We start from the raw sequence: 269,880 nt of genomic DNA on the forward strand, positions 1-269,880 counted from the left end.
TACACCATGATGCACCTACTTCTTAGGAATCCCAATGAAGACTCATTGCACTTCGAAATAGCAGAATCCCTCAGGATGACCAGGTTTCAGCAGAGCTTCCAGACTAGCACAGACAAGGAAAACCATCCTGGAGATCTGCTTCTAAAAATTAGCCCATGAAAACTCTATGAATCACAACAACAGCAACAAAATGTCTGAGAGGGCTCTGAAAGATCAGCCTCAGGCTGGAAGCCACTGGTCAGGACCCGTGCACTTGACATTCTAGAAATCAGCAAGCCAGACATTTCATTCTGTTGGACATGAAGTTGCGGTGAGTTGAAGCCAACATCATCGCTGCAGCTAACAACAACAACACGGTGAAGTATGTGTATATTTCTATCTATATTCATATATATTTTGGAAGGAGACATTTTTGTAGTCTATATACATATGTATGTGTGTATACTCTACCATATTTCAACATCTATACATATATATTGTATTTCAATTCAATATTCATATACTGAATTTATATACATATACTGTATTTCAATGCCCCTCAATGGTGAATAACATTCTTAAAAACTGGCAATTCTGACTGCTTAACTTTGCGTTCAAAAACAAGGAAAATCCCCTCTGAACTTAACTCTGCAGCTTATCTTCATCTAGAATTATGAGTTCTGATACAAAGCTAATGTCATCTTTGGCTCCTTTTTGCCCCGAGCAAAAGAAATGTGGCTTAAGCTCATGTGGAATGAGTAATGTAGGTCAATTTTTAATCCATTTTCCCTCTCAATATTAATGTCAATTTTGCTGATAGAAAAAAATCATTTAAAACTTAATTAATGCCTCATGATTTTTCTAGATAGTCAAATACCCTTGGCTAATTTTTAAAGTGTACAGAAACTCTGTTACCAGAATTTATAAGAAAACCTCAAAGGTCAAGTGTAAAAGACAAAGAAAACAGATAGGTGTACTTACTAGCATAACCACCTTACTATATTTGCTCACTGTCATCGCATGTTTACACTTAATAGTGACTCTGTAGGACAGAATAGGATTGCTCCTGTGGGTTTCTGAGACGGTAAATCATTGCACAAAAAGAAAGTCTCACCTTCCTCCCTCAGAGTGGGTTTGAACCACTGACCTTGCAGTTAGCAGCCCAATGCATTATCCACGACACCACCGGGGGAGAATGATTTGGGACAATTTTGTTTTATCTTTTTCTTAAGTGTATCATTTCCTTTCAGATTGATCCCCAGAATTTCAATCTGTGAGCATTCTCAAGCTGTACTCTTTTGCCAAAATCAGCACAGTAATAAGGAATGGCAGTTTTCAAGTGCCAGGAGTTTGCAATGCTCAGTGGTGGACAAACAGACATGCTCGTGCTTTGAGGCAATGGCATTCTCATTTCAGTGCCAAGATAGCAGCAGCAAACTCAGTGGAATTTGCTTCCTAACTGGTCTTACCCTCCATGACTATCTCCGTCTTCCAAACAAAATAGCCAATCCCATTGGAAGACATTTGGAGCCTTTCATTATTTGCTTCCACAAGGACCAAGAATAGCAATAGAAATAATTGTAAACAAAAAGCAAACTAATAACCACCTAAAACAAATATCCAGGTGGTTCCGTGTGGGTAAAGCCACGTCATATGGAAAACTGTTAAATTGTCAAATTATAGCTGTAAAGAATCGTTTGAATATTAAATGAAGGGGCACTACAAGGTGCCTATGAAAAACACCCAAGAGCTTGATTGATTTTTTTAGCTCACCAAGTGGCTGCTCTATCCAGATGTTCATATTTCTGAGTTTCTAAGAAACCTTTGAAATTAAATAGCTTAGAGTTCGCTCCTTGTAACAGCAGGATTCGTGGCTCCTTGTGCCCCTGTCAGAAATCCCAAAAGGCTGAGCCGGTGCTGTTTCGAGCCTTACTGGCCTGCCTCTAATGGAAAAAGGTCGAGGAGGGTGAGGGCTGGGGGGAGGTTGTAAAGAGAAGCAAATGCCAGGATCACTGCTCTCGAAATCAGCGCGCATTTCTCAGTGGGTGGAAAGAGCAGGGCTTCAAAGGAATAAGAGGGTAAAAGGTACATGTTGCAGCACGAGAGGCCCACACGGCACTTAATGGGGTTGGGGACGGACATCTCACCATCATGGAGGAATGTTAGCGACAAGGTGTCTATATGGCCGGCTGCATGGGTAGTTCACTGACTGAACGCTCACCTCCATCTAGAAGAGCTCACTTGCCAGCCAATGTAGCTCATGCGCAGCCACCGCCTGTCTGCCAGGGGACACTGGTATGTTGTTCTGATGCTCACCAGGTTCTAAGGGAGCTTCCAGCTTCAGAAGGGCTAGGAGGAAAGGTCTGACAATATCCTGCCAAAAACCGGTTCAGTGAGAACCCCGATGATCGCAATGACCCAGTCTACAACTGGTTCTGTGGATGGTGCAGGACGGGCAGCGTTTCATCCCATTGCGCACCATGAATAGCAGCCAACAAGAAGGACCGACGCAGAGCGGATAGGGAGGGAGGTACCCATCCAACGTTGCAGGGCAGTCAGAGCCTGAGAGCGCTGAAGTCAGGCGGGGGAAACTTTTGCTACGAAAGGCCATTTGTATATTTATAGCATCATTTGCAGGACCATACTGGCCAAACGGTTCATTAACTCTGTCTTTGGAGAGACATGTGATGTTAGCTAGGATCGATGATTTCGCAGGCCTTCTCTGGCACCTGGGTCAGACCTTCCCCACCCTGGTTTCAGCCTTCACAGGAGAAAAACATGGGATTCCCTCCTCATGTTTCAAGCTTTGTAGGGATCCTGACAAAGGACCACCAGCTCAGAAGTGGTGGGCTGTGTGTTCTGCTAAGCCGCCCCATGAGTCCCTGCCTTCCTCATGGCACAGCTCTAATGCACAGTGAGGCTGGTTTCCATGGAGATGCTTTGCAGCTTTCCTGGTGCTCCCTAAAGAAAGGAAATGCTTCGCAGGCCTGCAGTGTGTACACACGCGCACGTTTCACTGAGACCAAGTGGCTATAAATAGCAAGAACTGGAAGATGATTGAAAGAGGTTGCTTGGGTTTGAGGAATCAGGGCAAAATTGGAGGGGGATCTAGAGTGACAGCCTGTTTTTCTGTTTTGTTTTGTTTTAATCATCTGTTTCTTTGAAACTATGTGTTTAGCTGAGTGAAAAATGAATGCATTTTTACTCCCCTGTATTGTGGGCCCAGGAAGATGAGCCTTCTAGAAAAACTGCCATTCCTGAGAAGCCAAGACTGTTCCCGTCAGAGGAAATGCCTGCTCTGAGGTGGAGCTGGCAGTCAAAATCCTGCCCATTGAGCCAAGGACACCCGGGAAACATCTCCCCTTCGAACCATCAGTGAGCACCACCAGCAAGCCCTCTCGGGTCACACCAGCACTACCAGCAGCAACAGTGGTCCAGCCTGGTTGTTCTGAAATGCGGTGAGGGGGCTATCGTCTGCTGATTTGGTGGGGAAAACAGTTAACACCTACGGCTGCTAAGAGAACGGCCAGAGGTTCAGGTTGATGCAGAGACGAAGAAAGATAGGCCTGGCTATCTACTTCCCAAAAGGCAGCCACTGAGATTCCTGTAGCAGACAGCTCAACGACCGTATGCACATACGGCGTTGACTGGAGAAACTGGGCTGCTGCAATCGAATCCATGGCAACTCCTGGAAACCCCACAGGCGGAGTAGAACTGCCCTTGTGGGACTCTGAGACTGTAAATCTTTAGGAGAGTAGAAAGCCTCGTCTTTCTCCTGAGGAATGGGTGGTGGTTTTGAACTGCTGACCCTGCGGTTTGCAGCCCAACTCTCAACCACCATGCTACCAGGGCTCCTAACCATAGAGCATGGTTGTGACATCAAACAAACAAACAAAAATCCTCAGACTCTTATTACAAGGAAAATACTTTGGAAAATTAAGAAGCGCCTTCTCTACTTTGTTTGGAAATCTGGTGTTTGGGATGTCTAGACTTGGGCTGGAATCTGAGTACCATCATTTCCTAACTATGTGACTTCAAGAACATAATGGACTTTTCCTAAATCCATTTCCTTGTCTGTAAAATAAAATCAATAAATCAATACGCATAGAGCACTAGCATGTGTAAGAAAATGCTCTAAACATTTTATTGTCTCACTGATTTCTCACAACTACCTTTGGGAATGGGTATCACTTATTGGCCTGGGCTTGGTTGAGGAGATTGAAGAACAAAGTGGTTAAGAAACTTGCTCAAGATGGCGCCCTAAGAAGGGATAAAAGTAGTATTTTAAAGTTGCTTTGCCTCTGTACTGTAGCACCACTCTATAATGCTAAGAGATGTCGAACCATTTTTACTCTATGTGCACAGCATCTGTTCATGTGTTTAAGCTTGACCACAGTGTATGAACTTGGTGCTGGTCAGTTCTCTGATGAAGAAATAGCAGTAGGGAGAAGTACAGTAATTTACCAAAAACAACCTGCATAGAATGTGATAGGACTAGAGTTTGGACTCATGCGTACAGGCTCCAGAGCTCTTAGCATCAAGGATCAGAAAAGATGGCCAAAGGGACTCATCAAAGGGAGCACCGCATAGACATGTACGGCCCATGCCCGTGGTCAGAGGTAGTCTCTCTTGGGCTCAGCACAGTGATGTGCGTTAGGTCTAGTGTGGTAGAAGGCTTGCTTCTTCAGAGACCAGAGCTGTGGATCCGTCTACAGTAGCAAGCAGAACAAGACAGCCTCATCAACTACTTCAAGAAAGCCTAGGGCTGATTGGGCAATCACATTGATCCCCAGCACACTATGCCCCACCCCTCTGCACCCACAGCTTAGGATTATTGAAAGTACCATGGGCTGCCAAAAGTAGCTGCAGAATGATCATCTATATGCTAGGTTGTGCATGACGCCAACAGCAAAGAAAAGTTATGAATGAATCACTTCCAGATTAACTAGGATCAAGAGGGGGAAATGAGGAAGGACGTGGTTACTAAACAGAGTGCAGTGTAGAAGATCAAGGGACAAACCTGACTTGAACAGTTAAAGCCTTTCCCGTTGATCCCCCTCTGATGCACGCTGGGCCCGATCTGGTTTTCAGCATGTTCTGTATTTTTTTTGTTTTGTTTTTTTGTTTGTTAATACTAAGGTTTACTTGAGAGGGGTTATGTCATTGGGAGTTTACCTTTTGAAGTTGTGTTATGTTTTTCTGTTTTTTTGGCATCTGAAACCCAGGATTGATGAACCTATAGGGACAGCAATTTGAATAAGGGTTTCAGGGGTGAGGGGGATACAGTGGTGGTGGTGTGGAGGGGGCTTAAAAGCGAGTCAAGGAGTCCAGGTAGGGAAAGAATGTTTTGAAACTGATTGTGGTAGCGATTGTACAGTACTGCTTGATGTGATTGAACCGTGGAATGATATATATTAACTCCCAATTAATTATGGCATTTTAAAAAACTCACTTCTCTGGAATATAGTGTATGAGTCCTTGCATAAAACGTGAGAACAACAAAAACATCAAAAAAGATCCCTCTTCAGCTATTTTAAGAGGTGGTATATGGTCAAGAGGGAGGAAGTTCAAGCCACTCTGAAGGCGTCAGGTGGAAAACAAAAGACAAGGAATTGGCAAGACCCAGATAGACTTGTCCCCACAAGCTCAAGAAGCTCGGGGCGCCCACTCGTTTATACCAACAATTGAGGAAGACAGCTGCCTGACCAAGCGTATTATTTATTTTTGCTGATATTTTTTTGTTTTGCTTCCCACTTTTCACAGGCTTTTCCATAGGCGCCCTGGCGTCAGCAAAGGAAGAAAGGTGGCCAATTATTTTTGGCCCCGTGACTCTCTTCCTTCCATCTTCTTTTGAGGCTTCCCGCATCATTCCCTATTTTTCCTTGACTATTGAAACTCAAGGCTTGAATTTTTATTTTCAATTCTTTTTGCTTGAGATATGTTGAATATGTTCTTCCTTTTAGATTTTCTAACGGAAGGTCTTTGCATATTCTGCTACAATCCTTAAACTTTGTCTTCAGGGGCTGTCCTTTGAAATTTCTGTTCAAGTGGGAAGAGGAGGAGAGGTTCTTTTCAGCTCGCCATTTTCTAGAAAATAGACTCTCCAAGACTAAAGAATGCCTCATCCCATTAAGCACTCACAACTCTAAGAGGTACAGGGGGATTTAACCGTGGCCTCCCCATAGTTGGTGATGGAGCTGAGGGAGGATCCGTCCCTCACATGCTAGAGTGACAAGACATGATCTGATTCCACCGAAAGTTGATTTAGTCAAGGTGTTATAATTCTTTAGCTAACTTTACATTGTCTCTAATTTCACACGCAGGAGGGACCCCACCTTGATTAAGTTCCTTCAGATTTTGATTCTTCTAACATATGAAATGAAGTGATTGATTCCCTTCTCTCTCTCTCTCTGATTAATATAAATAGCCTTGCTATTTAATCATCTAGCCAAACTGAGAGTTCAGTGATTAATCTTTTGGAGACACATCTATACCTTCAAACCGTTTCCCACTGTCATGTCTCTTGGCTGGTTCCTTTCCCCAAGTCTCCCCCTTTCTGTGTGTAACCCGCCTTCCTCTGGAGCACCTCCCTGCATTAACCATGGAAGGGCCCTCAACTCCGTTGCCTTCTGACAAGTCTGAGAAGACAAGAAGCTTCCATGAGTCAAACAAACAAACCAGTTGCCACCAACTATGTTCCAACTCATGAAGACCCGAAAATGCCAGAGGGTTTTCCTGGCTGTTACCTATAGGAGCAGGGTGCCAGACCTTTCTTCCAAAGTACTCTTGGGTGGGTTTGAACCAATTAGCATTTAGTTAGCAGTTGAAAACACACCTTTTGTACCACCCAGAGGTTCTAAACATCATTTAAATTTCAGTGCCAGGTAGATATGTCAATATCATGAGACCATCCGATTGCCAGAAATGAGAACAAGAACCAGCGAGTATTGAGAGGGGAAGATAAGCCGTTGAAAATGGGTAGGAACCAGGCAAACTCCCCAACAGAAAGAAAGATACACGGACTTCATTTGCCAAAGAAGAAACAGAAATGATAATAGGCATAGGAATGTTTTTAAAGACCTCACTGCCATTGAGGCAATGCTGACTCATAAGCACCCTCTATAGGCTCAATGTAGAACTGCCCCTGTGCGTTTCCAAGGCTAACTCTTTACAGGAGTAGAAAGCCCCACATTTCTCCTGGTGGTTTTGAACTGCTGACCTTGCAGTTAGCAGCCCAATGCAGAACCACTAGGAAAACAATGTCAATTTAAAAAGTGATACAAGAAATGCAAATGCAGTCATCAATGTGAGCTCTCTGTACCTGTGAAATGAACCAAACTTGTAGAATTTTACAGTAACTGAAGGATGAGGGTGGTGAAGACAGATCACAATCTTTGGGTTTGTTTGTTTTTTAATTATAGGATAGATTTTTGTTCCTTGTGATAAATATGTGTGTAATTAAACATTTGCTCTCTCAATATCCTCCCACGTCCAAGTCAGTGATGCTCATTGTGATCCCACGTTGCACAGCCATCACCAGCGTCCATTGCTAACATGCTAGTGCGAGCAGCGATGTGAACCAATCTCCTTTTGCAACCCCCTTTAGGGCCGCTTATCCTAAAGTCATCGTTGGGCACATGCCCAAACAGGTGTCTACCCAACGCTGTTCATCTCAAGATGGTTTATAATCATGAACATGTAGAAATGAAAATGCAGAAGCTTTCCATTAACGAAAGGTGGCGGAATGAGGATACCATCGTTGGTGTAATACCAAGAAGCCCTTGTATAGGGGCTACCTACCAAAGAACACAATATCTGCATCACAAATACTTGTGTGATAAAGTGTCATGTCTACCATGATCCTCCTTGGGACGATATACTGCACTTACACGCACAAGTCCATAACTGTGCGTGTAGATAAGAATTCCTCATAGAACTGGAGTGGTATGCAACAAATTGCTGTTGTCTCTGGTGGAGAGAAATTATACTAGTCAGGGTAAAATAGACTTTGCTTTATTAGGACAACAACAATAGCAAGAAAACTGAGGGTGGATGGTTTTTCTCACTCATGTAAAGTCCAAATGGTAGGGTGGGTAGCTATGAAGGTATTATGAACCGAATTATGTCGCCCAAAAATGTGTGTTGTAAACTGTGATGCCCAGACCTATGGAAGTAACCCCACCTGGGAACAGGGTTTTCTCTCGTATGCTAAGAAGATCACGTCAGGGTAGGACATGGCTTAAACATAGTCACATTTGAGGTCTAAAAAGAACAAATGACGCACAGAGACAAGGGCCCACCACAGAGTGAGGAGGACCGAAGAACATCGGAGCATCACCAAGAAACGGAGCAACACTTCACCCAGACAAGGATCTTACTCCAGAGCGGAAGAAAAGCATATCCCCCTGCAGGCAGCGCCCTGACTTCTAGCCGCATGGGCCGTGCAAAAACGAACCTCTGTTCTGCTACAGCAGCACCAGGTAACAAAGATGAAGGAATCCAAGCTGCTGTCATTTTGTCCTGTGCCATCACCATGTGACCATCTCCCACTTTGGGAGAGCTTTCCATGCCTGTGGGGTGGGAGAAAGACCACGCAGCGTCTTGAGGGAGGCTGTTAGCAATCCAGGCTCAGGCATAGCACACATCCCCTCCTCATGCCCACCTACCTACAAGGGAGCCTGGGATCTCACTACAGCTGCGTCTCCAGAAGGAAGAGGAAATGGAGTTGGATGAATATCCCACATCCTAGAGATACTGAGATTTTCACTTTCTACATTTTCTTCTCTGGCTTGACATTTCTACATGAGACTGCGTTATCTTTGTAATCAGAAAAAAATTACAGCATTTTTTCTTTATAAGAAAAAATATTACTTGTTGGAGAGAGTGGCCATAATGGAGCAATGTGAGAGAATTTAAGAGAAGTATCCAACATAGTTGCATGTCCGGTTCTTTTATCCCAAGACCAGGGAGGTGTTGCTCTCCATGTGTTCGTTCCTTCGACAGCACTCAACAGGAGCTTGGAAAGTTGAGTGGATGATCACAGCCCTTGAAAATCACCTTGCTGTTCTAGCATTTAGGTCTTGAGAGCACAAAGCAGAATGATACTATTAAACTTAATTTTCAATATTAATTTATAAATTACCAAGGGTTCATGGGGGGCAGGGAGGGAGGGGAAAATGAGGAGCTGAAACCAAGGGCTCAAGTAGAAAGCAAATGTTTCGAGAATGGTGATGGCAACCTATGTACAAATGTGTTTGACACAACGGATGGATGTATGGATTGTGATAAACGCTGTACAAAACCCCAACAAAATGACTTAAAATTTTTTGATTTTCAGTACGAGGAAAAGCCAAGTTCATTACTAAGGAATTCTGAACCCACTGCTGTCAAGTCAATTTTGACTCATAGTGACCCTATGTAGGGTTTATGGGACTGTACACCTAAATCACTAAATCATTACAGGAGCAGAAAACTTCACCTTTCTCCCTTAGAGCAGCTGATAGATTTGAACGACCAACCTTGTGGTTAGCAGATCAATGCTTACCCAAGAGTATCAGCAGGGCAGCAAGATGAAAGGATTAGCTGTTTTGTTTTGTTTTTAATGGGTACAAAGGCCATCATAATTTCATAAAGCACACTTCAGAAATGAGATGGTAGGTGTCCTACTGAGCTCTCCACTCAAGTTTTCAATAGACAATTTAACTTTTAGGAGCTCCTGTGGTGTAGTGGTCCTGAATTGGACTGTGATCTGCAGTTCAAAACCACCGCCAGCAACTCCATGGGAGCAAACTGGACTTTCTACTCCCATAAACAGTTACAGTCTTGGGAACCCCAGGGGGTTGCTATGAGTCAGCGTTGACTCGATGGCAGTGAGTTTGGTTGGGGTTTGGATTTAACCTTTGGTTGTAATCTTTCCATGACTTTATTTGACGCAAATGTAGGTTCTTTAAGTCTTCAGAATGTTGGTGATGCTATCAGTTCCAACTCACAGAGACCCTGGTCCAACAGAATGAAACATGGCTGAGAATTGCACCAGCCTCACAATGGTTATTTTTGAGCTTTTTATTGCAGCCAGTGTGTCAACCCATCTCACCAAAGTTCTTTTTTTTTTTTTCCCTGTCCCTCTACTTTACCAAGAATAATGTTCGTTTCAAGGATCACATGGCTATCTCGGATAGTGTGATGCTTTCTTCCAAGGATATTGAGAATATCTCCTGATGCCATGTCCAAAATTCATGAGACAACGTCTTGCCATCTTTACTTGTAAGGAGCATTCTGGCTGTTCTTCTTCCAATACAGATTTGCCTAGACTTCTTCCTGTCCATGGTACTTACAATATTCTCCTCCAACACCATAATTTAACTGCATCAGTTCTCCTTGGTCTTCCTTATTCAGAGCCCAGCTAGCACAGGCATATGAGGTGATTAAAAAGACCATGGCTTGGGTCAGGAACACCTTCATCCTCAACATGACCTCTTTGCTTCTGACATTTTAGAGAGCTCTTGAGCAGTAGCTTTGTTAAAAGCAGTATGTCATTTGATTGCTTGAGTGATGTTTTCATAGGTGTTTATTGTGGATTCAAGTGAAATAAAATCTTATACTGACAAATTCAGTATATTCTCCATTTATCATGATATTGTCTATTGGTCCAGTTGTGAGAATTTTCGTTCTCTTAATGTTAAAGAATACTTTATATTGAAGACTCCAATTTTAATCTTAATACGTGCTTCAAGTCTTCTTCACCAGCAAGCAAGGTGTGTCATCTGCATATCATAGGTTACAGAGAACGCTTCCTCCAATCCTGATGCTGCCCCCATCTTCGTAAAGTTAATTTTCCAGATGTGTTCAGCCTACGATGGAAAAAATATCATGAAAGGATACAACCCTACGGCATACCTTTCTCCATTTTAGACTATTTAGTAGTCTTTTTTTTCTGTTCAAACTACTGCACGTGGATGTTATCTGCTCTGCTGGCATAAGGACTTACATTTTGGGCTGCTAACCGCAAGGTCAACCATTCAAAAATATCAGTCCGTCTGAGGGAGAGAGATGTGGCTTTTACTCCCACAGAGATTTACAATATCAGAAATTCACAGGGGGAAATTCTACTCTGTGCTGTCGGGTGGCAAGGAGTCAAACTTGACTCAATGGCAGTGAGTATGTGACATTGTTCTATTTCAGGGTAGATCTCAAAATGTTCCACATTTCTCTTCAACTTGTCATTTCTGATATAGTACCCTATCTCTCTCTGTGTGTGTTTATGTATAGCATGTTTATGTATGTGTGTATGTATGTGTATATATATATATATATATATATATATATATATATATATGATTGTCCAATCCAAATGGCCAGTGCCAGCCCTGGTGGCATAGTGGGTTATGCATTGGTCTGATAGCTGCAAGATCAGCTGTTCAAAACCAGCAGCCACTCCACAGGAGAAAAATAAGGCTTTTTACTACCATAAAAGAGGAACAGTTTTGGAAACCCACAATGGCAGTTCTACTCTGTCCTATGGGGTTGCTATGACGCAGAATCAACTCAAGGGCAGTTCGTGTGGAGTTTGGGAGAATGCCTAAGCTAGAAGCCCTGGTCAGGTAGTGGGCTACACATTGAAGCTGGCTACTCAAATAAAGAGTTAGTGAGGGAAACCCACAGGGCCAGTTCTCCCCTGTCCTGTTGGGTCACTATGAGTAGGAATCGAAGTAGCAGTGAATGAAATAAATGCCGAAGGTGGTGATCAGCAAGGATTCCATTTCATTTCCGACAACATCAAATCTTTGATTCATACATTGTACAGCCTACATTTCAATTATTAATGTACATTTGCAGATATTTCTTCTCATTCTGAATTGTACCACGTCAGCAAATGAAGGTCCATCAAACTTCTGCTCCATCCATACCAGTAAGGTTGGCTCTACTTGAAGGAGACAGCTCTTTCCCAATTGTATTTTTAGTGCATCCCAGCCTGAGGGACTTCTATTTGGGCACCGTATCAGGCAATGTCCTGCTGCTATCCGTAAGTCTTTTCCTGACCAGGTTTTTCAGAAGTAGATCACCAGGTCTGTCTTCCCAGTCCATCTTAATCTGGAAGCTTTGCTGAAACTTGTCCACAGTGGTTGACCTTGGTGGTATTTGAATTATTGGTGGCACAGAATCCAGCATCACTGTGTCACACAAGCCTCCACACACAACCAACAGACAGATGAGTGGTGGAAGAAAACAAAATCACCTACAGTTACAAGTTTTTATATAAATATTTGTAAATGATAAGTAGCAAAATACTGTGTTCAATCAGTTCACCTACAAAAATTAAACATGAAACCCATGAGTTAGAGTTCAAGTTAAACTCTGCATGCTTCATTAAATGGTTCCATGATTCATCATAGCAACTTGTTTCTCTAGAAAGGACAAATGAACTGTGTATATGAAATAACATAATTATTGATCATAGAAAAAATAAATTTGTGAATTTAGATAAAAGTCATTATAGGCAATGACTACAAAAGGCAATCTTAATGTTTCCAGTCAAAACTTGAGTGGATCAGGTAAGTAAATCCTGATCATTTGTGGAATCGATTTGAGAGCCTCTTCTGCAGTTTCGGCAATATGTTTCCTTAGCAAAATTGGGAAAACCCAGGCCTGAGATTTTAGAAATCTGAAGTTGAAAAAATGATAGGTATGCTATCTAATTTTTCCTGCCATATGTTAATTGCCTGATTTGTAGGGGTATGGCTAGCATATGTAAGGCTCAACATTGTTGAGAAAATGAAATGAGGCCATGTCCCTAGTCTATCAGACTCACATCACACTTTGATCCAGCTCATGTTTTCTTTGTACTTTTTTGTGAACTGAGAGTTGGAAGATCTGAAGAGAATTCTGGGTCCCCCACTCTGCTTCCAGCTTGGGGTGGACTGCTTCATCTCTCTCTCTCTCTGTATTCCTCCCTTGTGACAACAGGGGTGGACATGCCACTGGCGTACCATCCTGTTGCCAGGTCTGCTTCCCAACTCAGCTCTGAAGGCTCATGAAGAAGCAGAAGGTTCATTTGTTCGGCAGTAGAGTTTGGGCTTCCGCGAGCCAGATTTTGAGTTAGAGGGTTGGGATACAGCAATGACTAGCATCACTGGGACCTTGTGATCAGAAAGACGGGCTCAGACAACCAACAATTAAAACTCAGGGTGCACATTTTCCATCTGTTCCAGTTTATTAATACTTTCTGATTTCGTTTTGATTGAGGCTTGTTTCTGTTTTTGTTTGTTATTATTGTCGGCTATTTTTTAGTTTGTCTTTGTTTTGTACGTTTTCCTGTATGTGAAATCCAGCATCACTGAATCTATAGAGACAGTAACTGGATTAATAACTTCCCGGGGGCATGGCAGGGGAGGCTGGGAAGAATTGGGGAGCCAACAACGAGTCTAAGAAAGAAGAAAACGGTCAAATGTGGTGATGTTTGCACCACTTTTATTAACACAATTGAACTATTGCATTGCATGATGTGCGAATTGTATGTCAATAAAATGAATAAAATTGAAAATTAAAAGCATTCAGCATACAAAGGGCAGCATCAGACCCTAACACCTACGCTCTGAGGGTCCTGCTTGGGCATCAAACCCCAACCAGGAGGTCAGAGATGGAAGGGGACCTGATAGGCCACATTTAACTTTTCTTCGATCATCATTATATGAAACAACATAACAACACATTAAAAATTCTTTCTTCGTACAGTAATTTTTATGGAGACGAATTCACACACTATGCATTCACCATTTCGAAGTGTGACATGCAGTGTGTTTCGCATCGTCACACAGTTGTGTAGGCAGCTTTACGATCTAATTCCAGAACGTTTTTTAAAAGAAAGAAGCATGAAGTTTTGTTCATTAAGAACCTGTTAATTGCTGCTGCGTTGGCTTTACTTCGTGGTGACTTTATGAATGACAAAGGAAGCGACGCCCAGCTCTGTGCCGCCATCCATTACTTGCACAACTGAGCCCACTGTTGTAGCTGTTATGTCAAACCACCTCAAGGAAGGAGTCCCTAGGTGTTTCTCTGTTTGGTTGTTTTTATTTCAAACGAGCTTGGATGTCCCGGGAATTTGTCAGTTTCAATATTACTCTTCCTCCATTTAGAACCGCTCAGACCAGAGTTCCAGAACATTTTCTCCCTCCAAAGAAACCCATAGGCCATCCGCTGTTACTTCCTGCACTTCTTCCCCCAGGCTCCCAGCAAACACGAGTCTGCTTCTGTCTCTCTGGGTTTGCTTAGTCTGGACAGTTCATATAGGGAGAAAGATATACGATGTGGCCTTTTTGTGCCTGCTTTTTCTCCAGGTAGTATCCCGTTTTCCAGGGTCATCCACGCGCTTCCCTTCTGGTGGCTGAATAGGACTCCTTTTCATAAACATGTCACGTGTGTTTATCCAGTCCTCCACGATTGCAGTTTGGTTTGTTCATGTCAGCTCTGATGGAGAATGCTGTTGGGAACAGTCATTCGGAATGTGTTTTTGGTGTATGCATATTCTTAATTATTTTATGTACCTGTCCAGGGGTGCTGTTGCTATAATTCAAGAGTCCTTCCGCAGTGCAATGGGGAAGGCACTAGCCTGCCAAGCAAAAATCTACCCAGAGGCACCTGATGGAGTGCCGGGGGATCTGCTTCTAAAATCTAGCCAAAAGAGTGCCATTCTATTCTGTCACACATGGGTGACCACAAATTAAAATCAACCTTACGATGACTGATGGTGGTCTGGTAACTCAAAGTAGAACTGGTTGAGGAATGGTCTGTTTCCCAAAAAGTTGCACCATTTTATATTCCCACAAACTTTGAATTTCTCCAGATCTTCACCAACAAGTGTTACTATCTGTCTTTTTGTTGTTGTGATTAGTAGTAGTAGTAATATCACCATCCTACTTGGTGTAAAGTAGGATCTCATTGTGGTCTTGATTTGCATTCCCCTAATGATTGATGGAAGGAGGCCTGGTTGCGTAATGGTTAGGAGTTGTGCTACAATCCCGAGGTCAGCAGTTCAAAACCACCAACCACTCCTCAAGAAAAAGACGGAGCTGTCTACTCTGGTAAAGCCTTAGAGTCTCAAACACCCACAAGGGCGGTTCTAGCCTGCCCTACAGGGTCATTATGCCCTGACATCGACTCGATGACAATGAGTTTGTTTTTTTGAATAATGATTAAGGACTGACGTGGAGCATCTTCCTATGTGTTTATTGGCCATTTGTATTTCTTCTTTGGAAAACAATGACTCAGATCCACTGCCACTTTCTAAGTGGCACAGAGCCTGTTTGTTTACACTGATTAGAAAGCCCTATGTAACACGCAAATAGGGAGCCTTGGAAAGAGATTACCTTGGGACAGTCTTCACAGGAGTTTTCCCCAAGAGGAACTACCCCCCCCCCACTGAGGCTTTACCTCTGCCCTGTCTGTGCCTGTGACCCACTCCAAAGACAGGAGGTGCGAGAGAGACCAAAACACCAAACCCACTGCCATTGAGTCAATTCGAGGACTGGGTAGAGCTGCCCCTCTTGGTTTGTGAGGCTGGAGTAGAAATCCCCGTCTTTCTCCCAAGGCGTTCCAGTTGGTTTCAAACTGCAGACCTTGTAGATCGCATCCCAACATAAACACTAAGCCACCAGGGCTCCTGGCAATAGACTCCCTGCCGTTGAATCAAAGCTGACTCAGAGTCATCCCTGTGGGTTTCCGAGACTGCAACTGTCGATGGGAACAGAAAGCCCAGTGTTCTGCGGTGGAGCTGCTGGTGGTTTCAAGAGGCCAACCAGGTGCATGGCACCCCAATGTGTCACCACTACGCCACCAAGAGATAGAGACCTCACAGCCAAAAGGAGAACTCAAGAGCCAACATAACGTGTTTAGAGGGAAACAGATATAAGGAAACTGTTTTCCTATCTGCAAATGGAAAGTGTCACCTGTCTATTCTCCCTCGAAGCAAACACAGACTCACTCGCTGTGGCTGTCTTTCAGCCTGTGGTCCCACCTCAGTGATGCTCAGAAATACCTAGGAAGTGCTTCTCGGCCATCTCCGAGGGTGTAGTCCCCAGCCACAGTGGTGCCCATTGCTACAAAACCCCCTCAGAGAGCAGGCTCCCAGGGTGAAGCATATGCATCTCCCAACTCTGTCCCATGGAGACACTGAAGCCAATTAGAATGGCAGGAATGACGCCCGACTTATGCCTGCGATGGAAGGATGTCGTGGTCTATTATCCAAGTGCAGGGGGTCTCTTAAACGCTGTGGGGTAGGACGGGTGAATTTGAGGTCATATATTCACAGCCGGAATTGTTGCCTGGAAGGAAGCACTCAAATGGGAAATTGGGCTTCACAGTTTACTGGGCATCAACCATTCTGTAGCCACTGGGATAGGACAACTTGGCAGAGTTACGGGTGGATTTTTTTTTAATCTTACCATCACATTGGCCCTGCAGTGAAAAATGTAATTTCTAACGTCAGTGCCAAAGCCTTAAACCTTAACAGGCTCCATAGACTATGGCAACAGTGAGCAGAGAAGTGACCTATGGGAAACTGCCCCTCTAAAAGTTCTCACACTCCATACCCAGCCTGGTGGGGTGGGGAGCCCTGCTGAGACATCTGAGTAAAACAAGTCAGGAGGGGGGGGCCTGCCTGAGCATGCTCGAGGCAAAGGGCCGCTGGCCTCTGGGTTCTCGTGTCTTCCCATGCATTGTATATCACCACAGGGCTAACTGTTCTTCAACCGCCGCAAACGCGTCTCTCTGTTTATTTGTTCCTGTGCAGGTTTTCTTGCCACGTGTCAATAAGAACATCTAAATGATTAAAGAGTCCTTTTGTCAGAGGGATGGCAACCATGTTTCAACCACAGGGCTGGGATTCTATGTTACAGAGGTAATAGGAAATCACTATAGTCCTAGGACCATTCTGTACCAAATGGGGTGGCCGGGCTGCGGTCCTTTGGGAGTTGGGGAAAGGATCCGTTTCCTAGTTTTGGCCGGCTTCTGGAGGCTGCTTGCTTTATCAGAAATATGGCTTCCTTCCCCATCTTCAGAACTAGCACTGAAGTGTTTTGCGATCTCTCTGTCCTTCTTTCACCAGCTCTCCTTTCCTTCTGCTTCCTCTGCTGCCTCCTTCTCCTAAGGACCTCGTGATGATGTTTGGGTTTACGTCATCCCGGGTAGTCTCTCCAGCTCAGAGCCTGAAGCTTAGCCCTGTATGCAAAACCCTTTTCCCACATAAGGGTACCTATCAACAGGGTCCCAGGATTAAAACAGATCGTTGTTGTTATTATTGTTATTGTTGTTGCTGTTAGTTACTATCCGGTCAGCACCTGATCTGGAGCTGAAAAATAGCCAAGACTTAATTCCTACTTCTTTCTAAGAACCAGGACCGCATGGTAATGGTAACCAAAGTGGTGTTCCACATAAGATATTATAAACCTACTTTCATAGTTTGTGTTGTGTTTTTCTTTTTTTTCCCCACTTCCTGCATGATTTAATTTATATGACACATCAAAAGGCAAAACAACGGGGAGAAATTTGGTCACTGACCACCAAGGACTAAGGGCAGGGAAAAAAAAACAAAGGTCAACCAACAGAAAATGGAAATATTCAGTATGTTGATTGTACCCATGGTTATACAAGAGCATAAACTTCCCCAAAGTACACCGGAAAGTGTGATTTTTATAATTGATGTACAAAAATTCCATCTCAATTAATAATTGCATACCAGTTGGATGACTTTAATAAACAGAATTATTTTAAATTCTTCTTCCTCAACTTTACAGATTAAGATATGTATGTGGCTTTGGATGAGGCCAAGGATGTACTGTAAGCAAAAGTTACCTCTTTCACACATCAGAGGGAAGCATACATAGGAAAGCTCGTCACTCACCTATTTTTAAATCTATCTAAAGCAGCAATTCCAAAGTAATACATTTTGGATCCAAAAGGTTTGCGTAAGGCTTCAAGAACATATCGCAGGGCCAGTCCTAGGGCCATGTAAGTGACCAGTCCTTTTTCAATTATCCCACCAAACAGGCAAGCTGTTATATGCAATTCTTTATCAGGGTACTGGGGGAAAAATCGATATTCTTCAAACAAGTTCCTCAGCATACAGTTAAAAACTTCTCTTTCTCACTTAATGGTAGAGTCTTTAAACCTCTGTAGCATTTCTAACACCTCATCAACAGACATGGTAGGATGCGGAGGATGATTATATATTCGCTGGAAATAACTGCTTCATCGTCAATTTCTTTACTAAAGTGCTGATTCGCCTCTGGCCACGCCTGAGACAAGTCTGAAGGTTTCATCTTACTCTGCTGGAATGTCGGCTGGTTCGGTCCAGAGTTTCCCAGTTTTCTCTGTACAAATGGGTCGTTATTCACCGCAGGGAGTCCAAGAGCCCCAGTTCCTATACCAGTCAGACTGCCCGTGCCAAGACCACCTACTGGAAGCTGTGACGAAAGTCCTCCAATACCACTGAATGCAGTTGTCTGGTTTGGTGTAGAAAGGGGTGGAAATGCTTTTGCTGGTGACTGAGGGGTACTGAAGGCAGAGCCCAAATTTGGAGGAAAGCCCTGCATGCTCTGGGAATGGGGGGGGCATCTGAACCACCTATACTAAGAGATGCCATTCCACCAAGAGGGTCAATCTGAACAGGAGAAATAGCATCTAAACTGCTAGCACTGGGAGGGCGTCCTTTTGGCATAACTCCAGGTGGAGGCTGCCTGGCCTTGTTCATAACGTTACTGCGATTGGCTACCATGGTAAGGATGGTTTCTGATAACTCCTGAGAAACACTCCCTGCCAAGCTTGTAGACAGGCCAACATTGCTGCCAGAGTTTCCGGAGGGAGTTGAGCGCTTTTGGGCTGATCCTTCTCAGGGCCAAGTCCACCCAAAATGGAAGGGCGCCGTCTCTTTAAGAAGGTCATACAGGCCTCCATAAAGGGCTCCCCATGCTCTCTAATTTTATCTGTGAGCCACTTGTCAAGTTTGAGGTATTCGCTGTGTTGTATTTTTCCAGACAAATTTGCAATCACACTGTTTTTTCACTCGGCAACTTCAAGTTGTGGTCCCCATATTATTTGAGGGGATTTCCCCATTGCCCTTCCCACACTCTGCCCTTCCTGTCCGTGACTCAGTGGGGAATAGCTGAGGGCCTCGGCCTGCCACTAGGCTGCTCGCTGCCCTGCCCGCTGCCATCTGAAGTAGCCTCTGTGGCAGGGAAACGGAGCCTGGTTGGTTCCAGCTCTGTCTTCTCTTTACTTTTGGTCAGAGCTCTAGTTCTGATTTCCGCTTGCTTTGAGGACTCCATCTAAGGAGAAAGCCTCTTTCAAAAGCCGCAGATAAACCTGCAAGTGACTCTTGGTACCAGCTTAGGAGCATCTGCAATATGAGAGAAAAAGGCACATGGGCCCCTCTCTTGCAAAAAAAAACAAAAAACCCAGTTTTAAAATGTTTTGGGGGAAATAATAAATTATAATTTTAAAACATAACACGTGAAAAGATTCCAAGGGAGACAAGTCTATGGTCAAAATAATACCTTGAAATTTAAGACTGTGGAGAAAGATCCAAGTTGAATCACAGTTTTAAAAATACAGGTAAAGGCTTGTTAGGAATGATTCTGCATGTCATATGAGAAATTTAGGAGGTCTCTAAAGAATTATTTTGAAGTGTATTTCCAAAAATCTTTGCGTTGATAGTATTTCCATTGATGGCCCCCCCATGTGTTACAGAAGAAAACTGCACAGAAGACGATCATCCGCCTTTTCATCCACAGTGTCTCTGCGTGGGTTCTCTCTCCCACCCTTGAGCTTAGTGACCGAAGGCAAACCATTTGATCCCCCTCACTCCTTTGCCCTTGAGTCCCTTCTGACGCCCAAGGGCCCCGTAGGACAGAGGAGAACCATCAGGTTTCAACGGCTGCTGTCTTTACAGAAGCCTGCCACCTCCTTTCTCAGAGCAGCTGGTTAGGTTCAAAGTTTCTCATCAGCATCCAAGTGCTCTGCCTCTGGGCCACCAGGCTTCTGAGATTTGAGCCACTTAGGAACCTTAATGAGCTCCTTGTGGTTCTGTAGAAGGAGTTGGCCTTGCTCCAACGCATGAAAGATCATCTTTGCAATACCTCGCTTCACTCCCCTTTCCCATCCTGCTGAAGAGGTACAAGGCTTTGTGCCATCTACCCTGGACTGACATATCTCCCCCCTTTCAGCGTCTCCTGACCTTCATCGGCAGTTCTTCCTCAGGTTGCTTGGGCCTGAGACCATCTGCATATTGTGATTAGCTAAGGCTTTTCCCTCCTAGCTAGATAGCTGTGACTTCAACACATCAATGTCCACAGATCCCCCAGTGGCTCCCAAACCATATAGCTAACCTAGGGCTGAGACGCATGGGGCATGAGGTGGGCCGATGCAAGGAAGATTCAAGTCAGAGAGGGAGCCCTCTGTGTCTCCAGAACCGCACGGTGGATGGTTTTCTCCCCTACCTGTGCTGCAGCAATAGAAGGTAAGAGGTTTAAAAGCACAGGCTCAAATCCTGCCTTGGCCGCTCACAACCATGAGTTCAAAGGCTGGTTTCTTCTCTAGGTTTCAGCTTCTTCGTCTGCAAGGCAGAGTTATTAATCGATGTCCTTATGGGGCTGTCGATGCAGCATGATATCACAGAGATCCCTTGTCAGTGTCTCAATAAGCATGCCCTATAGGTTGTCAGTCGTTCTTGTTTGGTCAATGTCCAACTGTTGAGAGTCATAGAAATATGTGTGCCTTCACAGGGGATGGCTGCTTGTGAAGTGCACTGGCGGGGAAGGGAACTTGGGTCTCCTGCATGGAAGGTCCCTCGATGGCAATAGGGTGAACAAATTTTGATTGATTGGTAACTGAAAAGTTGGTGTCCCAAACCTACCCGGTGGCACAGCAGCTAAAATAGGCGTGGGAATCTGCTTCCATAAAGATCACAGCCAAGAAGACGCTTTTGAATATGTGGGGGGCCCGTGAGTTGGAATCAACCTAACGGCACAAGACAACAAGCAGCTTCCACATGGAAGGCAAGATTTTGACCACCAAACCCAATTAGGAGGCCCTGAGCCACAGGTCAGGGGTGCTGGTGGCATCCTGGTTACATGCCGGGTTCTTAACTGCGAGGTCACGAGTTGAAAACCACCCACTACCCTTTCGGAGAAAAACAGGGTTATCTGCTCCCATCAAGAGCGACAGTCTGGGAAACTCATAGGGGCAGTTCTCCCTGTCCTCTGCGGGTGCTCTGCGTCAGCATGAGCTCCATGGCAGTGAGTTTGGTTTGGAGACCACAATTGGACACAGTGGTTGCAACAATGGACTCAAAGAGCAATCGCAAGGACAGTGCCAAGTCTGGCCATGTTTCTTTATGCTGCGCAAAGGGCTCCTTTGAGTTGGAATGGCATTGATGGCTCCTAAGCTCCTAACAATAACAACGGAGCCCTGGTGGTTTTGCGGTTGTGCTTTGGTCTGGGATCCACATGGTGGGCCGTTTGAAACCAGCAGCAGCTCCACCGGAGAAAGCCGGAGCTTTCCACTCCTGCCAACAACCCACTGGGAGTCACTATGAGTCAGCATTGACTCGAGGCAGGGGGTTGTTTGGGGTTTTTTTTTAAACAAAAGCAAACTGTAATGAGAGAGCATCTCATGAAAGTGAATTCATTTGGGGGGAACTGCTAATACAGCTCACACACAAGAAGCCCCAAGGTAACTAGGAACAAGCACAGCAGCTCTCAATCCTTCAGGATGGGGTGCATTTCCCTCTGCTTCTCTTGGTCTTTCCCTCCAGAGCACCACTCATCACAGCCTCCTTGAACTTAGTTGAAGAGCAGGGTATAAAGGGAGAAGACTTTCTCATTTCAGCCCCCACAGAACTCATAAACTGACGCTCTCTGGAGGGAAAACATGGCTAAGCCCTCATGTGAGGGATGCTGAAAAGTGAGTATCTGACATTTAGAATCGCTGTAGAGCAGGTTGGCGGTTAAGGGAAAAGGCAAAAAAGCAGATGAGTGGATGTCCGTTAGTAATTGGTCAGCAGTATCCACCATCTTGTTTCTGCAGTGTAGTTCTGTTCTGCAGTTACATAACCCCATGTCATAAAAATGCAAGCAGATAACCGAGAGTCTCAAAAACATAGCATTCTATTGTCCATTCTTTCTAGACTATGAGTTTTACCGATGATCACGATCATACGGGAAACTGACTTGTTTCGCTGTTGATAACCTGCATCCAACCCCTTTGGTGTGGTACGCACAAGAAGGTACAAAAGGAAAGGAAGGGAGGCCATCTGATTGTCCAGGTCGAAATAGCATGTTTTAAGCTTAGAGTCACAAAACCACATTTGGTAAAATGGTATCCCAAGGAGACCTGATTGAGGTGAGAGCCGGGGGTGGGGGTCCCCTTTGGACTACCTGCAACATTAGTATTGATGATGATGTCAAATTTATCAAGAAGGATGAATGTAATCAAATCAGTGTCACTAGATTATAGATGTACAATTTTTTAACTTGACCAATATTGTACTATGTATGTCTTTACCGGCATAATGTTTTTCATCTCAATATGATAACCAGGAGAGACCTCGGAGACAATCTCATTCAAGGACTTCATTTCATGTTGGAAAAAACTCAGGCTGCACAGAGAAGTACATCCAAATGTTTCCAAATGAAATGAAACTTGGTCTTGTCTGAAGTCACTTAAGCCCATTGATGATTGACCTTGGACCTACCACCTTACATTTCCAAAATAGTCGATGGCTTGGCCCCTTGCACTGCACAGCAGCTGAAGTCAATGTATCATCAGATCCACAGGCTTAATCCAGTTTAATATCACTTTAACTCTGCTTTTCTGTTTCCAACAGAGTGCAATTCTTTTTCTAAAACTCCCAAGTTCCTCAGAAAGGTCAAAGCCAGAGCCATTTATGCGGCGAATAACAAATGACATCAAGTTCCCTCACTTTTTGGCAGCATTTTCGCTTTTTCACCACTGTACAGTATCCATTAAAAAAAACACACAAAGAACCGAGATATAGGCTACCTTGGGGCTAAGGCCAACATCAACTGCACTCTCCGAGAGCCAAGTGGTCCCAAAGCATAGGCAATGGCTAACTATAGTTCTGGTCAGTAGTCGAAGATTCCCAGTCTTTCTTAACATGTTCTTTCAAGGGTGTCCTTTCACCTCAGTCGGCCCTGTAGAACTTATTGTTTTTCTGCATCACATATGCACAATGAAATGAGATTACATCCTCTTACATCACAACTGGGAAAAATCCCAGGAGTTTGGGACCTCAGAAGGACCACATTCAAGGCGTTAAGGGATTGTTACATTTCTTTCTTTTAAAACAAAACCCAAAAAACCTAGAAAATTGTGGTTAATATCCACATGGTGATCGCCCCCCAAATGATACCATATCCTTCTTGAACAGGGAGACCTGCTCAGAGGAGTAGTGTGCTCTTTGCTTCCTGGTTTTTCTCACCCAGCACGCCATTCAGTACAAACTCTATGTCATGAGTGGAAAAGTCTCCTTAAGGAGACCCTTTATCTATACCTCCAAAGCCCCCAGGACCACAGATCCCCCTGCAACACCAGCCTCCCCCTCCACGCAAAGTTTTCTGGGAAAAGAGGCCAAGGTGAATTTTGGGTTTGTAATTCCACTCCAAAGTAGTTTGCTGTGACATGTAGCACAAGGTGGTGGAGAAGAGTGCAGACACAAGGCCATCAACAATTAGCTTTCTGGGACCACTTAGCTTCTTGGGGCCTAAGTCTCCCCATCCTGTATAGAATGTTGTGAGCAAAGAATGAGATAGTGCAGGTCCTAAACAGACAGGAGCAGCAGGTGTCAGGATGAACTAGATAGACCAGCCTGTCCATGGGTAGCCTGGCATCTTCCTCTGCAAGGCTTGCCCTCTACATGCTGTTCCTCTAGACCAAGTAACCCTGGCCCTACTCCTATCTCAGCCTCTGTCTTGACTCCATTGCTAACCCCCAAAAATCTCAGGTGACGCAGTGGGCAGGAGAGAAGGGTCTTAGTGTCCTTCACCTTCATGCCCTGGACAAGGTAGCTTGGCCCACTGGCTTTGCCTTTGATTCCATGGGCCTCCAGGGCCTCTGGCTCCTCTGGTAGCACCGCTCCCTTCCATTTAATGTTTTCTCAAAAATGTTTTGCAGAATCAAATTCTCATGCAATTCAGACTTTTTGGGCCATTGAGGCTAGGTGAACCTCTGACATTTTTGCCCTAAGATAATCTTTAAACCTGCAAGTCTTCTTCCAACCATATAATAGTTTAGCTCTTTGGAAATCTTTGTATGGGATCAAATGGTCAGCAGCAACTTGAAAGATTATTTAGAAACCTTAGAAGACCGTGAATTCATGTTACTGAAGGGGGAAGTGCTGGGAAAGGAAGGCTGACAATGGTTGCCCAGGAGGAAGATAATCGGTGTCATGGAATTGTTAGGTGTGTGTGCGTTAGACCAGATATATGTAGATGGAGCGATCAAGAGCTGAGATTGAAATACAGGTCAGGCTGACTTGGGAGCTTAGAGGCTTATCAAATAAGTACTTTATCTAGGCATGATTGGAAAAATATCCGCACACAAATGATTCTTCCAGGTAACATATTTGCCCTGTCTTCGTTTTTCACTGTCCAGTTTTTGCATGAAGAGAAACTGATTGAAAATAGTGTGGTTTGTGTTGGGCACACTTTAGTCATCAAAGTGACATCTTTGCTTTAAAAAAGAGTGCTTTTGCAACGTATTTACCCAGTGAAGTAGAGCTGTTCATTACTGTAGAAGGAGTTCTAGACATAACACTAAAACCATGAATATTTTTAACACTCAAGTGCTTTTACAGTCATATCATGATTAAGCCCTTCTATCAGGAGACATGGAAAGAAAGACTTTTTAAAATCAGAATCCCTGGTGACATAGTGGGTTCTATTGGGCTGGTAACCACAAGGTCAGTAGTTTGAGTCCCCCAGCCACCACTCAGAAGAAAGATGTGGATTATATGGTTTTCTACTCTGATAAGTAGTTACAGTCTCTGAAACCTACAGGAGAGTCCTACCCTGTCCTGTAGGGTTGCTATGAGTTGGAATTGGCTCGATGACAGTGAGTTGAGTAATGAAATATCAATTTGGAGTTGATAAAGCTTCCACAGAATAATTTTTCCATGATCTTTAAAGGGACAAGTATGGTCAACATTCCCCACAGGACATCTACATGTGAACCTTGACCAGTGTAACAGACAGTACCTGCAAGAAATAGCCTCTTCATTCCATGACTTTACCTGATAGTCAAACCTCATACCTGGTCAGCCTACATTGTAGAAATGGCTGAGCCATCAAGAACAAGGGAAAATGACATGTGGAAAATAAAAGCAAATTATCTGGGTAAAGTGTTTCAGAGTCTACAAAGAGGTTTTTATTCATATTACTTAAGGTCACTTTTAGCAGAAAACATTCCTTGAGAAAAGTGGACAGCTATTTTTAGTCAAAAAGATGAAGCTGGCCGCAGGGACAGAAACTAGAGTAAGAGCTTTGGAAGTAGATTCCTTGAGGCTGTAAAGGTGATCTTGAGGAAATGTCACGATCTCTCTGGATCCTATGTTCCTTCTCCATAAAATCTGTGTCTTAGTTATCTAGTGGAGCTGTGACACAAATGCCGCAAGTGCGTGACTTTAATGAACAAAAATTATATTCTAACACTTCCAGAGGCTGAACATCCAAATCAGGATGGCGGCCGGCAGCATTTTCACCTGTCAGTAGCCTTGGGCATTCCTTGGTCCCTTGATGTGTCTTGGCTGATCCATGATCCTCAAATGTTGTCTATCTGCCCCTGAACAAGCACTTCCAAAAGTTTGCTGGAAAATGAAATTAAACGGGAACGGAATTGTTCCATGAACTCTTTTGAAGCCCCCTCGTGTGAGTGGCTCTCTATGTAATCTTCCCTTTTTGTAGCTCAGAGGTGATTGGATACAGAGCTCAGCCCACACATACTGACTTAATTAGTATTATGAAGGGAGTCCTATTTTCAAACAGGATCAGATTTACCAGAAGATGTGGAAACCAGGGAATGTAATTTGGGGGTGCACAAGTCAATCTATAACATGCAGATAATAACTAAACCTTTCCTGAGAGTTAATGAAATAAGCATGTAGTAACCCACTACCATTGAGTTGATTGATTCCAATGCTTATGACCTTCTAGGCTAGAGTAGAACTACTCACTACTGTTTCTGAGGCTGTGGATCTTTACAGGAGCAGACAGCCTCTTTTTTCTCCTGCACAGTGGTTAATGTGTTCGAATTGCTGACCTTTCTTAGCGTTAGTGACTCAACATGTAACCTACTAAACCACCCAAGCTCCTTTTAAGTAAATAGTAGATGCTCAATAAAACATTGTCTCTTGTTCTAGTAATGTAGGAAGAGAAAAGAAGAGGGAAAAATTTGTTCAAAAATTAGAGAGAGCTATGCTCAAAATTATTCTAGAATTATATTCTCTTGTTATGTGCTCTGATTCCTTCTCTTGTTAGAACTAAGACAGTGAAAATAAAACTTACAGTTCACTCAAACTCCAGCAACATAGCTAAATGTATTCTAAAAATCTTCCTGTCTAAGGACGATATGCTATTCCTCTCAGAGACCTGGTAACTCTGACCTCCAGTGCACTTCACTGCCGCAGGGGCCATGAAGAGAACATGTCCATTTCCTTGTGTGAATCTATGAATTGGAATCAACTCAGTCTAACAGCGGAGAGCGTGTGAATCTGTTTTCAGGTTCGCTTTTGTTTTCTCCAAGGCCTGGAAACGTAAGGCTGGTCAGAATTTGATGTAGAGGAGACAGGAGGGAGCTGGAGATGCGCTCAAGGACAGAGGACCTCCCGTCACCTCTTGGCTGGTCTGCAGGGTGCTCTCTGGCTGGAAGTCAAGGTCCCTTTGGAGACTGGTCTTCCAACTGCATCATCAAGCCAGCATTTTTTGATGAGACACCAATTGGATTGTGACACAAATTTAAAAATAGATGATACAGTTCTAGCAGAGGAGAAATCACAACGTAAATTGGCTTTTGCAATCCAACTGTGATAAACAGTGGGAAGTAATGGAAATGTAATTGTAGAGCCTTGGATGAGGTATTAAACTTTGAACGGAAAGGATTCGCATTAGCAAACACCAGTATGATCCTTTGTGGAGAAATGGTCTTGATTTAATTAACCTTATTGTTTCCGGCCTGTTTACAAGATTTTTCCCCCTAAATGCTTGCAAAAAGGGCACAGGAGGAGAGGGGTATGAAAAAAAAGGCCAACAAAATATTACACTTTAAAGAAAAGTGAGCCACAATCCTCTTAGTGACCGGTAGGTTATCTGCAGTTACCAAAAATCCACATTTGTTCTAAGTCACTTGGATTTGTCGTGAAGAGTAAAACCTTTCATTGTTTTCATCCTGGCTCTGTCCCATGTGGTCTGTATTGACCTTGGACAAGGTATTTCTCTCTCTAATTCTCAGGATATTCATCTATGAAATGGATAGTAACTACCTTGGGTACAGAAGGTTACTTTCAGGACTAAGAAAGAGAATGATACATTCAGTAACACTGGCAAAAGCAGGGTCATAACTGTTATTGCTGATTTTCCATTTTCCCAGTAAAACCAGTTGCACTGAGTCCATGGAGACCCGTCATGACCCCATGTAGACTATGTTCAATAACGTTTTTAATAGCTATTATTTACAATCAGACTTGTGTTGTTGTTGTTGTTGTTAGGTGCTATCAAGTTGGTTCCAACCCATAGCAACCCTTTACACTACAGAGCAAAACACTGCCCGGTCCTGTGCCATCCTTGCAATTTTTCCTATGCCTGCTCCCATTGTTGCAACCACTGTGTCCGTCTGTCTTGTTGAGGGCCTTCCTCTCCCTCACTGCCGCTCCACTTGACCAAGCAAGCTGTCCTTCTGCAGGGACCCATCTCTCCTGATAACATGCTCAAAGTGTATAAGACAAAACCCCCCATCCTTGCCTCTATGGGTCATCCTAGCTGTACTTCTCTCAGACAGATTTGTGTACCAAGTAGATTACCAAGCTTTTCTTTGAAGGCACAACTGGGTGAACTCAAACCACCAGTCTTTTGATTAACTGCCAAGCACCTTGATCATTTTCACGACCCAAGGACCCCAGTCCTTGATTTTTCAAGACATTAAATACCTTTTTCAAAAAGCACCACTCCCTCCATATGAGCTTCCTCTTTCATTTTTACCATGCTTCCCTTTTATCTTACTTTGATAAAGATATGTAAGCAATTTAGATCTCCCCCCTGATACACTCAATGCTAAAGAACACAGACCTCCTAACCACAATTCAAGAAGATCCAACCTTATGTCCCAGTTCAGAAACGCGATGTTCAAATGCCAGGGAAGAGTCTTTAAACCTGGACAACCACTAGAGTCAACTTCATCAGAGACAGGAAGACTAGATGGTCACATTGGAGACTAGACCTTACTCCATTCCAACTGTCTGTAGCCTGAGCATGGCTCATCCTCCCCCTCTGTAGCTCTAGAGACCGCCCTCTTCTCCATCACTCACATCTGGACATGCGGTGGTTTTTAGTTCCATGAAACATATACAAGCATCTAGAACCTTGGAACTTCCACTCGAACACAACCAATGAGTATGAGCCCAAAAGAACCTAAAATACTCAAAGTTTGGAGAACTTTATAAAGAAAGACCTGTATCCCTCAATAATACTATAAACTGAAAGTAACAGACAATCTGACAGTGAATTAGACAAATAGGGAAGGGTGTGCTTCTTTTTGCATACCAGAACATTAGAGATAGGGATCAGTGGCACTGACTTGGCAGGTTAAAGATGGCACCCAAAGATGCAGGTTCTTCCTTCCATCTCTGCCAACTTTAGCAGGTTCCCCTCCCATCCCCAAGCGTGTCATTGCAAGGAGTCAAGTTTCCATACTTCTGGAATTATACTCCTGAAAGGAAGGAGAGAAGGGATGCAGACAAATACAAATATACACATATATGTATGTGTGTATGATATATATATATATACATATATATGTATGCTTTTAAAAGTTCATAGAAAAAGGACATTGAAAAATCATGGAAAATCCCATGGGTGTTTTCAAGTCCTCCTTTTCAGTAAAGACAACATTTTGCTAAAAACTCCTTGACCAATTCCTACTTCTGTACCATAGCCAGTTCTAGTTTCAAAGAAGACTTGGAAGTGAGAGAGAGGTGGATAGAGAGAAGACAGGTGGGATTGACTGATGAAAGTTTCTCCCCTAGCATTACATGTTCTATTGGCCAAACACAAATCCAAGGTCAGTCTATATTCCAGCATGGAGGACACGGGCTCTACCTCCTTATTAGAAGAATCTGGATGGTCACAAAAACAAGAGCATTGGAGGAAGATTGTGGTCAGTTTTACACATTGTCACTGGTCCATTGTTCACATTTTAGGAACTATACTGAACAAATGTGAAGGTAAGAATAATAAAAGTGGTCTAGTCCAATATTTTGTTGAGTTGGTTTAATAACCATACCCAAAGCAACTTGAAGTCAGCCTTCTCTACTGTACCAAAAAGACCAATAGACCTCCACATTCCATAGTGAATGACTGGAACTGGGCCCAAAGAGTGTTATATCATCATTTACTCACCTTCACCAACGTAAGAATGAAGAGCCCTTTGACGTATATCATTTGCCTGAAATTAATGCAGGGTTCCAGAGGAAAACTGGAAATCCATGAGCAGCTTGATTATGTGATCACTATGAAGCCGATGGTGTTAAAACTGCATGTGTGAATGCCGTGAGCAATAACAGAGCTTCTTTCTCATATCCTCTCCTTCTGGTGTTTGCACAGGAATGGTATTTGAGAAATATTAAAGCAAAAGCATAATCACATTAGCTTTCTGTTCATGTCCTTAAAGAAGGGCTCTCTCCACCTAGGAGGGTAATTGCCCAAGGATGTGTGTACAGGTTCTCTAAGCCTCTTGTAGTTAATTAGAGTGGCTGTTGATGGGCGTGTTAGACTGGGTGGACTAGAGAAACAAATCCAGTGACACTCATGTATATGTAAGAGTCATTGTATATTAAGAAAACATCCCAGCCAGTCCAGATCAAGTCCATAAGTCCGATATTAGCCCATATGTCTGATAATAGTCCATAAATTCCTCTTCAGACTCACCAGCACATGCAATGATGCCAAATACAGGAAGATCGCAGGCCAGTGGGTGAAAGTCTTGTGGATCCAGTGGTGGTGGAGGTATCTGGCATAGCTGACTCCTCCAGCTCTCTGAGTGTCTCCTCCACAGGAAGTAGAATCAGAGAGAGAGTGTGGCCCACCTCCAGGGAGGAAGAGAGGAAGTTTCCAGCATCCTCATGAGAAGGTCATGTTTACAAGGAAGCATCATCAGGCTGTGACCTGATTGACTGGCTAGACTCCACCCCTACACTTATTTATCAAGTTGACATGAAATTATGTAACTACCACAATCAAAGTAAATGTTTCTGATCCTTCCATGAGTAAGCCCAAGCTTGTAACGTTGATTAATATTTCTCATAGTTCTTCTGCCGGTTCTTTGTAACTCGGTCCCAAATTTGGATGTTGATTTTTTTTTTTTGGTAGGACAATTCCCTTGTGCTTTCAAAAAATAGTCAATATTAAACACCCATGAGTATGACTCACTACTTTCTATGTTTTTCATCCCCCAGCTTGACTACGTCCATTAAAATTCACTGCAAGTTCCCAAACAAATATGTTCATGCATTTGGGAATTCCAAGACAGCACAGGAAATATCTGCCCCCTACTCCCACACCCTGCCTTTGGATATGCCATGTAAAAATTCTACTCATGTGACTCCGAGTGGAATAGGTTGTCAGGAGCCCACCCTCTACTTGTAGAAGGAAATGGAATTTCTTTGGACATTGTCCAGTAAATTCCCCTGTGAAAACAGTCAATATGCTTTACACAATTCCCATTAAAGGAAGGGTCAGGATGTCCCACAAGGCATGTGTGGTTCAATGGTAGAACCCTCTCTCTCCACCCAGGAGACTCTGGTTCTGTTCCAGGCCAGTGCACTTCATGCACAGCCACCACAATGAAGGCTTGTACGTTCTATGATGCTGAGTGGGTGTCAGCACAGCTTCCAGACTAAGACAGACTAGGAAGAAAGTCCTGTGGATGAACTTCCAAAAATCAGCCAATGAAAACCTCATGGTCACAATAGTCTGTTCTGCAATGGGTCATGCAGATGGTACAGACAGAGCGGCATTTTGTTTCTTTGTGCACAGGGTCACAGTAAATTAAGGGTCCATTCAACGGCAGCTAGCAACAACATGCAAGGGTGTCACATGGGAATCGTCACATTAAGAAATGCAGACATCCAGCTGGAATGTGGAGCTATTATATGTTCAAACAGGCCCCTCCTCCCCTCACCAAACCTCTTCCAGGCTCCGTTTGGCTCAAGGACTCCCAAACAAGTTTCACACGGCTTTAGGCCATATGCCTTATACACAGACTGTGGGAGATGTGGAAGTTCTAACACCCTCTTCAGTTGCAATTTCAAAAACTGTTTTCTGGGATGCTAGCTGAGATTCGTGGGGGAAGACAAAAAAGACCAGAATTCACGTCAATTGAAGCTAGAATTTCAAACAAGAGGGACATCAGACATAATTCAGTGAGTAGGCTTGAGGGTCTAACTCTGTGCTAAGCCAGCTCTACGAGGCTCTCTGAGATGCCCTGCTTTGAAGAGATTTGCTGTCTATCTGGAGAAATAAAATACAGACATGAAGAAAGCAGCTGTCAACAATAGCAAACGCTTTCCCTCCATTACTTATTGGATCCCTAGTATCTGCCAAGATCTGTATTCAGCACATTATCTATGTTATCACATCTAATGCTTGCACCAGCTCCATTATAAAATGAAAGGCCATCATGCTAGTAAGTGACAACACCAAGAGCCAGACTCCAGTGAGTCTCACTTAAGCTCCAATCTCTCTTCTCCATTTAAAATGACAGATGGCATTAGGCAGGTAGATCAAACCCAAATGCATGCCAATTGAGCCCATTCTGATTCACAGAGAGCCTAGAGGACTGAGTGGAACTGCCCTTTTGGTTTTCTGACCACAAATTCTTATGGAAGAAGTCACATTCATCACTGTCCCACTGATGTTTAGGTTATCAATGGTTCGACCCCCTGGAGTCACTTGGCAGAAGGAAGACTGGAAGAGATCTTCTGTCAAGGTTATCGCCTTGGAAACACCGGTTTAATCTTATGGAGGCTGATTGTCAAGCCTTACTCTCGCAGAGTCTATGGGTGGGTTTGAAACACCGACTTTCAGTCAGCGCCAAGCGTCTAACCATTGTCCCATAAGCATACTCTCTAGTTAATGCATCTTAAGAAATAAGCCATACGGGTCTGTATCCCAAGCCCTACCACTTTCCAACTTGCCCCCAGCAAAGGAATTCCCTGCCTCCTAGTTTTTGTAAAAGCATCAGGATCTGTCAGTTATGGAAGAATAAAGGTGGGCCTGTGGAATCTGCCTTATTCTTCGCTGTATTCCTTACTGAGTACTGCTGCAACAGAACCAACGGTGGCCTTAACAAATGGAAATGTATTCTCTCACCATTTAGGAGACTAGAAATCCAAATTCCCGAGACAGCTCTATTAGTAAGACTTTGGCCAGCCCTATTCTCCTAGTCCGTGAGTGTTAACCCCAGCGCTTGGGTCCTGGCAGGCCCTGTTCTTCTGTCTTGGGACAAGGCAGCCCCACCCTCAGCTTTGGGCACAGACACACCCCTGGTACACCTCCAGGGCTGCCCCACATGCTAGAGCCCTGTTGGAAAAGACCAGGCTTTTTGAAACCTGGGAGGGCAGTTAAAGCCCCCCTTCCCCTGCCCCTCCCAACACTGCTGCTCATTTCCATACTGTTCCAGGGAGGGGCCTTTGCTTTAGAATAACACATGGAGCTCTCAGGGCCATTTCCTGCCTGTGGAACTGTCAGGGGCTGTGGGCATTGTTCCCTTTCATTATTTCTCTGTCACCTTCAGTTAAGCTGAGGAGTTTTCTGCTGTGGTAGTTGGGTTAGAGACATCTGTCATGTGCTTAATTTCTTTCTTTTTGCAGTAATTTGACATCCTATTATTACAGTAGACTGCATTGCATAAGCCTATGGACACATGATTTAAATACGGGCATCGTAACATTTTGCTTACCTAAAGAGAACTCAATGCATTTGAACTATGATGTTGGTGAGGAATATTAAATAGATGACCCAAGGAACAGACAAATCTGTCTTGGAGGAAGTACAACCAGAATGTTCCACAAAGGCAAAGGTGGAAAGACTTTGTCTCGCACACTGTGCACATGTTACCCTGAGAGACCAGTCTCTGGGAGCAGACCTTGTACTTTGTCAAGTGGAGGGGCAGTGACAAAGAGGAAGGACGTCGATGAGACAGAGGGACAGCGTGGCTATGTCATCTTAGGGCAGATACCACAGGAATATATACTGACCGCTTAAATATCACACATAAGTACCCTCATTTTTTTCCATTCAAAATATAATATGCACCTCTTCATTAAATTGTGTGTGATATATATTAGAAATGTAATGGTTGCAATCATAAGTCATTTTCTTTGTATTAAACTATAATTAAAATATACATGTTTTTCTGAACCTACCAAAATAAGAGTGTACACTTTTCCAATAATTTCCCCTGTGTAGAAAAATGAACATTTAAATTTTTCATTTCATGCCTAAATAAAAATAACTCAAATTCAAACCAACCAGTATGTTTAAGGAATATCTTCCTAACCAAGACCACTAAACTTTAGCAATTATTTACCATCCTTTTAATCCCTTTTCTTAGTTTATTTGGAATATTGTTTTTATTTTATTTTCAAGGTGGTTATGCATATTCTGTGTGTACATTTTATTTCTTTAGTTTGTAAATTGCCTTATTCATCATTCCAAATGCTTTTTCATTTATAAACTTTAATCTTGATTTGTAACCACTTATCAAAAAAAAAAACCCCACTTCCCACTGTGAATGAATTGAGTTCCAATTCATGGATCCAGCAGAACTGCCCATAGGGTCTCCACAGCTGGAAATCTGTACGGACATAGACTGCCACATCTTTCCCATCCAGGCTTCATTTCTTCAGCGCAAGACTGCCGGCCACAACCTAGGTGAACCTTCTAGAATTCCTGTCTTAGTTTACGCAACAGAATTTTCCAAACTTGTTAGTTTCCTCTCACATTTCACTGCATATAGCAAAGAGAAACGATGAGGAGCCTTTTAGGATTTTGCTTAGGAATCTCTTCAGCCAGAATTCCAAGTCCACCAAACATTGAACATAATTCAGACATATTTTTTGCCACTGCGTAAAAAGGCACTGCCTTTCCTCCACTGGCCAGTCACTTGGTCATCATTTTCTTTCAAGGCCTCAGCGGGAGTGCATTTAGCACCCACGTCCCTAGCACTCTTCTGTTGCTGGCATCGTGTGTATTCTCTAAGATGCTAGAGACGCTCCATCTCTCATCCCTTCCTTCTGAGCTCTTGCCAGCATCACTTTTGATGCCCTCGTTTTACCATCTCTTCCAGGCAACCTAGGCTTTTACTATTAGGCACCTTAGAATTCGTACAGCCTCACCCCCCGTTATCCAATTCCAAAACCACTTCCACACTGTAGGTGCCTCTTAGAACAGTGCCCAGTTCTTCTGGCATCAGATTCTTAGTTATGCAGTGGTGTTACCACTGGAATACTGCACGTGAGTGGCTTTCGCAAACACGTTTATTTTCTTACGCTTTAGGACAGAAGTCTGAACGCAAGGTGTCAGCTCTGGGGGCAGACTCTCTGCCAGCTCTGGAAGAAAGTCCTGTTCTCTCTGGGCTTCCCCTTCCTGGTTCCTTAGAGAAGCTCCAGTCCTGACCTCTATCTCTTCCTCCATCTCTACTTCTCAGTTTGTTGTTTATCTCCTGTTAGATATATCTCAAAAGAGATTGACTCAAGATACACTTTACAGGGATCATGCCACATCAACACAACAAAGACAAACCAGCTCTCAAAGAGGGTTGTAACCACAGGCAACAGAGGTTAGGATTACAAAGCTTAGACTGGCTGGGGACAGAATTCAAGCATAACATTTAAAAATCAGGTTGTTTTTTTTCCTTGGATTCACAATCTCCTTTTAAATTCCCTTTGAATCCTTTCTAAAAGGCTCCACGCTCCCTTGTCATCTGGTTCCCTGTGCTTCACCACCCTCAGGACATTTGCTGTTGTTGCTATTGTTAGCTGTCGAGTCAGCTCCCACCTCAGGCAACCTCGTGAACCATGAAAGAAAACTGAACCCACTTCTGTGCCATCCCATGGTCAAATGCAATCTGAGCCTTATGTATCATGGAATTCTCATGGACTGCTTTTCCGAAGTAGATCTCCAGGCCTTTCTTCCTCGCCCCTCTCAGCGTGGAAGCTTTGCTGAAACTGTTAAGCACCTTGGCACTGTGTATGTATGCCTCCAATGGCAGGTGAGGCGATCGAACCTCAGGGTCGTTATAGAAGGCAAGCATGCTACCATTGAACTACTCATGTCCCCTATTTGAATGATACCAACTACAGCCACCTACATCTACTGATTGTCATCCACATGTGCCCCTGCTGGTCCCCAGACTCCATTAATACCTTTTAAGCTCCTGGAACTACTAGGGATCTGTCCACAAATCAATCTGCTCCTAGTGGCTGTTGGGTGGCCACAGGGCTCTGAAGTCACCAAGACGTGCCACCTCTGTCCTCTAATTCTACTTAAAAATACCTTCTCTCAGTCAGAAGCAGTCGTGAGGGCTCTTAGGGACAAATCCCTATGGCCGCCCCCACGCTGTGCCGAGTCACTCTTCCTCTTGAAGGCAGGGGCTGTGGACTGGACCTAGAAGAGACAAGAAACATAGTGCCAATTTCTGGGGGGAAGTGTTAAGTTCTCCTAGAAGAACCGTTTTATGTGAATCCCCGGAGCCTGTCTAGGAGACAAGTCACAACAAGCAGATGGAGACACCAGGGTGCTGGGTGAGAATTATAACATCCAGCCAGCAATTCACACATCCCTGGAGCCAGGCCGACACACTCCCAGTGCTGTGAAATGCAGCCCTGCCCTGGGCCCTGAGCAGCCGGAGGTGCGAGAGAGACAGGCTGCGGTCATCCACGGTGCCTCAGTGCGCTGCATGCAGAGATCATGCATGTTCGACAGGGGTCAGAGCTGTACTGAGAAGCTCTGGGAGACCCTGTGATAACTGGGAAGAGGTCCCTGCCCAGAAAGACAGGTGTTACATTAAATACTGATGATACAGGGGGTTTTCACCAGGGTTCTCTGGAAAAACAGCACCAGTAAAAAATATACATAAAGAGATTTTTTTTAAGAAATTAACTCTTGTTATATTGTGGAAGGCTGCAAGTCCACCGGGAGCTCTGGGGACACGATAAGTTAGGCGTTGGGCTACTAAGTAAAAGGTTGGCTGTTCAAAGCACCAGCTGTTCCATAGACAAAGATGAGGCTGCCTCCTTTTGTCAAGGTGTTCAGTGAGGGTCACTATGAGTCCGAATTAACTTGATGGAGCAGGTTTGTGTGTTTATGGCAAGTCCGCAACAACAGCCTTGTGTCCCCAAACCCATAGATGTGGGGGTCAAACGCACCCTCTAGAGTACTCCTGCTTTGCTCTTAAGGCCTACAACAGATTTGATATGCACATTTTGAGGGTCCAACCACCAAACTCAATTCACCACCACAGTCTGACTCACAGCAAACCTAATCTCTACGAGAATAGAATGGCCCGTGTGGACGGTAAATCTTTATGGGAGCAGAAAGCCTCCATTTTCGCCCTCAGCTCCACTGGTGGTTTCAAACTGCTGCCCTCATAATGCACTATACCACCAGGCTTGCATCTGTGGAGGGCAGTCTGCTTTATTAATGGGTAGCTTCATTTAATCACACGCAATGAATTCATAGCAACATCTTGACTGGTGTTTGTGCAAGCATCTGGGCACTATGACCCGGCCACAAAGACACATAAAATTAACCATCATAAGTGGCTTTGGTGAAGCCCAAATTTACCAGACTAATGGCGGGCCATGGGGGCCAGAGGGTGCTGGGTATGGGGGGAGGGCAGGGAAGATCAGGAGAGTCTGAAGACAAAGCAATCATCCAATGGGCCTTGTAGGGGTCTGGCATTTCACCAGTGTGGCTGGAAGGGGTAGTTTAATGGGTGGGAGACATCTGGCCAGCCAGCAGGAACAGGGCTAGTCCAGCATTGTTCCGAGAAACTGCTGAGCTGTTGGGGGACAGTTCACGTACGGTATCTGGAAGCAGAGGAGCAACAGAGAGAGGATAAGAGAAGGCTGAAAAGAGAGTGCGCATTTGGGGACTCTTAGATGGGACTGGATGGTAGACAGAGAAGCTGATGAGCAGGGAAGCCATGCCTCCAACAGGAAGCAGCCAAATTCCCACTACTCAGATCCCGGGCTGTTCCAGTGATGTGCCACCTCCTTCTGGTCAGACACTGTGCAGAAGGTCCCCTCATGAAGGATCACGGCACTGTCCTGGGTTCCTGGAGTTTGGGTCCCATGTCAGCACTGAGTTCTGTATGACTCTGAAGAAGAGCCCTGTAATTGCGTAGAACTCAGCATCCTCATCTGGAAAGAGGAAGGATTTGTGCTTGACAATCTCAGAAGCAATCCTTATCCCGTGACTGGGACACCGGTATCATCAAGAGTCTTCTACGTGGCAGGAAGAAGCCAGCCTAGCATTCATTTTAAATGCTCGGGGACTCAAGGAGGGAAATTGCAACACTGATGCCAGGCAGAGGCTACCCCACCCCGATGGTCATCCAGCTGCAGATGAGTGGCCAGCTCCACAGACTTGAGGCAGGGGCCGGGACTGGAGAGGAGCCACCAGCTTCTTCGTCAGGGCAGCCTGGTTCATCCACCCTTCCTCCCCTGATGAAGTTAGCAACACTGTGGAGGCCAGCTACACAGCTTCCAGAATAGGCACCGTCGACCTTGGGGGTTGAGCCACCGCTGGACAAGGACCCCAGGAACTAAAACCGGGGACTCAAAGGGTGGGGTGGTAAGAGGAGGGAGTGCTGGCTTGGAAGGGAGACAGGGCATTGGGAGGCTGGATTCTGAGAGGATAATTAAAGGAGCCAGAGGGCCAACTCAGCGAGCCTCGCCCTGAAATGAGTCGTCCTTGAGAATGGGTTCTATGTGGATCTATCAAAGGGACTTCAAAAAGTGCATGGAAAAATTCCATTCCATTTCAACCCATTTTCCCACAACTTTTTGAATCCCCCCGTGCTTTGGGTAGTCACATATGCCTCCATTTCTTCCCGTTGCTATGACAGAGTACCACCGATGTAGTGGCTTAAAGCAGCCTATGGATTCATTGTCGTACAGTTCTGGAGGTCAGAAGTTTTCAAAGCAAAGCGTTGGTAAGGCTGGTTCTCCTGGGGCCTCTCGAGAAGAATCATTTCCCTACCTTTTCCAGTTTCTAGAGAGCTCCTGCGGACCTTGGCTGGTGGCCCCACAGCCACTCCAAACTGTTTCTTCCATCACACGGGCTTCCCTGGCTTTGAGTATCTGCCCCCCTCTCAAAGGGGCCTTAAGATTGTGAGTGACAGTGGAAGCCCAAAGTCCATTTGCCAGGTCCCCACATGGATCCAGCCTCCCAAGAATCCCCGCTGAACACAGTCCAGGGAGGTGAGTGGCCAGGCTGTCAGACAGAGAGATTGTACAGTCCATGCTAGCAGGTGTCGTTGGGTTAAAATGTAACACCTTCTCATTTGATCTCCTTTTTGATCCATTGTAAGTTGTTTGCGTTTCTCATATTTTCTGCTTTCCTTTCCATGGAGGTTTTCCTCTGTTTAGTTATGTCATTGATATTGTTTTTTAGTGTTGTTTTTTTTCTCGTTTTGGTGGGAAGTGGGTGGGCGTTTCTTGCTTCCTGATTGTGTTTTATATGATTGTCTACATGTGAAATCCAGGATAGAAAAATTGACAGAGGTGGTAACTGGATTAATAACTACCGAGGGGCACGGCTTGGCAGGGCAGGTTAGGAGGAAATGGGGAGGCAACACGATGAATACCTAGAACAGAGAAAATGTTCTAAAATAGATTGTGGTGATGTTGACACTACTCTTCTTCACAGGATTGAACTTTTAAATTATGTGTCAACAAAACTACTGAAGGGGCAGGTGACTTCAGAATACATGGGGCCTGCCTGGGTAGTCCGGGATCATTTCTTCAGGTAAAGACCCTTTGCTGAATCGCCATGTGCCATATCGGATCCACAGGTGCGGGCAATTGGAGCCTCCTCGTGCACTTCAGGAAGAGCTGCTCTCATCATTACCCAAGTACAGTGACTCCTCGGATCATATGGGTTTGTCTGCATGGGCTGGGATGAGCTTTCATCGCTGCCAGTATTTTTAGAATTACTGATTTTTTTTTCAAATTTTCTGCATTTTAATTACAAGATTATGGTAAGTTGTACTTGTGAATCTATGTCAGCAAACTTTGAGAATAACATAATAAAGTAAAAGGAGAAGAAATTGTTTAGAACTTCTGCCCAGATACTAACAAAACAATGCCATTAACTGATATTGTAATTCAGTGTAGAAAGATTTTACAAACAAGGTTGTTGTTGGAATGCATTTAATCTAAGTGATGTTACATTTAAGCCTTTTACAGCTATGTGGGCCATATACTATTCTATGATTTAAATTGAGACTATTATTAAGACACACATCATCTGGGTGCTCTTGTATAGAAGAAAGTCCCCGAGGGGCAGGGGACACCATGAGTAACCTCATGGGCAGGGCAGCTCCGCTAGGTCACATAGAGTCTGTGCATCAGAATAGACCCAATGGCACCTGACAGCCACCACCTAATCCATTTCATCATTATTCTCCTCTTCATTGTCAAAAGTGCTTTTCAAATCATAAAGACCCCCTGAAAGCATGAGTCATCTCACCGTTGTTAGAGATGAATCTTGCCCCTGACTAAAGAAGGGAGAGGCACCTCCCAGGGCCCCTTTGTCTAGAAGTCAAAAAAAATTTTTTTAAGGCTTCCCTTCTTTCTAAATCTAATATCTGAGCCTCTGAGAACACATTCCTGTCACTTGTCTCTGCCAAGGTTTGGATTATGCTGTGTGTGAAAATATTTGTCACAAAAAAATCGAGGCAGCTCATCTACTCCCAGAAGAGGAAAATCAGACTTGACATCCCCAGGGGAACATTCCTGCGTCGAGAAACTTCTATCACGACTCACATTATCGAAAACTCCATTTGCAGAAATGCAGGCTGGGGGCGGATTGGAGGAGAGAGCTTTGCTGTCTGCACCCGGCTGACAGGAGCAGGCACATGCTACCTGCTAGACTCGCCGGTGGCGGCAGCTGTTTGTGATCCCATCCCGAATTTCAGCTCCCTGACACGCTTTCCAAGACCTTGGTTGGAAGGGGAGGCCAGGAGACCATAATTATATCTTGAACTCCCAATCTAGCAATTCCAATCCACGCTTGGACCTCCAAGTCTCAAGCAGGAGGAAAATGCCCCGACTAACCTATGGAGATCAGGCTGACCATCAGAGACCCTCCCACCTCACTGTCTCACCTCCCATCCCTTATGCGGGAAATCCTGACATCTCCTGAGCTGGAACGGGAGAACCCTGCTACAAACAGACTGGAATCTCATCTGACGTAGAACTGTTATTGCTGAAATACCCCAAGTGGGTGCATTTAATGAACAGAAATTCATTCTCTTGGGTTTAAAAGGATTAGAAGTCAAAATTCAGGGCTCCAGGTTCTAGAGACAGGCTCCTTTATCATTCCAGAGGGAAATTCATGATCTTGGCCAGCTGCTGGTTGTCTCCTTCAGCCCCTCCTCCTTAGTTCCTTGGCAATCTCCATATATTGGTTTCTGAGTCTAGTCCACTCGGGGAAGCCTCTCCCTCTGTCTACTCTGGGGACAATCGGCTTTTCCAGTCCTTGACCTGGTGGGTACCTGAAGACTGCCACGCCACGTGGTATCTGTCTTTGACATCACTTCTCTGTACTTAGCAGCCCTGAGGGACTGCTAATGGCAAGGTCAGCCGTTCGAACCCACGAGTCACTCTGCAGGAGAAAAATGAGACTCTGTTCTTTCATAAATATGGACAACCTTGGAAACTCAAAAGGGCAGCTCTACCCTGTCACTCTGAGTCAGAATTAATTTGATAGCAGTGAGTTTGCAGGTTCTGAGTATTCTCTATACCTAAACCATTCTTTTTGTACCTAAAAGGTCAGTTTAAGACAAACCCTACACAAAGAATGACTTCGCTAACATAACAGTGAAAAATCAACACATAGATTAGGGGGATTGGGGGGCACAATTCAATCTCTAACCCCACCCCACCACATGGAATCCCATTAAAAGGCATACACAGTGTTTGCAAGGCACACACATTTATTTCAAGAGTGTAAGATTTTATTTTTACTTATGGTCTCTGGGTTACAAATGTCCACCTTACTGAAAACTCCTCCCCACAGCAAACTCACTGCCATAGAGTTGACTGTGACTCACAGTGACCTGATAGAACAGGGAGAGCTGACTCTGTGGGTTTCTACTCCTCGTGGGAGTAGACAACACCTACTTGCCCTTCAGTGCTGGACTTGGAACCCACGTTGTCATGAACAACAAAGCAAGGCAGAAACAGATTGGATTTCTCTTACAATTAGGGCGATACATCACAGTCACCAGAACAGAAAAACTATGATGGGTCAAAGCCTGTAAGGGAGACCTGGAAGGATGCAGTAAGCCCTTCCGGGAGACTGGTGCAAGAGACTGGATTCCTGGCAGGACTGGGGAGAGCCGCAGCGCTGCCCTCAGCTGCCACTTTTGAAGCCCGTCTTGAATGTAATGAAACTTTGCCTTTCCTTTGAAACAACTGAACCAACCCCTACTGGCAACAGAGTTTTCATCAAAATCAGTCACTTGTTACCCAGGTCACTTTAAAATCATTGAAAAGGCACTGAGCCCATTCCCATAGTAAAGGAAGCCTACATAAGAAACGTGTGCACCTGCTCCCACTGACCTGCAAATTTTTAAAGATGCACAATTACCATGTTCGTTATCTAGGGACTTTGTGAGTATGATTTTGTTTGTGAATCCAGAAAATTAATCTCACTGCCACACAACAGTGTGGGCAAACCTTCAGGTGATAAACAGTCAGCACAGAATCGATCACATATGCTCTTTGAGAGAAACATCAGCCTCTCCTTCGGGCGATCATTCCTGCCTACAAGAGAAACTCCAATCAAGTCCCCTGCATCATTGTATTTTTCTGTCAAATGCTTCTCTCCCTGACATTCTTCCTGAATCGCCTTTTAAGTGGGTGCTTTTGAGGCTGTCAGTGGGGTTTGCACACACATTCACAGGCATGTCAGGAACAATGAGTGGGTTTTTTACCGAGTCCATGTCTCCAAAATGGCCTTCCATAGCAAACTGCTCTTGCTCTCATTGCTACACCTGCACTAATCTCACCAACAGGTGCTGCAACATGGCAAGTTAACCTGGGAAAGATGAAAGTGAACTACACAGCCTGCATTCACACAGCCAGGACCTACTCAGGGAGATGAGTTTCATGGTTTGTGAAGTGGGCCTGTCACACCTGCTCTGCACACCTCACAATAAGGATTAAACAAAACAGGATTGGACCAGGGTCAAACCAGTGAGGCATTCAGTATGGGTGCAAATTTTAAGGGTGACAAAAGCCTCAATAATCAAAATAAAATGTATTTGAATGCAGCATTTTAACAAATTTAAATGACTGCAAACAATTCAGATGATAAAAATACCATCAAAAATTTAAATACAGATAAAGTCCAGCTCAATCCTTGCCTGCTCCTTAGTGCTAATGCCTCATTCTTCTCCCCCCGAGGGTTGCCCCTGAATGAAGTAACAGAAATGGAATCAGAGGAAGAACTTTCCAAATTCAACTTCTGGGTTGGAGAACACAGGAGGTATGGAGTAAAAAGTCCCAATCCAACGACAATGCTGAATAGGTAACATTTAGCAGTGCTGTAGCCCTGAAAAGAAACTGAAACCCACTTCTCTGACACCAAATGTATTCTTCAATCCAAGCCAGTTCGTCAGCAATTCTGTTCCCCTTCTGTTCGTTCGACACCAGCTATCCGTGCAGCACTTTCGCTTCTCCTGCAAAGTCTTTGCGATCCCTGACATTCTCCTGAATGAGATGCCAAGTCTTCCCAAGCCCTCAGATGCCGGGTACAAGCTTGGGAGTCCCCGTGGCACTCTCACTTCTTTTTTTATGAATAAATCTTTTATTGGGGTTCTTACATACGTTATAACAGCCCATAAATCAATTCTATCAAGTGAACTTGTACAGATGTTGCCATCATCAATTTCAAGACACTTTCTTCTTGAGCCCTTTAATATCAGCTCCTCTTTATTCCCCTCCCTCCTCCACCCTACCACCCTTGTGAGCCTTTAATATATTTTATATTATTTTTACATATCTTACACTGTCAGACATATCCCTTCACCTATCATTCTGACATTCATCCCCCTTGAGGGAGATTATATACCAGCATTGCTGTCAGCTCCACATTCACTCCTTTCCTGCCTTCCCTTCCCTTCCCATATCCTCATGGAATCATTACTCCCATTACTGTTTCTGAGAGGTTTGTCTATCCTAGATTCCATGTATCAAAAGCTCTTATCTGTACCAATGTACATACACCAGTCTATCAGGATGTATAAAGTAGAACAGAGGTCATAATAGTGGGGGAAAGAAAGATTAAAGAACTAGAGCAATGTTGGGTACTTTGCCAGTGCTGCATTGCCCCTGGATGTATCGGCCCTTCTTTGTGGCCCTTCTGTGAGGGAATGTCTAATTATCAACAGATGCACTTTGAGTCTTCACTCTGACCCCTCTCCACATCCATGAGATTGTTTTTGAACATCTGATACCTGTTCCCATCAGCACTTCATGAACACAAAGGCTGGGGTTCTTCTTCCATGTGGGCTTAGTTGTTCCCCTGCTAGATAACCACGTGTTTGACTTTAAGCCTTTAAGACCCCAGATACTACATGTTTTAATAGCCGGGTATCATATGCTTTCTTCACCACATTTGCTTTGGCACCCAGTTTGTCTTCAGCAATTGTGTCGGGAAGATGGGTATTGCCCAGTGCCACATTATTAGAACAAAGTGTTCTTGTGTTGAAGGAAGGCTTAAGTAGGTCAAAGTCTGTCTGCTACCCTAATGTACTACCATATAAATATATATACATAGAACAATACTGCTAGCTTTATGTGTTAATATACTTACATATATACATGTCTATATTTATACCTGTGTGTATAGTTTTTACTTCTGTTTCTTTCCTTTGGTTCCTTTTACTTTCTTCTTGCCCCACTCTCATGCTCGCCCCTCCTTCACCTCAGTAATTCTTTTCAAGTAGGTTACGATGGATCAAACACAACTAGGCACTCCACACCCTCCTCTCCATCAATTCTAGATCTCCTGTTGTTCCCCTGTCCTTGACATTATTGGCTCACTACTCCTTACCACCCCCTCCTCCTCTCCCATGCCTCCGTACCTCCCACTCCCTGGTTGCTTTCTCCTAGGAATTGCTTCTTGTGTTTTTCATATGTAGATCGACATAACCAAACAAAAACAACTACAAAATATATGAATAGTTCCAGGTCTATCTGATGACCTTTAGGAATAGGTTCAGTGGGGTGCCAAGCACTGCCCCCAAGTCAGAAGTCTGTTGGTTGGGAATCCTCAGGGATGTCATGACTTTACTCCCATTGCTGATCTGTTATGCTCCCTTCTCGATTCACTCCAATGTAGGTGGGTCGGACCAGACTCATTCCCCGCACTGTGTCTCCAGTGTTGTCCTCTGTAGCTCTGTGATCCAGTGAGGGGACGTCATATCTCCAGGTGGGGTCAGTCTTATGGTTCTCTCTGTGTGTTAGCTGCTCTGAGCAGGAACATCATCCCCAAAACTTTGTGTGCCATGGAATAGCTCACTGACAGAGAGGACGGTGGAGCTGGCCTTACTCCAAACTATGGGGTGAGTGGCCAGCCTGTCCCATCCACATGGGAGAAAAGTAAGAGGAAGAGAGACAGAGAAAGAGACAGAGAATAGACCTCATCCTGAGACTCTCACTTTTGATTGGCTGGCTACATATTCAGGGGTTTCCTCTATCATCTCAGACTACCAGCCATAATCTCAAGAGTTGCCAGGCTTCCCTAACGTCTGGCCTCCTGACTCCCACCACCACCTTGGGGTTGCCCATTCTCTAGAATGACTCACAGAACTCAGGAGAACACTATACTGAGCTATAGTTTTACTACATCAAGAGGGATACAGATGAAGAGATAGATAGAGTGAGTTCTGGGAGGGTTCCCACTGTGTAGCTTCCAGGTCTTCGAAAAAAGGACACACTATTTCCCATATGTCTTTCACAAGTCGGGCAGTCCATGGAGCTTCTATGTCCAGAGGTTCGTTCTGTTTTGTGTGTCTCATGACATAATTCCAAATCCAGTCCCTCTCCCCCTGAAGTCACTCACTATTGTAAGGGTGATGGGTCTTTCTGACATAGTCAGCCCAAACCCACCATAAAGTCTCAGATGGCTTTGGGTTGTTGTCTCTTGTTAAGTGCCATCTTGAAGTACCAACTTCTTGTTTGTCAGTTTGTTGAACAGTGATGGCCAGTGGGGTGCTGCAATGCTGGAAGCTAAGTCACTGATACTCCCAATGCCAGCAGGGTCACCCAACAGGTTTCGGTGAAGCTTCCAGACTATGAACAGATAGTGAAGAAGGACTCGGTTGTCCACGTCAGAGGACGTAGCCCTTGAACCATTGTCAGAAGGCCTAATGAATAGACCAGCATTATCGGAGATAGTGCCAAAGGATGGGTCCCTCAGGTCAGAGGACCCTCGAAATGGGATGGAGGAGGAGCTGATTTCTCAGAGTGGAGTCATCAAGGTGTCAGGAGGGAGGTGGGCATGGAGCCTTTGGAATCTGCATTGGCTGATGGGGCCTGGCTCAAGGAAAGGAGAAACAGCTGCAGAGCCTGCCTAGGAGGAGGACGTAGAATGTGTGAAGTATGAATCTAGGAAAACTGGAAATCAGCAAAAATGAATCCTCGGCATGAGGGAGCTGGTATTGACTATGTTGAATTTTTAAAATTGTATGATTTACTATGCTGGGAATAACACAATCAAGAGGAATAGCGCTGTATTCGTTGCCAAAAAGGTACATTTCAAAATCAATCATGAAATGTTTGGAGACTTCTTCTAAGACTTACTCCATGGAAAAAGTCCAAGATTTGATGGTGTATCTCTTAGGAACCAAAGATAAAGATCAATCTCTTTGGGTAAAGCTAAGCAGACAAACCCTAACACAGGTGCTAAGAAATAGAGCTATGTGGGGCCCATGTAGGAGTTGCTGGTATGAATATAAAACCAAACCCATTGCTCAGTTCCAGTTTCCATATTAAGAAAACAATTGCTAAGAAAGGTCGCCGATGTCATCCTCGCTTCCTAAGAAGCCGCTTCTCCATGGGTGCACAGTTGCCTGTTATTTGAGGAGGAAGAAGAGAGGTGGGAGGGGCTGGGTGAAATGAGAGCACTGGTTAGTCAGTTCACTCCTTCCTGCTCACAGGAAAAGGACAAGAGTAGGTCTATTTTTCTTAACAAGAAGGATCCTGGTGCTGGGTAACCAAAATAAAGAGGACATGCTACCTTCCCTTGAGAATGAAAACAAGAAGGTTGAGTGGCTTGCCCAGGACATGCAGCCAGGTGAGGGTGCAGGGGCTGGAACCCAGAATCCACTAGAGACCTATCCAGAGAGGCCCCACTGAGGTACGACGACAGTGACCCACCTCCCACCTCAACTCAACACCAGTTAAAGAAACAATGAATCAGAATCATCACTCACACATGGTCACCCAGCACCTACTGTAAACAAGCCATTGTGTAACACCCAGGGACAGACACAGAAGCCTACAAGACCCTGGAATTACCCTAGAAAGGCTAAAAATCTTGTTAGGACAAAGGATAGGATCATTATAAAAACGCAATACAAATCTCAGTAATGATCAATTCCTTAATATTTTATGTAACTTGTCATTTTCCTTGAGAGGAGCCCAGCCCATCATTTCACAGTACCCTGAGTTAGTGCTCCAAAAAAACCAAACTGACTGCCATCAAATGAATGCCGACTCATAACTACCTTACAGGACACAGTAGAACTGCCCCTGTGAGATTCTGACACCCTACCTGCTAACAGGAGTAGAAAGCCCAGTCTTTCTCCTGTGCTTTCAAACTGCTGACTTTGTGGATTGCAGCTCAATTCATAACCACTACACCGCCGGGGCATGTGGCATGTACACAGCATGCATACCACAGCATAAAGAAATGGGGGCAGAAACCTTGAACTACTGGAATAAGTAAAGTCTATATATATTTGAAATTATATATATACATATATATATCCAGAATATATTTATTTTATTTATATTTTAAGATCATTTTATGGGGGGCTCATACAATTCTTATCACAATGTATACATATATCCATTGTGTCAAGCACATTTGTACATTTGTTGCCATCAATATTCTCAAAACATTTGCTTTCTACTTGAACTCTTAATATCAGCTCCTCATTTTTCCCCTTCCCTCCCCACACACTCTCCCTCATGAACAGTTGATAATTTATCAATTATTATTATTTTGTCATATCTTACACTGTCCAATGTCTCCCTTCACCCACTTTTCTGTTGTCCATCCCCAAGGGAGGAGGTTATATGTAGATCCTTGTAATTGGTTCCCCCTTTCTAGCCTATCTTCCCTCCATCCTCCAGGCATTGCCACTCTCACCACTGGTCCTGAAGGGATCATCTATCCTGGATTCCCTGTATTTCCAGTTCCTGTCTATACCAGTGTACATCCTCTGGTCTAGCCAGATTTGTAAGGTAGAATTGGGATCATGATAGGCGGGGGGAGTGTGGGGAAGAAAGCATTTAAGAACTAGCGGAAAGTTGTATGTTTTGTCGTTGCTACACTGCAAACTGACTGGCTCGTCTCCTCCCCACGACCCTTCAGTAAGGGGGTGTCCAGTTGCCTACAGACGGGCTTTGGGTCTCCACTTTGAAATCCCCCTCATTTACAATTATATGATTTTTTGTTCTTTGATGTATGATACCTGGTCCCTTCTACACCTCGTGGTCACATAGGCTGGTGTGCTTCTTCCATGTGGGCTTTGATGCTTCTGAGCTAGATGGCTACTTGTTTACCTGCAAGCCTTTAAGACCCCAAATGCTATATCTTTTGATAGTCAGGCACCATCAGCTTTCTTCACCATATTTGCTTATGCACACATTTGTCTTCAGTGATCGTGTCAGTAAGGTGTGCATCATGGAATGCCAATTTACTAGAACAAAGTGTTCTTGCATTGAGTAAGTACTTTAGTGGAGGTCCAATGTCCATTTTCTGCCTTAATACTAAACCTATAAATATATGCAAATAGATCGATTTCCTCACCATCCTATATAAATATATTTACATATGTACATGCCTGTATTTAGACCTCTATAAATACCCTTTGTCTCCTAGTTCTTTCCTCTATTTCCTTTTACCTTCCTCTTGTCCCACTATCTTGCTCAGCCTTCATTTGGGTTTCAGTAATTTATCTCGGTTACATTGCCCTTGATGAATCCCTACCAGGCCTCTGACACCCTCCTTGCCACTTATTTTTGATCACTTGTCCCTGGGTTGGTCAACACCACCTCCTTACCCTGCCCCCCCCCCAGGTCCCCCCAGAACCATCGGTCCCATTGTTTTCTCCTCCAGACTGTTCATGCAGCCTATCTTATCTAGATAGATCTGCAGAGATAATAATATGCACCAAAAACAAGGCATAGCAAGACAAAGCGACAAAAGAGAACACAACAATGACACCAAAAAAGAAAACCAATGACCCATAAAAGAATAAATCAATTTTTTAAATATTAAATTTTTTTTAAAGAAAGAAAACCCTGTAAATAGATCAAGGTCTGATTTTTGACCTCTAGGCATGTCATCCAGTCAAGTCTATGGGGTGTTGCTGTTCTGGCCCCAAAGTCTACCCTTTGCACTCCCTTGGTAGCTCCCTGCAATGCTCCCCACGTTGCTCTGCCACATGCCTTTAGTGTTTTGCTTTGGTGTCATGGGGTCAGTCTGGGCCAATCCTGACACTGAGTATCCAATGTTGTCCCCCAAAGGGCCATGGGTCAGCGAGGGACGGTGTGTCTCTAAGTGGGATCAGCCATATGACCCACTCTGTGCATTGGCTGTTCGGAGCGGGGATATAGTCCTCCAGGCTTGAGGGCCAGAATATGCTCCACTCTCTCTTCCCATTCATTTGCTCTCATGTGCTCTGATCAGACATGCCCCTCTCCCATAGCTGCAGCTCCACTGCTGTCCTCTAAAGTAAATTCTTCTGGGGGGAAGGGCAGTTGTCCATGTAGCTGGTATGGGGGTTGAGCCCTCAGCCCCCTCCAGTGGCTCCCCTCTCCATGCCAGCACACTGTATCCACATCCCAAAACATTGGATTTAAGTCTGGTCCCTCTTTCCCTGTGGAGACACAAACAATGCCCTCCCCTTGGGTGGGTCAGTGTCCTATTCCCCCACCACATATCCCTTTGCTTTTTCTTTTCCTTTCCTCCCCACCCCTCCTTTTTAGTTGGCTACCATATGTACCCCTGGATTTGGTCTGGCCCCTGCCATACTACCTGGACCTCACGCCTGGAGTGTTTGTATACAGTAGCTTTTTCTCTGTGCCTCTTTTGCATTTTTCTTTACTTAATTTCTTTTTTTATATATATAAACGTACCTCAGCGAACTCATGTTTTATTTGTCCTTTTGTGCTTGGCTTCCTTCACTTAACATAAATTCCTCCAATTCTTTCCCTGTGGTGATATGCTTCATGTGTTTATCACTGCTTTTTAACAATGCATAGTACTCCATTGTATGTATGTACCACAGTTTTTAATCCATTCATCTGTTGATGGAAATTTGGGTTGTTTTCAACTCCTTGCAATTGTGAACTGTGCCACAATGAACATTGGAGCACAGATGTCTAGCCATGGTTTGTTTCTTGCCTCTTCTGGGTATATGCCCAATAGGGGGATTGCTGGGTCCTACGGTAGCTCAATTTTCATCTGTTTTAGAAATAGCCAACTCGATTTCCATAGTGGCTGTACATACTTACAGGTCCACCAGCAGTGGATGAGAGTTCCTGTCTCCCCACAGCCCCTCCAACACTGGTTGCTTTCTGACTTTTTGAATCGGGCTGTCTTTGAGGGTATTAGGTGGTACCTCATAGTTGTTTTAATTTGCATTTCTTTATGGCTAATGATCAGGAACATTTTCGCATATGTTTATTGGCCATTTGGATTTCAGACTCTGTGAAACTTCTGTTCAGGTCCTTTGCCCACCTCCTCAGTGGGCAGTTAGCTTTTCTCTTATTGTAAGCTTGCACAGTATTGTAGATTTTAGTAATAAAGCCTTTTATGATGTGTCATTGCTAAAGATGCTTTCCCAGTCGGTGGGCTCTCTTATTACTCTCTTAGTGAATTCTTTCGATGTACATAGGTGTCTTATCTTCAGTATATTCCACTTGTCTATTTGTGACTCCTCTATATTTGTATCCTTCCCTATTTCTGATAGCCTATGTATTCCCTGTGCAAGGTTCTCAAGTTTGTCCCAATTGCCTTATTCCTGGCCCTAATTATTTTGGGTTTTATCTCAAGGTCTGTGATCCACCTTGAGTTTATTCTTGTGCAAGGAGTGAGGTAAGGGCCTTGCTTCATTTTTCCACACCATTTATTAAAGAGAGCATCTGCTTCCCATTTAATATTCTTTGGGCCCTTATCAAAGATCAGTTGTCTGCATGCTGATGTTTTTATTTCTGGGTTTTCAGCTCTTTCCCATTGGTCTGAGTATCTGTCGTTGTACCAGTCCCACACTGTTTTGACTACTGTGGCTGTATAGTACGTGCTAAAGTCAGGTAGAGCGAGCCCTCCCACTTTGTCCTTCTTCTTGAGGAGTTCTCTGCTAATTCTGGCCTTCTTCCCCTTCTATATGAAGTTGGTAATGAGTTTTTCCAATTCTTTAAAGAAGAATTGTGGTATATATATGATGCTTTTTAGTGAAGATTTTATATTTAAGGAAGTGGTATAAAAGTAAAGTTGATAAGAAAGCCAGATAAACGCCCCCAAAATCTTTGGCTGGAAGGTAGTAAAGGGTGAGACAAGCATATGCTATCCAGATAAAAAACTGGAAAATATTAAGGTGGCAACATAACCATACGGCATTCTGCTCAAATCTCTTGAGCTTTATAATTTGCTCTTTCAAAATTAAACCCATTTAGAATATTTAATTTGCTTTAGTTTCTTTATTTCACGCTTGGACAAAAGTCATAGAGTAGAACTTAAGAGTATGGTGATCCTAAAATAAATATTAAGTGGGCAAATTAAAAACAGGTAATTTCCATCTTTACTTCCTTATAAATTGGTTCAATTTCTACTTTAAAGTGTGTGTGTGTGTGTGTGTGTGTGTGTGTGTGTTTCTTTCAAGGAATCCTCGAAGAACAGACTAAAGATTTCTGCTTCATCAACTGGGTATAAACCAAATAATGCGTGCAACTAATGATAAATTCTCTCGGCACACTCACTTTCCAAAGCATATCCTTTGAGATTAGGATATATAAAAATTCTTTCAAATAAAATCCTGGATTGTTGTTTAATTTTGGGTTATTTATTTTTTATTACAAAATGTATTTAAAGGGGGGGGATCATGGCTAATTATAAATTTATCCTGGATAAAATGTAAGGCAAGCTAATGAGATTAGGTACTTTCCATTTAGGATTTTATTTATATACATAAGCGTTTTCCAAACTATCTCTCAGGCAAATCCAGCAGTACAGTGCCTAGAAAGGTGGTAGGAGGAGTATTCCGTATTCAAACGAGACTGGAAACACTGACTGTGATGTTCTCTCCAGAACCACTTGTGCCCAGTAGCATTATAAAGGCTCCAAGAATTCCTGAGATAAACAAATATTTTCACATCGTGTCTCATGCCTTTTTTCACCAGAGAAACTCCTTCCTCTCTCCCCGCCCAGAGTTATGCTTTAAGAGGTTCAAAGTGATACTCCAAGAACCACATCAACTTCAATGACAAGCCCACGCCCCAATCAATAATAAAGTAGGTAGTCGTTATAACATTGTGTCTACCACCCATCTGTCAATTTGTCTCACAGTGGTGGCTTGCATGCTGCTGTGATGCTGAAAGCTATGCCACGGTGGACAGAGTTCAGTGGCTCTTCCAGAGTAAGATACGAGGAGGACAGGCATGACAATCTACTTGCCAGAGGTAGCCAATAAAACCCTACGGCTCATAGATAACATTGTCGGACTTGCTAGCATGGGACATGCCACCAGAAAACTCAGTCACTAGAGGAGGGCATCGTGTTAAAGAAGTATGGGAGCAGCAAGGAGTGGCAAACACAACTGAGGACACGGCAGGTCTTCAGTAAGAACAATGATACGATAGCCGCAACTGTAGATTCAAGGCTGCCAGTGACTGGGAGCATGATGCAGGCCCAGGTGATATTTTGTTCGATTGTTCATAAAGTCACTCGAGTGGGGATCTAGTTGACGGCAGTCATCTATCTTTACCTGGAACATTATTTGCTGGTAATCAGATTTAATTGTCTGGTAATTGTCCTTAGAGGCAGCAGGGCTTCCAGGCTGCCTAGGTTGAAGGCTGTTTTTTCCTCCAAAGCACTGCGCCTGCAAATAAGGACCTTCCATCTGAATTGTGAATTAACTCTCAATGTTTTTGGCTTCCTCAAGACACATTTTCATGTTAACTCAAAAGCAAATAGAATCCCTTCCACTCGATTCTATTTTCCCATATCCTGCTTCATTCAACCTTGCAACAAGATGCAGCGGAACTGAAAAGTATTGAGAAAAGTCCCATATGTGGATTCTAGGTTGACTTCAGAATAGTAGAACCGAAACAATTGGACTCTGAGCCTGTTTCCTCGTGTGCTTATTGAATATAATGAAACTTATATCTAAGATAACCCAACTTACTCTCATAAGATCAATTCTATCTCATAGCAATCTTATAGGACAGAGCAGAACTACTTTGGTGGTGGGGGGCGGGGGGTTTCCAAGATTGTAAATCTTTACGGGAGGTGTCTGTCTAAGCTTTCTCTGGCAGTGGCACTGGTGTGTTTGAACCACCAACCCCGTGATTAGCAGCCCAATGCTCCTTCTACACCCAAAGCTGTATAAGTATTAAGTAATCAAGTTTGTCAGAAACTCTTGTGTTGCAAGAAAAATTAGGAAGGCAAATGATTCCGGGTATCATAGAAACCCTATATACCCTCCATATTTTTAATTAATCTGTTTTATTTTAGGTTTCTCAGTTTTTAATTTTTTTATACTCTCTACTTTTTCCTCTTTGTAATTGGCAAAAAATAAGGTAATACCATAAAATTAAATATACAAATTCAGGAACCTTGAGTTAGCTTGGATATGAGCCTATTTTGATATTATTAGCAAAAAGACTCAGAAGCCAAACTAATAACAAGATCCTTTAAAGGGTTCCCTGGATGCCCCAGATGTTCCTAACTGCCTATCTCATTATAGATGTGTCTGGGTGACCTAGGCAACCCCAGTTGCCATGTCACATAGCTGTTTCCCTGGCTAGCAATTACACACTAAATATCCTGGCTGTCATGCACTCTTTAAATGTGCCTTACTGTCATATTGCATGGGAGTTGTCCCTGACTACCTTGTCAGACAGTGGATGTCCCTAAATATGTCACAGCGTAGTTGTCCCTAATTGACATCGTGTATGTTATTGACTGTTGTGTCACATGGTGGTTCTTGCCTGACTGTCACAGAGACCTTTATGAGGTGGTCTCAGATAATCAGTCTTACAAAACAAGAAACTCTGGAAGGACAAATAGGCTGACATATGGCCAAGAAGAAAGTCAGACAACTCGTTATGACTCATCCAGCCACTCAAAAATAAAAAATCCATACACAGCCACCTACAGTATTTTAATTTAAATTTTTCACCCAAGTCCTTTGGAATTGTGATTTGCATGAAAACTCACATTTGAAAAGCAGATTTTCACATATGATTTTCCAGACCTCCAAATTTCTCTATCACCCCTCTAAGTACAGATCCTTTTCCAAGCTTTGGTGTATAAAATACAAACACCGATTTAAGCCGCAATCTAATCAATCCTCTTTGTTTAGGATGCACATGAGATCTCAATTTTAAGTTCTCATATTAAGCTTCAGTCATTTTGGACAAAGAGGGGAAAGAACAAAATCTTCTGATTGCCACACCTCTGGTCTGGGTCTTTAACTTCCCTGCTCTCTCCTCATCATTCTCAACTTGGCTTCAAGGGGTAAGAGTATCAGGTTGGCAGCCACAACCCCAGATATGGCCCAGCTACTTCCCTAGAAACAGGCTTCTTAACTTCTGTGTCGCTGCCCTCTCAATGAAGGGTGGGATTTTGATTAGAGGAGTCCATTGCAGATCTTATACACCATGATTTTATTGTCTTGTCATTCATGTGTTTGGAAGTCATTTTGTGAACACAAATGGAGCACACACCTAAGGTTTCTCTGGGGTAAAAAGAAGCAAATCGGATCCCTCCTTCTGCTCTTTTTCATCTGGATGGGGATGTCGCTTCTAAATTCTTCAGATCATCAGATAGGAGCTTCTGAATGATTCTGATTCCATACTGAGTGTTCTGGGCTAAGAGGTAATATAAAACCACATTCAATCCCACTGCCATGTAGTTGATTCTGACTTATCATAACCCCCTATGCATGGTTTCCAACACTGTAAAATCTTTATGGGAGCAGGTAATCGCTCTCTCTCCCATGGAGCTGCTGGTGGATTTAAAACACCAACCCTGTTGTTAGCACTCTGACATACTTATGGCGCTATATAAGGCTTCCGAGATTGTAAACAGTTATGGGAACAGACAGCCCATCATTCTCCTGAAAAGTGGCTGGTGAGTTTAATCAGACAACCATGTGGTTAGCAGCCCAACACTGAACCCACAGTTACTATTGTTTTTAGATGCAAATGAGCCAGGACCCTGCCATAGCCAACCCTATGCACAACAGAATGCAACACTGCTGGGTCCTGCAGCGTCCTCAGGATTGTTCCTGTGCTTGAGCCCATTGTTGCAGCCACTTTATCAATCCATCTCCTTGAGGGCCTTCCTCGTTTGTCACTGCCCCTCCGCTTTATCAAGCATGATACCCTTCTGCTTGACGAACAAAGCCAAAATATGTAAGATGAAGTCTTGCCATCCTTGCCTCTAAGGAACACTCTGGCTGTACTTCTTCCACAACAGATCTGTTTGTCTTTTTAGCAATAAGGGGTCATATATAAAGGGAGAAAACATTCAGAATGTCATAAATTGACTTCATCAAGAATTGCGTCCTAATTTCTCTAGATTCAGTTTTCATTTCCGCACCCATGGTGCAATTGCAGAGCCCCCGATAGCAAACAGTGACTGTTTTCAGCTGCTAACAGAAAGGTTGGAGGGTTGAGTCCACCCAGAGATGCATCAGAAGAATGTCCTGATGAGCTCCTTCGGAAGAAGTCGGCCCTTGACAATGCTCTGGGGAGTGGAGTCCATGGTTATTATGGGGAGGGCTGCACAACTGACGATTATAGTAGCTTCCAACAGGTCATATGTCTATAAAAAGTCGAACTGGTCAAAGGTTTATGATAGGCTTATTTACAACAATAACAACCATAAAGGTAGCTGCTGGAGCTGCTTGTGTACATAAACAACCTCATGAGATTCAGTCCCTCAGATTGGGGGTTTAGGGTCATGGTTTCATAGAACATCCCAGCTAATTAGCCTAATAATATGCTTCATGCTTCTGTTTTATCTCCTAGGTCAAGTATAGTGCCTAGGGTCTTAAAAGCTTGCAAGCAGCCATTTAAGGCAAGACAATGGGTCTCTATTTGCTTGACCCAACAGAAGGTTAAGGAGAGGGAGGAATGGGAGGAAGACATATAATGTGTGAGTACCTGCCATAGACCAGAACTGGACAATGCCAGGCTATTACTAAAGATTTTAGTCAAAGATTCTACAGAAAAATCCTGACCTAAGTGAGGGGAATACAGACAAGAATTTCAAATTCTCATAGACTCCATACTTTCTGCAGTCAAGGGGGTTGGATAAATCTCTGAAACTGTTGCCCTGAGATTATCTTTACATTTCAAATGAAAAAAAACAAACTCCTAGAAGCCTTAAAACTAAGCAGTAGATTACCTTAAGTAGTCGGTTTTTTTAAATTACTGCCTTCAGCATTATGGTCTTTTAAGAGCCATCAGTCTGGTGTCTCAGTGACAATACCAAGGAAGGAGATCAGACGGAAACTCTGGGAGATCACGTGTTTATGTTAAAGGGGTCAGAACGGTTGCACGACTTGAAGAATGTAACCAATAGCGCTGAATTTTACATGGAGAAGCAGGTGGATCGTTGTATTGCTTTGCCCTGTACGTTCTCAACAACAGCAACCTTTTTTTTTTTAAAGCAAGGGAGAACAAGACCAGAGTAGCCATGGAGATGCACACAGAGGACACGTTAAGGGTTGAGCAACAGATGCCAAAGAGACTGGGTTGATGCCAGAAAGTAAAACGCTCACAGAAGAAAGTGACGTGGCTGAGACCTTGATTTAGACTTCAGCCTCCATAAATATAAGAAAATAAATGCCTTCTTGAAAGCCAAAAAGAAAAGAAAGTTTTATGTAGCCCAGTTCTACTTTGCCACACATGTGTTGGTATCAACTCAATAGGAAGTGGCATTAAGTTATCATAATCTTGACTGTAAATTTCAAGTGATTCTTACTGAATGCTTCCATTGATTTTTACTGAACTCTTGTATCTACAACTAACCAATGGCTGCCACTGGCAAATGTAGTTCCAACATGAATTTGAGTTGATATCTTCATTTAGTAAAATAATAAAAATGAAGATGTGCATCAGAACTTGACTTATTTGTCAACAACTTGATCAAAATCTTCACTAATAGATAATAGTTTTCAAATCCCGGAAGAAGGTTGACTCAATATTCATGTGTATGTGTAAGCTATTCACCTGGTTAACAGCTGTACGAACGTGGCTCACTTTTAAGGTCACCTTATTAACAATTATCCATTGCTTTCTTAAATCCAGTCCACGCTTTCTCAACTTCAGCACTGTTGGCATTTGGACCAGAGACTTGTGTGTAGTGGGAGTTCCCTGTGCATATTAAACAGTATCCCCTCTAGGTGCCAGTGACATCCCTCCCCTAGTTGTGCCCATCACGCATATTGCCACACATTATCCAATTGCTCTAGGCAAGAGCACTGGTGTTGACAATCATTAAAATAGTATATTAACCTTGATTGATTGAATTAACAATTTCTGAGATTCTCACCCTGGTCAATCTCCAGCTGTAAAAACGATGGATGTCATGAATGGAAGACTATGAATAGACATGCAGGGACACAGGTTATATACTAATATTCCCACCACTGAGACACACATATGCCAATAACCTCAAGAGCAAGGGTGATACTATCCACATGTTAGGAGGGAGGCCTTTTGCTCAGAACATAATTCACTTGATCAGTCAGCCCCAGCTGCAGAAATAGTCACTCAGGAATTCAGAGGAGAAACACAGCCCTGAATGGTGGTTTCATTCCATACGTGGCTCCTCCAGGCCTGGAGGCAAGAAGGCAGCTATCTCCATGAGCAAGGAGAATGGAGATGTACCCATGTGCGCCAGAGTTTCTCTGAGCAAGACCCCCCAATGAAGTATTCAGCTACTTAAAATCCCCTTCCCCCAGGTAGGGAGCAGGAAACCCTCTCCTCTTTCAAGTTGGCGATATTGGACAAGGCCTCAGGCCCTGATTGTCCTGGCTATCCTGAGGATGGCTAGTTGACACCAGGGGGTCAGCCTGGCAGAGTAGGGCAAGATAGGAACCCGGGACCACAGCTTACCATTCCTGATTATATCTCCAGGAAAGCCCATGGTGATAAGGTCCACTCATGTTCCTGTGAACTCCAGATGACCCCAAGGTGAAAGAGCTTTACATACAAGAGCAATTTAATGTTGAGAAAATGTTCCAGCCCAGGCCAGATCAAGTCCATAAGTCCGATATTAGCTCATATGTCTAATACCAATCTATACAGTCCTCTTCAGACTCATGAAACACATGCAATGATGCCAAATGCAGGAAATCACTGCCCAGTGGGTGGAAAGTCTTGTGGATCCAGTGGTGGTAGAAGCATCTCAGTGCTGGCAGGGGTCTCCGCATGGCTCCTCAGCTCCCAGGGCTCTGCCTACATCAGCACAATTCTATCAGGCTCATCATCTGTAATGTCTTGCAGAGAGTGAGCGTACGTCCCACCTCCGATGAGCTATTTTTCTCCTTCATGCCTTCAAATGAGGTCATCAAGCTCTGACCCGATTGACAGGCTAAACTCCATTCCTTCACTCTTAATCCTCTCAACTTGATACCAGGTTATGTAACTACTGTACTTGTGAACCCCTTGAGACTTCCTGCAATGGCGGAAGGGGTACACAGGTCTCAAGTAAAGGTGTTCCAGGGTATTCAGGCTCAGGGGAAGAGTAGGCATCCCTGAGTCATCCTGGTGTCTCCTCACCTGGCTTCAAGAGCCATCAGCAGTCCCTGTGGGACAGGCAGGAATCACCCTCCAAGTCAAGTCCTCCCAACATTTGGCCACCCCTCATCAACTGGGACACCCTGACTCTTAGCCAGCAGCTGCCCGTGGTAGTCCTGGAACATGAGGCAGAATAGAGGGCATGGGGGGCCAGGCTACCAAAGAACTCTGACATAAAATGAAAGGGTATTGTTTTAAGGCAGCTACCAAGGATGCTCTAGGCTCCTGTGCTGCTGGCAGGGGCAGGGAGAGTGGACCTCACAGGGCTACTGATGAGAAAGGAGGAGGAGTTTGGATTTCTTTGCAGACTTCAGCATTCCGAATCTCAGACAACACATTGAATCTTCCCCACACATTTGAGAAAAACTAGCAGCAACAAAGATCCCAGTCCGCATGGAGTACTTCTATTCTGATTCAAGGTGGTCCTCACCTGGGCTCCACAGGACCCTGAAGAACGATATGTTAACAGTGGAGCACATGTATACATGTACACACACACTGATGGACACTCAGGTGTACTCACACATTATACACTTGTATCTACTCCACACCATCACAGCACGCACAGCCTTCCCTGCTTCCAGAAGCCTGCAGCTGTAACCCTTCTAGCCTGCGGCTTCAGACCTGTCTAGCTCTGTCCGAGCCAGCTGTGCTCCCTGTCAGCTCAGAAACTCCACCCTGTGACAAGTCCCTGTGACCAGGCCCTTCGCAACTTGGCCTAACTCAGTGTCGCTCTCTGCTATCTCTAGAAATGATGGGAGGGGAAGGCAGGAAAAGCAAAGGTTTGGGCTGAGCCCTGTCAGGTCTAGCCCTGCAGAAGGAGAGCCAGGCAGACAGTGCCGAGTGGTGGGGCACTGACCACACTAAACCTGAGACGAGTTTCCCAGAATCCCAAGAGGCATAAGACAAAGATAACAGAAGAGCCAGGTGCTTGAGCAGGACGTGCTCACCTGCAGTTTGACTCAGAAGCAGGGAACCAGTAGGGACGAGCTAGATGTCACGTGGCAGGTTCCTGAGTCCCCAAGATGCTATGGGACACCAAACTGCATCGAAGCTTCGCCTCTGCTTTGCAGGCTTTGATGCAGATCTGGCTGTGGAGGGAAGGCTGCCAATCAATTCCTTGTTTGTGATAAACGATCCATAAGTGAAAAGTCTCTGAGGACAGTGACTCATTGGAGGAGGCTGTGCAGTATCGTGGTTAGGAGCTTTGTCTGTGGAACCAGATGACCTCTGTTCAAATTCTGACTCTGTGCAGCCTAAGGTGAGCTCCTTAACCTCTCTGAGCCTCAGCCTCCTTGAAGAGAATACTAGGTGCTTCCTCTATGTATTACTTCTCGACTGCTGCATGACTTAGTGGCTTAAAATAGCATACACTGTTGTTATATCTGTGAACTGGGAATTGGAGGCCAGCTTGACTAGTGGGTCTGTCTGGCTAAGGCTCTGTGTGATGTTTACCAGGACTCCCATCATCTGAAGGCAGATATTGAGCCTGCTGAGATCAAGGCAGAAGCATCAGGTAGAGATGGTTCCAAGTGGGCAAAGAGGAGGGAGAAGAGCTGAACTGTAGGAGCCATGGGTTCATCCCACCTATCCTGTACTGAGGGTCCTGGGGGAATTAGGAAGTAGAACCTAAAGATAAACTCCCCAGCCTTAAACATGTAAGAGTTCCCCCTTCGGGATAAGAGGCAGATGGTGGCCCACGAGAAGCAGTGCTGTTGAGTTGATCTTGAATCAGAGTAGACCTGCCTCACCGGGTTTACAGCACTGCAAATCTTTATGGGAGCAGACAGCCTCATTGTTCTCCCAAGGATCGCTGATGGCTTTGCACTGCCAGCCCTGCAGTTAGAAGCCCAATGCTTATTAACCCACTGTGCTCAGATGATGCCCCACCTGCTGCCATAGAGGTGATTCCAACTCATAGGGACCCTGTGCCGGGTTTCTAAGGCTGTGAATCAGTACAGAAGCAGTCAGCTTGCTTCTCTTTTTCCCTGAGGAGCGGCTGGTGGAGTTAAATCGCCAACCTTGCAGTTAACAGTCCAGTGCTTACCCCACAGCGCCACCAGACCTCCTTAGATGATAGCCAAGAGACAGTAAAAATGAGAGCCTAAAACAAGTTGTGTTTTCTTCCTTTGCCGAAACCTCCATTTCCTTATTTAGCATTTAAGTTTCACTCGTTGGGGGAGTCTTAAGTACTACCACTACTTTCCAGTTGGTCGTTCTGTGGTGGCTTATGTGTGGCTGTGGTGCTGGGAGCTGTGTCACTGGTGTTTCAGATGCCAGCAGCGTCACCCAGCAGAGCTTCCAAACTAAGCAGAGACTACAAAGAAGGAGTAGGTTGACCACTTCAGAAGAACTAGACACTGAAAACTCTATAGATAACATGAAAATGTCATGAGAGATATTACCAAAAGTTAAGCCCTGCATTGGAATGGACTTAAAATACGACTGCGGAAGAGTTGTCTTCACATAGAGTCAACCATAATGACATGGATGGCGTAGCACCTGTGGGAGCAAAGTCTTCAGGACTTTCATTTGCTAAAGAGGCATAATTCACAATGAGGAGAAACAGCTGCAAATGTCTCTTATGGCCCTCCACAAGATGGACTGACCCAGTGGCAGCAACAACGGGCTCAAAGATAAGAACACTTGTGGGGATGACACAAGTAGTGTTTCATTCTGTTGTACACACGCTTGCAATGAGTCACAACCAACTCCATAGCACTTAACAATTATGTGCTATGTACTGAAAAGACACATCAGTCCATGAGACCAGTTTCAAGCCAGCATGACCAATTATGTGTCCTGTAAGGAGCTATGATGTTAGAAAAATTCCTGTCAAATGAAAATGCCCTAGTTTGCATCTGATCAGAGCACACAGGAGCAAACAAAGAGGGAAGGAGAGACAGTGGAACACATCCTGGCCCACCAAGCCCCGAGGAGGATATTCCTGCTCAGAGCAGCCAATGTACTGAAAGAACCTTAGGGCTGGCCCCATCACGAGACATGGCATACCTCACTGAACCATAGTAATAGGGGAGACAACACTGGAGACACAGTGCAGGAATTGTCACCGATCTGACCCCACCACACCAGGGAGAAACACTAAGGGCATGCAACAGAGCAGCACAGGGAATAAAACAATGAAATCCCTGAGGAATACCAAACATAGATTTGGGGGCCAGGACATGCCACCCCATCAGACTTGACTAGAAAACACTCATAAAGGTCAATAAACATGTGGAACTATTTGTAGGCTTTTCTTTTTGTTGTTGTTTTGGTTTTTTTTGTTTTTTTTTAAAACATTTTATTAGGGGCTCATACAACACTTATCACAATCCATACATAGACATACATCAATTGTATAAAGCACATCTGTACATATTTTGCCCTAATCATTTTCTTTTTTTTTTTTTCTTCTTTTACATTTTATTAGGGACTCCAACAACTCTTACCACAATCCATACATATACATACATCAATTGTACAAAGCACACCCATACACTCCCTGTCCCAATCACTCTCAAGGCATTTGCTCTTCACCTAAGCCCCTTGCATCAGGTCCTCCTTTTTTTTCCCCCCCTCCCTCCCTTTTCCCCCCTCCCTCATATGCCCTTGGTAATTTATACCTCGTTATTTTGTCATATCTTGCCCTATTCGGGGTCTCCCTTCCCCCCTTCTCTGCTGTCCCTCTCCCAGGGAAGAGGTCACATGTGGCTCCTTGTAATCAGTTTCCCCTTTCCAACCCACTCACCCTCTACTCTCCCAGCATCGTCCCTCACTCCCTTGGTCCTGGAGGTATCATCCACCCTGGATTCCCTGTATCTCCAACCCTCCTATGTACCAGTGTACAGCCTCTGTCCTATCCAGCCCTGCAAGGTAGAATTCGGATCATGGTAGTTGGGGGGAGGTTGTTTTGTTTTTGTGCTTATATTGTTTTTGTATGTCTATCTAGAAAAAGAATGGAAATAAAGGAGGCAAAGGACATTTATAGAGGTCTAAATACAGGCATGTGCCTATGTAAATATATTTATAGATAATGATAGGGAAATAGATCTATGTACATATATTTATATGTTAAGTATTAAGGTAGCAGACAGACCTTGGGCCTCTACTCAAGTACTCCCTCAATGCAAGAACACTTGTTCTAATAACCCAGCATTCTGTGATGCTCACCTTCCCAACATGTTCACTGGAGACAAAATAAGCAAATGTGGTGAAGAAAGTTGATGGTGCCCAGTTATCAAAAGATATAGCACCTGGGGTCTTAAAGGCTTTAAGATAAACAAGTGGCCGTCTAGCTCAGAAGCAACAAAGCCCACATAGAAGAAGCACACCAGTCTGTATGATCATGAGGTGTTGATGGGATAATGTATCAGGCATCAAAGACCCAGAACAAAAAATTATATCAATGTGAATGAGGGGAAGCCAGAGTGGAGACCCAACGCCCATCTGCAGACAATTGGCCATCCCCTCACACAAGGGTCACAAGGAAGAGACAGACCAATCAGGGTACAGTATAGCACCAATGATACATACAACTTTCTTGTAGTTCTTTAATGCTTTCTTCCCCCCACTATCATGACCTCAATTTTACCTTAAAAATCTGGCTAGGCAGGGCATGTACACTGATATAGATAAAAACTCACAACATAGGGAATCCAGGAGAGATAAACTCCTCAGGACCAATAATGAGGGTCGTAATACCAGGAGGGTAAGGATTAGGTGGGGGGAGAAAGAGGGAACCAATCACAGTGATCAACATCTAACCCTCTCAGGGGGGGGCAAACAACAGAAAAGTGGGTAAAGGGAGACAGAGGTCAGTGTAAGACATGAAAAAAAATCATTTATAAATTAGGAAGGGTTCATGAGGGATGGGGGGATAAGCTGATACCAAGGGCTCAAGTAGAAAGAAAATATTTTGAAAATGATGATGGCAACATATGTTGTACAAATATGCTTGGTTGACACAATGGATCGTTGTATAGATTGTGATAAGAGCGGTAATAGCCCCCAATACAGTAATTTTTTTAAAGAAAGAAAATGCCAGAATCCTTTGAGTTTCTTTAAAAGCTGCTTTCTTTTTGCTCAAGCAAGACTCACTTGAGAGTTCAAATGTTTTCTCCCTTTGGGAATCCCAAAAGCCCTCATTTTTAAGTAAACCTCTCTATCCTAAAATCAACAAACTAAAAAAACCCAGGGAAACATCTTCAGAAATCACCTGTCATTCATTTTACTTCTCACTAGAAAATTGGATTGTCTTAGTATCTAGTGCTGATGTAACAGAAATACAAAAACAAAATGCTGACTTCAACAAACAGAAATTTATTCTTTCACAGTTCCAGAGGCCAGAAGTCCAAATGCAGGGCACTACCTGTAGGACAAAGCTTTCTTTTCAACATCTGTAGGTCTTGAATTCCTTCAAGATCTTGAATACATCTTGTATTCCTTGAAGATCTCCTTGGGTCTTTGCATCAATCTTCCCCTGGGTCTAGGCGATTCGCAGCACAGGGACCATGGGCCCAAAGGTTTCACTGTGCCCCAGTTCTTCTTTCTCAGTCATAGTAGGACACTCTTACTCTGCCTCTTACTCTCTTTTTTATCTCTTGTAAGATAATGCAAAGAAGACCAGAATCCTCAGAACTGGGCCAATAGGTCATGTCATGATAAGTGGGGAAAAGGTTGAAATGGTCAAGAATTCCGTTGTGCTTGGATCCACAATGAATGCTCAGGAAAGCAGCAGTCAAGAGATCAGAAGACATGCTGCATTAAATACATCTGTTGCACCAGAACTCTTTAGCGTATTGAAGAGCAAGGATACGACTTTGAGGACTAAGGAGCGTCTGACCAAAACCATCCTGTTTTCCATCATCTCCCATGAATGTGAAAGCTTGACATTGAAAAAAGAAGACTGAAGAAGAATTGATGCATTGTGGTGCTGGAGAAGAATATTCAAAGTACCGTGGAATACTGAAAAGGCAAAACCAATCTGTCTTGGGAGAATGACAGCCAACGCTTTACCTACTTTGGACATATTGTCAGTAGAGTCCATTCCATAGAGAAGGACATCATCTTTGATAAATAGGAGGGATAGCAAAAAAGGGGAAGTACGCACCAAGATGTATTGACCCAATGGCTTCATCAATGGGCTCAGGGATAGGAATAATTGTGAGGATAGCGCAGGATCACCCAGTATTTCCTTCTGTCATGCTTAGGATCCCGATGGGTTGGTGCCAACTCAATGGCACCTAACAACAACAACAACACCAAGATAAAAGGTAATACAGGCCACACCTCAAGACAGCCATTGCCCATGGTGGACAGTTTCAGCAGAGTTTCCAAGCTAAGATAGCTAAGGATGAAAGGACTAGTGACCCACTTCTGAAAATTAGCCAGTGAAGAATAGCTATTGATTACTACAAACATTATCTCAACTCACTTGCTTTGGATATACCATCAAGAGGTAACAACTACTGATGAAGGACAACTAACTTGGCCAAGTAGAGGGTCATCAAGGGGGAGAAAGACCCTTGGTGAGATGGATCAGCCTGATATCTTAAACAATGGGCTCAAACACATCAAAGACCATTGAGCTGGTACAGAATTGGGCAATATTTCATTGCAGTAATATGTTCATTCCGCTCAGCGACAGCTATCAAATCTGTATATTTGCCAGGTCCTAGATATATTCATGAAAACTATGCCCAGACTAAAGATGCTCAGTCTCAGACCCCATAAAGTAGCAGCCCTATGTCCAAATGAGTCACTTAGCATGTAATCAAGGGTCCAGTTCTATCTCCAGTGGAATATAACCCAATCAAGGAAGTTCAGGGCATCAGAGAGGAGTTAGGATAAGTAAGAAAAATGTGGATGGAGGCTGAGCCCCAGGATGACAATCACGAGCTTGGCGACTTGTTAAGCATAGTTGCCCAATCAGTAGACTCGCCTGGAAAACATACCAGTGTTCTCTTGTTCTACAGGTAAGTGTCCGAATGTGAAAAGAGAATGGAGCACAGAGTGCCCTGAATGTGCCCTTCTGTAATGATGTTGGCTCCAAATGGGTCTTTACCTGCATCTTCTCCAGATTTCCCTTTCAGCACCAAAACTCCATGTCCCACTCAGCCACCAGGCAGACCCCTGTCCTGTCCAGAGTGGCCCTCCTTTCAGGTTTGCTGACAAGGCTGAGACATAGCCATGCTGTGTGAGCAGGACACTCCACGGCGCTTGTCAATTTATGCCTGGCCAGCATTTCTCACGCCTTAGCCGCCCTTCCACCAGAAATACGTGGCTCTCAGGAAGAAGCACAGGTGAGCCTTCACATGTTCTGAATAGAGGGCACAGGGGAACACTCCAGATCACAGCTGTCACCCAAGCCAGGAAATGCCATCTGGACTCTGAGTTCACTTCTGTTTGAGGAGTCCCGGCTGGCATGCTCTGGCTGGGCTTCAAGAAGCCCCACGGGTTTGCAGAGACCCAGACTGCCTTCCTCACCAGGACTGCACGGGCTTTCTCGGGCCAGGCCTTCTCGACCCCTCTGCCTGTGTTGGCAGGGGATGTCGGACCTTGTCTCTCACGTGTACCAACACTCAGCTCCCAGCTCAAGGGTCATCCTCAGAGACCTTCCCAATGTTCCCTGCTCTGTCCCATGGACTCTGCCCCTCTTCTGGCTCCAGAAGCTCAGCTTTCCTCTCACTTAGACAGTACAATGTACACCATCCTGAAGATGTGTGTATAGGATTTTCTTGCCTCTGCAACTCAATATAAATCTAAATTTCTCCTCAGGCAGGAACAAAGCCTTACACTCCCTACTGGTCACCCCACCCCCAGTTCTCTCAGTCCCCCAGAACATGCGGGATCTTTAAATGATAAGTGTTGGTTCTGTGCCATCTAGCTCAGCCTTACACTGTGTACAAGTATATACCTAAACCTTCCCAACTCCAAACTCACTGCCATCAAGTCAATTCTGACTCATCAAAACCCTATAGGACTGGTTTGAATTGCCCCCGTGCGTTTCGGAGACGGTAACTCTTCATAGGAATAGAAAGCCTCACCTTTCTCCCAAGTAGCAGCTAGTGGTATTGAACCGCTGACCTTGTGGTTAGCACCCAACTTGTAACCACTATACCACAAGGGCCCCTACTTAAGCCCCAAGGACAGGAAAAATGGGAATGAGGGTCCTCAAAGAGGCTGTGGGACTTCTGTTCAGGCTGCCTGAAGTCAGGGAACGTAACTAAGCAGGAATTACAAGTAACACGGGAGTCATGGTGGCTTTGTTGGATTTGTGTTGGGTTGCTAACTCTAGGTCAGCAGCTGGAACCCCCAGTGGCTCCAAGGAAGTAAAGGGAAGCTGTCCGCTCCCATAAAGAACCTCAGGAACCGTAAGGAGCCATTCTCCTCTCCCCATTGGGGTCACTATCAGTCAGATTAATGGAGCAGACATCTTTCTCAGAGGTCCCGGACAAGTTGCCTGGGTACTTGAGTTAGTTTATTGTGCCAACCTGGCTGATAAACACATGTGGGACTAATTGAAGGGCGGAGGGATAAATGGCTGTCAGGTCTCTTGCTTTGTGGTGGTCGCACCAGGGTGCAGCTGCCTTAGCTGTTCCCTGCTTCAGCTTGCAAGACTCACTTCCCACAAGACATCCCCAAGGAGAAGCCACATGGACCTACCCCGATGCAGCCCTGGGTGCTGGAGCAGCCGTGTGGAGACCCCTGCCAGTGCTGGGATGCTTACACATTCACTGACTGGGCTTTCCTCCTGCAGTCAGCGTCGTTGTGTCTGCTTTGTGAGATGGAGGAGGACTTTGTGGATTGGTGTTGGACGTATGGGTTAATGGGTTACTGTTGGACTTGTGGCCTTGGGCAGCACTGGGTTGGGATATTTTCTTGATGGACACTTAACCTTTACATAAAACTCTCTCTCATACATGAGTTTCAGTGGATTTGTTTCTCTAGAGTAGCCAGACTAACACAGTACCGAAGCCCTCTCGGCCTGTGGCACCATGGCAGCTCAGGAGAATGCTGTGGCAGTCTGCTTCTGTAAAAGTGGAAAGCCCCGAAAAGCCTGTGAGGTAGTTCTACTGCCTCACAGTGTCCCTAGCAGTCAGAATTAGCCAGCTGGCACAGAGTTTGGGTGTTTTCAAGGATCTCCGGAAGTGGGAAGGAGAGCCACCATGTTTGGAGCCCAGCATCTCCACCTGCTGCCGCTGTTCCTTCCTTTGCTCACTCCTCTACTTCCTTCTCCCTCCAAGCTCGTGCGCGTGGCCTGCGAGCTGTATTCTTCACAGCCGGGAGATGTCTGTTTCACTCACATCCAGGTTCACCCTCGAGGGGAGACTTTGACTGGGCTCACTGTCCAACGTTCTAATCGCTCAGTGGGCAGAAGTATGGGAGGGTAAGTCAAATAGTATTACAGTTTAGACAGGCACGGATTTATTCCAAACAGTACCGATGAGCCCTGCCTCTTTGATCAGTGGGTGGCTGCAGGCAAGCACTCTCAACTTGTCTCAGTCTCCTGTGAGTGTCTTCGAATTAAAATCCAGGCAGAGCAGTGGTTTCCCAGGGGATCTGCTGGGCCAGTTAAACTCAAGGCAGAGAGGCCAGCTCAGGAGGTGATGGCGGCTGTGAGTTTTTGAGATTCCTAAAGGAGTGTCTTGATAGATTTTCTCAAGGGACACAAAACAATCACAGAGGCCTCTGAAGAAAACATTCTTCAGAAATATGAAAACTGTGTTGGTGAGAAATAGGCCATAAAAGTTAGACTGAGAAACATGGTTTTCCCACGGGGACAAGGCATCTGCTTACTTGAAAGCAGAAAGGGCTGTCCTATGCAAATTCACTGGGAAATCTACAATCCACTCTACCGCCTTGATTTTGCCTTTTAGACTTCTTGTTGTTCTCAAACTAAAACTAACAAACAGAGAGATGTTTTGGATCCCTTAGGGATGGCAGAATTGCCATTTTGACGTGGTGGGAATCGATGAGCACATGCTTCTTCAGGGAGGGGTTCCAATTTGCTGCCGGGTCAGGTTCTATTCATAACAACCCCATTCCCTTACAGAACAAAATCCCGCCTGCCCTTCGCCATCCTCAAGGCTGTTGTTTTAGAGCCAAGGAGCTCCGGCCACTGGGTCAATCCATCTCTTTGGGAGTCTTCCATTTTCTCACGGACCTTCTGCTTTACCAAACGTACTCCCCAGGGGCCGGTCCTTCCTGCTAGCATGTCCAAAGTATAACAGATGAAGTCTCACCGCCTTCTTTTCCAAGGAGCAATCCAGTTGTGCTTCTTCCAAAACAAATGTGTTCCTTCTGGCAGTCGAATGTGCTTTTCCGTATTCTTTGCCAATAACCTTAATTCAAACATATCGATTCCTCTCTGGTCTTTCTTATTCATTGCCTTGCTTTCACATACATATGAGGCCATCGAAAATACCAGGGTTCGGGCCAGATGTATCTTAATCCTCAAAGTGACGTCTTTGCCCTTTAAAAGCATTTTTTAAAGTTGTGTGCAGTAGAGTGGCTCCATGCAAGATGCCGTTTGATTTCATAACAGTTGCTTCAGGGAGCACTGATTGTCAATCCAAGTGAAATACATTCTGTGATAATGTTATCTTTCTCTCCATTTATCATGATATTCTTTGTTGGTCCAGTTGTAATCATTTTTGTTTGCTTTATATTGAGTTGAAATCCATACCAAAGGCTGTAGTCTATGAGCCTTACCAATAAGTGCTTCAAGACCTCCTCTTTTCCAGCAAGGTTGGGTCAGCTACATATCATAGGCTGTTAGTGAGTCTTTGTGATGCCATGACTCCTTCATGTAGCCCGGGGGTTAGAGAGATGGAAACACCCCTTTCAGTAGTATATAGACTTCAAAGGAGACTATGTCAATAACCAGTAGCTTCACAGTTGGGTGTTTTTTGTTAATTAAGGGTTTGGATGATTGCGCAGCAATACTCTTGGCTTACCTTCTATGTCAGACTATCTCATAGGTTTCCAGTCAATCTAGATAAATTATTTCTTTGGTTATGGGCCATCTCTGGGCCAATCAGTCTGACCAGAGTAACAAGACCATATGGGATGAAGGAGATCAATTTATTCTGGAAAATCCCTCCAAGGGGCACTCCAAGCACGGCCACCACAAATGTCCCAGGTCTGATGACAGCACAGCACAGCCTGCCCGGCAGTGGGTGCTCCTTCACTTTCCATGTGGCCAATGACAGATGTTTGAGATTCTTAAAGTGCTCTTCTTTAAATGCTACAGCTTGGCAGTAGGCGTTGGAGGCTGAATTACATTTGCAAAGGAATAAGTTACTGCACATTGTAGCTAGCAGTCCACAGTTGCCCTAATGAACTCTTGTCCCTTCTAGTGAGGGACCAAGGAGGAAATGTTTTTAAAGGATGCAATAATCATACTTTAAAACTAAGTACACGGAGCCTGGATTGCTTTCCGTCAGGACCCTCTTGCGGCACCGTGGGCATTGCATGTAAATGGGGACATGCTCTCAGGGTGATCCTCTACTAGCCCCACTCCACTGGGTTTGCTCATCCAGGAAGCTTCTAGCACTTTGTGTTGCACTTGTTACACTTGCACATGCAGCAAGTGCAAGCTCCCTCCTAACACCGGAATACCCAACTTGGCATTTCACTCCCCGAGCATGGTTCTAAGAAGAGTGAAAATAGGCGCACATCATAAAAACAATAAGCATTCCACTCCTCCCCCTCCCCCGCTCTTCTCGGGCCCCACATTACCAAGGCACAGGAACAAGCTCAAACTGCTTAGCAATTCCTCAGGTAGTGATTGCCACAGTGTGCTAATAACATGCCCGGCAGTCCAGGACAGTGCACACTGCAGAAGCAGCATGCATGATTTTCAGCATGAAAAATTCCAGTGAGAGATTGGACACTTAGTGGATTTTCATAAGATTGGTGGCAAACGTTATCACAGTCTCTATTGTCTATGGCTTCCTCTCTTCTCACTCAACCTTCTGTATTATATTTTTTAGATTTGCTTAGATAAACCCCTCACTAAAAAACAAAGATCAGTCATTCTCCTAAATTATTTATTGTTTTCTTCAAAGCTCAGCTCAAGCTCACTGCCACTGAGTTGATTCCAACTCATAACCACTCTAGAGGACAGAGTAGAACTGCCCCTGTGAGTTCTTGAGACGGGAATTTTTTACCGGAGTGGAATGCCTCATCTTTCTCCCAAGGGGTGGCTGGTGTTTGTGAACCACTGACCTTGCCAACACATAACCGCTATGCCACCAGGGCTGCCATAAAGTTCAAATACAGGCAGGCTTCTCTTATTCCAAAGACTTTCTAGTTTGGTTGGTTTTGTTAACCCTAAATCTGTAACAGGGCAGTGGTATTCAGAGGTAGAATATCCACCTTCTGTTGGAAGTCCCAGATTTCATTCCCAGCCAATGCACTTGGTAGGCTTGTGGGCTATTATAAAGGTGACCAGATTTCAGTGGCGCTTCCAGACTAAGACAGACGATGAAGAAAGGCATGTTGATCCGCTTCTGAAAGTTAGTTGATGAAAACCCAATGAATCACAAAAATTCAACCTCTAACCACTCACTGGGCTGGCACAGGACTGACCAGCACTGTTTTCCATTGTGTAGGAGGTTCCCATGAGCCAAGGGCTAATTCAACAGCAGCTAACAATCCCCACCCACACCCTGCCAAAATAACAACAACAATAACAACAAAAATGACCACAACAAGGTTTTGATTGTTTGTTTGTTTTGAGCATGGCACAAGGTAGCATACTTGAGGCTATCTTGTCCCTTCAAGTCTTCATTTCTAATACAAATACTGCATAAAGTAGGCTCCAATGCTTTGCTACCATCAAAAGCAACAATTAAAGGATATATAAATCCAAACATTGTGTCCCAGAAACAAAGATTTAGATCTGTGGCATTTAGCGCAGCCTTTACCTTGCCTAAGATAACGTTTTACTGATGTTTGCACTGGAAGGAGCTTGACACTCAGTCATTTCTCTGGACAACAGTATGAGGCATATTGAACAGACACCATTGTTGCTTTGACAAATGTCATGCACTCTCTGGTGTCTTTAGCTCCAAAGGCAATCATTTTCTCTGAATCCCACACTACCTCAATAGAGGACTTGCTCAAGACCATTTTTCTCTCTCTGTCACACACACACACACACACACACACACACATAATGTATTTCTAATTTGATTCTTAAGCTAAGAGACTTGAAGTTACTTAAGAGTATGACCCCCAAACATACCTTTGCTAGTTCCTTACCATAATTCTTAGCCACCCATGAATGACGGCCTTAAACATGAAGCCCCCTTTACATTAGAGCCTAAATCTCCTTGGAAGTTGGTGAAAACAGTCCTGACATTCCTCCTTTGTCCCTACAACACAGAGCTGCACCTGTGTCGCAGGCACGGGCACTGTCAAAGTCCCACCTCACAGAGGCTCGTGACAGTCTGCATGCATTGACTAATGAACTTCTGGATGAGGTCCCTGGCATGGTGCTGTGCTCCGTCCACTGGGAGAGGAGGCATCTTCAGGTATATTGGTGTTTGCCCAGCCTTGCCCACACATACCTGTTTGCTGCTCAACTGTTTCCCAGACAAAATTCCTTCTAGCTTTGCTACAAACACAGAGTCAGTATCTTGGGAGCAGTGCCAAAGATCACTCCCCTCTTTCCCTGGTCGCAGATGTTCTTGTGGCCAAGAAGCAGGGCAGCATACACATATCCACTGTCAATTATTTAATCTGTCTCCCATTTGGGGAAATAAAAAAATTGTCCTAGAGTCAATACTGACTGATGGTGATTCCATGTGGGTCAGAGTACAACTATGCCCTGGTGTTCGGTCAGGTTCTCTAGAAAAACAAAACCAGAGATGCTTTGTGTTGTACATAGAGAGAGATGTATATCAAGACATGGCTTACACCATTGTAGAGATATTAAGTCAAGTCTGATCCAAGTCAGGACTCTATTAACTCATAGAAGCTGGTGAGCAGAAAGCAGGATGATGAAGTAAAGATAGCAGGGAGCACAGATTGGTGGATGTAGAGGTCTGAAATCAGCCAAATGAATCCACCATCAATAGTCTGCTGATGGCTCCTGGGATCAGCAGGAGATGCAACAAGAGATCAAGGAACAAGAAGCAAGATCCAGCTCCAGCACAAAGCAAAGGACCAAAGAGAATTCAACTTTTCACAGTCTCTCTCTCTTACGGAAAGGGCTTATGACACCAAGGAGGTGTCACCAGGATGTGACACAATGGAAAGGTTGAGTTCTTTCATTACACTTACCCAGGAGTGTCTACTTGACATTATCCCTACCCACCACAGCTCCAGAGAGTTTACAATGGCTGATTTTTCAGAAATAGATTCCCAGGCTTTTCTTCTGCATTGAGCTTTAACCACCAACCTTGATGCCAGTAGCCGAGAAGTGATCATTCTTTGAGGAATCCAAAGCACGGTCTTGTGTCAATGTGAGTATATAGTAACCACAGCTCCTCAGCAGTTCATGAAATGTGTAGAGGTCTCTGGTCTTGGTCTGAGTTGTTGCCCATCAAGTCTGCACAGATCCTTAGAAAACATGACACTGGATGCAGGAGATCTCTCCGTCTGCATCCTTGGAGCCTCCGAGACCTGCGCTGTCACTCCCAACATCTCTGCATTAATGGCCTATTCCCCATTCACCCCCATTGCCCTGGGTGTTGACTTCTTATTCCTGCTGTGACATCTCACCACACAGCTGGCAGCTTGAACAACACAAGCGTGTTTTCCACGGTTTCACAGAGAAGGCCTCAGTCTCCCTAGATCAACCCAGTGTCTGTTCCTTTGGAAGAATCTAGGACTCCGTGTCAACTAACAACAGGGGGGAATCTGTTGAGTTTTTCCTTTCCTTTCTCTTTTGCTTCTCCTGTTGGTATCTGTTCTAGCTTCTCAAGGCCTCTTACATCTTTGAGTGGCACAACCCAAAAGTGGAAGATTTGCATCCTCCCATTGGCATCATGTAAGAGAAGCCTGGCAATCTACTTCCATAAAGATTTCAGCCAAGAAATTCCTTCTACACACGAAGTGGTCTTAAGTTGGAATCAACTCAATGGCGGCACGTTTGACTCGACTTTTGGTTTTAGAGGCCTCTTACATCCTGTGATTTGTGGCCTCTTCCCCCATCTTCAGAGCCAGCAAAACCATGTTGCGTCTTTGTGCTGCCTTCCCTCTAGTTCTTGCTCTTTGGTGTCCCTCTTTCCCTTGGAAGGATCCTTGTGATTACATTTGGAGTCCCTAGCTGGTGCAAATAGTTAAGCACTTGACCACTAATCAGAAGATTAGTGGTTTGAACCCATCCAGAGCTTATAAACCCTACGAAACAGTGGTACACTGTATACACAGGTTCATCTTGGAACAGAATTAAGTATAATGGCAACTGATTTTAGTTTGTGATTACATTGGGTCAACTTAGAGAATGTAGAACAACTGATAAGCTGTTTTAATTCTACACGGAGCCTTGATTCCTCTTCACAATGTAACAACACACACTCACGTGTTCCAGGAATTAGAACACAGGCCATCTTGCATGGAATTTTACTCTGCCTTTCACATGCAAAAAGGAATCTGAAAAAAATCTGGATCCTAATTGGTGAAGGAACCACCCAAACCCACTGCCATCAAGTTGTTTCTCACTCACAGCAAGCCTGTGTAGGGTTTCCAAGATGGTACCTCTTTATGAAAACAGCCTCGTCTTTCTCCCACAGAGCAGCTGGTGTGTTTGAACCGATAACCTGGCAATTAGCAACAACAACAAAAAAAGCCTAACCCACAGCACCACCAGGGCTGCTTTGAAAAGGAACACTTGCCCGTGACTCAGGGAATTCCTAATACTGTCTTCCCCCTGCCATCCCTACAGCACATGCGCTAAAGAGGTCTTCTTTTGGACTCTCTCAGAGCCTTTTTCTGAGAAGGAGATAGTTTCCCTGGCCTGCTACAGCAAGCTCGACTTGTTTCCTGGTTATTCTCAGTTCACCTACTTAATTTCCACTTCCCTCCCTTGAATTATTGCTCTGCCACTCCTCCCTCAAGAGTACATGATTTGGTAGGAGGAAAAGCCTGCATGAGACACATGCTGATCTGTGTGGCTCTTTCTGTAGATCTGTAACTCATTCTGTTTCCAATGCATTACGGAAGCATTGCTTCCCTTTTGTTTTGCTTCTCAATCACCGCTCCTTAGGTTTTCTCATCTGGAAAACTAGGTGCTCATGCTCTCGGTATTTCTTGGATGGTGCAGTGCTGCTTCCTTATTGTTTGCAGGGAAGGTGAATCTCCTGCACAGAAGAGTTCAAAACATTTTCATAAATATAATATTTTACTCACCACAAAATCCTCATTGGATTATAGGCGGGAGGAATAGGAATTGAGGCCAAGTACATCGAAGAATTGCTGACTACCTTAAAAGACCCGAATTGAGGTTTGGGGAAATGGTTTGAATGACTGCCCAGGGAAAGCAGGTATCTGAGTTTCTGTACTGTTTCCAAAGCCAACCTGACAGGCAACCAGCCCATCTACAGATGTGGGAGTGAAAATAAACCCAGATACAGGCATTCATGGAACTCCAGTCATTAGCCAATGTTTCACTCCAGAAAATCTGTTGGGATTCCACCGTGTTTCAGACACTGCCGCAGACACCGGGGCTATGGAGAAAGTCTGCGTGATACATATTCCTGTTGCCCTGCAGAAGCTCAGAGGCTGTGGGGACAGAGCTGTATGGAGACCAGCTACTGGGCTCAGTGCTTGAGAGAAGCAAAGCCAGCGAAGCTTATCTATGTATATGTGTCAAGGAAATAGCTCAGTGAAGAGGCAGACAAGTCCATGAGTCCATGAGTCTGATGTCAGAATGGAGGTGTCTCCTGTCTGGAGTCACTGCCGGGGCTGATGAACTCAAGATTGCCTGGCCAGATGACAGGCTCCAAGCTACAGAGATGGATGGGTCTAAGATTTTCAAATAAGACAGCAAGCTACTGACAACTCCCAGGATCCGTGGGCAAGATGGCAATCCACTGGTTCAATTCCGATGAACTAGAGTAGCAAGGCAATGAGCCCAATGCAGGATCCAGAACCAGCAAAAATCAAGCAAGCTTTTCCATAGCTTCATCTTATACGGAAGCAGACTGCACCTTACAGATAGAAATCCCATGGGAATTACTACATCAAAACCACTGAGAATCCTGACCCAGATAAGTTAGCCCAAAACCTAACTACCACCCCTGCCTATGGGCTGAATGTTGTCCTTAACTTGGATACTGAGTGGCGAGGACAGGTGTCAACGGGCAACCAAGAGCTTCCTGTGGAGGGGAGGTTTTCTGGAGTCTTGAGGACTGACGTAAAGGGGTAAAGGAAGGAGGAGGACAAGGGAAGCAGTGTGGGGCATGACATCAGATTGAAAAAGAACAGTGCTTTAGAGTATCCTGAGATCTATTAAGTAAGGAGAAAACAGAGAAGGTTCCAAAAGTCTAAGGTGAGAGATGCCTTGATTCCTATTGAAACACACACACAAACCAAGGATCTCCTGCCCATGTCAGAATTTGTGCACAAAACATCATTTGAGGCCCAGGAAAAAGGGTAGTTACCAGAAATGCTTCGTTGCTAGGAACACCAGCATCCCTGGATTTATGGTGTAAGTCCCAAGTTGGCCAGGCCAGATAGGATAAGGCTCTTTTAGGACACCTCCCTTGCAAACGTGGCATTCTGCAGGCATGGCAGAGTCAAGAGAAGAACGCAGATTTCTATTTTTCTTTTTTAAAAAGAGCAGATGTAATTACTTCAGTGTATGTACTTGTGTTGAGAATTCAATCAAGCGACTTTAAAGAAATCAAATAAACCTTTGCTGGAGAAGCAAAAGGCAAGAAGGATTCAGTGGGAGGGTGAGCAGAGCATGCTGAGCAGAGCAGTGCCAACGGGCCCCAGGGGAGGAGCGCAGAAGCTGGAGAAAATGCAATTTTAAAAGGACCGGATCCCAAGTGCATAAAATCCAAACAGCATTGCAGCAGACGTGTCACAGGGGCAGGGGAGCACAAGTCTGCGTGTAATTTATGGCCTATTAATAAGTCAGCCCCAGGAGAATCCCACCGCCAAATGGGGCGTCTTGCTTACCCCCCAAGGCTGCCTGTCTCCACGGTCCAGGCCAGCTGTCTCTCTGAACAGAGGGAGAGGCTGAACAAGCTCGCGTTCTTGCTGCTAAAAATAAAGGGGGAGGGGAGTCCATATGAACATGAAACAAATATAGCACTAGAATGCTCCAGAACCACTGTCTCTGGACTTAGCTGCGCATCTGGTCTGCTCCAGGGCTGAGGAGGTGCAGAGTCTGGTTTGACCTTTGAAGTTTCGTGACCCTTACAGAAGCCTCAGCTCCCTTTACTCCGATGGTGTTTTCCACAGCCTTCCATTTCCCAAGGCCATCTCGACAAAGTACCACAAATTTAGACTAGAGAAGTCTGTTCCCTCATATTTCTGGGGGCTGGAAGTCTGAAGTCAGAGCATCAGTGGGGCCTGGTTCTCGCTGAAGGCTTTGGAGTAGGACACTTCCCTGCCTCCTCTGGCCTCTGGAAGTTCCGGGTGTTCCTGGGCTCCTGGCGGCATCCCTCCAAACTCTGCCTTCACCTCCAACATAGCCGACTTCCCTCTGCGTCTCCCCCCTTTCCCCTTCTTCTAAGCATACCACTTATATGGAGATTTGGGCCCCACCTTCACCACCTCATCTTAATGAAAGTTTCCAAACAAGGTCACATACACAGGTCCCGAGGCTAAAGCTTAAACATGAATATTTCAAGGGTTCTGGGGTATACACAATTCAACCCATTACACAAGAGAAGCACATCTTAGTTCAAACTCACTCACCCACCACCCACCCACAGCCGCTGAGTCCATTTCAGCTCCTGGCCACTCTGTGCGACAGAATGAAACTGTCCCTTTTGGCTTCTGAGGCTATAAATCTTGATGGGAGCAGAAAGGCTCTTTCTCCCAGGAGGCAGCTGGTGGGTTTGAACAGCTGACTTTTGGGTTGGCAGTTTCACTCACAGGCTGCATAAAATGCAGACAGGACATGCAGGGGACGAGAGTGACCTTGAGGCGAGGCCGCTGTAGGGCTGTACAGGATCATCCGGCACTGAGATGGAACCCCTAGATGACGGCAAAGGGATGGTGCTGGACCCACGGAGAAGCTGGTGAGTGGAACCCACCCACCTGTGCTGAGACTTGAAAGAAAGGGGCCTTACAAGAAATCACATTAGCCTTTGCTGGAGATGCAAAAGGCTTCGCTACAAAAGAAGACCCCAGCAATCTGCTGGCCCATAAAAAGACTAGAGCCTAGAGAAACGCTATGGGGCAGTCCTGCTCTGAAACTCACAGGACCACCGTGAGCCAGTCGGCACAGCAGCAACGGGTCTGGAGTTGGTTGCTGGTTTTTCAAGGTGGCGCAGCCTGGGCACACATTTAGCTGTTAACTGAGGACCTCCCAAGAAAACCCTGGGGATCTACCTCCAGTCAGAAAGATCCGCGACTGAGAAGCAGATGGAGCCCAGTTTCATTCGGACACACCGGGGCTCGGCTGGCCCCGAGGCAGAGTCCACTTGAGCGCACTGGCGTTTTCTGCTGCAGCAGTTTGCTCCCTTCTGCAGGGAAACCAGCCAGGGCCAAGGCTCGAGGCTGAGGGGACACAGAGCCCCCTGGGAGTCTTCGCATCATGCTCGCATCCTGTCACCAGGGCCAGCGGGGCCTCTCCCTCAATAGGTTGTGCACAGGCAGAAAGCAAAGCATCCCCTTCCAGCCCTGAAGCCTCAATTACAGATCACCGTAGTCGGGCTGTCTAATGACACTGCAACATGCCAAGTGTTCTGGCTAGGAAAAAGTAGCACTTCCTTTGAGAAAGATGATTCCGGAACAAACAAAAAGCAGCCAGAGCCAAAAGTTGGCAAAGAACTGCCGAGAAATCGCTTCTGCTTCACTTCCCTAATGCAGTTCATCTCGCACGAGAAACAGCACAACCTTTAAGTAAGACAGGAGAGAAAGAGAAAACCCATGAAGCATTTCAGGATAAAGCAGAAAATCCTTTCAAAGAGGGAGTGAATGATAGGCACATATCCGGCCTGTCCACAAAGTCTGGCCTGTCTAGTCCCGAGTGGGACTTTCTTACCTAGTAAACACCACTCATCTCTAAGTCTGCCCTATTGTGGTGCCTTTCACAATGGTAGGCTCCTGGAAACAATGCCACTGAGGTCAGATCCCATCAGGACATGGCAGACTGGTCTCAGCAGTTTTTCTAGACTGACACAGACCAGGAAGACAGACCTGATGGTGTACTTCTGAAAATGAGCCAATGGCAACACTGTCAGTCACCGGAGAATACGATTGGGGACAACGCTGGAATATGAGACCCTGCTACGTTGGAAGTCCCTCAAAACACACCGTGTCCACCACAATGACCTTGACCATGCCGAGGATCATGACCATAACTCAGGGCTGAGCCACCGTTTCTTGTGCTGCACGCGGGTCTCCAGAGTCAGAGCAGACGCAATGGTAACTCACAGGCACCACAGCACATCCGAAGAGGGAATGAATCAAATGGATCTGCTCCGGACATTCAACGCTGGCCTGCAATGAGGACTGCGCAGACAGAAGCCACAAGGCTCTCGAAGGAAACCCTGGTCTCCTCCGATAGCATCTCAATGCCGGCACAGGGGAAGAATGGAGAGCGGGAAGGGAACGGTGGACATCCCCAGAACGGCGTAGGGCGTACAAAGTTGGCCCTGATAAAACGAGTCCTAGATGCAAAGCAAGGTGTTCCTGAGTCAACGGCAGCCCTCCGCTGTGACAGCTCCTATCCACTTTGCATAAGATGTTCCTAAGGACGGCACCTCCTGTCGGGCGGCCATGCGATACTAAAGTCAGTCGGAGCCCAGGGTCACTCATCACACTCACTGGTTATTAATGGTGTTCCAGAAGTTGGAGCCTGGCTTCCTGCAGGATTGTTGGTCCTGTAGACCAGTACGGTGATCAGGCGATTAGTAGGGAGGGGCTGCTGGACTCTGCCCTGCTGGGAGGACGCCCACCTGCCTCCCCCCTCTTCACCCTTCCTCGGGGGCAGTGTTCCTGTGCAAATAACCACAAGGTGCTTTATCTCCCAAAGCTCACAGCACCATGTGATTCTCAGGTTTAACACAGACGTAGAAGCATGGCCTTCCAGACATGTCAAACCCCCAGATCTTCGCTACCCCAACGAGCCTTGAAAAGAGCGTCTTGTTGTGGATAGGCCCACACAGGCTGAACGGGTGTGGGAGGCGAGCGTGCCCAGGAATATGCACGAGTTTGACAGAGGGCGTTTGCACATTGGTATTTACCTTTGCTGCAAACCTGCCGCGGAATGTTTGGGAGCACACAGGAGGCAAGGTGAGGAAACCTGCGTACTTGTAACCGAACACCTGGGAATGAGTCACTGGGCCTCAGGACTTGGGGCTGTGGCCTTGTAGGAAAGATGCCCATTGGCATAACCTAGTCAACAAAGACAAGGTGATACACCATACTTGGTGAGCTTATATGTAGTCATCTGTGGTGGAAGCACTGGTTTGTCCCAGAAGAAAGAAGATGAATGAAAATAAAAGACGCCTAAAATAATTAGCCCAAAGGACTAATGGACCATGCTAACATCAGTTTCTACAAACATGAACTAGAGGATACTCAGCTACCACACTACCAACTGCTCTGAAAGGAACCACAGTAGAAAGTCCTGAATAGAGTGTAAGAAAAGTGTGTAATAAAATTCAAAATCATAAAAGAAGTCTGCTTGCTGGCCAGATAGACACTGGTGGAATCCTCAAGACTCTGGCGTTGGTCACCCTTCAGGTCTGAAAAGGGTCTCGCCCCAGGCTCAGTGTTCAATCAAACAATAGTCAAGTCCACAGTGGGAACAAGCGTACTGGTGAGGTGGGCATGCCTGAGAATAACCAGCTATCTATGATCTAAGGGCAGCATTTGCCCAGCACCAAAGTTCAGAGGCTTAGGAAAGGAGGGATGAGATAGGAGGCCAAGGCCTGGCTGTCATAAGCGAGGGTACATAGAGGGGATGCAGTGAACGAAAGGTGCCTAAGCTGCTTGACGATCGCTCTGTAAACCGTCACCTAATACACGTGGAAGGAAATAAATGACATGTTGGCAATCGCTGTTCTCCCAACTGTCGCTTTCGCTTGGTCTTTTCCAGAATATATGCTTGGGATGGTAAAATTTAGCGTCTGTATCTTCTTCAGACTGACTTCTTTCACTTCTTTTATATATGTCCTTAAGGTTTATCCATGTTCTTTCATAAATTGATAGTCCATGCCTTTTCATTGTTGAATAATACTCCATTGTGTGGATGTTCCACAATTTGTTTATCCATTCATAAGTGAAGGAGATCTTTGTTGCTTCCAACTTGAGGCCATTATGAATGAAGTTCATTATGAATGAAATTGCAAAGTAGATCATTAGTTTTACCACCATGCTTAGTAAAGTAGAGGGGCAACAAAACAAGCAGAAGACCATCCATGGATTGACACAGTGTCCGTAACAACGGGCTCAAACATAATCATTGTGAAGATGGTAAAGGACGACGTAGTGTTTCATTGTGTCGTCCAAGGTCACCATGAATTGGATTCAGCACAGCAGCATCTAACAACATACATGCAGTTGCTATAAATGTTCGTGTGCAGGCCTATAGGTAGGCATGCCTTTCCTAGAGATTTGGTAAATACTTAGGGCCATTACAGCAGGGTCCATGTTAGTCTATGTTCATTTAGCTTTTAGGAGATGCAGGGGAAGGGAGAAAGATGAACAGATGGAGCACAGGACATTTGAAGATAGTGGAACCATTCTGCAGTATATGTGATAGACTCAAAGCTTTGTACATTTGTCAGAGTCCCTAGAACTCTGCAACAAGGAATGAACCCTAGTGTAAGCTACAGGCTTTGGTGATAATGTATTAGCATGGCCCATCAATGGTAACAATGTACCACAAGAATATGAGATTCTAGTAATAGACAGGGAAAGAGTACACAGTGGAGAACAAGATACAGTAACTCTGTATTTTCTGCATGCATTTTCTGTAAATCTAAAACTGCCCTCAGTTTATTAGTGTTGGTATAGCACAAATACCCAAAATTATTTTCTCACTGTGTGGAGACTGAAAGCCCAAATGAGCATGTTTTCCTTGTCTATAGCCCTGGGTGTTGCTTGGTTTTTGGAAATCCACACTAGGCAGTCATCTTTCCTAGCACTTGCCCCTCTGTGTTGAATATGCTCGTTTAAAACTCAGAAGTGATGAGATTCAGGACCCACCATATTCTAGGAACTCTAATGGAATAGTGATTTAATTGATAAACTGCACTTCAAAACCACAAGCGACTCCTCAGGAGAAAGATAAGAGTTTCTTCTTCCATATAGAATTATAATCTCAGGAAATCATAGGACTAGATCTACCCTGTCCTATCTACCCTGTCACTATGAATCTGAATTAATTCAATGACAGTGATTTGTTTTCATTTTTTGTTTTGTTTGAATACTCTAGTATTGCCTTAGAAGTCCTGGTGGTGTAGTGGTTACAAGTGGGCTGCAGTCCACAACGCCCATAGTTCCAGCCACTCCATGGGAGAAAGTCCAGGGTTTCTACTCCCATAAAGCGGTACAGTCTGGGCAGTTCTACCTATGAGTCTGAGCCAGCATCAACTCAATGGTGGTGAATTGACTTGTTTGTTGAGTACTGTCTTGTTACTATAACAAAGAAAACTCACTTTCCAAATGAGATCTTATTGACAGGTACAGGGGTTAAGATTACAGTACATTTTGGGAGGTGGGATTGAGGGGCACACAATGCAATCCAAGAAACAACAACAAAAAGCCACTGCTATTGAGTCTATTCCAACTCGTAGCAACCCTACAGGACAGACTAGAACTGTCCCATAAGCTTGTCAAGACTGCGATCTGCAGCGAGAAGGAGCTCATGCTTGGTAAAGTAGAAGGGCAGTTAAAAAGGGGAAGGTCCTCAACGGGACGGATTGACACAGTGACGGCAACAATGGGCTGAAGCATAAGAACAATTGTGAGGACGGCGCAGGACCGGGCGGTGTCACGCTGCAGTGTAACAGGGTGGCTATGAGCCAGAACTGACCTGACGGTCCCCCACAACAACAACAACTCTACTTCGTGTTTCTCCCTCGGAGTGGCCGGTGGCCTCCAACTACTGACCTTTTGATTGGCAGTTGATCACTCCAACCTCCTTCATCCAATCCATACCCCAAATTCAGCCAAACACACTGCTAGTGTAGTCAATTCCAACTGTACATCTTAACTAAAGCACAGAGACCCATTTTTCTCCGTGAAGCAGTTGGTAGGCTTGAGCCACCAACCTTGTGGCTAGCAGTCCAATGTTTACCCCATAGTAGCATCATTCAAATAATTTAAAAACAAACTCACTGCCAATTTCTAGTCAATGCCAACTCATAGCGATCCTATAGGGTAGGGCAGGACTGCCCTGTGGGCCTCAGAGACTGTAACTCTCCACAGGAGTGAAAAGCCTCATCTTTCTCCCACGGAGCAGCCTGTGTCTTCAAACTGCCTTCCTTGTGGTAGCAATCTAACACATAAGGGCTCCTATTTAATCTATGGCACGCTCTACAAAATGACGTGTCTCCTGATAACATGTCTAAAGTACATGAGGTGAAATCTTGCCATCCTTGCCTCTAGGAGCACTCGGGCTGTACCTCATCCAAGACAGATTTGCTTTCTCCTTCTGCCAGACCCAGATTTCATCTTCTTTGCCAATACCATAGTTCAAGTGCATCCATTCATCTTAGCTCTGTTTAACCCCTCATAATTCTGTCTTGCTCAAATAGCAGCAGCATCTGTGGCCCCAAAGAGGTGGCTTTTGCCTTAGCTTCCTTCAGTCACACGTGGCTCTTTGTCCTCTGCCTCAAGGTGTGCTTCTCACAAATGAAGTCCCTTCACAGCATTCCACCTGCCCCAGCAGATAGCACTGTCCGATAGAAGGTCGGCCTGTCAGTGACGCTTCCGTTCCACTCTGGAGCCCTGCTGGTGTTGCAAGTTGCCCGCTAGGCTGCTAACCACAAGATCAACAGTTTGAAACCACCAGCTGCTCTGCAGGAGAAAGATGAGGCTTTCTACTCTCACCATGAGTTATAGTCTCAGAAACCCACAAGGGCCATTCTCCCCAAGATTATAGAGTCACTATGAGTTGGAATCAACTCAATGACAGTGAGTTTTGGTTGGGGTCCATCCTGATCAGCTGTTTACTGAGAGCTTGGAAGTCTGAATTCACCTAGAGGTGCCTCAGAAGAAAGCCCTGGTGGTATGCTTCTTACAAAATCAGTCATCAAAACCCCTTTTGAGCACAGTTCTACTATATCCCTACGGAGGACACCATGAGTCAGCATAGACTCACTGGTAACTGGTGGTTTCCCCCTGGCAGCCCACAGACTTTGCTCTCGGAGGTTCTGCTTATCTCCACAGAGACTTGGAGACTCGCTCTGGCCCTGGCAGCGGCCTAATTGTCGAATCACAGCTCAGCAAGCTGAATGGAAAATAAATACCCAAGAGCATCCCAAGTTCAGAGGGCTGAGGGCTGGGGGCTTCTCGCTCTTCTGAGAGGCAAACACACACACATACTGGAATGGTTCCAGCTTCCAGCCCAGAAAAAATAAAAAAGAAGACCTGAGCTGGGTGGAAGTGAAGCACAATGAGTCGTCAGCAGGTAATTCCCGGCCTTGGGCTGTCCCCGTTTCTGGCGCTGTGACTCTATTTTAGAATCCTACTTTCATCCTCCCCTATGAGTCTGGCAACAGAGACGAAGCTAACCTCCCATTTGTGTCAGAGAATCTTCCTCTATTTGGATAATATGTCACTCTCGTCTGTGCTCCTTGCTGGTTGACTGAGTCACATCTCTCTTGACTAAAGGAAGGCGAGGGGAGGGAAAGAGTGGGCGTATGTGCACCAGGGACTGGAGGGGATGCTGATCAGGAACTCGGGCTGGCAGCTCTCAGCTGTGTCAGAGGGAAACAGAGAAGGTGGGCTGGCCCTGAGCAAATTGTGAAGGCCAAGTGTGGGTGCTGGCAATTTCCAGTCTTCAATCATTCATTCCAGGAACCACAAAGTCAATTTAAAAATATATACACAGAACCTGTGTATTTTCTTCAGAAACCCAGCTTTAAATTCCAAGGAACCAAGATGCCCACAGATTATCCTACGCTGAGTGAGCCTGAGGGATTCCGGGAGGAGCCTGTCAACAACTCTGTATACTACAAGGTGTGGGCATTCGCACCTCTGTGCAGGAGCTGTGGAATTAATCCCAGGTTAACGCACCTCGTGCACAAGCACCCCCTCTCTGTCAGCAGGGGCTTTTGTGTTGTGATGATGCTGACCAGATTCAACCAGAGCTTTCAGGCTAAGGTAGACTAGGAAGAAAGGACTGGTGACATGCTTCTGAAAGTCAATCAATGAAACCTTATAGAACACAACAGTTGGTCTTGCAACTGATCGTGGACTAGACAGTGTTTTGTTCCATTGTGTGTCTGGTCACCGTGAATGCTGGACCAACTTGATGGTAACTAATAACAAGACAGAAATGACAAGACTGCTCAGAGACACACGGAATTTATTGGCTTGTCCTGGGACCAGAAGAGAGGAAGACAGAGTAGGGGCAATTTCTTTGATTCCTGTTTCCCTTTCCTCTTTGCCTCTGTCCCTAATCCCTCACGACAGCACAGGATCCCGTCCCTGGTTCTAGCATGGAAGATGTGATTCTGTGAGAAGCCTGAGCCAGGTCTACCAGCTCAGGAGAGTGGGTGGTGAAATATTTGAGAATGTCGAGAGCGCATTCAGAGTGGATGGTTTGTCATAGGCCATGGTGAGAACGCTCCACCCTGGAAATTGCCGACACTGCAGCTCAGCACCCCCCTCACTACTGAGTTGGTTCCCCAGTACACAATTGGCCTTCATCCAAATTCTGCAGGCTCCTGGATTGGGCGGAAGCAGAATGGGTTCTGAAGTTGTCCCTGGGTGGTCACAAACAGTTACTGTTCTCAGCTACTAACCCACAGGTCGGCATTTCCCATCCATCCAGTGGTACCTCGGGATGGAGTCTTGATCTACTTCTGACGCCTCAGTCATTTAAAACCCAACAGCAAGCAGGTCTGCTGGGCCCCACCTGGCGTGGTCATGGGTTGGAATTGACTCAGAGGAAGCATTGATGGTTTGGCTTTTAGTGATGGGTTGTGAAGATTTCTCTCATCTTGTTCTCTATTCTGCACGGTCCTTGGACCTGACTGGCCGTCCGACTTGGTGGAACCATGACAGCCTTAGAAATGTCCTCACTCTCACCCACGGGCGGGGAGCACGGAGGCTGGGACACATGAGACACTGCACAGGGTCCCACTCCATTCATTCTCGCTGTCCATTCATGGTGGCCCCACATGTGCAGAGTAGACATGTCCAACATGGGGTTCTCAATAGCTGAGACCTTTCAGAAGCCCCTAGGCAGGCCTCTCCTCTTCTGAGGCCTGGGTCGGGACCACCATTCATTCAGTAGCCAGCGAGTTCCTAGCCACTGGTGACACAGAGACACGGCATCCAACAAGGCATGACACCAAAGTTGGAATCTCTTCAAACCATCCCCCACCCGGGGCCCTAACAGGGAAAGGGAAGGAAAGAGACCAGGCTCATATTGCTTGTTTTCCTCTCTTTGTTACCGTGGTGAATGAATGTATAACAAATCATTTACCGCTGCCACGTGCTTCACGCGCATCACTCCGCGACAGGGATTCTGTTCACCACGCTGTTCGACCACCGTCCTGTTCCACACTTGCAAGCATCCTTCACGGGAGCGCAGCGGGAGAATAATATTCCTGGAAGCTGGAAAAATGAAAGAGCCAGAAGTCTAACTAATTATTCCAACCTCTGTTTGCTGGTACCTCGCAACCGCGGGGTGCACGACACTCGGTGATGCGGCCAAATGAGAAAAGGGCTTTCCATGCAGGCGACTGCTGACAATGAAGCAGGCAACACTGGAAACGCTCTCAGCTGGATTGACGTATCAGCTGTGGCTCGCATTGAAGAGAACACAACACTGCGAGGGTGGACAGAAAAAGAGAGTTCTCCGGAAATGAGGGCAGAGGTGGGGAAAGGAGCACACACATGCGTCTGAAGCCGGGACAGAGAGCTGTGTTTGCTCCCTGCCACGCAGGAGAATCGCAAGCTTTGAGATGTGCTGTCAGATCCATGCGCCACTGGCTGGATACAAACCATCAGCCTTTAGGCTCGTTAGTAATCCACTGAAAACCATTTTCATTTGCTGTCTAAGGAGAATTCGCTTTACTTCACTTAGACCATTTGAAAGCACGTCAGGGCACATGCTGGAACGTGCATGAACCTTAAAGAGGCTGTGGAGTGAAATATATCCATCACAAAAGGAAAAATGGAAAAATGTGGTATGGTCCCACGGATAGGAAATGCCTGGAATAGCAAATGCAAGTTTGTTTGTGTTTGTTTTTTTTACTTCTTCTTTTAAAAACACATCACATTTTCCTTAAAAAGAAATTTTGTATTTCACCCTTTAAAAAAATTATATCTAGGAAGATTTTTTTTCCCATATGGAAGCTGGTAGATAAGCTGTCTACAGCAGCTGATGGGAGGGGGTACTGGAGATGTGAATTAACTCATTGCTCATGATCCAATAGCAAATGCTTATCGCAGGTCTTCTGCTTTTAGGTCCAATGCTTTTCTCCTCCATGAAACCCAGACTAAGGACATGCCATCTCTGTGTGCAGAAATAGATGCATCAAATGACAGGACAGAGTAAAATCCAAAAATAAAACCCAGCCATCGAGTCATAGTGACTCAAGAGGACAGAGTCCAACTGCCCCTGTAGGTTTCCAAGACTACGATTCTTCACAGGAGCAGAAAGACCCCACTTTCTCCCATGGCGCAGCTGGTGGGTTCAAACTGCTGACGTCTTGAATCACAGCCCAACACGTAATCACTATGCCAGAAGAGAGCAAACGTCTCTTCAGAATACCCCAAAATACCAACTGTGGGCTTCTCCAGAACCACACAAATTTAATGAAGCACAAAATAGAGGCCTTTTAAATTCCAATCGAGTATTCCTAGGAATTTAAGCTTCAGTTAAGCAAAAGTTATTCTGTCTGATTGATGTAGGAATTAATGAAATTACTGAAATATATCCAAGAGGATGCAAGCCTTCAGAAGAAAGAGGAAGCCAGCATTAATCACTTGAAAATGCTAGCTTTCATACTGTAAGTGCAAAGTTATGCACCAGGAAACATATTGATGGCGCATGAAAGGTAAAATCAAGGGATAAAAATGATGCAGAGACATGGTGGCTTTCTTGTAAAATCAAGCATACCTTGTTAGAGCAGAGGAAATACACTTTAATGCCCCCCCCCTTTGGGCTGATGCTGGGTGGAGTCACCCAACAGGCTGTTAGTTGATCCTTAATCATCAGTTACGTGATCACTGCTCTAAGTGACCTGCCCAACACTTTCTCCTCCTGAAGCCGTTACTGGTGTTCCTTGGAGAAGGACAGCAGAAGAGATGGAATTCATTTTCCACTTGATAGAATTCTGGACAGAAATGAGGTGTGGGAAGTGGGCTGAAACATAGGTCTAAAATTGGCACTGTGGCTAACAGGAGGACGAGATGGACTATTCTTTCCTGCCATGAGAACTCATAATGGATGGGAATTGTCTAGGCTTATCTAAATCTGTCTTGCCCCAGAAATGTGCGTGCCAATCCAGTGTCCACCAACCAAGAAGAAGCTGGTTGTTCTGAAATAATTGCCCCCCACCCAGTTCTAGAGTTTGGAATATTTGGCACGACACTATTCTACAATTTGAAGAGGAGAGCGATTGTGACTCCTAGAGACCGGAGGATGGAAAGCGGGCCGCATAGGGCGTCCTAGAGTGGTCACCTCTACAGGAGCAGACTGCTGGGTCTTTTCTCCATGGAGTCATTGGAGGTTCCAATTACCCACTTTTCGGTTCCCATCAAAGCACTTCCACTGTGCCAGCAGCTCTACAAGTGGAACAAAACAACTACTTCTCACCTCTTTCTACCCCTTCCCTCCTCAAGACTGGAGAATCAGATCCAACTAATAGGCTCTACAGGGAGAATGACCACAGCGCACTGATAGGAACTGCAAAGGGATGGAAAAGGCTGCCATCATTCGGAGCTGAGGTCTGATCAACACTGCTACTCCTTGCTTAAACCCTCAGCAGGCCTCTGTGAGAGCAACATTTTGTGCTTGTTTCCACCACCACCACCACCCCAGCCCACGGGCGGTTTGGTTGGCATCTCCTCCAGAATATTCCATTGCTCTATTGGCCTCCCTCTTTGGAAAACCAGGATCTCATACCTCTTGCCTCTCCGTCTAATCTGCTAGCTTCCTCCTCTGTCCACCAAGGAGAGCTTCTTCTGTCCACCAAGGAGATGGCTCGAGACATCAGCCAGTCTCACGATCGTTCCCTGTAGGCTGATGTTCATCCTGACCACTCTGTTCAGAGCCTTCCCTGGTGTCTAGGCTGCCAAATCTTGCTAACGGCCTCCCCTTGGGCTCTCTGTTCTGGGCCTTTCCTGTCTGCAGGGGGCCCTCACTTCCATTCACTTCCTCTTCCTTTCGCTGCTACTTGCCAGATTCTTCTGGGCATTTTCAAGGCCACCAAATGCATTCACAGAGAGGGATGAGGATTGGTTGGTTAGGAGAATATCTGTGGGAGGAGAGTGCCATTAACTGCCCTCTCAATTTTAAATGTCAAAGCATTAAGACCGAATCTTAATGCTAGAATATTCTTGGTCTCTTATCCACCATATAGAATGCAAAACCACGCCGATGTGAGACAGATACACAGATTTTGTGTTCTCAAATAGACTATTAACTTCCTGATGGGTTGAGACTGCTTCTGAAATTCCCACCACCACTTCTAGGATAATGGTGCACTTAGAAAAAGAATGTTTATATGAGTTCGAAAGGTAGTACCTTCTTTGACCCAGCCACTGTCATTGTAGGTATCGTTTGTTCAATGCATGCTATACATCAGGCACTATAATTTATCGTTTATTTCAGGTTCAAAGTAGTCCTATAAAGGTAAGTCTGAGTCTCATTTTACAATCACTTCCTGGTTCCAAAGTCAATGCCTGGACACAGGGCTATACTGCCCAACACGTATTCATGCATTTGATTCACCCAGTATTCCTGATAAACAGTCATTTCACCCCAGTTAGCAAATGGAGACCCTGTGGCTCTCAGTCCCATGGCAGCAGAGTTGGGATTCCCAGGTGTGCATCCAGACCACCACACTAGGATCGTTAGGATCACTACAGGGATTGTGCACTCAGAACAAACTGTTCCACCAATCCCAGGGCTCTGAGGGAGGGGAAAGCCTGATGCAAGCTCCACTACAGCTATCGTGGAAGGGGGAGGGGCTCAATTGAAACCCCAAGGCCCCTGGTGAGTCACTTGACTTTTCCGTGCCACATTTTTGTGTGTATTAAAAAGGAGGAAAATGAAATTGATAAGCTCCAAGTTTCCAGGATTACTGCTAGCTCATACCGTGTCATTGTGTGAGTTACGGGTGGTAGGTTCTCTTTCCTCTGATTAGTTACTGGCCTATACCTTTGATGTGAAGTTTGCCAAGAAAAGCACACATTGGATTTGAGCCTTTTGCTCCTACAGTTAGGTGCCCTGTGTAGCAGGCAACGGTACACACTGGTCCCACAATGTTCCTAATGTTTCTGTTGAAAGTTCCGATTATAGAAAGTTCTTTAAAAGATACATCTGGGTGTAAAATGCCTGTCTCCTTGAGCCAGCCCAAAGTGATCTGCCATTTAGGCCCTGGAGGAAGACAAGTTGCATATTTTAAAAATTCATATCAAGAAAGCCTCTCACATCAGTCTCCTGACGTAGTAATGAGCACCTCTGACATTTACTAGATATTATGAGCTCTCAGTGAAATAAATATGAGAGTGGTTATATCACACACACACACACACACACACACACATCTCTATGAAGGTGAGCTTTTCAGTCTGCCACTATTTCTGAATCGTGAAGCCCTAGTGGTATAGTGGTTACACTGTGGGTTGAGATCTGCATGGTCGGCAGTTTGAAACCACCAGCAGCTCCTTGGGAGAAAGACTGGGCTTTCTACTCCCATAAACAGTTACAGTCTCAGAATCACTCAGGGGGTCACTATGAATCAGCATTAACTCGATGGAAACGAGTTTGGTTTTTTAGATTTCTGACTATAATAATCTTCCACAGTCACGATACTATAGCACAGAATGAATTTTTAAAGCAGTTTACCTTCACACATCACACTAGACACAATGGCAAGCATTGTCACTGTCCCTGGTGATGGGAACACATCAGAGAAGAATCTACGCAAAAGGATAAGCACAACCGCAAGGAGCCAACAGAAAATTCCTGCGTTTGAACTTCGGGTACCCCTTCTAACTACGTTCTGAGTTATTGCGCAAGTATATCTAGAGCCTAAGAGAGACGCATTTCCGCCCACACGTTCTTCTCCGTGTCTGCATAGGTGTTGCTTTTGCTGTTGCGAGGTGCCATCGAGCCAGTTCTGTCGGTATCACTGCAGCCACAGCGTGTACAGTTAGATCCACAGGCATCAATAAGCAGTGAGTGGTTGTATATAAAACCTTCTGGAATGAATGTAATGGAAAAATCCTAGTCTTCTCTCTGAAGCTTCATAACCACCAATCCACAGCTTTTTGTACACCTTTTCCTAAAATGACACAGGCACGCATTTGAGAAGCTAATTTTCTCATCTCCTTGAAAAACATATATGTGTGTGTGTGTTTGTATGTATATATGTGTACGTATATACACACACATATGCTTTTATTGACCAGCAAAAATGGGTAAGGCTTTGCCTGGTCCCTAATTAGTTGAATTCAGTTATTTGCACTGGTAGATGGTTATAGATTGGATTCAATGAATTTGCTGAAACATGATTTTCTCAAAATCCATACCCAAAAAAAGTCAATTTGGAGCTCCTACATGACACAAACCCCGAGAGAAATGGCTCCAAGATTCTTGCCCTGTATCCCTTCCTCCCTCGCATGCTGTCCTTCAGCTCTCTGAGACAAAGTTTCGTTCCTGTCCCTCTTCTCACTTATACTGCAGCCATTGCTCCTTTTGTGTTTGCTGTTCATTTGAAAGGGGAAGGTTTTCCTAATTTCATTTTGCTGAAAGCATACACAGTCAAACGCAGTTTCTACCTCTATCATTTAGTGACACTGATGGACTCCTCCAAGCTGGACCGCCGTTTGCACCCTCTCTCATTAACAAACTCATGGACCCATTAAGGTCTCTCTCCGGTCTTTCAAACATGTGTTGTGAACCCCATACAGCCTGTCTACCATTGCTCTGATAACATTTTGTATCAACTTCTTTTTCCTCAAACACCTTACTCCACTGGTTACCCCCCTTCTTTATGTGATCCGCTTCTCCCCTTTGACTTTATCTCAATATGTAAATGTGTTCAAAGCTTTCCTAATTCATCTATACACTTGTACAGAATGTACACAAAGCTCCCCCCCTTCACATATATACCCAAACATAAAGTTCCCCTATTTCACATACACACCTTAATCACATAGACACATAATGCCCCCACTTCCCATACAGTCCTACACCCAAAATGCAAACCAGATACACACACACACACACACACACACATGCCCACCACTTGCCTTTTCCAGTTTCTTTGCCTTTTAACATATCATCTACACTGTCTCTAATTTTTCATGAACGAACACTCCTCAACCCATTGCAATCCGGTTTAAGTCCCCATCACTCAACAGACACCACCTTCTCCAAAATTACACTGAATCCCAAATGCCAAGTTCAATGCTCTTCGCTGCTCTACAACATTGGTTCTCCTTATTTAAAAGCATAATAGCATTATATTTTCTACTGATAGGAGCATACTAAGGACAATTTAAATATAGAAAAATCTAAATGGAAAGCAAAAACATCCACAAACTTATAACTCAGAGATTAATCAAATTAGCATGTTGGAGAACAGCGTTCTATAAACACACACACGTTTGTACAGGAAGTTGAGTTATGTAAACTGAATTAGATATTTCATATCCTGTTCATTTAACATGAAGTCAGGGACATCTCATCAGGTAAGTAAAGACACACGAATGGATTCACTAAGTAGTTCTTGTGAACCTACTATGTGCCAGACACTTCTGAGGGGCCCTGAGTTCCTTCTGCGAATACAAGAGATGCAGATCTCTGCTCTCAGGAAACTTCCCTTCTAACCTGATCGATACACAATAGAAAGAAAGAAAGAAAGAAAGAAAGAAAGAAAGAAAGAAAGAAAGAAAGAAAGAAAGAAAGAAAGAAACAGAGTAAATGACTTGAATTGTGTTGAAAATGCAATCGAAACAGAAAATGGTAGGATGGGAATGGTGGTCCTTAGCTGTGGGGAACAATGGCAGTCTTTTCTTCCTCAATTTTTTATTCTGAATATGGTGAAAGTTTGTAGCACAGATCATGACCTTTACATCTAACAGTTCAGGCAAGCCTTTCAGTGTCATATCACTCTTTCTTAATTCACTTTATTGGGGGCTCTTACACTTCATCACAATCCATACATACATCCATTGTGTCAAGCACATTTGTACATATGCTTCCATCATTATTTTCAAAATATTTTCTTTCTATTTGAGCCATTGGTATCAACTCATTTTCTCTCTCCTTCCCTCCCTCCCTCATGAACCCTTACTAATTTATATTTTTTCCATGTCTTACACCAAACTATGTATCCCCTCATCCACTTTTCTGTTGTCCGACCCCTGAGAGGGGGTTATATGTCCATCATTATGATCAGTTCCCCTTTTCTCCCTGCACCTTCCCCTTCCCCTCCTGGTAATGTTAGTCTCATTATTGGTCCTGAGGGGCTTATCTGTCCTGGATTCCCTGGATTCCGAGCTCTTATCTGTACCAGTGTACATGCTGTGGTCTAGCAGGATTTGTAAGTTAGAATTGGAGTCATAACAGAGGAGGCATTAAAGAACTAGAGGAAAGTTGTATGTTTCAACGGTGCTATACAGCGCACTAACTGGTTCGTCTCTTCCGTGTGACCCTTCTGTAAAGAGATGTCCAATTATCTACAGATGGGCTTTGGGTCTCCACTCCAACTACCCCCTCATTCATATGGATATGATTCTTTTGTTCTGGGTCTTTGATGCCTGATACCTGATCCCGTCAGCATCTCATGATCACATGGACTGGTGTGCTTCTTCCATGTGGGCTTTGTTGCTTCTCAGCTAGAGGGCTGCTTGTTTATCTTCAAGACTCTAAGACGCCAGATGCTATATCTTTTGATAGCCGGGAACCATCAGCTTTCTTCACCACATTTACTTATGCACCCATTTTGTCTTCAGTGATTATGTCAGGTAAGGTGAGCATCACAGAATGCCAGGTTATTAGAGCAAAGTGTTCTTGTGTTGGGGGAGTGCTTGAGTAGAGGCCCAATGTCTGTCTGCTGCCTTAATACATAACAAATAGATCTATGTACATAGATCGATTGCCCTGTTGTTATATATAAATATACTTACATATGTACATGCCTCTATAAATGTCCTTTGCCTCCTAGTTCTTTCCTCTATTTCCTTTACTTTCCTCTTGTCTTGTTCAGTCTTCATTTGGGTTTAAGTAATTCCTTTCTGCTACATTGCCCTTGATCAAGCCCCACCAGGCATCCTGCGTCCTCCTTGCCATCCATTTTATATCACTTGTTGTTCCCTTGGGTTGTTTCCAACTCCCTGACTGAACTGTGCCAGGATGAACATTGGAGCAGAGAGTAACATCACTTATTACACTTCCTCCCCATTCCTCCTTCTTTTTGAATCCTTCTAAAGGTTGACCTTGGGGAGATGCTGCCCTTTTGGTCTCACATGCTTGATTATTCTAAGGTCTATGTCCCTCACTAGTCTTAGATCCCCTTGTAGACTTGCCTTTTGTTTGACTAAACATTTAATCATGAGGGTGAGTTCCGTTTCAGACTAGAAGGGTGACTAAGGGCCATAGTCTTAGAGGTTCCACCAGAAAGCCTGATCTCTTTTACTTTTGTTTAATATTTTGACTCTCAGTCCATATTTTTCTCATACTCTTTCCATGATCTTCTAATATGATCCCCTCCAGAACACTCAGTAGTAGTCTCCAGGCACCATCTAGTTCTGGTCTCAGAGTCATAAGGTTCATCGCTTCATTGGACTACAGTTTTCACATATCTGCAATTTTTATCACTCTTCTCTTCCAATCAGAGAGAGGCCAATTTCATAACTGGTTGCCATTTAAATGAGAGTAAAGTTAGACTTCATTGAGAAGGTGATCTGTGTACAATGAACAGCTGCATTTTATGCGTAGCCTCTGGAGAAGGACATCCTGCTTGGTAAAGTGGAGGGAAGGTGAAAAAGAAGAAGGTCTTCCACAGACCGATTGACACGGTGCTGCAGCAATGGGTTCAAGCATAGGAACAACTGTGAGGATGGAGCAGGACTGGGCAGTGTTTTGTTCTGTTGTTCACAGAGTCACTATGAGTCGGAACTTACTCGATGTCACCTCACAACAACAAGCGTAGTATGCCGTTTGTTATATCTCTGGTCATTTGTTTAACTAGTCTTCTGGTCATAGACATTTAAGTTTTTGCAAATTTTTCAGTTCACACCGCATCTCTGTACATACAATTTGTGAATGTTTGTGAAATCATCTCCTTAGAATAAATATCTAACCCAGGTCATAAATTCATTTGTCATTTGTAGGATTCACCATCATCACCTTGACCTACATTGGCAGTTCTGCTCCAACCTATAGGGTCAGTGTAGGTCAGAATCAACTCAATGGCAGTGAGTTGGGTTTGGGTTTTTGACCTTCCAAAAGAGTGCCATTTTAGATATTCAATAATTCAAGCAAGTTTGCAGTTCCATTTATTCTCCCAATTATACTCCACATACTTTTTTCTTTCATTTTTTAAAAATGTGGTGGCAAACTTCAGGATAAAAATTTTATTTTGTGTTTCATTTCATTTTCTTTTGCTACTGTTGGACCATCTTTCACAAGTTCATGAATACCTTATTGATTTTATTTTTCATTATTTAAAAAAAATATTATCTAATTGGGAGTTAATACATATATCATATCTTTTTACAGTTCAATCTTGTCAAGCAGTATTGTACAATCGCTACCACAATCAGGTTCCTAGCATTCTTTTTCTTCCTGGACTCCTTGACATCGACTCCCTTTCACACATACCCTCTGCCACTGTAGCCCCTCTCCCTTCACCCAGAAACCCTTATTCTACTTGCTGTCCATTTTACCATTGAGGTAAATGTATTGCTTTTGTAAACAAGCATAAAATATTGTATGTGTTGTCAATATTTTTTATTATCTCTATTTTTTCACAGACATCTAATGTTTTTCTATTATCATAGTTACCCCACTCTTAAAAGAATTTCTAGATTCATACCATGATTTAAAAGACCTTCAAGCACTGAAGACTTTTTAAAAATACACCTTCTTTTAGACTTTCTGTGTTTTATTTTTCACATTTAAACACTGTTCCATGTGGAATTTATTTTGACATTAAGAATAAATAAGGGATTCATAATTTTTCTAACAATTGTTTAGTCAGCATGTGCTGAATAATGCTCCGTTTCTGTCTGTCTCCCTCCTGTGACTCCAGGCGTGCAGGCTTCCTACCAGAGCTCTTACGTCCTTCTCCTCCTGCCTCTAGCATCACGTTCTCGGCCCTACTTGGCCTCTGCTCTGCTTCTGCCTTCTAATGTAGTGATCTTCCAGGATCTTGTCTTCTATATTCTCTTCTCACTCTGTACAGTCTCACTATCACAACTTCACACCCATAATCACAGCATCTACTCACATGCACTAATAACTTCCAAATCTAAAACCTGGTTCAGGGTTTCTCAAAGGCTCAGCCCTATGCTCCTGAATTCCTGCTGCAGAGCAAACCGGCTATCTGCAGACACTGTATCTGAACTTCCTCAACCTAGAGCGTTCCGTCCTATTTTACCTAGGGAACTAGGAGTCGGAGTTGAAGAGATGGCCCACAACAACAACTCGAGTCCAAACCAGTATAATCTTCGGCCTTCCAAAATACATTTCTCATTGTCTGGACCATCTTACCTGCCCCACATCATGCTGCCTGCTCCCCGGCCCTGGATGTCTCCAACTTATACTAGTCTCTTGTATCTTGTTTGCCCCCAGATCTATTACTTCCTCTCTGCTCTCGCAGCTGCCCCTCCCTTCAGCCCTAAACCATTCCCCTCGTAATTGGCAACCCACTAATCCAGGGTTCCAAAACCTACAGCCAAATCTAATCCACATCCTGATGTATTGTTTATGAGTTAAAAGCCAAGAATAGTTTATGGGTTTTGTTGTTGTTGCTTTCACATTCTTTAAGATTTCAAGAAGTAATTTTTTAAATTAAGTAATCTACAATAGAAGTCTTTGTTACCTACTAAGTCTAAAATATTTACTAGGCTTTACAGAAAGTTGGCCAACCCCTATGTCTAATCTATACTGTAGACCTCGACCAGTCAGTGGAATCTTTACAAAACACATGAAACATTCCACTCACCAACTTGAAGACAGTCTCCTTGGGCAGGAACCAACACCCTCATCTCCCTCCATACACCATATTTCAGTAGCTCAGAACCACCGTCATACCAAAGCAGTTTGATGCTTTCATCATGCTTGCACATGCTATTTCACTTCTCAAAGGCCTTCCACCTCCCAGCCTTTGTCCATCAGGATGCACATACTCATGACTTCCTTGAACAAACCCACCTGATGCTCTCCACCCAGGACTTCTGAGTGATCCTGCTGATACTCTCAGTGCCCATTTCCCTTATCTTGCTTGTCGCATGGCTTTCACTCTGTTCCCCTAACCAGAGGAAATCCCTCCACATTTTGGGGGTTCACTAATAGACATTACTTGAAAGATGTTTTGCATCTTAAATTGCCCTTGGCCAAAGAGTGCTAGAGACACATTACAACATACTTTTGATTCAGGGAGTTTCTCACTTTTCCTCTGCTGCGGTAACAGAAATGCCACAAGAGTGTGAATTCAACGAACAAAAATTATTTTTTTCAAAGGAGCTTGGCCATGGCTTGTAAACTCATTGTTTCCTGGGTTGTACAGGGTTCTAATATGGTAGTTCGTGTGTGTGTGTGTGTGTGTGTGTGTGTATGCTATTCTCTTTAGAGTAATTATAACTCATAAATTATTAGGCTTATGATCCAACTTATACTGGCTGGCCTGAAATGACCAATTGATTACATCATGTCAGATTATATTACAAAACATGGTCATATTACATTGTAGAAGATGATTAAAGTTAGAATAGATGAAAGGTTTTATAATGCATTTGAGTGGTTACACTGCATCTACAGACATGTGGATTAGGATTCGAATCCATATTTTGCAGCAGAGACATAATCCAATCCATAACACAGTGACAGGGCCAGAGGGAAAAAACAGAAATAAAGGAAAAGAAAAGTTGGCCCAATCAGATGGATCCTCTAGGGATGCAGAATAGCACAAGAATCCTCCAAGTAGGTCATTTTCAATGAAGAGCCCATGTGTCGCTGTCACTGAGATCAAAGCCATGACAACAGAAGGTGGCCTCTGTCCTTTGCTCTGTGGCTCACAGCAGTAGTCCCTTGAGGTCCCCATCCTGCGCAGACCCCCTTCTCTCAAAGTGGCTATGAGGCCAGTCACAGGGGACACACTGTGACCCTGACCTGTTCTGCCACATGCGTCCTAAAATCCCACTGCTGCTTCGGTGGATTTGAGTTACGGATTTCTCAGATTTGGGGGGGGGGGGGGGGGGAAGGGGAGTCTATTTCTAAAATTCTAGGTAAATGACATGGGATGGTTTCTGATTGTCTTTTTTGTTGTTGTTGTTTTGTACTATTTAATAGCTCTTTGTATAAAAAAGACCTTAAATCAGAATGAAGACGAGTATTTCCATTTTATTGTTTAAAATGCCCCTGCCCCCTAGAATGTAAAGGTGATAGAAAGCCAGTCTAGTCAATTTGGTAAAATTGGGACATTTAAGGAATAATTCAAAGGCCCGCAGAACCCCATCACTCAGAGTTCCTCTCTTAATATTCAGGAGTGTTCGGTCTCATCTGTGGGAACATTCAATACAGAGCTGAAATAGTTAGTTTATTGTGCCAGCCTGGCCAATAAACACAAGTGGGATTAATTGAACGGCGGAGAGATAAATGGCTCGGTGAGCCTCGCCTTTCTTGTCTCTCACTCTTTGATCATCGGACCAGTGTGCGGCTGCCTTGCTTGTTCTGTGCCTCAATTAAGAGGCTACACTACCTGTGGGATGCCTAGCCGGTGGACTGTGTCGCTGTAAGTTGAGGTCCCTTTAAGCCCACATGATTGGAATGTACATCTCTGGAGCTGGGGACCGATGGTTGGTGACAGTTGGTGACCTGCCTTGCTGTTTGCTGCCTGCGTAAATATAGTCCAGCTCTCTCTACAGAGGACGAACTGGTGGTCCTCAAGACTTAAAGGACTGCCAGTGTCTCCCAACTCTCTCACGGGAGTGAGTTGCACTGAGCCATTTGTACTGCTTTATAATTTAATTGTTCATTTCTTGTATTATATATCTATCTATCTGTATATAATTTAACAGTTGATTTCTTGTGTTATCTATCTATCTATATATATAATTACTAGCAATCTGGTTTTGTCTATCTAGAGAACCCTATCTAACACAGAGCAGAGGCTATACCTTGTTTTCCTCAGGCTTTCTATGGCATTACATTTTTTCAAAGTACTTTTTGAACGTTGTCTTCAATACTGAAGTTTCAGCTTTAAAATTTATAAATAATTTAAAACATTAACTTTTCAACAGGAGAGCAACCACAATTGGCCCGAACCTCCCTCGCCTTCCCTGAGATAAGGTTGAAACCAAAATGCCGCATCATACCAATGACTCATGGCTCCTTCCTGCTGGGGATTCCATCCGTCATCAATATTTCTTTCTGACTGAATTTTAACATGAGTTCACTTGCCACTTTAGCAATTTCTATGTAAATTGACCACATTTCTAACAGAGAGAAAGAGATAAAAGGATAAAGATAAATAGAGGTCAGCACAGACTGGGAAGGAGAAGTGACTATTTTTTTCAAACTGGTATATATTTACACTAGGATAAAACCGAGTGCCATGGATCATGTTGTCCCACTTCCTCCCCACCCCACCCACAAAGATGTGTGAACTTGACTGGGCCATGATTCTCAGAAGCTTGGCAGTGATATGCTTATATAACTAAGTTGGCAGTGATAGAAAGATATATAATCACCCCCTCTAATTTGACCTAGTATGATCAGATAATCAGCTGAAGGGGGGTTAGGGTGGGATTTGGCACCCTTACTCAGTCGTAGCCCTGATTCAATGTGAGGGGAGTTGCTCAGGAGTCCACACTCTGACAAGAGATAAAAGGAGACAAAGGCAAGCAGAGGAGGGAGGTTACTACAGCCAATGAAAGGAGAGTTGGGAGAAGAGAGCGTCCTTTGGACGCAGGGCCCCTGTGCTGAGAACCTCCCAGACCCAGGAGAAGATTGGTGCCAAGGCACCATGAAAGTCATGTAGAAGCACCAGCTAATAGAAACAAGGGCTTTCCCATTGAGCCAACAGAGAAAGAAAGCCTGACCCTAAATTTGGACCCTTTGGGTTCCTAAACTGTGAGAAAATGTTTCTTTTTGTTAATGACAGCCATTTGTGATCTCTCTATTATGGTGGCACTAGATAACCTAGACACCCAGGAAAGTCACTCACAAGTAACAAAGAACAAGTTGCCAGTGAGCACTGACTCAATAGTGCTTTCATGTGTGTCAGGGAGCTGTGTTCCGCAGGGTTTCAAGTGACAAATGCTTGGGAAATAGACCATCGGGCTCCTCTTCCAGGGTGCCTCTGGATGGACTCAAGTGTCTAACCTTTGGGTTAGCAGCCCAATATGGGAACTATTTGCAACACCTATGGACTCCAAAGCAAGCCATCTACATTCTCCAGTCCTTTCCTCTGCCTCTTTCCATAGTTGCACAGCACGTCACAGTTAATAGGGGAGTCCTGGCGCCACTGTGGGCTAGGCCCTGGGCTGCTAAACGAAAGGTCAACAATTCCAATCCACTGGCTGTTCTGAGGGAACGTTGAAGCTGCCTGCTCCTGTAAAGACGGGCATCCTTGGAAACCCTAGAATGCGTTCTAGGTTGGAGGAATGGGCTCCATGGCAGTGCAATTTGGGGCTTCATTGTTAACAAGGAGTTTCTTTTTTATTCTCTCTTGCCTGCCAGCCCATCCCCATGGGTCTACATGGGCACAACATGGCAGGAGGGCCAAAGGCGTGTGAGGGGAGGGTGGTGAGAAGGTGCTTGGTGGTCGGTTGAGCTAGAATGCGATACAAGTGTCTGCTTTCCTGACTGCAGCTGCACTTGCTGCTCAAACAGCTACTTGAAAATGCAATTCACATCGCCCCCTCACATTCACACCTGGCATTGAGAAAGATAGAAAGCCATCATTAATATTCCTTTCTGTGTTTTCCAGGCAAGCATTTGCACACATAAGTTGGAGGTGCTACCTGACACCTCGATTGGCCCAGTCTTCCTTGTCCAGTGATAGTCTAGCCATAACCATTGGGTTCTGTCCCTTCCCTCCAGGCCCCAATCCTACCCACTCCACACCACTTCTTCCTCACTGACCTCTACCTTCTTGGCCTCTTTGGGAGCCTATTTTAGCACCCTCTAGTGGAGTTATCAAGTAAGTGTTGTACCACTAGCTGCAAGGTTGTTGGTCCAAACACACTAGCCTTTTGGTTGAAGAAAGCTAAAGTTGCCTGCTCCATAAAGATATCTCGCTTTGGAACCCCTGTACCGGGTCACTATTGAGTCAGAACTGACAATGGCAGTGGGTTGCCCTCCAGCCTGAGTCTCTACAAATAGTGAATACAGAGTCTCTACAAATAGTTAAAACATTCATTCACTACCCAAAAGGGTAGCCATCAGAGTCCACCCAGAGGTGTCTCAGAAGAAAGGCCTGGTGATCTTCTTCCAAGAATACCAGCCAAGGAAAACTCTGTCGAGCTCCTTTCTACACTGGCACACATGGGGTTGCCATGAGTCAGAATCCACTAGATAGCACATTTCAATGACTTTTCTGGTTTTGCTCACATTTGTACCTGTTCCTTCCCTCAGCCCTGTGCCATTGGAGATAGTTGTACCTGCCCATAGCCCAACAGATACACCTTATCTGCATCCACATCCTTACCTACCACATGCCACCACCCACCTGAAGCCGTCACTTAACCGCTTTCACAGGGAGGGTTGGTTTTCTTTGTTGGCTTCCACTTTGGTATGCTGGTTCCAAAGGCATATAAATCGCACGAGCATTTCCATTTTCCCCCCAGTATCAAACACATTCAATTAATCACAAGTTAGTTTTCACAAACAGCAAACCCAAATGCTCCATCTTCATCTTTTACATTCCTTGTTCCTTGCCCTAACCAGTCCCCCTTATAACTCGTTGCACCCAAAAGGCTGGATGTACTAACAGATGCTAAAATATATAACGACTCGAAGAATTATGTCTTTTCTTGTTTCTGGTCTGATGACAGGTCTCTGTCATCACTCAGGGGCCCAGACTCCTTCAGCTCCTGACCCCTTCACCTCTCCGGGCTCATTTCCCATTTCCAGTGGGTAAAAGGGTGATGAGAATCAGAAGGGGCCTCTATTTAAGGGCTCACACCTCAACCAGTTATGGGGTCAGCCCCAAGCACAAAAGATCTTGAAAACTGCTTTGAGCTAGGAAAAAATGGTGGGGGGAAATGAATTTGGGGAATCCAGAACCACTGGCAATCTCACCACAAAGACCAAATGCATAATATGTTTCTACTTACCTGGTGGTGTAGCAGGTTACATGTTAGACTGTTAACCACAAGGCCAGCAGTTTGAAACCGCCAGCTGCACCATGGGAGAAAGATGAGGCTTTCTAGTCCTGGTAAGAGTTCGTCTCTTATCCCCATCCCCACAGGAGGAAGTTCTATCCTGTCTTGTAGAGTTGCTGTGAATCGGAATAGACTTGATGGCAATGAGTTTGCAGTGTTTAAATTTTACTCATTCATTACCTACCCTTCCAAACAGGTTCTTCAAGTTCAAGGCAAATAGTCACTCCTATTAATGTTATGCCAGCAAAGGGGAAAGAGCATAAATGTAGGAGCTACAGCTTTCCCCGCAACATTTTTAAGGTACGAACTCTCCCTGAAGCCTATTGAGGATCAGCTATTTTGATGAGTTCACTCCTGCCCATAAACAGTTAAGCAAGTGCTCAACCACTAGCCTAAAGTCTGATGGTTCCAACCCACCCAGAAGAGTCTCGGACGTAAGGCCTGGCTATCTGCTTCCAAAGGGCCACCACCTTGAGAAGCCTGTGTAACAGCTCTACTCCATAGATGTGGGGTCACCATGGGGCAGAATGGACTCAATGGAAGCTTAAAACAACAGGATCTCATTTCCCCAGGGCTCAGGGTGGCATTGGCATGGTCAGGAGCTGGCCATGGTCGAGGCAAGGCTGCCCCCCAGCCTCCCAAACCCTTGAAGCGCAATTGCCAGCAAGACCTCCCAACCTTGTAGAGCCTTAGCCAGTCGTCCTCCCACATGCAATCATATTTAGAGACTCTAACTCCCACTGTAGGCAAAATTATCTGGGGGAGCTCAGTCATGACTTTTCATGGCCAAAAAAGCACAGGCGCCCCTGCGAGTGGGAGATGCTGCAATGAGCAGGGGCACTGGCTTTGACCTCCTTCCAGATAGCGCAGCCCGCTTCAGCTGGTCCCAGTCCAGCTGTGTCTCTCTGACCGCTGCTCTCTGTCTGGAGGAAGAGAAGAAGAAGAAGAAGAAGAAGAAGAAGAAGAAAGTGGAGGAGGAGGAGGAGAAGGAGCAGGAGGAGGAGGAGAAGGAGGTGGCAAGCAAAGTTACTCCTTTACAAATTAAGGGCTCTTCAGGATGTTGATCAAAAATCAAAGCTGACAAACACTACAGCAGCCTCTACAGATCAGAGGCTGCTTTTTCTTGTTCTGGAAGATATAAACAGATCTATGGGATTGATTTTTAAAGAAACTAACCAACCATGAGAAAGGTCAATCTATATGTTAAGTTGGTAATACCCATGTCCCATCTCCAGCTAATCCCTTACTCAGATACATGGTGTTTCCTCATCAGGCTCGATTTCTCCTCTAACCAGGAGAAATACACAAGCTGTATAAAAAATTTACAGCAGAGTCAAAGGATGCAGAATGAAACTCTGGGGGGAAGCGGGGGGGGGAGTGGGGTGTGAGGGTGGTGGGCAATAGGACTGCTCGTAAAACTTTTAGGAAGCTTTAAAATTATTGGCTAAGTAATTGTCTACATGGTTTCTATGTGCTTAATAGAAAGACCCATTCCAAGATTCCAGGAAAGCTTTCCTGATTGGTCACTAATCCAAATATATTTATCATGAAGGTCATCAATAAAGCATATACAGAGGTGAGATGTTGAGGGAGGACACAAATCAAATGTGCAAACACACAGTGAGAAAATACTTCCTAACACTTAAAACGGCAACAACAATACCTTTGCCAGGACCATTTAAAATTAAAAATTACCACTTAACCAGCTGTTCTCAGAACTTCACTCAAAACTCCTGCAGGACGTATGAAAAAAAATCACAAGAGAACCCCTACTATGTGACTGTTTCATGCCAGGCACTACCCCAGGTGTGGTTTCTTTATACCTTCTAACAACCATATAAGTCAGGTGGACCCCGAGCCTCAGTGACTCAGAGACCATGGTCAGGAGCCCACAAGAGGTAAAGCCAAGATTGTCTGAATCCAAAACCAAACGTCTTATTCCCCCCAGAGCCTGCTCCTGCTCACACTCCAGAAACTAAGCAGATAGATGGGGAGACAGCCGGCTGGAGGAGCTGATGCAGGGGAACCTGCCAGCCAGGGCCCGTTTCACATCAGTAAGCTGTGTCCTGAAGGAAGGCTGGTGAAGTATAAACACAAGCTAGACCGCACGATTCAGCAGTGCAAATCCGCCAGAGCCCTAGAAGGACGATGTCCAATCAAAGTCTGCAGCTACTTAGTCCATGAAAGCGGTTAAATACTTGGCGGCCAGCAGAAAGGCTGGTGGTTCAAAGCCACTCAGAGGTGCCTTGGAAAAAAGGCCTGGTGATCTACACACCAAAGCAAGCCATTTAAAACCCTGTGGAGCACAGAATGACTCCATGGCTAGGGGTTCTGTTTCTGGTTGACTTTCTTTCCATAGCTACATAATGGCATTTTGTTTTTCTACTATATTTAAAAAACAAAAAAGAATGTGTGGTTTCTATGATCCTCTAAAAGCTGGCATTTCATTTGGGTTTTCTTTTCTTTTCTTCAAACCATCAGCTAATGTCCTGGAGGGGGACTCCATGGATCAGGATGTGGAGAGCCCTGTGGCCATTCATCAGCCAAAGTTGCCTAAGCAAGCGCGGGACGACCTGCCACGACACATCAGCAGAGATCGGACCAAAAGGAAGATCCAGAGGTACGTGCGGAAGGACGGGAAGTGCAACGTCCACCACGGGAATGTGAGGGAGACCTATCGATACCTGACCGACATCTTCACCACCTTAGTGGACCTCAAGTGGAGATTCAACCTGTTGATTTTCGTCATGGTTTACACGGTGACCTGGCTCTTCTTTGGAATGATCTGGTGGCTAATCGCCTATATCCGAGGAGATATGGACCATATAGAGGACCCCTCATGGACTCCCTGTGTCACCAACCTCAATGGGTTCGTCTCGGCTTTTTTATTCTCAATAGAGACAGAAACCACCATTGGGTATGGCTACCGGGTTATCACAGACAAGTGCCCAGAAGGAATCATACTCCTCTTAATCCAATCTGTGTTGGGATCCATTGTCAATGCATTCATGGTGGGATGTATGTTTGTAAAAATATCTCAACCCAAGAAGAGGGCAGAGACCCTGGTCTTTTCTACCCATGCGGTGATCTCCATGCGGGATGGGAAACTGTGCCTGATGTTCCGGGTGGGGGACCTGCGGAATTCCCACATTGTGGAGGCTTCCATCAGAGCCAAGTTGATCAAATCCAAACAGACCTCGGAAGGGGAATTCATCCCCTTGAACCAGACTGACATCAATGTAGGCTATTACACGGGGGATGATCGCCTATTTCTGGTGTCGCCGCTGATCATTAGCCATGAAATTAACCAACAGAGTCCTTTCTGGGAGATCTCCAAAGCCCAGCTGCCCAAAGAGGAACTGGAAATTGTGGTCATCTTAGAAGGAATGGTGGAAGCTACAGGTAAGACTTGCTCCACATTGAAATATCTGCAAGAGAGATTGCTCTTTTTTTTTTTAATTAAAAGATGAGATGCTCATTTTAAAGCATGGGGTAGCCATATATGACATTCTTATTTACTACAAAGTGTAAAAATCTGACAACCCCCACCCCTATTGACACCGTCCCATGTGTCCTATAACCTTAAGTTTATCAGCATGAATTCTAACCATTTAACTTTTAAAGTGCCCTTTGAATAATAAATTAATAAACATGAAATAGCCCACATTTACTATATTTTTAATTTCTAAATATTTATTTCAATTAAAATCCCATCTGTCTGTTAAGAGCATTGCTAATCCAAAGACCTGGGGTTATTTATTACAAGACCGAAGCAGTAAGGCAAGCCTTTCCAGGGTAGCCTGACAGACTGCTCTAATAAAAAGACAATTTCCCTCTCTTTCTCTGAGAGTCCCTGGCAAGATCCGTGGCGTACAGTATGTTGCCTTTCATTTATATCAAAGTGATCAGTCCTCTTGCCCCACCTGCTAAGTGCTACCTGGTAAACCCCCAGTAGACATAGAAGACCCACTAAATAACTCCAGGAGGAAAACAGAAAACTTAAGACCCATTCATCATAAGCCATTCATCCTTTCTGCTGTTCAGGTTAGTCGTTGGGATGTGTGGGGGAAGATGCAATACAGAAAATGGTCTGTTTGTATTGAAGTCACTGGTTGTTGATACTCACTCATATCTGAACTTTGCTTGTGCTCACCTCCGAACAGCAAAACATGTTTTGCTCATTTCTGTCTGTACTGCCTCCCTAAGTACAGCCATAAGCTCTGACTTGAACTAAGAATTGGTATAAGGAGCAAGGAACCCTGGTGGCATAGTTGGATATAAGTTGTGCTGCTAACCAGAAGGCCAGCAGTTTGAACCCACCAGTCACTGAGCAGGAGAAATATAAGGCTTTCTACTCCCATAAACAGTTAAAATCTCAGAAACCCACAGTTCTGTCCTGTCCTATAAGGTCACTAAATTGGAATCAACTTGATGGAAGTGAGTTTGGTTTTCTTTTAGTTTGAGGTATAAACCCTAATTCATGAACTCCTTATAACTGTTCTTCTGGGTCGCTTGTATTAGGCCTGGAATCCAATATCATACAATATGTTGTTGCTGCTGTTGTTGCTATTGTTGTTGTTATTGGCTGCTGTCAAGTCAATCCCAGACTCATGGTGACCCTGCCCAACAGAATAAAGTATTGCCCAGTGGTGCTATAGCAACTTCATTACTGGTTGAGGATTGGTCCCATCATGAGTGTTAGGCACTTTCATAGCTGATGCTTGGATATAGATCACCAGGCCTTTCTTTCTCATTGATCTTAGTCTGGAAGTTCTGCTGAAACCCATTCAGCAACATAAGCAACACGTAAGCCTCCATGGACAGACAGGTGGTGGCTGTGCCTGAGATGTATTGAACCCAGATCTACCACCCGGAAGGTGGAAATCCTTCTCTGTAATAATCTACCAGAAGCCATAGCCACCACCGCATCTTCATTACACAATCTGCCCTGTAGTGCTTTTTGGTCTTCTCCTGGAATCGCAAGATTGGCTTATGTAATCTGAAAACGCATGATACACACACAGTCTGAGGTTCTTTGCCAACACAAACAGACCACCTAACCTGGATATCTTTCTCAAATGAAAGTCACTGGTCCCATGTTCCTACCTCCTAATACCCCAGAGGCAAGACCATAGCCACTAACTAACAAATGTCGTCTCTTAGGGTAGCATAAATTTCTGTGAGTAGGCGTACAATGCAATGAACACTGAATCAGAACCTTTAAGTGGGGCTCAGCGATATGAGTTCTCTCCTTCAAAAAAGGAGCATGCGTGCCCCTCATCAAGGAGCCCTGGCAGCATACGAGTTGGGCTTCTTACCGCAAGATCGGTACTTTGAAACCACCAGCCACTCCTCGGGAGAAAGACGAGGCTTTCCACTCCCATGGAGAGTTACAGTCTGAGAAACCCACAGGGGCAGTTCTACGCTGTCTTACAGAGCCACTAAAAGTCAACGTCGACTTGATGGCAGTGAGTTTGGTTGGGTTTGGTTTGGGCGGGTGGCTCGGCAGAGGAATAACAAAAGGATTGTTATGAACTCCTACATACATGCTGCAAACACACACCTGGGGCATGACTTTGAGGGGTTCTGTGGGAGAAAGATGAAACCTTATAGATGATGGCGATGAGTCAGAACTGACTCAAGGGCAGTGGGGTTTGGCTGATGTAGTCAAGGAGCCCTGGTGGAGCAGTGGTTAAAGAACTCCGCTACCAACCAAAATCTCAGTAATTTGAACTCACTAGCCACACTGGGAGAAATTTAATGCTGTCTGCTTCTAGAAAGATTCACAGCCACGGAGACCCTGTGGGATGGTTCTTCTCCGTCCTTTAGGGTCTCTGTGAATCAGAATTGACCCGATGGCCCTAGGTTTGCGTGTGGGCTGGCATCGTCTTGAGTGACTGTAGAGGCTAGGGGGAGCAGGGATTCGTCAGCACAGACGTGTGTGCTCTGTAGAGTGTGCCCTGGTTGAGGTTGCTGGTATTGTTTTAAGTAGTAGATCATCAGACTTTTCCAAGGCATCTCTGGGTGGACTTCAATCTCCATCCTTTCCGTTAGGAAAGTACCTTTGGCCACCCAGAGACTCCTGAGTAGGAAGAACGGGGAGAAACTTCATCCAACCAAGACTTGTCTTTTTCACACAGAGCAGCAATGTCAACCTGGCTGAGCCCAGGGCCTCTGGGTCCCCCTAGTGGACGGCACTGCGATGCCAGCTGAAACCATACAAACTGATCCCTGATGTGGCCAGTGTTCATCTTGGCAGTTCCCTAGAAAGGCTCCCAATAGGGCAAGAGGAGGCAGTGAATGAATCTTTTGTTAAACTTGCATCTTTGATGTCCAAGTGCAAACGCCACTCGAAATGTAGCCTTTGAGCTTCAACTTGCAGGAACTCGGTATCATGCTCCCTCAACTCTACGCCCGAGCTCAAAAATAAAATAAATGAATATGAAATAAGAAAATAAGCCTGGTGATGTGCCTGAGTCAGAATGCACCTGGGGCAGGCCCTGTCTTTCTGATGACAGCTTGTAACGAGTGAGGCTTTCCAAAGGGAGGAACATCATTCTCTTGGTAATTAGCAGTGATACTTGCCTCTGAGCTTTGAGTGGCCTTTGAGCTACTTTCCTATAGAAAACTCGGGAGTTCCCAGCAAGAAGAGTCAAAACTGTCACAGTTGTTTCGGTGAAAAGGCAATTGCGACTAATTTTCATGGAGTCCCTGGATGGCAAAACCGTTACCATCCTCCGCTGCTATGTAAGAGGTGGAAGGTTCATGTCTGCCCTGGAGGTGCCTTGGAAGAATGGCCTGGTGATGTGTTTCTGAGCAAAAAACAAGCCACTCTAAACACAACGGAGAACTGTTCTACTCGGACACACATGGGGTCGCCATAAAAGTTAGAGTTGACTCAATGGCTCTGGAAAGGGCTAATTTCTTTTAAAATTCATTTTCTGATTTCTGGAAAATAAGGGAGAGGGGAGTAATGTTCTCAAAAGTTCTGGAGACTACCATGGAAGCTGGGCATGTGTCTGATAGAACTGGTAAAGATTTGATCTCTGAAAATTCTACAGGGTACTTTGTCTTTGTGAATAAAATGCACAATTGGGATTTATGGGCAGTAAAATGGCCCTTTTTGGTGGGAGGAGGCAGAATAATACTTTGATACATCAAAATCATAGGGGAAAGACTGAATGTGGGCCAAATACACACCCCAGGAAAGCAAATCCACTAGCATCTCATTATTCTTTGTACTGCTAGGTAGGAAATCTAGAGCCATGAAAATGGCAGACCAACACAAAAAACGCTTCTGCTTTGCTCTTGACTTTGTTCAACAATGTCTCCTTTGACTTTAACCTACTGTGCCCAGCAATCTCAATGAAGGCTTTCTCCATGATGAGCCCCAAATTTCAACCTCAGGGCAGTAAACACCACCTTCTTCTCATGTGCCTAGGTAGCACTTGGGGAGCACTTTCTGGGTGTCTACTATAGTAGGCGGACCACCTGGGAGCCCTTCCACTGCTGGGGCTCGTGCTCAGTGTGGTAGTGTTGTACTTGGTGGTGCTGTGCTGTGCATTATTATAGTTGGAATTAAAAACAAAACACTCACTGCTGTTGAATGGTGCCGACATGTAGCGACCCCATAGGCAGGGTAGAACTGCCCCTGTGAGTTTCCCAGACTCTAACTTTTGTGGGAGTCGAAAGCCCATCTTTCTCTCTAGGAGTGGCTGGTCATTTTGAACTGCTGACCTTGTCAGTAGCCCAACTCATAACCACTACACCACCATTAAATTGCTTCTCAAAAAATATATGTTAGAATCCCGGTTCCAACAATTGTAGATGCAACTCCTTATGAAAACAGGGCTTTCTCTGTCATGCAAATGAGATCATATCAGCATAGGGTGTGTCCCAATCATAATTACTTCTTTAAAGAAAATTATTGTGAATTAAGTGAAGCTTGGCAGAGCAGATTAGAGTTTTACATTCAACAATTCACACATTTTGTTTCAACTCACCCACTGCAATGGCCTCAAAACACACACACACACACACACACACACACACACACACACATACATGGTCACTCGTGCCCTGCCCTCCCTGTGGTTGCTGTTGCCAGTCCTCCGCCTTTGCTCACTCTCCAGACTTTGTCCAGGGGTGATGGCTGCCCTTTGGAGCTTAACTATTGGTTATTCTAGCACAAGGGTGCGCTCAGCTTCAGATCTGAAGAGGAAGGACTCAGTAGTCTCCATCCAACAAGTAAGCCTGGTCTTTTTTTTCCTATGATTTTCACATTTCTCTTATTATGGAGCTTCTAATGTGATCCCTTTCAGAGTCATTGGTGGTGGTAGCTGAGCGCCATCTAATTCTTCTGGTCTCGGTGCTGTGGAGCCTGATATGCATCATCCCCTCTGAGTGACAAAAGAGCGGCCTAGATACAGAGACAAGCATGCTCAAACAGAGGGAAGATATGCAAGGCTCCTGAAGAAATAGCGATCCTAGGGCTATAGACCCCAGTGCCCCAGATCCGAGACAAGGGTCTTCTCAGAGGCCACTGAGAGAGAGAGAGCCGGCTCCTTGAGTCTGTGCCCTGATTTGGGACATAGGGCTTCCAGGGCTGTGAACTCATAACTGTGTTGTTCGAAAGCCACCCCCTTGTTGACCTTGTGGTATCTCGGGCATGGCAGCCCTCGGAAGTGAAGGGTGCATCCAGGCATCATATTTCAGTTCCAGCTGCTTTCGGACAAGCCTGCTTTATTGCAGCCCTCGGAGCCAGGCGCCTCTCTAAAACCCAGGAGTAAGCCCCTTGAGGGCAAGAAACAAGTCTGCAGGTGTCGGCCCTGGGCCCCCTGACCATCCTAACGGGCCTCAGGTCTTGGTCCCCGCAGGAGCCAAGAGGATGTTGGTGGTGACCTCTTGAGGACCTTCCAGTCATGTGATTCTATTGATTAGCATGAATCAAACCCTGGGCAAGTCTGACACCAGCCACCCAGACATCTGGGAGCTGTCCACGTCTCATCCCACAAATACATTTCTAAAGGGGGCCGCTCTTGTTCCTGACACGTGGGCAATTTTGAGATAGTGATGTTTACAGAAGGCTCCGGAGCTACGTAAACAAACGTGCTCAGCAGCTGTGGCAAATGGCGTTAAAATAGTAAAGCCTTCATATAGACTGCTATTTATAGAGGGCAAATTGGCCGAGCGGCTAGATGACAGTCGCATGGAGCTGGGCCCCCTGCCAGCCTGGCTCCCACTATAGCCTTGCGGATTGATGAACTTCCAGATTTACCCCCAACAATTATGCAACTGTGCCAGGCAGCCTTTCCCGGCTCCTCAGCAACGTGCCTCATGGGCATGACATCCTGAAAAACATTTTATGTTTTATGTACATAGGGGTTTTGAGAAGTTCTTGGAAAAATCACATCATCTTTTAATTTCATGTTTCCATGAGCATGTTAAGACATCCCCCCCCATCTCCGATGGGTGTGTTCATACATATACTTTTTATTATGAGAAAATATAAAACGTACAAAATTAGGCAGAATAGTGCCACCAATCCCAGTGGACTCATCACTCAATTTCAATCATCAACACTTATTTTTTCAAAGCTCCACTCACTAACTGCCACCTAACTATTTGGAATTAAGTTCCTAACAATGCATCACTCCATTTCAGTGTGTATCTCTACCACATATATAAGACGTGCTGTTTTTTGCTTTTAAAACAATTTTTTTGTGTGGCCCCACTCCCAACTATGTGAACTACACACACTCACACACACAGAGAGGAATGCACTTCAGAGGACAGCACTGGGGCTACAGCTTGTGTAGAAGTGCCTGACTGATTAGAGCACACAGGAGAAATAAAAAGTGATGGAGAGGGAGGGGAGCACATCCTGGCCCACCAAGCCCCAAGGACAATATTCCTACTCAGAGCAGACAATGCACAGAGAGGACCAGAGGGCTGGCCTCACCACAGGACACACTAAACCACAGTGCTGTGGGGGACAACACTGGAGACACAGTTGGGAATTGTGCACAGTCTGACCCCATCATTCTGGGGTGAAACACTAAGGTTATGCAACAGAGCAGCAAGGGGAGCAAAGTGATGAAATCCCAGGGAATACCATCAGACTCCACTGGAAAACACTCATAAAGGCCAACAAACAGAATTTGAACTATTTATAGGCTTTTCCATTTTTGTCAGTGGCTTTCTTTTTGTTGTTGTTGTTGTTTTATTGCTGCTGTGTTATTGTTTTGTTGGTCTTGACTTCCTTTGCTATTTTATTTGGCTTTGTCTGGCTTTTACTCTTATTATTGTATCTGCATGTCTATCTAGATAAGATAGGTGGGATAAATAATTTGGAGATAAAAGAACAGGACCAATGGTTCTGGGGGATACGAGAGAAGGGGAGTTTGGAGAAAGGAAGGGTGTGTGTGACCAACCCAGGAACAAGGGAACAACAAATGAACTACAATCAATGGCGAGAAGGTCGTAGGATGCCTAGTGGGGCTTAATCAAGGGCAATGTAGCAGTGAGGAATTACTAAACCCGAATGAAGACCAAACATGATGGTGGGACAAAAGGAAAGTAAAAGGAAATAGAGAAAAGAATCCAGAGGCAAAGGACATTTATAGAGGTCTAAATACAGGCATGTACATATGTAAACATATTTATATATAACCATAAGGGAATAGAACTATGTACTCATATCTATATCTTAAGAATTAAGGTTGCAGATGGACATTGGGCCTCAACTCAAGTACTCCCTCAACACAAGAACACTTTGTTCTAACAATCGGCATTCTGTAATGCTCACCTTCCCGACATGATCACTGAAGACAAAATGGGTGCATAAGCAAATGTGGTGAAGAAAATTGATGGTGAATGGCTATCAAAAGATACAGCATCTGGGGTCTTAAAGGCTTAAAGATAAGCAAGCTACCATCTAGCTGAGAACCAACAAAGCCCACATGGAAGAAGCACACCAGCCTGTGTGATCATGAGGTGTCAAAGGGATCAGGTGTCAGGCATTGAAATCATACCCAATGTGAATGGCAGGGGAGGGGGCATGGAGTGGAAACCCAAAGCCCATCTGTAGACAATTGGACATCCCCTCACAAAGCCCATCTGTAGACAATTGGGAAGAGATGAGCCAGTTAGGGTGCAGTATAGCACAAATGAAACACACAACTTTCCTCTAGTTCTTTTGTGCTTCCTTCTCCCCACTATCATGAGCTCAATTCTACCTTACAAATCTGATTAGACCATAACATGCACACTGCTACAGATAAGAGCCCACAACACAGGGAATCCAGGATAGACAAACCCCTCAGAGCCAACAATGAAAGTATAGATACCAGGAGGATTAGTGGAGGGTAGGAGGAGAAAGGGGGAATTGATCACAAGGATCAATCTATAACGGGGGATGAACAACGGAAAAGTGGGTGATGAGCAATGGTGGATGATGTAAAATATGAAAATAATAATCTATAACTTATCAAGGGTTTGTGAGGGAGGGAGGGTGAGGGAGAGAAGGCAAAGAAATGGGGAGCTGATATCAGGGGCTCAAGTGGGAAGAGAATGCTTTGAAATTGATGGCAGCATATGTACAAATGTGTTTGACTCACTGGATGAATGTATGGATTGTGATAAGAGAAGTAAGAGCCTCAATAAAAGTGGTTTTTTTTTTCAATTTTATAGGTATAATTGATATATAATATGTAACATGAAATTTTCCATTTGTTGTCTTATTGGTATACCCCCATGAAGCCATCAGCACATTCAAGATAGTGAACATATCTGTCGCCCCATAGATTCCTCATGTCCCATTCTCAGCCCTTTCTCTGCCAGTCCTGGCCTACACCCTGCCCAGGCAGCCGCTGCTCAGCTTTCTGTCACCAGGGTGAGGTGGCTTTTGCCTGTTGTATGTATGTGTCTGGACCCTGGCTGTTCTCAGTAGTATTATCCTCCTAACTGCCTTTCCCAAGGGACCCTGGGGGCAGAGTGGGTTGCTAGCTACATGACCAGCTGTTCAAAACCATCTGCTACTCCACAGGCTTTCTACTCCCATAGAGAGTTAAAGTCTCAGAAACCCATAGGGGGAGTTGTACTCTGTTCTATAGAGTCGCCATGAGTTGCGATTGACCGATGGCAGAGAGTTTGGTTTATTTTGTTTGTTTAAAGCCTTTATCAAGAATCCACTTTTGTTCACTGCTGAGCAGTATCACTTCCTTTTTACGACAACTAACTGAAAGGTTGGCAGCTGGCATCCATGCAGACTGTTTGTCTTCTTCTATCACAGTACAACCATGAAAACCTTCGAGAGCATACTTCTACTCTGGCACGCGCAGGGTCATCATAAACCAGAAGTGACTTGATGGAAATTTTTGTTTGTTTGTTCTATGGGTTTTTTTTATAATAGCATTATGACACCCAAAATAATTTACAATCATCCCTTCAGATTCAGGATCCAGTAAGCATTCACATTTCCATCTTGTACACATTGTAGTTATAGTTTAAGCAATCTATTTGCTTAATCGGGATCCAACTAAAATTAACACACTGTGGTCGGTTGATAGCTCCTTTGCGCCTCTTAATACATGGGTTTCCCTCCATCTCTGGTTTATATTTTTCTTTCCTGTTAAGTTTTTTCTTAAAGAAGGAAGAGAATTGTTGAAATACTTCCATACTGCTGAGCAAACTGGAGAAACGGAGGGGAGGGAGGAAACCCATCTTGTGAATACAATGAGCCATGAGCAATTGTGCCCAAGCTCTCTTTTTCTAGAAGAGGCAGTAGGACTGACTGCCCAGGCATCTTCTCTGTAGATGCCCCAGGAGCAGGGCTAGTGCTCACTCTAGGAGTGAAAGGAAAGCTTCCCTTCCGTGGGAAATCTGGTCTGTCACTGTTGTTGCTGTCTGCCATCAGGGGAGACCTTATGTATAACATATATGGGGTGGCCTTAGTGGCTAACGTTAAGGTCAGCAGTTTGAAACTACCAGATGCTCTGCAGGAGAAAAATGAGGCTTTCTAGTCCTGCAAAGAGGTATAGTCTCAGAAACCCACAGGGGCAGTTCTACCTGCCCCATTGGGTTGCCATGAGTCAGAATTTGCTCAACGGCAGTGAGTTATTTGGTTTTATAACTTAAATGTGTGCAGAAGGTCTCACTTTGTTGACTAAGATGAACTTTGGCCCAAGCCATGGTGTATTCAGTCACTTCATATGCATGAGAAGCTGGACAATGGACAGGAACAACTAAAGAAGAGTTGGTGCTGTTGAATTGTAAGAATACCAACGTATATCGAAGGTATTGTAAACTGACAAAGAGCCAACAAATCAGTCTTGGTAAAAGCTCTACCAGATTGCTCTTTAGGCTTGATACTTTGTCTTGGTGACTTTGAACACATGATCAGCCACTAAAGAAGGATGGCCCATTTGGTCAGTGAACACAAAAGAAACTCTCCATGAGATGCACCAGAACAACAGTTGCTACAATGGGCTCAAGAGTACCCATTGTGAGGATGGCACAAGACCAGGCAATGTTTCATTGTGTCATACATAAGACTGTCATGAGAGTCAACTCCACAGTAGCTCACAGCAACAATATACATGTGCATATATAAGTGTATATGTACACATACATGTACATGTCCTCATGTACTCGTATAACAGAAAATAACATCGCTATTGTAGACCTTCGTGAAGATGGTGCATTCCATTTCTTGATCGGCTTTCTTCACATGAAGAGAAGGTAGTTACATAAATTGCATCACAAGTCACAAGACTGTTGAGGAGAAAAGAATCTTTACTGAACTCTTAAAGCCCAGCAAGACGAGTAACTTGACTCTGGTCAAATAGCAGAGCAGGAACTTGATATCCAAGAACACGGATGTCATTGGCCAGTACACCAAGTCCGATGCTCTGCGCATCATCAGTTCTCTTAGTTTATGAAGATGTTTTTCTCCTTCTTTTCTTTCCTCCCAACATCCACTTTCTCTTTCATTTGTGATTGATTCAATCTCTGTTGATCTCCAAATGTTATCATTTCACTCTAAAATGCTTTGTATATTCAAATGACTTTTAGACAATTGTGGTATAGTGGTTACTCATTGGGCTGCGATCCAAAAGATCAGTGGTTTGAAACCACCAGTCGCTCCAAGGGAGGAAGACTGGGTTTTCTACTCCCATAAAGAGTTGCAGTCTCAGAAACCTAAAAGGGCAGTTCTACTCTGTTCTGTAGGGTTGCCATGAGTCAGCATGGACTTGATGACAGTGAGTTTTATTGGGGAGTGGGGGCTGTTTTAAATGAAAGGAATAGCAAAACAGTCCTGAAATCAAAATTTCATAAACATTGTCTACAAAAAGACCTATGCTCTAAATACCATTTTTCTTTGCAGTAATCTAATGCTATTTGCTATAAGATTACAGAGTTTGAAAAGGTGGCGTTTCACAAATAAGATGGTTGAAGGCTAATGTTACAGTTCTCCTAAGCTATTTATAGTTGTGATATTTTATAGTCATTACCATTTTTTCACATTTTATTTTATATCTTAGATAAAGCAGAAAATTTGACTTGCATTTTTTTATTAAAAGCTGTGATGAGATCTGAAATGCTGAGAGCTGGAGTGAATATCTCCCTGGAAGCATCTTCCTGATAAATATCTACAAGGCAGGAGTTTTTCAATCGAAGATACATAGATATCTTTTTCTGGGTAGAAATCTACCACCCATCAACATCAATAAATTCAATCATCCTTCTTTGAGCATTTGGCTCAAGACGTTTATTCAGGGAGTCCTTCCAAAAACGTCCGCCTCAATAGAATACACCCCAGTAGTGTCATTGGCTGGGTGCAAAGTGATGACAACTGCTCCCCAAATATGTTCCATTCTTTGTAACCCTCAGCAGCTTGGGGACAAACTGTTCTAGTTCACCAAATGTAGTCAAAATCTGAGTTTGGATGCTGTAGAACATGCTTTTTTTTTTTTTTAAACTTTCTTACCACTCTCTCCAAAAAGAAAACTCCTGTAAGAAACTATATAATTCTATATATAATATATATAACTACATATCCCAACACTATAATTCCACTAAACAATTCCCCATAATTAAAAATGTATCTGTTTAAAATCAAAACAATTGTAATTACAGGAACCCATGTGTTTCAGAGTAGAATGGTCCTCTCAAAGATGTTCAATGGCTGTGATCTCTCAAAGCACCTTCCAAGGTACCTCTTAATGGACTCAGTTTGCCAACTTTTCCGGTACAGGGGGATGTGTAGAGGAGATGCGTAGATGCGCATCACCAACGGACTCCTGGAAGGTATTTATTCACTGTCATCAGCTGACCGAGCTCATTCCAACTCAAAGCAACGCTGTCCAGGGTTCTGTCCTGAAGCTGTGAGTCTTTACAGGAGAAGATAACCCATCTTTCTCCCACAGAGCACTGGTCTTGAGGTTAGCATGTCACCACTTACCTCAAAGTGCCACCAGGGATCCTAAAAAGTATTTACCCACTCTAATCAGGTGAATTTGAACTCAGCAACCCTATAGAACCAAGTTGAACTGCTCACTAGCGTTTCCAAGAGTAAACAGCCTTGTTTTTCTCCTCCTTGGCTAGCTGGTGAGTTTGTACTGCCAGCCTGGTGGTTAGCAGCCTAACACGTAACCAACTACACAATCACACCCCATTAGAAAGCATTTAGGGACATTCTGTAATTCACAAGGCAATTTACCAAGTCATCGATTTATTTGGTACCAAAATATCACATAATTATGAAATTTGTCTTTTTTTCCAGAAGTGTTTTAGCATATAATTCACATACCAGACAATTCAATAGATCAATAACACCAACAAAAGTTGTACATTATTGCCACACTCAGGTTAAGCTCATGTTCTTCATTCTTGTGTTCATCGTTATTAGCTCCCCATCTCCTCCTAGCTTCCCCCTTGCCAGGCCCCTAAAACCCCTTAATCCAGGTACTATCTCTATCAATTTACCTAACCTGGATTTCATATACTGAAAATCATTCAAAATCAAATAAACAAACAAGAAAAGCTAATGATAATAACAAAGTAAAACAGATTAAAACCATTAATCGAAAAGAAAACAGAAAGTATTGAAAAGTACAACAAATTTAAATGGATTATGAGAGATCAAATGACGGGTTGCTAAATTTTAACCTACACACGCTCTCTCTGGCCATGGATCAGGGATGTGAGTAACCTAGCGAACACGCAGACAGCACTGGAAAGTGGACTGGGGCAGATGCGGTTGTCTTATGAAAACATCAGTACCGGAAAACTCTATTGTGCTTCCTTCTCCGAATGATCCGTGAGGAGTTCATGAAGATTGATGCTCAATAGAAAGAAGTTTGTTATAGTCAGCCAGGTATACAATTTAGAATTCAAACCCATGAAAATAATTGGACTAATATCTCAATATTAGCTCTGACCCAAACGCTGAAATGAGTACTCATATTAGAAAGAAGACAACACCATTCAAATTAGGATATAGCTGTCAAATAGTGTGCAACTTCTAATTAGGGTCGCCTTAAACAAATAGACTTTTATTATTTCACAGGGCATTCGGTAATATGAGGGCTGACAATACGTTGCCAGCGAAGCGGTTCTACCAGACAATTTCTTTGACCAGAAGAACCTCTGTGGGAAAAAAGCATGTAAATTATTCACACACCCACACATGCACACTGAAGAACCACACAACCGAGGGACTTCTCCAATTAAGCAAACCTTTGCTTCCCTGCCGCATGTCTATCCACTGAAGCACATCGTGCACTATTTCACACGTCTCCTTTTCACTACACGCCATCCTGTCCTCCAGCTAGCAGACCTTGCTTAGCTGGAGCCACTGTGGTCCAGTCCATTCCACCTCATGGCACGTCATCTGCGACAGAGCAAACTGCCCTGAGAGCCTTTCTTGTGTGTGCCCTCTGCGGGAGCAGATCGCAAGGCTTTCATAGAGGGGCCGCTGGGAAGGCTCAACTGCCCATCTTTAGGTTAGTAAAAAAAAAAATCCTCACTGCTATCGAGTCGATTCCAATTCACAGTGACAATATAAGACTGGGTAGAACTGTCCCTGTGGGTTTCCAAGAGGACAACTCTTTATGGGAGTAGAAAACCTCATCTTTCTCCCACAGAGCTACTGGCGGTTTTAAACTGCTGACCTCATGGGTAGCAGTCCAACACATAACCACTATGCCACCAGGGCCCTTTTTAAGGATAGTTAGGCAAGGACAAACCATTTGCACCACCCAGGGATGAATTTTCTCAGCTGTAGCTCCACTTATCTGTGCTGGGACTGTGCCTGGTACAGCGTCAGATTATTCTGGGTTTGCCCCACAGCTGCTGGCTTAGCGAGCTCCCCGTTTCCGTTTTGTCCACGCTCAGATGGCAACAAACTGGTATGTACTTCAGAGAGGAGCTCTCACTTTTCCGGATTCCTTGAGACCACTCTTTTCCATAGGTTCCACAAGTGATAAGCAACAGAGACCAAAGCTTTATAGAGGGAGGAAGCCAGGCAGTTGTGAGGCCCAAGCGCCAATGAATGGTTCAGTTGTTCCTGGGGACCTTGCCGCTGGTGTCATGACAGAAAGACAAATGACTCCCCCGGAAAGCAATCTGAAGAATCAAAACTGAACACGACGACCTGTGTGTGCCAACGCACGCAATGCACACTCATACTGCGGGGGTGAATGATGATCTGCCTCTGTCCGGAGCCCTACTGCGAATTACCATTGGATAGGCCCGAAGTAATGAAGCTCGGTGGCCTCTGGAAGGACTTTGCATGCCTATAGATAGTAACACTGCATCATCATCATTTCTGCCCACAGTGGACACGATTGTAAATTATTCTCAGGCCTTCTCGGGCAATTGTTTAATAAGGACAACATAGAGTTTCCATCATTTGAAAATGAAATTTCCATTTTTTCAACTCGCTTCCTAGGTTCTTCCTAAGAATCCTGAGGCAACCATTGTTAATACCAGTTTGGAGCATGTATTTTTGCACCATCAACTCTACTAAATAATATTTAGCCAGTTGCCATCAAGTTGATCCTGACTTTGGCAGCCCTGTGAGTGTCCGGGTAAGACTGTGCTCCACAGGGTTTTCAATGGCTGATATTTTAGGAGTGGTTGGACGTGGTACCTCTGGGTAGACTAGAACTTCCAACCTTTAGGTTAGAATCTAAGAACTCCAAATATTTATTCGCTTACATAGTAAGCCCTTATAAATTTCTTTGCTTCAAAGTATAGATATATGCTTTATACTTCAAACTACGTTAAGCCTTAAAACCAAATGTCCACTCCAATAAAATCGACAGTGGATGTGAAGGTCTGCAGACCTGACCCCAGTCTCCTCTACTTACAAAGAAAGAGATAGAGATGAGGCATCACCAGGTTTGGCTAAATTACATTAGAGCAACAAGCAGCCCCCCGAGTCCCCAAAAGGGTACAGGCTGAAGAAGCAGCTCCTTGCCCTGAAATGCCATTCTTGGGAGAGAAGGGGCAAGAGAAAGAGAAAAAGCAGGACATCTTTCTTCTGCTCACAATTTCTTAGACACAGCAAATCACATGGCCATACCTGATATCAATAGAATGGGGAAATATAAGCATCTTCCAGAGACTGCAAGCAAAGAATGAAAACAAGGATAGAGTCTACCACTGGTCCATGTCGTGATTTTGAAACCAGTGACCTGCATTGGAAACCTTTGGGCAGGTGGATTCTACTGTGCTCTAGTCATTGGTCTTGTTCAGCAAGTGTGTCTGTTCACATTTTTCTAAACACAGGCTAGAAACACATTTCCCTACACCCACTGGGCATGGCCGTGCAACTCTGTACTGATGTTGTTGTTGGTTATTCTTGAGTCAGCTCTGAATCCTCATGAACTAATATGTATGAGGACAAAATGCTGCCCAATCCTGTTCCACTTCTTCATCATTGGTATGTCTGAGCCCATTAGTGTAGCTAGTATGTCAATTGACCTCACTGAAGGTTTCCCTCACTTTTTGCTTGACCACACACGGTGACTTTCTCTAGAGATTGGTCTTCCCTGATGACATGCTCAAAGTAAGTGAGCAGAGGCTTGTTAGTCTCCCTTTAAGGAACAGTCTAATTGTACTTCTAAGATTAATTTATTTGACCTTGGCAGGGTATGGTATAGGCAATATTTTTCACCAATTCCACAATCGGAGTACACTAATTCTCCTCCTGTCTTCCTTCATCATTGTCCAACTTTAACATAAAAAAGACCATGACTTAGATCAGCTTTGTCTTAACATCAAAATGACATCCTTGCTTTTTAAGAATTTAAAGAGGTTTAAAGCAATTTTCCCAATGGAATATGACATTTGATTTCTTCTGACTGCTGCTTCCGTGAGCATTGATTATCAATCCAAGTAGAACTGTTGACAACTTCTCCCCTCGTGCATCAAGATGTTGTCTATTTGTCCAGCTGTGAGGGTTTTTGTTTTCCTCGTGTTCAGGTGTCATCCATACCAAAGACCCTATGTAGTCTTTGACATTTGTCTGCAGGTGTTCCCAGTTGTCATTTTTGGCCTGCAAGGCTGCATTATCTGCATATCATAGGTTATGGCTCCCGTTATTCCATTTGTGCAAGCATAGCAAATTCATATTACTTCCAGTGGAAACTCTTCAGCGTATGATGCTCTCTTCCCCTTCCTATGGCCCTCGTGAAAGCATATATCAAAATTAGTCTCCATCTTTCTGAGCTCTTGATATTGCCTTTGAAGAGTAGACCAAGCCTCCAGCTCCCTACTCCCCCCACCCTGCCAAGTAGCATCTGTAGCCTGATGGAGAAACAGCCTCCTACTGGAAGGCCACTATAATTTTGGGCTTTGGTAACCACAGTAAAGGCCTGCCTATCTTGCCTGATGCAAGATGGCATGCTAACATTTCCTGAGTTGGCCATTGGACACTGCTAATCATGTTAGACTTGCCAGAAAAGTAATTAGTAACTAGCTTCTCTGCAGAACTGCTCCCTCATCCTTCAAAGCTTCTTTCACTGGGTAAGACTTTAAGATCAGACAGACTGAGGGACCTGAAACACCTTATCTGTTCATTTCACCAATCTTTTTTTCATTCTGAAAAAAGGAAATGGCACTTTATGCCTACAAACACATTCCATTAAATAATCCACATAAATAAATCACTGAGCTTAGAGCTTCCTGCATAGTAAGCCTTCAACAAATATAAAGCATACATAATAAATAAATAAATAAATATGATTTGGCAAATCATAGTCTTATCTTCATAGCGATCATTCATTTTGTGCCTTTAGAAAGCAAGACATTTAAAAAAAAACATTGCCATGGAGATGAGGCCATCTAATAGTAACCCCAGGTGTTCCAGAGCAGATTTGCTCCATAGGGTTTCCTTGGCTATCAACTTTATAGAAGCAGATCATCAGACCTGCTTTCTGCTTCCTCGGCGACACTCAATGGGTTCTCACCATCACCGTCCAGGTCAGAAATGGAGCACAAATCCTTTGTGCCACCTGGTGGTCTTGGTACCAAGCACTTGATTAGACTTTTACTCTATTTAGTACATAATTTTGAACCCTCAAAGTCTTTCTAAAAGGTTGGTATCCTTCCCATTTAACAAAGTCAACTCTCCGGTGAGGGATTACGGAGAGTCATGTGCCCATAATCACCAAGCCGGTTAAGTGGCAACACTGATTCAATCTTAGGGCTGCATAACTCCCAATCTACTCGCCCCAGTGTCTCTTCAGGAGAGACCTAGTACACAAAGATAGGCTTGGGGATCTCCAAAGTAGTGGTTATGGATTAGTGTTCATTACTGCACTGACAGTTATGGCTTGGTGATATATGATCTCTTGATTCCTGGTCTTGGCTTCTCCATGATTCTCACCTCACCTGACTGCAGAAAGTAGGCAGCGGCAATGCACTCTTACATAACAGTTGGCTTTGTGTCTCTTGAGATAGCCGTCTATTGGTTGGAACTCTCACATCCCACGCAACCCAGTGATATCAAGTGACTGTGCCAGGTGACTCTCTAGGCCAACCCCATCCAAAATGACCTGGTGCCATGCCAAGTATAACTCAAAGTGCAACCAAGCAGTGCATGTAAACCCTGCGGGGAGGAAAATACAAAGCTTAACATTGAAAGGGAAGAATCAATTTTGACTCTCAACTCCCTGCCAGAATGCACTGTAATAAAAAGATTTAGGCGCTGGCCAGCCTGATTAAACCCTGCCGGAGCTTCCATTTCAGGGTAAAAAGTATCCAACAGGGCCTGTCGGAGCACTTTATAATGCTTTGATGGTGGTGGTGATCCTTAGTCTCTAGTCAGCAAGACCGTCGGTGGACGATTTTAATTAAACGTTTTGCTAATTAGATCCATTTCCTTTTACATTTTCTCCAGCATATTTTATATGGAGTGAGTATCACAGAAATCGGTGAATGCTGATGGGTAAGGGAGGGGCCATGGGTCAAGATAGTAGAGAAAGACACACCATGGGGAGCAGCAAAGAGACAAGATCATAAGGATAGAGTCTAAAATAGAAAAACTAATACTACGTTTACACTGGCCCCAAACTATGTGTGTTTAAAATAACTCAGAAAGCTAAAGTAGTAATAAAACAGTAGGCTTTTATCTCCATACGCTACTTAGTTATCTGTACTATCTGTCTCCCCAAAGTCAAAAATGAGGTACAACCTACACAGAGCAAAAATGATGTTGGTCGATGGTTCCTGTAAGAGCAGTTAAGAATCCAAATGTCCACCATGGGATTTTCAAGCACTTCCTGTCTCTTCCCAACACCCTGAGGGACCTCCGGCACTTCCAGCCTACCCTGCAGATCCCTGGCTATGCCACGGCCCGGGATAGGGTAAAGAAAGAGATGAGTCCTGAAGCCAACAACAGAAAAGCCAGGGCTCCGGAAAATGAGAAAGGCGGCTTGCCTGGCCAGCATCCCACCCTGAGCTCGGGCAGAAAGGTACTGTTTGTGATGCGGCTGCACAGACTGTCTGTTGGGGGGTCCAGCACAAGCCAGTACCCACAACTGGTAGATGACTAGCTGGAAATGCCCATTCCTGATGCTCACAGGACTCAGTGGGCATGTTGAGTTGATGTGTCTACAAAGCAAGGTGTCTTCTTTGGCCGAATTAAAAAGTCAAAGTGGCATTTCCTTCCTCAGTGCAGCCTGAGGGGCTGGGCCAGGTTCAGGGTGGCATCTTATAAATCCTGAGCATCGGAACTCAGGAAGGTGGTGATCCTGTACCAAAGGGACAGGAGGGTTGAGCAGTGGGCAGGGGGTGGGGGGCGTGCTAGATTTTGTGTGTAGTCCTACTTTAGGGTCTCTTTCTTACAATGAAGCAAAATCTACTGATAGAGTCAAGGATTGTGTATTACAAGAGCATCTCCCCACTCACCAAATTAGTGACTTCCACTCCCTCCCCCCTCTTCATCCCTCCAACCTCATCATTCCCCTACTTACTGGCCTCTTCTCATGTTTGTTGTTGTTGCTTTCAGTGGTCATCACGTCAGCCCAATTCATGGTAACCTAAGTGCCACAGAACATGAGGTGTTGCCCGGTGCTTCCTTGTCTCCATGGTCCCTGCTGTGTTTGAGTCCAGGGCTTCGGATTTAGTAGAAATTGACTGAAGTGCCTACATTTTCATGCTGCCATATCTATCAACTCATCTGGCCTTTTAACCACATCCTCTCTCCCCCCTCCTGTTACTGGGAAATCCTAGAGTAACTTGTGACCCCATCCCCTGAGCCTAAACAAGGATATGGGGCCTGCCATCATCATCTTTCTTTGCTCTATCACCAAAATGTTTCTAAAACGTCATTCTCATCAATATAACAGTGTGCCCTAGTATCTACTGCCTTAAAGAACAAAGACGTGAACGGAAATAAAACTACTTTCTCTTGGCCCTGTATTCCTCTTTACTGCCTTATTTCTCAGCTCTCCTGCCATAGTACTTCTGGCAAACATTGTTCTTAGTCTCCAGGGGCCCATTCTTACTCTCCAACTCAAATGAGCTCCCAATCCTTACACCACACCGAAACTCACCAGTGTTGTCCACCACACCAACCCGAGACCCTCTCTCTCTCTCTCTCTCTGTCTGTCTGTCTTACTTGGACTCTCACGATCAAGAATGTTGACCGCAGTCTTCTTGTTGCTTCTCTGACATGGATGGCTCACTGCTTCTGTTTTAACCGCTTCTGTTTCTGCAGCAAGGGTTCCTTTCCATACTCATAGGACAGCTATTTCCTGGCCTCCGAAGATCAAAGTACGTAGAGCCCATTCCATCTGGAGTCCTAGGCTCCACTGAGCCCCTCAGTGATCTCAGCCTGGCTGTGGGCTTTAATTGCCATCTTGTGTGTATGCGGCACTAAATTTCTATCTCCAGTGCTTGAACCCTGCAGGCATAGATCCAAGCACCTGTTTGGCTTCCCTATATACATGCTTACTAAGCTTGTTCAACTAACATTGCCAAAACAGAAGCTAGAGACTTTCCATCACCCCACAGTGTGTGTTCTCCTCTCTAGTCTTCCTTATGCTCAAAACTGGCGCATCTGACTTGATTCACCTAATCCCCTTACTACACAGAAGTTCTATAAGCCTTTCCGTCGAGACATGTGCGCCTCGGTGGCTACCACCCTAGAGCGTGTCATTTTATGGAGGTATTACCATCCACATTGGTCTCCCTACTTTACTGTGTTGCTCTTAGGTTCCATCCAGTCAAGTCGCACTCACAGTGACCCTCTGTACAACACAATGGACCACTGCCAGGTCCTGCTCTATCCTCACAATTGTCCTTATGTCTGAGCCCATTGTCATAACCATTGTGTCAATGCATTTTGTTAACGGTCTTCCGTTTTTTTGCTGCCCCTCTGCTTTACCAAAGAGGAGCCCCGGTGGTAGAGTAGTTATGCATTGGTCGGCCAACCAGCTCCTCGGGAGAAAGACATGCATTTTACTCCCATAAACCATTATCGTCTCAGAAACTCAAAGGGGGCAGTTCTATCCTGTCCTATAGTGTTGCTATGAGTCGACACCCACACAATGGCAATGAGAGTGACTTCTACTCACCTAGCATGATGTCCTTTTCCAAAGCATGGTCTCTCCTGACACCATGTCCAAAGTACGTAAGACAAAGTCTCACCATCCTTATCTCTAAGGAGCATTCTGGCTGTACTTACTCCAAGACAGATTTGTTTGTTCTTTTGACAGTCCATGGTACTTTCAATATTTGTCACCAGCACCATAATTCATCCGTATTGATTCTTCTTCTGTTTTCCTTATTCAATGTCCAACTCCCACATGCTTATAAAACAATTAAAAATACCATGGCATGGGCCAGGTATACCTTAGTCCTCAAAGTAGCATCCTTCCTTTACAACACCCTAGAGAAGTCTTTAGTGCAGCAGATTTACCCAGTGTAATGTGGTGTTTGATCTCTTGACTGCTATCTCCAGGAGCATTGATTGTGGATCCAAGAAAGATTAAATCCTGGACAACTTCAAACTTTTCTCCATTTGTGATGTTACCTATCGGTCCGGTTGTGAGGATTTGGATTTCTTTACATTCCACCATAATCCATATGGAAACCTGCAACCGTTGATCTTCATCAGCCAGTGCTTCAAATCCTCCTCATTGTCAGGGAGCAATATTGTGTCATCTGTGTATCGCAGGTTGTTAATAAGCCTTCCCCTAATCCTGATGCCACATTCCTTTTTATAGAATCCAGCTTCTCTGCTGAATTTCCCAGGATACAAATTGGACAAATACAATGAGAGCATATAACCCGGATGAACACCTGTCCTGATTTCAACCATGCAGTAGTCCTTTGTTCTGTGTGCACAACTGCCTCTTGATGTATGTGCAGGTTCCTCGTGAGCACATGATGTGTTCTGGAATTCCCATTCTTCTCAAGGCCATCCACAGCTTGTGGCTAGCGCCCTAAAATCAGTAACAGTTGCCATCAAGCTATCTCCAACTGATGGGGAACCCATGTGTGTCAAATTAGAACTGGGCGCCATGGGTTTTCAAGGGTGATGCTTCCGAAATCAATGACTGGGGCTTCCTTCTGTGGTGCTTTGGAGTAGACTCAAACCTTCAGCTCTTCTGTTAGCACCTAGAGCAATAATCATTTGAACCGCCCAGAGCCACCTTAACTGCTCTACAAAAATCCATTTTGCACATAGCAGTCCGCACTCTCTTAGTAAACTATAAACCAGCACAAGGCATATCCAGTGCTTATAACCCCTCAGTGACTTCCCATTACATAATACTTTCTGTGTCCAGATTTTTGACTGAGGCCTATGAGGCCCTTCTGCCCTGGCTCCCAAACCACATCCCCAGCTTATCCACTGAGCTCCAGCCATAGGCTTTGGGTTGTTAGCACAGAGATCTCCCTTAGTCTTCGCTGGCCACCAAATAGAAGCCAGTTTCGGCCACTGTACACAACATTCCATTGAGTGGTGTGTATCACCCACTAATGGTATCCCCTGGACTTTTATTATTGACAATTAGATGAAAGCCCCATGAAGGCCACAGCTTGTCTTGCCTGTTGCCAAACCGCCAGTGCCCAAAGGATTCCAAGAAGATAGTAGCTACTGGATAGCTATGCACAAAATATATACGTGAAGGAAGAGATGTGTGAGATACACTATATGGTCACAGACCAGATACACTGGTCCTGTAGCCATGACACAGAGAACGCCTGGCATTATTCAAAATTGCTACAAACAAACAAACAATCTGTCTGCATTGCCTGCAGGCCTCAACACTCTGACAATTGAAGCTTCTCCTGGAAGCTAGTTCTGACCTCCTCTTGTCAGTTTCCTTCTTGGCACTGCTATCTAGCATTTAAAGTGTGAGTCCTCTCTAGTGCTCTGTCCTGAATGCTCATCAATTTTGTGTTAGTCTGGGTACATTAGAGAAGCAAATCCATAGAAACTCATATGTATCAGAGAGAGTTTTATATAAAGGGTAAGTGCACATCAAGAAAACAGCCCAACCCAGTGCTGCCCAAGCCCACAAGTCCAACATTAAACATATGTCAGACACCAATCCACGAAGTCCTCTTCCATCTCACAAAACAGATGCAATGATGCCAACTGCAGAAGGAAAGACGAGTAAGTGAATGTGTAAGCATCTCAGCTCTGTCAGGGGTCTCCACATGGCTGCTCCAGCACCCAGAACTGCATCGGGGTAGGTCCATGTGGCTTCTCCTCAGGGATGTCTTGAAGGAAGTGGGCCTTGCCAGCTGAAGCATGGAACTGGCTAAAGCAGCTGCACCCTGGTCCAACCATCAGAAAGCAAGAGACCCAAGAACTAGAAAGGCAAGGCTCACCAAGCCATATATCTCTCTTCCCTTCAATTAACCCCACATGTGTTTATCAGCTAGGTTGGCACAATAAACTTGAACTATCTCAACTTTCCTTCTGCAAATCCCCCCAGAGAAGCCCCATCCCTGCTCCTCAATTTCAATTCTCTTCAGTCTTCAGGAGGTTCCCGCAGAGATAATCCACCCTTCTCTCCTGAACTACCAACCCAATGAGTAACTGAGTCCTGGGCCTCTCCACCCTGATGCCTTTCTAGGCCCTGCGGGTTAATGTCATAAACTGGGTGCCTTCAACAATAGAAAGTGACTCTCCCAGTTCAACAGACTAGAAGTTCAAATCAAGGGGCCAGCAGGGCCATGTTATCGCTGATATCTCCTAGGGAAATGCTTCTAATCTTTTCCTACCTCCCGGTTCCTTGCAATTCTTGGTATTCTTGACATATTGATGTATCACTTTGACTTCTGACTCTGTCTTCACATGATGTTCTTACATCTGTGTGTCTGTCCCTCTGGGTCTGTTCTCTTCTTATAATAACAACACCCAGATGGGCTTAGTATTCGCTCTACTCCAGTGTGACCTCAGGCTAATTGAGAACATTTTCGAAGGCCCCCATTTCCAAATAAGGGCACTTTCTCAGGTGCCTGTGTTTGGCCTCTACTATATCTATTTGGGGATACATCTCAATCCATATTATAGTCCTAAACACAGATCTTCTCCCTCTCCTGTGTTTCACAGTTTGATGAACATCACGGCTAGTCTCTTAGTGACCCAAATCAGTGGCCTGATTGTCATCTTATACTCCCCCTTCGCTTACTCTCTGCAGCTTTCTCCCTCCCAATCATTCACCCAGCCCTAGGCTGCCCTCCGCTAGCCCACAGGACTGCTTTGTGTGAATTCAGCATCCCTCAAGCCACTCTACTGCCATCTTCTGGGAAATCCTTGCAATAAACATACAATGCAGTGAGCTCTGCTGTGTACCACCCACATAACCATATGTGGTGGCCCTGGCCAAGCTTGTCCTTTCCCTTTCATACCCATCTCTGGTATCCAAACAGCCCTTCCTCTTCAGTATCATGGCCATCTCTGCTTCAGGTCACCCTCCCCTCCTAGCTGGACTCTCACAATGCCTCCAAATGGGTTTCCTTCACTGTAGACTCATGTCTCCAAATAGTTTCCTCAGAGTTGTCAGAACAAACCTGCTAACAAGCAGAGCCTGTGCCCTTCCTCCCAAGCTCAATATTCACTATGACTTCGGTGGCTGAGGAATGAAAGTCAGTGTCTTCTAGGTGATGCAGTCCGCTCTCTGCTCCCTGTCAGGAACCAAGTCCTCCTGCTGCTGCAGTTCCTGAACACACCATGTGTCACTTCACCCCCAGCCTGCACATGTGCTCTGATGCGCTCTTTGCCTGCAACACCCTCCTGCAGTTACCTTCCAGACCACCCAACTCACTCTCCAGCAATTCCTGCAAATGCATGCTGGGCTCAGGGCTCCACTCTCCCTGTTCCCCTGCGTTTCTCCCCACCTCCGTGATGCGTTGTGTGTCCCCAGTAGACTTGACCTTTTGGAAGACAGAGAGCATACCTTTGTTTTTTCCTCTTTCTAACAACTAGCACAAAGCCCAGGAGAAAGATGAGGCTGTCAACTCCTATAAAGATTCAAAGTCTCAGAAACCCCAAAGGTCTCTATGAGTTGGAATCAACTTGATGGCTGTGAGTTTGAACACAATACCTAGTGTGTTAGACAGGGTTCTCTAGAGAAATGAAACCAGGACACATGATTTTATATATAGATATAGATAGATAGATGCAGCACAAAGCAATATAACAGCTAATTAGTCCACACAGCAATATAGAGGGCTCAGTTCAACTCACTTCCATGAAACAGTTAATATACTGGCAGTCCTTCAATTCTCGAGGACTGCTGGGTGCAAGTCAAGGAAGCAGACAGTAGTCTGGCCACAGGCAGCAAACAGCAGGGCAGGTCACTAACAGTCAGCCAGATGACAGGCTCCGACAGTCCCCAGCTCAGGCAATGTACATACCAGCGGTGTGGCAAAGCAGGTCTCGAAGGAACCTCAAGCTATAGTGACATGGTCCATGGATTGGGTGTCCACAGGTAGTGTAGCTTGCAAGTCGAGGCAGAGAACTAGCCAAGGCAGCCACACATTGGTCCAATCAGCAGAGAGCAAGAGACAAAAAGGCAAGGCTCATAGAGCCATTTATCTCTTTGCTCTTCAATCAAACTGTGACTTTATTAATTCTGTATGTTCTTATTGGGCAGGTTTGCATAATAAACCTACCTATCACCCGTATTATTTAAAAAGGAATAAAGAGTTTATTTTTAGTTTTACTTTTTAATCCAGCCTTTCTAAAAGAGCCTGACTTTCTGAATTACTTTTCACCTGGCATCATGTTATCTAGACACTACCGGGCAGCACAGGCAACATGTGATTCCCCTAAGGAAGTAGCTGTTCTTTAATTTAAAAATTCAAAATGTAATTTACTAAAAGAGTTCATTTATTCTATAGGATCTTTTTCTGTATCTGATTTGTATCCTGAATTTTTTAAGTTCCACCTCATGCAAATGTTTTTATTGTTGCTGGTTGACATTAATCCACTCAAATTCATGATGACCTTATGCATAACAGAAGGAAACATCGGCCAATCCTGGGCCATCTTCATGACCACTGGTCTGACTGAATCCATAGTGAGTCCATGACTCACAGTGCCGATCTAGCTCGTGGGCTTGTTTTCCTCATGTTTACTGACCCCCTCTATGTGACCAAGCATGGTATCCTTCCCTAGAAAATGGCCTTTTTCCTAATGATGTATCTAAAATGAGCAACTTGAAGCCCTACCATCCTCCCTCCCAAGCAACATTCTACAAAAACAAGAAGAACATTCTATACAAATATCAACAGAGCTTAAAGGAGAGAGCTCAAAGGCAAACTTGTGCCAAAAGTTGATCTCTGAATGTCACAAGAGACTCGGTCAGATGAAATACCTCTGGACCTGCCTCTATCTGGGTCTAGTCTAAAGGAGACTGTCCAGAGCCAGGGGACTGAACTACAGAAGAAACCATAAGAAACCATCTCAAGACGCTTTCATTCTGCCTACTTCCAAGTATAGAGGTTTCTCTTCTAAGTCTCCTCCCCTCTGCCAAAGGACCAGCAAGTCTCTCAGAAGAGCAAAACATGGGGGAGAAGAGGTAATCATTTGACATAGATTTCTAGCTTTCATGAAAGAAAGATCATATCACTATGTAGCTCTTGCCTACTGCTGTGTTGTGGGGTGGGGGGGTCAGAAATGGGTGGGTCTTGAATTCAGGGCACACTGTCACCTCAAAGATGCATTTCTAAAAGGCAATAAGTAAAATCCAAAAGCAGTGTGATTTAAAAACAAGCAAAACAACCCAAAAAAACCCAGCACATCAGTTGCTGTCAAGTCGATTCCAACTCACAGTGACACCATGTGTCAGTCAAACTGCGCTCACAGGGTTTCAATGACCAGTTCTCCAGAAGGTGACCCGGTGCTGCAGGCTGGAGCACCTAGCCATTTGTGCGGGTGGTGGAACTGAGCGAGGAGGAGGAGCAATTGCTGGGGGGGGGGTGTGTCAATTCCAACTCACAGTGAGCAAGAGCGTGTCAGACTAAAGTGCTCCATTGTATTCAATGTTGGTTGTTCAGCAGTGAAGCGCAAGGCCTTTCTTCCCAGGGGCATCCCTGGGTGGGCTAAAACTCCTACCTTTTAACTAGCAGAGAAGTGTATTAACCATGCACACAACCCCTCATTTTGCAGGCAAGAATACTTCACTGCCTGCTGGTCCCTGGGACTGGGCAGAGATGAAGAAGGGCTAGTGAGCCTCCCTTTAAAGGATTAAAATTTGGACACAAGGTTTGGCTAATGCGGTTCAGAAAAGGACAACCCGGTAGATATTTTTGGTTTCAGAGTCTCTGTTGCAATCATTCAACCCTGCATCCATTGCACCAAAAGCAGCCAGAGGCAATACATAAACAAACGAGTGTGACTGTGTGCCAATAAAACTTTGTTTATGGACATGCATGGCTTTCACATCATTAAATACATTACTCTTTGACTCTTCCCCCCACCATTTAAAACCATCACACCATTTTTGGCTCTTTCCTACTCTAGAGGATACAAGTGACATAAAGCAAATTTTAATAAAACACAAAATGGGATAATGTATATAAGGGAAACCGTTTCGGTGAGGCCAGGTGGAGGTCTAGGGCTCATTTCTCCTACTTCCAGGCTGAAACATCTATTAAATCTGTCCCCGAGAATCATTGCCCGGCGGCAGCAGCATGGAACCCCACTGGAGAAACAGGAGTAGCCAGGATCAATGGAGACAAATAATTTGCATTTATATTTCACATTTCCCCTCCCTCTGAATGAGAATATAATAGGGAGCCAAGGTTTTTGACCTTTGGGAAGAGCTAAAATTGAACTTCTGTTCAGAAGCAGACTCATCAGTAAACAGTACTATTATTAACGCTGTGATTTCAAAGGGGGAAAAAAGAACACGAACATTTTGTTTTAGCAAGTGTTTGCATGAAAAAGAGACTTTCATTTCCTTTTTCTCTGGCTGTGTTTCTCTTTGGGTGAAAAATACTCCCACTAGTTAAGTACTCTGAGCTCTTCTGACTGTATTAACAGGTATTCTCAACAGCAGTTCATTTGAAGGTTGAAGGGGCCTTCATTTGGGTCTAAGGGAGTCTTCATCCAAATATACCTGTGCCGCGAACCCAGTTTTCTTGGGAGCCCAAGAGAAAAACACAATTAATAATCAACAGAAACACTCGAGCTTGCCTATGAATGGCACACAGCACAGCCTTGTCTACTATCAAGCAAATAACAGCAGTTAAATGCACAGCTGTTAACAAAAAGATGAATGGTTCAATGCCACCAGCTTCTCTGCAGGAAAACGAGATTCTCTCAAGATTCTGCTGCAGAAACCCTATGGGGCAGTTCCACTCCATCCCAGAGGATCCCTATGAGATGGCGTCAGCTCATCCGCCGTGGCTTTTAGGTAATGAGAAGGGTGTTCTTAACAAATTAATCAACAGTGTCTCCAATCTTAAATAACAGCTTGTTGTCAACACAACCTATAGTGGGACCTTGGCCCATGGGGCAGTATTTAACTTTCCTAGTCACTGCATAATTCTTAACAGCCTTGAGCAGACCCGGGTTCCAGTTCCAATCAATGCACCCCATGAGCAGCCACTACTGGCCTCAGCAGAGCTTTCTAGACTAAGACAGACTAGAAATCTGGAAACCTACCCCTAAAAAAATCAGCCAGGGAAAATGTACAAATCCAACAATGCAATCAATCTCTAACAAATCATGGAGGTGCTCCCATTGTGCGTGGGGCCAAAGTGAACTCAGGGTTGACTCAACAGCGGTCATTGAAACAGCCAATTCTGGTAAACGAGATTTCACCAAGACTCGAAGATGTGTTTTGTCTGTCTTTCTATCCGAGGGTCTTGGATGAGAATGATTGTAACAAATTCTTGAATAACAATGCTCACTCACTGAATCATAGTGACCCCAGGGGACAAAGCACAACTGCTAGTGGTTTCAAACTGCCGACCATGCAGATCTCAGTCCAGCACATAACCATGACACCACCAGGCTTCCCATGGGAGTAGAAAGCTTCATCTTTCTCTAACAGAAGAGAGGCTGGGTTCGAACCGGCAATCGTGTAGTCAGCTACCCACTACACCGCAGTAGATCAGACGAATGTTCCTTAATAAACCTGTTTTTCTTTACAATGAGTTTTCACTGGACGCACACATCAGGAACCCTCTGGTTCCCTTGCCTTCTTTCTCTACATAGCTCTTCTGCTGTTCCCTTTCTCCCACCTGTCCCAATCCTCCCATCCTAGCAGGTCCAAGCAGTGCCACGTCTTCCACAAGAGCAGGTATTATTCAGTCCTTTGCTCTCATCTCCAAGCAGCTTTTCACTGCACAGGAAGCCAATCACTTAACTGGGTCCTGTACTGGGTCCTGCTTCCCCACCTGTCACTCTCATCTTTCTAACTGGACTATACATTACATAGTAGTAAGAATAAGACCCTTGGTATGGGTTGAATTGTGCCGCTCCAAAAGGTAGGTTGAAGCTTAACTCCTCCTATTCCTGTGAATATGGCCTTGTTTGGAATGGGGTCTTTGAAGGTGTTGTCAGCTCACATGTGGTCCTACAGGAGTAGGGTGGGTTCTAATCCCATCTGACTGGTGTTTCATAAAAGAACACAGACCATGTCACACAGAGGAAAGGTGCCATGTGACGATACAGCTCCAAGCCAAGGGATGCCAAGACTCACTGAAGCCGCCGGAAGGTACTTTCCTAGACAAGAAAGGATCTCCCCTTAGAGGTTTCAGAGGCACCATGACCCTACTAACATCCAGAACTCAGACTGTAGCCTCCAGAGTGGTGAGACTGTGCGTGTCAATGCTTGAAAACCACCCAGTTTATAGGATTGTCATGGCAGCCCTAAGAAACAGAGAGCCCGAGTCTAATGCACCTTCTCTCTCAGACACAGACACACACTGCTGGTACAGGCTGAGCCTATGAAAATTATAGAGAATGCTGGTGGCAGCTTAGGGGACTTTCAAGACACTTTCTTCCCTATCCTATGAATCTAAACCATGCCAAAAGTTCCTTGGTGACAGTAGACAGAGGCCAATCTCAGTTACAGATGTTCAACATGGATAACCCATTTCTAATCTTCAAATTGAGCAATGCTGCACCAAAAATCAGGGCACTCATAACCCTTGGACAAGCAGATGGATTCTGGGTTCCCACATAATTCTAACCCTAACCCAAGAACAGTTAGTTCTGATAACATGGCCCTGCCCAGCACTCCTTTATGAAGAGATCACTGAAGAGAAGGGGGCTACAGCAAAGTGTGGTAAAGAAAGCAGATGGTGCCTGGCTATCAATTGGAATAGGGTCTGGAATCAAACAAGCAGCCATCTAAGTGAAGCGTCAACTAAGTCCCTAAGGAAGAAGCACACCAGCCTGTGATCCAAAGATGATAATACCAAATCCAAGTATGATGAAGGGGAATGAATGAGAGCTTAAATTGTGAATACTCAATTTTTAGAAGGCTGTGGAGGACAGTGTGAGCCCAAAATCCAGAGTATCTAGTCTCTGGCAGATCCTTTAATATCAAACAGAGATTATTGTAAACTTGATTGTGGTGGATCAAACAATGACATAACATGATACCGGGTCAGTTGACCTCCCTCTTGACCCAAGCTAAATTTTTTCAAGACTCAAATATTTCTCACTTGCTCCATGAAAGAAATGTCTTCTCTGGCTTTTTAAATATTGTTGGTGGTCTTTTATTTCTTCTCTTTATTTTAATTTTTAATCTTTATATTATTATTGTCTTCTTCTTCCTGTTTCATGCTGGTTTTGTTTTTTATTATTTCTGCAAAATTTCCCAGTTTATGAAGCACAGAAGGAGTGGACGCACAGAGCCAAAAACTGATGCAATGGTTTATCAGGGATGGAGCAGGGCAGGGAGGCAGGGAGGGCAGATTTGAGGAGGAAACAATGAATGTGGGAGGGGAGAAGGAGGATTAGAACTGTGATGATATATAAACAATTCCTTTTAAAGGCCATTTAACTATGGAAGTGTATGATATGTGACTATTATATCAAGAAAACTACTAAAAGGAACCAAACTTGACCAATGGTTACCATGGGTGAGCGGGAAGTTTTTGCTTAGAAGGCATTGATTTTATGTTAACAGTGATGGAATAATTTGGGAAAGGATGACAATAATGGTTGAACAACACGAGGAGAATAATTATCGGCACTAAATATTAAATGTAGAAGTTGTTGAATTGGAGAATATTTTATTTTGTATATTTTTGCCAGAATTAGAAATAATAATAATTACATGTATAACAATGAGTACAAGGAACAAGAAAATGCCCTAAAATTGATGGTGGTAATGAGTGTACAGCTTTTTCCAATATAATTGAACTATTGAATTGTATGATCTGTGGATGAAGTGCCAATAAAACTGTTTTTTAAAAAAAAATCAAGGAATGGCCTTATAACAAGCAGGCATCGTCATGAGATGTTAGCTGAGTCCAACTGCAAGAAGCATGCCAGCCTGTATTGTCCAATAACTGTACAGAATGAAATGCAAACCCAGAGGAGAGAGTGGTACTAGAGCTTAAACTCTGAACAGTCAGCTTACAGAAGGCTGAGGATGACAGTGAAATCCCAGACCCGTTCACAGGACCTCCCAAGCAGACCAAACTGGTGGTGAATCCCCTCTGGCGACGGACCAGCGATGGGAAAGACCCTGTTATCAGACAGAGCCCAGTGGATGACTGGAGTCATGGTGAGGTCAAACTGTGACACCTTGTCACTGATCTGCCACTTGATCCAGAGTAAACTTGCTCCCGTTTTTGATATTTTCTGTTTTGTTTTCGGTTAGGGTTTCACTCTGTCGATTTTATTGGGCTGTTTGTATGTACTTCGTCTCAGTTTTGTATGTTTTTCTTTATACGAAACTCAGGTAGGTAAACCTATGGAGACAACAACCGGATCAGTAGATTCAAAGGGACACGGCAGGGGAGGATGGTGGGCAGTGGGGAGCTGACAACGACAGGGGCAAGGAAGAAGAAATGCCCTGGAATTGACTCTGGTGATGCTTCCACAAGTCTATGGATGTGATTGAACTGTTGAAATGTATGATTTGTGAATTGTATGTCAATGAAACTGTTAAAAATTAGCAAACTAATTTTTAAAAACCAGGGCACTAGAAACTGTCCTCCACATTACTATTTTTCACTTTGTGAAAAGGATATTGTAGGTCAATACTTTGAGATCATGTAAACATCCTGTTCTTGCTGTTCACCCATGATCATCAATTGATGACTCTTGCCTCAATTAATTGTTAGCATCATGGTTACCAAGTAGTGATATTCCAACTCCCTCATTCTGTCTGCATTTATGTGCTGGCTTTCTACTCTAAGGAAGAGCTTCTCCTACTCTTTTATCTATTTAGATCAGCATGAACTTGTGGGTTTTTATCTTATCAAAAATGAATCAACAACTGTGATTACCAGTATTTGCACCCCTGGTAGCATAGTGGGCTACTAGTTCAGTTCCTAATCACAAAGTCAGCATTTCAAAACCAGCAACCATTCCATGGAGGAAAATAAGATTTTCCACTCCCATCAAGATTAACAGTCCTTGGAAACACAGGGAATCCAGGGCGGATGATCCCTTCAGGACCAGTGGTGAGAGTGGCAATACTGGGAGGGTGGGGTGGAAAAGGGGAACTGATTATAAGGATCTCCATATAACCTCCTCTCTGGGTGGATATGCAACAGAGAAGTGGGTGAAGGGAGACATCGGACAGTGTAAGACATGACAAAATAATAATAACTTATAATTTATCAAGGGTTCGTGAGGGAGGAGGGAGTGGGGAGGGAGGGGAAAAATGAGGAGCTGATACCAAGCTCAAGCAGAAAGCAAATGTTCTGAGAATGATGATGACAACAAATGTGCTTGACACAATGGATGGATGTATGGATTGTGAGTTGTATGAGCCCCCAGTAAAATGATTTTTAAAAAGAAGATTGACAGTCTTACAGACCCACCGGGGCACTGCTACCCTGTCCTATAAGGTTATTATGATTTGGAACAGGCTCGCTAGCAGTGATTTGTTCTGTTTTTTTTTTTTTTTTAGTATCATTCTTATCTCTGATGATCATTATCCCGTCTTTGGCCAGTGATTTCCTTCCAGGAAGGTGCTATGTCCTTGGGATATTTTCCAATCATCCTTCAGCATTTTCTTACTTTCTAGCTCAAAAAGATGTTTGGGATCGCTTTGTATTTATCTGGTTCTATCCCTGAAAGAAGTTATCTCCTAGTTATTTTTAGTAGAGAAAGGTCTTTATAAACCAAGAGCTCAGCTAATTCTTAGCTGTACCTTCAGGTGCAACGAAAACTCACCTCTAACTTCACTCAGGATAATTTTGCCCTTAGATCTAGATCCCAGCTTGGCTCCCAGATTACAAAAACAGACCTGTTCCACCCCAAGTTAAACTGGCTGCTAGGTATATGTATTTGAGCTAAAACGGTGATGCAAATGTACTGTGCTCCAGAAACTTGCCAGGGAGAAATGCCAAGCAAGTCGACCCTCTCCCAACACTTACAGCAAGTTAGTGTGGACTGAAAGCAACAGAGCAGGCCTGCACAAAAATGCACAGTTCCTATGTTCACACACGTACACATTCATACACAGCTGCCCGTGTCAACTCGGACTCATGGACATGTGTGCGGCGTAGAACTGCCCTTTTGGAAGCTGATCACCACCAGGCCTCTACTCTGAGGAACCTCTGGGTGAGTTCTAACAGGCAACCTCTCCGTTAGTAATTAAGCACGTACTCATTTGAAGCCCTGGGGGACTGCTTGCATTCTTCCAGAGTCTCTAAAAGCCAGCATTTACACCTACCAGAGGAGCAGAGAATGGCCCTAAGATTGTTAATGGGCTGAAGATGGTTTCATTGAGCTGCATGAGGCACCGGCAGCTGCCTGAAGCTGGCCCTGTGGCAGCTAGAGGGCTGCGCTGAATATCGTTTGCAGCCTCCAGGCCCCAGCTCTCCCACCTTCCTGAATACACTAGAGACGTGCCATGCCATTGCACTAAAAATAGCTCAGTGTTGGCCTAGCAATTGATTTTCTTTTATGTCCTGGACACTGGAAATGGTGTGACTGACCAGGGCTCTTCATGGCTGTGACATGCTTGGAACCACATGTGTGTACAGGTGGCCGGGCTGCCGCTCATGGAGGAAGGGGGTGCATTGCAATACGTCACACTTCTGGCGCTTCTCACGACCCTAACGCTGAGCCAGTTTTCTCTCTTTAATTTCATCTCCATTGTAAAGCTCACGGTCTGTGTGCTATATATATAAACTGCATGTTTCCAAGACTGTCACTGTTTATAGGAGTAGAAAGCCAGCCTTTCTCCCACAGAGCTGCTGGTGGTTTCAAACTGCTGACCATGCAGATCGCAGCCCAATGCATCACCACTACTCCACCATGGCTCTGGAGTAAGCCAGAGTTCAAGCAAGGACAATGTCTTCTTCATCACTAGGAGTCTGCAGCCTCCATATAAACTTCCCATAAACCAGGGAACTTGGAACAAGAAACTGCTGGTTTTCAGGCTAATAGTTAACAGGGGCTGCACCTGTGACTTGATTAAGATCAATTGTACCTTGTCTAAAATTATCACAGTGAGCAAACTGTATTAAAATGTAACTTATTATGACAGAAATCTTGTATTAATGAAAAAATGTGGACATGTCTCATCATCTCTTCCTCATTGCTTGTGTTGTTGCCAAAAGAGTCATCTAAGGCAGGAGATACACCAGGGGTTAGGGGTTTAAACAGGATGAGACAAGGCAGCACACTGTAGGTCCACATCTTCTCAACATCAAAAGGGTCTTAAGGAAAACTGGAGGGTACATGGCTGAGGCAGGAATCCAGATGCCATTGAGTCTGTCCTCTAGCCTGGACTCTCCCCTTCTCTCTCAGCCCCTGTGGCAGTTTGTCAGTGTGATGGTGAGGTTGTGTGTCAACTTGGTATACCTGTGGAAAGATATGGGCGGAGGTCCAACCGCTCAGGACACAGCCTGGGAACATCTTCGTAGGGCTGTGGCCTCTTTACAAGAGATGCTCCAGAGGACTGGCTTCCCTCTCCCCAAATCTTCTTCTTCCTGCTTGTTTGGCTCCCGTATCTGGACTCTGGGCCATCTTCTCTCTGTCTGTCAATGTCTCTTTGCTTTTGTTCAGGTGCCAGTCATATTGGACCAGGACCCTTGTTCTCTGGTGTACCTCATGTTAATTTAACTGATGGGCTCTTCAAATGCCAGTGTTTCAAACCAAGTCACCTTCAGAGATACCAAGAATCAGGACCTGGGCATGTCTCTTTGGGGACCACAATTAAATCTGAAACAGGCAGAAGGTGTGCTATTGGCACGCTGGCTGCCACAGCACATAGCACTCTACTTCTGGGGGTCCAGGAAGCCCTGTTTTACTTCACTCAATGGTATTCTGCTTTTATTCTAAAATCGCTAAAGAATTTATCTTCAGTTATTGTTATGTGTCATCTGCTCAACACATACACAATTCCTTCCTGCCTACTCTGAAGGGTTCCTGTTTCCCCAGAAGCTTGCCTGCCCACCAGAGAGGCCCAAGACCCCCCATTCAAAGCCCCCAGTCACTGCATGAAATTGTCCCTGTCCATCTCCCGATTTACTTAGATCCCTTTGACCCGCCATGTCTGTCACCCCATCAGCCTGCTTCTTTCCAGTGGATTCTGCAAAGTGGACTGTGGCTTTGATTCCCAAATCCTCACCCAGGACTTTGTCATGTGCATTCATTTGCTGTCATGTCGCAGTCCTAGGTACTTCATGCTTCAGCTCCGCCCTGGGCTTCATCCTCCTCAAAGGAAAAAGTTGATCCATTATCCTCTATGGCTGATGCTAATCAAGAGATGACACTATTTATAGGCAGCTTATTGAACTAGGGGGTTCAGTGCCGAAAACATCAAGTCTGTCTTCAAGAAGCAAGAAAATACCTACAGCACAATACATGTGCCATCAAATTCAGAAGCAAGGGAATGTGACATTTAAAGAGGGTGCTTAATAGATTTCCAAATTGGATTCATGTTATTAATTTCCCACTGTCAAAACAGAAATTATCATCAAGATGTTTCTCTCCACCCATTAACCCTTTTTAATAAAAGCCCGAAAACAAAATGGTACATTAATAAAGTGTAGCTAGTCGTTAAAAAAAAACTGTTTTCAGAAGGTTGCTTGAAGAATTAGTTTTGTTGTGTTTTTTCTATACCACAAATTAAGGTTTGTATGAATCCATGTCTTTTCTTGGTGCTTTATACTGAGAAATTTAGTTCAAGGTCTACCTTGGCATATTCTTTCTGGTGATGACTGGGATGCTGTTCCTTTTCAATTTGTCATTCCCATCAGCGTCGCTGTAAGATTGTCCCACCCACTCAGGATGGCCAATGACAGTCCATCTCAGCTCATTGGGGCCTTGGCGGTCAACCTTGATGTATTCCATTTCCCAAGAGTCATAATCCACAGATCCCAAGTTCCAACCATTAATGAACGTCTGCTGCTATTTTGTATCCTTTTGAGTCACATCACATCAGCAAAGGAAGGTCCCCCAATTTTAACCCATCCACATCACTAAAGACAATTCTGTTTTAATGTGGCCGCTCTTCCCTAGTCATATTTTTAGTAATTTCTGACCCAACGGACTCGTTTTCCTGCGCTCTATCCGACAGTGCTCTCCTTCTCCTAAGCTTTTCAGTGATTTTGTGTTTCCTTTTGTTCAGAACCCAACTGCCAGATCCTTCATCCCAAAATCTAACTTAGTCTTTTTTTTTTTAAGCTCATCCTATTGGGGGCTGTTAGAGCTCTTATAACCATCCATGCATCAATTGTATCAAGCATGTTTGACCATATGTTGCCATCATTATTTTCTAAACATTTACTTTCTATTTGTGCCCTTGGTATCAGCTCTGCTTTTTATCCTCCCTCCCTCCCTCCCTCCCTCATGACCCCTTGATAAATTATAAATTATTATTATTTTCATATCTTACACCACCACTGTCTCCCTTCCCCCGCAGTTTCTTCCCCCTTCTTCTCCCTACTTTCCCCCTACCCTCCTGGGATCGCTACTCACCATTTCTGTTCCTGAGGGGTTTATCTGACCTGGATTCCGTGTGAGCGCTTCTCTGTACCTGTGTACATGCTCCAGCCTAGCCCACAGTGAAAGGCAGGACTGGGGTCATAATAGTGGGGGTGAGGAAGCCTCAAGGAACCAGAGGAATATTGTCTGTTTCATCAGTGCTATACTTCACCCTGGTCGTCTCATCTCTTCTTTGTGCCCCTTCTGTCAGGGGATGTCTCATTGGTCTACAGATAGATTTGGGGTCTCTCCTCTGAACACCCCTCATTCTCAACCACATGCATATCATTGCAGGTGACCACTCCTCACGGGAAATGAGGCTGAGTGGGTGTCTTCTGTGCTGCCAGGGTCTCCACACAGACCCAGGCCTGTACAGTCTGAAAGTTGATGAGGGACACCCCCCCACAGCAAAAATGGGGCAAGGCTGGGGAGAGGTGGCCACCAGTGAGGATGATGAGAACTGGAGTTTCATTCCCCATCCTGCTCTGGTTTGGGGCTGACGTGACCCTGGGATAAATGGAGTCCCCCTTGTCCAGGCATGGTTTGACCTCTCTGGGCAGGGCTCAACTGGGCGGAGGCAGGACATGACTGTGGGTCGAGATTTCACAGGGTGCTGTTGCTGATGCCCCAGAGCCAGACTCCACAGGCAAACTGCTCCAACAGGCATTTTGTTTGTTTGTGTGTGTGTGTGTGTGTGTTTGTTTGTTTGTAGTCTTCTAAAGCCTGTTACTTGATTCTGTCAACACCTCATGATCTCGCAGACTGGTGTGCTTATTCTGTGTGGGCTTGTTCCTTCACAGCTAGATGGTCACTTGTTTAAGTTCAAGACTTTAAGACCCCTATATTTTGATAACCAGACACCACCAGCCTTTTTCACCACATTTGCTTATGCACCTGCTTTGTCTTCAGCGATTATGTTGGGAAGGTGAGCATCACGGAATGCTAAGTTATTAGAATAAAGTGTTCTTGCATTGAGGGAAGGGCCCAAAGCCATCCACTTCCCCAGTGTGTTGCCATATAACTATATGTATATATGCCAATACCTTTATTTTTATGAATCAATATATTTACATAAGTGCACACCTATGTTCATGCCTCTATCCTTAGCTTTCCTAGTTCTTTCTTCTGTTTCCTTTTACCTTCTTCTTTCCCACCATCACACTCGCCCTTCTTCTGCCTCTTAGTAAGTCCTCTCAGCGGGATTTCTACGTCCTCCTCCTTGCTGATTTTAATTCCCTAGTTGTTCCTTTGTCCATGGCATTGTTTGCTTGCTGCTCCTTTCCCCTGCCACCTCCTCCCCATAAGTCACTCCAGAACCTTCAATCCAGTTGCTTTCTCCTCGGGCTTGCTTCCCATGCCTATCTTATATAGGTATGTAAACCAACAATAATGTATACAAAAAGAAAACAAAAAAAATTGAATGAAAAGAGAAAAAAGAAACAGAAAATATATCTCTATATATTTATATATATAGTAATAATGGCTAGCAAAAAAGAAAAACAATATAGATAATTCCAGGTCTGTCCACTGACCTTTATGACTATCTCCCCACTGGTCGGAGGGGAGGGGGCGTGGGGGTCCAGGAACTTACCCTCCTAGCCTAAAGTCTATTTTGGGAATTCTTCAGAGACATTGTGGCTTGGCTTTGTTCCTGTTGCTGATCTGGTATGTTCCCTTCTTGGTTCGACCCACTGTGGGTGGTTCAGACTGGACTCACTCCCCGACGTGTGTCCCCAGTATTGTCCTCTGTCACCGTATGCTCCATTGAGGGGACATCATGTCTCGAGCTGTTGTCAGCCCTATAGTCCCCTCTGTGCCTTAGCAGCTCTGTTTAGGGACATCCTCTTTAGGGCTTGGGGTGCCAAAAGGGGTCTAGAGCCTCACTCTCCCTTTTTCCTTCTTGGTTTGCTTCTGTGTGGGCATGGCAGGCTGACCCCTCTCCCCAACCTGTAGGTTTAGTGTTGTGCTCTGTAACACATACTTCTAGGAAGAAGGTTGCTGAAAACTATCTTCCATGGGTGACCCTGCTGATATTTGAAATACCAGTGGCCATGCTTCCAGTATCAAAGCAACAGCCAAGCAACCACAATATGAAAATTGACAATTGAGTGGTGGAAAGTAAAGAAGACTTGAGGTTCTTTCTGATGGAGATCAAAGACAAACGAGGGCTTTTACACTGGATTACACTTTAACATAAAGAAAACCCAAACCCTTAGGACTGGACCAGCATTGTGATGAACAAAGAAAAGACTGAAGTGGTTGGGGGTTCATTTTTACTTGAGTCCACACTCCGTCCTCATGGAAGCAGAAGTCAGAACCCAAACGTTGTACTGCATCAGGAGAGTCTGCTGCAAAAGCTCTCTCTAAGGTTTTATAAAACGAAGATGCCACCTAAGTCATGACGTTTCCTCCCCTCATATGCAGGCAATAGATTATGCATACTCTCCTGCTCGGTTAAACCAAGGAGTTTTCAACACCATCAACGACAATGTGCTGCTTTTTGGAAGTCATTCTGAAGAGAAAGGAAAAGGTGTGGCATTTGCTTATCAGAAGTAAAGGGAGAGGAAACTGAAATACAAAGGTAAAATGGTAATGCTGACACCGCTGGAAGCATTTTACATTATGGAAGCGGACAGACCCATCACATTCTGCTGCCACAAACCTCAAGTCACTGTCAAAGTAGATTAGAATTCCACTAGATCAGAAGAGCACTGGAATAAGTGGAAAATCAGCTGAGGCCATAGAAATCTCTTTTTAATTGTATAGCCAAACATCTCAAAAGAGGTATTTGATCCACAGTAGGAGATCTTAGCAACGTGAACTGAATGCCTTCTCATCACCACTGCTACTTGACGTAACTGGTCCTGTGGGATCTGTGATCCTCTGGAGGCTGTACTTTTCCAGTAAGCACAGGTGTGTTAGAACTATGCAGATTCTATTCGTGCCAACTAGCCACCAGCCACGCCCCACACCCACTGACATTATTAGATTTTAGCTCATGCCCAAACCCAAGCAAAGCTACAGCAAAGACCATAATCACTGAGTAGTGGATGGAAGCTGTTCCTGGGGCTCATTCCAGCCAGAAGGCAAATTGTGAATGAGGCTTAGAACAGAGCATACAAAGGGAACCGTTCAGACATCTTTTCAGCTGATAGACCAATCCAGTGGATGTCAAGTCTGTCTGCCTTTCAATAAGAGCTCCATGCCTGCCATGCAAAGCCGGTGTTTGGGATCCAATTTTGCACCCCAGTACTCTACACACATTGAAGATAAAGAGTCTAAAATTTAGGAATAGAGAGTGTCATGTAAGATCACCTTTCCCTTTAAGGTGGGAGGTGACCTCACCTCAAGTCTAGAAAGCAACGCTTCCATGAAAATCCTTGGGAGCCTGAGAGATGCCTCTAGAATATGAGACCTCGTGAACTGTTGACTGACCCAAGTCTGGCCTACTAGCCAGCAGTGGCCATGTGTGTGTTTTGTGTGTGTGTGTGTTTGGGGGTAGGGTGGAGGAAGGTATGCTGATAGTCCCAGAGTTCTAAAGGCTGAAGGGTTCTTTGTAGGCTGAATGTGGACCACAAAAAACACAAGGGAGAGAGTCGGGGCTGCCTGGAGAAGTGGTGTGGCCCAGCAGGTACACACTGGCTGCTTGGGGGCTGAGGATGGGGTCCAACTACCAAACTAGCTAATTTCTGAAGTAGATTGCCTGGTCTTTCTTCCAAGTCTGTCTTGTTCTGGACACTGAACCACTGTTGGTGACCCATTTGAAATGCCATTGGCATAGCACCCAGCATCACAGCACCCCCAGGCTGCCACTGTACAGCAAGCTGACAGACGAGAAAAGACTTAGGAGGTTTAAGTCCATTTTCTCCTCAGAGGCATTTGGTCCATCAAAAGGCCTTGAGTTAAAGGAAACAATCAAGGCAGAAGAAATGTTCAGAATATGCGTGAAGGGCAGAAACAGAAATCAGGATGGGAGGAAGAGAGAGAAAAATTAGTATTTAAGAGTCTTCCCTGTGCCAGAAACTCTGCTTGATATCATGTATGTGCTCTCCATGTTCCAAAGTCACAGTGCGGAGTAACTCCTGATTCTGGCTGCGCCTGAGGTACTAGGGGAATTCCCTAGTACAATGGGAACACTCATCCACTCTTGCTAACTTAGATAAGGTTCACTCACTGTGCTCATTAACAAGCTTGGCTTGTGCCCTTCCCCTGCTTTTCAACACATTATTGGCTCTTTCTTCAGCCTTGGGCTCCCCAAGAATATGCACTTAACATAATGCTGACCACCCAAAAAAGTTATTTGGAAAGATACAGCTTCCATTTGAAAAGTTGCAGCCCATTTTAAGGTGAAATGGTTGTGCTAGGAAACTGCCTAGCACTTACTGCCCCATCAGCACAATTACCTTCAATATTAACCTGAGAAGTTCAAGCAGTTGGCATTGTACATGAAATTCTTCAGAACCTCAGAACTGCAGATCCAAAGGTTTAGCCCCAACAAAAGGGTCCTTTTGGATCTTGACTCCCCTTCCCGGAATGCATGGGTGGAATTATTCTCAATTAGATGTATTTAAATTGAGTGTCTTCTATGCAGCGAATGCTGTAGACAGTGAAAATATAAACGAGGCTCTGGCCTGGTTCCTCATCTTAGGCGATGCACAGTCTAGTTGGAAGGTAAACACATGACCGAGTAATTTCAAGAGAAAAGGATGCAAACCATTAGCAGAGGGTTAATTTGTGTCTTCCAGTAAACCATGTTAACATCCTAACTCCCAGTACCAGTATACATGAACTTGTTTGGAAATAGGGTCTTTGGAGATGTTCGCATTTAGACTACAGTACAATAGTGTGGGTGAGCTTATAAAAGAAGCTACACAGAAGCATCGAGACAGAGGAAGTACCGACATGCAGAGAGAGAGACAGAGACAGGAGTAACACATACAAAAACCAAGGAACACCGAGGACTTCAAGGAGCCCAAAGCTGGGTCAAGGTTTGGAACAGATTCATCCTCAGGGCCTCAGAAGGAATCAACCCTTCTGGTCCGCTGATTCCGAATTCTAGCCTAGAAGCTGTGAGACAATAAATGTCTGTGCGATCCACCACACCGTTTGAGGTACTTTGTCTCGGTAGTCCTCAGAAACCAGTACAGCTCACCAGACCCACACTCTCAGCCACCAGGCAGTTCTCACGCTCCACCCTTCCTCCTTGAAAGTGGGCCAGAACCTTGCTTGCCTTGAAAGAAAAACAGCCTGAAATCTTTCCCTTACTCATGTTGCTTTGATCTACGTACACACGTCATCTATTTTGTCTAGAAAGCACTGGATTTGGGGGAATTGTTGTGTTCTGACTGCTGTCACAGGTTGGGCCGGATGCCGTTCTTGGTCACTGTGGACCTCTATTCAAGATTCAAAGAACTGCCCTTTGGGAAACTGGAAAAAAAGTGAGATTTCCTAACACGTTCTCAGACATCAGACATGGAACAATTCATACTTCAAACAAGAAATGTTTTAGTTAGTAATATTTTTTCACAAATATAGATATTTTAAATCCAGTCTATGCATATCAAGTGCTGGTTAAACACAAATTTGAGTTACATAATCCCATACTGAAAATGGCCTGATTGTGTTTTTTTAAACATTTAATAGGTTTTAATGCTATCCATACTCCACAGATTATAAATGTCTGGATATAGAAATGTGTGGCTTGATTTGTTGGATAGATACCTGCATGCTTTCTGTCATCTCTGGCGCTCTATCCATTGGGAAGGGGCTCACTTGGTAAAAGCTGTAGTCAGTGGTGTAGACCTAAGATTTCGACTGCAATTAGAACTTCTCACCTCTCTCAGAGCTCTATAGTCTCATTCCAGCTTCAAGTGTATACTTGTGCATATGTACATGTGGATCCACTCACTGGTGCAAGCAGTTAACACACTTGGCTGCTAAGCAAAAGGTTGGTCGTTCAAGTCTACCTACAGGTAGTGTTAGGTTTCTGGAGTGGGCTGTACCTCGGTGCTTTGCTTCTACACTCTGAAAGAATTTGCTCCGAAGAAAGTTTTGAAATCCAAGTGAGTTTTTATGGAGGACAGGAAAAGTTTCAGGGTTGACAGTCCCAAAAGGGTACACGCCAGTTCTGGAAAGTGTGCCAAGACACGCGGGAGCAGCACTGAGGTTCACAACTGGGCAGGAAAAATCAAGTGGAAAAGAACACCCACACGTGCAGTACTGGGGTATCCCGTGGAACAAAAGTTCCAGAGATCAAGAGAGCAAAGGGGCAAGAGCGTGTGGGCTCTGAAGAGGCCAGAGCGGGCCCTGAGGGGGCACATGGGCACGTGCATGTCCCGCACCCTAGAGGCCCTCCTTACATCATGCCCTGAGCGAGGGCAGAGCAAAAGAGACTGGCGGCAGGCCAAGGGTGGGTGCCAGGAGAGCAAGTGAGCAAGGGGGCAAAAGGGCAAGAGAGCAATACCCTAAGAGCCCAAGTGCATGTGGACGCCGGGCAGGCCCTGAGTGGGAGCCCCAGTGCTGCACGTGTAAACCCCCACCCTCCGACCTGCCTCAAGATCAGAGCAAAAGAGAGAAAAGATTGGCTTCCCCCAAAAAGAAAAGAGAGGCTTTCCCTCACCTCTGGCCGAGGAGGCGTGGTTGAAGGTATTGGTTGACCCCTTTGACTGAGTTAGGTCCACCTGCGTGATGTACCCAATGTGGGCGTGTCCAAGGTATTGGTTTTACCTCGGCGGAGGGTAGGTGCACGCTCAGTTTGGGGTCTTCCCGTAGTTCTTCCAATAGTTGCTGGATTGCTTTCCAGCCTCCTCTATGGGGCTTTTGCGGGCATGGGACAACCCCCTGCCCCTAAACCTAGCTACCTCACAGTAGCTCAGACAGTGCCTGGTGATGGACTAATGAAAGCTCCGCCACTGCAGCGCAGTTCTTCTCTGACACACGTGGGGCCGGCGTGAGTCAGAATTGGTTTAGCAGCAGCTGGTTTGGTGGTGATGTACAAGCTATTTCATCGATCTTCAATATAGCTAAATGATAGTGACATGAGATAGACTCACTTTTCCATTTGCTCTCTATCATGCTTTTCTTGGACCCAATATTTTACCTATTATTATGTCATTTTCTCTATTAAGTAACTTTTCTAAAATAATAATACTAAGAGAAAGTGTTTACTCAACAAATGATGTCTGGTTTTCTGACAGGAACCTTTGTAGACCAGTCTCAGTAATAAATCATCTTAATCTAATACCCACTGCCCTTTGGCCATTAGAATCCAATGTCACAGAAGCAAGTCCTACCAGCAATGGGTGGAGTTAAAGTATTCCATTAAAATTATAAATAAGGGTAAAGTTCGGTAGAAAGAACACTTCTGTCATCAGAAGACTTGTGTCCCTCTAACTGCTGTCAATTAGTTGTGTCCTTGAATACGTTGTTTGATTCTCCTGGGCCTTTATGGGATGAGACAGACAGGATAGCCTTGCCACACCTGTCTTTTGACAGTGATAAAATACGGTGATATGAAAGAGCCTAGCAGAGAAGCTGAGAGGTGGTTGAAAATTTGAAAGGGTTGCTTTTAAAATACTGGCCTATCAATAGTACTCAGAGATTCCCTGTTGTTACTGTTAGCTGCAACTTAAGCACAGATTCAAGAGCAAGCTGTGAGCTGTCGGGTTCACATTGTAGAATAGAAGGCCTTAAATGTCAAAATAGTATTTATAGCTTTGTACCTGGAGCTCATAGTGGTCCCGTGCGTGACAGAACTAAGCCATTGCCCGGTCCTCCACCACCGTAATGGTGTGCTAGGGCTCTTCTTGATGCCTTCTGTGATGATCCATCTCCTGGAGGCTTTTCCTCAGCATTGCCTAGCATGCTGCCCTTTTCCAGTAACTGATCTTTCCTGATGATGGGTCCAAAGTAAGCAAGCCGCTTCAGCATGCTCTGTTCTCCAGAGCGTTCTACTTGTGTTTCTTCTAAGACTGACGAGGTAGTTAGTTGATTGTGCCAACCTGGCCGATAAACGCTTGTGGAATTAACTGAGGGGCGGAGAGATAAATGGCTCGGTGAGCCTCGCCTTTCTTGTCTATTGCTCTTTGATCATCAGACCAGTGTGCGGCTGCCTTGCTTGTTCTTTGCCTCAATTTGAAAGCTACACTACCTGTGGGACTCCTAACCCATGGACTGTGTTGCTGTAATTTGAGGTTCCTTTAAGACCTGCTTTGACACACCATTGGAGTTTAAATCTCTTGAGCTGGGGACTGTCGGACCCTGTCATCTGGCTGACTGTTGGGGACCTACCTTGCTGTTTGTTGCCTGTGCCCTGATAGCCTGAATTGCTCTACAGAGGGCTACCCGGTAGCCCTCAAGACTTGAAGGACTGCCAGTGTCTCAAAACTGTCTCACGGGAGTGAGTTGCACTGAGCCATTTGTACTGCTTTATAATGTAATTAACTGTTTATCTCTTATGTTATACATCTATCTATCTGTATATATATATATATATATATAATTATTAGCATTCTGGTTTTGTTTCTCTAGAGAACCCTATCCAACACAACTGACTCGTTCATTCTTCAGGCAGCCAGCTGGATATTCAGTGTTCTTTGCCGACACCACGATTCCAATGCATCAACTTCTCTTCTGTCCTCCTTGTTCATTTCCCATGCATCTCAAGCCACTGAGAAGACTGTGACTGGGTTGAGATGCACCTTCAGCATAAAAATGACATCTTTGCTTTGTAAAACTTTAAAGACATTTTACTCACCTGAAAAAATGATAGATGAAAAACATCTAAAAGTAGCAAGGTAGAGTTGGTAGTTCTTCTTTCTTAGACTAAATCCCATCCACAGGCATGGGGAATCGCATCACAGATCATTCAGATGCATTAAAACACATTCATTCTAAAATTAACTCCTTACAGAAAAAAGAATCTGCCTGCCAAGCCTTTACAGAAAATCGGCTCACCTACAGATTTTCTTGTTCAGTTTTATGCCTGAAAGAGGTCAGACAAGAGGAACTCCTTCCATCTTGGAGGGTACAACTCAGGGAAGAAAACATCAAAAGCCATCCATATTCATTAACTACGCTATAAATAGAACAAAAAGACTTCAGTTACCTGACACTTGTTTATCTGGCAGCTGTCACTATCAAGATTCTAAAATATGATTTTGAAAGTTAGCAGGAAAATGTTTCTAAGCCACCACAGAAGACACAATGCCCATTCCTGAACTATCCTGGACTGCAGTCCATTATCTAAGATAGGTATAAAGATAAGCGGGAGGTAGGAGATTAGAACAAGACGGTCAAGTGAGTACATGTTCCCGTTTACTCTCCCCAACAACTAACCACTGAACAACCAGGTTCAATATGAGGGATCTCGGGGTCCAGAAGACATGCTCCACTCCTGGCTCTTCTTTCTTGATGATGGTGACGTTACCCCTCCTGTTTCTGAGATGGCTCCTTGTATATCCAACAGGATGGCAAAATCAACAGGGCCACACATGAGAGTTCTATTTTTTCAATCACAATGAACTCTGTAACCATCATTCACAACCGAATAACACAATCCTATCAGCATCTTTCCTCTCCTTCTTCTACAGTTGTGTTAGCCTGAGCTGCATAGAGAAACAAAACCAGTGACACTCATCTATGTATAAGAAAAAGCTTTATATCAACAAAGGAATCCCAGCCCAGACAACGCAAGTCCATTTGTCTGATGCTAGCTGGAGCCCTCTTCTGGAAGCTACAGGCTAAAGACAGAGAAAGGTGATGTGAGATACAGGAAGACCACAGGTCAGTGAGTGCAGAGTCATGTGGATCAAAGTTTGGTGAGAACATGCCAGGTGCTGGCATATCCCAGAGTCAGTGGCCCATGGGGCCCACCCTGGAGGCAGACACAGAATCCAAGCCAGCAGAAGGCAAAGGGCTGAGTGCCATCCCTACCTCCACAAAGGTGTAATCAAGTTGATATAAGCTCTAAGCACCACAGTGAAATCCCCCTCCTGTTTCTGAAATAGCTCATTTTTTCACCCAGCAAGATGGCAAAACTGACAGGGCCTCATACTGGAATTCTAGCTTTTCACCATTGCAATGAACTCTGTTAACAATCACCCACAACTGAATCACATAACCCTCTCAACGTCTTTCTCCTCCTTCGCTTACCCAGACCCATCAGGAACACTGGAAAGACATGGTCCTACGCCATTGTTTGGTGAGAGTTACAAGACTGTGACTAGAAGAGCCAGGTCAAGGAATTCACGGCACCACAGACACTGCACGTGCATGTGGTGAGCACAAACTAAATAAAGATAATCAAAAAAGATACTTTTCTTCTTTTTTCGAATAAAACAATTCTAACAAGTTCTGATGAAAGGTGTCCCAGACGGGGAAGAGTACATAAATGGAGGTGCTGGGCCCACTAGAAGCTAGAACATGGAAAGAAGTATGAGTTAATGCAATGCTGCGTGGAAGAAGTGTCCACCCAGAACCTCACACTATGACCTTATTTGGAAATAGAATCTTTGCAGATATAATTAGTTAAGATGAACTCCTACTGGATTAAGACTTCTGAGAAGTGCATGTAAAGACATACTCACGGTTATGTGAAGATGAAGGAAGAGATGGGAGTGATGCCGCAGCTAACCAGGACACCGAGAATTGCCACCAACTCCAAAATCTGGAAAAGACAAGGAAAGGTCCTTTCTCAGAGCCTTCATGGGAAACATGGTCCTGCCAACACCTTGGTTTTGGACTTCCAAGTTCCATAACTATGAGATCATACATTTCTGTTGTTTGGAGCCACAGAGTTAGTGATACTTTCTTACAGTGACCCCAGAACAAAAACACAGACCGTGAGTAAAATAAGCCATGACCTATAGTCAATGGAAAAACTCCAAAATCATTTAGTAGAGAACTTTAGACAACACGCCTAAACACTTTATAGTCTTCTGGGGCAGGTCTGCACTGAAGGTCAGAACCACATTTGAGGTCTTGGAGAGATGGCACAGAAGAGACATTAGGGAAAGGCTAAGTGATATGCAGTAGGGCCTGCTTAGGAAGGAAGACTTCTGACCTCAATTGTGATGTATTTGCTTATTTGTGTTGCAACTTAAAGGGACACATTTCTTTATAAAATTCATCTTGTGGTATAAAATCCCACACTGCAAGGAACTGAGTGGGCCTCAACTATTTGCTTCCTTGCTTCCAGCAGTCCACTCCAGGGCATCCAAGTTAAAAAGCCTCCTTCATGCTGTTCTCAAACAGGCCAGCCCTCTAAGTTCCTCCAAGACCCCTCTGGTTACAGCATCGTCAATTCTGATTCATGCCAACTCCGTTTGTTGCAGAGTAGAGCTGTGATCCAAAGGGTTTCCAGTGACTCTGACCTTACAAAGGCAGAGTGCCTGGGCTTTCTTTCCCAAAAAGATGGGTTTGAATGACCAACCTGTCTTTAATAGCCTGGTGCTAAACAGCACCACCTCCAAGGCCCTTGGGATCATGGTACTAAGCCATGGGAGAAGATGCCTACTCCCCTAAGGGGCTCCCCTGTGCCCCATAAGGATGCTCATGCTGTCCTGCCTTTCTGGGAGCCTGGGTACAGGTGCAGTAATCTGAGGTGCCATGCTTTCTGACCAGGCAGCTCCCCAAGCAGTGGATCTGGGCTGAGAGAACAAACCTGCCCAGTGCAGGATTTGAGTAAGCCTGCAGTCCGCACCCGCCCTAGACAGTGTAGACACCCTGCCGGAGTCACTCAGCCACCCTAGACCTCATTGACCTCAAAAGCCAGCTGCCTTGGGCAGAGTAGTCCTTAGAGCATTGGTTCTCAGCCTTCCTATTGCTCCGACCCTGTAATACAGTTCCTCATGTTGTGGTGACCCCAACCATAATATTATTTTCACAGATACTTCATACCTGTAATCTTGCTACTGTTTTGAATCAGGTGACCCCTGTGAAAGAGTCATTCAACCCCCCAAAGGCGTCACAACCCACAGGTTGAGAACCGCCGCCTTAGAGGCTTGACTTGGCATAGGCTTATGAAGAGGGTTGTCTCATTACCGCGTGCCGCTGTAACAAGAATACATGTCCTGGGGTGCTTTAGAGAACAGAAACCTATTTTCTCACATTTCTGGAGATTTATGAACATCGCAGTCGGTTCCTCATTGGCTGCTTCAGGCATCCCTTAGTTCTTAGCTCTCCTCATGTAGTGTCTGTCTTCCCAAGTGGGTGTCTCGGCTGCTCTTTATATAGCTCAGAAGTTATTAGGTTTAGGGTCCACCCTAAAATGGAATTCTTGTTGGACTATAAGGGGTTCTGGAAAGCATGTAACCAAAATCAGAGACCAGGCAGATTGGAGACATGCTAAGCTTATTGCCGCAAGCGCTTGCAGGAGGAAAGCAGCCAAGTGCCTCCTCTGAGCTGTTGCAGAGTTCAGTCCTGACCCCACCAGTTAATATACAAGAGATATATGTTTTTTACAATGTTTATAGGAGATTGTCAGGTTTTTACAATGTCACAGGACACAATTGATACTCTGAGAAAGTGGGTTTTCAATGATCATTAGGACATTATCTAGATCTATACCAGGGACCATTAGACCGCCACCCCTGAAGCCAGTGCACTCTCATTTCACTAAATTGGGGTGATGTTCCATGTCTGCCTGTTCACCTGACTGCTTCTGTTAGCCTCCTTCCCAAGTTGGACACCTCTGCTACCTTAGCTTACAAGGAACTCACTGTTACAAGGGAGGAGACTGCTTTTGTATTTTTAACAAACTAAACCTTAAATTATGTTATCTTTCTAGTATTGATTTTCCCTATGTCAGAATTACTTCAGCATTAGATTGTGTCAGGGGATTTGATTGGGTTACATTAAAGGAGGTGATGACATTAAATTATATTAGATGTAAGGTCGTTATTGCAAGAAGGACGTGGCTCCCCACTGCCAAGGAAGAAGCCTTTATGCATAGCTTCGAAGCGTTCTCAAATACTGAAAGCATAAACAAAGGAAACAGAATACTATCAGAAATACGGCTGAGAGATGTTGGTTGAAATATGACTGAAGAGGAGATGACTTCTTGGAGAGGAGTCAACCATGGAGACGTGAGTCCAGTAAAGTCTGTGGGGTCTTCATCGGCTGTTGAGGCACAGCTCCAGGTGAGAGAAACAGCTGCGAAAAATCCTCTAATGATTGGAACTTGGAATGTGCGAAGTACGAATTTAGGAAAATTGGAAGTGGTCAAAAATGAAATGGAATGCATGAAGATGGATATCCAGGCATGAGCAAGCTAAAGCGGCCTGTTGCTGGCCATTTGAATTAGAAAAGCATATCATTTACTCTGCCAGGAATAACACAACCCAGAGAAATGGCATGGCATTCATGGTCAGAAAGTATTTTGCTAAATTGATCATGAAATACACTGTTATCTGGGATTGGATTATCGCCATCACCTTCAAAGAAATACAACTATTGTTCAAATGTAGGCTCCAACCACAAAAGCTAGTGATGAAGGAATTCAGGAATCTACCAACAACGTCAGTCGGAAATTGATCAAACCTGCCATCAAGATGCATTAATAGTTATTGGTTATTGGACTGAAAAAGTTGCAAAGAGGAAGGGACAGTAGTTGGAAAATCTGGACTCGGTAATAAAAATGAAGCTGGAGATCTCATGATATAAATTTGTAAAACCACCTACTTATTCATAACAATTTTTCCCCCGGCAATACAAAAGGTGACTATCTGCATGGACTTCCCCAGATGGCATCTACAGAAATCAAATTGACTACCTTTGTGGGAAGATCCCACAGAAAAGTTCAATACCAGCAGCTAAAATCAGACCAAGGGCCAACTGCAGAAAAGAACATCAAGTGCAGAGTTTTTCCTTCCTTCCCAGTTGCTATCTATCCTGCTCCTCCACCTACAGACTCAGTCAGACTCATGTAATACATTTCCCATTATTTGCTTCAGCCAGAGTTTCAAAGTGGTTCCATCTAGGTTAATCAACTATGGAAAAATCTGCATTTCCACCCCTGAATCAAGGAATCCTGGCATTATACACTGAGCTACGAACTACAAGGTCAGCAGTTCAAACCACCACTGCTACACGGGAGAAAGATGGGGCATTCTGCTCCCTTAAAGATTTACAGCCTCAGAAACCTACAGAGGCAGTTAAACTCTCTCTAATGGGATTGCTATGAGTTGGAATCTACTGGATGGCAATGAGTTACATTGAATCAGAATCTGCATTTCAATATATACCTAGGAATCTATAAGAATCACCCAGGGATCTCATTAAAATGTACATTCAGTAGACCAGTGATGGAAATGCAAATTTTCAGTTGGGATTTGAAATTGAGAGAATTGGTTCAAAGTTTCAATGCAAAGCAATTTAATTTTTCCTGTCACTGTCCCCATGGTTCTTTAAGGGAAAGCATGAAAAGGTCACCCAGAATAATTCACTTTGTCACCAGAGAAATATTCGTTCCTTTTCATCTTTTTAAATTTTATTTTCATATTTTACATTAAAATCAATACCTATGCAGGAAGGAAGTTGAATAGAGTAAATGAATACATTAGAGGTTGTCTGCTCCCATAAGGATATACAGCTTCAGAAACCCTATGCTTCCCAAACCTACAAGTCCAACCTTAACCCATATGCCTTACACCAATCCACAAAGTCCTCCTCCATCTCACAAAACACACACTATGATGCCGACTGCAGGAGGAAACCCAAATCAGTGAACATGTAAGCATCTCAGCGCTGGCAGGGGTCTCCACATAGATGCTTCAGCACTCAGGGCTGCATCGGGGTAGGTCCAGGCGGCTTCTCCTTGGGGATGTCTTGCAGGAAGTGAGTCTTATCAGCTTGAGCAGGGAATTGGCTAAGGCAACTGCACCCTGGTCCGACCATCAGAAAGCAAGAGGCCCGAGAACTAGAAAGGTAAGGCTCACAGAGCCATTTATCTCTCTTCCCTTCAATTAACCACACGTGTTTATTGGCCAGGTTGGCACAATAAACTACTCAACAACTTAAATACCTTCAAAGTACTCTCCATTACACTTAGTACATTTGTCAAATCTGTCAGATTCCATCCTTGGAAACATTTTTCAGACTCATTTGCTTGGATGGCTGACAGCACCTCCCTCATTTTTTTCCTTTACCTCTTGTATATCATCAAATCACTGTCCTTTCTTGACCCGCTGCATTCAAGGAAACAAAAAGAAGTTGCACAGAGCAAGGTCAGGTGAGTGAGGTTCATGGAGCAGGAGAGGCATGCTGGTTTTTGTTTTGTTTTCAAAAACTGGCACACTGAGATTGCTGTGTGAGCAGGTGCATTGTTGTAGTGGCAAAACCCTTCCCCTGTCTGGCACAAATCAGACCATTTTTGTCACAGAGTTACTCAATCTTTTCAGAACCTCTAAATAGAAAGCTTGATTAACAGTCTGACCTGGTGGAATGAACTCCAGGAGTCAACATTTTCATCTGTTCAGGAAATTGAACAAGGTTTGTTACCAATCAGTCATTTCATTTTTTATGAAATGAGAAAAGCATTCATGCACTTGATTTTTTCCCCCATAGCACTGTCCTTGTAAGCTGTGTTCAACGTCACAACAGTTTCTGCAGCATTTTTCCCAAGAAGGAAACAAAATTTCACAGCCACATGCTGTTCTCTTAAATTGGCCATCAGAAAAAAAAAAAAAAAAGAGGTTCCAGTGAAACTGCTTTCACAAAAAAATTCACTGTGACCAGAGAGAACCTTCCCAGGTGCTGCCACTGGGTGCACTAACTCGGAGCCAGTTGCTCAATGCTCGCCTAGCAGGAAAAGTGCATACTACAAATGCTCCACTCTGTCCAGTGCAATTCCAGTTTTGGAGGGTTACCCGTGTGTGTGTGTGTGTGTGTGTGTGTGTGTGTGTGTGTGTGGTGTGTATAATAAAAGAAGTACGCAAAATCTGATTATGTTATGAGTTATAAAAATATTTCCAAAAATAATAAAACCTGCCAAAAAATAATAACACTGTTAAGATATTTCTATATTGCTTCTTTTTCCAATAATTTTATTGGCATATAAATCACAAATCATAGAGTTCATTAGTTTGATCACATCAGGAAGAGTTGTACAACCGTCACCACAATCAGTTCTTGATTGACATCCTCACAATATTCTTCATTGTTATCCAAGCATCATGGGATGTGAGATTTATCCTTAACCATCTCTTCACTGTAGTAGACCCGATTCCTTTAGAGGTAAGCTGATTAGAAAATAGTCCGTGTGTTGAGACAGGCGACTTCACATCTCTGAATATATTATGTTCATCTTTCCACTTCTGCTGAACTTACAGCAATTGCTCTGACAATAATTTTAGCTCTTTGAACATTTTCAAGAATTGCATGATTCCCTCATGTTGGGAATTTGGGGTGTGGTACAAAGCTGAAACAAATGACAGTGTGTCACCCTCTGGATGTTTGACATTTCTCCTCCTTACGGTCTATGTTTGTTTACTGAAGTAACAAATGCAAGGGAATAAAAATGTAATATTTCATCAAAAGGTAAGAAGTGTTGTGAAATGAATAAATTACTATTATAAGCATGTTCCATCTATTTGTTAACTTATAGACAAAATGAACATTATAATGGATGCACAGATGAAAGTTTAAAAAGAATCAAGAATGTAAATTTGTGATTTTCACATTGGGCAGCTGCCCAGCCACTCGCCTTGGAGAAAACCCTGATTACCAGTGCCATTGTATCTTAACAATAACACTGTTAAGATAGTCGCCAAATCCAACAAAAAAATTAGATACTTGTTCTGCTGAACCCCAGCGAACCAGCCGAATTCCACCACTGCATATATATGTATCTATAAGCACTAATGCATAATTATATTTTTACACATGGGGGCATAATATTTTGTGCATCGTTAATTGCTTCTTAAAATTTAATATGAGCTATACATCTTTATTGAGGAGCCCAGGTGGTACAGTCATTATGCACTGGACTGTGATCTGCAAGATCAGCAGTTTGAAACCAACAGCAGCAGCTCTACTCCCGTAAACAATTACAGTCCCAGAAACTTGTCCAACGAAGTCACCATGAGTCGGCATCAACTGGATGGCAGTGAGTTTGGATTTATGGATTTGTATATATATTTATCAATACAGTAACACATTCTTCTAAACTGCGAAACAATATCTCACTCTATGGATATGTGACCATCTACATAGCTAATGCTTTATTGCTGAACATTAAGGTAACGTCCTACTTTATGATACAAATAACACTACGGTGAATCCCACTTGGCTTTGTCAAGATAGAGTCTTAGGTTTAGGATGAGTGGGTTAAAAATGATTAGCACATTGCCAAGTTGCCCTACACGATGCTGTTAGTTGCCACCAAGACAGTTCCAACTCATGGTGACCTTCATGGGCCACAGGATGAATCCTTGCCCAGTTCCGCACCATCGTCCTGAGCACGTAGCATGTTCAAGTCACGGCTGTGGCTGCTGTGTATTTTGAGTACCTCCCAAAGGAGGGGGCTCACCTTCCGGCAGTATCGTTCTTCAACATTATCAAAGAATGTTCTATTGCGATCCATAGGGTTTCTATTGGCCTGTTTTTGGAAGTAGAGCCCCATACCTTCCTTCCTACTCTCTTAATATGGGATATCTGCTGAAACCTATCCACCATGGGTGACCCTGTTGGTGTTTGAAATACCAGTGGCAGAACCTCCAGCCTCACAGCCACCTGCAGGCCCCCGTCCTACGACAAGCCAGTAGACTTGTAGCGGTGTCCTGCATAGAGCTTTGTGTGAGAACTAGGTGTCATTTATATTTCTTTATGCAGAATATAGTTGAGCATTTTTAAATATACCTATTGGTGTCTTGTTTTCTGTCCTTGGCCTATTTTTTTAATGAGCTGTTAGCTTTCTCTTATTGATTTGTAAATCCTTATTATGCATTAAAGAAACTAGCCCTTACATCAGTTACATGTTTTGCAAATAGTCTTCGTGCCTCCTGGGTTGCTTTGTTAATGGTATTTGTGTGTGTTTGTTTTAATCTTTTGCTTTGAAGAAGATTTTATGTTGTGTGGTGACCCATGTTGAGGATTCTCTTTATGAAATGTCAGTTTTATGTTAAACTTGGAAAAGCCTTCCTTATTTTCTATAATTAAGGACCCGAAGCCATCCTCCCTTTTCCATGTGGTTCTCTTAACAATCCAGTTCTTGTTCTGAAAGCTTCGATCCATCTGGGGTCAGCTGGAAGCCAGCTTGTCCCAAGTACCCAGCTTTTCTCAGGGATTTGGGTATTCAACCGCTTCGCACTTGCTGATTTTGCCTGAGCCTCATCAGCAGAAGAAAGCAAAAGTCAATCAATACAATTTGACCTTTGGACTAGGCATCTGTTTCAAATATAAGTCTGAGCACCCCTAAAACCGCCTATACCAACACACCACGCCCCAGTTTTCAAAGACCAAAAGCCAGACCAGGGTCCCATATGCACAGAGTAAAACTTCACTGCACACAAGTAAATCGTCGGGTCTTTCTTCAGAAAGGTCTCTGGGTGAACCACGCTGCCAGCCTTAACTGTTTGTGCCGCCAAGAGACCCTTCCCAATGAGAGGGAGAGGTCTCTTCCTTCTTACTCCTTTCTCCTCTTGTGCCACATCGCTGGCACCCAGCTCGTTTGTGCTGAAGACAGTTCATGGAAGCATGTAAAACTTTTCCTCTCGGGAGCAGAGTCCCCATAGACTGCCGTCACTATGTGTTCTAGTTCTTCGGTGAGAAGCACCCCTGACTTGGCTCTCCCTGCCCGCCCCCTTGAGGAAATGGCATAGGGACCACACTTGGCCTCCTCCAGCTACACCAGGGGGAAAGAAAACCCAACCCGGCACCCACCCGACACTGATTCCCACAAGACATGCCTCTGCTCTCCAAATGTCTTTACCCGATTCTGACACAGACTGTCCCATCCACGGCACTCTCTTTTTCAGTGGGGTTCAACAACCCGTTTCAGTGGCCACACAAAACTCCCAGGCCATACTCACAATGATGGCGGGAAGGGACGAGGTGATGGTGATGGTGGTGGTCGGGATCTGGGGCCAGGATTCTTTGTCCATGTGTGACACAGGAAGGGACGATTCCTTGGGTGGTCAGGGAGGTATGCTCACTTTTGTAGCTATTTGGAGTGGTGACCCCAGGGGTTGGTCTGTTTTGTCACACCGCTGAGTAAACAGTAAGCTGTCTAAGAAGCAAGGAGAGAATCCCACAACCATCAAGAAAGAAGAACACATGTGACGTGGTACTGGCAGCAGAGGCACCAGAGGCCACAGCGCCAAGACCATGAGACAGAGCAGTAGATGCTGACCCATACTGGCCCTACAGAACAGGGTAGAGCTGCCTCGGTGGGTTTCTGAGTCTGTAACTCTCTACGGGAGTCTTTCTCTCTTGGAGCGGCTGGTAGTTTCCACTGCTGACCTGTGGTTGGCAGTCTGACACATAAACCACTATGCCACTAGGACTCCTAACTTTGAGTGACACCCCCCTCCCCCCATCATTCTCTCCCCACACTAGCCTCTCTCCTTGGAGTTGGCGCTTATCCCATCTTTGTCTCTAGCATACTGCCAGGCTTTGATCTTTCCTTCCCAGCAAACAAAGAACCATTCTGAGCAGGGCAAACAAACCCTCCTGACCCTTAAAGAGGCCATGCCTCTGCTTAATAGCCCAGCGGAAAATCACCTCCTGCAATGTGCTAATGGCAACTGTCAGGAATGATGGGGAGGGGAGAGGGCCGGAGGGGGAGTGGGGCAGGAAAAGATAAGAGAGTATGGAAAGAGGAGAAGGGGTTAAGAGGAAAAGGACAAGGAGGAGGAGGAGAGGGGAAGGAGGAATGGAAGAAAAAAAGGGGATGGTTGGGGTCAGGAGGAAGTGGCTAAGGAGGAAGATGATCCATCTTTCCTGGAACCATTGAGAAATTATTCAAAGCTGCTCTCTGTAAAGGCTGTCTTTACAAAGAGGGAACCTCAAAAATCCCTCCCGGAGAGGAGCCTTCCCCAGCGTCCCTGGCCTGGCGGCCACCTCCATTTCTGTCGCTGGGAGGCCACATTAAAAATATGGGCTCCTTGTTATTCTGCAAAGACGATTTTTCTCTCGGGCCTGTTCCGTGCTTCTATGTGAATTTCTGGTGACACAGCCAATTTCCTCACTGTGGAAATACATAGCTAAAGAAATTATCATGTAAATCAGGTTGGTAATATGATTCTGAGGACACGGGAAAGCTTCCCTATGGCCCCAGGGATTGTGGAGCAGTTGGTGGATGGACGCATTCAGGATTTACTTGGGAAAACAAAGGCACACATGAATGCCCTTCATCAGCATGCCCAGCATCACCGGCTGAGGCTGTTGCTCTCTGGGGCAGCCCTGCCTTCTCAGTCACTGCAGTTCATGGGCACTGCTGCAGGGCAGAGTCCCAAAGATGCAGCAAGACTGATCCACCCAGAGCAACACTCTCCAGTAGCTCCTGGATGGGCAGAGGACCACTCTGCTCAGCGCTCAGACACCAATCCACTGTAGTGGGGTCCAATGGTGAGCCCCCCCCCCAAAAAAGAAATGTTGATGCTTGAACCCCCAAAACCTGTGACTTTTCCCTTATTTGGAAAAGGGGTCTCTGTGGATATAATTAAGTCAGAAATCTTGAAAGCCTGGGTGAGCCAGATGGGCATTCCACTGCAAGCGTTCTTATATGAGAAAGAAGAGAAGACACAGAGGAGACAACCGTGTGGAAATGGAATCAGACACTGGAGGGATGCAGCCACAAGCCATGGAGCTGCACCCCCAGAAGCTGAAGAAGCCAGGAAGCCTCCTGCAGAGCCTCCAGAGGAGCACAGTCCTGGAGATGCTCTGATGGTGAGCCTCGGGCTGTAAGAGAATAAGGTTCTACCTTTGAAGCCCCCAGCCTGCAGGGAATGGTTAGTGCAGGCACAGGGCACGTGCCATCCTGCTGAGTAACCTCTTGCCTTCTGCTGTCCACTCAGAGGCCAAATCATATTTGTAAGTTGAAGGGACCAGCAGGAGAGTTAAGTGAAAGGACAAAGAGAGCCCCCTCCCAAGTTATGGTCAAGACAAACCTATTTCCCACAATTAGTAGCCGCTCCTATTGAGGCACAGCAGTCGTGCCAAGAAAAGCTTTGCACCTGGCCTCCTGCTCCCCCGGATCTCCATGGAAGGGCTTCTCAGTATACATAGAGGGCCACCCAGAGCCTCGGCCTTCCAGAACATTCACCTTGAACCATCATTCTCTGTTTCCTTCTCCTCCTCCACCTCCTCCTTCTCTGTCTTCCAATTCTTCCTCCTCTCCCTTCTCTCCCTCTTTCTTCTCCCTGTCCTCCTCCCTCAGTTCCTTCCTCTTCTTTTTCCTCTCCCTCTTTGTGTGTGTGTGTGTGTGTGTGTGTGTGTGTGTGTGTGTGTGTGTGTATGTTTGTTGTTATTCTATTGAGAGGGTCCTCGGGGAGCTGTTTCTCTTTCTTTGGGAAGCTCCCGCCCTTTGCTGCTCTTGAGGACCACATGCAGCTTGCTCTTTAGGGAGAGGTTTCTTTCTCCCTCTTGGGGAGAGGCGTCCCTTTGGGATCCCTGCTGACCAGCTCCTCTGTAGATCTCTTTGTCTTGGGCTTGGGGAGAGCAGAGAGAGCTGGGTCTTCAAATCCATTTTCCTGCGGAGCCTCCTGGGCCCTCTGCTTTTTCTTCTTTTTGGGCCTTTCCCCGTTGGTCTCCTGCCCGGAACCTCAGTCTCCTCAGGAGCACTGCTGTTTTCCTGAGATGCAAGGGCAAGGGCAAGGGCAGCCAACCGCTTCTTTTCCTTTGCAAGCATTTCGTCTCCTGCTTCTCCAGCTTCCTAGTCATCTCCACAGCGGCCTCCTCCGTCCCATCCGGATTATTCCGAGGGGCCTCCCCAGTCTCAGAGAAGGAGAGCCACTCCTCGACTTGCTCTCGAAGCTTTTCCTCAAATACACAGTGGGCACCTCAGAGAAACAGTCAGTTGGTCTGAGAGGCAGGACTGCTTTTGTTTGCCAGGTCTCCGGAGGTGCGGCCTTTGTCCTATCGGCAGTGGCTGGGCCCAGGCAGGTGGAGTGGAAAGTGAGTCCGTATGGAGGGCTGTTTCCCCTCGTCTCCGGGGCTCTGGAAGCTTGGTCCCCGTTGCTGGGCCCACGCAGTCCCTCTTTCTTTGTACTGGCTGAGTTCTTTAGCATCATGGACCAGCCACGTGCACTTACAAAAGGCAACTTTCATGAATGACATGCTGATAAAACTTTACACTTTCTTTTTGCCCTTATGAGAAGAACGAAATATTATTTGGAATCCAACTCATTGTACAGATGCCTATGGGCACGAGCCCTCTGATGACAGATCAGTGGGGGACCTCTAAGGGGATGCATGCACCTGTGGGTAGCTCTCTGTCTATTTCTATTCCACTCAGGACAGTCTGGTGGTAATGCCACCTGTCTGTCACTTTCCTCTCAGAACAGAGCCAGCAGATGAACTCTGCACAGGAGACCATGAGGAAGCCCCAATCAGAGGAGCATGGCACGCTATCAGCTTCTCTCTGGCTATTTCTAGATCACCTTTCATCATGTGGCGCTATTCCTGCTAGTGTGAAAATCTAAAGTTGTCTGCGTCAAACACCAAATGCCCAGAGCTCTCCACCCTGCAGAGAGCCACCTGAGTGAGTTAAAAAAAAGAAAGAAAAGCTGATACCAAGGACTCAAGTAGAAAGAAAACGATGATGACAACCTGTGTACATGTGTGCTCGACACAGTGGATGGATTGTAATAAGAGTTGTACAAGCCCCCAATGATTTTTCTTTAAAAAAAGAAAAGACAAAGGGAAACTTGCATCTTGGCATCTTTTCCTCTGACGAGGGAGGTGAAAACCACGATTTTAATTGCTTAAGTTCTAATGGATAGAGATGTTTGGTTGGGTTTGGGTTTTGTTCTAGTTTGGTTTGTTTGGGGGATTTTTTCTAACAGGGCTCTTTTGGGCATATAATTCACACATCATATAATTCAGTAGTTCAATCACCTCAAGAAGAGTTGTCCAATCACCACCACGGTTTAGAATCTTTTTATTAATTCTTGTACTCAAAGTTATTAGCTTTCCATTTCCCCCCAACCTCCCCTACCACACTCCCGAGGAGACATTAATCCAGTTCCTGTCTCTGTGGATTTACCCCTGGATTTCATGTAGAGCAAAACATTAAAAAAAAAAAACTAAAAATAATAACAGAGTAAACAGATTTTAAAACTCAAATAAAAAGCAGAAAATATTAAAGAGGAGAACAAACTTAAATGGATCACAAGGGATGTCAAATGGTAACATGCTAAATTTTAGCCTAGCTGCATCTGCGACAGCGCCCTTCCCGATGCATTTTCCATGACGACACAGCTCTTCGCATTTCTTGTTCATGGCCACAGGGGATTCGCCAAGAGCTTAACCCGTGAGTATTTTCCCTTCGCTTATAAAAACAAAGCTGTTGGTAGGTTTAATTGTGTCTAAAAGGAGATCAAGTGATAAGATGTTCCATTTGAACGTAATTACATCTGCCACAATCGATTTCACAGTGCCCTCTATCTGATAACACATCCGCCGGCTATGATCAGAGGAGATTCACCGAAAGTTTAATCCGTGTGTGGATGGACCCTGCAAGTGGATTTTTAGGATTCCACTATCATCCATAGCCTTCTGAAACCAGGTGTTCACAATTCAAGCTCTGATACCATTCCCTCCTTTAGATTTGGATTATATCATTTACCATCCTTGGATTATACAGGCTGGTGTGCATCTTCCTTGTGGACGTCCTTGTTGGTGCCTCCCTTGTCTGGCTGCTTGTTTGAAAACAAGCCTGTAAGATCCCAGATGCTATCTTACTGATAGCTGGGCACCATCTAGTTTCTTCACCACACTTTGCTATACCCATTTCATGAGGGTGAGCATCAAAAGGGCTCTGATGGGCAGATTTAGTTAGAAATCTAGTTAGAAATGTTAGCTGCTTCTAGGCATTGTAGCTTACCCCATAATCAGTGTGGTCCTCAGGCCCAGTGTCTTTGATCAAAACCTCCAGAGAACACAAGATCAGAGGTAGCAACAAGGTCTGCCCCTCAAGGACTGGACTCTCCTGGTGAGTAGTGAGGTTCCAAAGAAGCTTCAGGGTCAAAGTTCCAGGGAGAGGTTATGGTGATGGTATCTGCAGTGCTCTGCACCCAGAGATTTCAGAGTGGTCACTTATACCCCAGAATCAGCTGGTCACCTAAGTACAGGACAGGAGCAGATCAAATAGTAACATTATCTCGGGACTTGTGGCATGTCCCTTTTCAGCTTCCTTCCCTGAACACTGCAGAGCCAGGTCCCAATGCCTTTCTGCTGAGAATTCTACAATGAGGCTAGGCCCCAGCACGGAGGTTTCTAAACCTCCCAGCAAGTTAAAGACACTTAGGAGCACTGCATCACAGCTTTATGTTGTAAAGAAGCCATAGTCCCAAGACTACTTTTCCTCTTCTCAGAAGTACCATTATAAAACAGTGCTGACACCATCAATCACCTGTGAGATTCTTAAATGGCTCCCCAGTGCCTCCAGGTCTAAATGCAAATTCCCTGGTATGTCTTTTAGGACTATTAACAAGGTTGGACTATTAACTTTCTTCTGTAGGATCATCTCCTGCCATCACCTGCACATTGGCAGACCAAGCCTCGGCCCAATGAGCAGTCACTTGCTAGTCCCTCTGCATGAATGCTGGCCCTATTGTCCTGCACGAATCCTCAAAGACTCTTCTTCTATAAGCCGTTACTCTCTGAGATCTTCTCTGACTATTCCCCAAGTTAGCCAGCTCCTCCTCTCTTGTGTCCTGGGACTTTGTACAGACCATCTGCAATGCACTGAACACACTGTGTTGTGCATGTCTAACCCTCCAGTAGATGGCTCTGTCCATAGGAGTAAGACCTTTATAGACCTGGACAGAGAACAGAAACTGCAGCTGTGGGTGAATGAATGAACGATTGGATGGATGAATACGCGTATGAGTATATTAGCAAGTGGATGGGCAGAAGAATGAATAGGTGAGTGGGTGGGTGAGTAGATGGATGGATAGGTAATGGCTGATTGCATGAATAGGTGAGTAGGTGGACAGAAGGATGGACTGATGGGTGATGGATCAACAGATAAATGGCTAGAAGGAGACAGATTTCATTGATCTTAAAATCACTGTTAAACAAGATAATGATGTAATAATGCGTTCTAGAGAAAATGACTGAAGAACAATTTTACAGAAAATAGCCTAGTCGGGATTAAACTGTACAAAAGATGAAGCATAAACTTTAAAATCACAAACATCCACCAGAAGGAGAGAAAGAAGGAGGGAAAGTGCCGGTGTTTTGCAAACCTAAGGATTTGATTCCCTTAAATCGGCGGTTCTCAACCTGTGGGTCGCGACCCCTTTGGGGGTTCAAATGACCCTTTCACAGGGGTTGCCTAATACATCCTGCTTATCAGATATTTACATTACGATTCATAACAGTAGCAAAATTACAGTGGTGAAGTAGCAATGAAAATAATTTTATGGTTGGGGGTGGTCACCACAACACAAGGAACTGTATTAAAGGGTTTCGGCATTAAGAAGGTTAAGAACCACTGCCTTAAATGAAGAAGGGATATTGTGTCTGGTTCCCCCCTAAGGGATTGTAAACACCCCTTTCAGCCCACTGAACTGCCCTGAATGGGACTCAGAATCAAGGTGGCCCCAGCTGCACCCCCAGCACTGAGCTGTTGCCATGGAAAAGTCAGTCCTCTCCCTCCCCCCCTCCCCCACTGTCACACTGCAGCAGACAGGAGCCTGCTTTAAGCCACAGGAAGGACCAGTCCTGCTGTCAGAGCAGCAAAGTGGTCTCGAGGCCTCAGGGAGAGGAATTGGAACTATTGATCCCTACCACTGCACAGCTGGAACTCCCAAGTGCGGTGTCAGCCTGGGCGGGAGCCATGACCCTATAGTCAGGGGGAAACAGACTGCAGTCACTCTTTTTTTTAAATCATTTTACTGGGGCTCATACAGCTCTTAACACAATGTGTACATACAGCCAATGTGTCAAGCATATTTGTACCTAGGTTGCCATCATCATTTTCAAAACATTTTCTTTCTACTTGAGCCCTTGGTATCAGGTCCTCATTTTTTCCCTTCCTGTCCCACCCTCCCGCCCCACGAACCCTTGACAGTTGATAAATTATTATTATTTTTTCATGATTTACACTGACCCATGTCTCTCTTCACCCACTTTTCTATTGTCCATCCCCCAGGGAAGGGGTTATATGTAGATCATTTGGATCAGTTTCCCCTTTCTTCCCCACCTTCCCCTTACCCTCCTGGCATTGCTACTCTCATTATTGGTCCTGAGGGGTTTATCTGTCCTGGATTCCCTGTGTTTCCAGTTCTTATCTTTACCCTATCTAGCCGGATTTGTAAGATAGAATTGGGGTCATGATAGTGGGGGCGGGGGGGGAAGAAGCATCAAAGAACTAGAGGAAAGTTGCATATTTCATCGGTGCTATACTGCACCCTGACTGGCTTGCTTCTTCCTTGTGAGCCTTCTGTAAGGGGATGTCCAATTGTCTATAGATGGCCTTTGGGTCTCCATTCTGCACTCCCCCTCATTCACATCGATATGATTTTTTTTGTTCTGGGTCTTCGGTGCCTAATACCTGATCCCATTGGCCCCTCATGATCCCATAGGCTGGTCCAGACTGCAGTCACTCTTAAAAAAGGTCTCCGGTCCAGCCATGGATGTCAGTGGAGGCGAGGGCGGAGCTCCCAAGGGAACCCCTCTCTGTTTTCTTTCTCAGTGTCTCAGCCACTTACACTTTTGATATTTGGGGCTAAATGATCCCCTGTCATGGGAGAATATCCTATGCAGGGAAGGAGGCCAGCATCCTGGCCTCTCACCACCTCTAAGCACCAGCTGTCAGCAGCTGTCCCATCGACTGCGATGCATGGCATCCCATGCACACAACAGAAGGAGACATTGCCCGGCCCTGCCCCATCAGTATGCGCCAGCTCACCGCGGTGGTCATGTGTCCTGAGCATGCCATCCCACCTAGGGGTTCATCTTCCGGGCCTCCATCAGATCATGTTCTGTGGTAAGCCCTAGGCTTTTCACTGTGTACCCTCTGGCAGTAGCTCCCTAGACCTTCGTTCCTAGTCTGCCTTCGTCTGGCAGTTGAAACCTGTCCCCCATGGGTGACCCTGCAGATATTGGAGATACGAGTGGCATAGCATCACAGCAACACAAAAGTCACCACAGAGGGTCACTGACACACGGCTGGTGGACGTATGTCCGTAGGGGGTGTCTGGGTTGGGCTGCTAGTGGGATCGAAGGATGAGCAAAAGGCAGACTTGCTCCTTCCAAAGAGTAGAGTGTGCTCAGCCTGCCAGTCCACGTGCTCTGTGTGGTCACAGGACAAGAGGGCCATCCACCAGGGGAAGGTCCCACTGCAGCCCTCTCAATTTTCCAGGACATCACTTCCTCAGGGCAGGCTTCCCATCAGCCCTCTTCCCAGGCTCCTGCTCCTGGGAATCCAGGGCCTGGGTTATGTTCCCTACCAGCACTTCACAAGGTCTCCTGTGCACAGAGGAAAGCCTGGGGACTGAGATCAAATGCAAATGCACTCAGGTAGGCCTGGGCTGGGCTGACGTGCTACCTTTCTACCAAGTACCCAGGGGATTTGGCCCTGCACCACGTGCTTAGGGCAAAGACCCTACAGCTAGAAAATCAAACGGAAACACCACAATTTGTTTTTTGTATAGTTTTGTTTGTTTGTTTGGTTGGTTGGTTGGTTTAGTTTTGTGTGCCACAGAAATTACCTTGGCAGTGGGGAGGTTGGGAATCAGGGCTGCATGGTTATGGGCTATGGGGGTGGGACGGACTTCCAAACTCTCCTTTCGGGGTACAAGGGCATCAAGAAGTCTGCTTGCTGCATGGATGTGACTGCCCAGAGAAGCCAAAGGCTCCCAGGGTCCGAATCTGGACCTGGTGGAGGTCTCCACTCACGCCGCTCAGGTGGGGGGCACAGCAACCTTCCCAGCCGGTCCTCCCGGACCCCTGCCACAGCCAGAGGCAAGGGAGGAACAAGGAGCAGACCCTCCCAGGAGTGCAGGAGTGCTGCGGCCCACCTCCCTGATCAGAGCCGCCATCAGAGCCAGTGGTCCTGGCTCTCTCCAGTGCCAGGGAGCACACAGCTTCCCGGCTCAGGCCAACCTGCAGACCCGCAGCCGCCAGCGCCACCTGCTGATGCAGCGAGCGCACAGCCGGCGACTGTCATTCCAGAGCAGTCACCACCAGCCAGAACGCACTCTAGTTCCGACCTTCTGGGGCTTATTCTGGGTGGCATGTGTATCCCTGAGGCTCAGCTGTTCTCTCTGGCGCTCTAGAGAGCGAGAACAATAACTTCTTGTGTTGTGCTGACCATCAGTTTAAATGATTATGGAGTGAGGAATGGGTCTGTGATAGGCAGACCCCCTTCCCGGGATGTGGAGATAAAACAAATTCCAGGAACCTGTCACAGGGCTGATTCCCAGAGACCCTTGCTTAGGAAGGGTTGCGAAAGACTGGGACCTGCCCTTTCCCAGATCTGTGCCTTTGCACCCCAACTTCTTCTCGACTCCCTCCCAACCTCTCCCCATGTCCGAGCTGCATGGTTCAGGAGAGTCATTTCCCCAATGGGAGCCATGGCCTTCTTATCTCTAACATGTTGTTGCTGCTGGTGGTGGTGGCGGCAGCCACTCTGACTCGCGTCAACGCCATGTGATACAGAGACGAACTGCCCCATAGGGCTTTCTTGGCATTCTGTGGTGCTGCCCAATGGATTTGAACCACAAACCTTTAGGGGAGCAGCAATCACAGACTGCTTGTGCCACACAGGCGCTTTACCTCTGCATCAGGGAATAATAATATCTCCTCTCAGGTCCTGGGGCTTCTTCGGGGCTCTCAATGACCTCCCCCTCAAAGAGCAAAGCCCCTTCCATTCTCATCTCTAAGTCAACTCTGACTCGTGCCCCGCCCCCTCTCCCCCATGTGTGGCAGAGTAGAACTGGTCTCTACCGGGCTTTGGAGGTTTTCAGTGTCTGCTTTGTTATTGTTGTTGTTTGGCAATAGAGTTGCCAAGCCCCCGCCCCGTTTTCTTTTTAAAAGATCAACAGTTTATGTGAATGCAGTGGTGGGTGGGGTGTGAGCCGCAGGTTTTGTGGTTTGGAGATGGTGGCTTTTTTCTGAAGCACGAACTGCCATCAGCCTCTCAGCTAGCAGACAGCGCATGCACAGTTTGCACTGCGCGGGCACGCCTCTACCCACGTCCAACCACCCTCTGGATTCAACTAAACCATCTCCACGCAGGAAGTCTTCCCTAACCATTCCCCTGGCACGCCCCTTCGCCAAACCACAAGCCTTCGGCGCTTACCCACACACTACCCTCACTGCTGTCTGGTTCTCTGCCAGGGTATTTTCTGTCTTACATGAGCTTTTGCTTTAAAGTGCAGGGCTGCCCTGACACTTGCTAGATGAGGGCATGATTTCACCCAGCAGACACGTGGGTCCGCCTAACACTATTGGTCCATTTGTCCTCCCAGTGTATGCTGAAAAAAGATGCATTCCTCAGAACTCCCTTTGGTTCATCTAGACCAGCAGTTCTTAACCTGTGTCACTGTATCTAGACCAGCAGTTCTCAACCTGTGTCCCTGGAGTCGCCCGATTCATAACAGTAGCAAAATGACAGTCATAAAGTAACAACAAAATAATGTTACGGGTGTGGGTCACCACAGCATGAGGAAGTGTATTAAAGGACCGCAGCATTGGGAAGGTTGAGAACCACTGATCTAGATCCATTCCATTGCCTGTGAGCAAAGGGCTCGGTGACATGACAAAGCCGTACCAAAGGGCGGAGCTAACCATGCTGCACTCTACTTTGGGAGCCAAGAGTGTACTTTGGGGTAGAGCGTTAGCTTGGAAAGCAGCCATGCATTCACCTTGCCTGCAGTTGCCACATCTCCAAGGTTGTTGTAGAACACTTCTTCTGTGTTCAAGGTCAGTCCAAGATCTATGTGAACAAGGTCCACCCTAGATCCCAACCACTCCTAGTCCAAGCATCCCAGGAAAGGACAGTTGGTGAGTCTGTCCCCAGTTGGCAGATTCTTGTCATCTCAGGGGTTGTCCAGCCTGGACAGCTCTTCTGAGAGTCTCTAGAACCTATGTGACCAGAACTAGTAATGAACCTGCCAAGCCCCCTCTTACTTCTCTTGCCTTTGTCCAGCTCTCTTCCACAGCAGTTGAGAGAAGGCAGTCAATCAGTTTAAGTATAGGATCATAGACATTTGGGATGGGTAGGGCCTGAATAGGAGCCCTCATGGCATAGTGAGTTGGGCTGCGATCTCCGAGATCAGCAGTTTGAAACTACCAGCTGCCCCTCGGGAGTAGGATGGAGCTATCTACTCCCATAAACAGTTACAATCTCAGAAACTCAACGGCGTGGTTCAACCCTGTCCTGTAGGGTCGCTATGAGTCAGCATCAACTCTGATGGCAATGAGTTTGGTTCTTGGGTTTGAGGTCCTGAATGCTGGAAGCAGATAGGGTAACTTGAGACTAAAGTCCCTTGCAGCCTTGTTGTTACAGTTGTTCAAGGCTATTGAGTTAGTTCTAACCCACAACGACCCCAGAAACATCAATACAAGCACTGCCTGGTTCCTTATCATCTTCACAAGTGTTACATTTGAGCTTTTTGTTGCAACCACTGTATCAATTGGTCTCTCTTTAAGCGTCTCCATCTTTTTTACTGACCTTCACTCTACTAAGCATGATGTCCTACTCTGGGGACTGGTCCCTCCTGATGACATGCCCTTGCTTCTAAGGAGTATGGTAGCTGTACTTCATGTCTCACAACACATTTGCTCGTCCTTCCAATAGTCCACGGTATGTTCCATGTTCTTTGCCAACATCACAACTCAAAAGGTGTCCATTTTCCCTCTGTCTTCCTTATTCACTGTCCAGCTTTGATATGAAGCGATTGGAAAGAAGCTGGCTTGGACCAGGCACATCTTAGTTCTCAAAGTGACATCTTTGCTTGTGAGCACTTTAAAGGGGCCCTTTGTAGCAGACTTACCCAAGGCAATACATTGTTCGATTTCCTGACTGCTGCTTCCGCAAGGGTAGATTGTAAAGGTGACAACTTCAACCCTTTCTCCATTGTGCTGTCTGCTGGTCCGGTGGTGTAGATTTTGTTTTCCTTCACGTTGAGTTGTAATCCATACTGAATGCTACAGCCTTTGGTCTTCAGGCTGCAAGTCATCCTCATTTTCAGCAACCACAGTTGTGTCATCAGCATAGAGCCTCCTTGCGATCTTCACACCGCCTTCTTCATCATGTAAGCCAGCTTCTTGGACTATTTGCTCAGCTCACCGACTCAAAAAGTATGCTCAAAGGAGACCACCCTGATGCACATCTTTCCTTATTTTAAAGCATACAATAGCCCCTTATTCTGTTCCATCAACTGCCTCTTGGTCTATGGACAGATTCTGGAACCTGGAGTCTAAACTCTTGTGGTTGTCTGCTTAGTCACAGAATGATTCTGATTTACCTTCACACACACACACACACACACACACACACAAGAATTGCTGTGGAGTTGACTTTGACTCGTGACAACCCCACGTGTATAAGAGAATAATAGTACTCCATAGAGTTTTCAATGACTAGTCTTTCAGATGTAAACCACTAGTCCTTTCTTCCAAGGCACCCCTGGTGGACTTGAACCACCAACCTTTCTATTAGCAGCCAACCTTTTAATCTTTTACAATGTTTTTATTTTTATCCTTTTGTCCCATGTAAAAATAACTGTACAGCTGTCTTTGCTTACTACTTATCTTCAACTTTTCTGTGTCCTCCTGTTTCAGGAGGTTTTGTTATAATAACCAAGAAGGTGGATCCTGAGTTTGTTTGGGGTTTGTAATTTAATAGGGCAATCATTATCCTTTTACTGGAGAACTGAGTGAGTGTTCTAGGTTACTGGTCTTCACATTTTTCTGCTCACATACTCCTTAACAATTTTTATAAACTACATATTCTTTAATCTCAGTGCCAAAGTCTATTCAAACTCATAGCGACCCTATAGGATAGAGCAGAACTGTCCCTATGGATTTCTGAGACTGTAAATCTTTCTGGAAATAGAAAGTCTCATCTTTCTCCTGTGGGGTAGCTGGTGATTTTGAACTGCTGAACTAGTGGTTTGCAGCCTAACATGAAACCCACTATGTCACCATGACATTCAACTGTATGGTTCATAATAAACTGTGAAAAGATAGGAGAACAAGAATTCCAGAACAATTCATTGTATTTATGTCAGTCTGGGTAGACTAGGAAAACAAATCCAGAGACATTCATATGTGTGTAATACAGAACTTTATATAAAAGAGTAATTATATATTATGAAAACATCCCAGCCCAGTCCAGATTGAGTCCATAAGCTCAATATTAGCCCATATGTCCAATATCAGTCGATAACTTCCTCTTCAGACTCATGTAACACCTAAAATGATGTTGCCAAATTTGGGAAGATCACAGGCCATGGATCCTGTGGGTGGAAGGTCTTGTGGATCCAGTGGTAGTGGAGCATCTCAACACTACTGTGGATCTCCATGTGGCTCCACCAACTCCAGGGCTCTGGCTCCATCAGTGTATCTCCATATGACTTGTCAACAGGAGTATCTTAAAGGCGATGAGGGTAGGTCTGACCTCCAGTGAGCTATTTATCTCTGTATCATCTCTAAATGAGGTCATCAAGCTGAAACTTGATTGACAAGCTAATATCCACCCTTTCACTTTTAATAGTCTCAAGTTGACACCAGATTATATAACTACCACAGTACAAAATCTTTACATTGAGGCAGTTGTGAAAACAGAATATGGGACTACTGCATGGTTTCAAATCAGGAAAGGTTTGTGTCAGGGTTGAATCCTCTCACCATACTTATTCAATCTGTATACTGAGAAAATAATCAGAAAAGCTAGATTATATGAAGAAGAACATGGCATCAGGATTGAAAGAAGGCTTATTAACAACCTATGATATGCAGATTATACAACTTTGCTTGCGGAAAGTGAGAAAGACTTGAGGCTTTTGCTGACGGATTCAAGGATTACAGCCTTCAGTATGGATTACAAATCCATGTAAAAGCGAACAAAAATCTTCATAACCAGGCCAATCCGTAACATCATATTTAATGGAAAAGATTGAAGTCAAGGATTTCATCATTCTTGGATCCACAATCAATGCTCACGGAGGCAGCAGACAAGAGATGAAAGGACACATTGCCTTGGGTAAATCTGCTGCTAAGACCTCTTTAAAGTGTGGACAAGCAAAGATGTGACTGTGCAGACTAGGGTGTGCCTGCCTCAACCACAGTATTTTCATTCACTTCCTGTGCATCTGAAAGTTTGAACGCTGTCCACTGAATAAGGAAGACTGAAGGAGAATTAAATTTGCATTTGAATGATGGTGCTGGCAAAGAATATTGAAGGTACCATGAACTGCCAGAAGAACACACACATCTGTCTTGTCTTAGAGGCAAGAATGCTGAGACTACCCATGTACTTTGCGCGTGTGGTCAGGTGAACCAGTCCCTGGAGAAGGACAGCGTGCTTGGTGAAGCGGAGGGACAACAAAAAGGAGGAAGGCCACAAGATGGGTGAACACAGTATTTGCACCAATGAGCTCAAACATAAGAACCGTTGTGAGGCTGGTTCAGGGGCAGACAGTGTTCCTTCTGCTACACAGGGGGTCGCCATGAGTCAGAACCAATGCAAAGGCACCTGACAGCAACAACACCTGGAATTCCAATTTTCATTCATCTAAATGTAAGCACTGGGACACATTATTCCCATAAATCCATGAGAAGGAATAGAATGAATATTGATATAGCTAAACAAGTCAATCCTTTGAACTCCTTTGAAACCACATACTGACTAATCATCAAATTTATTTTAAATGATCCATAAACCGATAAATGGAAACTGCCTAATTTATCAAAACAATTTTTCCCTGATCACTTAACTGATCAGTCACAGTCTCAATTCAGAATATTACACCATAAGGTGGGGAGGGGGGATTATGACATAGCCACTAACTATTAACTCTTACTTTTACTCTTATAGCTGAGAGGTGCTTCTTTTAGCCCAATATTTTCCAAACAAGTAGAAAAATAGAACTGTAATTAATTTCAGCAGACTTTTGCCAAGGAAAAATTGCCTGTGAATTTACCGTAATCGATACAGTTTGGCTAGGAGCCCAAGTCCATGGCACCCGTCCTAGGGGAAGGCGTTTCCTCCGTGTGGGCTCACAGTTTAGGAAGAAGGCCCTTTGTCTCCTCTCAGGATCTGTAAGCCTGAAACTCCTTGGAGATCTCCATGGGTCTTGGCATGCCTCTTCCCCTCAATCTAGATTTCTTGTTCAAGGATCTTGGTTCAAAGGGGATGGAAGGAGCAGGGATGGTCAAGAAAAACTCTATAGGATATAGAAATCCAGAACATGGTGACCTGGGCCCAGACACTTCCTCCCTGGCACTTTGTGAACACCCTATAGATCATAACTCTCCAATCCATAGCCCCTCATGAGAACAGCACAATAGCTGAAAACATTTCCCTCTCTTGCGGATGGAGTCGCTATGGACTGGGGGCTCCCGCACAGGCAGCATAACAATGCAATTGCTTCCTCTCCAAGGGCAATGCATGCAAGACCGAGAGCGCCTCCAGGTCCACCTGTCAGGTGTAGCATTCGATTAAAAGACTCCACCATCATCGATAGTTTGAACCACTGTTTTGTCTGGGGCCTCAGGAGGCTCTTGCACACAGGGGTGATGATCCTGGTGAGCAGGGCCTACTCACTGGTCAAGTGAAAGAAGATCGTGAAAGAAGGCAGGAGAGACCTGGTGTTTGTGCCCAGGCAGGTGTGCTTGGGAAAGAATACCTGGACAGGGAGGCCTGCCAGGCCCCCAGCTCCATGGACTGTCACACTTGCCCAGATGGACCCTGGACAGGGTGCTGGCCCCACGGCCACTGCCCCTCACCCTTCCTGGAGCTCACTCTCATTTCCTCTTTTGCCCCTCTGAGAACTTCATTTTCTTTCCCACTTACACATGTCCTCACATCTGAATCTTTATAATACATGAAGTCATTTAGAATATTTTGGAAGGCTGTCTAGACACTCATCTTGCTGGAAATGAAAGCTATACAAGTTATCCAAGATTTATACAGTTTATACACGTTATACAAGGTTTATACAGTTATACAAGGTATGGATTCACCAGTCAGTGGGGATGGAGAAGCCACAATTGTACAAGACTGAATATAGCAAACTTCATGACTAGTGATCACATCCACAGTGACCCATGCTGAGTTTGCGTGTCCAGCCACAGAGCGTGGACGTTCCACACAGACGAGGAAACGGAAGTTAGAGCTCCATGCACCTCCCCCCACCCGGCCTACAGGTAGGTCCCTGGGGCAGTGCTCAGAGCTCAGGCTGGACTTCATCTTCCAGCCCTTTCTCCACCCTGGCCCACTGTCTTAGCTTCCTCGTGCTGCTGTAACAGAAATGCTACAGGTGGGTGACTGTAGAGAACAGAAATGCATTTTCTCATGGTTTAGGAGGCTGGCACTGCAGGTTAAAGACCCTGGTCGTGGAGGTAGGCCCTCGCTGTCAGCTCTGGGGGAAGATCTTTGTCTCAGCTTCTCTGACCCCACGGGTCTACCATACCCTAGCCCTCTTCGTGTGGCAGCCAGTTCCCTCCACACCCACCTTCGGGTTGCCTTCTCCATGTCACCTGCTCTTTGATAAGGCAGAAGTGATTAGGTGTAGGAGCCACCTACACTGATTAATGACTCATTAACATAAAAAAGAAGCCCCTATTTCCAAACACCCACAGATAAAGGAGGAGGCCTCAAAAAGATGATTCCTCTACCTTTCACGTCCCTTTTCCCATGACCTTGTGATGCGCCCTTGTCTATGGAGTAGGAATGACTCCAACACAGAGGTCTGGGGGGATGGCCCCAGTCCCAAATATTAAGTGGACGCCTGGCCCTCCCCGCAGAAGAATTTATTTCAAAGGACAGCACTGAATCTGCAGCTCCAGGAGAGGGACATATCTGATCGGAGCACATGGGAGCAGATGAAGGGAGAGTAGGAGAGAGGGGAGCACATCCTGGCCCAGCAGGCCATGAGGGTAATGACCCCAATTAGAGCAGCCAGTCCACAGAGAGGACCACCTGGCCAGCCCCACTATGAGACATGATGCCCCTCACTGACCAATGGCCCTGTGGGGGACAGCACCAGAGACACAGTATAGTAATTGCTCCTGACCTGAACCCGCCACACTGAGGCAAAGCAGTGTGGGGGAATACAGCAGAACAGCAAGGGAATGGAGCAGCAAGGTCCCTAGGGAATGCTGAAGGTGAACTTTGGGGCCAGGGTGTGGTGCCCCAACAGACTGGACTGGAAAACACTCCTAAAGGTTAACAAAGATCCTTGAACTAACTACAAGCTTTTATTTCTTGTTGTGTTTTGTTTTGTTCTTTGTCAGTGGTTTATCATTGTTGTTTTGTTGTATATTATTGCTTGGTTTTGCTCAGTCTTGTTTTTGTGCATGTTATTATCTCCGTAGGTCTGTCTAAATAAGATAGGCTGGACGAACAATCTGAAGGATTAAACAATGGGACCGAGAGTTCCAGGGGGACAGGGGAGAGGGGAAGGTTGGGGAAAAGGAAGTGGTGTCAACAAACCCAGGGACAAGGGAACAACAAATGATGCAAATTGGTGGTAAGGTGAGTGTGGGAGGCCTGGTAGGGCATGATCAAGGGTAATGTAATGAAGAGGTATTGCTGAAACCCTGGTGGGGACTGAGCATGATAGTGGTACAGGAGGAAAGTCAAGGGAAATAGAGGAAAGAGCTGGGAGGCAAAGGGCATTTATAGAGGTCTAGATAAAGACATGTACATATGCAAATATATTTATATATGAGGATGAGGAACTAGATCTATGTGCCTATATTTATAGGTTTAGTATTAAGGTAGCAGAAGGACATTGGGCCTCCACTCAAGTACTCCCTCAATGCAGAATACTTTCTTCTATTAAATTGGCATTCTATGATGCTCACCTTCCCTACACAACTGCTGAAGACAAAGTGAGTGAATAAGCAAATGTGGTGAAGAAAGCTGATGGTGCCTGACTATCAAAAGATATAGCGTCTAAGGTCTTGAAAGCTTGAGTGTAAACAAGCGGCCATCCAGCTCAGAAGCAACAAAGCCCACATGGAAGAACACACCAGCCTGGGTGATCACCAGGTGCTGAAGGGATCAGTTATCAGGCATCAAAGAACAAAAAAAATCATACCATTGGATGCACACCTCCATAACATGATAGCTGAGGACAAATGGGTGCATAAGCAAATGTGGTGAAGAAAGCTAATGGTTCCTGGCTATCAAAAGGTATAGTATCTGGGACCTTAAAGGCTTGAAGGTAAACAAGCGGCCATCTAGCTCAGAAGCAACAAAGCCCACATGGAAGAAGCACACCAGCCTATGTGATCATGAGGTGTCGAAGGGATCAGGCATAAGGCATCATCAGAACAAGAAAATCTTACCAAAGTGAATGAGGCAGGTAGTGCAGAGTGGAGACCCAAAACCCATTTGTCAGCCACTGGAGATCCCCTTGCAGAGGGGTCTAGGGGAGGAGACGAATCAGTCAGGGTGCGATGCAGCACCCATGAAAAATACAACTTTCCTCTAGTTACTAAATGCTTCCTCCTGCACTACCACCACCTCCCCGCCCCCACACTATCATGATCCGAATTCTACCTTGCAAGTCTGGCTAGACCAGAGGATGTACACTGGTACAGATGGTAATTGGAAACACAGGGAATCCAGGGTGGATGATACCTTCAGGACCAGGGGTGTGAGTGGTGATACTGGGAGGGTAGAGGGAGAGTGGGTTGGAAAGAGAGAACCGATTACACGGATCTACATGTGACCTCCTCCCTGAGGGGCAGGCAACAGAAAAGTGGGTCAAGGGAGACGTCAGACAGGGCAAGACATGACAAATAATATTTTAGAATAATAATTTATATTTTAGAATGTTTTATAAATATTTTATAAATAATATTTTAGAATAATAATTTATAAATTATCAAGGGTTCATGAGGGAGGGGGAAAAAGGGAGGGAGGTGTAAAAATGAGGACCCGATTCCAAGGACTTAAGTGGAGAGCAAATGTTTTAGAATGATGAGGGCAATCAATGTACAGATTTGCTTTACATAATTGATGGATGTATGGATTGTGATGAGTTGTATGAACCCATAATAAAACGATTTTAAAAAAAAAAAAAAGAAAGAATGACTCCAACACATACAAACTGAGACTCCGTGCCTGCCAGGGACTGTCCGTGACCCTGTAGGGCAAGGTAGCACTGCCTAGGAGCAGACTGCTTTGTCTTTCTCCCCTGAGCCTTTGGGGAACTGAAGCCACCCACAAGTGGTTAGAAAGCCCAATGCCTAACCCACGGTGCCACCAGGGCTCCTTCACATACCGTGAGAACTAAATAGGACCAAATCCAAAGTTAAGTCTGACTCGAAGCAACTCTGCATGGGGTTTTTGAGGCTTTCAATCTTCTTGGACGCGGATAGCGCCATCTTTCTCCCTGCGATCCGCTGGTGGTTTTGAACTGCCCACCTAGTGATAAACAGCCCAATGCTTCTCTCAGTACCACCAGGGCGCCTTTTGAAAGGAGACCCACAATTTTAACACCCTGCTTTCTACCTTAATCTTTCCATGACATTTTCCCATTCTCCTTTCCTTCTTGGCTACACTTGCCTGTTCAGCCCAGCGCCCCCCCCCCCCCACGGGCCTGCCTGCTGTGCACGGGAGCGGCCCCTGCCCGCTCTGTTTGGAAAAGGCCTGCTTGCCCTGTAGGGTTATCTACCTCTCCTTGGATCGCCCCTTTCTGCATCGCAGCTCTGACTTATTCGGTCAGAGACGCAGCTCACGGTTACACACTGTTCTCGCAGAACATTACGATCTCAGCCCTGGGAAATCAAAACAAAACAGGGACTGCCTGTAACACTGCGCTGATCTTCACCAGGGCTGCGAAGACAGTCGTTTCAACTGGGTGGGGGTAGGGGGAGCGGAAGTCCCCACCAGCCGGAGCCCTTGCAAGGCAGGGCGGCTTTGGGTGCTGGGAAACCTTATGAAAACGACTCTCTTTCTCGTTTGAAAAACGAGTTAGGAGTATTTCCAGTGTGGTTTCCAGCTAGTGTAAGCACAGAAAACAGATTAATCACTTGTGGAGCGAGAACAAAGAGTTTCGTGTTTTATGTGAGAGCCAACATTTCCAGGCAGATCCGTCTTGTTTTTTGAGGCCGAGTGCAAAGAGGACCAGAAAGGGGGTGGGGGGGTGGGGTGCTGGAGGCCCTAGGTGAGCCTCAGTCTCCCCACCTGTAAAAGGAGTGGGGCCCTTCCTGCCCTGGTGAGCCAAGATTCTGAGCCAGTTGGGTTCTTGGGGCCTCAGCATCCGCTCCTGTCCGCTCCAGCAGCGCTTCCGCTGTGCCCCAAGCCCTTGGTGCGCTCTGGGGAAGGAGCAGAGGGGATGGGCAAAAACAACAGAAAAACTGCTGGCACGGCCGCCCACTTCTGCAGGGCTTTTAAAATCCATCAGAAGGCTGCACGCATCGCATCGCTTTGGCCTGCTTGCCGCAGCTGCACTGCAGGTCTTTCAGGATCCGGTTTACGTGGCCTCTCAGCAGGCGGACCGGGCTGAGGCTCATGTGCAAGAGGGCATTACCCAGCCGCTGCTCCGTCTGCCAGTCCAGGCTGAATGGCAATGTCAGGCTTGTCTTTAGGGACAGACGCTGCCGCCGCTCCATTTAATTCGGTGTACACTTCTGCCGTATGTTCACCATGCTCTGATCGCATTTGTAGGTTCCACTGGATCTCGGAAATAAATGATTCACTCTTATCTTACCTTCACCCCCATGAGCCCCGCCCCCCAAACTTCACTACGGCTATCAGTCAATGAGGACTCATAGCGACCCTCTAGGACAGGACAGAACTGCCCTGTGAGCTTCGGAGATTGTAACTGTTTACGGGAGTGGGAAACGTCCTCTTTATCCTGCAGAGCTGGCTGGTGAGTTGAAACTGCCGACCTCAGCCGCCCAATGATGCGTAACCACGGCGCCACCAGGACAGGACCCGGGCTGCACTGTGTACTCAAGTGATCTGCAAATATTCACAGGAATGGAAACCTCCCTTTTAGGGAAAACACCCACATGATACAAAACTTCAAAGCTTCAGCCCCGGTGCCCATGTGGCCTAGTGGGGTGACCTTGGGTGGCAAACAGCCCTGAGGTCAAAGCTCTGATCCTCTGTGAGCACTGAGCAAACACATGGAGGTCACTCGGAATACAGATTTAAAAGAGGCCACTGCTTTGCTGCAGTGCCTGATTCAGATCAGCAGGTGGCCCAGAGGTGCCAACTGGGACAAAGTTTCACTTTGCTTCGCTACCCCTTCCTGGGTGTGCTGTGACAAGACTAGGAGCATGAGCTTAGCCACGCCCAGAAGAGTCAGAGTTCCTGTCAATTACCATGCCTGGCTGCTAGCCAAAAAGTTAGAAGTTCAAGTCCACCGCAAGGGAAGCACCTCACAAGAAAAGTCCTGGCCATCCTCTTCCCTACCCCGATCCCCCCAAAAAAAGTCACAGAAAATCCTTTAGAGAACAGGTCTACTCCCCTGGCACACCTGGGTAGTTCCCGTGAGAACACATTCACATTCCCAGCACCTGCCCAGGGCCTAGAACGTAGGAGCCCAGAAGGTGTGGTTGCTCACTGGTTCCCCAAATGCATGAACGGCAAAGTAAAGAGACGGGTGGGCTAATGGACCCGGGACTTGTGCTCCAGCCTTTACATCTGTGATATTCGGTGCTTCAGAAACCCCATGAGGAGGAACGGCGGGCTCCAAGAGGCAGTGAAATTTGCCTAAGGGCAGCTTTACCACCATTCCCATCCTCCGGTGCCCCTTGAGATCTCCCTCTGCTCTGGAACCGCTTCCCAGCGATGGTGTCCCCCCCACCCCCACTCCACCCAGGGAGCAGGTTCACTTTCACGGTGAACGCTACTGTTCCTAACACGGAGTCTGGTACCCACATGCTCTACGAGTGACTGGTGTTGCTGCGTGCCACCCAGTCAGTTCTGTGTATCACAGAAGGAAACATGCCAGGCCTTCCCCATCCTCCGAGTGGTGCTTGTGTCGGCGCCTATTGCTGCAGCCGCCGTGGCACTCCGTCTTGTCAAGGGCCTTCCTCTTTTTCGCTGCCTCTCTGTTTAAGGACCTGGAGCAGGATGTCCTTTCCAGGGACTGGTCTCTCCTGATAACATGTCCAAAGTATGTGGGACAAGGTCTCTCCATCCTGGCATCTAAGGAACATTCTGGCTGTACTTCCAAGACAGATCTGTTGGATCCTTGGGAAGTCTATGGTACTTTCACCAATCGTCACCAGCTCCATCGTTCAAATGCAAATTTGATTCTTCTGCAGTCGTCCTTATTCAATGTCCAACTTTCACATACACAGGAAGTGATTGGAAATACCATGGTTCGGGTCAGGCATACCTTAGTCCTCAAAGTAACATCTTTGCTTTTCAACACTTTAAAGAGGTCTTATTCAGCAGATTCACAAGGCAATGTGTCCTTCGATCTCTTGACTGCTGCTTCCATGAGCCTTGATTGTGGATCCAAGTAAAATGAGATCCTTGAAAATTTCAATCTTTTCTCAATTTATATGATATTTACAATAAATAGTTCAGTTGTGAGGATTTTTTTCTTTCCATTAAGTTGTAATTCATTTAAGTGGATAAGTCATATATCTCTTTTTTATAACTGATTTATATCACTCTGGAATATTTTCAAAGTTCATCTGCATCATAATATGTTTCATGACTTTACTCCTCTTTCTGGCTGAATAATATTCTATTGTGTTCATTCCTGGTGTGGTTTTCATTCATTCATTGATGGGGTTTTATTTTTCAAGCACATCAGTCATTCATTCTCCTTCCCCCTGGAGTATGTCAATCCCTCCCATTTCAGGAATTCCTGTTTGCAGGTCACGCCCAGCTGGTGCATGCAGGCACCTACCTGTCTCTCACACATCCTGTCCTTGGATGATGACACATTCCGCTTTGACCCCATCCTCTACCCTGCCAAATGTTTCCAGCCTTAGCAGAACCCTAGTGCACTGGTTTGTCTCCAACTCTGTCATCACGCCTTCAGCTTAAGATCCCTGATCCACTGATTGGATCCAGTCTTTACCAGGATCTTAAATTCCCTTTTCACTGGATTGCACTTGTTACACCACCTAGGAAAACATCAGCCCTGAAGGAATGCAGCCTTCAACCTTCTCTGATCTGTCCATGAGCAGCTGATCTCTGCAATGTGCGTATGCACGCACACACACACACACACACACAATGGGTAGATGAGCATCAGTGCAATGCTTGGAGCCCAGCTGCACATACACCTTCAGTGCCACCTTGCTGGCTGTCCCACTATTCACAAGGAGAACTGCACACTCGCCTCAGGGCATGCTCTCGCAACAGACAAGTCTATAGCCCACTTCCTGAGAGAAATTAAAGACATCATAGGGGAACCCCTCAACTCCTGCAAGGCAGCCAGGACCCTCCCCTAAATCGGATCCTGTCTTTCCATCGTTTCCTTCCTTCCTTCCTTCCTTCCTTCCTTCCTTCCTTCCTTCCTTCCTTCCTTCCTTCCTTCCTTCCTTTCTTTCTTTTGAAAACTGAAGGTGCCATTCTCCTGCAGGGCTCCGTCCCTACCCTGTGCATTGTATCTCTTCCCCTCTATAAACTTTCCCTGTGCACCAGTTTTCCCAAGGTTGTCCCAGTGTAAGCACTGGGAATCTTGTATTCCAGGAAAACCCTCAGCAGAGTTGAGCAGGCCAGTTTCACTGGTCCCCCTACAGTATGATAAATATGCGCTCCCCCAATAACCAATCTCTCCCTTGCCCATGAGTCCTTCACATGGGCATGTGACCATGTTCTTCTCCCCTGTTTAAAAAACCAACAGAAATCTCCCCTGATGGACACATCTCCCCTCCAACCACTCCTCTCTCCTCCCTCCACAAGCAACTGCTTCCCCAACGTGTCTGCACATACCTCCTTGCTTTCTCTTCTCTGCCCATTCATGCATCAACCCACTCCCCTTGGGTTTCTGATCCCAACCCCCATGGATCACCAATGGCTTCCAGTCTCTAAACCAGCAACCTAGTCCCAGTCTTCGTCTGTTTGTCCTTGCAACAGGTGTTGACACTAATCACACGTCCCTTCTGCACCAAGTGGCCATGGCATGCCCGAACAAGGCAGGACGGTGGTGGGTCTGGATTTTAAAACGTGAAGTTTCTCTTTAACTTTCCTCCTTGGAAGATACCCACTACCAGTGAGTAGATTCTGACTCCTAACCATCTGATACAGGGTTTCGGAAACTGGAAACCTTCAGGAACAGTCTGATCTTTTTCCTTTGGAAAAACTGGTGGGTTTGAACTGCTGACCTTTTGGTTAGCAGTTGAGATCATTAAAATTTATTGTTCCAAGCTGGCCAATAAACACACGTGGGGCTAATTGAAGGGTAGAGAGATTACTGGCTCGCTGAGCCTTCCCTTTCTAGTTCTTGGGTCTCTTGCTTTGTGATAGACCAGGGTGCAGCTGCCTCAGCCAGTTCCCTGATTCAGCTGGCAAGGCTAACTTCCTGCAAGACATCCCTGAGGAAAAACCGCATGGACCTTTACCAATGCAGCCCTGGGTACTGGAGCAGCCGTGTGGAGACACCTGTCAGCACTAAAATGCTTACACATTCACTGATTCGGCTTTCCTCCTGCAGTCAGCATCATTGTGTGTGTTTTGTGAGATGGAAGAGGACTTTGTGGATTGGTGTTGGACATGGGGCTAACGTTGGACTTGTGGGCATGGGCAGCACTGGGTTGGGATGCTTTCTTGATGTGCACTTAACCTTTATATGAAATTCTCTCTTATACATATGAGTGTCTATGGATTTGTGTCACTAATTGACCCAGACAAACACAGCAGCCTACCTCTTAACCCACAGCATCACTAGGACCACTTTCTGGGTAAATATTGTCTAGCTCTCAGGAAACAAGAGCAGAGATTTGGAGGTTCAGGGCTTCCTGACCATAATCCACTGTTATTGGACCTCTGGCCAGCCTGGTCGGAGACCAGAACCTCTTTGCTAGCTGGTTCCTTTATTTTCAACAAAGAGTGAGCTGAGTTTGGGTTCCTAAGCAGGGAAGGAAAGTGTGGGGGTGGGAGGACAGAAGGCCCACCGTCCCACATGGAAGAGGGCTATCAAAGCCTCTATTTTGAGCTGGTTTGCTTCAAGTGTCCACTCACTCAAGGAGCGTCACTAGGAGAATGAAGTGATAACCATGCTATAGTACCTCTTCTCCAGACAAAGGTCCCATAGTCCCATGTGAAACATGAGAGACTTCAGCTCCTTCTTTAGCTCTAAGTCCTGGCTACACTCATTATAGGTCACCCTCCTCTTGGTAGACTTCGCCTTTGCCATGTGGGAAAGCTAGGTACAAATCTCATCCAATGAACCTTGTTAGAAGTCATCACCCATCGCCAGTGCAGGGGTGGATGTTGCTATGATTCTGACCAGGTTTTAGTAGAGCTTTCAGACTAACACAGACTAGGAAGAAAGTTCTAACCATCCACTTCCAAAATTCAGCCAATGAGAACCCTATGGACCTCATCAATCCAATTCCCAACCAAGCACAGCTGCACCGGACTAGGAAATATTCCGTTCCATTGGGTGGAAAGGAATAGCTCAGCAGCAGCTACCAAGCAACAGCCCCCTCTCGTCTGGTCTCTGAGTCCAGCCCCTCTGGTCCAACAATGGCTTCTGGTCTGGAAACCCAGTTAACTAGTCCCAGTCTTCTTTGTTAGCCGATGTTGTTATCACTTCATTAGCCGATGTTTCACATTCCCAGCTAACAACTTTTCCTGTGAACATTTTCGCATTTTTTCAAGTTTGCTGATTTTACTGATTAATTAAAAAAAACAACTACCTAACTCATGGCAACCTCATTATTATAGCATAGAACAGCTCCACAGGGTTTTCTTGACTAGGACCTGTACAGAAGCAGATTGCCAGACTTTTCTTATGCAGAGCTGCCAGGTGGGTTCGAGTTAATAGCCACTCACAAGTCTCCTGTTCCACCCTGGCTAGTAGAAATCATGTCCTAATTCACTATTTTACAAACGTTCACAATCCATATTTTCACACACTTGTTGAAACAGTGGAAGAGTCACTCTGAAGTGTGAGCTGTCCAGTGCATTATGGAGCCTCCGATGAGGCAAGAAGTGTGCCCTAAAGCTCTGCACGGCAGGGGCCAGCAGGGGGTTACAAATGTAGCCACAGAGGTGGACAGAGGTGAACCAGGCTGCACTGCCCATGGTAGGGAGCACATCTGAGGGACTTACAGAAAATGGCAACTGAATTGAATTCATGCCACACTCTCTCCTACTAGGTAGGGGGATAGAACAAACATTTAGGGAACAAATGGTGAAGTTTAGCTTCTCCCGGTGTTTGTGCTTTGGTCTCAGGGGGAATGCTTATCACAAGTATGACTCATTCAGCACACAGACGCCAGGGTTGTTCATATGGAAACAGCACCTTCTGAAGCCATGACAAGGCACAGCCTGCCTGGGCAATAGAGGATCCCTTGCTGTACTTTTGTGGGTATCAGAGCCAGCCTTTGGCAAAAGACCGTTCCAATCCCCCACAAACTCCTACTACAGAAACCATTGCTAATTTATTTAGTCATGCGAGTATTGTGGATGGTTTTCGCAACTTACAAACGTTTCCTCTTAATTTCTCCATTAATTTCTCATTCTGTGTTCATTAATCACTTCCACTGAGAAGCATACAGTTGTAATGAAACAATATGGAACAACAATGAACAATAATTACTGGGCATTAGAAGTGGGTGGCAAAAAGAGAAAGGTATCACATCCTCCTCCCAGGAAGTCTAATGCTAACCTTTGAGTCGAAACCCTTCAGCTCTCTTTTACAGCAGGTCAAGGTTATTGTTATGGAATGCTGTCAGGTCTGCTCTCATATTGACCCCGACAGAAGGAAACACGGCCCGATTCTGCGCCATCCTCATCATTGCTGTTGCATGTGAACCCATTGTTGCTGCCAACTGTGTCAATCCATCTCATTGAGAGTCTTCCTCCTTTTTGCTGACCCTCCACTTTGCCAAGCATGATGTCCTTTTCCAGGGACTGGTCTCTCCTGATAATAATTCCAAAGTACATAAAACAAAGGCTTGTCATCCTCCCTTCAAAGGAACATTCTGGTTGAACTAGTCCAAACCAGATATGCTTGTTCTCCTGGTAGTCCCAGTACTTTACCAGCACTATAATTTAAATATATCAATTCTTCTCCTGTCTCCCTTATTCATAGTCTACCTTTCAGATGTATATGAGCCCATTGAAAATACCGTGGCTTGAGTCAAGCACCCTTTTGACCTCAAAGTGATACCTTTGCAGCAAATTACCCAATACTAATGTCTTGACTCTTGTTTCTTGAGCACTGGGTGAAGACAATTTCACACTTTTTCCATGTGTCATGCTGTTGTCTGCTGGTCCACTTATAAAGACTTTTACTGTCTTTACAATGAATGGTAATCCATACTGAAAACTGTAGTGTTTGATCTGCATCAGTAGGTGCTTCAAGTCCTCTTGCCTTTCAGCTAGCAAGGGCGTGTCCTCTGTAGATTGCAGATTATGAATGAGTCTTCCTACAATTCTGAGGCCATTTTCTTCCTGTGGTCCAGCTTCTTGGATTATTCGCTCTGCCTGCAGGTTCACTATGTATGATGAAAGGCTACAATGTTGACGCTTACCAGTCCTGACTTTTTAACCATGCACTATCTCTGTCTGTTGAAACAACTGCCTCTTGATTCACATGTTCAAAATGAGCACAATGAAGTGTTTGGAATTCTCGTTGTTCTCAATGCTACTGGTTGTTTGTTATGATCCTCACAGTGGAATGTCTTTCATAGTCAATAAAATACAAGTAAGCATCTTTCTGGGATTCTCTGCTTTCAACTAAGATCCATTTGATGTCATCAATGATATCCCTCATGCTACGTCCACTTCTGAATTTAGCTTGAATTTTTGGCAGCTAATGTACTGCTGCAACTGCTATTGAATAATCATCAGCAAAATTGTGATGTTAATGATTTCCTAATTCGGTTTGGCCACCTTTCTTTGGTGTAGACACGAGTGCGGATCTCTTCCAGTCTATTGGCCAGGTAGCTCTCTCTCAAATTGCTTGACTTAGATAAGTGAACGCTGTCAGCACTGCATGAGTCTGTTGAACTATTTCAAGTGGGATCCCATCAATTCCCGGAGCCCTTGTTTTTGCTTCAGGGCAGCTTGGGCTTCTTCCTTTAATATTATCAGTTCTTGATCATATGCTACCTCTTGAAAAGATTAAATATCAACCCATTCTTTTCATTACAGTGACACTTTATAGCCCTTCCACCTTCTCTTAATGCTCTGTTTTCAGTATTTTGCCCATAGAAACTGTCATTATCAAAACGTGGGACCTGCATTTTTTCATCAGTTCTTTCAGCTTGAAAAGGACTGTGTTTTGGTTTTCAATTCCAGGTCTCAATACATTTCATTATAATTCTTTTCTTTGTCTTCTCAAGCTGTCTTGTGAAATTTTCTGTTCAGATATTTTGCTTCATATTTTCTTCCATGTACTTTACTCTATGTTAGGGTGGGTGCTCTAGAGAAGCAAAATCAGTGACTGTTAGCTGTTCGCGAGGACCTCCAGTACGATGTTAAATAGGAGTGGGGACAAGGGACATTCTTGTCTGGTCCCCTTTTTTAGTGGGATTGTTTTCATCTTTTCTTCATTGACTACCATGTTGGCTGTTGGTTTTTCATATACAGCTTGTATTATATTGAGGAATTTTCCTTCCATTCCTATCTTCTTGAGTATCTTAAACAGGAATGCGTGTTGGATGTTGTCTAATGTTTTTTCCGCATCATGTGGTTCTTATCATTTTTCATGTCAATGTGGCAGATAATACTAATGGTCTTTCATATATGGAACCATCCCTGCATCCCTGGTATGATTTCCACTCGGTCATGGTGAATTATTTGTTTATATACTTTTGTATTCTCTTGGCCAGTATTTTGTTAAGGATTTTTGCATCAATGTCCCTTAGGGATTCTGGTCTGTCATTCTCAATTCGTGTGGGATCCTTTCCCAGTTTCGGTATCAGATTTATACGAGCTTCACAGAAAGAGTTTTGGAGTTTTCAGTCCTTTTCTATGTTCTGGAAGAGATTTTGTAGAATTGGTGTCAGTTCTTCCCTGAATGCTTGGTAGAATTCTCCTGTGAAGCCGTCTGGCCGAGGGGATTTTGGAGGTGGTAATCCTTTGATAACATTGTCTATTTCTCCTATTGCTATGAATCTGTTGAGATTCTTGATGTCCATCTGGGATAGCCTAGAGAGGGGTTGTTTTTCCAAGTATTTGTCCATGTTTTCCAAGTTGTTGAATTACCATGTAATTATGCTTTTGATTTCATTAGGGTCTGTTGTAATATCCCGTTTCCTCGCTCATCCTTACTACTGAAATTTGTTCCTTCCTTTCTTTATTTGGGTTTGCCAGCAATCTGTCGATTCAGTAAATCCTTTCAAAGAACCAACTTTTAGCTGCATTAACTTTTTCCATAGCTTTCTTGTTTTCCCTCTCATGAAATTCAGCCCTGGTTTTTATTATTTCTTTTCTTGAGCTATTAGTAGAATTGTCCTGTTGACTCTGCTCTAATTGATGTCAGTTTTGTGTCAGTATGTCAATCATAAGTCTCCCTTCCTTTTTCATGTGTGCAATCGCGATCAAACTTCCTTTGCTGTGTCCCAAAGGTTTGGGTGCATCGTATTCCCATTCTCGTTGCTTTTTAGAAACTTCTGATTTCACCTCTGATCTGGGTCAGTACCTACCCACTCCTTTTGCAATAGTTTGTCCAATTGTTTGTCTTTGTTTTCATAATCGTCCTTTTATTGCTTTCCAGTCTTATGGCATATTGGGTCAGACAGAGAGCATCTTCTTATTCTTATTGTTGTTGTTGTTGTTTGGGGCAGGAAGCAGTTCTTCTTTTACTTGGATACCATATGTATCCCAGGGTTGGGTCTGATCCCTGCCAGAGTGCCTGGACCTCAGCCCGGAAATTATGCTTTAAGTAACTTTTCCTCTATGTCCATTTTGGACTTATCTCAGAGGACTCATGTTGTGCCTGTCCTTTTGTGCTTGGCTGACTTTGCTTAGCATAATTTCCTCCAACTCTTCCCGTGAGACAATATGCTTCATGTGTTCATAACTGCTTTTTAGGGATGCGTAATACTCCATTGTGTGTATATATCAGAGTTTTTAACTCCATTTGTCAGTTGATGGAAATTTAGGTTGTTTACAATTCTTTGTGATTATGAACATTGGAGCACAGATGTCTGATCGTGGTCTGTTTCTTCTTCTGTGTATATGCCTAGTAGGGAGATTGCTGGGTCATATGGTAGCACAATTTCCACTTGTTTTAGGTATCACCAAATCACTTTCCACAGTAGCTGGAGGTACCTACAGGGCCACCAGCAATATATGAGAGTTCCTATCTCACCACACCCCCTCCAACATTTGTTGCTGTCTGGTTTTTTGAATTGGGCTGTCTTTGAGAGTATTATGTGGTATCACATAATTGTTTTAATTTTCATTTCCTTAATGGCGAATGATCAGAAACATTTTCTCATATGCTTATTGGCCATTCAGGTTTTCGCCCTTGAGAAAGTTTAGTTCAGGTCTTTTGCCCACCTCCTCAGTGGGCTGTTTTTCTTTTATTGTAAGCTAGCAGACTATTGTAGATTTTAGTGATAAGCCTTTTGTATGATGTGTCACTGCTGAAAATGACTTCCCAGTCTGTAGGCTCTCTTATTACTCTCTTGATGAAGTCTTTCAATGTGCACATGTGTTTTATCTTCATTATATCCCACTTATCAGTTTGTGCTTCCTCTGTACATGTGTCCTTCTCCATTTCTGGTAGCCTATGTATTCCCTGTGCCAAGGTTCTTAGGTTTGTCCCAATTCCCTCATTGTTGGCCCTAATAGTTTGGGGGTTTTACCTCAAAGTCTCTGATCCCCCTTTAGATTTTTCTTGTGCATGGATAGAGGTGAGAGTCTTGCTTCATTTTCCTGCAGACAGATATCTATTTTTTCCAGTACCACTTGTTGAAAAGGGTCCACTTCCCATTTGACATTTTGGGGGCCTTTATCAAAGATCAGTTGTCTGTATGCTGATGGTTTTATTCCTGGGTTTTTCATTCTTTTCTGCTGGTCCGAGGATATGTTGTTATACCAGCACCACACTGTTTTGACTGCTGTGGATGAGCAATAGGTGTTAAAGTCAGGCAAAGCAAACCCTGCAACTTTGTCCTTCTTCTTGAGGAATTCTCTGCTAATTCTGGGCTTTTTTCTTTTCCATATGAAGTTGGTAGTCAGTTTTTCCAATTCTTTGGAGAAATGTGCACAACAGCATATTCTAAGCACCTGTAATAATGTTCATTCCATCCATAAAATTAGACTGAATTATGTTTGTAATATTTATTCAGTCACGACATAAAGCTCATTATGATTTTGATGAACTACTACATGTTTTAATTCCCTTCTTGTGTGTGTTATTTCAATAAACAAGCATATAACAAAGATTTAAAAGTGTCAACATTCAGAGGGGGAGAGGCTGTCATTCATTTCGACTTTGTGTTATGTCCCAAATTCTGATGAGATATTAGGAGAGAATTATTCAATTCCTGATAGTGTTCAAAGAGCTAAAAATATTGTGAGAATCATTGCTATAAGTCCAGCAGAAGCAGAAAAGATTTATTCAAAGAAGAACTGAGTGTATTAAGAAAAGAGGAGTTGCCTGTTTCTAATCCATCAAACACAATGACTATTGTTTAATTGGCCTTCCTCTAAAGGAATAGACTCCTAATCCTACAGTGAAAAGATAGTTAAGCATCAATTGCCCATTAAATTATGCTCAGATAAAAGCAATGAATGTTGCAAGTGAGGATACCAATCAAGAAGCAATATAGAAATATCTTAATCATTGTATTGGTTTTTTGGTTGGGCATTCTTTATTATTTTTCATTAATATTTTAAAACTCTTCCTTAAACATAATCTAGTTTTGTGAACCTCTTTTGTTGTTCTTATGTAAGTATTAACTGTATGAAATAATAAACTACCTTTCAGTATATCCTTTTTATACTTAACACCGTCATTGGGGCAGCAAACCAGTTGTGAAATTATTTTAATCCCACCGCTGCTTTAAACTAACTGGAACTATATTGTGACCCAGAATCTTAGCACCTGCCATTTTTGCCTTTTGGGCCCTGAACACAGGGTGCTGGAATGTACGTGCTCCCTCTCCCAGGAAGTACTGTGAGGTGAGATGGCAGAGATTAGGCCCAGTAAGAACGAAGTGTTTTCATTCCCTCCTTCTTGGGTTTAAAGGGTGAGAGCACAGAGATGATTAAGCTCCAGGCACATGCTAGCAGCCTGGCATGATAACCAATAGAAGTGAGAAGATAAATGGGTGGGACAGTCCTGTCACTACCACAGTCTCACAGTCAGGATAAAACGTGGACACCTAGTAGCAGATCTGCAATTGGCAAGCCAAAGGAGGAAGCTTGGGGGAGATTGGATTTACCACCTCAAGTTCTTATCTGCTCTTGGGAAGTAGTTCATTTGAGTAGGTAAACAGCGAAAGTCCATGTTTCCAACTTCCAAGCCTTCTGGGTTTCATCTTGTGCCCTACATGGTTTGCAATGAGGGAGGATGAGATAAGTGGGCACATGAGCTTTAAATCAAGGTTTCATCACTGAATTTAGACGAAAAGAGGGTCTCGTTTCCGGCAGGATTCGTATGTTTTCACGGAGATGTCCTAATTCAGAAGACACACCTCACACTCTGGAACCAAGTCAAACATAGAACCATGGCAGGAGGGCTCCTGGGAATAAAGGGTGCGGGTTTCTTAGCATTGTAAGTCCATCCCACCCCCACCCGCCATTTCTATTACATTATACTGGGAGGTACAGACCAGGAATGTCCAACTTATCTCCAAATACACTGTCTGCTATTGCTAGTCACAGCATATGGCTGTCTTCTGACAATGTCTGACAGTGAAAGGGATCATTCTTCTAAGTAAGCTGTAGAAAAGACTTGCTAGAGTCTCCTACACGGATGGGTTCTGGTCTATTAGCTTCCCCAGCAGGAACAGCCCCACCTAGATAGAGGCTGGGTTCTCATCCGACACTGGGCTTACCATGGTCTAGAGGTAGTCTCTGTAGAGATGTCTTGAGGTCGTTAGGAGAAAATCTTACTTAATAAACATGGCCCAAAACAATAAAATAAACATGACCCAATAAATCCACTTTCACAAAGGTCCAAAGACCCTCACACACATGCAGGATACAAATGACATCTTCCCAAACTTGCCCGGTATTTCCATTTAAAATCACTTTCATATGAAGAAGTTACTGCTTTTATAAATGGGTCTCTGTTACTTTACCTTCCTAGCACTGGGGGTTGAGTTAGGTCTTAATTGTATCTTTCTCTTCATGTTTTATTGTGGTGAAATATAGGTTATATAACTGCCCTTGAACCCTTTTTAAGCGTATGCTTCAGTGGCATTATACGTTCCCCCCCCCCCATGTTGTCCAATCATCGCTATTACTAGTTTCCAAAACATTTTCATCACCCCAAACAGAGATGTTGTACTGTTAAATAATAACACCCTATCCTGGCCTTCTCCCAGTCTCTGGTAACCATTACTATCTAAATATTTCACGTTAAATAGCATCACACAATGTTTTTCCTTTTGTGTCTGGGTTTTTTCTCACACCGCATAATATTTTCTAGGTTCATCTGTGTGCCAGAACTTCATTCCTTTTCATGGCTATACCATATATTGTTTATTATGACAGTTACATAATCTGTCAATTTTCAAACGGGTGAAGTCTAACCTGTCACTCAGGCCATAGCCAATGAGACCTCTGTGTGGGCATGGCCTTCTCCTGAGGATTCTGGGAACGCCTGTCTTCCTCCCTGGAGATTGGAGACTCTCTCTGCTTGGGCTTCCTGCTGACAAGACACATGGTGCTATGCTGATGCAGCCAGAGCCCTAGAGCTCAAGGAGCCACATGGAGACCCCTGCCAGTGCTGAGATGCTTCCACCACCACTGGATCCACAAGACTTTTCACCCACTGGCTTGTGATCTTCCTGTATTTGGCATCATTGCATGTTTTTCGTGAGTTTGAAGAGGAATTTATAGATTGGTATCAGACATATGGGCTAATATCAGACTTAGGAACTTGGTCTGGACTGGGCTGGATGTATTCTGAATGTAAAAACCATGCTTTTATATAAAGTTCTCTACTACACACATATGAGTGTCTATGAATTTGCTTCTCTAGTCTACCCGGACTAGCACATTTCTCCATTCATTTGTTGGTGGCATTTGGCTATTGAGAACAATGCTCCTACAGACATAGATTTACTCTTTGTTTCTTTTCTTTTTTATTGTGTTAAGTCAGTTGCCATCGGTAAAAAGTCTGTTAAAGTTTGTGTTTAAAAAAAAACCAACACAAGAACACTCGCTCCTTGCAGTCAATGTGCCGTCACGTGACCCTCTTCCCTGGCCCGCCAGTTCTCCTCCCTCCCTCTGTGCAAAGGACACCTTTCCAACGTCCCGAAGAGTAACTGGAGGAGAGGCGGGACAACGAAGAGATTGACTATGGTTTTGCCCATATGCCATTGACTTTACGAAGAAGTTAAAGCGTGCTCAAGGCATTTTCTTTTGACAGGCTGTTAACAAGACAGGCTACTAAGTGACCCTCAGAGGTTGTGGAAATTTCATCAGTTTGCAAATTGGTCAAATGAGACTCCCAAGAGGCAGAATGAATGAAAAAATAAACAAATATGCCACAGAAATTAAAGTGCACTATGCCTAGGTCCACAGAGCTCAGCTATAATTATATTCAGTGGAGGTTTCCCGGGTCCTCTGTGCTTTGGAAATTCTAGACCTCGAGGAAAGCTGGGCTGGAGGCAAGCATGTTCTCGTCCCTTCCAACCAGTTAATTATCTGGTTAACTAAAAATGATCAGGCATCTAAACATACATCTTATACAACAGAGAGAAATCTCTAAATCTAAGTCTGGAGAACTAAAGGCTGTCTTAAGAGGTTTAATGTCAATTTTCTGTCCTGTGGTGGCTTGTGTGATGCAGGCAATTATGTATGCCAATAGATTTCAAATACCAACAGGGTTACCCAGAGTTGGAAATTTTCCGTGGAGCTTACAGATTAAGACAGACTAGGAATCTACTTCCTAGCAATCTATTCCCCAAAACTAACCCATGAAAATCCTATGGATGATAAGAGAAGACTGATCACTACAGTGCTGGGAGATGAGGTTCCCTAGGTTGTATAACGCTCCAAAATGCACAGATGGCTGCAGCAATGGACTTGACGTGCAACAGTTGTGAAGTCTTGCCAGATCCTGTGCATCACAGCTAGCTCAATGACAACTAATCACAGCAATGGCTTTTTAAAGAAACATTTTATTAGGGGCTCATACAACCCTTATCACAATCCATACATATACATACATCAATTGTATAAAGCACATTCCCTGCCCCGATCATTCTCAAAGCATTTGCTCTCACTTAAGCCCTTTGCATCAGGTCCTCTTTTTTTTTCGTCTCCCTCCCCGCTCCCCCCTCCCTCATGTGTCCTTGGTAATTTATACATTGTTATTTTGTCATATCTTGCCCTATCCGGAGTCTCCCTTCCCCCACTTCTCTGCCATCCATCTCCCAGGGAGGTGGTCACATGTGGATCATTGTAATTAGTTCCCCCTTTCCAACCCACTCACCCTCCACTCTCCCAGCATCACCCCTCACACCCTTGGTCCTGAAGGTATCATCCACCCTGGATTCCCTGTGCCTCCAGCCCCCGTATGTACCAGTGTACAACCTCTGCCCTATCCAGCCCTGCAAGGTAGAATTCAGATCATGGTAGTTGGGGGGAGGAAGCATCCAGGATCTGGGGGAAAGTTGTGTTCTTCATCGGTACTACCTCGCACCCTGACTGACCCATCTCCTCTCCTAAACCCCTCTATGAGGGGATCTCCAGTGGCCGACACTTGGGCCTTGGGTCTCCACTCTGCACTTCCCCCGTAATTCAATATGGTATATATATATATATATATATATATATATATATACACATATATACATATATACATATATATCTTTTTTTTGCATGATGTCTTGCTTTATGGTCTTTGACCAACCAAATGCCAATCACTTTCTAGTGACTGCTGCCTTTGTTCTGAACCCTCTCTTGAAGTTCACCATTCAAGACAATTGCTAAGAATGCAGATTCGTGGCAAAGATGGACTTCAGACCTAGGACACCAGAGTATATATACCAAAAGCTTCCACATTTTACTTTTTCTTTTGATGTCTACTTCCAATTGCTATCTTAGTCCCGAGATTATTTGCAAACAAGTGATAGATAATCCATGATAAAGGTCTGTTTTGTTACCCAGAACTACTCTCCTGTCTACCCCACCCCCACCCCCACCATGACTTATCCATCACCTGCCCCTTCTTCATGGTCCTGTTAATCATTCTCCTGGAAGCCTTACCGACCAACACTAGCACAGATTGAACTTTACATCCTTTAAAATTAGAAACTTATTGAGTTTTATCCTTGACCAATTTATTCCATTGCCATTCAGTCGATTCCATCTCATAGCAACCATATAAGACAGAATAGAACTGGGTTTCAAAGGCTACAATCCAAGAAGCTGAGCTATGTGAAGAAGAAATGCGAAGAAGAATGTGGCATCAGCATTGGAGGAAGATGTATTAACAACCTGCTCTATGCAGGTTGCTCAGCCTTGCTTGCTGAAAGTGAGGAGCACTTGAAGCACTTGCTGATGAAGATCAAAGAGTGCAGCCTTCAGTGTGGATTACAACTTTATGTCAAGAATGCCAGAATCCTCACAACTGGACCAATAGGTAACATCATAATAAATGGAGGAAAGGATTGAGGTTGCCAAGGATTCCATCTTGCTTGGCTCCACAATCAATTCTCCCGAAACAGAAGTCAAGAAATCAAAGGACACATTGCCTTGGATAAACCTGCTGTACGCGACTTCTTTAAAGTGGAAAAGAGCAAGGACATCAGTCAGAGGACTAAAGTGAACCAGACCTAAGCCATGGTAGTTTCAATCACTTCCTATGGCTGTGAAAGTTGGATATTGAATAAAGAAGGCGGGAGGAGAATTAATGCAATTATATTATAGCACCAGAAAAGAATAGTGAACTGTCATGGACTGCCAAAAGAACCAACAGATCTGTCTTGGAAGAAGTACAGCCAGCATTCTCCTTAGAAGCAAGGATGGCAAGACTTCCTATCATATACTTTGGACATTATGAGGAGAGAAGGGCCGTCAAAATGAGAACGACCCTGGGCAAGATGTATTAACACAACAGCTTCAACCATGGGCTCAAACATAACAATTGTGAGGCTGGCCCAGCCCATTAACTCAAGTCCAACATGCACGATATCAATGAGCCAGATACAGGATCCAGATTCAGCAGAAGCCAAGCAGGAATTTCAATAGCGTCCACTTGTGGTATATTGAAAGTAGGTTACACCCCTAAGAAAACTTCCTCTCAATTGCTGCATCAGGCTTGTGACCTGAGTAAAAGTATTGCACCCTACCCTAATATCAAAACCGATTGGTTGTGATCACACTGTGTTGGGTCAAACCATGGGAAATCACCAGGTGCAACTGCAAAACCACTGAGAATCCTGACCTAGCCAAGTAGTCACAAACTTAACCCTCACCGACTCAAACATACCAATGACTGATGGTACAAAACCAGGCACCATTTAGTTCTGCTATATGAGTGCCGTGAATCAGGGCTAATTTGACAGCAACTAACAGCCACAAATACACGATAGATGAATGAAGGGGTTGTTATCTCGGAGGTCCTTTTATTCATCTATCCAAATATTTATCAAGCTTAAATTGACTAACAAACACTGTACTGGTTGAGAGAGAGGAGATGGTAATAAAAAAATTCCATCTTCCAGGAATGCATGTCTCCAAACTTGGGGAAACAGTCAAATATTGACAAGTGTAATTTAGGGCTCACGATCCTGACAGAGTGAGCACCACACATTGTGGAGCTCTTTGAGTGACCCGTAACCCAAGTGCAATTTCAGTAAAGCCACGCCTCCTATTCCCTAGAAACCCGGGTGGCATAGTGGTTATGAGTTTGGGCTGCTAAATGCAAGGTCAGCAGTTCAAACACACCAGCTGCTCTACAGGAGAAAGGTGTGGCTTTCTACTCCCATAAAACAGCTACAATTTTGGAAACTCACAAGGACAGTTCTACAATGTCCTGTGGGGCGACCATGAGGCAGCATAGACTTTATGGCAGTGAATTTGGGTTTTTTGAGTATTTGTCCCTAAGGGAGCCCTGAAGCCTAGTCTGGAAAGTGTTGAACTGCTTACAACTAAGTCAGTGGTTCAAAGTCAACAGCTACTCCATGGGAGAAAGATGAGACTAACTGCCCCCCTAAATATGAACATCCCCAAAAAAAACCCATACAAGGGGAAAACAACTCAATGGCATGGAGTTTTTACCCATAAGGAATCTGGGTGATACTGTGTTTAAACACTTATCTTCTATCTGAAAAGTCTGCAGTTCAAACCCACCAGCTGCTCTCAGGGGGAAAAAAATGTAGCAATCTGCTTCCATCAAGATCACAGCCTTGGAAACACTTTGGGGCAGCTCTCTTCTGTTCTACTGAGTCTTTATGAGTCAGAACCAGTAGCAGTTTATTCGTCCCTATGTCTCCATCAATCTCATCTCCTTCATATAACTGCACATACTTTTCCCCTGAGACAGAATTATTTCATGCTTCTGCTTCTCGTTTTATTTGATTGTGGGATCCTCTGAGCTTCAACGGGTCCATGAATACCTGGTCATCTGCAAACTGTGGGGTGCATTCGAGAAGTGGACCTATTCATTTCATCAGAATACAACAGTGCCCTAAAGAGGACACCTACCTGAAGATCACAGACCAAGGAGGGACATTCAGTGGAAGGTGATTCTTTTCAAATACCCAGCATCCAGGAATACTTTTTTTTACTTTTGATTGTGAATTAGGTGAGGATTTACAAAACAGATCATCAGTTTAATGTTTTAAAATCCGTGCACATTTTGTTTCAACACATCCACTGCAACCCCCCAAATGCACCCTCGTTCATCCCATGTCCTCCCTGTGGTTCCTGTTTCCACCCACCCTGCTCCCCCAAGTCTCTGGACTTGGTCCTTGGGTAAATGCTGCCCTTTGGATCCTAAATGGCTGCTTTTTACAGCACTGGGGAGAGTTCTGGGAGAAAGATGGAGCTTTCTGCTCCCTTCAACAGTTACAGTCTTGGAAATCCACAGGAGCAGGTCTATAGGTCAAAGAGTTTGGTTTGGGAGGTAAGTTACATTCCAGACCCAAGGGCCATTGCCTTAGAGGTTCCATTTTTGTCTGTCCAAAAATCCTGAATTTTGTGATTTGAGATTTTTTTGTTGTTCCGTATTTTCTTCCCACTCCATTCAGGAGCTTCTAGTGTGATTCTTTTCAGAGCACTTGGTAGTGGTGCCTGGGACAATCTAAGTCCAGTCTGAGGGTCACACAGATTATTGGCTCAGTGGCTCATTAGTCCATTGGACCAAAGATTTCCGTATGTTTTCCATTTTCCTCGTTCTTCTTGCCTCCGGATGGGGCGAGACCAGTAGTTGCACCCTAGATAGCGGCTCAGGGGGTTTCAGACCCCAGTGGCCCCCCACCTAAAATAGGATATAGAACATTGTCATTGTGAATTGTGTTGCGCCAATTGACCTTGGAGGCTCCCAAGATTATGATCCTGAGACTCCAGGCCCAATGATTCGATCCCTTAGGATGTTTGGTTATGTCTAAGAAGTTTTCATAACTCTGTCCCCACATGCTCCACCACATGTATGAATATATTTGCAGCCAACGTAAATACACAGACACAAATATGCCCTGTCAAATACACACACACTCACGCATATGTGGATAAACTCCCACTTTCCTCCCGACACCTGCTCAGCCTTTTCGTCTACCTAAACATCTCCTTGTAGATCATCACTATTGCAGGACCGTGTGTGACTATGAAGCATGAAGCTAACCTTGGCCTCAATATGAAACTGAGACATGGGATCTCTAGATCTTTCCCTGTAGGGCTTTCAGACCATTTAAAAGACTCAACAACAACAAAAAACCCGATGATATGGGGACGATTGTTATTGATTAATGCTACTAATTCTGTAATGGTCAGCTATTGCACTAAGTATTTTCACATGTGAAATCGCATGCCAACACCGGAACACAGCTCTAGTCTGGTCATTATTTTTCCCATTATGACAGCTGAGGAAGTAAAAAGGTTAAGTAATTAATCTTCCCCACGTCCCATCGCCGTAATGTGCAGCCTGGCTTCTAACTGGAGCCTGTCTGGTTCCAAGCACCACAGTTTGGTCCCAGTACATCACTGATGGGGTCTGCTCACGGTGAAAGGAAATGATCAATTAAGTGATTTCAACCTATTTTAGCGGAAGGAAACCATTAGTCAGTTTCATGTATTCGTCCATGGGGAATGGATAGGAAATAAGAGTGTGTGTATATTGTACTTGCTTGTTTTTTTTAGAGAATAGAAAAATATCTATTATAAAGTATTGCATTTTTTTAAAAAACCCACAGGAAAACAAATCAGAAACCAATGTAAATTGTTTGAGCGACAATGGGAGTAAGACATTTCTGAATATATCTTTTATGCAGTCTTAACTTTTGAGTCATTTAAATCATTTATAAATTGAACTAATTAAACCATAAAAAGGTAGTAAAAGCAAATTCTTAAAGCAAGCATGAATAGAAACAAATGAACCTAACTAGATGTAAACAAGGTATATAACAACATAGGGGGAAAAAGAATGATTTTGAGTAACTGAACTTTTTTCTATAGTTTTATTGATATAAAATTCATGTCATACACTCCATAATTAATTCCCTTTAAAGGAGTTGTATATGCATCATCACAATCAGTTCTAATGTATCTTCTCGCCTCCCACATTCATTATTTGCTTCCCAAGTCCCCTCAAACTCTCCCCTGACCCCCAATAAGCTATTACATCAGTTATTGTCTCTATATATCCACCCATTCTGTGCTTCATAAACTGGGAAACATATCAGAAAAAAATAAAAACAAAACAGAAAAATAGGAGAAAAGAAACGACCACCAGCAATATTAAAATAAGCCAGTGAGAAAATTTCTGTTGAGAAACAAGTGAGAAATATTTAATCCTAGAGAAAATTCAGAATGAGTCAAGAGGAAGTCAACTAACCAGGTGTCATATTATACCGTGGTTCCTTCCACCATAATCAAGTTTACAATCATCTCTTTCTGACATTGAGGCTGTTTGTGTCCCTCAACTGTGGCCAGAGGGGATCTGCCAGAGACTTGATCTGTCTAGACCCTCTGCAGATAGATTTGGGCACCCACTGTTCTCCGTACCCTGCTACAAATTGAGTGCTCACAATTTAAACTCTAACACTGTTCTCTCCATCATATCTGGATTTTGCTATTTGTCATCTTTAGAGCACACAGGCTGGTGTGCTAATTCCATGGGGACTTAGTTGACAGCTCACTTAGATGGCTGCTTGTTTGGATACAAGTCTTTACGACGCCAGATGCTATTCCGGTTGATAGCTGGGCACCATCTCTGGGATGTCTGCGCTTTGCTGTAGCTCCGTATCTTCCTGAAGGCAAATATAGAGCAGGGCTATCTCATCAGAACTGACGAAACACAGCTTCAGTGGCAGTATGCTAAGACTAGTAAAGCAGCAAAGAACAATGCGCTCATAGGTTTAAGAGTGCCATCATTGGTTATGTGTTGGGCTGCTAATCAAAAGGTCACTGGTTCAAAACCACCAGTCTTTCTGCTCCCGTAAAGATGCAGAGCCTCAGACAGGCACAGGAGCAGTTCTACTCTGCCCTACTGGATCACTGTAAGTGGAGTCAACTTGATGGAAGCGGGTTAGGGTGGGATTTGGACCTAATAGGTTTATGTTAGTGAAAAAAGAACAAAGACCATGTGAAGAATTAACAAGACTGTTTATTCAGATCATGTAAGAGCAGTGGTTCTCACCCTTCCTAATGCCTTCACCCTGTAATACAGTTCCTCATGCTGTGGTGACCCCCAACCATAACATTGTTTTCATTGCTACTTCATCACTGTCATTTTGCTACTGTGAAGAATCATAATGTAAATATCTGATATGCAGGATGTATTTTCATGGTTACAAATGGAACATAATTAAAGCATAGTGATCAATGACAAAAACAATATGTAATTATATATTGTGAAATATTTATTTCTAATGACAACTACATGAAATTTTGTCATGTAGCATGGGTAACAGTCTTCACACCGGGTACTCGTATGTGGGCGTATCTGCATGTGGGTGAACCCTCCTGGAGATGGGTAGAGGAATGGTGTCTCGGTTCCGAAGACCATCAGTATATGTGTTTTCTGATGATCTCAGGAGACCCCTGTAAAAGGGTCATTCGACCCCCAAAGGGGTCACAACCCACAGGTTGAAAACGGCTGATATAAAGTAATCTGCTACGAACATTGTGCTTCTTCTAGAAACTCAAAGGAGTTCAAAGAGTGGGCTGTACCCTTGTTCTGCTAGGGTAGAATGTCTTAACAATGAGAGGTTTTCTTTGGGGGAGTTGGGGGATATTTTATTTTATTTCCATTTATTTGCATGTTTTCAATAATAAATTAGCTCCCCGTCACTGTCCAAAGTGGCTAATTAATGCTTCATTTGATTCTTTTCCCCCAAAACCATTTTATTGGGAGCTAATACAAATATTATATCACATCCATAGTGCAATGACATTAAGCTGTAGTGTACAGTTGCTACCACAGCCAGTATCAAAACACTCTCTTCCTTCTTGAACTCCTTGCTGTCAGCTTCCCATTCCCCTCTTTCCCACTGTACCTGCCCCTACCTGCAAGAACCCTTATTCTCCTTGTTTCTATAGGCTCATCAATCCTGGGTTTCATATACCGAAAAACAGGAAAATACATTACTAAAATTCAAGAGGGTTACCCCAATGACAAAATACATCTGAGATAAACCCCAATATGGAAAAAAATACGCACAAACAGAAAATGTTGACAACCAGATCAGGCCCAACATGCACCAGAGGAGGGGATCAACTAACAAGGTTTTAACTATTCAAGTCAGATTTATCATTTTGATTTTCTATAGTCATCTCTCCAATGGGCTCTGTTTGGTAACCAGTTTCTTCTCCTCCCTCCACTATGGACAGAAGGAAATCAGCAGAGGCATATTTCCTAGGTAGATCTCACAATTGTGTCTCGGGCTCCCATGGTCGTCCGTAGCCTTCTGCAAACAAGAATCTCATCATTTAGGCTCTGATACTAGTCCTTCCTTCAACTTCAGATTGCAGGATTTGCAATTCTTGTATTACTGGTGTTGTGCTTCTTCCATGTGAACTTAGTTGACATCACAGAGAAGTTTTCCAATTGCCTTATAAGGTTACTTGTCGATTTGCCACTGGGCCATATATCCAGGGATTTTCCAGCTGGATGTTGTCTCATGGGCTTTCTTGTTTCAGCTTTGGGATTTGAATCATGAATGTTTTATAGCAAATGTCAATGATAAGTGTTTTGATTGCGGGGTACTGGGGTACTGTTAGAGAAGGAAGATGCAAATACAGAATGTAAAAAATTGAGGGCTAATCCTAAAGCTTGGGATTAAAATTTTTAAATCTCTCACATGCCTTCCATGAAAGAGAGGAAGGAGACATGAAAGTGTTTCCAAGAAACGTTCCGAGCATGGTAGCCAGGTCCCCAGAGTAGGTTACAAGTGGATGGCACTTGTGTGGAGAACAACCTAAGCAGAGAGAATCAGTGGGTGAGCTAGTAGATCAATATGGCAGCTGTGAGGGAAGGGGAATTTGACGAAGACAGATGGAGAGGCAGGTGTTGGGCAACAGTTAGTTGGCAACAAAGTCATAACAGTCAGTAGCAAGGTCCCTTCGGCCATTGTGATACATTCAAGTTCCAATTAATTTTGTAAAGCATGTCATTATTCCTTAGGTGTAAGGCCCTATAAGAGTTAGAAAAATCTTAATTAACACAGGGTCCCTATTAGGAACAATGTTTAGAAAAATCTTAATTAACACAGAGTCCCTATTAGGAACAATGTGGTGGTTGAGCGCACAGACTGTGTTGCCTGACTCCCAGGCTCTGCTCTGACTGTGTGATCCAGGAAAGTGCTTAATCTCTCTGCACCTTGGTTTCGTCATCTGTAACATAGTCTGTGAAATGTAAGTCTTACATACATGGCTGGTGCAGAAGAAACATTCCATGCCTGGCATGCTGCAAGCACTCAATAAATGTTAACACTTATTACTGCACTCAACACCAAGCTCATGAATTTATCAACTACTCTGGTGGAAGTAGAATTAGGAGCAAGACATATAGAATGCCCTTTTTAAGATTTGCATGTCAATTTATTTTTGCATGGTTGGAGGTGAGCTTCAGTGGCCCTCCACTACATTCAGAAAAAAAAAACACACACACAACTGTGTAAGGAAGGGATTCTAACCTGAACATAAGGAGGGCTCATTATTATTTAAATATTCAGCAGTTGGATGAGCCTCTTGGATTTAAGTCATCATTAAATCACGGAAGAGCTCTTTTGACATCGGGTATGGTGAATCTCCAGCATTTCTCTCCCATGGGAAAGGCAGCACGATGCTACGGCTGATGAATGCAGGTGCCGAGCATTTTATTACTATGCTGACTCCACGCAGCTCTTATCGGAATGAGCACCACGGGCAAAGGAGAAGGAAGATATCGCAACCTGAAACCTGGTCTTTGAAGTAAAAGGCCAAAGCATGTGCAGTCAGTTCTACTTTGTTTCTGAGTATTAGCAACATCGATTAATTTTACAAAATGGAAAAGCGGTGAGGAGGGGATAAAACGTGAGGAAGGTGGCTGGTATCCATTTGATTTTCTGAGAAGCATCTTCTCCAGGCAGTTGCTATGTTACCTGTCTACAGAGTGAACACCTCTGCCATCATCCAAGAGAGCTCGCTTTCCTATTGGTACTCTGCACACAGAGCGCTCCCATCACATTGGGTCCGTGTGCCTGAAAATAGCGCTGTGCTGGGTATGTCCCCATGAGTGCTGTCCCTGTTTCTTCAGTGCAGACAACAGGTTCCTTAACTACCCTTTGATTTGCCTTCAAGGATCCTAGAAGGAGTGTACCGTGCAATCACTTCTCCAATGAGAAAGTGTGCCCCGTTGTTTCCCCTGATTTCTGATCCTGTAGAGTGAATGCCATGGTGGCTCAGTGATAGAATTCCAGCTTCTCTCCAAGAAACCTGGGTTTGCTTTCCAGCCAATGGACATCAAGCAGAAGCATTTCCTGCCTGTCAGTAGAGGCCTGAGGGTTGCTGTGATACTGAACAGGTTTCAGCAGAGCTTCCAGACTAAGATGGACTAGGAAGGAAGACCAGGCAACCGATTCCCAAAACTTAACCAAAGAAAGCTCCATGGATCACAACAGGCTGGTCCCATTGTTCATGGGGTCCTGATGAGTTGGGGGTCTAGGTAGAGGGTCGGGGGGACACTTGATGGCAGCTAACAACAGCAACAACAGCAGAAAGCCTGCTCTGTCTTGGTCTTATTGGTGTTCCCTCTGCCCCCCAGTGATAACCCTTACTGCTTATTTAGTTGGTCTTCCTCAAGGAATAAAATGGTCACCAGAAGATGTGCTGTTTTTATACACTGCTGAGCAGGTTAAACTCTTGGAAAATTAACAAGGGATCCAAACCTAGAAGCTCTGAATGGAAAACTTCTGAAAGAGAATACTTTTTCAAAGTGATATGCACACACATACGACGGCAGGCATCTTGGAGGAAATAACTTAGGACAGACAATGCTGTGGAAACCAAGAGCCTCCTCTGCTCAAGTACAAATCAAACATGCCAACGTTCAAGGAAACTCCACGCCCTCTGCCCACCAGCCTCACTGTGTCATCAGGGCTGTGCTGCAATGACATCTGCACTATTCAGTTTGTGGTCATTTCATGTCAAATGGGGAGGCCAGATTCCCGGGCATGTGACCTGAGCACTCCCCACACATTTGTTTCCGCATCAATGAAGGGGCTTCAAAACGTCTATGGGAAAAAATAGAACCTTAAAACAATGGAGGAGGGGACGGTATTAGAGCTTAAATTCTGGGCACCCACTTTGCAGACGGGGATGGGCGATAGTGAAAGCCCAAAATGCACTTGCAGGATCTCCACTTGGATTAAGGATCCAGTGACTCCCCTGTGACCATTCCTGGAATGTGAATGCCCTTGCTATCAGACAGGGCGTACTGGAAAGTGGATGAACACAGGTGTAGTTTGGTTAAAATTTTACACCAATATTGGTTCTTTCTGACCCATTTCAAATTTGTTCTAATTTTTATTAGGTTTTGTTATCTTTTCAACTGAGGTTTTTCCTATGCTTTATTTCATTATTTGTACTGTTCAGGTTTTTTTGTTTTTGTATGTTTTTCTCTCTATGAAATCCAGGATAGGTAAATCTGCAGAGCCAGTAAGTGAATTAATAGTTTATTGGGCTTATGGCAGAGGAGTTGCAGAGGTGGGTGGGAAGCTCATAATAATGAGTACAAAGAAAAAGCTCTAAAATTTATTGGAGTAATGGTTGTGCACCTCTTTTTAATATATTTAAACTACTGAACTGTGTGACATGGGAACTATATGTCAACCTGTTAAAATTTAAACATTTTCAAAGACAATGGAAGTTTCCCACGAGCTTTTGGATGCCCTCTGATATAAATCAGGATTATAGGAATAACCCATACTCTTGGGATTGTTCCAAGATTTAAATAAAGACTATTAACAAATTAGTTAACCTGTCGCCATCAAGTAGAGTCCTTCTGCTGGGCACCCTTGGTGTTCCCAAGAGAAGTGGTTTCCAAGGAGTGATTTTTCAAACCTTTCAGCTAACACTTGAGTGGAGTACACCCCCAGGGATTCCAAATGTTATTGAAACAACAACCAGACCCATCGCCACTGAGTCTGTTCCAAATCCTGACAATTCCTCCTGTCACAGAGTGGAGACTTCCACAGAGTGTTGGTGGCCGAAATCTCCACAGAAGCAAGTCAACCGGTGGGATGGGTGGGGTAGGGGGTGGGGTAGGGGGGTGGGGGTCTGCTACAAAGTGAGTTCAAAGGGCCAATCTTGTGATGAGTAGTTGAGTGCAAATCATTTGTGCCACTTAGAGACCTCTAAAGGCCAGAAGAGGCTTGCAAAACCTGGCCCAGAGTAACTGTGAACGTGAAGGTGATGATGATGATGAAGACGAAGACGATGACAACAGGACAAGGTCCACAAAGATGATAATGAGGAAGACAGAAAACAGAGAATAGCATTCACCGTACAGGTCTCGGATTCCATGCTTGCTCCTCCATTTAGTCTTGCTCACATCTCAATTGATTCTCAGTTCCGGAATTCCCCACAAGTTTTTGCATAGAAAGCAAGCAAGATCGTCATGCCAACTGTCCTCTACTTAGACCCAGTTTCTAACTCACTATCCATGCAATAGTCCCTGGGGGATGCATACGGTCAGCTTGCATGGCTTTTAACCAGAATGTTGGAGTTTAACATCTACCTAGCAGCATCTCAGAAGGCGGCTCTGGTGATTTAGTTATGAAAAATTAGCCATTGAAAACTCTAGAGTACAGTGTTACTCTACCATGCATGAAGTCCCATGACTCTGACTCAACTCGTTGGCAACTGGACTGAATTAATAAAACAAAACTGCATGAACAAAGAGTTGAAAACTAGGGGAGATAACAATTGTTTGTTGTTCTTTAATCTCTATTAGAGAGAGCACACAACCAATTCATCTATGGTGTGGTTCAGGCCCCATCTGCTTCTGTGAGCCTGCTTCCCTTCCCCTGTCACCACCTCATATTCAGAAGGCCTAGGGATCCAGTCACATGTTGATCATCACCAGCCTGCAGCATCGGGGACCAAAGCATGCATGCTCACTTGCACAAGTGCCGGTCAGAATACTTGGATTCTGAGGTGCTGCCAAGAAGAAAAGATGTCCTGGACGTTCCATGAGGGCAAGAACACAGACCTATCACACTGTCTGCATTAATAATGCCAATTCATGCTTTTGTCATTGTTGTTAGGTACCATTGAGTTGGTCCTGACCCATAGCAACTGTTTGCACAATAGATGCAAACACTGCCTGGTCCTGCGCCAGCCCCACAATTGCTCCTGCGCCCGAGCCATTGGTGCAGCCACGGTGCCCGTCCATCTCACTAAGGGCCTTCCTCTTTCTCGCTGCCCTCCACTTTACCAAGCATCATGTCCTTCTCCAGGCGCTGATCTCTCCTGACAATATGTCCAAATTATGTAAGACAAAGGTTTGCCATCCTTCTAAGGAGCAGTCTGGCCATACTGCTTCCAAGACAGACTTGCTTGTCCTTTTAGCAGTCCATGGTACTTTCAATATTCTTTTCCTGCTCCACAGTTCAAAAGCATCCATTTCCCTTCAGCTTTCCTCATTCAATGCCCAATGTTCACATTCATGTGAGACCATTGAAATAGCCATGGCACACCGTAGTCCTCAAAGTCACATGCTTGCTTTGTGACATTTTAAAGAGGCCTTGTGCTGCAGATTTGTCCAAGGCAAGGCATAATTTGAGCTCGACTGCTGCTTCCATGGACGTTGATTGTGGATCCAAGCGAGACAAAATCCGTGACAACTTCTAACTTTTCCCCATAATTCTCACTCATAGCGACCCTATGTACAGTTTCTGAGGCTGTAATCATATCTTTCCAGGAGCTGGCAGCTTCTTCTTATTCCACACAGTGGTTGCTGCTTTTGAAGTGCCCCCGTTGCGTTCAGCAGTCCAGCACGGACCCAAACAAGCCATGCGTTTCAGAAGTGCATCCCTCGGGATGTTCAGGATGTACATTTTGGTAGCAGCTTGACAGGCCTTATGTGTGATGCCTCTGGGTATATCTGAAGCATGAGATTTGGTGATTTCTTTTTAATATTGTACTATAGAAGTAGAACATAATGAATGCCCCTATGTTTTAAAGCTAAGCAGCAGCTCTGGTGGTGCAGTAGCCTAAGTGCTGGGCTGCTAACCTAAAGGAGAGGAGTTCAAATCCACCAGCTTCCATGGGAGAAGATGGGGATGTTGCTCCTGTAAGTTTATAGTCTCAGCAACTCCCTGGGGACGTCCTGCTCTATCATAGGGTCACTATGAGTGCGACTCAAGACAGTGGGTTTTGCTTTTGTTTCTAAGGGGGGTTTCAACATTCAGAAATAAAACATCTGTGATCTGACCACCCAATTTCAAAGTTAAAATATTAATAACCCTCTTGTGTAGCTATTTCTTAGCTCCTTCTCCATCTTAACATAATTACTTATTTTTATCATTCCTTGGTTTCTTAAAAACTCTGTACATATCCCTAAATAATACAGTTTTGAACCATGCTTATTTTTAGTTTTATAAAAATGGAATCATTTAAATATTGCATGAAATTTGCTTTTTCATTCATTGCTGTCTCTAAGATATGGCTCAATCATATTGTAGCCTTCTGTTTAACTCATTTTTTTCTCACTGATCCTTAAAATTTAATCATGTGAATATACTCTGCTCTCTGTCAATGGACACTTGAATTGTTTCCAGCTTGTTATTTTAAGTAATACTGCTACAGACGTAATTGTACGTGTTTCCTGTTGCACATGCACAAGGGTTTATGTGGCACATTTATTTAGGATACTATGTTCTTAGCAAAATCCCCGTTCGACCTTTCAAAATAAGGCTAAATGGTTTTTACTTAAGTGGTTGGAACAATGTATGCATTCACTAGCAATGTATAACAAGTCCTCTCACTCCACTTCCTCGGCATATTGGGGACTGACATACTTCTTGATCGTTGCCTATTGAGTGGGATTAAATGATATCTGTTAGGATCTTAATTTGCATTTTGTTGGTTACATGTATTTCAAATGTCATTTAATAGCTTTTGATCAAATGCATCATTTATTTTGTGCTTCATCTTTTTTTTCTTAAAGAAATCCTTTTTTATCCTGGAGTCATACAGATGTCCTTTCATGATTTTTTTTCCTTTCATGACTTTTAAAATATATTGCCTCCCATACCAAATCAAGTCTTTGATCAGTTAATTTGTTTTTGGTGTGCAAACGAGAAAAGAGTCCAATTTGATTTTTTTTCATAGATAGGCTAATTTTTTTCTATCCCCAATGAGCTGCCGTGTTACCTCTGGTGTCAGTCAAGTCTCCACGTCCTTAAATGAATGTCTATACTTGATCCAATAGCACGCTGTCTAAACGCATTATTCAGGTTTGCCTGCAGCGAGTCTGCAAAGGTATTGGAGTGCTCTACCTGGGAACTTTTCCCTGAGTAGGTCCACCCTTCCCGAGGTTCTTCATTTCCCAGGAACTTTCTTGGTCACATCTGAGAATTGAGATTGCACCTTCTGTGAGGAGAGAAAAGCTTCGTTTGATGAGTTTCCTTGTCTCTGACAGACTTTACTTATGAAATGTGTCCTAACATCTAATGCCTTAACTTAGATGGAAACTTAACTTCCTATGGCTATTCTTCTTCAGAGTGTGTGGCGCTTGCTCCTTTACTCTTACTTATAATTTATAGAATCGCTTTGCCAAGTTCCTTCTTTAAAATGTTAGAAATGTCCTCATTTTAATGTCAGTGACTCAATTGAGGTAATTGGGGGAGGAAGGGTCAACTAATGGCTTTAGAATGCTTGTTCACCCAAACCACGAGCATAATACAGTTCTCCATTTATTTCACTCTTGTCGCTGTCTTTCGATAAATCTTACCATTTTCTTCAAAAAATACTTTCTACTTCTAGGGTGGGGTTTTTGGAGGTATTTTTGTTGCTAGAAGAAAGGGCAGGATTCTTTCCTGCTGTTGATATGTTTTCTCTCTGTTATTCACCGAGAGAAATGTAATTGAATTGTCTGCATGTGTTTTGGACTCTAGCCCCCTTGGTACATACTCCGACTATTCTTGTTGAATTTCTTTAGACACAATCATATCATTGGCAAACATTGAGTTTTGTTTCTTTCTGATGCAGCAGTTTTGAAGAGGACCTTTAGTGTCACGGTGAATAGAAAGGTGATAGCAAGCATTTACATTTTACTCCTGCCTATAAATGAAAGGATTTTGTTTTTCACAATTACCACTTAACATTACGTTTACTCAGATACTGTTTTTCTTCTACACAAAGTTGATTACAAAGTTTTCTCACACACGGTTTCATCAGCTATGTCTTCTGCATTTATTGACCTGATTGTGTGATTTTCCTCTTTCGATCTGTAAAAAAAATAACACGCTGGTGTTCTTTACCTTGTGTAGAGTCTATTCCAACTCATGGCAACCGTGCATGCAGAGCAGAATTTCTCCATCAGGTTTAAATGTTGTGTTTTGGGGGAGCTCTGGCGGCATAGTTCTTAACTGTTGGGTTGCTAACTGCCGGGTCAGCCGTTCAAAACCACCAGCTGCTCCTGAAGAGAAGAGCTGGGTTTCTAATTTTGTAGAGTTGCAGTCTCAGAAACTCACAGGGGCAACTCTACCCTATCTTTTAGGGTGGCTGGGAGTGAGCGTCAACTCAATGACTGTGAGTTCGAGGTCTGACTTGAGAGGCACCTCAGGGTGGGGTCTAACCACTAGCCTTTTGCCCAAAAGGCCAATGCTTACTTACGGGTCTCCCAGGGGCTTTCCAAAGTCAAACCACCCTTTCATTCCTAACAGTGTGTTCGTTTTTTATAAACTGTTGGATTTGATTTGCTAAATTTTTCTCAGGATTATTGCCCCTGTGTGTGAGATTGAATTGAATCTCCCTTTATAAGGTGACCAGACGTCCCGCTTTTGGCAGGACAGTCCTGATTTTAAATAATTTTCCTGCGTCCTGCGGCATTTTTTAAAAGTCCCGATTTTTGGAAAGAATGCATGACAAGCTAGGGTATACGGGTTTTGACTGCCATGTGGCTATTTCACCAGGATATGAGTTTTATCAATGGTGTCCCACTGGTGTCCTGCTTTATGATGATGTTTTTTTTTCATGTCTCCCAACAATTCTTTGAATTTTTTATGTTTTAATTTCTAAGCAATTTTTCGGGGTAGACAACTTACAGTTATTATATCTTCCTGGTTAATTTAGTATTTTACCAACATGTAGCAACATTCCTAATGATTTCAGTGTTAAGCTCCATTATTAATATTAACATAAACTCACTGCTATAGAGTCAATTCCAACTCTGGGACGGAGGCGGACTGCCCTGTAGGCTTCTAAGACTGCAAATCTTCACCGGAGAAGAAAGCCTCATCTTTTGAACTACGGACCTTGTGGTGAGCAGCCCAAAGTGTAACCCAACCAGGCCACCAGGGTTCCCATTAATAGTAACAGAGTTACTTCCATTTTCTTTTGATTGCTGTTTTCCAGGTTTATCCTTTTTATCCCCCTATACTATTGCCTTGTTCTTTCTATACCCCAATATTAGGTGTTTTCTAGAAAACAAAATATAACTAGAATTTTTTCCAACTGAAAAGTTCTACTATTTACCTGAAAATGTAGTTTATTTACAATGGCATAACTGGTGATATATTCAGAAATATTTCCATCATATCTCTTTATATCTTCTATTTGTCCTATTTGTTTAAGTTCTATTGGCATATAATTTACATATCATACAATTCAATAGTTCAATCGCATCAAGAAGAGTTGTAAAATCATCAACATAATCAGCTTTAGGGCATTGTCTTTGTTCTTGTGTTCATTGTTATAGCTCGCCATTTCCCCTAACCTCCCTGCCAAACCCCTGGTCCCATTTTTAACTCTCCTAGTTTTCTCCTTTCAGATCTTGCTTTCTATATGAGGGCTTTTGTGTTTGTTTGTTCTCAGTTCATTTTTTCCCTTCACTTTGTGTAGAAGAAGTTTAGTCTATTTTAATCGTGGTTTGGTGGTTACTCTGGACAGTTTATAATGTATTCTTATTGTAAAGACTAAATTTAAATGATATTCTAATTCCCTGCCACACAGTTCACAGACGTTGGAATTCCACAACTAACTCAAATCACTCCCTTCCAAATACACATTTTATTTTTGACCAACAGTTTACCTCTATCCTTTTTTTTAATGCTACAGATAGATGTTTCTTTTAACAGTTTTACTGACATATAATTCACACACCATATACTTCAATGGTTTAAATATATTTAAAAGAGTTGTACAGTCATCACCACAATCAATTTTAGAGCATTTTCTTCATTCTTTTGCCCATTATTTTTAGCTCCCTATTATCCCCAAACGACCCTGCCGCAACCTGAGATCTAGTAATCTAGTTACTGTGTCTATAGATTTACCTGTCCTAGATTTCATATAAAACAATGACAAGAAAATAAAACAGAAAATCCTCAATCCAAAATAAAGCAATAGATAATAGAAATTGATGTAAATTTTAAAATGGTCCAAAAGGGAAAGCAAATGATAATATAGTAAATTTTAACTCTGTCTGCATTAATCCACTCTCCAATGCACTCTGTCTAAAGGCAAGCCTAGTCACATCCCTGGTCAATGGTGGGAGGGACGGAGTTCAGCGGAGGTGGCATCTCCATGGGGACTCTGCAAATGCATTCTGGGCTTTCATTGTCTTCCATAGCCTTCTGCAAGCGAGATGAGAAAGACAGTATTGTCGTTGTTGAAGCTGAGATGTGCAGACTTGGGCTGCCCGTGATTACGGAACCAACGAGCAGAGACAGGGATTGAATCTTTTCACGAGCATTTAATTCAAATACTGGTGATCTGAGAAATTGATGGGTAAAGACTAATAATACACCACCTTATCAGCTCCTCTCAGGATTTTATAGTATAGAGGGGTGAAGTAGGGGTGGTGTCGTCTTTTGTGTAGGGAGGAGGTCCAGTTTCCCCTCCCCCTAAAATACTTGAAGGTCTTGGGGTTTATTCTTCCTCCTGATCCCAGCCCCTGGGATTCAGCTGTTATGTTTAGTGTCAAAAGGGTCAAATGGCACACTCTCTGTCGGACAAACCAACTTTCAGGTTTTGAGGAGTCAATGGAAACTATGTGCTAAAGTCACCGTTGGTTGATTGTAAGAAAAAAACAAGTCAACGGCAGTCAGTGAGGGTGAATTCTTACACACCTTGGCATTATGACTGTTATTGGCATTTAGATTATTTTACGTTTCGGTGATGTTGCTCGCCATTCCTTCTTACACATTCTGAATCATTTTCCTTTGTCTTGAAATATACTCTTTACATTTTCCTTTTCTCAATGCCTATTAGTTGAAAAGTCTCACTCTTTGTGTGCCTGAAAATGTCTTCTATCTTTGCATTCTTCTTGAAAGCTAGATTTTATTGAATAAATTGGCAGTTATTTCTCTTAGGACTTTGAAGTACTCATTTACTCTCTGTAACTTCCACTATTGCTGATAATTAGAATCTAATATTCCTTTGTAAAGGTCTGACCTTTCTCAATCTAAGTTCTCTGTTCTATAATTTCATCATTAAATGTGGACTTGCTTTTATTTCTCCTGTTTGGCATCTATTATAAGGAATCCTTTGGGTTAGGCTTTGGGCTGCCAACCACAAGGTCGATGGTTCAAATCCACCAGCCACTCCATGTAAGAAAGGCGAGGCTATCTGCTTCTGTAAAGTGCGGTTTTGGAAACCCTACATAGGCTGAGCAGAAATCAACTCAGCGGCAGGAGGGGGTGGTGGTGGTGGTATGTATTATCATTTTTGTTTCTATGGATTCAATTTTTCACTTCTTCATTATCATCCCCTCAAATCTAGCCTTTACTCAATTGTCTTCCTGCTCGCTTCTCTCCTTTACGTTTCTTCTCTCCTCTTATTTAATCTCACTTCCTCTCTTCTTCCCTGCTCCTTCCGCTTTCCTTTGCGAGCGGGCATTCACACTCAGTTTCTGGCTCAGAAACGTGCATTTCGCTGGTCGTGTGCTCAGAGGGACAGGGTTTTTCTTGGAGCTTTTGCTGTCAGTACCCACTACCCAGTTCTGCACCAGGAACTTAGGGTCAATGTCAGAAAATAAAACAGGGAGAAAAAATAAAACAGGATATTTATAGCCAAATAAATCATTCTTCAAGTTTTGGCTTTTGTCCCCAATCCTGCTGCTATTATAAACTTTCCACGGTCTCCAGATGGTTGCTTTTTACATTTTGTCTAGAGGTTTTAATTGTAATCAGCGGAAAAGATTGGCTGTACATGGGCTTACTCCATCTGGATCAACTTTAGAAGACCCTTCTTTACCTTTCACTGAGCTTGGTATTGCACTACACTTACGGGTTTTGTCATTTTCCTGGGCTTAGTTGTAGTTTAGCTGTGGAAACTTGACAGGTATGCAGTCTGACATAATGTTGCAAGCTGCAATCTCCCCTTCTTTTTCTTACAGACTCACAACCATCTTTTTATATAAGAATGAGTGTTAGGCATTTCCAATGAACAGCTGTAAGTTGGCCTTCACTTAACAACTGTGTCTACTGGAAATCTCCAGTGCCAGTGCAGAGGCATCGCAATAAATTACGAAAATTAATCCTCAAGGCATTTGCGATCCAACAAGGGAGATACACCCACACAACTAAGTGCTGTGATAAGATGGAGTTCAGGGGTTATGATAACCTTGGGCTTAATCATTTGAGCTAGAGACTGGCCAGCTGCAGAGTGCCCTAGAAAGGAGATAACAAATTAAGTTTGTTCTTGAAAGATGAGCAGATGTCACAAGGGAAAGGGCATTCAAGACATGAATAGCATGAACACAAGCATAAGAATATAAATTCGAATGTCAATACTGTCTGCACACCAGGGAATAGGTTATTCCGGGGACGTGAAGGTCAGATCTTTCACCTTTTGCTTATGATCGAAGGAAAGAACCCTTGATTAGGAGAGAAACTTCCCTCAGGAGGACTACTCAATAATCTTTGCGATATGGAAAACATGTACCACATATACACACACTGACCCAACCCTGGCAGCCTGACTTTCTTATTCTGCTCAGCAACTGGTCTTACTTTGTTACTTTTTCAAATACATTTTAAAAAATCACATTTTTCAAGAATGGACTAGGGTCAAGTTCAATCTGTAAGATATAAATTGTTCTGAAGAAAATTAAAATGATCTATTTACCTAAGGAATACTTCTTAATATGTTCCTATTAGCAGACAAAAGACTGTAATATCCTTTATCACTTGAAAACTAAATTATAATATGAAAGTTGGACAAACATGAGTGTATGTCTCAATCTTGTTGGCTAGTGTTATTTTATTTCACAAATTAACATGCCAATTAAAATTATATTTATAGTTGCCTTGAGTCGGAATCAACTCAATCGAAAAGCTTTTTTTTTTTTCACGAAATAGAACTCAATTTATTTAGGACAGTTGCCACGAACCACAGTAATTTGGTCCTTCCCTCTGCAGATACACCCCTAACACTTTTGAATCCTTCTGTCACATGTTGGGTGCCCTCCAGTTATTTCCAATCCCTAGCGACCCTGTGCAAACAGAATGAAACAGTGCCTAATCCTGTACCCTCCCACCATTGTTCTCCTGCCTGAGCCTTTTCTGCAGTCATGGTGGCACATAGATTAAATCAACTATTGTGTATCTAAATTAAATGTATATTGAGAGAGAGAAAGAGAATACGGTTCAAGATATCACAGAAAAGAAGGTTATAAGGTTGGACATCATCACCAAATTACTAAATTCTTCAACTCACAAAAATATCAAGAAAGTAGCATGGCAAAGTAGCAGGAGATAACTCCAAGTTCACTGCCATTGAGGAGTCCTGGCAGCCTGGATGAACAGGGGGTTGCAAATGGGGCTTTGAACCACAAGGTTGGCAGTTTGAAACCACCGGCTGCTCCTCGGAAAAAAAGATGAGACTTTCTACTCCTGTCAAGATTGATGCTCTTCAATATCCCCAAGGGTGTTGCACTGATCCAAGTAATACCACTTAGCACGCGAGTGTAAAAGTTACCGCAATAATTTAATATTCTTAGGAAGATTAAAACGCATATTCAAAGTATCAAAATCTAGACCAGGATCTGAGAAATCTTTGACTCCGGTCACCCTGTGGCTACCAGACACGCTCCTCGGTCCCTGGTTATCGTTCTCGCTTTGAACCCTCTCAGCCACTGTTGCCACGGCTTTCTCAGGTAAGATGGACTTCGATTTTTGCCAAATTGGCCATTTTCTCTTCTCCTTATTCATTCCTCTTTACATTTTTAAATTCTTTATGTCTATAGTCATATGGGATACTGATCTGTAGTTTTCTAACAAGATACTTGTCTAGTTTTTTGATAACAGGGTAATACTGGCATCATAGTTTGTGTTGAGCAGTGTTTTTAACCACTTTTTTTAACCATTTGAATCAGCACTTGCTAAGCATTGGTTTTAATTGTCTTGTAAATGTTTAGTATGCTCACCAATGAAGTCCTTTTGGGCTGGGTTTTGCTTTGCAGGTAGTTTTGTTGTTACTACTTCATTTTCTTTATTTGTGATAGGTACAGATCTTCTGTTTCTTCTATAGTCAACTTCAGTAATTTGAGTCTTTCTAGAAATTCGTACCTTTAAATCTAAATTAAATCTTATTTCTATTGTTGATTTTTAAATTTGAATCCTCTCTTTTGGGGGGTCAGTCTAGCTAAAGAGTTGTCCATGTTGTTGATCTTTTCCAAGAACCAATATTTTGCTTTTTCTGCACTGTTGTTTTGCTTTCTTGGCCGTTTTCCTCATCTTTGTTTCATTTATTTCCATCCTGATTTTTATTATTTCCTTTCTTTGTTCACTTTAGGCTTAGCTCACTCTTCCTTTTTGAGTTTCTTACAAAGGAAATTTCGGTCATTGATTAGAAATCTTTCTTTTGAGCATAGCTTTTTACAGCTACAAATTTCCTTCTAAATACTACTTTGGTTGCAACCCCTGATTAGTCAGGTTGTTATGTTTATTTTCATTCATTTCAAAGTTTATTTTGATTTTGTTTGCGATTTCTTCTTTGATCCATTGGTGCTTGGGAGTGTGTTGCTTACTTTCCACATATTTGTTCCCTTCCCAAAATCCCTTCTGCTTTTCATTTCTAACCTTATTCAATCGTGGTCAGAAAGTATATCTCGTATGAGTTCACGGTGTGAGACTTATTGAGAGTGATTGTATGGCGTACCCTGGAGAGTTTTCTGAGTTCCCTTGGTAAGAATATGTATTCCATTGCGGCTGCCTGAAGCGTCTCCAAGGTTTAACTGTCTTTTTGTGTTTCTCAAGTCTTCTGGTTCCTTGCTGATCTTCTGTCCAGTTCTTTTTTTTTTTTTTTAGAACTTACAGGGAACTGTATTTTATTTCTTTCTTTTTTTTTCCTGGCTGGCCTTTTCTCACCAAGGCACTTTTTTTTAAAACACTTTATTAGGGCCTCATACAACTCTTATCACAATCCATACATATACATACATCACTTGTATAAAGCACATCTGTAGATTCTTTGCCCTCATCATTTTCAAAGCATTAGCTCTCCACTTAAGCGCTTTGCATCAAGTCCTCTTTTTCCCCTCCCTCCTCACTCCCCCTCCCTCATGAGCTCTTGATAATCCATAAATTATTTTCACCCCCTTTTCTGTTGTCCTTCCCTGAGGGAGGAGGTCACATGTAATCGATCCTTGTAATCGGTTCTCTTTCCAGCCCACTCTCCCTCTACCCTCCCAGTATTGCCCCTCACACCCCTGGTCCTGAAGGTATCATCCGCCCTGGATTCCCTGTGCCTCCAGCTCCTATATGCACCAGTGAACATCCTCTGCTCTATCCAGACTTGCAAGGTAGAATTTGGATCATCACAGTTGGGGGTGGGGTGGAGGTGTCTGTCCAGTTCTTCTAAACATATTAAAATTGAAGTATTGAGGTCTTCTACTATTATTGTTAAATTTTCTAATTTGTCAGCTTTTGCTTCGTGTATTTGGGAGAGATCGTTTGTTTGGTTTAAATATGTGCATCACTGTTGTATTTTCTTGACAAATTCACTCTTTCATTATTACATAAAGTTCATCTTTGTCTCTAGCAATAATTTTGTCTGAAATTCTATTGCATTTGTCATTAGGTTACTCAGGCTCTTTTGTTTTTGTTGTTTTGTGTACATGGTATATCTTTTGTCATCCTTGTACTCTCAGGTTATGTGTGTTTATTAATACACACCTATCCCTTATCTACCTGCTATCCTGCTATTCAAAGCTTCACATTTTTGACGATAGTAAAAATCTATTACCCAACCTTTTTGCTTGTTAATAGCACACATCTGGTAGTAACAGGGTGAAATTAACACTCGCTGTGATGGTAACCGTTCTGTGTTAACTTGGCTGGGCCATGAGTCCCCGTGGTATATCAGTTATGTACTAATGTAGTCATCCTTCATCTTGTGATCTGATGTGGTCTACGTTTATTTCTACATAATGCCTGTTTCTACACAATGACCTGGTCTTTGGAACCCAACCACGTCCATAAGCAAGGAGTGAGTGTAAAGGATGTCTCTGATAGACTGCACATAGTTGGACAATACTGTTTATTCAGCTCTGACTTTTGATTCAAATGTTTATATCCTTTACATGTGGTGTCATGACTGATTTACATCTGCTATGTTAATACTAGTTTCCTATGTGACTTTTTTGTTTTTCTGTTCCTCTATTCTTGCTGACGTGAATGAACACCAAACCACATGACGGCTTTTAGAGATTCAGAACACTTCTTTGTGAGCTCCTTTTTCCATCAAAAATTGTTCTAATTAATTCCATTCTCTAACAGTGATGATATAAAAGTTAATATACTAACATTTTATTCTATCCAAATGTTGCATTTCAATTCTGATTTTAAAAACAAATTAAAGCATTTTCTGGGCCACTAGAAGTATCATGGCCCCTAGGTATTGTACTTCCTTGTCCAATGGAGAAGTCAGCCCTGTGTATGTGAATGAATGAATGCTTCTGTTTCCCCGAGACATTTCCCAAGAGAATCCTCTGGCCTCAGAGAAAATGTCCAAGTGGCATTTCCCATCATACGAACTTGTTGCCTAGATTTTGTTTCCAAGGAGATAGATGGTGTCTCTACCATTCTACCATTTCTCATTGAAGTGAAAGTTGCTCTTAACTCCAGGCTGCCAGTAACTCATATGGCACTTTTGTGCAAATTAGAAAGAGGCTTCTATCTGCTGTCATTAGATTGTCAACCCTAAATAGAGTGAATGCCCTTGACTAACTCTTTCCAGAGTAAACAGCCTTATCTTTTCCTCCACAACAATTGGTGAGTGTGAAGAAGGGTCTTGCCATTAGCAGAGGAACAGCTTACCCTCAATGCCTCCAGGGCTCCTGTCTCTTCTTGAACAGTGGGGTGGGTGGACTGTTATTATACTGCTGCTGCTGCTGCTGTTGTTGTTATATTTTTGCACCGTCTGAACGAGTGTCATCACCAGACTTCAGAAGTATCCCTCAGAACCTCATGGGAGGGTGGACTGCAGACACAGCCAGCTTGTCACCACAGGAGTAACCTCCAGCCTAAATGTATCTGAAGTACAGTTCCATAAGCAAAACTTCATTTGAGGTCTGTGGGGAAGTCTAGTCAGGTCTAGGGCAAAATTGCTGGGCCTTTAATCATGGAAGAAGGTCAAAGTCATGACCTCAGGATTCTCCCAGAGCAAGAAGTAGAAGAGGCACAGCCACATCATGTGTGCACCAGTGTGTGTGCACGCACGCGCGCACAGGTTTTCTTAGTTTGTGTCCAGGCGTGGGTTATGTGAACTGGGACCCATGTCTTCACAATTGCACATGACAGCCTTGTCAGGCTCACTGCCTTTCCTGGGCCCTGGACAGGCCACACTCACACGTCCTTACGTATCCCTTCTCTTCTTTCTTCTGCAGGGATGACATGCCAAGCCCGAAGCTCCTACATCACCAGTGAGATCCTGTGGGGTTACCGTTTCACCCCTGTCCTGACCCTGGAGGACGGGTTCTACGAAGTTGACTATAACAGCTTCCATGAGACCTACGAGACCAGCACCCCTTCCCTCAGCGCCAAAGAGCTGGCTGAGTTGGCCAGCAGGGCAGAGCTGCCCCTGAGTTGGTCCGTATCCAGCAAACTCAACCAACATGCGGAACTGGAGACCGAGGACGAAGAGAAGAACCCCGAGGAGCAAACGGAAAGGAATGGTGATGTGGCAAACCTAGAGAGTGAATCCAAAGTTTAGTCCCCCGCCTGGGCAACCCCTTCTCCTTTCCCCGACACAACCTGTTTCTCATCTCGCATTCTCTTTCTTTCTGTCTCACGTTTTGTTCTTTCTTTCTATTTTATTTTGCCATTACCAGCAACCAAATCTTCAAGGTGTAAAATATCTACCTGCCCTCTCTCAGTTATTCAGATCGATAAAGGAGACATGGATTTGGTTAAGGTGCAAGCTGCCCTCACTGTAGCCCAAGTTGGGTCTCCTCCCAGAATACCCTCCAGCCAACCCCTACCCAATGAAGCCAGTCACTTGCAGACGTTCCACAAGACCAGAAAATTTCGAAGAGTGTGTTACAGATATTACCTGGTTAAAGCAAGAAAAGTCTCGGGTGCCTAATTATTCATACAGTGAGACATTGAAGATAGCCCTCAAATTCCAAGATTCCATTCATTCGATATAGAGGTGAGGTGCTTGCCATGTGTGGGCATTGTAGTAACTGTGCCCAGGTGAGCTCAAGACAAAACACTGTACATAGAACTGCCTTATGTAATTATTTTTCTTTTCGCAGTTAGTAATAAAACCACGCATGTACAAAAGTACTGTAGAACAGAACTCTTAAATAATGTACATAGATGTATAATTAATGTAGGTTTAGATATATAACTTTAGAAATAAGATGCAAAAAAATTTTTAAAAAGGAAAAAAAGATTCCCAACTGTCCCATAGACATTTCTGTTCTGATGTCTGTGTTCTCCAGATTATTTTGAATCCCCTTGACCGCTGGCCCCTTAGTGCATGGCCTTTCATCCTGTGTCCCAGATTGGCAGCCATTTAAGGTACCTCCCGAGGCCCTTGCTGATCCTTTTAGTGAATCTAATAAGCCATAGGTCTGGGGAAGTTGAGAGGTCCAATAGATGGCAAAACCCACTACCAATATGCTGATATACTGTGAAATGTTTACAAAACTGATGTCTTTTCTTTTTTAAGATAATAAGGGCCTCACTGACTAGCCTGCGGAATAACAGGAAGAGGGCATCTCCCACATGTCACCAATGATGGTGTTCAGGCTTTTCACATCAGCGCTCACCCTTTGTAGGATAATAGTTGGGGGAACTTCTGTTTTGCAAAACCACTAACTCTCCTGCTGTTCCACTCTGTGGGGATGAGAATCCACAGGCACCCCGAAGATAGGCATGGTACGTTCACAGAAGACGGCTTGGGTCTCGAGGCATGCCGATCAGGAAGGCCTTACATGAGACACACGCTCTCTAACCATCACTCCCCATCCCTGGTTTCTGTCTTGCGCTCTGAGGATACTGGTTGGCCTGTCCCTGGGGGCGTGCCTGTGAGCACTTGTGGAATGCTTAGGAAGTGACCACAGTTCTGCTTTCAAAGGTCGGATCAATGATCTTGGAGAGCGTCTAAGCAATCTCTCCTAGAGGCGCCGTGTCACAGGTTAGAAACCAAATCCAGTGTCTCCGACGCCAGAGAGAGCGAATGAAGAACTGCGGCCTCAATGCCTTTTCCTCCGAATTAGGTAGAGATGGAAGGAACGAAACAAGAGAGAGAAGGAAGAGGAAGGAAGGAAGGAAGGAAGGAAGGAAGGAAGGAAGGAAGGAAGGAAGGAAGGAAGGAAGGAAGGGTGATTTGTACTGAAAATTCTAAGTGTCACAAGAAAAAAGAGAGACTCAGGCATAACTCAGGGGCAGGTGGAGATTTTGCACTGTGACGGATCTTTCACTTTCATTTCACATTTATAAACTGTTTGTTCCTTAACGCAGTGGCCCATCATAAATATTCATTGAATGGATCCAAGTTTATTTTCAGCTCCGACAGCTGGGCTCAGTTTGAGGCTTTGTACCATGTAGGTCAAAGATATCAAACTAGCTGTCCCTCTCCATCCCCCTCACCTCCGCTGCCCAGATCGCACAGGACTTTGATGCGCTTTCAGGACTTGGGTCTACTAAAAAGGATGTCCCAGAGACAAGGAAAGTGGCTCCCAAATTTACCACAGGACAGGGCGGGGGAGGGGAGCCTCTCCCTCCCCACTTCAGAGACCTTGCTTGGGGACAACTGCTTCTTAGCAGTGACTGCGGGAAACACACTCTTGGCCAGGCCCTTTCCTGATGGCCAGCATTTCATCTTTTATTTTTATTTGCACTGAGTATCTGTGGAGTCCTTTACTCATCTCCCACACTCTGCAGTAAAGGTTGTGGTCCAGGAGTACACTTCCTGCAAGGATGTGGGGAGGTACAATGGCCTTACCTTAGCGGTAGCTCATCAAGGGCCCTCATAGAAGCATTAACCCCTGCAGCAGCAGCAGCAGCAGCAGCAGCAGCAGCAGGGTTGTACGGTTGGGTATAGGTAGCACAAAGCAAGGTGGCATAGAACTGTGAAAAGTCTGTTCACTTAGCTCTTGAAGACTCATTGGGCCTTTTCAAATCTCCGAAGAGAATTTAAAGGACAACCCACCTCTGTTGTCTTTTGAAGAGCAGCTCAGGGCCTGGCCATCTGCTGCCTGCCTTTCAGCACAACTGAACGGAGAGCCTTGGCCACCCAGGAGTCACACGCATGTGTCAGTTCTGTATCCGGGACAGGGCACCCAGGGATGGAAGGTTTGTCACCAGTCCTTGCTCTCTTTGCTGTCCAGGTGGGTGGAGACAGAACACGAACCAAATCTCACTTTTGTAACCTGAGCCTCTGAATCTTTAAACGAGGAAGCTCCAGAAGAACCTTTTACTAGAAAGTCCCTATCAAACAGGTCTATTTTTCTACAATTGTTGATAACACAGTTGAACAGTGTATTTTGTGTCAAACCTGTTACAATGTAAAACTGGACGAAGTTAATTAAGTCTGAATTTTCTAAGCAGCAAGTACTGAACACTGTTTTGCTTTAAGACCGTTCATCGAAGGCCTCAGTTTCTACCCCTTCTACGCCATGACACCCAGTGCTCCAGTCTGCTGTCACCCTGCGAGAAAAGCAAGTTCTACGAAGATAAACAAACCTATTTTAATGCCATGATATCCAGAGCTCATGAGGGGCACTCTCAGTTTGGTAGTTAAGCTGTTTGCTTGGTGTGTTTAAGTCACGTTTGCCCAAAAGCATGTCAGGATTCTTGAGAAATGGAGAATATTGAATTTAGGGGTTGCAGGCGGCCATGGTGGAGCCTAATCTGCCAGAGCAAGGTGGTCCTGGGGAACAGGGCACGTTGAGCTGAACGCATTCCCTCTTCAAGAATCATGAGCCACTAAGGTACTTCCCAACCGGAAGAGCACCCACTCATTTATCAGTAAACTTTACGTAGTTCATAAAATTGGTTATGTTTTCTGCCATCCCTCAGCAAATCCTCCTCCTTTGCATTCACACATTACGAATTACTGTTTTTCCGTTCCTGCTTGGTTGGCCAACTATATTGCCACTCTCTGCCTACGAGATGGGCCCTTCTCTGCCCTCAGTCCCCTCCTGCATGCGCCCCTCTGGTTGATTCTCACCCTCCTTCTCCAGCTCCAAGTCTGTGCGTAGTTCAGCAGCTTCTCCTTATCAGAACTCCAGCTACCAACTCCAAAACAGTCAATGTATTTCTTAAGCACAATTTTCTCTTGCGGGTTTAAACAAACCGAGGCTCTGACTTGTCTCTTTTTCATTATATGCTAATTAAAAGTTATTTATGACTTTCATTTCAGAGCCTAAAATGTTAAGATTCCAAGACAACTTTCTTTTATCTCACCCCCCTCCCCACATTCTCTGCATTTCAGGGTTCTTACCTCCCCTCCGGCCTTGCTTTTTAAATTTAGATTTAAGTCAGCATCTTTGTGGTGCTCAGAAACTGCTGACTAAGGGGCAAGCTGATGGACAAAGACAGCGCGCATCAGATGCACTCAGAGGGCTTCCTGAATGCTCCAGAAAATGATAAAAATCACTTGATTAACCGGGTGATTAGAGAGAATACAACTAAAATAAACATAGGAAGCCAGTTCCCAGGAGGCTTGCCAAAAGTCTGGCTCATTGTCAGTCTTTGTTTCCTGGGCTTTCCATGACTGAAAAGAGTCAGGAAGGTAGCCGAGAGTAACTGTCCTACACTCAAGATGAGCTTTCTCTCCCAGCATTATTTCCTTCAGTGGATGGCTAGAAGGTCAAAACAGATAGGCAAAATATGGACACACGATTCATTGATATTACAATATAATGAAATGATCTTAACCTGTTTCTAGATTTTTATGGCCACCCTGTATTCAAGGAAATGTTTCACTTGATTGAAAATTGAGTAGAATGCACTCCTTACTCATATTTCTGCCCTTTGCTTCTGATGAAGAAGGTCGAAGCTCTCAGGAGGCTGATAAGAGATACTGCAAAGCACTGTGTGTCCAACGATAACAAAATAACAGGATGCCCACACCACAGGGTACTGTGGAACATTGGCAGAATCGAATGATCTCAGTGAATGCTAAACCCCCATGGAAACTTCTTCCATACCACCATCTCCATTCTGTAGACAGGAAAGCAGGGGGTTGGGGAAAATTAGGTAATTCTCCCAGAGTTGGAAGGTCAGTAAGTCATAGAAAGTCACAATGCTCTAAACTGGGAGTTCTTTCTACTAAGCAAAGGGTCAACAAACCAAATGGGTAGCCAAATCTGGCCCGCTGACTATTTTGTACTGTTTGTGAGCTATAGATAATTTTTACATTTTTAAATGGTGGGGGGTGGGAGCGGGCAGATCAGAAGAAGACTATTTTGCAACATATAAAAAACCAATGAAGTTCAAATTTTAGTGTCTGTAAATAAAGTTTTGTTGGAACACAGCCACACGCATTCATTTCTGTATTGACGTGGCTGCTTCTCGCACGATGCTGACCAACCAAACCAACTGTCATCACATCAATTCCAATTCCTCACAACCTGGTGTGTGTCAGAGTAGAGATCCACTCCACAGGAGATTCGGTGGCCGATTTTTCAGAAGTTGAGCATTTGGCCTTTCTTCCAGAAAGCTCCTGGGTGGACTTGAACCTCCAACCATTCAGTTAGTAGCCGAGCATGTTAACCACTTGCCCCACCCAGTGGCAGCACTGACAGAGCTGAGTCCTTCCAGCAAAGCCTAAATCCTGATCCTTTACAGAAAGTTTGCTGATGCCTGTGTTACATGACATACCATGAAGAGGGTCTTGGGAAACATAGACAATTGATTCTTTTCCGGTATTAATTATTGAAGTCACTCCTAGGTCTGCTCAAGAGAAAAGTGACCTAAGTTTGGGTAATTGAGGCAAATGCTACATAAGATTTTGAGGGTTCAGGTAAACCATCTCTCCTTTGCAGAGTCATTCCCCAGAGGGGTCAATAAGGTGAATCACCGGCTCTGAAAAGGATCCGCTAAAACCACCCCGTCATTATAATAAACACATGGTAGCAGCCCGCTCCGTGACGGCAGGGTTGCCTCCCTGGTCCCCGTGGACATTTGACCAGGTAGACAGCAGGACCACTGATCTTTGCTCAGTGGAGTAGAGCTGGACTTGGCAGCAGTTGGCAACACATCAAGCCAACTGTCCCTTGTCTACGTGGTATTTCTTGTATGGACAGTCTTGGAGAAGATCTTAATGGGCTGTGGGGATGAGTGCTATGTTTCTCACTAGTTTGCTGTGGCCCACAATAGAGGAATGTGATGAAACAGCCTGGAGCTACTTCTGCTCATGTTTAATTGTCGTTTGGGCTCTTTCCTGCCGTTAGCTGGAATTTGAACACACACACAAATATACACACAAGAAGAGGACAGAATGATTCTCTTGGAAAACCACTAGGTTCTTAGAACACAGCTCAGGGAGAAAGGGTCGTAAAACGGGTTGTTGGGTTGTTCGCCGCTTTCTGAGGTCCGAAGCACAATATAAAGATTGGTACTCACGCACAGACGCGTTGGATTAAGGCAATCCAGACAATGAAGCTTTTAGATAAGTCGATATTAAATGGCATTCTAAAGGATCCTAAGCTGATAGTCCCAGGAAGCGTTTAGAATGCCAGAGCTAGGTCAGTCAAGGGAGGTTCTTTATCACGAAAAAAAAGTTGTGTAACAAATCCTGGTGATGTTGTCTTGCCAACAGATAAGTGATGGCTGTTGCTGTGGATCTGACCCTCACCTGACACTATGTAATGGTGTTTTGCAATAGAGACCGTGCAAAAGCGTGTGGCCCTTTGACTACATGGAACACCATAACAAATAAGTGGGAGAAAAATTGCAAAGTTCAACACCATAAAACTTAAAAATTAATGTAAAAGGAGTCAAACTTCTACTTGGCCTTATTGCCTTGGTAAGAAGAAAGCTTCATGCAGCCACCTAACTCAAATCAGAGAATTCTGGGGAAAGGAAGTCAAAATACTTTAAGACACACAAGAACAGTTCATTGGGATGGTCAACATGATTAAAGAATAGGGATGTATCACCTATGGAAATAGTACATATGAAGTTCTTTTTAGACTACATCCCTGGATGTGCACCCTAAGGTTTTCTGTGATTGGCCAGAGAATTATGACCACATTGTTGACAAATCTTGACTTCAGAAAATGAACTGTTCCTGATGATAAGAAAAATCGGCCATGTCAAGATTAAGGCTCAGAAGCCCATTGTATTCACCTTGATCATAAATACTGTGATACCAACTTGCCAATCTTCTTCACAATATGAAGGGCTGTTTGTCTCAGGCAATGTAAATATCTGCTACCAACAAGAACTAGTGAAATAAATAAGGTAACTTATCATCATTTTAGAGACTCTGATAGGAACCTATCCATCCAAAGAAGAAAGCAATTCCAGGAGCCTAAGATCAGGCTTTGACTAGTTCAGACTGAATATCTTAGAGAAGCTATTGATGTGGCTTTATCCCACTACTGTGATTAACAGATCTAGATCACCTGGAGCACAAAAGAGCTGGGTTCCTAGCAACCACGCATGATCTGTTTATGACCTGAACAGATTTCCATCTGTTCTCAGCAGGTACCATCCCAGCATTGCTGCCCCTGGTTCATCTTTGGGCTGTCCAGAAACCTTGACCATGCACACCTGCTGTGGCTCTCTGCGTGAGCCACTCTCTTCAGGATATGGTCCTGCCCCTCTAGATAAGGACCGACGCCCCCAACCCCCGCAAGAAGGTTCAGCTGGAGACATGTATGCTTTAAGTCTACCTTAGTCAGCCCCCTTGGCCCCACAGAGCACTCACGTGAGTCAAGGATAATGGTTCTCCTTGGAAGGAGACGACCGGAATTAATTAAGATTCCTAGAATCTCCTTAACACTGGGTGCCCCTCCTGCACATCAGTCAGTAAAAATAAGGCAAGAGTAACACATAAGTGGAGGAAGTATATGGCAGGCCAAAACGTTCTAATTTCCCCATGGTGACTACTTCAGTTATTATTAAAATAAGGTAACACGTCACCTTTTCTGATGTAGTGATGAGCCAGGAGCGCAAACTCAGGCACTCCCCACCCCTCCTTACATAGCCCAATCGTGTTCTCGCTCTTCAAGTCTGTTGGAATACTTGTCAGGCAAACCTTCCCATGACCGATAAAACATGGTCAAGAAACCCTACAAGCCCTCCTTATCCTGCGACAGGGCCGTCCTAGGAAAACAGCAGTGTCCAGCATCTCATCTCTGTGTGCAAGGCACTCCTGTGGATGTCAACATGGAGGGCACAACTGGTCCTGTCCCCAGAGACAGCAGATTCTCATGCTTCCCAGCTGTGCTTCCTGCGTTTCCCCTCTCAGCTCATTCCTAAAGGTAGATTTCCTGGCACCTTCCTCGAAGGTTCATTACATTCTTGAGTCGTAGTCACAATCTAAAAAAAAAAAAGTTGTCATCTAATTGGCTTTGCCTCAAGGTGAGGCCATGTGTGTCTGGGGAAAGCTGTGTGTCACAGGGTTTTCCGGGACTTGATTTTAATTTAGAAGAACATGACCAGCTCTTCCTTCCTATTCACCTTTTCAGTGGAGTTGAACTTCCAATCTTTTGGTCAGTAATAGAGTGCTAACTGAACCTCCAACCTTTTGACTACTAGTCAAGTTCTCAATATTTTGGACCACCCAGTCACAGTCCATGGATTTTGGTGTGTACTATCAAATCAATTCTGACTTAGAATGACCTTGTAGGGCAGAGCAGCTGCATATGATTTCCTAGACTATAAATCTGTATAGGCAGAGATAGCTAGGTCTTTTCTCCCAAAGAGTGGCTAGTGGATTTGAACCACTAACTCTTCCATTAGCAACGGGGTACCTAACTCTTTTACCCCCAGGTCCCTTCCTCACAATCTAGAAACCTATTATCGGGGCATTGATCCTACCACTAATTGCACATCACTGATTTTAATCCAGGATATCATATGTTCAGAATCTGCGGTTTGAAATCAAAACATCAGAAAATTTTGTTCATGCCCAGAGCCAGGTCGAGAGGTCACAAGCAACCATTGGGCCTCTATAATTCAATGACTACAGAGAGTAGAGTATAAGCTAAGGTCTTATGCCAAAAGAAGAGTCAGATGGGGACACCAGCTTGTCCAGTGAGGTCTTCCGGTCTTTCGTAACGTATGGCTAGACTGGTCACCTTGCCAAAGAAGGTCCTGAGTATTGTGCCTAGTAGTTCTTGGTGCGAAAACTCAAGCCACACAGGGACAACAGTGCACTCTCACACATTCTCAGGAGTCTGAAATGATGACCCAGTAGCAGCCTGTGTTGGCCCAGTGGTCCTAACTCCCCCCACTGTCTGCACAGACTGTGCTGTGGTGGAAAAAAAAAAAAGAGCACCCATGTGGTACCTGGTTACACAGCTGCCTCCATGGCAACCCCCAGCCTATCAACGTGGACCACTTTCTGCAGACTCCTCAGAAGCTTGGTTTGGTAGAGCCGCAGGGGCTGGGGCTCCCGAAGACCACTCCACACCTACAGCTTGGAGACAACCAAGGAAAAGGAGGGCAGTTCCCAGGCAAACAGGCCCTCAGTCAGCATGCCAGGGGAAGGACATTCCAAATTCTCTTGTTCCTCAAATGGCACACACTTATGTAGCCAAATGGCCCGACAAAGCTATTCTTTAAACCACCATCCCTCCCAGCAACCCCTCCACACACACAAATCACACATCTGCCATTTTTAAAAAAGATTCCAAAACTGAATTGACGTCCTGTGATGGACCGATGTCCAAGGAGCTGGCATTTAATTATTTTATAACTCTTTGTCTTTGAAGTGGCCTTTTCCCACCTGCCTGACAGCCCCCTTTACTCTGTCAGGAAATGGGAAGTGTCGTTCAGTGCTCAAGCCTTCAGCATCCTGGCCCGCTGACTAGGCAGGAAGCGTTGTGGTTGACAGATGCCATTAAGTCAGTTCCGACCCATAGCGACCTCCTCACAATTATTGTCATGATGAACTGAGAAAGCACTGCAGCACTTGGCTGGACACGCATCTCATGGACATTTTGAAGGTGGTGGTGGTTCGGGAGGATGGGGAGCACTTTGCCAGAACCAACAGTCAGAGAGAGGGGAGTAGCCTTCAAGGCTCATCGTACATGAGTCCGACCAAGTCAGATCCCATGGCCGCAAAGGATCTGTGTGTCTGACCTGGCCTGCTTGGGTGTTTTCAGGTCAATGAGACCTTGCCACAGCCCAAAGAACCATAGTGGATAATTGTATTTCTAGATTATTGTCTAATTCCCTACCAACAGGAGGAGCCTGGGGTACAAGTGCGGGGTAGCGAACTTCAATGTCACCAGTTAACGCCCAGTCTCCCTGCAGGAGAAAGATGAGGCTGTCTACTTCCGGAATCATTTACAGTCTCCGAACCCCTCTGGAGTAGTCCACTCGGTCCGAGAGTGAGTTGGAATTGAGTGAGTTGGAAGTAACAGAGTTTGATTCCGTTACAACAGGCAAGAAGACATGTGACTTGTTATCATGTGTTTCCCCTATTTGTGTCTTCAAAGAGCTTTTCTTTCTTTTATTCCCTAAAGCATTCTTTCCTCGACATCTGTTGCACACTACATAGGTGGACACTGCATGGTGTGCATATTGCACATTGCAGGGGCAGTGTTCCCAGTCCCTCATTCCAATCCATCACAGTGAACTCTGCCTAACAAACACAATATACATATACACATATATGCACCTTGCACGAACATACACACGTGTATGCGCAGACATGCACACACACATTTATCCCCCCACCATCACCAAAGCTTTAAGAAGAACATTCCCTTCCCATTGCTCAGGCATTTGTGCTAACATGGTCCCTAAGCGTCCCTAAATCCACAGGCTATGGGTCACAGAGGCGCCTTTCGGGCGTTATTTGGAACACACACTGGACTCAGACTTAGCAGACTGGGATTCTGGTCCTAGTTCTGTCCCCTGATGCGCTGTGTGGTCTTAGAAAAATCATCTAACCACTCTGAACCAATTTGTTCTCACAAGCATTTGAAGCACCTCGTCGTTGCTTCTTTCAGGCACCTATCAGGTCTGTGTTTGGCGTTAAAAATCATTTCACTGATTGCTTTGCTGGGGGATGTGACACGTCACTGCTCTCTTAGCACCCTTCGCCCACCACAAGCATCTGCCCCTCTCCTCTCCCATCACTAAATGGCTAGCGGATAGGTAAGTGGAGAGTTAAGTAGCTTCAAGAAAACAAGGGGCTTCCCTAAAGCACTGTGGCCGCTTCTGTAGTAGAGGAAAAATCCCAGTTGAAGGTGGACTTCACCGATATCCAATCTGCGCTTGGCTGCACCCAGCCTGAACCTGCAGGCACACTTCAGTCAGTCAGCTCCAGCAACTTGCTTTGAGACCAGATCCAGCTTTCCCCTGCTTGAAGAGTGTGTCTGAGGCCAGAGGCAGAAACACTTCAACTCCACACCAAGCGAAAGATAATTAAATCAATGGGCATCAAGTCAACTCCTACTAGGGGCAACGCCACTTGTGTCAGAGTGGAACTGTGCTCCATATGGTTTTCATTGGCTGATTTTTTGGGGGAAGTAGACAGCCAGGCCTTTCTTCCAAGGTGCCTTTGGGTTGACTCCATTTGAGTACTGAATGTTTTGCACCACGCAGGAAGCCCAGAACATCGCTGTTGCCATTACTATGTGCTATCAAATTGAGGCTGACTCATTGCAATCCTGCAAGACAAGGAGAACTGCCCCCGTAGCGAGGTTTAAAAAAAAAATCAAACCCCAATAACATTCTAATTCAACTGCTTTAGTTTAGCCATATTACAATTTTCTCCTCTGGCACTCTTAATTCAAAGGTACTAAATTGTATTTGTCTTCTTTAAGACCTGAATTGTTTTTCCCTTGACCTTATCAAGCAAATTGTCATTCTGTGAACCATTGCCTCAGATGAAGAATTACTCTGGGAAGTTCACTAGTACATAGCAATGCCAACATTTCCAGTCGTTTTTCAATCCCAAGTGTAGGTAACAGAGAGTAAGGCTGAACTTGGCTTGGGGGTTGCACGTTTGTGGGCTTTTGTGTTTCCATTGACCACCACGAGGACTGTTCAGAGTGCGCAGAACTCGGCGCTCGCAGCACTGGGTCGTCGAGCTGGAGAAGTGATTTGAGCGCAGCTCAGCGTCCCAGCTCAAATATCCATTCCTAGAGAAGACTCAACTCAAGTTCACTGCCGCCGAGTCAATTCCGACACAGAGTAAGCCTTTAGAAAGTGGCAAGGCACAGACCACTTGATCATCCATTTTGTCTCCAGAAATATTTTTTAAGAGCCCGAGTCATTGGTAAAATGTATATTCTCTAGAAATAAATTTTAAAAGGTTATCTTTTATAAGACAACCAAGTTCACATCATTCCAGGGCACCAACACAGTCACCTAATCCAGAATAAGGACAAAACCCCACTCAAAAGAGTATGAAAGCTGTCCAGTGCCCCATGTCTTATTGTTCCAAACATGGACTCACTGACACCTGGGGCTGCTAGGACTCAAAATTAACTCAAGGATACACACTGGCAACAGCCTAGTGTCGATCCACAAACACCTAGTAGACCCTCTGCAAACAGCAGGCAGTGTCCCAGGTGAGGGACTTCAGAGATCCTAAAGGCCATTGCTTACTTGCCCTGTCCTCAACAGGCTTACAATCTCATCGCTACCAACTCTTCCTTTGTGACAAATCTTTCCCGAGTGCATCCAACCACACAAAACTCTGCAAGGAAATATCAGTTCCCACTTCACAAATGAAGAAATCCAGGCATAATGGAGTTCATTAACTTAATCTAGTTTGGGGAATGAGCTAAGCAAATGCAAAGATGGATAGGTACATTAACAGCTATGGGATAGAAAGGGCGCAGATTAAGAATGATGCCTTGGAGGAAGGGAGGGACACATGTCCTGAGCCTTGAAGGACTAGGTAAGTTTGAAAGGTAGGGATCCCGGGGGGCCAGGCAGAGGTGTTCCAGTTTGAGGGACCAGCATGGGAAAAGGCCCAAAGATAGATTCCCAATGGTACCTTGGTCAGCCTAGATGGGGTCCGTCAGTTTATAGTTGGATTTTATGAAATAAACATTTGAGAAAGCCAACTGGTGCTACATTTTAGAAGAGTTTGAATTCTAGACCAAGGAACAAAAACTGAGGAAATAATTGCATGGAGACCGTTAATAATTAACCCATCAGAGTACTTTACGTTGTACTTAAGAACCTTAAGTTTTAAGGCTTAAGTTTTAAGGCTCTTAAGTAGTCAGGATTAAATGAAAAAATAAATTCCACTAGACAAAAATAAACTCTCCTTGTCAAGACCGGAAGCATTTTGACTGATTGCGTGTGTTTGTGAAAAGCAGAACTCTTTGGTGGAGTGTGACTATCTTGTCACAGCTCCCTGCAAGCAAACCCCAAGAAGTCATAAAGCAAGGGTTATTATAGGGCAGATTTATAGATACCAATACAATACACAAAATAATTGGAAGTTTTCTGAGCAGAGCCAGAAAACAAGGTAAGCAGGAAGAAAATGGGGTACGCCCTCTTTCATAAATCCAACCGAGGCTGCTTTTCTTCATGATCAGGCACCTGAGATTTGCTTCTGAAGTCAGTATTGCCAGCCTTTCCCCCAAACTTTTGGTGGGGGAAAGGAATGTCAGGGAGGGCTAAAGTACTGGTTTGGCTCCTGACCCCCACTTCCGGTCATTCTGTAACTCCCTTCACTCGAGTCCACGTATTCTGTGCACGGATAGTGAGACGAAAGCATGCCAACTATGAAAGCACAAAAATATGTATTGAGAAATTCACTACAATGCCAAAATTTTTTAGAATAATACTTTAAAAACAGTTATATCTTGAAGAACTCGCTGTGTTAGGGAAACTGTTTACATATTGAGGCGTTCCTCTTTTTTTGACTGGAACAATAAAAAAATTTGATATGGTCTTGATTTCTTATTTTGCGTGTATGTCCAAAACAAGTCTACCTTTCTCTACAGGAACTTGCATTGTTTTCAAAGCACTGCATCTGGCCACTGGGACGCCTGACTGGCCACCCATATTCCAAGAATGCGTCTGTTGGACTAGATGGCTGTCCTCTCTCTCCCACCTCTCTTGTCTCTCTCCCATCCCCATGCTCTGCCTGTGGTCACATTCTAGTGATGGGTCCACACACCTGTCCTCCAGGTGAGACCCATTCTATGCCTGTTTGCATTTTGCAGCTGACGGAATTTAAAAGCATGAAAGCATCTCGGGGACCTGAAGAGAGGTGCACGTGGCCATTTTCCACACCTCTAAATGTCCAATCAAAGGGATTTCATAACAGTAAGTGATAAAGTTCAATGTTGACGTAAGGAAACATTCATCTTCTTGGTTCTCCGTTGTGCATGAACAGCAGTATCTCCATTCGGACCCTCAAACGAACACACACACACACACACACACACACACGATGGTTTAGTCCAACATGCCTACCTCTGGGAAAGCAGGAAGAATACCTCTGGGTTCAACCAAGTGTCAGAATGATACATTAGTCACCTCGCACTGGAACATGAGCAAGGTAAGTGCTGTCAACATCTCCGGTGGCTGTGAAGTTATTCCTTACTCGTGACAACCTGCATGGGAGGGTGTAGACTTGTGCCTGCAGGACTTCCATGCCTGTGACCCTTCAGAACCAGATCTTCAGGTCTGTTTTCCAAGGTTCCTCAGTGAGAACCACCAATGTTTGGGGGAGTAGCTAGACATTTAACTGTTTGCGCACCGAGAGTTCTTCATATACCTAAGATACATTCTTCTCTAGAGGTTTAATCAAAACCCTCAGGACACTCCGACTATTCACTCCACACTTGCTAATGTCACCACCCCCCTCCCAGTATCAGTACTGTGCCTGACGGACTTAGCAACCTGTCACTTAGCACTTGTCTCATACTTTGAAGGAAATCACAAACACAGGTTTAAAATATAACCCAGACAATATGGAGTTTCTCTGTTGCAACAAGAGTGGAGGCTCAGAGCCCTGTTCCTCAAATGCAAGAACCAGGATACAGTTGTTGTGAAAGCACACAAGTTAGTTACTGCTCCTAGCCAAAACCAAGCCCAGAGCCATCGAGTCAATTATGAAACACAGCAACACAAGGTAAGGTTTCTAAGAGAGCAGATCTTTATGTGAGCAGACAGCCTTAGCTTGCTCCCTCAGAGTATCTGATGTATTTGAACCACTCACTTTGCAGGTAGCAACCCAGTGCCTGAGTCACAGTCACCAGGGTTCCTTAGTTACTTCTGCTAGGCAACATAATGTCCAAACTCCTCAGTTATCCTACCAAGAGCTGCATATTCCTCAACATGCAAAACCCTCCACAGGCCAATGTTCTTCCTCATCACCCTTCCTAAATGTGTTAGCCAGGACTCTCTAGAGAAAACAAAACCAGGACATTCACGAGTATATATATATATATATATATATATATATGCATATACATATACACATATATATACATACACACATATATATATAGAGAGAGAGAGAATATAACAGCTAATTAGTCCACACAGCAGAACAGAAAGCTCAGTTCAACTCAGTTTTGTGGAACAGTTAATATACTGAAGGTCCTTGAACTCACGTGGGCTGCTGGTCCACAGTCAAGGAAGCAGACTCGAAGTCTGTCCTCAGGCAAGACAAGCAAGGGGGTGCAGTGTTGCAGAGGCCAGTAGTGCAGGAGCTTAGGGAAGCTGTCTGAATGATCCTCAAGAAGCATGGCAAAGCACGTCTCAATGGAACTCAAGCTCTAGCAATGCATGCATGGCAAGGTGACATGATCCAGAGGTTGGCTCAGCACATAGTAGTGCAGCACACATTTAAGGAAAAGGACTAGCTCAGGCAGCAGAGCACTGGTCTGACCACCAGGTAGAAAGAGGGAAGGGGGCCAGCCTTAAAAAGCCATTTAGCTCATCATCCTCTAATCAAACTGCCACCTGATTATGATTATGCTCCACCCACATGTTCCTATGGAAGCCTAGTTGGCACAATAAACCTAACTATCACACTTAATAAATGTCAATTTCCCAGGATGGGCATGCCCTCCTAGACCTCCTAACCTTTGAAAACATCATTACTTATTCCTGGGATATGAATCTGTAGTGACTCGGTGAGCGCAGACATCCTCCCTAACTCCCCCTGGCACATCTTCCTAAAGTAGGTCTTCCAAACTCCACAAGCTGGATTCTAGCCCAAACTTGTCAGGCTTCCCCAGTAGAGAACAAGTTCCTCATTAGCATCTTCCATAATGCTTGGCGCTTACTTGGTACTCAATATACATTTGAACGAAGAGGTGGACAATGGATGGAAAGAAAAAAAAACAGAAAATAGGAGAGCATATTCAGAGTTTGCCATTCAGACACACTCACTCACTACCATCAAGTTAATTCCAATTCATAGAGACCCTATAAAACATGGCAGAACTGCCTATATAGGTTTCCAATTCTGTAATTCTTTGTGGGAATAGAAAACCCCATCTTCCTCCTGATTCAGTCACTGCACAGTTGAATTTAGCACATATAACTGGATTTTTTTTTCTCCTTAAAAATGACCACTCTTAACATCTCTTTGCCAGCTGAGAATTATTTTAATGCTATTTTCATTTACTGTGCATATATTTTTCAGTTGTTGTCAAGTAAGTTCCAACTCATGGTGAGCTCACTTGTGTCAAAATAGAGTTTTCAGTGCCTGATTATTACGAAGTAGGACACCAGGCCTTTCTTTCAAGGTGCCTCAGGGTAGACTCAAACCACCAACCTTCCAGTTATCAGTCAAGTACAGTAGCTTCTTGCCCAAATCAGGTACTCCTCATGTGTTATGGAACTGTTTATTCTACCAAATTTCATCATGCGACATTTTGACAAAATACACTTTACTGTTTACACTAAAATCAAGAAAGGTGGTCATCAAGGTTGCACCCTCTGATCATACTTATTCAATCTGTATGCTGAACAAAGCATCAGAGAAAACTGACTATAGGGAGAAGAGTATGGCATTGAGATGGGAGGAAGGTTTATTAACATGTCATATGCAGATAGCACAACCTTGCTTGCTGAAAATGAGCACGACTTGAAGAACTTGCTGATGAAGATCAAGGACTGCAGCTTTCAGTATGGCTTACAACTCAATATTAAAAAGACCAAAGTCCTCACAACTGGACCAATAGGTAACACCATGACAAATGGAGAAAAGGTTGAAGCTGTCAAAGATTTTGTCTTGCTGGGACCCACAATCAATGTACATGGAGGCAGCGGTGAAGAGATCAAAAGACATGTAGCATTTGGTAAACCTGCTACACAAGACCTCTGTAGAGTATTGAAAAGAAAGTTGTTACTTTAAGACTGAGGCGAGCCTGACCCAAGCCATGGTATTTTAATTACCTCGTGCGCATGTGAAAGTTGAATAAGGAAAACAGAAGAATCGATGCGTTTGGATTGTGGTGCTAGTAAAGAATGTTGAAAGTACCACAGACTGCCAAATGGCAAAATAAATCAGTCTTGCATGAAGTACAGCTGGAGAGCTCCTCAGAGGCAAGGATGGCGAGACTTCATCTTACGTACTTTCAACACGTTGTCAGGAGAGACTGGTCCCTGGAGAAGGACATCCTACTTGGTAAAGTATAGGGGCAGCAAAAAATAGAAAAGTCCTCAGTGAGCTGGAGTGACACAATGGCTGCCACAATAGGCGGAAGCATAGGAACAAGTGTGGGACGGTGCCGGACCACGTAGTGTTTCGTTGTTGTCCACAGGGTGGCTATGAGCCTGAATCAACTTGATGGCACTCAACAACAACCAAGCTTCAACTAGATGAGAGAACCAACTCAATGGCAGGGGCTCAGGGTTTAGTTCGTATTGAAAGGGTGAAAGGGATGATGGGTGTGTGAGTCTGGGTGGACTAGAGAAACAAATTCACAGACATTCATATGTGTGTAAGAAAGAGCTTTATATAAGAGTTATTGTATATTAAGAAAACATTCCAGGCCAGTTCAGATCAAATCCATAAGTCCAGTATTAGCCCTTATGTCTGATACAAGTCTGTAAATTCCTCTTCAGACTCACGCAACACATGCAATGATGCTCAGTGCAGAAAGATCACAGGCCAGTGGGTGGAAAGTCTAGTGGATCGGTGGTGGTGGAAACATCTCAGTGCTGGCACGGGTCTCCACGTGGCTCCTCCAGCGCCAGGGCTCTGGATGTCATCAGCAGAGCTCCATGTGGCTTGTCAACAGGAGTGTCTTGCAGGGAGAGAGTGTATCTGGCTTCCAGTGAGCTGTTTATCTTAATAGCATCTCCAAATGAGGTCATCAAGCTGCAACCTGATTGACAGGCTAAATTCCACCCCTTCACTCTTGAAAGTCTCAAGTTGACACCAGATTATGTAACTACCACAATTGATAAGCCAATAACAACCATCACAGACCCTGTGATGACAGTCATTCAACTGAAGTCAGGAAGGGGCATGCAACAGAGCATTAGCCTAGCCAAGGGGCCAGGCCAGCCTAGGGCGCAATCCTGGCTCCTGGTGATGGAGGCTGACTTCCTCAGCAGGGTCACTGTGCTAACACAAGATCCAGCTAGGTCTTTCTCCAACCTGACCATCAAGTCGGGCAGCAAGTAGGCCATCCCAGAGACATGGCAAGTGGAAATGGTATATTTGAAGATTGGAAGATAAAAGTGAGTTGCATAAGAAGAGGACTCCAACTCCCAGAAGACTAACTCCTACTCCACTGCTAAAACCGTTGCTGTCTAGTGGCTCCTGGCTCCTGGCAATCCCACGGGTGTTGGAGAAGAACTGTGCTCCATGAGGGTTTTCAGTAGCTGGTTGTTTGGAAGTAGATCACAGGCCTTTCTCCTGAGGACATACGCCTACACCCTGTCAGTTAACAGCTGAGTAAATTAACTATCTGCAACCATCCACTGCTACCTCCTTTCACATTTAAAGCAAAAAGGAAAGGTCTCAAAAAAAAAAAAAGGAAAGGTCTCTATAACGGATTACCTGGAGAGCATAAGAAGAGATGAATGAGGCTGATGTTTGAGGCAGTGTTCCACTAAGCCAGAATGCTGTGCCATTACAGCCAGTGATACGCTGTAGCTGACTTGAGCCACTTCATAAGAGCTGATGGCTAAATATGCAGGGATTTCGCCAGCTGGCTGTCAGATGCAGCCATTATTAGAAAGAAAATTGTATAAACTTATAACTAATAAATTAGACACAAGGGTTACATGGTTCAAAACATATCACTTGCTAATTATTTTACTATTATCTGTTTTTTGGGTCATTTATATCTATCCTATCTATTTGGAGAACAAACAAACAAACGTGTAATGGAGTTCCGCAGTACATTTCTTCCCAACTTCACAGTTAAATTGGTAGCTTGAAATTGGTCGTGGTGCAAGTATCTATATCACAGAAAATGGCAAATACTGGAAACCAGAGCTTCCCAGATCCTCTCTGGAAAACCTACTGCTAAACATTTGCCATCTGAACCCACAGTTGGTTCTTAAAGACAGTGGAAACAGTAAATATTATTAGCAGCCAAAACTTAACTGGTCATCTTGCCTGAGGAAGAAATATCCGAACTAAGTCATAAGCAGTAACAGTTGATTGACTGAATTGTCGGGGTCTTGGAGAAAGCACATTGTATGATTGGTGTCAATCGCCCTTCAGAATACATGGCGAGTGTTAGAATATTTGTATTGTGTTCTATTGTTTAGAAATCATAGGTTTGTTATGGAGTGTTTTGTTCTGTTGGGCATGGGGTTGCTGTGAGTCAGAAACAATTCAACAGCAATAAACAACAACCAGAGTAGAGTGGGTCCTAAACCTAATCCCTTTTGAGTGGTGTCTTATAATTAGTAAAACAGAGAGGTACACACAAGGGGCAAGAGACCAGGTAAAGCCAAGATTTGTCAAAAATTGCTTGAGGCTGCAGAGGTTGAGAGAGACAAGATAAGGACTTCCTTTTGACCCAGCACCCTATTTTGACCTTTGAACCAAAGAGCATGGTCATGCGGATGCTCTGAACTTCTAGCCCCCATAATTGTGAGTCAACAAATTTGAGCTCCTCAAGGACATCCTCTTCTGGAGTCCTGTCACAGAAGCCTTAGGGGACGATGACCGTGCCCATGGGAAGCGTGCTTCCACCGAGGACACAGCAATGAGTACACGTAATTTGAATGGTGGCATTTTCTTACAAGTGCTAGAGTTTCCTTATTCATATTTGAAATCCCTGACTGGTCCATAAATTAGACGAGCCTGTGGATGACTGGAGTGAACTGAGAAGGTGGAAGCCAAAGAACCCCAAACTCACAAATGCTCACTGCTACATCAGGAGTACGGCCAGGGGAAGGAGGGAAAGCATGTGATGGGAGACTAGAACCTGGCAGAAAGAACGTTACAAGAATTCTCTGGAGTGAAAAAGAAGCTGGACATGTATTTCAAGGCAAGCTATGCTCCACTTACATTCAGGGTTCAACTTATGTGTTCCATGAGTGAATGAATTTTGAAAACTGAGCAGAAGCAAGGAGAAATAAAAAATGTTTAAAAACCACAGAGCATTACATTACATATGTGCTTGTGACTAGACACTCACTGCTTGGCTAGGCTACGAAGTAGTGGTCAATTTGACATCATGGTCACTGCAAAGAAGCCCACAGTTGCCTTGACCTGACTCTCAATCCCTGTGTGTGAGTCTGATCATAAGAGGCACAGAGTGTGATAGATGGAGGAGAAGCCACAATGGTCCTGGCCCAGTCTCAGCCAGAGATGTGGGCAGCTATGGGACTTGACGTGGTTTATTTCCTAGTAAGTGCTTCAGAATAGCCTGCTGGGCTGCTGCCATTGGAGAGAGTTGGGATGAGCTTCCCAAACATTCTTGAGAGTCACCGCAGCACCCATGAGCTCTAGAGAAACACAGCTTAGTCCTTTGGCTTGAGCTCTTCCACAGTACCTTCCTGCCCTTCACTTCCCCAGCTTTCCCATCAACTGTGTAAGCCCCAAAGCTCTCACGAGGCCCTTCATTCTGGAATCATGATTGGCATACTAGCCATCAAGTCTGTCTCATGGTGTTTAAATCTATGAAGTACAGCAAGCTCACATGTCTTAATATCCTAATGCTATTGTAACACAACTCCAGTCGGTGACTTTTCAGATTAGAAATCCATTGTCTCACCGTTAGGGGCTAACAAGGTGAAATCCGGGTTTCAGTAGACCCATGCTTTCAGCCTGCTCTAAAAGAAGATCCTGTCTTGCCTCTTCCAGCCTCTGGCAGCCTGGGGTTTCACCTGTAGTCCTCGGTTTTCTTCCTATGATACCTCCCCGCTGTGGGACAGTTTCCATGTCTGCTCTCTACTTTTCAAAGACACTAGCAGGAAGGGTTAGGACCCCCATTAACTCAACTGATCCGATCTTCAGAGAAAGGTCTACCCACATGCAGTTTGATAAAACAGTGCTAATAACCCCTGAGGGTAGGCCCTTAGACACCCTTTCAGGCCAAGCACTCAACCTTCAGCCAGCAGACAGCTCTATAAGGTGAGCATAAACACCAGGGAGGTATGCATTCCGCAGACCGATCAGCCATCTGAGATCAAGGCCAGGGATAAAGTTTAACGTTCAGGAGACAAGAAAGGATAGGAAAAGGGGTGAATGGAAACCAGTCACATTGGGAGGAAGCAGGAAGAGTGTACATTATATTATGGGGACTGCAATCAATATCATGAAACATAATACATATACATTGTTGAATGGAAAAGCAATTTGCTCTGTAAACTTTTACCCAAGTCACAATCAAACACAATGATTTTTTTAATGTGTTTACATTGGCATTTAAGCAAATATAATCCAACTTCCATTAGTCATGTAAACCATTATAGCTGTTACAGCTCACCCTATCTTCCGCTGGAGAATTTGTAATCGTATACAAATTCACGTGGGCGTGGTGGAGAACAGCAGGAGGAAGTTTCAAGTTAGCTTCTCCTCAGTGGCTTTGCTGGAATGATTGAATAAATGATATTTGAGAACTGTCTTTACGTTAAGCTTATCGCTTCCTTGTAATTCCCTATGAACTATGATCCATGAAGTTTCATTGTGCAAACTAACAGTGCCCTCTTTAGTCCAAGGCCAACACCACACTCTACAATAAGATGAGTCTCCTCCAGAGGAGATTTATTGGGGCTCCTTCTCTCACTCCTAGTCACAAACTATGGGAATAGGAGGAACCAAGTTATGGGGAGCTCCGGTCTGCATTCTTTCCTAGAAACAAGCATCTGTCTCCTTAAGTGAGTCAGAAGAACAATGGGCCACAAGGGATGATTAGAAGCTGGAAGAAAAGGATCAGGGCTTTGGTCCTTCCTGGATTAGTCTCCCAGGACCAGCTTAACAGAAAGCACAAAGTAGCTGGTTTATAAAAAAAAAAAAAGAAAAAGAAAGGGATTGGCTCACACATCTGGAAGTTAGAAGTCCAAACTCAGAGTGTCCGCAGAGCCATGTTCTCCCTAAAGTCTCTAGTGAAGATTCTTCTTTGTCTCTCTCAGCTTCTGGCAACCCACTCCTTGACTGGCAGCTGCCGCCAAACTCCCTCATCCCTGGCTACCTCCACTCTTTCCAGCTCTGACCTATGCTCTTTCATAAGGAAACCGCTCCACCACCCCCCAGTCCAGAGTGACCTCATGCTAACTGGTAACATCGCTCTAGGCCTGTTTCCAAACAAAGCCACACTCACAGGCGCCAGGGCCTACACCTCAATACACCTTTGTGAAGGACACAATCCAATCTGTACCAGTCCCCCGATATGTCTCCCTGACCATCTTGCATGAGAGGGGTACCCAAAATCCTCAAGAAAATCACACTCGCCTCTATCCGTTCGGGACAGCCGGGTTAATGGCAGCGTTGATAACGACTTGAAGCCATAAATTACATCATCTGGGCTAAGAATTCCTAGAGGGGCCTCCCGTACCCAGTAACTGGGCTACCATGGCACAGGTTTGGTGGGTCAGCCTTGGTGGGCTGTGGACTTCTGCCTTCCTTCCCGGGCACCTCTGAGGACAGAGGTTGCATGTTTGGCATCTCCCATCTTAGCACACCAAGCATATGGCCTGACACCTAAGGAAGGGCGTGCCCAGTATGGATTCACTGAAGGCTGAGGCATCTGGTGTGCAGTGAGTGTCCTTGTTGCTAGAGTTGCTGAAGCTCAGGCCCCTCGCACCTATCAGGGGAGGTGAGTGTGGGACCTCAACGGGGATCTTGTACTCTGGCTGGTCTCTGGCAGTTGCCTCACTTCACCTTTATCTGAGAAAGCCATTGAATCTTTTCGCTGTTATTGTTTAATTGGAGGAACGCACAGCAAAGCACACACTCCAACAATTTTGACATGTCTGTCTCAGTGATATTACCTTCTTCATGTCTCCCAAGCAACATCACTCTTTTTATGAGTCGTTCCTCCATTAACACACTCGTTGCCCAGTAAAGTTTCTATCTAATCTGTGGCACTGCTGCTGTGATGATCATATCATCTAGATGCCTTTCAAAGAGCATATTGCTGAAGGCATGCATTTTTGACTAGTCAAGCTCTAACAATTGATTGGAAGAAGAATTCAAGGATTGAATTTTATTGGGGGCTCTTACAATCCATCCATCCATCGTGTCAAGCACTATGTACATGTACATTGCTATCATGTCAGCTCATTTTTCCCTCCCTCCACAACCCTCCCTCATGAACCCTTGATAATTTATAAATTATTATTTTCATATCTTACATCATTTTCTATCTCCCTTCACCAACTTTTCTGCTGTCTATGCCCCCAGAGTGGGGGAGAGGGTTATATGTAGGTCATTTTGATCAGTTCCCCCTTTCTCCCCCCACCTTCCCCTTACCCTCCTGGTATCACTACTCTCATTTTTGGTCCTGGAGGCTTTATCTGTCCTGGATTCCCCGTGTTCTGAGCTCTTATCTGTACCAGTGTACATCCTCTGGTCTAGCTGGATTTGTAAGGTAGACTTGGGGTCATGATAGTGGGGTGGGGGGAGGAAGCACTCAAGAACTAGAGCAAAGTTCTATGTTTCATCAGTGCTATACTGCACCCTGATGGGCTCATCTCTTCCTTGTGATCCTTCTGTAAAGGGATGTCAGGTTGCCTACAGATGGGCTTTGGGTCCCCCACTCCGCACTCCCCTTCATTCACAATATGATTTTTTTTGTTCTTTGATGTTTGATGACTGATCCCATCAACACCTCGTGATCACACAAGCTGGTGCTTCTTCCATGTGGGCTTTGTTGCTTCTCAGCTAGATGGCCACTTGTTTATCCTTCAAGGCTTTAAGACCCCAGGTGCTATATCTTTTGATAACTAAGCACCATCCAGTTTCTTCACCACATTAGCTTATGCATCCATTTTGTCTTCAGCGATTATGTTGGAAAAATAAGCATCACAGAATGCCGGGCTATTACATCAGTGTTCTTGCATTGAGGGAGGGAGTACTTGAGTAGAGGCCCAATGTCCATCTGCTACCTTAATACTTAACATATAAATATATGTGCATAGATCTATTTCTCTATCGTTATATATAAATGTATGTACATGCCTGTATTTAGACCTCTATAAATGTCCCTTGCCTCCTAATTCTTTCCTCTATTTCCTTTTATTTTCCTCTTGGCCCACTATCATGTTTGGCCTTCATTTGGCTTTCCTCTCAACTACATAGCCCTTGATCAAGCCCCATCAGGCATCCTATGCCCTCCTCGCCATTGATTTTAGATCACTTGTTCCCTTGTCTGTGGGTTTGTTGGCACCCCCATTTATCTCCCCCACCACCCCTCTCCCATGAACCCCTGGAACTATCAGTCCTATTGTTTTCTCCTCTGGATTATTTATCCTCCCTATTTTACCTAGATAGACCTTAAGTTTTAAAGATGATCTCGGGGCAATCATTTCAGGAGGTTGCTTTTAGCCACCATGCTCCAAAAAGTATGAGGTTCATAGAATTTAAAATTCTCTTCTGTATATTCCCCCTTTTGATCTGCATAAAAATGTTCAGAAATAGTACCAGCACCATTCAATTCTTCTGGTCTCATGGCAGAGGAAGCATTTATTCAGGGAAGTTATTAAGCACAAATTCTATTTCCTCTTCCTCCTCTCATTCCCTCATTCTCAAGAGTAGCTGAATCTTTAAAGTTTATTTGGGGAGGAGGAGGGAGCTGGGAAAGAGGAACTGACACCAAGGGCTCAATAGAAAATAAATGTCTAGAAAATAATGATGGCAACATATGTACAAATGTGCTTAATACAAGGGAGGTATGGACGGATACAAGTCCTGTAAGCACTCAATAAAATGTTAAATACTGATAGGAAGGGCTCAAATAGAAAGAAAATGCTTTGAAAATGATGATGGCACCATATGTACAATTGTGCTTGACACATGGATGAATGTAGGATTATGATAAGAGATGTAAGAGCCCCCAATAAAACTATTTAATTTTTAAAAATTCAAGAAAAAAGTTAAATAAATAAAGTTTATTGGACAGCATTCCTTTTAGCTGCTAGTATTACCTCATTCCCCACCCTACCTGGATGACTGGTTTTCTGTTGAGTATATGTTTCAGTTGCGTATTATTGCATATCATGCCACTCCAAACCTGCCAGTACCAGTCTCTATCAAACTGATCTCAATTCATGGTGACTGCACATGTATCAAAGTAGAAATGTGTTACACAGGGCATTTTTCAGACTTTTCAGAAGTAGATTTCCAGACCTTTCTTCTGAGGCACCTGTGTAAACTTAAACCTTTGCATTGGCAGCCAAGTACGTCGATGTTTATACTACCCGGGGACTCCACCTCAACCCTGGAGGCAAAAAAACCCAGCTTGTTTTCCCATGATTTTGTAGGTGAACTTCAGGAAGGTCACAATGGGTCAGGGTGGCTCTGATGCACATGACATCACTGGATGCCTCCAGCTCCTTGGCACACTCTCTGTCCCCAGGGATTTCATGAGACCTGGCTTTTCACAGCATGGCGATCTCAGTGTTCTCGCCATTCTACCAATGATGTTCCCAAGGTCACATGATTAATTAGAAGCTGTATGGTGTGTTGAACCCAGAATTTTGTCCCCCAAGAAGCAAGACACTGGAGCTTTTCAGCTAAGGGAAACACCAAGAGTTGGGTTCTTGTCACCATGTTCTGTGGGTCAAAGCAGTCACTGGGTCCCCAGACTCAAGGAGATGGAGCCCCCCCCCCCACTTTTGGGTTACAAAGCAGCCATGGAATGAAAGCATACTGGTTCTTCCCTAAAAACACTCCATAGTCATGAGTATTGTCTGGGAGCTCTGTGTGGACGTTTCGACAGATTAGCACAGCAGCTGCGTGTAAAATCCTGTGGGAAGGATGGTTGGAGTTCGAATTGGTACAGAAGGAGTTCTGAAAGCATCATGGCTGTGATCCCTGACACACATTACCTGTCCCTCAATCTCCCACCTTGGGTTGATGCCGAGGTGTCATAAGAAGGTTCAATTCCCTCATCCCAATTTCTTCCTGTCACCTCCCTCTTCTGGGCAGGTCTAGGCAATACCACGAGGGCCCCCCACTGCTTCCTTCTCCATTGTTCACATATAAATTCTCCCTCAAGGAAAGTAACAGCAAGAAAAATAGAAACTCATGTTAATAAGACATGATAAAAGTTTCCATTCCATCCCTGTTCTAAGCCAATACGAAAGCCACACATTGTTGTTGTTAGATGTCATCACTCACAGGGGCCCTGTGTGCCACAAAATAAAGCACTGCCAATCCTGTACCCCTTCAAAACATGACCACGTCTGATTCCATGGCTGCAGCCACTGTGCCAAACCATGGCCTGGAAGTTCTTCTTCTTTGTCATCGATCTTCTACTTTACCAAGCATGATGTCCTATACCAAGGGCTGGTCTCTCCTGAAAACCTGTAAGACTGTCTCGCCATCCTAGATTCTGAGCAACATTCTGACTGTACTTCTTCCAATAAAGATTTCTTTGTTCTTCTAGAAGTCCATGGTTTATTTCATATTCTTTTCCAACACTATAACTCAAAGGCGTAATTCTTCTGTCTTCTGCATTCCTTTCCAGCTTCTGCGGGTCTATGAAGTGACTGAAACATACCACAGCTTGACTGGGGCCACCAATAGCTCTCAGAACCCCATGAGATTCACATATCCCTAAATTAATTGGCAGCAGGGATTCAAATAGAGACTTGAATGGGACTGTTCATCAACAGCATTAGTCACAATAGCCAAAAAGTGGGAACGATTCAATGTCCATTCGTTTATAAACAAGATGCGTGGATAAACAAGATGTGGCATTGTAAAAAATGGTGTGGGGTGGCATCTAACCTCCTCTGACTTAACGAAGGGGGAGGAACACCAACTTCAACATCAGCCCAAAGCTGACTGCAGTGAAGCAGAGGCAGACATGCCTCCAAGCCCCAGCCTTCTTTACCAGCTCAGACTCCAACTGGCCTTCCCCTAGTATTCTCGATGTATTTTATATGTATCTTCCCATAGTAGGTGATATGTATTTTTATATGTATCCCATAGTATCTCATATGTATTTATATGCATCTGCTGGACTAACCTCTTGCAATGGCCACACAGAACTCAAAAGACATTACTCATGATTGTGGGGTTTCTTAGGGAAATTAACAGGTTACAATACAACATCAGAAATTATTAGGATATAATTCTTCCTGTTAGGACAGCCTCTTTCTCTATTGTGGCCACAGGCACGCTTTTCTCCAGCCTTTGGTCTCTCACCCACATGGCCCTTTGACCTCTACCCTGCTCTGACCATGTTATAGGGTGCTTTCAGTGCTGCTGAAAAATGCCCAATGGCACACCATTGCATCATGAGCCTGAGTTCAAAGGCACTCCATTTGAGCTCCACAGGTCAACAAACTGACAGAAATGCACCCAATGTACATGGGTCCCACCCAGAAGTGTCATGGGGGTTACAAAGGCTATGGCTAGAAGAGTCATCTCAAGTCAATCACTGCACCACGGGTATCTACAGGCATATCTTCGAGCTATCACCGGTTCAATTCCAGACCACTGCAACAAAGCAAATATCAAAAAAAGTGAGCCAGCAAATTTTTCAGTTCTCCAGACTATCTAAACATACTGTCATCTACTAAGTGTGTATTATGTAAAAGGTTGAAATCTTTTGAGAATCACCCAAATGTGACATACACACACAAAGCGAGCACATGCTGGTGGGAAAATGGCACTGACGGGCGTGCTACGTGCAGGGCTGTCACAGCCTTTGGCTTGTCCGTTTTTTTAAAGGCAGCCTCTGTGAGGCATGATAAACCAATGTGAAATAAAACAAGAGACGCGCGTACAGACAACGAAGCATTACTCAACCATAAAAAGGATGGCTACGTATCATGATGTGGATCAACCATGAAAATATCACACTGAGTGAAATGTAGAGTACAGTGACAAATATGGTATGACCTCAATGATATGAAATATCTAGATGAGCTAAATAAATGCATCAAGACATAAAGAGATGAGGAATACAAGGAGCTGAGAGGAGGGGGAACAAGAGTAAACATTTACGGGTAGCATTTATTTTTGGATTGATTAAAAAGATTTGGAAACACAATTGCAGTAGTTGTACAATATCATGAACATAATTAATGCCACTTAATTGTATGCCTGTAAGCCCGAGTGGTACAGTGGGCTATGATTTGGGCTACTGACCACAAGGTCAGCAGTTCGAAACCACCAGCTGCTCCTTGGGACAAAGATGAGGCTTTATACTCCCTCAAAGATTTACAGGGGTAGCTCTGTTCCCTCCGATAGGGTCTCCATAAGTCGGAATCAACTCCATGGCAGTGAGTTTCTCGGTGTTGAATTGCACATTGACAGGAGGAACACTGACGCCCGTGAACTGCAGTGTTGACAAAGAATACTGAGAGTACTATGGATTGTTAGGAGAAGAAAATGCGGTGCTAGAAGACGTACACCTAGACTGCTCCTCCTTAGAAGGAGAATGCTTTTAACATACTTTCAGAAGGAGCCAATCCCTGGAAAAGGACATCATACTTGGTAAAGTCGATGGGTAACAAAAAAGCAGAAGACCCTTGACAAGAGGTACTGACCCGATGGCTGCCATGATGAGCATACGCATAGCCATTGTGAGGATGGCGAGGGGCCGAGCAGTGTGTCCTTCTGCCGGACACGGGGTCAGTGTAAGTCGGAATTGACCTGACAGCACCTGACAACAACAACAATCTTACTCCTAAAATGGTTACAATGGTAAATTATTTGTTGTCTCTATTTATATAACCACAACTTAAAAAGAAAAACCTGTCCACCTCAGCCCTGATCCTAACTCACAGGCAGCTAATATACCGTGGCCAGCCCCAGATGGGAGAAGGCCAAGCCGAGAAATGCAGGCACCCAACCATGCACGCTGTTCTCCAACACCGCTTGACCAAGGTCATCCATTGGAATCCCCAAACACACAGGCTCCAGGGTCTACTCTACTCCTTGAAATGTTAAAGGGAGGGTACCAGGGCCACATATCAAGGAAACACAAGCTCGGGAGAACATGCCCCAAAGGTTGGGGCCCAACCACATCACCAACAACTTGGGCTGTGCTTTCGCCACTTTGGATGGGCCAGGTCAAATCGGACACCTACTCACCTGGAACTGTCCTCTCTGTGCAAAACCAGTGAGCCTCTCTGTGACAAAATGCCCCTGTGCATCGAGGTTTCCCAAGCCCCTACCTATTGCGTCCGGTTCAGTGACCCCATAGGACAGAGTAGAACTGCCTGATGGTGTTTCCAGGCCACACTTTCCTCCCATGGGTGGTGGGGGAGGGGTGGTGGTGAAGAGGTAGTGGAGGAAGCATTGAAGCATGACCTTTTGGTTGTCAGTTGAGCACTTAACTACTGTGCCACCAGGACTGCTTCCTCATAAGCCCCAAAGGCAGAAGAACTAAGCACCCCCAGAGCTAAAAGGAACAGATGGAGGTTGGCTAGATTCGCTTTCTAGAAGCCTATCTCTATGGGCTACCAAGAACCCAGGAATCTGTTACTTGCACACACAAAAAGATAAACTGAGATCGTCAGAAAGTCCAAGAAATTGGACTTAGGTGTGGAAATTGATAACAGAGCCAACAGAGGACATGAAAGACAGATACCCATTCAAGCACTTTTGCAACCCACCTCCAAGGTCGGGCAGGTATCGCTTCTAGTCCATTTCCCCCCAAAATTTAAAGTTTATTTTAGTCTAAATGGTTTCACATTTAAAAGTGTTTTTCCCTTCATAGTCCCCACAGCAGGCTGACCATGGTTATGGTATAAACGTAGGCTCTGAGACACTGGAAAAAAGGAAGATTTCTAAAGGTGAGGTAGTCAGAAGAGTGATGCAAATACCAACGGAAAGCAAGAAAAGAACTCCAGAGCTCCCTTGGGCACGGAGCCAGGAGCAAACTAAAACCCTGCAGCCCAGTGAGTGTTGGTGGGCATGTCCCCCAGTGCTGGGAAGAGGCCCCCTGTGCAGGAGTACCTGGCAGCCCCAGACTGACCCAAGATTGGCAGGTCAGACAGCCCCTAAGGGAAAACAAACTTCAACTCTGTGTATTTTTCCTCTTATTTAAAATATGCAGGGCAACGTGGAGCTAAACACACAGGTACCCAGAAGTGTCACTGTCACTCCAAGGGTGCCTTTCTGCCTTTCCACACATTCTTCCAGCCTCTCCACCTTTCTTGTCATCTCCCCATCTCCCCAGACAGATTCTGCACCCCTATAAGTGCCTTTTATTTGCCTCGTAGTGGAGACCGCCAAATGCTGTACAAGTGGTTTACATCCCCACTGCGCTCCAAGGTATGCATGCCGCCCTTTGGGGGGGATGTGTAAGAGTCACAATTGTGTCAATATCACGAAGCCAGAATTCCCTGTGGTTTGGCACTGAAGATGTAATCAACCTGATGATGAAATCTACTGTAATGTAATCACTTCTACGATGGGATCTGTAATTAGCAGCCAATCGATGGAAAGTTTCCTCAGAAATACAGCCTGGTTTGAGCGTACTTGCTCTCTGAGGCAAAGCCTGCTTGCTTTCTGTTGGGTTTGAATCATGCATCTGGCTCATCATCTTCCCTCCAGTTCTTCAAACTTGAGCCAGCGGCCTGACAAACTTGGGAGTTGTCAGTTGCCTACCAGATTAACTGCTGGCCTAAGACTCGTTTGCTTCTGCAGCCAGTTTTTCCTTGGGGGTTTTCTGTGTGAAGTCAAGGTATTTGATATAGGAGCAATTCTTTCAGGGGAAGCAGTCCTGGGTGAGCTGAGTGCTAGAACCACCAATGTTTAGTGTCTGGAAACCTACGATGCCCAGCTGCCACCTGAGCAGGGTGAATCAGTGCCACAGAGGAGAAGAGCCTGCACAAACATCGGGCTCGAGGTCACAAAGCCTGGAAGCCTGGGCCGTCAGGGGAACGCACCCTACTTGCTCCTCAGGAACCAAGAATTCTGGAGGGATTGTCCTTCTCCCTCTTGGGACCTTGAAATCTGTGAATGAGTAGGAGACCTTGCCTATAGCAAGCAGATATCTTTAGGCTTTATATTTAAGTCTTTATCCATTCTTCAAAGAAAGCAATTTTGACAGAAGCAAGAGCAGATGGCTCCAAGCATTGGTTGCCAGAGAAAATTCTACGCGTGAGCCCCCTGGTCCATAAGGTGAAAATAATAGCTGATATATGTCATCAACAGCTCTGGGGGTGCTGTCGGGTTAGCAATGGAATGCTAACAGTACGGTGTGTGGTTCAGCGGCTCCCCAAAAGAAAGATGAGATTCTCTTGCTCCCGTGAAGATTTACAGCCTCAGCGACTCTATAGGGTCACTATGAGTTGGAATCAACTCAATGGTAGTGCGTGGGCATCCTTATACCTAGAAGTATTTGTCATATTAAATGTAATACCAAAGTCATTGCCATCAAGTCCATTTCTTCCCTAAATTTACTCAGAGGAATTAACTCTGACCATCAACTTTGAATGATGGTGTTGGTGAAGATTATTGAGTGTACCATGGACTGCTGGGAAATTTACAAATCTGTGTGGAAAAATACAACTGGAATGCTGTTTAGAACTGAGGATGGGAAATGTTTGCCTTACATGTTGTCAGTAGGGATCCATCTCTGGAGGACAGCATGCTCAGTGTAGTGGAGGTCAGCAAAAATGGGGAAGGCTCTCAATGACACGAATTAACCCAGTGGCTACAATAGTGCTCTCAAAGGTATCAAAGACATGAGGATGGTGCATGACTAGCTAATGTTTCATTCTCTAGCACATAGAGTTACTATGAGTTGAAACCAATTCAACACACCTAACAACAAGGACAATCACTGTACCTGTGACTGCGTTTGGAAATGAGATTTTCTGTGAAGATGTTATGGGGTAAATCCATGAACAGGGTCATATTTCTGTTTTGTAAAACAACAGGAAACAGAGTCACATAGGGAGAAGACAGACATGAAATGAAGATCCATACAAATGCCAAGGATGCCAGGAAGTGCCCAGGCCCACCAGAACGTGAAAGAGACAAAGAAAGATCTTCCCCAAGAGCTAACAAAGAGAGCATGGCGCTGTCAACACCCTGAATTTGGACTTCTAGCCTCTACACTCTGAAACCGCAACCTTCAGCTTTTAAAGCCACATACTTGGTGGTATGGCACTTCCTTATGACAACACCAGGTAACTAAAACCCCTGGCAATACAATAACCCTGTGCCTGTAACCAGGTGAAACACTCCCTTAAGGACCTGCCCCTCAGAGTTGACTTGCGATGTCAATTTGAGGGGAGCAGCACAATGTGTCCAAGGTACCCTGGTATCCCAAGCTGACAGAAGAGGGCTTGGTTAAAGATCACCACCCCTGGGTTCCACAGACTCAGCCTTCTCATATTGATTATCTGACACTCAGCGATGCTGAGACTCAGAAAGGACAGGTGTGAATGGATTAGGAGATAGTATAATGTCTGACCCCAGGCTTCCCTCACCCTCAGAGGTCATTGACCATCTGCTCAGAAGGAACGGCATGATCTAACTCAGTGGTTCGCAACCTTCCTCATGCCGAGACCCTTTAATACAGTTCCTCATGTTGTGGTGACCCCTATCCATAAAATTATTTTCGTTGCTACTTCATAACTGTAATTCTGCTACTCTTATCATAATGTAAATATCTGATATGCAGTATGTATTTTATCGTTACAAATTGAACATAATTAAAGCACACTGATAAATCAAAAAATCAATATATAATTATATATTGTGAAATATTTATTTCTAATTACAAATAAATGAAAATTTGTCTTGAATCATGGTGTAGCTTGGGTAACAGTCTTCACGCCGGGTATTCATATATGGGCGTGTCTGCATGTGGGCAGACCTAACTGGACACGGATAGAGGAGCGGTGTCTCGGTTCCTAAGATCATTGGAAATATGTGTTTTCTGGTGGTCTTAGGCGACCTCTGCGAAAGGGTCATTCGACCCCCAAAGGGGTAGCAACCCACAGGTTGGGAATCGCTGATCTAACTGTTTTAAGATTCTTCTGAGAGTGATGGAGTTTGAGGCAGTCATCCAGAAATGAGTAAAAATGGGTATGTTGGGTAGCTAATAGTGTTTTTGTCACATTGTCAAAACTTGGATAAAACCGAGAAGTCCCTTAATAGGTGAATGGGTAAACAAAGGTGGTATGTCCATATAATGGATTTATGACTTGGTGGGAAAAAGGGGGTATGGGCTACAAGCTATGAAAAGACACAGAGGAACCCTAAACACACATTTCTGAATATAATAAGCCAGTCTGAAAAGGCTACATAGTATATGAATCCAAAGAACATTCTAGAAGCGGTAGAACAGCATGAAGATGATGGAGAGATGAATGGTTGCTGGAGTTCGGGATGAAAGGAAAGGGATGATGTGGTGCAGCACAGGGCATTTGAGGGACAATGAAACTCTTGTATGATATTTAGTGGTGAACATATGACATCATGTATATATCAAAATCCATGGGGCTGTATAACACAAATGGTGAACCCTGGACTCCACAGTTGTGAACTCTGAACTTCAGTTAACAATAATGTATGGGTATTGGTTCTTCAATTGTAACAAATGTACAACACACATGCAGGGTGCTAATAATAGGAGAGAAACTGTGGGAATGTGGGACCTCTCTGTATTTTCTGCACAATTTCTCTGTGAAACTGCTCTAAACAATAAAGTCTACACTGGGGTCATAATAGGGGGATGATAAGGATGTTGGTGCCTCTGAGATCCTGTAGAAGTGGGATGGGGCTCCCCTGGGGTAGAGAGGGGAAAGGGAGACAGAAGGCAGAGATTCCAAAGCAAAGCTAGAAGTGACCTGGGGTATAGAATGGGGAAAGGAGGAACCAATGGGACACGTGCAGCACAGGACAGAGGCACACTGAGCTACCTGGCATTTAAAAGATACCTGGGGGCACCGTGATTCGGAATTAACTCAATGTCAACATACAACTACTCCCATTAGCTGTCTTCTCTCCAGGACTTCTAGATACAAACCCTGTGTTCAATTAAATCATTAGAGGAAGTATATTGCTTCAGTGCTCCACAAAGAAAGCCTTAATTGGATTAGGATTTAATGCAAGCTTTCCGCTCGCACAGAAAATCGACACTGTAATTGTGCTCAGCCAATCACCGTGATCTGACTTTCTTCGCGAAACTGAGAGGATCGATGCCGGAGAAGGATGCTCCTCAGGTTTCTACTTTGCCAAACGGTTCGTAGTGATATCAGTGGTTATATTAGCCCGTGGCTTTTATGCTTGCTTTTAAAAATAACGAAATTTGTATTACCAAATCAATCTCCACTGTTGGCTTCAGTTCCAGGAAATTCAGAGCTTAATTCAAACACTCAGTTTCACCTTCAGGCCAGAAACAAACATTATTTATATAGTCTTTTCATTTGATATTTTTCCATCTAGTTGTACTTATCCTTTTGTCCCTCGACACCAACAGGCCAATTTCAGCTCACTGTGTCCCTAGAGGACAGGGTAGAACTGTCCCTGTGGGTTTCTGAGACTAAAGTTCTTTATTCGGAGTAGAAAGCCTCATCGTTCTCCCACTGAATGGCTGATGGTTCCAAATTGCTGACCTTACTGATAGCAATCCAACATGTAAACCATATGCCACCAGGACTCCTCTGACCTGGCATATGTTTGTTTAGTTTTCCTTTGCATCCTATTAGAACGTGAGCCCCATGTGGAAGGAGATTTTTTTCCCATCTTACTGCCTGAGTGCCTAGCATGGTGTCTATTACTTAGCAATACTTAATAAATAGTGGTTGAATCAATGGACACATTTAAGTGAATGTTCCCATTGTGATTGTTACCTCCTACATATTATGTAATATCTGAAAAGTAAACTTGCAAGACAAGGGTGGATGTCCCCAAAATGCAGACAAGAGACAACAAGGCTCTGTCAGAGATTCCATGATCTCACGTGGTACCCACTGAGCCAACAGTCGGGGAAGGAGTCAAAGCTCTGTCTAACTTCTCCCCTTCATCACACAACTTCCATCACCAAACAACTGGACGTTGATTTTTGAACAGAGAGAGAAAAGTAAAGGTGATGATGTAAAATGAGAGGGCCATGCTGTTATTGCTGCTGTTAGGTTCTCACTCGTGGTCACTCCATGTACAAGAGAATGAAACACTGCCTGGTCCCGCACCATCCTCACAGTTACTGTTATGTTTCAGTCCACTGTTGCAGCCACGGTGTCAATCCATCTTGTTGGTGGTGGGTCCTCTCTTTTACTAAGCATGATGACCTTATCCAGGAACTAGTCTGTCCTAACACCATGTCCAAAGAGGTAAGTTCTCTTCCTCTCCCCTTCTAAAGAGCTGCTCTTCTTCCAAAATTGGACAGACACTGCCCAATTTTAAGTCTCACTATGAAAGCTACAATAATCAATACAGTATTACATTAGCAAATGAACAATCCATTACTCAATTATTGATATAGTTAGGTTTCAAAGATCAGGTTGTTATGAGAAAATCAATGCTATCTAAAAATGGAGGATAATCACCTCTAATCACAAAATGAAGAATAACTGTATTGTTACATAACTGCCCAATTATCTCATTGTATAACTGCAATACCAAACATGTTCAATCTGTTTGATGAACCAATAATCCAAGAAGATAGACTGTATAAAGGAGAACACAGTATCAGAACTGGAGAAAAACTCATTAACAACCTGCAATATATAGATGACACAGCTTTGCTTGCTGAAAACAATGCAGACATGAAGTACTTAATGATGAAGATCAAAGACTCCATTGTGAATTTCACCTCAATGTTAAAAAACAAAAATCTTCACAACCAGACCAACTTATGGATTCAATTGTGTCACCCTCCCTCACCACCAAAAATATTTGTATTGAAACCCTAGCCCATGTACCTGTACATAAAATCTTGTTTGGACATAGCGTTTTCCTTTTTTATGTTAATTAGGTCATACTCAGGCTGTAACTTGGCTCAGAGCAGAGAACACCAAAAAGATGATTACTTGTTCTCTATTGACTATGCAAAGGCATTGGACGGTGTGGGCCATAGTAAGCTGTGGACAGCCTTATGAAGAACGGGAAGAGGAAGTTTTACATGGATCAAGAGGCAGCTATGCAAACACAACAAGGGGATACTGTATGGTTTAAAATCATGAAAGGTGTGTGTCAGGGTTGTACCTCTCACCATACTCCTTCAGTCTGGATGTTGAGCAAATCCTCAGAGAAGCTGCTTTATATAAAGAAAAATGTGGCATCAAGATGGGTGAAAGGCTGATTAACAGCCTCTGCTATGTAGATGATACAAGCTTCTTGCTGAAAGTGAGGAGGACTTGAAGCACTTGCTGATGAGGAGCAAGGACTGCGGCCTTCACTATCAATTACAACTCAGTGTGAAGATGACCAAATTCCTCACACCTGGACCTACAGGTAACATCATAATAAGGGGAGAGAAGGTCGAAGTTGTCGAGGATGTTGACTTACTTGGGTCCACAATCAATGCTCATGAAAGCAGCAGCCAAGATCTCAAGAGATGGGTTGCTGTAGGCAAATCTGCTACACAAGACCTTTTTAAAGTATAAAAAAGCAAGGTTATTACTTTGAGGACTAAGGTGTGCCTGGCCCAAGCCATGGTGTTTTCCATTGCCTTATATGCATGTGAAAATTAAACATGAAATAAGGAAGACTGGAGAAGAATCGAGGCATTTGAATTATGGTGCTGGAAAAGAATGTTGAAAGTACCATGGACTGCCAAAAGGACAATCTATCTTGGGAGAAGTAAGGCCAGAATGCTGCTTACAGGCAAGGATGGCAAGATTTCATCTTGGGTACTTTGGCTAGCTGGTGGGAGAGACCAGTCGCTGGAGAAAGACATGGTTGGTAAAGCAGATGGGGCAGCAAAAAGGAGAAAACTCCCCAATGAGATGGACTGGCATCATGGCTGCCACAATGGACCCAGGCTAAGGACAATTGTAAGGATGGTGCAGGATTGGGTAATGTCTTCTTCTGTTGTGCATATGGTCACTATGGAGTGGAACCAACGCGATGGCACCTAACACAAACAACACCAAATCAGTTCTGTGTTATAAAAATCACAGGTGAATATAGTGGAATATATATAGGGAATGACTAGTACTATGTGAGTATTTCCTACAAGACCAATAACAAAGCCACCAACAAGAAAGGAATTGACACAACTGAGACCTTGATTTGAACTTTTAGCCTCCAGAACTGTGAGAAAATAAATGTGTGTTCTTTAAAGACCCTCTACCATAGTGTTTGTGTCACAGGAGTACCGGACAACTAACACAACAACAAAACCCAAGCTGGTTAACAGATAAACCCCTGGTTCAATAAATAACTCTCAAGAAAACAAAAAGTTAAAACACAAATAGTCAATATTGAGATTAAAAAGGAGGTTATATCTGTACAACCTACAGACACTAAAATGGTCAATAAAGGAAATCATAAGTGACTTTATGCAAGTAAATACAACAATTTAGATAAAATGGGCAAATTCTTTGAGACATAGAACTGGCAAAAGAAGAAATAAAAAATAATTTTATTTTAAATATATATGCTATTGAATTTGTCACTAAAATCTTCTTTACAAGAAAACCCCTAGGCCCATATGACTTCACAAGTCCATTCTATTGGGTAGAAATAAAAATGTCAATGTTATACAAACTTTTCAGAAAGAGGAGCCATTTCTCATTTCATGACAGACAGGGAAAGGAAATTACAAACCAATATTCTTTATGAAGATAGTTCCAAAATTCCTTTTGTTAAAATTACCAAATACAACTTTTAGAAAAAGTAATTCATTATGAGTAATGGGGTTTGTTCAGGATTCGAAGATTTCCATTTCCCCATATTGATTGCAAGGCAAAGGTACTCACCCGCACCACTCATAGTGGGATGTAACCTCCCAGGGAGCTCTGAGGCGAGAATGGTGTCATGGTCCACTAGCGCCGCGATAGCATCCACGCCGCCAGTGTTTTCTCACACTGCTGGAGGCAGAAATTAGTGACGCCTCCAAACCAGGGTCGTGGCATGTGGATTCCTACCTTATTGATAGTCCTGGGCATGCCTTGGTTCTTTGGTGATGCTGTCTTCTCCAGTTTGTACACGTTTTCCGTTTAATCAGCTCTTTTGGTAATTCAGAGGAGATTAACTGTAGGACATACCCTACACTGATGTGGAATCATTAAGAAATCCATATTTCTAAGTAGTATGATAGCCAAAGAAATACAAAAGAAATTCACTGTCATCGAGCCAATGCTGACTCATAATGATGCCCCCATAGGTTTCTAAGACTGTAACTGTTTATGAGAGTAGAAAACCCTATCTTTCTCCCATGGAGCTGCTGGTGGTTTTGAACTGCTGACCATGTGGATTACCCAATGTGTAACCACTACACCACCAGGGCTCCTTATGTTTGAGCCTGTTGTAGCAGCCACTATGTCAATCCTTCTCACTGGGACTTTCCTCTTTATCTCGGCCCCTTCATTTTACCAAACATGATGTCCTTCTTCAAGGACTGGTCTCTCATGATAACATGTCCAAAGCATGTGAGCCAAGTCTCACCATTCTTATCTCTAAAGAGCATTTGAGGTGTACTTCAGACAGGTCTGTTTGTTCTTTTGGCAATCCATTGGACTTAAAATATTCTTCACCATCATAGTTTAAATACATCAATTTTCTTTTGTTTTCCTTATTAAATGTCCAAGTTTCACATGAATATAAAGGTATTGAAAATATCATGACTTGGGCCAAGCATACCAAAGTAACATCCTTGCCTGCAATATTTTAGAGAGAGAGAGAGAGAGCGAGAGAGAGAGAGAGATCTTGTACAGAATATTTACCCAATGCAATGGGGTGTTTGAACTTTTGATTGCTGTTTCCATGAGCATTGATTCTAAGCAAGACAAAATCCTCAATAACTTTAATCTTTTCTCCATTTATCATGATGTTACCTATTGGTCCAGTTTTAAGGATTTTTATTTTCTTTACATTGAGTTATAATCCACACCAAAGGCTGCAACACTTGATCTTCATCAACAAGTGCTTCAAGTCCTCCTCACTTTCAGCAATCAAGGTTGTGTCATCTGCGTACTGCAGGTTGTTAATGAACCTTCTTCTAATCTTGATGCCACATTTTTCTTCATATAATCCAGCTTCTCTGTTGATTTGCTTGACAGTTTGAATACATATGATGAGAGGATACAACCCTAATGTACATCTTTCCTGATTTTAAACAATGCAGATATACCCTTGTTCTGTGAAATGAAATGTTTTCGAATTCTCACTCTTCTCAAGGTCATCCACAATATTTTTAAGATCCATGTAGTCAATTCCTTTGCCTAGTCAGTGAAACATGCGTAAACAGCTTTATGATAGTCTCTACTTTCAGCCAAGATCCTTCTGACATCAGCAACGATATCCTTCGTCCCACGTCCTCTTCTGAATCAAGCCTGGGTCTCTGGCAGCTCCCTGTCAATGTATTGTTGCATATTTTGAATGATCTTCAGTAAAATTCTACCTGCTTATAATATTAGTGATTCTGTTGGGTTATTTTCCTACTATATACAGTAATAGAATTTTAAGATGCATTATACATAAACACCAAAGTCATGGTCATTGTCTCTTCTGGGATAGTGAAGGGTAAAGAATCATATTGGAGTATTTGAGAGCGTGTGTATTGTTTTGCTCCTTTAAAAAATAGCAAGCAAGTATGAGAAACTGTTAGAATTCAATAGCTGTGAGTGGTGGAGGTGCTGTGTAAACTTTTTGTACAATTGAAATGTTTAACATTTTAAGAAAAACATTCAGGGCTATTCCTCTTAATCTAACTACTTTTCCTTCCTCTCTCAAACGGAGCTTCTGGTATCAGTCTCCACCATTTCCCAAGGCAGGTGCGCAAGTCCTACACCCCTACCTGGTATGACCCCACGGGCTTTATTCTCCCAGCCTGCAGAAGTGGAGTAAAGCAGAAGGCAATACGCAATGTGTTCTTGTCTCACTTTGAAGTGGGCTACCTCCTGCTGACCACTAGGCGGGACATCAGCTTGCCGGTGACTGAATACAAACAGTGCATACGGAATTCTGGAAACAGCTCTGCTTCTGCAGAGCAAACCCTCCTCAGAGGACTGTGAGTGCCGCAACTCCTGGGTGTGCGTTCTCAGTACGGATGTTTGAAATACTGATGTGGGCATTTGTTTGGAGTGAGAAATGCATTTCTAATTGACATAACCTTTAAAATATTAATTAACTGGAATCATCTTCAGTTCATAATTGTTTGGGAATCTATTTTTATTTATTTTATGACTAAGGAGGGGTTTGGAAAGGGAAGAGAAGGAGTAGAAATAGCATTTGGTTGGTTTCTGTTAAGTAACCCCACACCACTTCATCTCATGTGACCCTAGCAAGCAGTGATCAAGAAGGAGCATGATTTCACAGTTACAAATGAGGGAGCAAGGACAAGCAGTGGCTTGCTCAGCATCCCATAAGGGATGCTGTTTTGTCAGTAGCTGACCAGTCGGTTCAAACTCACAGTGATCCCAAGTACCCAGAGTGGAATTGCTCCAGAGTTTTCATGACTGTGACCTTTTGGAAGCAGAAGACCAAGCCTGTTCTCTGAAGCAACTCTGGATGGATTCAAAGTGCCAACCTTTTCACTAACACTCAAGCTCTTAGCCACGTGTACCACTGGGACTCCCTGTTGCACAAGCGAGCAGCAGACAAAAGAGAAAACTCATCTCTATTTGCCAACAGGGTTTGTACTCTTGCTCCCATGCTCCCTTTCTAAGAAGCCATTGGAGTGAAACTCAAAAGGAGAGAGAAAGAGACAAGCAAGAGACCGTGTGTGAATGCGCACAGAAGATGTTTACTATCAGTTGAAATAGATCGGCACAACCGTGGTGTACCTAGATAACGACAAAACACAAAAGACTAATGACCTCTACCTTCTTCCTGTGCCAAAACCACAAAATAAAAATTTAAAATGTTTCACACTATTCACTCCACACACAAAAAAATTAAGATAAAGGATTGAAAAGTCTAAAGAGTAATAATGCTAAGAGTGAAACAGAGCCCTGATGTAGTCTAATGGTGGACTGATAACATATCTTGGATCACAAAAGCCGTGTAAGAGAGAGAAAATGTAAATTTTCACTTCTGACTAGAATGTGGAAGATGCCTAAAGACCAGCTCTCCAACATAGTAAACAGAAACACTGGATAAACTTGAAAACTATACTTTCTTTAAAAGCTAAAACGAATGGAGAATGTTATAGAGTTAAAGAGCTGAAGAGAAGCTTTGACGGGATCGCTTGAGGAGGCAATGTAAAGTATTAAACACACTGTTCAGAGAGCTGGAGCTAGAAACCATGCCCAGCAGTTCTCAAACTGAAAGCACGGAGGGAAAAGCTCAAGCGTCCACTTGAAATGTTCTATGTGCAACATTTGGACAAGGCAGGAAGCACCACAAGGAAAGGGGAGACGTCAAGAAGTGGTTGATGTGGAAGCACTTCCAGGGGAAACAGCTGAGGAAGAGCTGCTGGTACGGAAGAAAGCAGGCCGCGGCACTCCGCAGGAAGGCGCTCGTGAAACAAGGCTCCAGGAATCCACGCAACCTCTCTTCCAGGAAGCACGGCCAGAGCGCTCCTTAGAGGCAAGGATGGCGAGGCTTCCTCTTACAACTTTGGACATGTTGTCAGGAGAGACCAGTCCCTGGAGAAGGGCGTCGTGTTTGGTATAGTAGAGGGGCAGCGAATAAAGAGGACGGCCGAAGGGGATGGATGGACACGTTGGCCGCAACAAAGAGCTCCAGGATAGGGACCTTTGGGAGGCTAGATCAGGATCAGGGGTGTTGCATCCTGCTGTGCACTGTTGTGTACATCAGGGCACTATGGACCGGAACCGACACAATGGTACCTAACAGCAACAACAGGAATTAAGAGAATACCAGTTGAAATGGTTCAACAATCAGATGCAGTGCAGAAGATGCGCATTCATCTATGACAATGGTTCTCAACCGTCCTAGTGCCATAAGCCTTTAGCACAGTGATGTGATGACCCCAAACCATAAAAATTATTTTTGTTGTGACTTCATCACTGTCATATTGCTACTGTTCTGAAATGGGTGACCCCTGTGAAAGGGTCGTTCAACCCCCAAAGGGGTCGCAACCTACAGGTTGAGAACCACTATGCCAAGAACTTTGAAAGACAGCTCTCTGGCTAACTAACTGGAAGATATCTATGTTTCATTCCACAGAGAGTTGAAGCAACAGAATACAGAAATTATGGAACAATATTATTAATATCTCACACAAGTAAAATTTTGCTGAAGGTAATTTTTTAAGTTGCAATCATATATTGACAGGCAACTGCCATAAATTAAACAGATACATTTGAATTATGGTGTTGGTGAAGAATATTGAAGATGCCATAGCCTGCCAGGAGAAGTTGCAAATCTCTCTTGGAAGAAGTTGAGCCAAGATTCTCCTTAGAAGCAAGGATGTAAGAGACATGTTATCAGGAGAGACCAGTCCCTGGAGAAGGACCTCCTGCTTAGTAAAGCAGAGGGTGAGTGAAAAAGAGGAACCTGTCAATGAAATGCATGGACACAATGGCTGCGAAAGTGGATGCAAACCCAGCAGTGGTGGTGAGAGTGGCACAGGACAGGCCACTCTGTTTCCCTCTGCTGGCTTCATAGTCACTGTGAGTCAGAAAACAACATCTGTAAAAGTGTACACTTCTGTCTGCCAAAGCAATCCATTTTGTGGTATTTCTGTCATCGCTGAACTAAACAACCTCAAGGCATAGAGGTTACAAGTTGGACTGCAAACAGCAAGGCCAGTAGTTCAAAACCAACAGTTTCTCCATGGGAGAAATATGGCTTTGTACTCCCATAAAGAATTACAGTCTCAGAGAACCACGAGGACACGTCTATCCTGCCGTAGAAGATCACTGTGTCAGAATCAACTCTATGGCAGTGAGTGGAGTGAATGGAGTGAGTGAGAGGAGTGAGAGGAGTGAGTGGAGTGAGGGAGTGGAGTGAGTGAGTGGAGTGAGTGGAGTGGAGTGAGTGGAGTGAGTGGAGTGAGAAAGTGGAGTAAGTGGAGTGAGTGAGTGGAGTGAGTGAGTGGAGTGAGTGAGTGGAGTGAGTGAGTGGAGTGAATGAGTGAGTGGAGTGAGTGAGTGAGTGGAGTGAGTGAGTGAGTGGAGTGAGTGAGTGGAGTGGGTGGAGTGAGTGGGTGGAGTGAATGAGTGAGTGGAGTGAGTGAGTGAGTGGAGTGAGTGAGTGAGTGGAGTGAGTGAGTGAGTGGAGTGAGTGAGTGGAGTGAGTGAGTGAGTGAGTGAGTGAGTGAGTGGAGTGAGTGAGTGGAGTGAGTGAGTGGAGTGAATGAGTGAGTGGAGTGAGGAGTGAGTGAGTGAGTGAGTGAGTAGGTGGGGTGAGTGGAGTTAGTGAGTGGAGTGAGTTGAGTGAGTGAGTGAGTGGAGTGAGTGGAGTGAGTGGAGTGAGTGAGTGGAGTGAGTGAGTGGAGTGAGTGAGTGGAGTGAGTGGGTGGAGTGAGTGAGTGAGTGGAGTGAGTGAGTGGAGTGAGTGAGTGAGTGGAGTGAGTGAGTGGAGTGAGTGAGTGGAGTGAGTGAGTGAGTGAGTGAGTGGAGTGAGTGAGTGAGTGAGTGAGTGGAGTGAGTGAGTGAGTGGAGTGAGTGGAGTGAATGAGTGAGTGGAGTGAGTGGAGTGAGTGAGTGAGTGAGTGAGTGGAGTGAGTGAGTGGAGTAAGTGAGTGAGTGGAGTGAATGAGTGAGTGGAGTGAGGAGTGAGTGACTGAGTACGTGGGGTGAGTGGAGTTAGTGAGTGGAGTGAGTGAGTGGAGTGAGGGAGGGAGTGGAGTGAGTGGGTGAGTGGAGTGAGTGGAGTGAGTGAGTGGAGTGAGTGGGTGGAGTGGGTGAGTGGAGTGAGTGGAGTGAGTGGGTGGAGTGAGTGGAGTGAGTGGAGTGAATGAGTGAGTGGAGTGAGTGGAGTGAGTGAGTGAGTGGAGTGAGTGAGTGGAGTGAGTGGAGTGAGTGAGTGAGTGGAGTGAGTGAGTGGAGTGAGTGAGTGAGTGGAGTAAGTGAGTGGAGTGAATGAGTGAGTGGAGTGAGTGAGTGGAGTGATTGAGTGAGTGGAGTGAGTGGGTGGAGTGAGTGAGTGGAGTGAGTGAGTGAGTGGAGTGAGTGAGTGAGTGGGTGGAGTGAGTGGAGTGAGTGGGTGGAGTGAGTGGAGTGAGTGAGTGAGTGGAGTGAGTGGGTGGAGTGAGTGGGTGGAGTGAATGAGTGAGTGGAGTGAGTGAGTGAGTGGAGTGAGTGAGTGGAGTGAGTGAGTAGGTGGGGTGAGTGGAGTTAGTGAGTGGAGTGAGTTGAGTGAGTGAGTGAGTGGAGTGAGTGGAGTGAGTGGAGTGAGTGAGTGGAGTGAGTGAGTGGAGTGAGTGAGTGGAGTGAGTGGGTGGAGTGAGTGAGTGAGTGGAGTGAGTGAGTGGAGTGAGTGAGAGTGGAGTGAGTGAGTGGAGTGAGTGAGTGGAGTGAGTGAGTGAGTGAGTGAGTGGAGTGAGTGAGTGGAGGTGAGTGAGTGGAGTGAGTGAGTGAGTGGAGTGAGTGGAGTGAATGAGTGAGTGGAGTGAGTGGAGTGAGTGAGTGAGTGAGTGAGTGGAGTGAGTGAGTGGAGTAAGTGAGTGAGTGGAGTGAATGAGTGAGTGGAGTGAGGAGTGAGTGACTGAGTACGTGGGGTGAGTGGAGTTAGTGAGTGGAGTGAGTGAGTGGAGTGAGGGAGGGAGTGGAGTGAGTGGGTGAGTGGAGTGAGTGGAGTGAGTGAGTGGAGTGAGTGGGTGGAGTGGGTGAGTGGAGTGAGTGGAGTGAGTGGGTGGAGTGAGTGGAGTGAGTGGAGTGAATGAGTGAGTGGAGTGAGTGGAGTGAGTGAGTGAGTGGAGTGAGTGAGTGGAGTGAGTGGAGTGAGTGAGTGAGTGGAGTGAGTGAGTGGAGTGAGTGAGTGAGTGGAGTAAGTGAGTGGAGTGAATGAGTGAGTGGAGTGAGTGAGTGGAGTGATTGAGTGAGTGGAGTGAGTGGGTGGAGTGAGTGAGTGGAGTGAGTGAGTGAGTGGAGTGAGTGAGTGAGTGGGTGGAGTGAGTGGAGTGAGTGGGTGAAGTGAGTGGAGTGAGTGAGTGAGTGGAGTGAGTGGGTGGAGTGAGTGGGTGGAGTGAATGAGTGAGTGGAGTGAGTGAGTGAGTGGAGTGAGTGAGTGGAGTGAATGAGTGAGTGGAGTGAGGGAGTGAGTGAGTGAGTGGATAGGTGGGGTGAGTGGAGTTAGTGAGTGGAGTGAGTTGAGTGAGTGAGTGGAGTGAGTGAGTGAGTGGAGTGAGTGGAGTGAGTGGAGTGAGTGAGTGAGTGGAGTGAGTGGGTGGAGTGAGTGAGTGGAGTGAGTGAGTGGAGTGAGTGGAGTGAGTGAGTGGAGTGAGTGAGTGAGTGGAGTGAGTGAGTGGAGTGAGTTGAGTGAGTTAGTGGAGTGAGTGAGTGGAGGTGAGTGGAGTGAGTGAGTGGAGTGAGTGAGTGAGTGGAGTGAGTGAGTGGAGTGAGTGGAGTGAGTGAGTGGAGTGAATGAGTGAGTGGAGTGAGTGAGTGAGTGAGTGAGTGGAGTGAGTGGAGTGAGTGAGTGAGTGGAGCGAGGAGTGAGTGACTGAGTAAGTGGGGTGAGTGGACGTTAGTGAGTGGAGTGAGTGAGTGGAGTGAGTGAGTGGAGTGAGGGAGGGAGTGGAGTGAGTGGGTGGAGTGGGTGAGTGGAGTGAGTTGGTGGAGTGAGTGAGTGAGTGGAGTGAGTGAGTGAGTGGAGTGAGTGAGTGGAGTGAGTGGAGTGAGTGAGTGGAGTGAGTGGAGTGAGTGAGTGAGTGGAGTGAGTGAGTGGAGTGAGTGGAGTGAGTGAGTGAGTGGAGTGAGTGAGTGGAGTGGAGTGAGTGGGTGGAGTGAGTGAGTGGAGTGAGTGAGTGAGTGGAGTGAGTGGGTGGAGTGAATGAGTGAGTGGAGTGAGTGAGTGGAGTGAGTAGAGTGAGTGAGTGAGTGGAGTGAGTGGAGTGAGTGAGTGAGTGGAGTGAGT

At 44.4% G+C, this 269,880-nt stretch overlaps 1 protein-coding gene across 1 annotated transcript; it reads left to right on the top strand.

Annotated features, from left to right (window-relative positions):
• Positions 1-105,417: 105,417 nt before the first annotated feature.
• Positions 105,418-223,761, top strand: KCNJ6 (potassium inwardly rectifying channel subfamily J member 6). The gene is made up of 2 exons (XM_075543365.1): positions 105,418-106,330; positions 223,436-223,761. Exons 1-2 carry the CDS (start codon positions 105,433-105,435, stop codon positions 223,759-223,761), a joined length of 1,224 nt encoding a protein of 407 aa, XP_075399480.1. The 5' UTR covers positions 105,418-105,432.
• The last annotated feature ends 46,119 nt before the right edge of the window (positions 223,762-269,880 follow it).

This window comes from Tenrec ecaudatus, chromosome 2 (assembly GCF_050624435.1).
Source record: "Tenrec ecaudatus isolate mTenEca1 chromosome 2, mTenEca1.hap1, whole genome shotgun sequence".
Taxonomy (NCBI): domain Eukaryota; kingdom Metazoa; phylum Chordata; class Mammalia; order Afrosoricida; family Tenrecidae; genus Tenrec; species Tenrec ecaudatus.

Excerpts from the sequence above, each read along its gene's own strand:
- KCNJ6 (XM_075543365.1), top strand. The coding sequence starts at position 105,433 with ATGGATCAGGATGTGGAGAGCCCTGTGGCCATTCATCAGCCAAAGTTG. Across the intron at positions 106,331-223,435 it reads AGGAATGGTGGAAGCTACAG|GGATGACATGCCAAGCCCGA; the intron begins GTAAGACTTGCT and ends TTTCTTCTGCAG.